At 50.8% G+C, this 259,584-nt stretch overlaps 2 protein-coding genes across 2 annotated transcripts; both read right to left on the reverse strand.

Annotated features, from left to right (window-relative positions):
• Nucleotides 1–26,648: 26,648 nt before the first annotated feature.
• On the reverse strand, nt 26,649–65,883 carry LOC138293749 (glutathione S-transferase P 1-like). Its single transcript, XM_069233089.1, has 7 exons — nt 65,745–65,883; nt 50,923–50,958; nt 41,332–41,444; nt 35,725–35,812; nt 35,025–35,128; nt 28,339–28,440; nt 26,649–26,928 (listed from the first exon to the last, which is right to left on the reverse strand). Coding segments are annotated over exons 1-7 (633 nt in total). The 5' UTR covers nt 65,746–65,883; the 3' UTR covers nt 26,649–26,739.
• An 8,226-nt stretch (nt 65,884–74,109) lies between these two features.
• Nucleotides 74,110–207,711, reverse strand: LOC138293750 (glutathione S-transferase P 1-like). Its single transcript, XM_069233090.1, has 7 exons — nt 207,414–207,711; nt 202,675–202,710; nt 185,984–186,096; nt 119,316–119,403; nt 93,817–93,920; nt 76,034–76,141; nt 74,110–75,474 (listed from the first exon to the last, which is right to left on the reverse strand). Coding segments are annotated over exons 1-7 (639 nt in total). The 5' UTR covers nt 207,415–207,711; the 3' UTR covers nt 74,110–75,285.
• Between the last annotated feature and the right edge of the window lie 51,873 nt (nt 207,712–259,584).

Below are 259,584 nucleotides of genomic sequence, written 5' to 3' on the forward strand. Positions count from 1 at the left end.
TCAGTGAGAGGATAGCAAATATACACAAGATATATATACACAATAGCACAAATATGCAGTATAGTCTTAGAAAACAGTGCAAACAATGTATAGTTACAATAGGATGCAATGGGGAAACATAGGGATAGGGGCAACACAAACCATATACTCCAAAAGTGGAATGCGAACCACGAATGGACCCCAAACCTATGTGACCTTGTAGAGGGTCGCTGGGACTATTAGAAAATAGTGAGAGTTAGAAAAATAAACCCTCCCCAAGACCCTGAAAAGTGAGTGCAAAGTGCACTAAAGTTCCCCTAAGGACAAAGAAGTCGTGTTAGAGGAATAATGCAGGAAAGACACAAACCAACAATGCAACAACTGTGGATTTCCAATCTAGGGTACCTGTGGAACAAGGAGACCAAGTCCAAAAGTCACAAGCAAGTCGGAGATGGGCAGATGCCCAGGAAATGCCAGCTGTGGGTGCAAAGAAGCTTCTACTGGACAGAAGAAGCTGAGGTTTCTGCAGGAACGAAAAGGGCTAGAGACTTCCCCTTTGGTGGACGGATCCCTCTCGCCGTGGATAGTCGTGCAGAAGTGTTTTCCCCGCCGAAAGAACGCCAACAAGCCTTGCTAGCTTCAAATTGTGCAGTTAGCGTTTTTGGATGCTGCTGTGGCCCTGGAGGGACCAGGAGGTCGCAAATTGGACCAGGAGAGAGAGGGGACGTAGAGCAAGACAAGGAGCCCTCTCAGCAGCAGGTAGCACCCGGAGAAGTTCCAGAAACAGGCACTATGAGGATGCGTGAAACGGTGCTCACCCGAAGTCACACAAAGGAGTCCCACGTCGCCGGAGACCAACTTAGAACATCGTGCAATGCAGGTTAGAGTGCCGTGGACCCAGGCTTGGCTGTGCACAAAGGATTTCCGCCGGAAGTGCACAGGGGCCGGAGTAGCTGCAAAAGTCGCGGTTCCCAGCAATGCAGCCCAGCGAGGTGAGGCAAGGACTTACCTCCACCAAACTTGGACTGAAGAGTCACTGGACTGTGGGGGTCACTTGGACAGAGTCGCTGGATTCGAGGGACCTCGCTCGTCGTGCTGAGAGGAGACCCAAGGGACCGGTAATGCAGCTTTTTGGTGCCTGCGGTTGCAGGGGGAAGATTCCGTCGACCCACGGGAGATTTCTTCGGAGCTTCTGGTGCAGAGAGGAGGCAGACTACCCCCACAACATGCACAAGCAGGAAAAACAGTCGAGAAGGCGGCAGGATCAGCGTTACAGAGTTGCAGTAGTCGTCTTTGCTACTATGTTGCAGGTTTGCAGGCTTCCAGCGCGGTCAGCAGTCGATTCCTTGGCAGAAGGTGAAGAGAGAGATGCAGAGGAACTCGGATGAGCTCTTGCATTCGTCATCTAAAGTTTCCCCAGAGACAGAGACCCTAAATAGCCAGAAAAGAGGGTTTGGCTACCTAGGAGAGAGGATAGGCTACTAACACCTGAAGGAGCCTATCAGCAGGAGTCTCTGACGTCACCTGGTGGCACTGGCCACTCAGAGCAGTCCAGTGTGCCAGCAGCACTTCTGTTTCCAAGATGGCAGAGGTCTGGAGCACACTGGAGGAGCTCTGGACACCTCCCAGGGGAGGTGCAGGTCAGGGGAGTGGTCACTCCCCTTTCCTTTGTCCAGTTTCGCGCCAGAGCAGGGCTAAGGGGTCCCCTGAACCGGTGTAGACTGGCTTATGCAGAATTGGGCACATCTGTGCCCAAGAAAGCATTTCCAGAGGCTGGGGGAGGCTACTCCTCCCCTGCCTTCACACCATTTTCCAAAGGGAGAGGGTGTCACACCCTCTCTCAGAGGAAGTTCTTTGTTCTGCCATCCTGGGCCAGGCCTGGCTGGACCCCAGGAGGGCAGATGCCTGTCTGAGGGGTTGGCAGCAGCAGCAGCTGCAGTGAAACCCCAGGAAGGGCAGTTTGGCAGTACCAGGGTCTGTGCTACAGACCACTGGGATCATGGGATTGTGCCAACTATGCCAGGATGGCATAGAGGGGGCAATTCCATGATCATAGACATGTTACATGGCCATATTCGGAGTTACCATTGTGAAGCTACATATAGGTAGTGACCTATATGTAGTGCACGCGTGTAATGGTGTCCCGCACTCACAAAGTTCAGGGAATTGGCTCTGAACAATGTGGGGGCACCTTGGCTAGTGCCAGGGTGCCCTCACACTAAGTAACTTTGCACCTAACCTTTACCAGGTAAAGGTTAGACATATAGGTGACTTATAAGTTACTTAAGTGCAGTGTAAAATGGCTGTGAAATAACGTGGACGTTATTTCACTCAGGCTGCAGTGGCAGACCTGTGTAAGAATTGTCAGAGCTCCCTATGGGTGGCAAAAGAAATGCTGCAGCCCATAGGGATGTCCTGGAACCCCAATACCCTGGGTACCTCAGTACCATATACTAGGGAATTATAAGGGTGTTCCAGTAAGCCAATGTAAATTGGTAAAATTGGTCACTAGCCTGTTAGTGACAATTTGAAAGAAATGAGAGAGCATAACCACTGAGGTTCTGGTTAGCAGAGCCTCAGTGAGACAGTTAGGCACTACACAGGGAACACATACATATAGGCCACAAACTTATGAGCACTGGGGTCCTGACTAGCAGGGTCCCAGTGACACATAACAAACATACTGAAAACATAGGGTTTTCACTATGAGCACTGGGCCCTGGCTAGCAGGATCCCAGTGAGACAGTGAAAACATCCTGACATACACTCACAAACAGGCCAAATGTGGGGGTAACAAGGCTAGAAAGAGGCTACTTTCTCACACAACCCCCCCCCCCCAAACGAAGGACAATAAGGCTAACCTTGGCCAGTTGAGACTTTATTGTCTAAGTGGTGATAAGTAGAGAGTAGCTCTGCAATAGACTGGTTACTCCCTTTATCATCCACTATATGGTTACTTCCCTGTGGGGATGTAAACCACCCTGTTTGAAGTTTTTTAGCTAAGCAACAATGTGAAGATGTATTTTCAGAGTTTCTATCAGTAAGTTTTAGTTTAGAGCAGTGGGAATTATCCACTGAACCTATTTGTAATGATGGAAATGCCAGACAGGGATGCTGTCTCAGTAAAGCCATAGCTGGGCAAAAACTTTGTCCATATGGCTGGAAGAGAGACCAGGGATGCTGTTTCTCTTGAGTTGGAGCAGGGCAGGGATGCTGTCCTATCAGCTCCACACTAGGGCAGGGATGCTGTCCTAAGTGTTGTGAGGCAGTGCAGAGTTTCTGCACTAAAGTTTCTCTGGGAGGGTTGGAGGGATGCTCCATGTTAACTAAAAGGGTGCTCTTTCTGTCACCAATGTTAGTTATCCCACAGAGAGGTACTTCTACCTCAGGGAGTACAGTTTTGCTAACTGATGATTCCCTTGGAACAGGTGCCACCCCAGGAGAGGTTTCTCCCACCACAGGAATGGTATCCTGAATGGTAGGGTGGTTAGGGGATACTGTGATACCCCTTTTACCTGTTGTTGGAGAGGGATCCTGAGTTTTCAGGCCTTCTCTCCTTTGCTTTTTCATTTCAGTAGAAATGAGAGGGAACAATTCCTCTGGGATGCCCAGCATGGCTGCATGGGCATAAAACTCTACATCAGCCCAACCTGAGGCCTCTAGGTCATTACCTAAGAGACAGTCTACAGGTAAGCTAGGTGATACCACCACCTGCTTAGGGCCAGTAACTCCACCCCAACTAAACTGAATTATAGCTAAGGGAAGAAACTTAGTGGAGTTATGGACATCAATAATCTTATACTGTTGTCCAATGATGTGTTGATCAGGGTGCACTATGTTTTCAGTCACCAAAGTGATACTGGCACCTGTGTCCCTGTAGGCCAAGGCCTCAACACCATTTATTGAAACTGTCTGCCTGTACTTATCCATTGTAAGAGGACAAGCAGCCAGTGTGGCAAGGCCAATGCCACTAGGTGTGACAGAAACTGTCTTGGGACTGACTACCCCAGTTTCTATGATGGACCCATAAGTGAACCCAACTACACCCTTTGCTTGACTGTTGCCAGCAGTCCCACCACTAGTATCACTACTGCTAGGGGCACTAGAGCTTGATGTATTAGTGGTGGTAGGCTCAGGGGGTTTACCTGGACAGGACGTATCCCCTGGCCTATGGCCTCTGTTTTTACACACAAAGCACCAAGGCTTTTTAAATTGTGTAGGTTGAGAAGAAGAGGAAGAATTAGTTTTATCCCCACCCTCTGAAGAGTGTTTAAGATTTGAAGTGGGATCTTTGGTTTTACCCTTATCCCCATGCTTATCTTGAGATTTTTCACCATCTTTCTTCTTATTGCCATCTTTGTCACCCCCTGTATGAACTTTTCTGTTCACCCTTGTTCTGACTCATTTGTCTGCCTTCTTTCCCAATTCTTGGGGAGAGGTCAGATCAGAGTCTACCAGGTACTGGTGCAACAAATCAGACACACAATTATTAAGTATATGCTCTCTCAGGATTGTGTTATACAGGCTTTCATAATCAGTAACTTTACTGCCATGTAACCACCCCTCCAAGGCCTTCACTGAATGGTCAATTAAATCAACCCAGTCTTGTGAAGACTCCTTTTTGGTCTCTCTGAACTTTATCCTGTATTGTTCAGTGGTTAAGCCATAACCATCCAGGAGTGCATTCTTAAGAACTTGGAAATTATTAGCATCATTTTCTTTCACAGTAAGGAGCCTATCCCTACCTTTTCCACTAAATGATAGCCATAGGATAGCAGCCCACTGCCTTTGAGGGACATCCTGTACAACACAGGCCCTCTCAAGTGCAGCAAACCACTTGTTAATGTCATCCCCCTCCTTATAAGGGGGAACTATCTTGTGCAGATTCCTGGAATCATGCTCTTTTGCAGGATGACTATGGGGAATACTGCTGCTGCCACCATGGGTTTCTAAACCCAACTTCTGTCTTTCCTTCTCTAATTCTAAAGACTGTCTATCCAAATCCAGCTGTTGCTTTTTAAGCTTCAGTCTGGTTTGTTCCACTCTCAATCTATTGAGCTCCCTTTCTAACAATCTGTCATCAGGGTGGGTGGGAGGGACATTCCTAGACACAGAGGTATGATGGGAATGAACAGAAGGAGACCTGTCCCTTACAGAAGCCACCCTAACAGCTTGGCTAACAGAAACATCACTACCAGTATGGTGATAATAAATGCTTTTGCTATGATGTGAGACAACACTATTTGTATGGTGTGGCTCATCATCATTACCAACTATGCTAGACTGTCTAGTAATGGGCAGGCTAGGAAGTTTCTTTCCAGAATCTTTTCCTGGGGGAGTCCCTGGATCAGATTGAGAACCATTAGCTACTTTTTCAACAGATGGGGCACTTTTAGCCTTATCCTGTTCTCTAAGCATGTTAATTAACAGTCCTAAGGAAGGATTCTTCCCTACACTCAAACCTCTCTTTATGCAGAGACTCCTTGCTCCTTTCCAGCTAAGGTGATCATATGCAAGTTTGGACAGATCAACATTTTGGCCTGTGCCAGACATTTTTAGAGAGAGTTAAAAGTGATAGAAAAAGAGAAAAAAGTTTTCAGAACTTTTTAGAAAGACAGAAAAAAAACTTTTTAAACTTTTAAGAACTTTTTGAAAGTTTAGAAGTACTTTTCAGCACTTAGAAAAGAGTGAAAAGAGGAAATGCAAAACTTTTTGGCTATGTGTGTATACACTGACCTTGTTTTGTATATTTTTCTCTTATGAAAAGTACAATGACAAGAGTGGTAAGTAGTCTCAAAGCACTTATCCCACCGCTGCACAACCAATGTAGGAGGCTGGACTGGCTTGTAGTGAGTACCAAGGGGTACTTGCACCTTGCACCAGGCCCAGTTATCCCTTATTAGTGTATAGGGTGTCTAGCAGCTTAGGCTGATAGATAATGGTAGCTTAGCAGAGCAGCTTAGGCTGAACTAGGAGACGTGTGAAGCTACTACAGTACCACTTAGTGTCATATGCACAATATCATAAGAAAACACAATACACAGTTATACTAAAAATAAAGGTACTTTATTTTTATGACAATATGCCAAAGTATCTTAGAGTGTACCCTCAGTGAGAGGATAGCAAATATACACAAGATATATATACACAATAGCACAAATATGCAGTATAGTCTTAGAAAACAGTGCAAACAATGTATAGTTACAATAGGATGCAATGGGGAAACATAGGGATAGGGGCAACACAAACCATATACTCCAAAAGTGGAATGCGAACCACGAATGGACCCCAAACCTATGTGACCTTGTAGAGGGTCGCTGGGACTATTAGAAAATAGTGAGAGTTAGAAAAATAACCCTCCCCAAGACCCTGAAAAGTGAGTGCAAAGTGCACTAAAGTTCCCCTAAGGACAAAGAAGTCGTGTTAGAGGAATAATGCAGGAAAGACACAAACCAACAATGCAACAACTGTGGATTTCCAATCTAGGGTACCTGTGGAACAAGGAGACCAAGTCCAAAAGTCACAAGCAAGTCGGAGATGGGCAGATGCCCAGGAAATGCCAGCTGTGGGTGCAAAGAAGCTTCTACTGGACAGAAGAAGCTGAGGTTTCTGCAGGAACGAAAAGGGCTAGAGACTTCCCCTTTGGTGGACGGATCCCTCTCGCCGTGGATAGTCGTGCAGAAGTGTTTTCCCGCCGAAAGAACGCCAACAAGCCTTGCTAGCTTCAAATTGTGCAGTTAGCGTTTTTGGATGCTGCTGTGGCCCTGGAGGGACCAGGAGGTCGCAAATTGGACCAGGAGAGAGAGGGGACGTAGAGCAAGACAAGGAGCCCTCTCAGCAGCAGGTAGCACCCGGAGAAGTTCCAGAAACAGGCACTACGAGGATGTGTGAAACGGTGCTCACCCGAAGTCACACAAAGGAGTCCCACGTCGCCGGAGACCAACTTAGAACATCGTGCAATGCAGGTTAGAGTGCCGTGGACCCAGGCTTGGCTGTGCACAAAGGATTTCCGCCGGAAGTGCACAGGGGCCGGAGTAGCTGCAAAAGTCGCGGTTCCCAGCAATGCAGCCCAGCGAGGTGAGGCAAGGACTTACCTCCACCAAACTTGGACTGAAGAGTCACTGGACTGTGGGGGTCACTTGGACAGAGTCGCTGGATTCGAGGGACCTCGCTCATCGTGCTGAGAGGAGACCCAAGGGACCGGTAATGCAGCTTTTTGGTGCCTGCGGTTGCAGGGGGAAGATTCCGTCGACCCACGGGAGATTTCTTCGGAGCTTCTGGTGCAGAGAGGAGGCAGACTACCCCCACAACATGCACAAGCAGGAAAACAGTCGAGAAGGCGGCAGGATCAGCGTTACAGAGTTGCAGTAGTCGTCTTTGCTACTATGTTGCAGGTTTGCAGGCTTCCAGCGCGGTCAGCAGTCGATTCCTTGGCAGAAGGTGAAGAGAGAGATGCAGAGGAACTCGGATGAGCTCTTGCATTCGTCATCTAAAGTTTCCCCAGAGACAGAGACCCTAAATAGCCAGAAAAGAGGGTTTGGCTACCTAGGAGAGAGGATAGGCTACTAACACCTGAAGGAGCCTATCAGCAGGAGTCTCTGACGTCACCTGGTGGCACTGGCCACTCAGAGCAGTCCAGTGTGCCAGCAGCACTTCTGTTTCCAAGATGGCAGAGGTCTGGAGCACACTGGAGGAGCTCTGGACACCTCCCAGGGGAGGTGCAGGTCAGGGGAGTGGTCACTCCCCTTTCCTTTGTCCAGTTTCGCGCCAGAGCAGGGCTAAGGGGTCCCCTGAACCGGTGTAGACTGGCTTATGCAGAATTGGGCACATCTGTGCCCAAGAAAGCATTTCCAGAGGCTGGGGGAGGCTACTCCTCCCCTGCCTTCACACCATTTTCCAAAGGGAGAGGGTGTCACACCCTCTCTCAGAGGAAGTTCTTTGTTCTGCCATCCTGGGCCAGGCCTGGCTGGACCCCAGGAGGGCAGATGCCTGTCTGAGGGGTTGGCAGCAGCAGCAGCTGCAGTGAAACCCCAGGAAGGGCAGTTTGGCAGTACCAGGGTCTGTGCTACAGACCACTGGGATCATGGGATTGTGCCAACTATGCCAGGATGGCATAGAGGGGGCAATTCCATGATCATAGACATGTTACATGGCCATATTCGGAGTTACCATTGTGAAGCTACATATAGGTAGTGACCTATATGTAGTGCACGCGTGTAATGGTGTCCCGCACTCACAAAGTTCAGGGAATTGGCTCTGAACAATGTGGGGGCACCTTGGCTAGTGCCAGGGTGCCCTCACACTAAGTAACTTTGCACCTAACCTTTACCAGGTAAAGGTTAGACATATAGGTGACTTATAAGTTACTTAAGTGCAGTGTAAAATGGCTGTGAAATAACGTGGACGTTATTTCACTCAGGCTGCAGTGGCAGACCTGTGTAAGAATTGTCAGAGCTCCCTATGGGTGGCAAAAGAAATGCTGCAGCCCATAGGGATGTCCTGGAACCCCAATACCCTGGGTACCTCAGTACCATATACTAGGGAATTATAAGGGTGTTCCAGTAAGCCAATGTAAATTGGTAAAATTGGTCACTAGCCTGTTAGTGACAATTTGAAAGAAATGAGAGAGCATAACCACTGAGGTTCTGGTTAGCAGAGCCTCAGTGAGACAGTTAGGCACTACACAGGGAACACATACATATAGGCCACAAACTTATGAGCACTGGGGTCCTGACTAGCAGGGTCCCAGTGACACATAACAAACATACTGAAAACATAGGGTTTTCACTATGAGCACTGGGCCCTGGCTAGCAGGATCCCAGTGAGACAGTGAAAACATCCTGACATACACTCACAAACAGGCCAAATGTGGGGGTAACAAGGCTAGAAAGAGGCTACTTTCTCACACAACCCCCCCCCCCCCAAACGAAGGACAATAAGGCTAACCTTGGCCAGTTGAGACTTTATTGTCTAAGTGGTGATAAGTAGAGAGTAGCTCTGCAATAGACTGGTTACTCCCTTTATCATCCACTATATGGTTACTTCCCTGTGGGGATGTAAACCACCCTGTTTGAAGTTTTTTAGCTAAGCAACAATGTGAAGATGTATTTTCAGAGTTTCTATCAGTAAGTTTTAGTTTAGAGCAGTGGGAATTATCCACTGAACCTATTTGTAATGATGGAAATGCCAGACAGGGATGCTGTCTCAGTAAAGCCATAGCTGGGCAAAAACTTTGTCCATATGGCTGGAAGAGAGACCAGGGATGCTGTTTCTCTTGAGTTGGAGCAGGGCAGGGATGCTGTCCTATCAGCTCCACACTAGGGCAGGGATGCTGTCCTAAGTGTTGTGAGGCAGTGCAGAGTTTCTGCACTAAAGTTTCTCTGGGAGGGTTGGAGGGATGCTCCATGTTAACTAAAAGGGTGCTCTTTCTGTCACCAATGTTAGTTATCCCACAGAGAGGTACTTCTACCTCAGGGAGTACAGTTTTGCTAACTGATGATTCCCTTGGAACAGGTGCCACCCCAGGAGAGGTTTCTCCCACCACAGGAATGGTATCCTGAATGGTAGGGTGGTTAGGGGATACTGTGATACCCCTTTTACCTGTTGTTGGAGAGGGATCCTGAGTTTTCAGGCCTTCTCTCCTTTGCTTTTTCATTTCAGTAGAAATGAGAGGGAACAATTCCTCTGGGATGCCCAGCATGGCTGCATGGGCATAAAACTCTACATCAGCCCAACCTGAGGCCTCTAGGTCATTACCTAAGAGACAGTCTACAGGTAAGCTAGGTGATACCACCACCTGCTTAGGGCCAGTAACTCCACCCCAACTAAACTGAATTATAGCTAAGGGAAGAAACTTAGTGGAGTTATGGACATCAATAATCTTATACTGTTGTCCAATGATGTGTTGATCAGGGTGCACTATGTTTTCAGTCACCAAAGTGATACTGGCACCTGTGTCCCTGTAGGCCAAGGCCTCAACACCATTTATTGAAACTGTCTGCCTGTACTTATCCATTGTAAGAGGACAAGCAGCCAGTGTGGCAAGGCCAATGCCACTAGGTGTGACAGAAACTGTCTTGGGACTGACTACCCCAGTTTCTATGATGGACCCATAAGTGAACCCAACTACACCCTTTGCTTGACTGTTGCCAGCAGTCCCACCACTAGTATCACTACTGCTAGGGGCACTAGAGCTTGATGTATTAGTGGTGGTAGGCTCAGGGGGTTTACCTGGACAGGACGTATCCCCTGGCCTATGGCCTCTGTTTTTACACACAAAGCACCAAGGCTTTTTAAATTGTGTAGGTTGAGAAGAAGAGGAAGAATTAGTTTTATCCCCACCCTCTGAAGAGTGCTTAAGATTTGAAGTGGGATCTTTGGTTTTACCCTTATCCCCATGCTTATCTTGAGATTTTTCACCATCTTTCTTCTTATTGCCATCTTTGTCACCCCCTGTATGAACTTTTCTGTTCACCCTTGTTCTGACTCATTTGTCTGCCTTCTTTCCCAATTCTTGGGGAGAGGTCAGATCAGAGTCTACCAGGTACTGGTGCAACAAATCAGACACACAATTATTAAGTATATGCTCTCTCAGGATTGTGTTATACAGGCTTTCATAATCAGTAACTTTACTGCCATGTAACCACCCCTCCAAGGCCTTCACTGAATGGTCAATTAAATCAACCCAGTCTTGTGAAGACTCCTTTTTGGTCTCTCTGAACTTTATCCTGTATTGTTCAGTGGTTAAGCCATAACCATCCAGGAGTGCATTCTTAAGAACTTGGAAATTATTAGCATCATTTTCTTTCACAGTAAGGAGCCTATCCCTACCTTTTCCACTAAATGATAGCCATAGGATAGCAGCCCACTGCCTTTGAGGGACATCCTGTACAACACAGGCCCTCTCAAGTGCAGCAAACCACTTGTTAATGTCATCCCCCTCCTTATAAGGGGGAACTATCTTGTGCAGATTCCTGGAATCATGCTCTTTTGCAGGATGACTATGGGGAATACTGCTGCTGCCACCATGGGTTTCTAAACCCAACTTCTGTCTTTCCTTCTCTAATTCTAAAGACTGTCTATCCAAATCCAGCTGTTGCTTTTTAAGCTTCAGTCTGGTTTGTTCCACTCTCAATCTATTGAGCTCCCTTTCTAACAATCTGTCATCAGGGTGGGTGGGAGGGACATTCCTAGACACAGAGGTATGATGGGAATGAACAGAAGGAGACCTGTCCCTTACAGAAGCCACCCTAACAGCTTGGCTAACAGAAACATCACTACCAGTATGGTGATAATAAATGCTTTTGCTATGATGTGAGACAACACTATTTGTATGGTGTGGCTCATCATCATTACCAACTATGCTAGACTGTCTAGTAATGGGCAGGCTAGGAAGTTTCTTTCCAGAATCTTTTCCTGGGGGAGTCCCTGGATCAGATTGAGAACCATTAGCTACTTTTTCAACAGATGGGGCACTTTTAGCCTTATCCTGTTCTCTAAGCATGTTAATTAACAGTCCTAAGGAAGGATTCTTCCCTACACTCAAACCTCTCTTTATGCAGAGACTCCTTGCTCCTTTCCAGCTAAGGTGATCATATGCAAGTTTGGACAGATCAACATTTTGGCCTGTGCCAGACATTTTTAGAGAGAGTTAAAAGTGATAGAAAAAGAGAAAAAAGTTTTCAGAACTTTTTAGAAAGACAGAAAAAAAACTTTTTAAACTTTTAAGAACTTTTTGAAAGTTTAGAAGTACTTTTCAGCACTTAGAAAAGAGTGAAAAGAGGAAATGCAAAACTTTTTGGCTATGTGTGTATACACTGACCTTGTTTTGTATATTTTTCTCTTATGAAAAGTACAATGACAAGAGTGGTAAGTAGTCTCAAAGCACTTATCCCACCGCTGCACAACCAATGTAGGAGGCTGGACTGGCTTGTAGTGAGTACCAAGGGGTATTTGCACCTTGCACCAGGCCCAGTTATCGCTTATTAGTGTATAGGGTGTCTAGCAGCTTAGGCTGATAGATAATGGTAGCTTAGCAGAGCAGCTTAGGCTGAACTAGGAGACGTGTGAAGCTACTACAGTACCACTTAGTGTCATATGCACAATATCATAAGAAAACACAATACACAGTTATACTAAAAATAAAGGTACTTTATTTTTATGACAATATGCCAAAGTATCTTAGAGTGTACCCTCAGTGAGAGGATAGCAAATATACACAAGATATATATACACAATAGCACAAATATGCAGTATAGTCTTAGAGAACAGTGCAAACAATGTATAGTTACAATAGGATGCAATGGGGAAACATAGGGATAGGGGCAACACAAACCATATACTCCAGAAGTGGAATGCGAACCACGAATGGACCCCAAACCTTTGTGACCTTGTAGAGGGTCGCTGGGACTATTAGAAAATAGTGAGAGTTAGAAAAATAACCCTCCCCAAGACCCTGAAAAGTGAGTGCAAAGTGCACTATAGTTCCCCTAAGGACAAAGAAGTCGTGTTAGAGGAATAATGCAGGAAAGACACAAACCAACAATGCAACAACTGTGGATTTCCAATCTAGGGTACCTGTGGAACAAGGAGACCAAGTCCAAAAGTCACAAGCAAGTCGGAGATGGGCAGATGCCCAGGAAATGCCAGCTGCGGGTGCAAAGAAGCTTCTACTGGACAGAAGAAGCTGAGTTTTCTGCAGGAACAAAAATGGGCTAGAGACTTCCCCTTTGGTGGACGGATCCCTCTCGCCGTGGAGAGTCGTGCAGATGTGTTTTTCCCGCCGAAAGAACGCCAACAAGCCTTGCTAGCTGCAAATCGTGCGGTTAGCGTTTTTGGACGCTGCTGTGGCCCTGGAGGGACCAGGAGGTCGCAAATTGGACCAGGGGAGAGAGGGGACGTCGAGCAAGACAAGGAGCCCTCTCAGCAGCAGGTAGCACCCGGAGAAGTGCCAGAAACAGGCACTACGAGGATGCGTGAAACGGTGCTCACCCGAAGTCGCACAAAGGAGTCCCACGTCGCCGGAGACCAACTTAGAACGTCGTGCAATGCAGGTTAGAGTGCCGTGGACCCAGGCTTGGCTGTGCACAAAGGATTTCTGCCGGAAGTGCACAGGGGCCGGAGTAGCTGCAAAAGTCGCGGTTCCCAGCAATGCAGCCCAGCGAGGTGAGGCAAGGACTTACCTCCACCAAACTTGGACTGAAGAGTCACTGGACTGTGGGGGTCACTTGGACAGAGTCGCTGGATTCGAGGGACCTCGCTCGTCGTGCTGAGAGGAGACCCAAGGGACCGGTAATGCAGCTTTTTGGTGCCTGCGGTTGCAGGGGGAAGATTCCGTCGACCCACGGGAGATTTCTTCGGAGCTTCTGGTGCAGAGAGGAGGCAGACTACCCCCACAACATGCACAAGCAGGAAAACAGTCGAGAAGGCGGCAGGATCAGCGTTACAGAGTTGCAGTAGTCGTCTTTGCTACTATGTTGCAGGTTTGCAGGCTTCCAGCGCGGTCAGCAGTCGATTCCTTGGCAGAAGGTGAAGAGAGAGATGCAGAGGAACTCGGATGAGCTCTTGCATTCGTCATCTAAAGTTTCCCCAGAGACAGAGACCCTAAATAGCCAGAAAAGAGGGTTTGGCTACCTAGGAGAGAGGATAGGCTACTAACACCTGAAGGAGCCTATCAGCAGGAGTCTCTGACGTCACCTGGTGGCATTGGCCACTCAGAGCAGTCCAGTGTGCCAGCAGCACCTCTGTTTCCAATATGGCAGAGGTCTGGAGCACACTGGAGGAGCTCTGGACACCTCCCAGGGGAGATGCAGGTCAGGGGAGTGGTCACTCCCCTTTCCTTTGTCCAGTTTCGTGCCAGAGCAGTGCTAAGGGGTCCCCTGAACCGGTGTAGACTGGCTTATGCAGAATTGGGCACATCTGTGCCCAAGAAAGCATTTCCAGAGGCTGGGGGAGGCTACTCCTCCCCTGCCTTCACACCATTTTCCAAAGGGAGAGGGTGTCACACCCTCTCTCAGAGGAAGTTCTTTGTTCTGGCATCCTGGGCCAGGCCAGGCTGGACCCCAGGAGGGCAGATGCCTGTCTGAGGGGTTGGCAGCAGCAGCAGCTGCAGTGAAACCCCAGGAAGGGCAGTTTGGCAGTACCAGGGTCTGTGCTACAGACCACTGGGATCATGGGATTGTGCCAACTATGCCAGGATGGCATAGAGGGGGCAATTCCATGATCATAGACATGTTACATGGCCATATTCGGAGTTACCATTGTGAAGCTACATATAGGTAGTGACCTATATGTAGTGCACGCGTGTAATGGTGTCCCCGCTCTCACAAAGTTCAGGGAATTGGCTCTGAACAATGTGGGGGCACCTTGGCTAGTGCCAGGGTGCCCTCACACTAAGTAACTTTGCACCTAACCTTTACCAGGTAAAGGTTAGACATATAGGTGACTTATAAGTTACTTAAGTGCAGTGTAAAATGGCTGTGAAATAACGTGGACGTTATTTCACTCAGGCTGCAGTGGCAGACCTGTGTAAGAATTGTCAGAGCTCCCTATGGGTGGCAAAAGAAATGCTGCAGCCCATAGGGATCTCCTGGAACCCCAATACCCTGGGTACCTCAGTACCATATACTAGGGAATTATAAGGGTGTTCCAGTAAGCCAATGTAAATTGGTAAAATTGGTCACTATCCTGTTAGTGACAATTTGAAAGAAATGAGAGAGCATAACCACTGAGGTTCTGGTTAGCAGAGCCTCAGTGAGACAGTTAGGCACTACACAGGGAACACATACATATAGGCCACAAACTTATGAGCACTGGGGTCCTGACTAGCAGGGTCCCAGTGACACATAACAAACATACTGAAAACATAGGGTTTTCACTATGAGCACTGGGCCCTGGCTAGCAGGATCCCAGTGAGACAGTGAAAACACCCTGACATACACTCACAAACAGGCCAAATGTGGGGGTAACAAGGCTAGAAAGAGGCTACTTTCTCACAGCGGGTTGCAAGGGGGAAGCCCTCTGCTGCTAGCAGCAGGCCTGGGGGCTCGAGTTTCAGGGGCTGTAGACCTTTGAAGCTCACCACCAGGGTGTTGCACATTCCTGAGGGAGGGGGTGTTACCTCCTCCACCCAGGAAGGGCATTGTCTTACAAACCAGAGAGCCATGGCTCTCCCCCGGGTTTGTAGATTGGCTGTCCGGAGTGGCAGGCTGGATGAAACCACTCAGCAACTCTGCCAGTTAGGGTTAGCTTTTGCAGGGGGCACCTCTAAGGTGACCCTGGATACATTTAGGGATAAATCCAATACTGGTACCAGTTTGGATTTATCATTCTGAATTGTTTGATACCAAACAACCCAGGGTGCAGGGTAGCCATCATGTGGCTGGGAAACTCGTTGTTGACCAGTGTCCAGTACATGTATTTAAAATGGCTGCTCTGTTCACTCACTATGCCCTAGGTTTGGCAAGGACACAGTGGGGGCATATTGCTCATGCAGCTATGCCCTCACATTCAGTATGGTGCAGCCTGCCTTAGCGCTGGAAGGCCTGCCAGAGAGGTGTCTTATCCATGCTATATGCAGTGTAGGGTGGACAGGGCACATGGGGGGTGCCATGTCGAGTTTGTCTTTTTAGGGTTGCCCCAGTACACTCAGCCTGCAATGGCAATGCTGGGTGCATCTGGGTGCAGGGCCCTTGGGGGGTGGCACAATCAGTGCTGCTGCCCCCCGGGCCTACTCTCAATATTTCCTGCCCTGGGTACTAGGGTACCCATTTACTAGGAACTTATAGGGGTATTTAACAGTGTATCCAATTGTGCCAAGCATCACAACAGATTTAGGGAAAGAGCTCTGGCCCAGGGAACCTGTTTAGCAGGGGCCCTGGGCACTACCAACTTCTAGAACACATCAACATCAGGCAAAAAGTGGGGGCTAACCATGCAAAAAGAGGCCTACTCTCACACAACAGACTTGTAGTTCTTAATTTTTGTTTATTCTTGTTGTGGCTATGAGACACAAATTGAACCCAGAGAGTCCGCCTACCCCCGTTCTGCTCGGAGGCCACCAAAATCATCTGCGGCGTACCCCAGGGTTCGTCCCTCATCCCGACCCTCTTCAACTTCTACATAGCTCCGCTCGCTAACACCACCCTATCCCACAACCTCAACATCATCTCATACGCCGGCAACACCCAACTGATCCTCTTCCTCACCAAGGACTCCGCCAAGACCAACCTCCACGAAGGAATGAAGGCCATCGCCGAATGGATGAAGAACAGCTGCCTCAAACACAATTCCGACAAGACGGAAATCCTCATCTTTGGCTCCACCCCCTCCGCATGGGATGACTCCTGGTGGCCTGCAACTCTCTGACTCCCACCGACCACGCACGCAACCTAGGATTCATCTTGTTTTCCTCATTATCCATGACCCTGCAAGTCAACGCCTTCTCCTCCTCCTGCTTCAACACCCTCCACATGCTCTGAAAGATCTACAAATGGATCCCCACCAAAACCAGAAGAACAGTCACCCAAGCCCTCGTAAGCAGCAAACTGGACTACGGCAATGCCCTCCACGCAGGACCAAACTCCAGAAGAGGCTGCAATGCATCCACAATGCCTCTGCACGCCTCATCCCGGACATCTCCCGCCACTGCCACATCACGGGCCATCTGAGAGACCTGCACTGGCTCCCAGTCAACAAGAGAATCACCTTCAAACTATTCACCCACGCTCACAAAGCACTGCACAACACCGGACCAGAATACCTCAACAGACGGCTCTCCTTCTACACCCCGACCCGGCATGTCTGCTCCGCCTACCTCACCCTCGCAACTGTCCCACGCGTCCGCAGAACTACAACCGACGGCAGATCATTCTCGCACCTCACCACCAAGACGTGGAGCACTCTGCCCACCCACCTGCGTCAGACCAAAGACCTCCTTACCTTCAGGAAACTTCTCAAGACCTGTCTGTTCAAGCAGTAGCAGCACCTCTCCCCCCCACACCTCAGCTCCTTGAGACCCTCACAGGTGAGTAGTGCACTTTACAAATTCCTGATTGATTGATTGATTGATCCTTTTGCCCTTTGTGGTGGCAGGCTTCTACCTCAGGCAGGGGCAGCCCTTCCGCTATGGCGGAAGAGTGTCCCCCCCGCCAGCAGCAGGAGCTGCAAACCTTTAAAAATAACACGATAATAAACAATGTTTATTATCATTTTATTATTAAAGTGGCGGGCCATGGGGGTGACGAACACCAAGAGGAGTGAACAGAGCACTCCCCTCAGTGCCCATGTATGTTTGGCCGCCCGTCTCAGGCCAGTCAAACACACTACGCACACAGGGCTCTCTCCAAGCCGGCACTGTGTTGCCGGGTTAGAGAGAGCAAGCCCCGGCTCCTCGTCTGTGTTGGATGCCCAGCCAGGGCTCTTCAGCCAATCATAATGCTGCTCTGACCAACGTCATGATTGGCCGCAGGGCAGGATGGGAGCTTGTGCCTGGAGTGTGGCGGAGAGCATCAGTGTGGCAGCGAGGTTCAGGTAACTTTTTAAAAAATATATATTTTTTGTATTTTTCTTTTATTCCACCGCCCTGCCTCTTTGTCCAGTCGCTAGCCCCGACTAACCTCAGGGCTTTGCAGGAGTGGGTGCACCCGTGCCTCATCGCACAGCCAACACTCTTTTACAAAACATTACATGTTATTTTGAGCAGTACCGCTGTCCAGCGCGGTCTTTGTCACAGATGTGGAGCAAGAGCTTCAGAGGATATGAGGCTGAGCTCAAGTGGCTCACGCAGCCGTGACCATCATGCGCACTAGCACCCTGCGTAGTTTGAAAAGCCGGGGCCTTTGGGATGGTGGTGGTCGGATTGGGAACTATGACAGCTGCTCAGCCCATGACAGCTCCTCGAATACACCCTTTTTGGAAGGGGTGTAAAATTTATAGAAAGATACATTGACTGGGTATTTACTTACTGCCACTATATATAAAGTGCTATAGATAAGAATCCTACCTGCCTCTGTAAAGGATACCAGACGTCAGGTATCTGCCTTAAATATGATAACACTAGATACCTGCACCATGAGAATAGAACTTGCCGAATTTACACTGGCACAAAAGGGAGGATCCCATTATTCTCTAGGGGCCTCTGGGTGCTTTGCAGGATTACCGTCAACATTTTTGACAGTAATACTGCTAAGCGCCAGACTAGCATCAACAATTATGACGCTTTTGCCCCTTACCACCGCCATGGTGCGTCGTATTCTAAATATGGCACACACATGGTGGTGTGGGTGGGGCGCTAAGGGGAGCAAGAAAAGTGGTGCTGAACTAGGTGCACCTCCACTTTTCATTAATCTGCCCCTAAATCTTTCTGGAACTATATAAACAGGGAACTGCTATTGTGCTGAGTGATGGGGAACGTGTAAGAGCCAGAGCTGCCGACTTCGGAGCTGGCGAACCAGGTTCAAGTCTCAGCGACGGTTCAGCATCCCGTGATCCTGGGCAAATCACTTCATCTTCCCGTGCCTACCAAAAGTGAACGTGTCCTTGTGTAATGTAACTGGTGCTCATGTAAAGCGCTCCAACACCAATGGGTCGAGTTCACACTATATAAAACTGAAAAAACAAAGTTGAAAATGATGACTGAAAGGTGGGAGAAATGCACACATCTAGGGTGCTAAACCTAACCTTGGAAAGCACTTCATGAACCCAACAAGCAAGGCAAGAGCACTCTCTAGTGGATCAAAATGAACATGACACCTGTCAGGGCAACAGTGAGAGCCGCTGACCTTGGAGCTTGACTCCCAGCACGGGTTCAACATCCTGTGATTCTGGGCACATCACTTCATCTCCCTGTGGCTACAAAAATGAACGTGTCCTTGTATAATGTAACTGCTGCTCATGCTCATGTAAAGCGCTCAGATACCTTCAGGTCGAGTTCGCACAACATAAAAAAAACTGCTGCGGAGGAGTTCTTTTTCTCAATGACTAAAATAAACTGCTCCTCTAGAAAACTACCCGGCAACCAACAAAGCTGCAGCCTTGGTGCTGACAGGAAGAAGGAGGCTACACTGGAACTGTGTCACCTGCAGCACCAATGGCAGAAAATCCACAACCAAGATGGCAACAGGAAGGTCAGGGAAGGACAAACTGAATGCAGACATGATATCACAGGGAGCGCACTCGCGGTAGTGACTAGACGCTGGAATCAGAATACAAAGTTACACGTCACAATATTACCGAACCACACGACGGAGGCTCACATCAGTTTGAACTAGAGGAGCTAACATAACTAGATACTAAAGAGGATAAGGAAAAATACAGAAGAATACATATAAGGAACCTACACCCTGATGAAGTCACGGGGTACACCCCTGACGAAACACGTGTTGGCGGTAATTGGCAAGTGATGATTGGGACTTATGGCTGAAACTCAAGATTCAAAGAATAAAAGATGAGAAAACTGACTTCAAGTGGGCTTTTGTTGGTGCCTTATACAGGGAGTGCAGAATTATTAGGCAAATGAGTATTTTGACCACATCATCCTCTTTATGCATGTTGTCTTACTCCAAGCTGTATAGGCTCGAAAGCCTACTACCAATTAAGCATATTAGGTGATGTGCATCTCTGTAATGAGAAGGGTTGTGGTCTAATGACATCAACACCCTATATCAGGTGTGCATAATTATTAGGCAACTTCCTTTCCTTTGGCAAAATGGGTCAAAAGAAGGACTTGACAGGCTCAGAAAAGTAAAAAATAGTGAGATATCTTGCAGAGGGATGCAGCACTCTTAAAATTGCAAAGCTTCTGAAGCGTGATCATCGAACAATCAAGCGTTTCATTCAAAATAGTCAACAGGGTCGCAAGAAGCGTGTGGAAAAACCAAGGCGCAAAATAACTGCCCATGAACTGAGAAAAGTCAAGCGTGCAGCTGCCACGATGCCACTTGCCACCAGTTTGGCCATATTTCAGAGCTGCAACATCACTGGAGTGCCCAAAAGCACAAGGTGTGCAATACTCAGAGACATGGCCAAGGTAAGAAAGGCTGAAAGACGACCACCACTGAACAAGACACACAAGCTGAAACGTCAAGACTGGGCCAAGAAATATCTCAAGACTGATTTTTCTAAGGTTTTATGGACTGATGAAATGAGAGTGAGTCTTGATGGGCCAGATGGATGGGCCCGTGGCTGGATTGGTAAAGGGCAGAGAGCTCCAGTCCGACTCAGACGCCAGCAAGGTGGAGGTGGAGTACTGGTTTGGGCTGGTATCATCAAAGATGAGCTTGTGGGGCCTTTTCGGGTTGAGGATGGAGTCAAGCTCAACTCCCAGTCCTACTGCCAGTTCCTGGAAGACACCTTCTTCAAGCAGTGGTACAGGAAGAAGTCTGCATCCTTCAAGAAAAACATGATTTTCATGCAGGACAATGCTCCATCACACGCGTCCAAGTGCTCCACAGCGTGGCTGGCAAGAAAGGGTATAAGAGAAGGAAATCTAATGACATGGCCTCCTTGTTCACCTGATCTGAACCCCATTGAGAACCTGTGGTCCATCATCACATGTGAGATTTACAAGGAGGGAAAACAGTACACCTCTCTGAACAGTGTCTGGGAGGCTGTGGTTGCTGCTGCACGCAATGTTGATGGTGAACAGATCAAAACACTGACAGAATCCATGGATGGCAGGCTTTTGAGTGTCCTTGCAAAGAAAGGTGGCTATATTGGTCACTGATTTGTTTTTGTTTTGTTTTTGAATGTCAGAAATGTATATTTGTGAATGTTGAGATGTTATATTGGTTTCACTGGTAATAATAAATAATTGAAATGGGTATATATTTTTTTTTGTTAAGTTGCCTAATAATTATGCACAGTGATAGTCACCTGCACACACAGATATCCCCCTAACATAGCTAAAACTAAAAACAAACTAAAAACTACTTTCAAAAATATTCAGCTTTGATATTAATGAGTTTTTTGGGTTCATTGAGAACATGGTTGTTGTTCAATAATAAAATTAATACTCAAAAATACAACTTGCCTAATAATTCTGCACTCCCTGTATATATCAATGAATGCAGACATAAACCAACACAAAGAGAAACAATCTACTCCCCCAAGAAAAGTATAGAACCCCTAACAAGCAGAAAGACATCTTTAAATTCACGGATGAGCTCACTACACAAAGAGTCACTCGAAGCAGGACCCTCAAGCAAGAATTCTGAGATAAAAATCAATGGTTTCTTTATAAATAAAATTAAAGTGATGAAAAAGTATTACGTTTAATGCCACCAGTAAGATAGCAAAATGGGAGAAAAATCCGACCAGATTTCTTCTGTTTCAACAAGCTGGTGAAATGCAGCTTGAAAATGTGATGAAAAAAGTTCAACCGCGCTCGCCATTAGATCCCTGTCCCCTAAATGTAAAAAAATGTTATCTGCAGTACAGACTTAGCTGATTGATTTATTGGATCCTGGGGCGTCAGTCCCCAGATCTTTTAAACACACAATGGCGATCCCTCTGCTAAAAACACAAGGAGATGATCCCACAGTAGTAAAACAATTACAGACCAATTTCACTGCCTCCTTTTCTGCAAAGTTTTTAGAAGCCAGTGTGGCTCAGCAAAGTTGTGTGCATCTACAGAGCTCAGATGACCTTGACCCCTTTAACCAGGTGTCTTTATGGCGCATATTGCAGAATCTGAGATTCTTCCTGTGATCAGTCATCTGCGTTGAGATGGTGATGGTGCGCAAACTATGGCATTAGTTTTACTGGGCCTGTCTGCTGCTTTCAACGCAATCGACCATGATATAATGGTCTATTGTGGGGAAGATGCTGGACATGATATAATGGTCTATTGTGGGGAAGATGCTGGACATGATATAATGGTCTATTGTGGGGAAGATGCTGGATATGATATAATGGTCTATCGAGTAGAAGATGCTGGATATGATATAATGGTCTATCGAGTAGAAGATGCTGGAGATTATATAATGGTCTATCGTGGGGAAGATGCTGGATGTGATATAAGGTCTATCATGAGGAAGATGCTGGACATGATATAATGGTCTATTGTGGGGAAGATGCTGGACATGATATAATGGTCTATTGTGGGGAAGATGCTGGACATGATATAATGGTCTATCGTGGGGAAGATGCTGGATATGATATAATGGTCTATCGAGTGGAAGATGCTGGACATGATATAATGGTCTATCGTGGGGAAGATGCTGGGCATGATATAATGGTCTATCGTGGGGAAGATGCTGGGCATGATATAATGGTCTATCGTGGGGAAGATGCTGGGCATGATATAATGGTCTATCGAGTGGAAGATGCTGGACATGATATAATGGTCTATCGTGGGGAAGATGCTGGACATGATATAATGGTCTATCGTGGGGAAGATGCTGGGCATGATATAATGGTCTATCGTGGGGAAGATGCTGGGCATGATATAATGGTCTATCGAGTGGAAGATGCTGGACATGATATAATGGTCTATCATGGGGAAGATGCTGGATATGATATAATGGTCTATCGTGGGGAAGATGCTGGATATGATATAATGGTCTATTGTGGGGAAGATGCTGGACATGATATAATGGTCTATCGTGGGGAAGATGCTGGATATGATATAATGGTCTATCGAGTGGAAGATGCTGGACATGATATAATGGTCTATTGTGGGGAAGATGCTGGACATGATATAATGGTCTATTGTGGGGAAGATGCTGGACATGATATAATGGTCTATCGTGGGGAAGATGCTGGACATGATATAATGGTCTATCGTGGGGAAGATGCTGGATATGATATAATGGTCTATCGAGTGGAAGATGCTGGACATGATATAATGGTCTATTGTGGGGAAGATGCTAGACCTGATATAATGGTCTATCGTGGGGAAGATGCTGGGCATGATATAATGGTCTATTGAGTGGAAGATGCTGGATATGATATAATGGTCTATCGAGTAGAAGATGCTGGAGATTATATAATGGTCTATCGTGGGGAAGATGCTGGATGTGATATAATGGTCTATTGAGTGGAAGATGCTGGATATGATATAATGGTCTATCGAGTAGAAGATGCTGGAGATTATATAATGGTCTATCGTGGGGAAGATGCTGGATGTGATATAAGGTTTATCATGGGGAAGATGCTGGACATGATATAATGGTCTATCGTGGGGAAGATGCTGGATATGATATATGGTCTATTGTGGGGAAGATGCTGGACATGATATAATGGTCTATCATGGGGAAGATGCTGGACATGATATAATGGTCTATCGTGGGGAAGATGCTGGATATGATATAATGGTCTATCGAGTGGAAGATGCTGGACATGATATAATGGTCTATTGTGGGGAAGATGCTGGACATGATATAATGGTCTATTGTGGGGAAGATGCTGGACATGATATAATGGTCTATCGTGGGGAAGATGCTGGACATGATATAATGGTCTATCGTGGGGAAGATGCTGGATATGATATAATGGTCTATCGAGTGGAAGATGCTGGACATGATATAATGGTCTATTGTGGGGAAGATGCTAGACCTGATATAATGGTCTATCGTGGGGAAGATGCTGGGCATGATATAATGGTCTATTGAGTGGAAGATGCTGGATATGATATAATGGTCTATCGAGTAGAAGATGCTGGAGATTATATAATGGTCTATCGTGGGGAAGATGCTGGATGTGATATAAGGTTTATCATGAGGAAGATGCTGGACATGATATAATGGTCTATCGTGGGGAAGATGCTGGATATGATATATGGTCTATTGTGGGGAAGATGCTGGACATGATATAATGGTCTATCATGGGGAAGATGCTGGACATGATATAATGGTCTATCGTGGGGAAGATGCTGGATATGATATAATGGTCTATCGAGTGGAAGATGCTGGACATGATATAATGGTCTATTGTGGGGAAGATGCTGGACATGATATAATGGTCTATTGTGGGGAAGATGCTGGACATGATATAATGGTCTATCGTGGGGAAGATGCTGGACATGATATAATGGTCTATCGTGGGGAAGATGCTGGATATGATATAATGGTCTATCGAGTGGAAGATGCTGGACATGATATAATGGTCTATTGTGGGGAAGATGCTAGACCTGATATAATGGTCTATCGTGGGGAAGATGCTGGGCATGATATAATGGTCTATTGAGTGGAAGATGCTGGATATGATATAATGGTCTATCGAGTAGAAGATGCTGGAGATTATATAATGGTCTATCGTGGGGAAGATGCTGGATGTGATATAATGGTCTATTGAGTGGAAGATGCTGGATATGATATAATGGTCTATCGAGTAGAAGATGCTGGAGATTATATAATGGTCTATCGTGGGGAAGATGCTGGATGTGATATAAGGTTTATCATGAGGAAGATGCTGGACATGATATAATGGTCTATCGTGGGGAAGATGCTGGATATGATATATGGTCTATTGTGGGGAAGATGCTGGACATGATATAATGGTCTATCATGGGGAAGATGCTGGACATGATATAATGGTCTATCGTGGGGAAGATGCTGGATATGATATAAGGTCTATCATGAGGAAGATGCTGGACATGATATAATGGTCTATCATGTGGAAAATGCTGGATATGATATAATGGTCTATCGTGTGGAAGATGCTGGACATGATATAATGGTCTATTGTGGGGAAGATGCTGGACATGATATAAGGTCTATCATGAGGAAGATGCTGGATATGATATAATGGTCTATCATGTGGAAAATGCTGGATATCATATAATGGTCTATTGTGTGGAAGATGCTGGACATGATATAATGGTCTATTGTGGGGAAGATGCTGGATATGATATAAGGTCTATCATGAGGAAGATGCTGGACATGATATAATGGTCTATTGTGTGGAAAATGCTGGATATGATATAATGGTCTATCGTGTGGAAGATGCTGGACATGATATAATGGTCTATCGTGGGGAAGATGCTGGACATGATATAAGGCCTATCATGAGGAAGATGCTGGACATGATATAATGGTCTATCGTGGGGAAGATGCCCTCCCAGATTGCCTAAGTAAACGGCCCACTCCCAAAAATTCAAGCGAAAAAACTCTCCTCCAGCTGTTATGGTATCCTGAGATTGTTGCGGAAGGTTTTCTACCTCCTTCCCTTTACCGCCAGAAGAGTGATTGTTCAGGTCCTCGTGCTATCCCATCTTGACTATGGGATTGCCCTGTTCTTAGGCTCACATTGTTTTGTGGTCAGGAGGCTGCAGACTGTGCAGAATTCTGCAGCACGTCTCCGTATGAATATTCCCAAACATCATTCAGCCACAAAAGCTTTGAGAAACCTACACTGGGGACCTTCAATAGATGGGCTGACAAAGATCGACTGACTCTCCCAGGAAGATATGGGGAGGCTACGGATCTTAGTAAAGATGGACCCATCTGCTGAAGGTCCCCAGGATTCTCAGATCCCGCTGCGATGGCCGATCCATTTATTTTCTGGCCCCAAGACTCTCAAACTCTCTACCCCTGAAATCATGTCTTCTGGAGCATGAGCTTCCTTTCCGCAAAGCTTTGAAGACCTGGCTTTTTGGCATCTGAACCCACCCACCCCATCAGCACTATTCTGTCCACCCACAGTGTCTATGGCAGCGCTGGGAGGCCTTTGGGTAGCCACGCGCTATGCAAGATCTCAAGAATAGAATAGACTCCAGGGTCCCTCACTGAATAGGGTAGAGTGTTTCATAGAAGATAGGTCTCAAGCAGTTCAGCTGTCCCTTTTCTAGGACTCCCTAATACCACGGTCCACAGACTACAGGTGGTTCAGAACGAGGCTGCTTGTTTAATACACAAACTTTCCAGAAACTCCCAAGCTAACATACTATTCAAGCAACTCCAGTGGCTAAGAGTGAAGCAAATAATTCAATTTAAAACTTTTGCCTCATTTCTAAGGCCTTGAAGGGTTGTGCCCCTCACTTTGTAGCCAAGAGGATCAAACACCATGGGCCTGAATTAGATTTCAGAGGATGGGTTACTCCGTCACAATGATGACAGATTTCCCGCCCGCGGAAATATAATCCCACAATTTCCTATGGGATTTAGATTTCGGCAGACATGATATCCGTCATTGTCGTGATGGAATAATCCGTCCCCCAAAATCTAAATCAGTTCCTAAATTCCATCATGCGTTCTCCGGACATCCTACTTTCTGAACAAACCCAGTTATACAAAAAAGATATGAGCCGACACATCTTTTTAGTGCAAGTCACATCTCTGTGGGGTTCACTCCTGGTACATCTACGCCAGGAAACCAAACTCAGGTCATTCAGAAGAAACATGAAAATGTAGTTTTTCAAACTAGCCACCATTAGTAATATCCTTTTCGTTCAACTCCTATAACTGCTTCATTCAATTTTTCACTTAGCGCCAAGAAGACTTTGGTAAATGTGCGCTCTATCAAGATTGCTTAACATAACATTACATGACCTGAAGCTCTCTATAAGAAGTTGGGTCTTGTGCTACAAGTCAAGTGGCTACTTACACTCCATCACCTTCCAAGTGCACCAGTGGCCACCGCTGTTACTACATTTGTCATGATAAACCCTGAAGGGTCGGATGGATCTAGTCCAACGAGGCATTTGTTGTGGCTGGACATGTAGATGCTCAGTCTAAGAATTGATAGTATTTTTTATTTTTTGAAGGCATACAAAAGTTCATGAGTGTCCCTTGCATTCACATAGTCCTCTGATCCAAGAGGCTTTCACTGCTTGTCCTTGGGGTGAGCAGGGCGTCTCTTGCAGGCGTCGCTCTCCAGGTAGGACTTGAGTTTTGGGCGGGCTTCCATCTTTGCTACGAAGGCCTTGAGGAGCGGGAACTCACTGAGGCACTGTGGGGCCAGCTTCAGGTGCAAATGAAGGATGTGCAGCAGATTGTAGTCTGCATACGAGATCTGTGGGGCGAAAACAGAGGAATTAACAACACATTAAAGACACTACCTGACCAGATGTCTGCCCTGCCACTCACATGCAGTGAGCAGAACAACAGAACAAATGGACTCTAGGTTCCTCCTGTCTCTTGCGCTTACAGGAACAGACACCGCCTCAAAACAGGGGGTGAGCCTCACTCCATGGACATCTGGACTAGGGGTGGGCGGAACTTGTGGAGTTTCACTTCCAAATCTGCGAGATTCCACAGAGTTTAGCGAACGGGCAGAATTTAGCATGTCGCGCTGCGCGCACTAATTTTTAGTCCCAGGAAATTTTTCCTTGCTGAAAAATCAGTGTAATAGCACCACACCACATGCCAGAGGGCGCTGTTTCTCAAGTTGATTTTGCTGCTGTTTCACTGGGTTTTCTACTCAAGCAGCAGCTTTCTCACCGTGGACTAATGTGACCGCCCGCATTGGGCATATCTCACCGGGTGCCCTGCTAGTAACCAAAAATCATGCTAGGGAATACAGTCTTGCATGCCAATTTACTGTTGGCGAGCCGCATGTGAGAAAAAAAATTCACCACACACCATTTTGGGGAATTTGGATGGAACTTAGCAGCATAACGTGGAGTGGCCGAAACTCTGCCAACTTCACCTGCGGCACGGAATTTATCACTCACCCTTAGTCAAGATTCCCTCAGTTGCTTTTAGCCTATCACTTTTGGTCAAGGAGTTCACTGCTATGCGTCAGGCAGACTCCATGGAGAAGAAAAATGTACTGTCTCTTTCTGTCTCTGAGCAATGAGACAAGTGCTGCAGGGAGGACAGACTCCATGAACTGGAAGATCCCATTATCTTCTTTCCTTTCTGGGCAGTGAAGTGAGTGGCCCAGATGGGCGGGCTCCACGGATGGGAAGACCACACTGCGGCCTATATTTATCATTTTTCATACAGCACACCTTGCTGTGCTGTGTGAAAGGGCAGGGAAGCACCGTATTTAATATTATAAAGCACATTCCTGCCCTCTCCTAGCTCTGGCACACAATAGTAAATAAATCTCCCATCCACACTCCTGAGTCTCTCTGCCCCAGATGATAAATATAGAAATGTTTATTGCATCCTTAGGCAGTGCCCCCCTCACCACCACACAAGTGACTTGGAAATATGCGCCTCTGCTGGCCAGTCTGCAGAACTCCAGGCCTCTCAGATGCCGTTCCCACTTTCTCTCACTAGAGGCGGCTGGTGTGCACTTCAGATGGTGCTATTTCCTCTCCTGTGTCTTTTACCCAGAGGTGTAATGCAGCCCCCTGCAATCTCTGTAGCGCCTGGTGGCTCCACCCTCCAGGGAGCACCATACAACTCCCATGCATGTCTGTGAGGCGTTGGAAACCATAACAGCCCCTCAACCCTGCTACGCCACTGCTCTTACCTGGCTTCCGTTGACAAAGCCCCCTGGATGTTTGGAGAGGATGCGCTCAAACGGGCCGAGCTGATTGGGCAGGTCTGCAATATACTTGTCTTTTCCAGTGTCCTGCAGTGGGAGAGCAATAATATCAGAACGTGCTACCTCCTGTGGGACGAACGACGCACCAGGCACGCCATGGTGAAACTTTTGTGCTCATCACTTTTTAGCATCATTGCATGAGTTTACATATAATGCACACATATACTTGAGGATGTGGAAGTGGATTGGTCCTTTCCTAGTCTGGGTTTAGGGACAATGTTATGAGTGTTCAATGTACATCAGTGGGATCCTGCAGTGATTTGGGGCATTAAATAGGTCCCCAATAAAACCCACTAATGTGGTACAACCCTCTCTGCTTTGGTGGTCTGGTCTTTGGGGGCCCTAGCATATGCTCCCAGAGTGGGCATGGTTCCAGTTGGCTCTTGTGAGTTTATTATTTGGGGTGACTGGGTGTCCACCACAAGTGGTAAAGTCACTCTAATGTTTGAGCCAGTCAAACATTCCAATAATTTACACCAGAGCTCAACCCCTGCTGCTGTGGCACAGAACAGACAGTCTTAACTTAGAGAACATGTGTAAAGTGTTTACAAGTACCAAAACGGTTACAAAATGGAAAACACTACAAAATTAAAATCCCACTCCAATTTGGAAAAATAGAGTAAAAATGTAATAAACCAAATGACACTAAAATTACAGAAAATCCAATGAGGGGAACTGTAGATGATTTTTTAAAGATAAAAGTGAAAAAGATTTTTCTGAATGGTTGTCAATGTTCGCGGTAAACCCTGGAACCAGGCACAATTTGAGGCAGACTGCGCTTGAGCACGGGTTCGATACAACCAGGAGATTTGTCTTACTAGGCCTGGAAGTAGGGAAGTTCAGAAATGTTTCCAAGTTCCAATCTGAAAAGGGACTTTGTCATTTTTCTGAAGAAAAACTGTTTTCTTCATGGGGCAACCCCAAAATTCAGTCAGATGCTGTGGACCTGCCAATTGGATACTTTTATCAGTCACTCCCCTTGAAGCTCTGGAGCAAAAGTTTTGAAAAAGATCCCAAACTTTTTTTGTGCCAAAGTAACCAATGGAAGGATGTGTGGCCTAGCGAGTAAACCTGCTACCTTTGCAACCTTGAGACCTAGGCTCAAATCCCAGCATTACCAGCTAGACTCAACATTGTGTGATTGTAGGAAATCACTTAACCTTCTTGTTTTTAAATGTGTAATACGCATTTGTGTGATGTACACTGCCTATGACTGTTTCTTAGTCCCTCATGAAATGTGCATTATTCCATTTCTTCAAAGCTAGGATTGCAATGTATATAAACCATAGCAGTACACTTCCAAGGAGCTCAGAAGATACAGTTACAAAGTTTCTGGTTGTCAGTCAGAGAGGAACAAAAAAATCCAGCCTAGGTCCAGTTCCCGCTGGTCAGCTGGTATACTTGAAATGGATGTCCTCTTTAGATTGTTTATGTTCCCAGCTGGTTCCTTTCCTGAGTCAGCATTGTTTGTATTTTACTATGGAGTGTGGATTTCTACATGAGATTGGCTAAGCATGGGTAAGCCCGGCACAGTGAAACTAGCCTTTTGGGCCTTGTCACTGAGGGACATTAATGTTCTACATGTCCTGCTTTTAAACATCATGCACCCTACCTTGTGGACTACAAGGCCAACATAGGGTTGGCTTACTAATATTTACAAGGGTGGGGCCTGATTCACAAAGGTAGCTTGCACTTTTGAGTAAGTTTACACTTTTGAGTAAGTTTACCACTTTTGAGTACGTTTACACTTTCGAGTACGTTTACACTTTCGAGTAAATTTACCAGTTTTGAGTGGGTTTACACTTCAGAGCAAGTTTACCACTTTTGAGTAAGTTTACACTTTTGAGCAAGTTTACCACTTTTTAGTAGGTTTACACTTTTGAGTAAGTTTACACTTTTGAGTAAGTTTACCACTTTTGAGTAACTGCACTTTTGTAGTAACTTACACTTTGTAGTATGTCCATAACTGGTACTGCGACAGTCTCCAAAAGAAAACAATGAAGGTAGGGACTTACTACAAAAGTGTATGATACTATAAAAGTGCAAGTTATTGCAAAAGCGCTCTTTGTGAGTACCAAAACGTACTACATTTACTTAAAAGTGTAAGTTACTACAATAGTGCAGTCTGTGAATAGAACTTTGCAGTATGCTATGTAGCACTGTTGCGGTACTGCAAAACTACTACAAAATGCAGTGTGTGACTCAGGTCCGAGGTGTTTACCTGTCAAATAAGGTTATTTTACCAGGTACACTGCAGGCTTAAACTGCAGCAGTCAGGCTACTATGGTAGGCCAGAAGCCATGTTTTCCGCCACACTAGTAATAAGAGCTAGAGTCCATAGGTGACATTTAACTTTTCATGTGATGGGTGCATTGCTACACCATATACTGTCCTTGTAGGAGAGTTACGTATACTAGTCAGGGATTAGCCAATTCATATATGTTTTAGGGGCCACATCACATACACTGGGCACTCAGCAAAACAAATGGATGGGGGTGACCATGAAAAACAGAGGCATTTGCTCACAGTGGTGACAGCAAGGTACAGCCCCCTCCCCCCCCGGCCCTCTAAACCATGCCAGGGAGGTTCTGTGCAGTCTGAAGCATGTGATTACATGTTTGTCATCTAGAAAGGAAGCAGGGATTGGTAGGAGGCCATTGTTGTCACGTTTACAGGTTACAAATGGTGCTTGTCTGTGAAAGCCTACTGTTGAACTGTTGCTGTTTTTGCAAGGTTACCCAATATTTTTTTGCTGAACTTTATTTTTACTGGCTGTAGAACTCTATTTTTAATGCTCTAGAATGAACTGGCTGTAAAACTAACCATTGGTAAGTGTGTGTGCTCTGCCTTTCAACCACTTGTATAAGTTCAAAGTATGGCACAGCTCAGAGCTCTGACCAGGCGAAGAACGATTCTGCCATCTGGGGTTTTGGCACAGCAGGGCAATATGGGATTGTGTACGGCCAAACCCTAGGAAATGATGTCAAAGAGGAAAGGGTTGCCCCAGCGCATGTTTTCATACCTGGTCAGGTAGTCACCCCCACCCACAAGCCAGTACCAGGCATTCAAATGGCCCCCCTGACTACCTTCCGCAGATCACTGCAGGACCTGTGGCACCAGAGACTGCACCTACTGAACCAAAGGACTGGAATTAGAAGAAGGACTGCACCTACTGAACCAAAGGACTGGAATTAGAAGAAGGACTGCACCTACTGAACCAAAGGACTGGAATTAGAAGAAGGACTGCACCTACTGAACCAACGGATGGAATTAGAAGAAGGACTGCACCTACTGAACCAACGGATGGAATTAGAAGAAGGACTGCACCTACTGAACCAACGGATGGAATTAGAAGAAGGACTGCACCTACTGAACCAACGGACTGGAATTAGAAGAAGGACTGCACCTACTGAACCAACGGACTGGAATTAGAAGAAGGACTGCACCAACTGAACCAACGGAATGGAATTAGAAGAAGGACTGCACCTACTGAACCAACGGATGGAATTAGAAGAAGGACTGCACCTACTGAACCAACGGATGGAATTAGAAGAAGGACTGCACCTACTGAACCAAAGGATGGAATTAGAAGAAGGACTGCACCTTCTGAACCAACGGACTGGAATTAGAAGAAGGACTGCACCTACTGAACCAAAGGATGGAATTAGAAGAAGGACTGCACCTTCTGAACCAACGGACTGGAATTAGAAGAAGGACTGCACCTACTGAACCAAAGGATGGAATTAGAAGAAGGACTGCACCAACTGAACCAAAGGATGGAATTAGAAGAAGGACTGCACCAACTGAACCAATGAATGGAATTAGAAGAAGGACTGCACCTACTGAACCAACGGATGGAATTAGAAGAAGGACTGCACCTACTGAACCAAAGGATGGAATTAGAAGAAGGACTGCACCAACTGAACCAATGAATGGAATTAGAAGAAGGACTGCACCTACTGAACCAACGGATGGAATTAGAAGAAGGACTGCACCAACTGAACCAATGAATGGAATTAGAAGAAGGACTGCACCTACTGAACCAACGGATGGAATTAGAAGAAGGACTGCACCTACTGAACCAAAGGATGGAATTAGAAGAAGGACTGCACCAACTGAACCAATGAATGGAATTAGAAGAAGGACTGCACCTACTGAACCAACGGATGGAATTAGAAGAAGGACTGCACCTACTGAACCAAAGGATGGAATTAGAAGAAGGACTGCACCAACTGAACCAATGAATGGAATTAGAAGAAGGACTGCACCTACTGAACCAACGGATGGAATTAGAAGAATTAGAAGAAGGACTGCACCTACTGAACCAAAGGATGGAATTAGAAGAAGGACTGCACCAACTGAACCAATGAATGGAATTAGAAGAAGGACTGCACCTACTGAACCAACGGATGGACTTAGAAGAAGGAGTGAGCCTGCTTTTTTACCTGTGGAGAAAACCCCAAGGGCTGGACACACTCCCACTGGAGCCCAGGACAGAAGGGTGGACTCCAAGGGCTAGAGGGTTAGCCTCCCGTTAGGATCCAAGAACAGAAAAGCTGCAAGTAGTCTACAACAAAGAAGAGCCCAGCTGAGCAGTTTCAACTGGATTTGCCCTGGACACTGCTGGTAACTTCTCGGCGATTGTGTCTTAACTCACCAAGTGGTACCCAAAAGCACCTGGACCCTGGGCTGAGTGTACTCTCTCCCCCTCAGGTTTGCAAGAGTAGATAATTTGGTTCTTTTATGAAAAAGTTCATAAAGGCAACAACTGGAATTCCATCGAACTGCAGCCGCCAGCATTGCCTTGCCGATTTAATTAGACTTGCTGGTTTGTCCCACTGACAGCAGCTTGACTAACTGAAAAGTCTCTTAGTGCTAGCGTGGAAAATGTCACCGGGCCCAAGGCTGAGCAGCACTTGACTGTCGTCAGGCTTTCGGTTTGATCAATCCAACAGCCCGCTCTGCTCACAAGAAACTATTTGTGTAGAAAAAGCCTGAGGGCCTGATTTAATTGTTGCTAATCGGGCCGTCCTCCGTCAAGGCGATGGAGTAGTTTACTCCATCACCCTGATGGAGGTCCCGACAGCCAAATTTAGAAATGTCCATCAGGCTGACGGACATTTCTAGCATCAAGGTGGTTTCTGTCAATGCATTGAAATTTTGCCATATGACTTCATCAAACATGACAAATCCGTATGGCAAAGGTGTGATTTTATTTTTCTTTAAAAAACAAAACACCAAACAGGATTTTGCGTTTGAAAATAAAAAAACACAGTGCCCCTCTCACTATGGGAGTTATTTCACATGGCCAGGGAAGCAGTTTGAAGTGTTTACTGCCCCTTACTGCCAGAGTTTGTCTAGCGGTGGCAGGCAGTGATAAACAGCTGTATGTCCGCCCATCTAAACTGGGTGGGCAGACATATAGGGGCAGATTTAAGAAAACTGATGCTGCACCCAGTGCGCCCAGTGCAGCGCCACTGTCCTTGCACTCCTTACTGCCCCCCTACCACCACTATGTGTGAGCAGTACTTAAAATACGCTGCACCATGGCGTAGAGTTGGGGGCAATAGCGTCAAACTATTGATGTACTGTTCAGGGACCCATTGTAACCAATGGTGTGCCACCTTTTAACGCCTGCTCTGAGTAGGCGTGAAAAATGGCAAAATAAATGGCACAAAAAATTTATTTGCATCATTTTTGTGGTCCCCCTAATGGGGAACGCCCCCCTTGCATACATTATGCCTGGCGCAGGCATTGAGCCACTTTGTAAACATGGTGCAGCAATTTTTTAAGCCTAACGCCACATTATCGTCAAAAAATGATGCTTATGTGGTGCTAGAGCTTCTTAAATCTGGGCCACAGTCTATTCTCCAACAGCCCTTATCCATCGGGACGTTGAAGAAGTTTGGGCACAGCAGAGAGTGAGTAGTCCCCACCATCATCAAACTATGGTCTGCTCGCATTTAAATTGGGCGAACGGACCACAGTCCTGGCAGGAACGGTACCCTGTCACTGTGGAGAAGAAGTACCCTTTCAACCAGGATATAAATTAGGCCCGAAGGTAAACTTTTCACCGGAACAAACCTGATCCATATATCTGGCCTGCGCTCCACTGCGGTCGGCCTTAATTTTTTACTTCGGCCCAGTCTAGCACGACCTGATTCCTGAGGTTGGCGTTTTGCTGTTTTTGATCATATAAAGCTTTAAAACCTATAAAAATCATATTTCCAGTTCTCTTCATCAGATTTTGGTTGCCATGATGTTGATTTAAGGATAAAAAGCAACACTATGTGTATAAATCGGATTAGGATTTTTATTGTGTTGTGTTTCTTACTTATTGACTGTCTTGGGACAGATAAATGCTTTCCGCTTATTTTCCTTTGAGTTAAGCCTGACTGCCAGAGCCACAGCTGCCCAGGACTGAGCCAAAGTTTGATTTAAAGAACCCAAACTGGACCGGAGACAGAATTCTGAGATTATTACACAGTGAGGTCTCACAACCACCTCAAGCAATAACCCACTTCCTCACACCAAACAACCGTCCCCTCAGCAACACCCACAACCCTAGACCTTGTAATGCAGACAGTCTGAAACAAGCAGCTAGAACGTACGTATTCAGTGAAAATCAAGCGCACATATTTCAGGCGGAAGTCCTCGAGCCCGTCGTTCACCATGTCGATAACTGCAGCTTCCTTGTCGTTCTTGCCGTAGAGACCTGTGGGGCAGCACAACATTTGTAAGAGATGTGGGGAGACACACTCGGAAACAGGGCCAGCGAGAGGACCTGGGTTGTCATGACCAGTCCGTGGGTTGCGATGGACAGTGTGCCGTGGCTTCGGGGGTCTGTGTGGGTGCACGTGTGTTGTGATGACCAAACAACAAAAGATCTCTGCTAAAGTGACCCTATGAGGGGCCCGTAGGACATGGCAGTACCGGTCCTGCGAGGAGCAAGCCCTATGATGAAGCATGACTTCTTGTGTTCAATGCCCAGGTACTGGACCTTCATTGACCCAAGTCCCCCTTCTCAATTGTACTCTACATGGGTAGCATGGTGTCTGTGGGGCTATCGGGGATCATCACATCTTCGTTAACCTGTTCCTGTCCTAGGACACCACGATTTTGTGAGCAGCACCATGAAGGAAGTTGGACTCAGGGCTGAGCTGCGCCCTCCGTGGACCTGCCCCATGTGGGCAGGATGCAGACCGTCTCTGCCCCAGGGCACAGGCCATTCAGAGGCACTTGTCGGATGGATATCTCGATAGACCATTCACCCCTCTGCCCACTGCTACCCACAAGTCCCCATATTCTCACCATATTTACGACCCAGGTACCGCAGAATGGCGTTGGACTGGTACATGGTAAGGTCTCCATCTTGAAACTTAGGCAGCTGTCCAAACACCTGAAGGAGAGACAAATGGACACATATCAGACTGGTGGGGCCTTTGGGGGGGGCTGGTTACTGCCAGGAGTTTGTACAGAACAGCGGGGGTCCATCTAGAGGGATGTGGTCTATAGAGGAGAGTTTTAACCCTCAAGGCAGTCTACTTACTAGTAAAGTTAGGAGTAAGTATGAGTCCTTAGAAGAGGTGTTTGGCATGGGATAGGTCGCCACACAGACAGTGCTAGCAGTGCAAAGGGGCCCTCGAAGAGGTCTGGTTACTAGTGTGAAGTAGGGGCCTTCAAAGAGGTCTGGTTACTAGTGTGAGGTAATAGCCCTCAAAGAGGTCTGGTTACTAGTGTGAGGTAGGGGCCCTCGAAGAGGTCTGGTCACTAGCCCTCGAAGAGATCTGGTAACTAGCGTGCGATAGAGGCCCCAAAGAGTTCTGGTTACTAATGTGAGGTAGGGGCCCTCAAACAGGTCTGGTCACTAGTGTGAGGTAGGGGCCCTTGAAGGCATCTGGTCCCTAGTGTGCAACAGGGGCCTGAAGAGGTCTGGCCACTAGTGTGCGATACGGGTTCTTGAAGAGGTCTAGTTATTAGTGTGAGGTAGGGGCCCTTGAAGAGGTCTGGTCGATAGTGTGAGGTAGGTGCCCTCAAAGAGGTCTGGTCACTAGTGTGAGGTAGGGGCCCTCAAAGAGGTCTGGTTACTAGTGTGAGATAGAGGCTCCAAAGAGGTCTGGTTACTAATGTGAGGTAGGGGCCCTCCAAGAGGTCTGGTTACTAGTGTGAGGTAGGGGCCTTCGAAGAGGTTTGGTCACTAGTGTGAGAGAGGGGCCTGAAGAGGTTGATCACTAGTGGGAGATAAGAGCCCTTGAAGAGATCTGGTTTCTAGTGTGAGATGGGGGCCTGAATACGTATTGTTACTAGTGTGAGATAGGACCCTCCAAGAGGTCTGGTTACTAGTGTGAGACAGGGGCCTGAAGAGGTCTGGTTACTAGTGTGAGATAGGACCCTCCAAAAGGGCTGGTTACTAGTGTGAGATAGGGGTCCTTGAAGATGTCTTTTTACTAGTGTGAGGTAGGAGCTTGAAGAGGTCTGGATGCTAGTGTCAGGTAGGGGCCCTCAAAGAGGTCTGGTCACTAGTGTAAGATAGGGGTCCTTGAAGAGATCTGGTCACTGGTGTGTGGTAGGGGGCCTCGAATAGGCCTGGTCACTAGTGCGAGATAAAAGCCCTTGAAGAGGTCTGGTTACTAGTGTGAGATAAGAGCCCTCAAAGAGGTCTGGTTACTAGTGTGCAGTAGAGGCCTGAAGAGGTCTGGTCACTAGTGTGAGATAGGAGCCTGAAGAGGTCTGGTCATTAGTGGGAGGTAGGGGCCTGAAGAGGTCTGGTCACTAGTGAAAGATAAGCACTCTTGAGGTCTGGTCACTACGTGAGATAGGAGCCTGAAGAGGTCTGGTCACTAGTGTGAGATAAGCACTCTTGAAGAGGTCTGGTCACTAGTGTGATATAAGCACTCTTGAAGAGGTCTGGTCACTAGTGGGAGATAGTGAACCTCAAAGAGGTCTGGTCACTAGTGTGAGATAGGGGTCCTTCAAGGGGCCTGGTTACTAATGTGAGATAGTGACCCTCAAAGAGGTCTGGTCACTAGTGTGAGATAGGGGTCCTTCAAGGGGCCTGGTTACTAATATGAGATAGTGACCCTCAAAGAGGTCTGGTCACTAGTGTGAGATAGGGGTCTTTGAAGAGGTCTGGTCACTAATGTGAGATAGTGACCCTCAAAGAGGTCTGGTCACTAGTATGAGATAGGGGACCTTCAAGGGGCCTGGGTCCTAATGTGAGAGAGGGGCCCTTGAAGAGTTCTGGTCACTAGTGTGAGGTGTGGTTACTAGCGGGGATTGGAGCTCTCATACAGATCCAGTTACTAGTAGGTAGATAGGGGTTTGCCCACAAAGCAGAACAAGTATGGCAGTTAAAGCATGAGGTTCAGGGGCGTAACTTAGTCAGTTTGGGAGATTCAGAGAGTGCGAATCTTAAATCCCAACTAAACAAGCAGTGGCCGCAGGGTGGATGCGTGAGGTGACCAGGGTTTGGGATGGACTGTTCCCATGAGGAGCAGGGTCAGAACTGAGCTGCCTCTGGTGCGGGAAGGGTACTCCGTCGCAGTGACAACAGAGTACCCTGTGCACCAAACTCAAGATTTTGAGTCAGGTGGACCACAAGTTTTACATTGGTGAAGTAAAATTGACTCCATTAGTGTAAAACCTTCTCTGATGACCCGACCGAGTAGGATCTGATGGAGGCAAGCCACCCGACTGTCCTCCATGTTTAGAGCAGACAGTCGGATGCCTTTTTAGGGTCGAGCGGGCAAGCGCTCTGCCATCTCTTGTAATCTCTCTGTGGGCTTTTAACCACACCCATGCCACGCCCGTCACTTTCGTTGGTTCGTGGGCTTGCCTTTTAAAAATCACTTGATTTCATTTGTGAAAGGCATGCATACGTCACGCCTTTTCCGTTTTTTAGTCCTGCTCGAGCGCACCGGCCAACTACTGAAAACATATGAGGCTCCTTGTTTTCAGCATGGCTTAGGGACTGCTTTTTCTCTTTATGTCCGTGATCTCGCTGGGTTTTACACAGTGTGATCTTTTTTTTTTAATAAATATATTTGTATTTCTGCCGTCGTCATGCACACCCCCACCCGCCCTCCCCTTGAGATTTACGGCACCCGCCGCTGCCACCATGACTTTGACCAAAGCTCAATACTGCGCCCGACGGACAAAATGCACTGCCCTAGTTGTTGCTGGCAGCAACTCAGTGTACAGCTATGAACATGTTGGTTGATGCAGATCACCTGGACAATGCATCATAAACTAACATGCTTTACATTTTATGCGAGCCATTGTGAGTCAAGCGCACATTGAAAGCACATGCCTGGTAATTTCCTGCATCTAAGCCACCAAACATGAAATGAGTGCATAAAGTACTTGGGCCCATATTTATAGTTTTTTGCACCGCATTTTCGTCATTTTTTTACGCAAAAGCAGCGCAAATGTACAAATGACAATTATGGGGCATATTTATACCCTGTTTGCACTGAATTAGCGTCATTTTTTTTTTCACGCTAATCCAGCTCAAACTTAACTTCATATTTATACTTTGGCGCTAGACACGTTATGGAGTTAACATAATTCTCTGGACGAGGAAACCTACTTTGCGTCAATGAGATGCAAGGTAGGCGGTCTAGTCCAGAAAATGAATAAATGGCCTTAGCGCCATATTTATCCCCGTGCTAAAAACAAGCCTGGGGGGATGTGGGCCTTAAATAATTATTTAACGCCTGGGTCAGGGCAGGCGTTAGGGGACCTGTGGGCCTTTTTCCATGGTCAGAGACCATGGAAAGAGCCCACAGGTGCCCTTCCCTGGCCCCGGGGACACCCCCAACCACCCCCACCCACACCAGAGGGACACCACAGGATGGGGAAGCCATCCCAGGTAAGTCCTGGTAAGTATTTCTTTTTTTTTTTTTCCCCTCTCAGGGGCCCTGACTTGGGGTCCCTTACATGGCGCTGTACCCAATGGCTATGCCCAGGGGACTTGCCATTGGGCTGGGGGGCATGACTCCTGTCTTCAATAAGACAGTAGTCATGTCCATGAGGTTTTTACGTCACTAAATGACGCTAGTATAGTGTTATTGTTTGACACCAAACCCCCTGTTCCCCTTACTCCTTCCCCGCCCGGCTAGCGTTCTTTTTAAAGACGCTAGCCGGGCCTTACCTCTTGCTACTGTCATAGCATAAATTTGACGCCTGGCCGGCATCTTGGTATGGCGCTAATACAGTTCAGCGTCAAAAAGTAGAAATATGGGCCTATATTTTGTAAGATTGAGCCATTTTTGCATCATAAAAATGACGAAAGTGCAGCGCAAAAAAAAAGTATAAATATGGGCCTTGGTATGTGCACGTCGACGCCTTCCTTGTGGCGCAATATGTATAAAAAGCAGGCTGCACTTCAGTCCCTGCTTCGATGGGCTAGCGCTTAAAGTCCCATGGCTGCCATAAGTGGACAATAAGATGGAGGTTGTGGGCTGTGCCCACCCTTGCTCCGTGCCGCAGTAACTAGCTCCTTAGCAGAGCTTTACTAAATGTTACCCCTTTACTAAATGTTACCCCTTTACTAAATGTTATTCCCTCACTGTTCAGTTCTTGCTCTCCCATCATTACGTCACATGTTGGGCCAGACTGTTGAGCATTGCCGAGTGTACTAATGGCTAATGTTGCTGAATCCGAGAATGAAACAAGTTATATCTATTCATAGCTGTTTGTTGTTTATGATGCCAATGGATTGGCGCGCAGAAGGGCTTCCCTGTTGTTTCCCGTTGTCCTGAGTGACCAGTGACCTCTTTCGTGGCCTGTCCAGCTTTGGTTTTTCGAGGAATGTTCCAGCAGATATAAACATGTGATGCACTGCATGTTGTGGGCTTTGGGTGGTGCTATGGTTAGGATGAGTTTATCCCAGCATCTCTAAGACCTATTTAACTATTTCGAAGGATGACATTCGCAGCCCTTGGCCAGGTATATAGAGATGGGTCCCTCGTACTTGCATGGAATTATCAGGATCATGTCTCTTGTGTTATATTCCAGAATGGAAATGAAAGTTGAAATGGAAGTGTTTTACTTAGAGGATACTGTAGGGCGGAAGCGCCACTGGGCCCTGATGGCTAAGTTTGGCTTTTGGAGGCGGCGTGGAGGGCTGTGTTGGCTGTTCTGTTGGATAATCACTGGGCGCTTTGTATGGTGCATTTCGATTTGGTTCAAACATAGCGCTGCGTTTCATGCATCTAAGACGCCTTTGGATAGTTGGGTTGTTTGGTGACAAGCAGACAAGACATATAGTAAATAACACAAAAAGAAAGCGCCCTCGTTCTGGACACATTAACCACTAGTACTTTGTTTTCCTTCAAGTCCTGATTCTAGGGAGGTGTAGGCGGTACTAAAGAATGATCTAAATGGAAGTGCTTTAGTTATAATCAGGGCAAGTGGGATTATGTGGCAGGAAAATACCAAATTATGAGGCAGGGTTGACCAATTTATGTGGAAAGAATAGTCCAGTTATGAATTTACAACGCCAATAGCTTTAACTCAAGCAAATGTGAGACCCATTGCATTGCAAATGCTTCTTTTAAAAAGCTGTTGCTCTATTTGGACATATCTTGGCAGAGAGTGGCAAGAAAAGTAAAAAAAATAAAGAAAAATGGCACCTACGCTATGGAAAAAAACTTCCATGGTGTGGGGGTCATTCATTTTTATTTTTTCAGAGCAAACTCCTGCTTTGGGAGTTTGCTTTTGCAAAACGAAAAAGCTCTTGAAGTGTTCGACGGCCGGCTCTCATGTTTGCCAGACCTGTCCGTCAATTCCTTTCTACATTGAGAGCCACCTCGCGACCACAGGTCCTGACAATGTACAGGGATGTCTGCTGGGCCCTCGGACACGGGTGAACTTTGCAGATGGAGTAAAAAAAGACGTATAAGAAATCCTACTCACCGCCTCCTTTTTCAGTGGTGATTTTCCACCCATCCAATCCTCGATCGGGACCACCTCGTCCTTCCACTGGGCGCCCTGGTCCGTGAGCAGCAGCCGTATGGGCTCTGAACGTCCTGTGGGGGGCGCAAGAACTTCATTAGCACTGGAAGCTCACCTGTCTTAGCACAGGAAGTCCTAAAATTCCCTGCCCACATTCTTAGGTCTAGCGTAGCAGCGCGCAAGCGCTGCATTTCCGACCTGTTGGTATGTATCTGGGCTTTTAACCACGGCCACCTCACGACCCATCACTACCACTCATTCGTGGGCTTGCCCTTCAAACATCCTTTGATGACATTGGTAAATGGTTTATGTTTGTCCCTCCTTGGGAAAGTTTTATTACCGCCTTGGCCATCGTCCCTGTTACATGGCTGATTGCACTTTTGCCCATAAGTTTGACTGCGAGCGAACTTCTTTTTCCTTTTGTGTCTCTCCTTCACTCTGATGCTCATGGCGGCCATGGCGCTGTGAATCGGCTCGCTAATGTGAGACTGTTTTACTTTTCATTTTCAATTTATGTGGCAAGAAAAGTCGGATTAAGAATTTACAATGCTCATAGCTCTAACTCGAGCAAATGCAAGACCATTGCATTGCAAATGCTTGTTTTTAATTCAGTCTGAGTGTTGGATGCTTACAGACCGATTACTGTCCATAGTACTGACCGTAAAGAAATGGGGAGTGTAGGGCTCAATTTATGCAGTTGACTTGCATGTGCAAAACAAACTACATTTGGTTAGAACTCCCCAAAATTATTTGTGTGAGATTTAGGGCTTTTTCACAAGTCCTCTGTGCCCCGGTGTGTCACCTTTTGTGATGCACCAGCAGCGGCACAGAGTGCAGACCCATAGCTACGGGGCCACGCAAAGCCACTTTGTGTGGCTTCCAGGGCCTCATGGGTATGATGTAAGACAACACAGTGCACGTCCCTGCATTGCCTGCCTCTGAGCCAGGGAGTCGTTCCATGGGCGTCGTGGTGGGTTTCCCACGCAACGTCCAAGGTTCCTGACGCTCCCCGGAATTACAAGAATCCTTAAACCTGGGAATGCATCAAAACCGGACTCCTCCCCCCGGGACGCCCAACAAGGAGAAATATCTTTACTTCTCCTAATTTTTTCTCTTTCTATGTGTGATTTGTTCTGCACCACACATAGAAAAAGGAAAAAAGGCTCTAGATATTGTTTTTATGCAGGAAGGTGTCCCTGTCTGCACTGAAACAATCCTGTCTGCGATGCAGGCACCCTTACACCATGGTGCAAGGGTCCCTGCGTTGGTGCTAGGGACCCCATTGTGCACCAGCGCAGGCGGATAGGACAGAAATGCACTAAGGCACTCATTACGATCATGACGGTTCGGCCCGCCATGCCGGCAGTGGCAGCAGAAGCCACCAGCCGGCATGGCAGGCTTAACCGCCATATAATAAACTTGGTGACAGCCGCCAGCGGCAGCAGTCATCCACCGCCAGGCTCCCGCCGTCAGGTAGCCTGGCGGCGGGATGAAACACCATCCACCAGGGTAGCGGCGCTATCCTGCGGATAATGTTTCATTTCCCGCCAGCCTTTTCCTGGCGGGATATCCCGCCAGGAAAAGGCTGGCGGAGGGGGTGCCTCGGGGCCACCCTGGGGGCCCCTGCTCTGCCCATGCACTTTGCATGGGCAGTGCAGGGGCCCCGGTGCAGAGCCCCGTCATGCAGGCGGGCAGTGATCTGCGCGACGGGTGTAACTGCTCCTGCCACACAGAGGCATTGACGGCGGCTCCATGTGGAGCCGCCGTCAATGTCCCGGCCGAGCCTTTCTGTGAGCAGGTGGGTGGAAACAAGGTTTCCGCCCGCCTGCTCTCAGAAAGGTTCATTATCTGGGCGGTGGGGTTCAGGGGTCGCTGGCGGTCAGTGTTTTGACCGCTAGCATGAACACGGCGGTTGTTTCCGCCATGTTCATAATGACCACCTATGTCTTGTAAATACAGCTCATTCCTGCCCTTTCCCTGTGGCCCAGGGCAGCACGGCAAGGCCACTTGCAGAGCTGTCCTGCGCCTCAGGGCTTGTAAATAACCCCTAAGTGTATGAATGTCACTAGAGATTACCACCTAGCTTTTTGCACAAACTTGTGTGCATTTATTTTTTTAACTTTGTCCATTCGTGGGTATATGGCAGTACAAATTATGAAAACATATATCATCATTCACAAATGGACAAAATGCATATTTACACATAAAATAACATAGAAATAGAAAGTAAATGTACATATTCTCTGGTCATTTCTTGCTTGTCCCAACAACCATTTTTGAAAACAAAAGGCCGGTCCTGAAGAAGCCTGCAATTCTGCAGAGGCTGAAACGTGTTGACTTGCTATTTTTTGGAGGAGCTAACAGAAGATGAACTTTCTAAATACGTATGCTGGGTAGTTCAAAACATGTCAGAAAGAGACTTCATTTAAACCATGCCTTGCTCCCTCCTGGTGGATTATGGACTTTTAAAACATGTTCATGAGCACTGCCTATTGTTTATTGAGAGGTAAGCACCAACTTGTAAGTTTGGAAAACACACTACTAGCTGCAAGCAGATTGTAACCACCCGCGCAAGCAAACAAAGTAACCTAGTGAGATGAGCAAATACTATTGCATGAGATTTCTAGCTTGGTGCTAGAGAAGTTGGAAATTTGTGTAATTTGCTTTTCTATAATCACATGACAGTTAGGGGAAATTTTCAGAGAATTCTGCAAAATCGAAAGCTCATCATTGAGCACTATATTTCAGTCTGAAAACGCACTTGTGTCAATTTTTGATGTGATCAGCCGTTTCCAGCTACACTTATAGCGTGAACAACACAATTACTGAGATATTACAATTGCTGCTGTCAGGTTGTTCCCACTCTGCCACACTACATTTTTACAATGAATTACAGCATATTTACCAGACTGGCATAAATTCAAGGATTTCACATAACAAGTGCAACACAAGATTCCCCAAATTATGCAACCTATACTGCCGTAATTTGAATTTACCCCAGGCCTACTTATTACCCATTTGTAAATCAGAAACAAAAAACACACGGAGTACTGGGTGCAAATCTTAATAATTAATATATTGCACCCAGACTGGGTCCAGGGATTTTACGCACCCAGACGACAGCGCACCGTGGCTACTGTGCCAGAGTAGTTTGGGGTTTCTAGTGTTGATCCAGGGGTCCAGATCCACACCTGGCCTGCAAAATAGCACTGGATTTTTCAAATATCTATAAATATATGTTGCATGTTGTTGAAAAGTGCACTAGTTTGGATGGTCACCCCACTACTGTTTGCTGCTTGATGCTGTTGTTTTTGTCCTGTTAGTGCACTGAGGCCTACTAACCAGACCTCAGCACTTATGCTCTTTCCCTTAAACTGCATGTTGAATTGCATAGGCCACTTGCCAAGGACTTTACCACCTCTGTAAGTCTCTAATAGTTAGTACCAGTGGTACCCAGAGCCACAGTGGCAAAGAGGTCACCAGGGCTGCAGTACTGATTGTGCCACCCTGTGTGGCCCGAGTAAAAGTGAGGCTGCAGGACTGCCACGTCAGCCTGCACAAGCAGCTGCTGCTCGAGTGCAGCTCTGCCCACAGCAAGTGCAGGCAGAGCCTCCTGTACTGCCCATATACAGGTCAGTCACCCTTAATGCAGGTCTCCTATAACCCAGGAGGCAGGGTGCACTGCTCTTTAAGTGAGTACATATGTGCATGAGCACATAAGAACCCGTGCTGGCATTTAAAACTTAATGCTGCCACGGGTAACCGTCGGTCCATAGGATAACATAGAGTGGCACCTGAGCACTTCCCAGATGTCCAGCTCCGTCATGGCCCAGATGACTCCCCCATGTTAGGTATTAAACATCTTGCTTTTTAACCTTGAGCAGGATGCCCATGCTCAGGCTTAACTAGCATGTGCCCTGGTGGCACCCTTAGAGGGTGCCCACTAAATTACCAAGCTCTCTGCTGTTTTGGTGGGCTCTCTCAAGCCGCTGCCACCACAGACATGAGTCTGCCCTCCTGGCGCTTGTGATAGCACTTCTAGAGGATGGATACAAAGAGCCTGGGCAGGCAGGAGGTCACACCTCCTCCCTCCCAGGACAACTGGTGAGAAAGGTAATCAAGGAGGTGAGCGTCAAAGGCTTCCCCACTCCTGATATGTAACTACTTGTCCCCCTGTGGAGGACAAAGGCCTTTCCGCCATGTCCAGCTCGATAGACGGGAAAATTAGTCATGGCAACCCTTAGGAGTAGTGGGTTCTGGGTAGAAAGTGACATCATCCCAGAGGACATGGTCACTGCAGGGACGGACTAGCCACGGGAACCAGTAGCCCATTAGCCACTGTCCCACACACCCTTAAAGCCTTCTAAACTAGGATTTAATGGGCTCCCTGACACCAGACCCTCTATCTTACTTGCAAGAAAGAAGAGGCACAGATAAGACGTTGTCACTGACAACAGGACCTGGACTCCAGCCGCAGCGTAAAGCGAAGACACAGAAGTGATCTAAGGATATCACCACTTGAAGTGAGTGACTGATGTGTGCCAAAGGTGAAAGCTCATCGGTCCCAGCAAGAGGGACCCCAGTGGACCCTGGGAAGCCAAGAAAGACTCCCCCGACTGGTGGTACCAGTCATCTGAAAGCTGCAGGAGTGAACACCAGGCTGAAGTCAAAGAAATAAAACCCGACAGGCTCAAGTGTATGAGCCTAAATGCACTCAGTGTCAAGCATCCTAAGAGTGGGACTGATATCTCTGCTAAGGTTCAAGCCTCTACTCTCCGCTGGATGACCTCCAGTCGTGGAAGTGTCAGCGGACCACCTTTACAGCTACCAAGGCTTGTCTGTTGCAAATCCGGAAATCAACGGCCACTTGGACATCACAAACTCCACAGCAGACCCCTAGCATAGACACCGAGGTTGGCAACAACCCTTCTCCTGTGGTTCTGCATCCTGAAGAGAGTGACCTCGAGAGGACCAACAAAGCTTCTTTGGTGCAACCAGCTCCCGTGATTGACAGCTAGAAGCCTCCTCCACACCCAGAGCCACTGGACAAGGTGGGGAAGTCCCAACTGTTGATTCCTCGTCCTGGCCCCCTAAATACCTCTAGATCCAAAGGGTAGAGCGTGTGTCCACCCCCAAGTACCCATTTGCCAAGTGGTGCAAATGCACCAGCCTCAGCAGACCCGTCAGCACGAATGACAGCTAAAGCATCACTGCACCCGGACTCCCTGGGAAAGGTAACAAGAAACTAACTGTTGATTCTTGGTCCAGGGCCATGTAGAACCTTAAGTCTGAGAAGATTCCTCGGACCTCACCCTACAAGTGCCCAAGAGCACACTTTGATTTCCTTCATTGACTTCAATAGGAGACATTTAAACAGTGAAAATGCCATATTTTCCAAAGTTTCTAAAATTCATATTTCTGGTTGTGTGTAACTTAAAAAGGTTGTTTTGGTGTCTACATTTATATAAAAATAAGATTTATTTTTCTAAATTGAGTTTGGATTTCTTTCGAGACGGGTTGCTTACTAATCATCCATATTGGTTTTGTGCAATGCTTGACATATGTTCCTCTAAGTAGCCTGACTGCTCTTTGCCACACTGCCAGGACTGAGCTAAGATTTACTAGTGTGAACCTGAGGTCCACTGGTAGATAACGGGTAAGTCTCCCCAGTCGTACCACATAATACCGCCACCTTGCTACACATGTAAATTAATTTTATGTGGCAATCCTGAAAATCTGGGGTGGACAGTGCACATCACTGGAGTTGAGCAATTTCTGGAAATGTTGGAGACAGCTGTGATGTGAGAAAGAGAAAGAGGAGGAAAAAGAGAGAGAGGGAGAGCACAAGAGAGAGAGAGACAGCAGAGAGGGGAAGAAGAAAGCGAGAGAGAGAGGAAGAGAGAAGAGAGTGAGAGAAAGAGAGAGACAGACAGAGAGGGAGAGAGGGAGAGGAGAGAGAAAAAGAACAAGGGAGAGGAGAGAGCAAGAGAGATGAGAGAGCGTGAGGGAGAGAAAGCGAGAGAGAGAGGGAGCGATTAAAGAGAGGAGAGAGAGTGAGTAAGAGAGCGAGGTAGACAGAGAGAGGGACAGACAGAGAGACTGGGACAGAAACAGAAAGGGCGAGAGAGAGAGACCGACAGAGAAAGAGAGAGGGACAGAGAGAGAGAGAGAGAGAGAGAGAGAGGAAAGAGAGAGATGGAGAAAGAGACAAAGAGAGACAGAGAGTCAGAGAGAGCGTGCGAGAGAGAGGGGAGAGGAAAGAGAGATATGATAGAGAAAGAGAAAAAGAGACACAGAGGTGAGAGAGGAGAGAGAAAGAGAGTGAGAGAGAGGGACACAGGGGGACAGGGAGAGGAGAGAGCGAGAGACTGAGATAGAGAGAGAGAGATTGAGAGAACGAGAATGAGAGAGAGATAGAGAGAGAGTGAGAGAGAATGAGGGAGAGGGATGGAGAGAGAGAGGAGTGAGAGTAGAGTAAGAGAGAGAGAGAGGCTGAGAGAGAGAGAGAGAGACGGAGAGAGAGAGCGAGAGACAGAGAAACAGAGAGGGAGTGAGAGAGAGAGAGAGAGAGAGACAGCGAGAGAGAGGAGCGAGAGAGGAAGACAGAGAGAGACAGAGAGGAGTGAAAGAGAGAGAGAGAGAGAGAGACTGAGGGAGGGAGAGGGAGGAGAGAGCGTGAGAGAGAGAGAGAGAGAGAGAGAGAGAGAGAGAGAGAGACTGATTCCAAAGCTGAGAGAGCGAACAGCCTCCCCTCAAACCCTGCAGGTCAGAGCCTGAGAAGGCCCTTTGACCTCAAGCAATTTCATCCATCCTTTATGCAAGAAACCTCCTTCAAAGCAGAATAGGGCTGCAGGCAGCAGTCTTAAAGCACCACCTAGTGGTAGTGCAAAATTACTCCCAAAGGTGAGCTGGAAAAGTGGACTCTTGGTGCAGGGTGAGAACTCCAGGAGGCAACATTCAAGTTTGTCACAGGACTCAAAAGTCCTGCACCATTCGTAAGGTACAAAATCGAGGACGGTATTTCCAATTGACAAAGGGGTATATTTATGAGAGCCTTGCGTCGCGTTTGCACCACGCAGTGGTAAATGCAAAACGCAAAGCTCTAAGTCAGAATTATGACTGTGTGTTTTTCAGTGGCGTCATAAATCTTGAATAGCACAAGTTGCTGCCCTGGGCAGGCGTTCCACTGGTGTTGTAGTGTGTGTTACCATGCAGTTCCCATGGATTTTGACGCATCCCCAGATTTACAAGAACTTGTAAATCTAGGGATGTACCAAAACCTTACGCCTCCCGATGAGAAATATATTTATTTGTCCTTGCTTTTTCCTCTTTCTATGTGTGCTGCGTTCTGCAGCACACATAGAAAGAGGAAAACACCTCTAGGGATTGTTTTTATGTAGGAGGGCCCCTTCTTGCACAAAAACAATCCTGCATGCAACGCAGGCGCCCGTGCACCATGGTGCAAGGATGCCTGCATTGGCGCTAGGCAGCCGAAATGACTCCAGCACAGAGTGAAAGGACAGTAATGCATTGTATGCCATAGATAGGGCACACTCCTGCCCTTTCCCTGAGACGCAGGGCAGCGCATCAAGGTTAATTTTTGTATCTCTGGTTAGTGATTTAAACCGTGCCATAAAGAACCTTGAGGCAAGGCTGCTGTCTGTAGTGTCCTGCTGGACACGTTCTAGTGTTCCACCAGCCTCTCGGCTGAGGGCTGGCTTTACGCACACACCCGTCCAACACAGGCGCCACCGGCCAGGTGACCCCGCCAGTAAAAAGGGTCCGGGCGCAGTGCCCGAGGCCAGTTAACAGAACCCTAACCATGTGTATGTGTCACCTCATTTTAAAACCATGCGGGCCTAATACCCCCAACACTACAATGGCGACGAGGATGGGAATGTCCATGCTTGTGAAAGGGGTGGGTTAAATAAAAACCTATGAAATGCAAAGTTTTGTGAACTTTGCACAGCTGTCCTTGCAGAGGAAGTGTGATGCAACATTTCACTTACAGTGGAATTCGCCCTGAAATTGGGACATTTTGATGAGAGTGTTGTGTTTGCCAAACTATTGCATAATTTAGCAACCTTAGCAAGAGTGAGTTCGCAAATTTTATAGAAAACTTGAGAAACTTTGTAGAAGAAAATCTTTACATCTCCGTAAACAATGACGAAACCCACACAGATATATTATTTGTTGTAGCGCCTTGAACCCAGAAATGGCTCATTACGTGATTTACGTGAGTAAAGCCGCAAAGGCGGACGTTTGGTGAGGACGCAGGGCTGCCTCAAGGTTCATGTTTGACTCGTAGGTTCTTTCTCAGAGGAGTCACATTTCCTCTCCTACCCTTTCTTGGCCCCTCCTCCACTGAATCTCACAAGTAGTCATGCACACAAGTCTGCCAGGCGCTATGTATTACTGTAATGGAGATACGAGCCTTTTGTCTACTTCTAGCTGCTTTCCTTATTTTACGCCTCCTAGGTGCTGCGATACTGGTTAAAGCACCTCGAAGCACTGCAGTCCAGGACTCGTTAAACTTGATTTTCATGTTTTGTACTCAGCGCCTTGAGACCCTCACGGGTGGATAGTTGCGCTTAACAAACACTGATTGAATGATTGATTGATCCGGAGGCTGGGATCTTAGTGAGGTCACTGAACTCCGAGGTGACTTGCCATATCCTCACAAATTACTGCTGGGGGTATTTTATTTCATATAATCAAATAGAGTAAATGCAGAATCTGTTGTCCAAAAGTGAACACGCACACGCTAGTAATTGGTTGTAAAAACACATTATGAGTGGTGTAATGTAAGTCACTTCATGCTGTGTGGTAACAAGCAGAGAGCCCTGCCTTACTGTACAGAACTGTAACCAAACAAACAGAAACAAGCTGCCCTGATTGGCTTCTGCTGCTGGTGACTGCTAGTTTCAAAGGTTAAGTCTCATTTTAATGTTTACACAGCAGTTGTACGTCTGCTCTGGTTTTCCCACTGTCTGCAGGCTGTGACCCAGTGCTTAATTTGTGCTTGTTGTTTCCAATGCTGAGCACTGGCACTTATTTTTGAGGGCCGGCATTTATTCTTCTGCCTCATGCATTTGCTGCGAGCAAAAGACACATATGGGAAAGACGGGGGAAGAGAAAAACGAAAAAGCGTCACAAAGGGAGAAAGCAGAAAGCTGCAAGAGTGAGCTGAAGGGGCAGGGAGTGGCTGTAAATGGATTAAAGAGGCCCAAGATGGCTTTAGGATTACGCTGCCTTGGTATTCCGTGTTCCCACATTTAATTGCAGCAGCAGCGTGTTTAAGAGGAGAGCTTTGGGCACCGGCACGTTTTTATGTACAAATTAAGCACTGCTGTGACCGCAGACACTATTATGTCACAACTAAACTGTAATAACTTATTACAGGAGAGTAGATGTGTCATTTTCTGGTTAGACTGATGAGAAAGTCAGAGGTGGGGTTTTAGCTGAGGACAGCCGGTTTGCATGCATTATAAACGACTTCCTTTGCACAAGTGTCTACACAACGAGGATGAAGGTGTCAGGGGCTGCACTTACCTTGCACTGGGAAGTAGGTGATTGTGTACTGCGCCACTGCAAGAAAAGAGAGGACAAGTTACACACCGCGTGGTAAGGAGGGAGCTGGCACAGTACGGCCGTGGTGAGTGAGTGTGCAAGAGGATGTGAGGGTGTAATTATGTGCGGGTTCAAGCGTGAGTCGGTGTGTGTGCTAGAAACCAAAGTGACTGTGTGTGCAAGAATGTACTGAGGGTGTTATAAAATGGTTGTAAGCAGGGGGAGTTGTTGCTCTTGCATCCGGCCCCCCCACGTAGCACTTTTCCTCACATGTATCTTCAAAAATCCCTGTTCAACACGGGCTGTCCAGGTGAGCCCTGGAGCGCCAAGCAGCACATGTGCCCAGCTGAGGCCTGGAGGGACAGGCAGCACAGGTGTAAAGGTGAGGTCAGGAGTGCCAAGCAACAAAGGTGTCCAGGTCAGTACTGGAGTGCCCAGCAGCACAGGGTGTCCAGGTGAGCCATGGGGGGCCAGCAGCACAGGTGTGAAGGTGAGGCTAGGAGTGCTAAGCAGCACAGGTGTGTTAAGTTGAGCCCTGGAGTGCCAAGCAGCACAGGTGTCCAGTTGAGCCCTGGAGCGCCAAGCAGCACAGGTGTCCAGGTGAGCCCTGGAGCGCCAAGCAGCACATGGTGTCCAGGTGAGCCCTGGAGTGCCATGCAGCACAGGGTGTCCAGGTGAGCCCTGGAGTGCCAAGCAGAACAGGTGTCTTGGAGCGCCAAGCAGCACAGGTGTCCAGGTGAGCCCTGGAGCGCCAAGCAGCACAAGTGTCCAGGTGAGCCCTGGAGCGCCAAGCAGCACAGGGTGTTCAGATGAGCCCTGGAGTGCCAAGCACCACTGGTGTGCCCAAGTGAGCACTGGAGCGCCAAGCAGCACAGGTGTCCAGGTGAGCCCTGGAGTACCAAGCAGCACAGGGTGCGCAGGTGAGCCATGGGGGGCCAGCAGCACAGGTGTGAAGGTGAGGCTAGGAGTGCCAAGCAACACAGGTGTGTTAAGTTGAGCCCTGGAGTGGCAAGCAGCACATGGTGTCCAGGTAAGCCCTGGAGTGCCAAGCAGCACAGGGTGTCCAGGTGAGCCCTGGAATGCCAAGCAGCACAGGGTGTCCAGGTAAGCCCTGGAGTGCCAAGCAGCACAGGGTGTCCAGGTAAGCCCTGGAGTGCCAAGCAGCACAGGGTGTCCAGGTAAGCCCTGGAGTGCCAAGCAACACAGGTGTCCAGGTAAGCCCTGGAGTGCCAAGCAACACAGGTGTCCAGGTGAGCCCTGGAGTGCCAAGCAGCACAGGTGAGCCCTGGAGTGTCAAGCAGCACAGGGTGTCCAGGTAAGCCCTGGAGTGCCAAGCAGCACATGGTGTCCAGGTAAGCCCTGGAGTGCCAAGCAGCACATGGTGTCCAGGTAAAAACCTGGAGTGCCAAGCAGCACAGGGTGTCCAGGTAAGCCCTGGAGTGCCAAGCAGCACAGGGTGTCCAGGTGAGCCCTGGAGTGCCAAGCAGCACAGGGTGTCCAGGTGAGCCCTGGAGTGCCAAGCAGCACATGTGCCCAGCTGAGGCCTGGAGGGACAGGCAGCACAGGTGTAAAGGTGAGGCCAGGAGTGCCAAGCAACAAAGGTGTCCAGGTCAGTACTGGAGTGCCCAGCAGCACAGGGTGCCCAGGTGAGCCATGGGGGGCCAGCAGCACAGGTGTGAAGGTGAGGCTAGGAGTGCTAAGCAGCACAGGTGTGTTAAGTTGAGCCCTGGAGTGCCAAGCAGCACAGGTGTCCAGTTGAGCCCTGGAGCGCCAAGCAGCACAGGTGTCCAGGTGAGCCCTGGAGCGCCAAGCAGCACATGGTGTCCAGGTGAGCCCTGGAGTGCCATGCAGCACAGGGTGTCCAGGTGAGCCCTGGAGTGCCAAGCAGAACAGGTGTCTTGGAGCGCCAAGCAGCACAGGTGTCCAGGTGAGCCTTGGAGCGCCAAGCAGCACAAGTGTCCAGGTGAGCCCTGGAGCGCCAAGCAGCACAGGGTGTTCAGGTGAGCCCTGGAGTGCCAAGCACCACTGGTGTGCCCAAGTGAGCACTGGAGCGCCAAGCAGCACAGGTGTCCAGGTGAGCCCTGGAGTACCAAGCAGCACAGGGTGCGCAGGTGAGCCATGGGGGGCCAGCAGCACAGGTGTGAAGGTGAGGCTAGGAGTGCCAAGCAACACAGGTGTGTTAAGTTGAGCCCTGGAGTGGCAAGCAGCACATGGTGTCCAGGTAAGCCCTGGAGTGCCAAGCAGCACAGGGTGTCCAGGTGAGCCCTGGAATGCCAAGCAGCACAGGGTGTCCAGGTAAGCCCTGGAGTGCCAAGCAGCACAGGGTGTCCAGGTAAGCCCTGGAGTGCCAAGCAGCACAGGGTGTCCAGGTAAGCCCTGGAGTGCCAAGCAAAACAGGTGTCCAGGTAAGCCCTGGAGTGCCAAGCAACACAGGTGTCCAGGTGAGCCCTGGAGTGCCAAGCAGCACAGGTGAGCCCTGGAGTGTCAAGCAGCACAGGGTGTCCAGGTAAGCCCTGGAGTGCCAAGCAGCACATGGTGTCCAGGTAAGCCCTGGAGTGCCAAGCAGCACATGGTGTCCAGGTAAGCCCTGGAGTGCCAAGCAGCACAGGGTGTCCAGGTAAGCCCTGGAGTGCCAAGCAGCACAGGGTGTCCAGGTGAGCCCTGGAGTGCCAAGCAGCACAGGGTGTCCAGGTGAGCCCTGGAGTGCCAAGCAGCACAGGGTGTCCAGGTGAGCCCTGGAGTGCCAAGCAACACAGGTGTCCAGGTGAGCCCTGGAGTGCCAAGCAACACAGGTGTCCAGGTAAGCCCTGGAGTGCCAAGCAACACAGGTGTCCAGATGAGCCCTGGATTGCCAAGCAGCACAGGTGAGCCCTGGAGTGTCAAGCAGCACAGGTGTCCAGGTGAGCCCTGGACGGCCAAGCAGCACAGGTGCCCAGGTGAGCCCTGGACGGCCAAGCAGCACAGGTGCCCAGGTGAGCCCAGGAGAAGCAAGTGACACAGGTGTGTCTAGGTGTGTCCTGGAGTGGCAAGCGGCACACCTGTGTAGGTGAGGCCAGAAGTGCTAAGCAGCAGACATGTCCTAGTGAGGCCAGGTGTGCCAAGCAGCACACAGTGTCCAGGTTAGCCATGGAGTGGCAAGCTGCACAGGTGTCCAGGTCAGAACAGGAGTGAGAAGCCGTAGCGGTGTGCAGGTGAGCCCTGGAGGCCCAAGCAGCAGAGGTGTGCAGGTGAGCCCTGGAGGCCCAAGCAGCACACATGTGCAGGTGAGCCCTGGACTGGTAAACAGCACAGGTGGGCCTAGGTGAGCCCTGGAGTGTCAAGCAGCACAGGTGTCCAGGTGAGTCCTGGAATGTCAAGCAGCACAGGTTGTCCAGGTGAGCCCTGGAGTGCCAAGCAGCAAAGGTGCCTAGGTGAGCCCTGGAGTACCAAGCAGCACAGGGTGCCCAGGTGAGCCATGGGGGGCCAGCAGCACAGGTGTGAAGGTGAGGCTAGGAGTGGCAAGCAACACAGGTGTGTTAAGTTGAGCCCTGGAGTGCCAAGCAGCACATGGTGTCCAGGTGAGCCCTGGAGTGCCAAGCAGCACAGGGTGTCCAGGTGAGCCCTGGAGTGCCAAGCAGCACAGGGTGTCCAGGTGAGCCCTGGAGTGCTAAGCAGCACTGGGTGTCCAGGCAGTGCCAAGCACCACAGGTGTCTAGGTGAGCCCTGGAGCGCTACGCAGTACAGAGTGTCCAGGTCAGTGCAGGAGTGCCAAGCAGCATATGGTGTCAACGTCAGTCCTGGAGTGCCAAGCAGCACAGGTGTCCAGGTGAGCCCTGGAGTGCCCAGCAGCACAGGTGTCCAGGTGAGCCCTGGACGGCCAAGCAGCACAGGTGCCCAGGTGAGCTCTGGAGAAGCAAGTGACACAGGTGTGTCTAGGTGTGTCCTGGAGTGGCAAGCGGCACACCTGTGTAGGTGAGGCCAGAAATGCTAAGCAGCAGACATGTCCTAGTGAGGCCAGGTGTGCCAAGCAGCACACAGTGTCCAGGTTAGCCATGGAGTGGCAAGCTGCACAGGTGCCCAGGTCAGAACAGGAGTGACAAGCCATAGCGGTGTGCAGGTGAGCCCTGGAGGCCCAAGCAGCAGAGGTGTGCAGGTGAGCCCTGGAGGCCCAAGCAGCACACATGTACAGGTGAGCCCTGGACTGGTAAACAGCGCAGGTGGGCCTAGGTGAGCCCTGGAGTGTCAAGCAGCACAGGTGTCCAGGTGAGTCCTGGAATGTCAAGCAGCACAGGTTGTCCAGGTGAGCCCTGGAGTGCCAAGCAGCAAAGGTGCCTGGGTGAGCCCTGGAGTACCAAGCAGCACAGGGTGCCCAGGTGAGCCATGGGGGGCCAGCAGCACAGGTGTGAAGGTGAGGCTAGGAGTGGCAAGCAACACAGGTGTGTTAAGTTGAGCCCTGGAGTGCCAAGCAGCACATGGTGTCCAGGTGAGCCCTGGAGTGCCAAGCAGCACAGGGTGTCCAGGTGAGCCCTGGAGTGCCAAGCAGCACAGGGTGTCCAGGTGAGCCCTGGAGTGCTAAGCAGCACGGGGTGTCCAGGCAGTGCCAAGCACCACAGGTGTCTAGGTGAGCCCTGGAGCGCTACGCAGTACAGAGTGTCCAGGTCAGTGCAGGAGTGCCAAGCAGCATATGGTGTCAACGTCAGTCCTGGAGTGCCAAGCAGCACAGGTGTCCAGGTGAGCCCTGGACGGCCAAGCAGCACAGGTGCCCAGGTGAGCCCTGGAGAAGCAAGTGACACAGGTGTGTCTAGGTGTGTCCTGGAGTGGCAAGCGGCACACCTGTGTAGGTGAGGCCAGAAGTGCTAAGCAGCAGACATGTCCTAGTGAGGCCAGGAATGCCCAGCAGCACACAGTGTCCATGTTAGCCATGGAGTGGCAAGGTGCACAGGTGCCCAGGTCAGAACAGGAGTGACAAGCCGTAGCGGTGTGCAGGTGAGCCCTGGAGGCCCAAGCAGCATAGGTGTGCAGGTGAGCCCTGGAGGCCCAAGCAGCACACATGTGCAGGTGAGCCCTGGAATGGTAAACAGCACAGGTGGGCCTAGGTGAGCCCTGGAGTGCCAAGCAGCACAGGTGTCCAGGTGAGTCCTGGAATGTCAAGCAGCACAGGTTGTCCAGGTGAGCCCTGGAGTGCCAAGCAACAAAGGTGCCCAGTTGAGCCCTGGAGTACCAAGCAGCACAGGGTGTCCAGGTGAGCCCTGTGGGGCCAAGCAGCACAGGTGTGAAGGGGGGCGCTGGAGTGCTAAACAGCACAGGTGTGTCCATGTGAGCCCTGGGGGGCCAACCGGCACAGGGTGTACAGGTGAGCCCTGGAGTCCCAAACAATATAGGTGTCCAGATGAGCTGAGGAGGGCTAAGCAGCACATGTGTGTCTTGGTGAGTCTCGAAGTGCCAAGCAGCACAGGAGCCCAGGTGAGGCCTGGAGGACCAAGCAGCACAGGTGTGTCCAGGTGAGGCCATGAGTGCCAAGTACCAGGTGCGTGCACAGGGTAGCCCGCTGAGGGTGCGCACAGGAAAGCCCTGCTGAGTTGGGACACAGTGAAGCCCTGCTACAGATAATTAGAGCCATGCCCTGCTGTAAGTGTGCCGTGGAAACCCTGGTCTGTGTGTAGATACTCATAGCTGCCTGTGTGTGCACAGGGAACCCCTGCTGCTGAGAGTGTGCACAGGGAAGTCCTGCTGAGGGTGGGTACAGTAAAGCCCTGCTATAGATGAGTAAAGCATTGCCCTGCTGTGACTGTGCACGTGGAAGCCTCTTGCTTGTGTGTAGATACTCACAGCTGCTTGTGTGTGCACAGTGAAGCCCTGCTGCTGAGGGTGGGTACAGTGAAGCCCTGCTGCTGAGGGTGCGTGCAGGTTAGCCTCTTGCTTGTGTGTAGATACTCACAGCTGCCTGTGTGTGCACACAGGGAAGCCCTGCTGCGGAGGGTGCGTGCAGGTTAGCCTCTTGCTTGTGTGTAGATACTCACAGCTGCCTGTGTGTGCACACAGGGAAGCCCTGCTGCTGAGGGTGGGTACAGTGAAGCAGTACTGAGTTGGGTAAAGCCCTGCTACTGAGGGTGGGTACAGTGAAGCTCTGCTACTGAGGGTGGGTACAGTGAAGCTCTGCTACTGAGGGTGGGTACAGTGAAGACCTGCTGCTGACGGTGAGCTCAGTGAAGCTGTGCTGCTGAGGGTGCATGCGGTGAAGCAGTACTGACGTGAGTGCAGTGAGTTGTGCTGCTGAGGGTGCGTGCAGTGAAGCCCTGCTGCTGAGGGTGGGTGCAGTGAAGCCCTGCTGCTGAGGTTGGGTACAGTGAAGCAGTGCTGGGTTGGGGACAGTGAAGCCCTGCTGCTGAGAGTGCGCACAGGTAAACCCAGCTTCTGAGGGTGGATACAGTGAAGCCCTGCTGCTGAGGGTGGGTACAGTGAAGCCCTGCTGCTGAGGGTGGGTACAGTGAAACAGTGCTGAGGTGGGTACAGTGAAGCCCTGCTGCTGAGGGTGCGCGCAGGTTAGCCCTGCTGCTGGTGGGCATAGGAAAGCCCTGCTGAGGGTGGGCACAAATAAGCCCTGCTGCTGAGAGTGCGCACAGGGAAGCCCTGCTGCTGAGGGTGGGTACAGTGAAGCCCTGCTGCTGAGGGTGCACACAGGGAAGCCCAGCTGCTGAGGGTGGCTACAGTGAAGACCTGCTGCTGAGGTTGGGTACAGTGACGCGGTGCTGAGGTGGGTACAGTAAAGCCTTACTGCTGAGAGTACACACAGGGAAGCCCTGCTGCTGAGGGTGGGTACAGTGAAGCCCTGCTGCTGAGGGTGCGCACAGGGAAGACTTGCTACTGAGAGTGCGCACAGAGAAGCAGTGCTGAGGTAGGTGCAGTGAAGCCCTGCTGCTGAGGGTGCGCACAGGTTAGCCCTGCTGCTGGTGGGCAGAGGGAAGCTCTGCTGAGGGTGGGCACAGAGACGCCCTGCTGCTGAGAGTGCGCACAGGGAAGACCTGCTGCTAAGAGTGCGCACAGGGAAGCCCTGCTGCTGAGGGTGGGTTCAGGTTATCCTCTTGCCTGTGTGCGCACAGGGAAGCCCTGCTGCTGAGAGTGCGCACAGGGAAGCCCTGCTGCTGAGGGTGCGTGCAGGTTAGCCTGTTACCTGTGTGTGCTCAGGGAAGCCCTGCTGCTGAGAGTGCGCACAGGGAAGCCCTGCTGCTGAGGGTGCGTGCAGGTTAGCCTCTTGCTTGTGTGTAGATACTCACAGCTGCTTGTGTGCGCACAGGGAAGCCCTGCTGCTGAGGGTGCGTGCAGGTTAGCCTCTTGCCTGTGTGCGCACAGTGAACCCCTGCTGCTGAGAGGGCACACAGGGAAGCCCTGCTGCTGAGGGTGCGTGCAGGTTAGCCTCTTGCTTGTGTGTAGATACTTACAGCTGCTTGTGTGTGCACAGGGAAGCCCTGGTGCTGAGAGTGTGCACAGGGAAGCCCTGCTGCTGAGGGTGAGTGCAGGTTAGCCCTGCTGAGGGAGAGTGAACAGGGAAGCCCGGCTGCTGAGAGTGCCCACAGGGAAGCCCGGCTGCTGAGAGTGCACACAGGGAAGCCCTGCTGCTGAGAGTGCACACAGGGAAGCCCTGCTGCTGAGAGTGCACACAGGGAAGCCCTGCTGCTGAGAGTGCGCACAGGGAAGCCTTGCTGCTGAGAGTGCGCACAGGGAAGCCCTGCTGAGGGTGGGTACAGTAAAGCCCTGCTACAGATGAGTAAAGCATTGCCCTGCTGTGACTGTGCACGTGGAAGCCTCTTGCTTGTGTGTAGATACTCACAGCTGCTTGTGTGTGCACAGTGAAGCCCTGCTGCTGAGGGTGGGTACAGTGAAGCCCTGCTGCTGAGGGTGCGTGCAGGTTAGCCGCTTGCCTGTGTGCACACAGTGAAGCCCTGCTGCTGAGGGTGCACACAGGTTAGCCCTGCTGCTGGTGGGCATAGGAAAGCCCTGCTGAGGGTGGGCACAAATAAGCCCTGCTGCTGAGAGTGCGCACAGGGAAGCCCTGCTGCTGAGGATGGGTACAGTGAAGCCCTGCTGCTGAGGGTGGGTACAGTGAAGCCCAGCTGCTGAGGGTGGGTACAGTGAAGACCAGCTGCTGAGGGTGGGTACAGTAAAGCCTTACTGCTGAGAGTACACACAGGGAAGCCCTGCTGCTGAGGGTGGGTACAGTGAAGCCCTGCTGCTGACGGTGTGCACAGGGAAGACCTGCTGCTGAGAGTGCGCACAGGGAAGCAGTGCTGAGGTAGGTGCAGTGAAGCCCTGCTGCTGAGTGTGCGCATAGGTTAGCCCTGCCGCTGGTGGGCACAGGGAAGCCCTGCTGAGGGTGGGCACAGAGATGCCCTGCTGCTGAGAGTGCGCAAAGGGAACACCTGCTGCTGAGAGTGCGCACAGGGAAGCCCTGCTGCTGAGGGTGGGTACAGTGAAGCCCTGCTACTGAGGGTGGGTACAGTGAAGCCCTGCTGCTGAGGCTGCTCACAGGGAAGCCCTGCTGCTGAGAGTGCTCACAGGGAAGCCCTGCCGAGGGTGGGCACAGAGATGCCCTGATGCTGAGAGTGTGCACAGGGAAGCCCTGCTGCTGAGGGTGCGCACAGGTTAGCCCTGCTGCTGGTGGGCACAGGGAAGCCCTGCTGCTGAGGATGCGTGCAGGTTAGCCTCTGGCCTGTGTGAACGTACTCACAGCTGCTTATGTGCACAGGGAAACCCTGCTGCTGATGGTGGGCACAGAGAAGCCCTGCTGCTGACAGTGCGCACAGGGAAGCCCTGGTGCTGAGGGTGCGTGCAAGTTAGCCTGTTGCCTGTGTGCGCACAGGGAAGCCCTGCTGCTGAGAGTGTGCACAGGGAAGCCCTGCTGCTGAGAGTGCGTGCAGGTTAGCCTCTTGCCTGTGTGCACACAGTGAAGCCCTGCTGCTGAGGGTGCACACAGGTTAGCCCTGCTGCTGGTGGGCATAGGAAAGCCCTGCTGAGGGTGGGCACAAATAAGCCCTGCTGCTGAGAGTGCGCACAGGGAAGCCCTGCTGCTGAGGATGGGTAGAGTGAAGCCCTGCTGCTGAGGGTGGGTACAGTGAAGCCCAGCTACTGAGGGTGGGTACAGTGAAGCCCAGCTGCTGAGGGTGGGTACAGTAAAGCCTTACTGCTGAGAGTACACACAGGGAAGCCCTGCTGCTGAGGGTGGGTACAGTGAAGCCCTGCTGCTGACGGTGTGCACAGGGAAGACCTGCTGCTGAGAGTGCGCACAGGGAAGCAGTGCTGAGGTAGGTGCAGTGAAGCCCTGCTGCTGAGGGTGCGCATAGGTTAGCCCTGCCGCTGGTGGGCACAGGGAAGCCCTGCTGAGGGTGGGCACAGTGATGCCCTGCTACTGAGAGTGCGCAAAGGGGAGACCTGCTGCTGAGAGTGCGCACAGGGAATCCCTGCTGCTGAGGGTGGGTACAGTGAAGCCCTGCTGCTGAGGCTGCTCACAGGGAAGCCCTGCTGCTGAGAGTGCTCACAGGGAAGCCCTGCCGAGGGTGGGCACAGAGATGCCCTGATGCTGAGAGTGTGCACAGGGAAGCCCTGCTGCTGAGGGTGCGCACAGGTTAGCCCTGCTGCTGGTGGGCACAGGGAAGCCCTGCTGCTGAGGATGCGTGCAGGTTAGCCTCTGGCCTGTGTGAACGTACTCACAGCTGCTTATGTGCACAGGGAAACCCTGCTGCTGATGGTGGGCACAGAGAAGCCCTGCTGCTGACAGTGCGCACAGGGAAGCCCTGGTGCTGAGGGTGCGTGCAAGTTAGCCTGTTGCCTGTGTGTGCACAGGGAAGCCCTGCTGCTGACAGTGCGCACAGGGAAGCCCTGCTGCTGAGAGTGCGTGCAGGTTAGCCTCTTGCTTGTGTGTAGATATTCACAGCTGCCTGTGTGCGCACAGGGAAGCCCTGCTGCTGAGAGTGCCCACAGGGAAGTCCTGCTGCTGAGGGTGCGTGCAGTGAAGCTCTGCTGAGGGTGGACACAGAGACGCCCTGCTGCTGAAAGTGTACACAGCGAAGCCCTGCTGCTGAGGGTGCGCACAGGTAAGCCCTGCTGCTGGTGGGCACAGGAATGCCGTGCTGCTGAGGGTGCGTGCAGGTTAGCCTCTGGCCTGTGTGAACATACTCACAGCTGCTTGTGTGTGCACAGGGAAGCCCTGCTGCTGAGGGTGGGCACAGAGAAGCCCTGCTGCTGAGGGTGCACACAGGGAAGCCCTGCTGCTGAGGGTACGTGCAGGTTAGCCTCTTGCTTGTGTGTAGATACTCACAGCTGCTTGTGTTCGCACAGGAAAGCCCTGCTGCTGAGAGTGCGCACAGGGAAGCCCTGCTGCTGAGGGTGCGTGCAGGTTAGCCTCTGGCCTGTGTGAAGGTACTCACAGCTGCTTGTGTGCACACAGGGAAGCCCTGCTGCTGAGAGTGCGCACAGGGAAGCCCTGCTGCTGAGGGTGCGTGCAGGTTAGCCTCTTGCTTGTGTGTAGATACTCACTGCTGCTTGTGTGCGCACACGGAAGCCCTGCTGCTGAGAGTGAGCACAGGGAAGCCCTTCTGCTGAGGGTGGGTGCAGGTTAGCCTCTTGCTTGTGTGTAGATACTCACAGCTGCTTGTGTGCGCACAGGGAAACCCTGCTGCTGAGGGTGGGTACAGGGAAGCCCTGCTGCGGAGGGTGCGTTCAGGATAGCCTCTTGCTTGTGTATAGATACTCACAGCTGCTTGTGTGCGCACAGGGAATCCCTGCTGCTGAGGCTGGGTACAGTAAAGCAGTGCTGAGGTGGGTACAGTGAAGCCCTGCTGCTAAGGGTGCGCACAGGTTAGCCCTGCTGCTGGTGGGCACAGGGAAGCCCTGCTGAGGGTGGGCACAGAGAAGCCATGCTGCTGAGAGTGCGCACAGGGAGGCTCTGCTGCTGAGGGTGCGCACAGGGAAGCCCTGCTGCTGAGGGTGGGCACAGGGAAGCCCTGCTGCTGAGGGTGGGCACAGGGAAGCCCTGCTGCTGAGGGTGGGCACAGGGAAGCCCTGCTGCTGAGGGTGGGCACAGGGAAGCCCTGCTGCTGACAGTGCGCACAGGGAAGCCCTGATGCTGAGGGTGCCTGCAGGTTAGCCTCTTGCTTGTGTGTAGATACTTACAGCTGCTTGTGTGTGCACAGGGAAGCCCTGCTGCTGAGGGTGCGTGCAGGTTAGCCTCTGGCCTGTGTGCGCACAGGGAAGCCCTGCTCCTGAGAGTGCGCACAGGGAAGCCCTGCTGCTGAGGGTGCATGCAGGTTAGCCGCTGGCCTGTGTGTAGATACTCACAGCTACTTTTGTGTGAACAGGGAGGCCCTGCTGCTGAGGGTGCGAATAGGTTAGCCCTGCTCCTGAGAGTGCGCACAGGGAAGCCCTGCTGAGGGTGCGCACAGGGAAGCCCTGCTGCTGATGGTGGGCACAGAGAAGCCCTGCTGCTGAGAGTGCGCATAGGGAAGCCCTGCTTCTGAGGATGCGTGCAGGTTAGCCTCTGGCTTGTGTGTAGATACTCACAGCTGCTTGTGTGCGCACAGGGAAGCCCTGCTGCTGAGAGTGCGCACAGGGAAGCCCTGCTGCTGAGGGTGCGTGCAGGTTAGCCTCTTGCTTGTGTGTAGATACTCACAGCTGCTTGTGTGCGCACAGGGAAGCCCTGCTGCTGAGGGTGGGTACAGGGAAGCCCTGCTGCTGAGGGTGGGTACAGGGAAGCAGTGCTGAGGTGGGGACAGTGAAGCCCTGCTGCTGAGGGTGCGCACAGGTTAGCCCTGCTGCTGGTGGGCACAGGGAAGCCCTGCTGAGGGTGGGCACAGAGAAGCCCTGCTGCTGAGAGTGCGCACAGGTTAGCCCTGCTCCTGAGAGTGCGCACAGGGAAGCCCTGCTGAGGGTGGGCACAGAGAAGCCCTGCTGCTGAGAGTGCGCACAGGGAAGCCCTGCTGCTGAGAGTGCGCACAGGGAAGCCCTGCTGCTGAGGGTGGGCACAGAGAAGCCCTGCTGCTGACAGTGCACACAGGAAGGCTCTGCTGCTGAGGGTGCGCACAGGGAAGCCCTGCTGCTGAGGGTGCGCACAGGGAAGCCCTGCTGCTGAGGGTGGGCACAGGGAAGCCGTGCTGCTGAGGGTGGGCACAGGGAAGCCCTGCTGCTGAGGGTGGGCACAGGGAAGCCCTGCTGCTGACAGTGCGCACAGGGAAGCCCTGATGCTGAGGGTGCCTGCAGGTTAGCCTCTTGCTTGTGTGTAGATACTTACAGCTGCTTGTGTGTGCACAGGGAAGCCCTGCTGCTGAGGGTGCGTGCAGGTTAGCCTCTGGCCTGTGTGCGCACAGGGAAGCCCTGCTCCTGAGAGTGCGCACAGGGAAGCCCTGCTGCTGAGGGTGCGTGCAGGTTAGCCGCTGGCCTGTGAGTAGATACTCACAGCTGCTTTTGTGTGAACAGGGAGGCCCTGCTGCTGAGGGTGCGCACAGGTTAGCCCTGCTCCTGAGGGTGCGCACAGGGAAGCCCTGCTGAGGGTGCGCACAGGGAAGCCCTGCTGCTGATGGTGGGCACAGGGAAGCCCTGCTGCTGAGAGTGCGCATAAGGAAGCCCTGCTTCTGAGGATGCGTGCAGGTTAGCCTCTGGCTTGTGTGTAGATACTCACAGCTGCTTGTGTGCGCACAGGGAAGCCCTGCTGCTGAGAGTGCGCACAGGGAAGCCCTGCTGCTGAGGGTGCGTGCAGGTTAGCCTCTTGCTTGTGTGTAGATACTCACAGCTGCTTGTGTGTGCACAGGGAAGCCCTGCTTCTGAGGGTGGGTACAGGGAAGCCCTGCTGCTGAGGGTGGGTACAGTGAAGCAGTGCTGAGGTGGGGACAGTGAAGCCCTGCTGCTGAGGGTGCGCACAGGTTAGCCCTGCTGCTGGTGGGCACAGGGAGCCCTGCTGAGGGTGGGCACAGAGAAGCCCTGCTCCTGAGAGTGCGCACAGGGAAGCCCTGCTGAGGGTGGGCACAGAGAAGTCCTGCTGCTGAGAGTGCGCACAGGGAAGCCCTGCTGCTGAGAGTGCGCACAGGGAAGCCCTGCTGCTGAGGGTGGGCACAGAGAAGCCCTGCTGCTGAGGGTGGGCACAGAGAAGCCCTGCTGCTGAGGGTGCCTGCAGGTTAGCCTCTTGCTTGTGTGTAGATACTTACAGCTGCTTGTGTCCGCACAGGGAAGCCCTGCTGCTGAGGGTGGGTGCAGGTTAGCCTCTGGCCTGTGTGCGCACAGGGAAGCCCTGCTGCTGAGGGTGCGTGCAGGTTAGCCGCTGGCCTGTGTGTAGATACTCACAGCTGCATGTGTGTGCACAGGGAAGCCCTGATGCTGAAGGTGCGCACAGGTTAGCCCTGCTCCTGAGAGTGCGCACAGGGAAGCCCTGCTGAGGGTGCGCACAGGGAAGCCCTGCTGCTGATGGTGGGCACAGGGAAGCCCTGCTGCTGAGAGTGCGCACAGGGAAGCCCTGCTGCTGAGGGTGCGTGCAGGTTAGCCTCTTGCTTGTGTGTAGATACTCACAGCTGCTTGTGTGCGCACAGGGAAGCCCTGCTGCTGAGGGTGCGCACAGGGAAGCCCTTCTGCTGAGGGTGGGTACAGGGAAGCCCTGCTGCTGAGGGTGGGTACAGTGAAGCAGTGCTGAGGTGGGTACAGTGAAGCCCTGCTGCTGAAGGTGCGCACAGGTTAGCCCTGCTGCTGGTGGGCACAGGGAAGCCCTGCTGAGGGTGGGCACAGAGAAGCCCTGCTGCTGAGAGTGCGCACAGGTTAGCCCTGCTCCTGAGAGTGCGCACAGTGAAGCCCTGCTGAGGGTGGGCACAGAGAAGCCCTGCTGCTGAGAGTGCGCACAGGTTAGCCCTGCTGCTGAGAATGCGTGCAGCCTCTGGCCTGTGTGAAGGTACTCACAGCTGCCTGTGTGTGCGCACAGTGAAGCCCTGCTGAGGGTGGGCACAGAGAAGCCCTGCTGCTGAGAGTGCGCACAGGGAAGCCCTGCTGCTGAGAGTGCGTGCAGGTTAGCCCTGCTGCTGAGGGTGCGCACAGGGAAGCCCTGCTGCTGAGAGTGCGTGCAGGTTAGCCTCTGGCCTGTGTGAAGGTACTCACAGCTGCCTGTGTGTGCGCACAGGGAAGCCCTGCTGAGGGTGGGCACAGAGAAGCCCTGCTGCTGAGAGTGCGCACAGGGAAGCCCTGCTGCTGAGAGTGCGTGCAGGTTAGCCCTGCTGCTGAGGGTGCGCACAGGGAAGCCCTGCTGCTGAGAGTGCGTGCAGGTTAGCCTCTGGCCTGTGTGAAGGTACTCACAGCTGCCTGTGTGTGCGCACAGGGAAGCCCTGCTGAGGGTGGGCACAGAGAAGCCCTGCTGCTGAGAGTGCGCACAGGGAAGCCCTGCTGCTGAGAGTGCGTGCAGGTTAGCCCTGCTGCTGAGGGTGCGTGCAGGTTAGCCCTGCTGCTGAGGGTGCGCACAGGGAAGCCCTGCTGCTGAGAGTGCGCACAGGTTAGCCCTGCTGCTGAGAATGCGTGCAGCCTCTGGCCTGTGTGAAGGTACTCACAGCTGCCTGTGTGTGCGCACAGTGAAGCCCTGCTGAGGGTGGGCACAGAGAAGCCCTGCTGCTGAGAGTGCGCACAGGGAAGCCCTGCTGCTGAGAGTGCGTGCAGGTTAGCCCTGCTGCTGAGGGTGCGCACAGGGAAGCCCTGCTGCTGAGAGTGCGTGCAGGTTAGCCTCTGGCCTGTGTGAAGGTACTCACAGCTGCCTGTGTGTGCGCACAGGGAAGTCCTGCTGCAGTTTTTTGAATTTAAGATGAACTCACTGGATGCTTTTTCCTGTCGCCGGAACCTCGGAGCTGGTGTCTTGCTTAGTTTCTGGTGTCTGCCTCCTCTGCTGGTGTCCGCCTCCTCTGCTAGTACCTGCCCAAGCTGCTGGTGTCCGGCTGCTCACTGATGCCTCCTCAGCGCCTCCTTTTAGCTGACCTCTGCTGCTGAGTCACGATGAGTGCACTGAGGGAGGAGGCAGAAGGCAGGGCTGGCTCGCAGCCAGGGAGGGAGTGACCAGGGAGGGAGTGACCAGGAGGGAGGGTCGGAGGCAGTGCTGGCTCGCAGACAGGGAGGGAGTGACCGGGAGGGAGTGACCAGGAGGGAGGGTCGGAGGCAGGGCTCGCTCGCAGACAGGGAAGGAGTGACCGGGAGGGAGTGACCAGGAGGGAGGGTCGGAGGCAGGGCTCGCTCGCAGACAGGGAAGGAGTGACCGGGAGGGAGTGACCAGGAGGGAGGGTCGGAGGCAGGGCTCGCTCGCAGACAGGGAAGGAGTGACCGGGAGGGAGTGACCAGGAGGGATGGTCGGAGGAAGGGCTCGCTCGCAGGCAGGGAGGGCGTGACCAGGAGGGAGGGACCAGGAGGGAGGGTCGGAGGCAGGGCTCCAGGAGGGAGGGTCGGAGGCAGGGCTCGCTCGCAGGCAGGGAGGGAGTGACCGGGAGGGAGTGACCAGGAGGGAGGGTCAGAGGCAGGGCTCGCAGACAGGGAGGGAGTGACCGGGAGGGTGTGACCAGGAGGGAGGGTCAGAGGCAGGGCTCGCAGACAGGGAAGGAGTGACCGGGAGGGAGTGACCAGGAGGGAGGGTCAGAGGCAGGGCTCGCAGCCAGGGAGGGAGTGACCGGGAGGGAGTGACCAGGAGGGAGGGTCGGAGGCAGGGCTCGCTCGCAGACAGGGATAGAGTGACCGGGAGGGAGTGACCAGGAGGGAGGGTCGGAGGCAGGGCTCGCTCGCAGCCAGGGAGGGAGTGACCGGGAGGGAGTGACCAGGAGGGAGGGTCGGAGGCAGTGCTGGCTCGCAGCCAGGGAGGGAGTGACCGGGAGGGAGTGACCAGGAGGGAGGGTCGGAGGCAGTGCTCGCTCGCAGCCAGGGAGGGAGTGACCGGGAGGGAGTGACCAGGAGGGAGGGTCGGAGGCAGGGCTCGCTCGCAGCCAGGGAGGGAGTGACCGGGAGGGAGTGACGAGGAGGGAGGGTCGGAGGCAGGGCTCGCTCGCAGCCAGGGAGGGAGTGACCGGGAGGGAGTGACCGGGAGGGAGTGACCAGGAGGGAGGGTCGGAGGCAGTGCTCGCTCGCAGACAGGGAGGGAGTGACCGGGAGGGAGTGACCAGGAGGGAGGGTCAGAGGCAGGGCTCGCAGACAGGGAAGGAGTGACCGGGAGGGAGTGACCAGGAGGGAGTGTCGGAGGCAGGGCTCGCTCGCAGCCAGGGAGGGAGTGACCGGGAGGGAGTGACCAGGAGGGAGGGTCGGAGGCAGTGCTGGCTCGCAGCCAGGGAGGGAGTGACCGGGAGGGAGTGACCAGGAGGGAGGGTCGGAGGCAGTGCTGGCTCGCAGCCAGGGAGGGAGTGACCGGGAGGGAGTGACCAGGAGGGAGGGTCGGAGGCAGTGCTCGCTCGCAGCCAGGGAGGGAGTGACCGGGAGGGAGTGACCAGGAGGGAGGGTCGGAGGCAGGGCTCGCTCGCAGCCAGGGAGGGAGTGACCGGGAGGGAGTGACGAGGAGGGAGGGTCGGAGGCAGGGCTCGCTCGCAGCCAGGGAGGGAGTGACCGGGAGGGAGTGACCAGGAGGGAGGGTCGGAGGCAGGGCTGGCTCGCAGCCAGGGAGGGCGTGACCAGGAGGGAGGGACCAGGGAGTGACCAGGAAGGAGGGAGTGGCCAGGAGGGTGCGTCAGAGGCAGACCGGAAAAGCACCTTCTAAAGATCAAACTTTTTATGAAGCAAGAGCAGGGACATTCAGCGGCGCTGGCAGCTTCTAGGCGCTCTACGTTCAGAAGGGACACTGTTCCTTTAAGCAGTGGCGGCCCGTCCTTTAGGGCGGAGGGGCCACGCCCCACCACCCCATGAAGAGTGTCTGTCAGTCTGAACAAAGGTCAGCCTGACAGACACTCTCCATGCTCAGGCGATTGCAGAGTCCTGGCTGCCTGAGCTGAACTTTGCTGGGATGAGGAGGTTACAGCTCCTATGGGCGCGACCTCCTCTGTTCAGCAAAGGTGCCTCGAGGCCCCCTCCTGGGTGACGAGGAAAGCGTCACCCATTGACTTCGACATGGGCGCTTCAGGTTTAAGCCCTGAAGCGCCGAGAGTGAGTGTCAATCAGCGACACTTCGTCACAGAGTAGGGTGGGGTCAGCAGTCTCACTGACCCCATCCCACTCTGTGACGAGGCTGGGACTGCTGCCTTCCCTCATTGGCTGACCTCAGCTCGGCCATTGAGGGAAGACAGCAGTCCCAACCCTCCTGGGACCCGGAGGCTAAAGGTAAGTGTGTGTGTATGTATTTGTGTTATGTTTTACATTGAATGTTTGGTGCGCGCGTGCACGTTTGAGTGTTATGAGTGTTGTTAATGGATGTGCGTGCGTGTGAAAGAATGAATGTGTGTGATCTTGTAAAATGAATGTTTGGTGCGTGCGTGCATGTTTGAATGGAATGAGTGTTGTTAATGGATGAGCATGCATGTGTGCGTGCGTGTCTGTGTGTGAAAGAATGAGTCTGTGTGTGTGTGTGCCCCGTCCGCCCCCCTCCCAAAGCTGCCGGCCGCCACTGCCTTTAAGTGCCCTGCGGCCCGGCTGGGAGAAGATGCTCACACCTCAGACAGTGCCGATTGGGGCGGAGAAGAAGGGGGGCAAACAAGTGGGGTTCATCTTACCCACCTAAAGCTCCACAGTTCGGGTCTCTAAGCACATTCTGGCCCAGATTTACAAGAATTTTTGCGCCTCCTCCACTGCTACCTAACGACACCATGGGTGCGCCATACTTACAATCAGTGCTTAATTTGTGCTTGTTGTTTCCGATGCTGAGCACCAGCACTTATTTTTGAGGGCCAGGGCTTATTCTTCTGCCTCAAGCATTTGCTGCGAGCAAAATACACATATGGGAAAGATGGAAGGAGGGAAAAACGAAAAAGCATCACAAAGGGAGAAAGCAGAAAGCTGCAAGAGTGAGCTGAAGGGGCAGGGAGCGGCTGTAAATGGATTAAAGAGGCCCGAGATGGCTTCAGGATTACGCTGCCTCAGTATTCCGTGTTCGCACATTTAATTGCAGCAGCCGCATGTTTAGGGGGAGGGCTTTGGGAACCAGCACATTTTTATTTACAAAATAAGCACTGTTTACAATATGGCACACCATAGCGCACATTAGGCCAATAGCATCAACATTTTGGCCATTATTGTGGCGCTTTGCGGCACTAGCGTCAAACATTTTGAGGGTAGTACAGCAGAGCACAGGGAGGCCCATTGATTACAACAGGTGCGTCACTTTAACACCTCCTCTGAGCAGGCGTTAAAAATGACGGAAAAAATGGCTCAGAGAAATGTTGTAAATTTCACTGTGTTATTTTTTGGGTCTCCCTATGTCAGAACGCCCCCTTGCATACATTATTCCAGGCTCAGGCCTCTTGTGGCGCAAGGATTTACAGTCTGTAGCGCTCCAGTTACGCACAGACCTCTGCAGTGTATTAACTAATACAGGTTTCATAATGTACTATAGCGCATTTCCTACTGAGTACCAACTTTTTAATTTATTTTTCATTTAAGCTGATTATTTTATAGGTAGATACCGCACATTTGACCCGCCCCCATGCTCACTGACCCGTCCCCACACTCTCTGACCCACTCCCATGCTCACTGACCCTCCCTAATGCTCACTGACCTGCCCCCACACTCACTGACCCTCTCTAATGCCCACTGACCTGCCCCCACGCTCACCTCCCTAATGCTCACTGACCCGTCCCTACACTCACTGACCCTCCCTAATGCTCACTGACCCGTCCCCATGCTCACTGACCCTCCCTAATGCTCACTGACCCGTCCCCACACTCACTGACCCGCCCCCACGCTCACTAATCCTTCCTAATGCTCACTGACCTGTCCCTACGCTCACTGACCGCTCCCACGCTCTCTGACCCACTCCCATGCTCACTGATCCTCCCTAATGCTCACTGACCCGCCCCCACGCTCACTGACCTGTCCCCACGCTCACTGACCTGCTCCCAATCTCACTGATCCTCCCTAATGCTCACTGACCTGTCCCCTCGCTCACTGACCCGCCCCCAAGCTCACTGACCCCCTAATGCTAAGTGACCCGCCCTCACGCTCACTGACCCGTCCCATGCTAACTGACCCTTTCTAATGCTCATTGACCCGCCTCCACTCTCACTGACCTGCCCTCACGCTCATGCCCCTGCCTAATGCTCATTGACTCACCCTCATGCTCATTGACTCTCCCTAATGCTCAATGACCGGCTCCCATGCTTACTGATCCTCCCTAATGCTCACTGACCCGTCCCCACGCTCACTGACCCTCCCTAATGCTCACTAACCCATCCCCACACTCACTGACCCGCCCCTACGCTCACTGATCCTCCCTAATGCTCACTGACCCGTCCCCACGCTCACTGACCCGCTCCCACGCTCACTGATCCTCCCTAATGCTCACTGACCTGTCCCCCGCACCCACGCTCACGGATCTTCCCTAATGCTCACTGACCCGTCCCCATGCTCACTGACTTGCCCCCTGCCCCCACTCTCACTGACTTGCCCCCAAGCTCACTGACCTCTTCCCACGCTCGCTGACCTCCTAATGCTAAGTGACCCGCCCTCACACTCACTGACCCACCCCCATGCTAACTGACCTGTCCCCATGCTCACTGATCCTCTCTAATACTCCCTGACCCGCTCCCAAGCTCACTGACCCGCTCCCATGCTCACTGACCCTGCCTAATGCTCATTGACCCACCTCCACTCTCACTGACCCGCCCTCACGCTCACTAACCCGCCCACAAGCTAACTGACCCTCCCTAATGCTCTTTGACCCGGCCTCGCGCTCACTGACCCGCCCCATGCTCACTGACCCTCCCTAATGCTCACTGACCCGGCACCACGCTCACTCACCCGTTCCCATGCTCACTGACCCTCCCTAATGCTCACTGACCCGGCACCACGCTCACTCACCCGCTCCCATGTTCACTGACCCTCCCTAATGCTCACTGACCCGGCCCCACGCTCAATCACCCGCTCCCATGCTCACTGACCCTCCCTAATGCTCACTGACTCAGCCCCACGCTCACTGACCCGCCCCATGCTAACTGACCCTCCCTAATGCTCATTGACCCGCCCTAATGCTCACTGACCCTCCCTAATGCTCACTGACCCCCCCCATGCTCACTGACCTGCACTCACTGACCCTGCTCCCATTGCATGCACCATAGCTCCTAGTCTTTATTAACTCATTTCGATTGCTGCTTCTCTCTCTGTCTCCCTCTTTCTCTCTCTCTCTCTCTCCCTCCCTCCTCTTCCCTCCCCTCTCACTTCTCTTCCTCCCCACTGCGACACTGACCTCCCCTCTTCCTGCTGCCTTCCTCTCTGTCCTCCCCCTCATTTTCCTCTCTCCATAGACAGCCCGTGCTTCCTCAAGGCTGGAGTGAGGAGCGAGTCTAGGCGCAATGCACAGAATTATACGTGGATCCTAAATATATTTACATGAGACACAGCAATCAGAATAATGGAGAGAATAGAACACAATATGCAACATGATTTCTGCCCTGAGGACCCTATGCCTCACGGCCTGCCACCTTCTTTTAGGGGAGGTGGTATGTGGCCACCATCCCCAGGCCATATTTGGCCCGGCATCCCCTGCAAATTATGCAGAAGGGAGGCAAGCAGCCCCTCTCCCCAGGCCAATATTGGCCCCGGCGACTCGATCTTCGTGGACCTGGCCATATTATAAAAGGAGGGGGCACGCAGTTCCCCTCCCTGGGCCAATATTGGCCCCGGGGACTCCATCTCCCATGGCCTACCCAGTAACTAAAGGGGGAGGGGACATGCAGCCTCCTCCCTGTCCGATTTTGGTTCTGGGGAGCCCATATCGCGGGGCCTGGCCTTATTATAAAGGGAGGGGGCATGCGCCCTGCTCCCTATTCCAATATTGCCCCAGGGACACCAACCGCTGGGACCTGGCCATGCAGTAAAATGGGAGGGCAGCACATAGTCCCTCTTCCAGGGTCAATATTGGCCCCACGGCACCATCCTCCGGGACGTGACCTGTTAGTAAAGAGGGGGCGAGCATGTAAGAGGGGGCAAACCCCTTTCCCCCCACAGCCCAATATTGGCCTTGGCCCCCGCCCCCGCGGCCTGGCCACTAAATGGTGGATGTCAACCTATGGCACCCACAGACTTGTTGTTGGAGGCCATTGGGTGAGCCCGAATGCCCCCATGGCCTCAGCCTGCTCCCTGCCTCCAGCAGGAGCCAGCACTGCTCCCACACACAGGGAGCTGCAAGCAATGCTGCTCCCTACATGCAGGAACAATTTTATCATCTGTCTCCTTGCCCACCTCACAGCGGGCAGGGATTCCGTTCCCAGTGAGTAGGAGCATTTTTATTGTTCTCGCCCACTGGAAGCGGCCATAAAGTTTGCTCTCTTTTGGTGGGAGCTGTCAAATAGCTCCCACCAAGTGAGAGCAAACAGCTATGACCTGATGGTGGGTGGCTCGGATATAGGGAGCTAGTCCTAGGAGGGGTGACAGTCCCTGGGACCATTAATGGCTCCAGGAGGGGCCACCCTCTCCCTTTAAATTAAGGGCCTGGCCCCAGGACGGTGGTTGACCCAGGGGCCTAAAAAAAACGTCCAGGGAGGGGGGCTATGGGCTGAAATAAACCCAGGAGGAGGACCATCCGGCATGCCTCCCCTTTTGAAGTATCGGCCAGGTCCCAGGGGATGGAGTTCCCGGGGCAGAAATTAGCTGTAGATGGGGGCTGAGCGCCCCCTCCCACTTTTTAAACTTGGCTGGGCCCTGGGGAATGGGGTCCCTGGTGCAGAGATTGGCCTGGCAAGCGGGGTCATGCGTGCCCCCCCTCTCATAATAATACACATTAATACAGCCCAAGAGCTGGCCCTGTGTGGGGGCAAATGAAAAAACAAGTGCGGGAGACCGCGCCCGTTTAAAAAAAATGATTTGTGTGTATTCGCGGATCCTCTGGAAATTTGTGGCAAAAAGTATTAAAAAACATATTTTGGCCCTGGCGTTGTCCCTCTGGGACTCTACTACCAGGCCTAGAGGGTCAGGATATTACTACCCTGCCTGCTTCTCTATTTGTTGTTTACTTTTTTCTTGAGACTTCGCTGAGTCCGAGCCCCAAGATGGCTGCCGACACTTCCCGGATGAAGTGTTGGCAGCCAATCAGATCTCACATGAGGTCTGTCGGATCCGCAGTGGATTAGATTCTCTAGATATCTATATTTCTTTCCTTAAATAATTCCAAAACTACTTAACGCATTACACCAAATCACAAAAAGAACTCTTTCTGGACCAAGAGCTAGATTTCTGCCACATTTAGTGTAATTCAGTCCTGGCTGTAGTCGTGTTCAAAATCCCTATGGGAAATTGCATGGGGTTAAAAAGCATTTTGGAACCCCCCTTTTTCCTGGCCCCCAGTTCACGGATCACCCTGAAACTTTCCAGACAGCAGCTGAAGTGAGCAGGACACTATTTTAAAAAATATTGTGAAGATTCGTCAAACAGGGGCAAAGTTATTAGCAAAAAAAGAGCTTTGTCTAAGGGAATTAGGTCCTAACAATGACTACCTACTGGCGAGTAGTAGGTTATGTGTATATTCAGTGAAAAACCACAAAGGTTACAGGGACGTTATAGTTAGGAAATAGAATTAAAAAAAGTACGGAAATTCACCCAAAAAAACAAAGGTTACAGGGACGTTATGGTTAGGACCACATTTTAAACGTACATAATCATAGAACTTCTGCTGTTAGAGTTATTTTAAGTAACTATAACTCATGCCCCCACCATGCACAGTTTTCTTCTCAAATATTTTACTGCAAATGTTACATTGATATTATTATTAATAAATATCATAAGTGATGTATCATGTGGGGTAATTAGCAGTGCATGGCGAGGGAGTGAGTTATAGTTGCTTGAGTTTGATTGGATTTATTTGTATGACACCATAACGAATGCAATAAAATATATGCCTACATTCCTTCTTAAGAAAGATCTTTGTTCTCTACAGTGACCTCACCACTTTCTTCTCAAAGGTAACCATGGACATTATTTAAATGTGTGTATTCTATATTTTATTTGCCCGCCCTTCAGTTAAGATAGTTAAACAGCTGTCGTCGTTTCATACAAACACTTTTCCAGATCAAATCAGACTAGAGAACAGCCACAATTTTTATTTGAAACACACACACAAGTAAAACATTCTTTGTTGACAGCCTCTGGAGGGTCACGTGCTTTACACTGGTTTCTGGTGGTCTCATCCTATGGTTCTTGGTGGACTTTGCTTGCTTCTGGAATTGCAGGTCACATCCTAAGGTTTTTGGCCATCACTGGTTGTTGTTGAAATTGATGATTGAATCATTTGGCGGTGAAAGGCTTGTTGGAGTTGATGACTGTATTATATGGTTTTTGGTGGTCATTGGTTGTTGTTGTTGAAATTGATGATCAAATCATTCAGCGGTGAAGGCTTGTTATTGGACTTGATGACCGCATCATTTTACTTTTGTTGGTCATGGGTTGTTGTTGTTGAAATTGATGATTGAAACATTCAGTGGTGAAGGCTTGTTGTTGGAATTGATGACAGCATTGTTTGGTTTTTGGCGGTCACTGGTTGTTGTTGTTAAAATTGATGATGGAATCATTTGGCGGTCAAAGCTTGTTGTTGGATTGATGACTGCATTAATTGTTGAAATTGATGAACGCATTATTTGTTTTTTGGGGGTCACTGGTTGTTGTTGTTGAAATCAATGACTGAATCATTTGGCAGTCAAGGCTTCTTGTTGGATTGATGACACCATTATTTGTTTTTTGGACTTCACTGGTTGTTGTTGTCAAAAATGATGATCGAATCATTCAGCGGTGAAGGCTTGTTGTTGGATTTACTGCATTGTTTGGTTTTTGGCGGTCGCTTGTTGACATTGATGATTGAATCATTTGGCGGTCAATGCTTCTTGTTGAAATTAATGATTAAATCATTTGGTGATCAAGGCTTGTTGTTGGAACTGATGACTGATTGTCACTGTTTGTTTTTGTGGTTTTTGGGGGTCACTGGTTGTTGTTGAAATTGATGACAATCATTTGGTGGTTAAGGCTTGTTGATGGAATTGATGACTGCATTGTTTGGTGTTTGGTGGTCACGGTTTGTTGTTGTTGAAATTGATGATCGAATCATTCAGCAGTGAATGCTCAATGTTGGAATTGATTACTGTGTTGTTTGGTTTTTGGGTGTCACTGGTTCTTTTTTAAATTGATGACAATCATTTGGTTTTTGGTGGTCAAGGCTTATTATTGGCATCGAAGGCCATATCACATGTCTCCCGGTGGTTACTGCTTACCGTTGGAGTTGATGGGCCTATTTTTACGTGCCTCTGACTCGAGATACGCCTTCAGCTTGGGACGGGAGGCGATCCTATCCATATGGGCTGCAAGTAGTGGGAAGTCCTTGAGGGAGTCGGGTGCAAGTACAAGGTTGATCTGCAGGATGTCGAGCATGCAGTAGTCCACATAGGAGATCTGTGTCAGAAAAAAGAGAACATTTAATGGACACAGTCCAGTGTTACTTTCCACAAACCAGAATCTGTCCCTCTAAGGAGATACCCATCTGTAGTGCAGTCCCTCGCTAATGCAATAATGTGTATTATAAATAGGGCACTGCCAAGAGGACATCATCTTTGAAGAGCCATGGTATGTTCGCTTTAGCAGTAAATTAATATTGTGAGCTTTGTGAGTGCATGTGTGCTTTATTTGGCAAGATCAGGGACTGCATAGGAAGGAGAGACAAGTGGTCCTCTTACGGGAAACTGCTGGCAGTGCTGCTGAGGTGAGACAGGACTGAGTGACTCCTGCTTGCCTGGGAGTGCTGCTAAAGAGACACAGGAGTGAGTGACTCCTGCTGACCAGGGCTGGGGGTGCTGCTGATGTGGTACAGATTAAGGGGGGATCATGTTAAGAGCAATTAGAACAGCACTGTATTTAGTGACACACATCAGTACATGGACTAGTGAACCACGATGGCTGCAGATTGTCAATCGATAGATTTTGTTCTTCAGATTTCCCGTGGAACAGACCTCACCTTGCTGCCCACGATGAATCCGCGCCCTTCATTGTTCTGCGACAGAAGTTTCTCAAAAGGGGCGAGTTGATTGGGTAGATTCTCAATGTATTTTGCTTTCCCGTTGTCCTGTAAGAGATCAGAAGTTACAACAAGACTTGTTAAACCCACTCTTGAGGCACCAAGGGCTCAGCATCTCATTCACAACATGCATGTCTGCACCCCCCCTTTGCAACATGCATGTTTACTGTAGAAAAGTACCATCTTGCCTGGCATGTTACACCCATTTTTACTTGTGTGTCAGTTTGTTTTTGCCTGTGTCACTGGGACCCTGCTAGCCAGGACCCCAGTGCTCATAATTTGTGGTGTATATGTGTTCCCTGCGTGGTGCCTAACTGTATCACTGAGGCTCTGCTAACCAGAACCTCAGTGTTTATGCTCTCTATGCTTTTAAAATTGTCACTGCAGGCTAGTGACTATTTTCACCAATTCTGATTGGCACACTGGAACACCATTATAATTCCCTAGTATATGGTACTGAGGTACCCAGGGTATTGGGGTTCCAGGAGATCCCTATGGGCTGCAGCATTTCTTTTGCCACCCATAGGGAGCTCTGACAATTCTTACACAGGCCTGCCAGTGCAGCCTGAGTGAAATAACGTCCACGTTATTTCACAGCCATTTTACACTGCACTTAAGTAACTTATAAGTCACCTATATGTCTAACCTTTACCTGGTAAAGGTTAGGTACAAAGTTACTTAGTGTGAGGGCACACCGGCACTAGCCACGGTGCCCTCACATTGTTCAGGGCAATTTCCCCAGACTTTGTGAGTGCGGGGACACCATTACATGCGTGCACTACATTTAGGTCAATGCCTATATGTTGCTTCACAATGGTAACTCCGAACATGGCCATGTAACATGTCTAGGATCATGGAATTGTCTCCCCAAGCCAAATTTGGTATTGGGGAGCCAATCCCATGCATCCCCAGGGCTCCCGCATGGACCCCAGGTACTGCCAAACCAGCTCTCTGGGGTTTTCTCTGCAGCCACCGCTGCTGCCAACCCCCAGACAGGTTTCTGCCCTCCTAGGGTCTGGGCAGCCCAGTCCCAGGAAAGCAGAACACAGGATTTCCTCTGAGAGAGGGTGTTACACCCTCTCCTTTGGAAATAGGTCTTTAGGGGTGGGGAGGAGTAGCCTCTCCAGGCCTCTGGAAATGCTTTGAAGGGCAAGGATGGCACCCTCCTTGCATAAGCCAGTCTACACCGGTTCAGGGAGCCCCCAGCCCCTGCTCTGGCGCGAAACTGGACAAAGGAAAGGGGAATGACCACTCCCCTGTCCATCACCACCCCAGGGGAGGTGCCCAGAGCTCCTCCAGTGTGTCCCAGACCTCTGCCATCTTGAATGCAGAGGTGTGAGGGCACAATGGAGACCTCTGAGTGGCCAGTGCCAGCAGGTGATGTCAGAGACCCCTCCTGATAGGCTCTTACCTGGTTAGGTAGCCAATCCTCCTCTGAGGGCTATTTATGGTCTCTCTTGTGGGTTTCTCTTCAGATAACGAATGCAAGAGCCCACCAGAGTTCCTCTGCACTTCCCTCTTCGACTTCTGCCAAGGATCGAAAGCTGGTTGCTCCAGGACGCCTGCAAAACCGCAACAAAGTAGCAAGAAGACTACCAGCAACATTGTAGCGCCTAATCATGACGGCTTTCTCAACTGTTTCCTGGTGGTGCATGCTCTGAGGGCTGTCTGCCTTCACCCTGCACTGGATCCCAAGAAGAAATCTCCAGTGGGTCGACGGAATCTTCCCCCTGCTACCGCAGGCACCAAACTTCTGCATCACCGGTCCTCTGGGTCCCCTCTTATCTTGACAAGCTTGGTCCCTGGGACACAGGAGCTGGATCCAAGTGACCCCGACAGTCCAGTGGTCCTTTGGTGGAGGTAAGTCCTTGCTTCCCCACGCCAGACAGTAATCCTGTGTACTGCGTGATCTGCAGCTGCTAGGGCTTCTCTGCACTATTGCAAGACTTCCTTTGTGCACAGCACAGTTCAGGTCCCCAGCACTCCGTCCTGCATTGCCCAACTCACTGCGTTGACCTCCGGCTTCGTGAAACCCTCTTTTGTTGTGTTGAGACGACTGCCATGATCACAGATTTCTTGAATGCCTGTTCAAGTGCTTTTGCGGGTGCTGCCTGCTTCCGCATGGGCTCTCTCTGTTGCTGAGCGCCCCCTCTGTCTCCGCCTCCAAGGGGCGACCTCCTGGTCCTTCCTGGGCCCTGGCAGAACCCATAATCTTTAATCATGACTCTTGCAGCTCGCAAGGTTTGTTTGCGGTCTTTCTGCGTGGAAACAACTCTGAATTCTCCAGCAAGCCGTGGGACATCTTCTGACCAAAGGAGAAGTTCCAGGCACCTTCCGTTGTTGCAGAATCTTTAGCTTCTTCCACCCAGAGGCAGCCCTTTTGCACCTTCATCCATGGTTTTATGGGCTCCTGCCCCCCCCCCCTGGACACTTGCGTGACTCTTGGACTTGGTCCCCTTCCTTTACAGGTCCTCAGGTCCAGGAATCCATCTTCAGTGCTTTGCAGTCAGTTGTTGTCTTTGCAGAATCCCCTAACTCGACTTTACTGTCTTTCTGGGGTAGTAGGGTAACTTTACTCCTACGTTTCAGGTTCTTGGGGTGGGGTATCTTGGACCCCCTTAGTGTTTTCTTGCACTCCCAGTGACCCTCTACACACTACACTAGGCCTGGGGTCCATTTGTGGTTCGCATTCCACTTTTGGAGTATATGGTTTGTGTTGCCCCTAGGCCTATTGTCTCCTATTGCATTCTATTGTGTTCTACGGTGTTTGCACTACTTTTCTAAGTGTTTTAGTTACCTGATTTTGGTTTGTGTGTATATTTTGCGTATTTTACTGACCTCCTAAGGGAGTATATCCTCTGAGATACTTTTGACATATTGTCACTAAAATCAAGTACTTTTATTTTTAGTAACTCTGAGTATTGTGATTCTTATGATATAGTGCTACATGATATAAGTGGTATAGTAGGAGCTTTGCATGTCTCCTAGTTCAGCCTAAGCTGCTCTGCTATAGCTACCTCTATCAGCCTAAGCTGCTAGAACACCTCTAACCTACTAATAAGGGATAACTGGATCTGGCACAAGGTGTAAGTACCATATGGTACCCACTATAAGCCAGGCCAGCCTCCTACATTTACCTCCATGCCCTCGTCATGACAGCACCTTTTTAGGTCTGGCTTCTGAGAAACCTTTAGCTGTCTCTCCAGCCTCTTGTTTCTCCCAAACAATCATACATCATAAACATGTAAAGAGCGACTTTTTGCCAGAAGGCTTCATCCACAGTCTGTTCATTTTGTATTCACATTTCGGTTCCACCCACCAGCATACAGCATGAGGTAATGGACCAGCCCACTTTACCCATTGGCTCCCTTCACTTTGAGTGACAGCACAAGGCCTGCTGTGCAGGTTGAGCACATCTGCCTAAAAGTTAGTTCTTTTCTCTTCAGTTGCAAAGGAGGCTCAAAGTGTGCTGTTTTCATTCTATTTATTTTTTTATATTAACTTAATATACCAGCTATTTATTTTGATGGCACTTCTTTTTTAAAGTTCATATTATAAAATACTTAAAAGGCACTAAAACATGAGAGTTGCCTGCGGTTTGAGAGCCTGCTTAGGTGGTGATTTATTGTTTTCTCCTTCACAAATAATAACAATAAAATGCGTGGCACGGGTGGAAGGCACTTCGAACCCTTTGTCTCGATGACAAACCTTCACCTAGGCGCTCATCGGAATACCTTTCTAAGGTGTGCGCCCGCCATCTTCCACCCAGTAATCTAGGGTCTGCCAACTGAAGCCTACTGATGGTGGAGCCAAGAGGACACCAGGACCAAAGGAGGCGAGCTCCTCAGGTGCTGCGCTCATGCCTGTGCGACACGCGACCACGCCAACTTGTTGAAAACAACTTTCTGAAATGTAGGTTGTTGTGAAAAACCTTCCTTTTCAACCAGGATTATGGTTTCACCTCTTCTGCAAATTGTCCATCTGTCACTCGATCCTCCTGTCTGGTCCTCCGGGTCCTAAGCGCCAAAAACCTAAGACCAACTACTACAGCTGCTGCTCCGGGTCCACCAGGATTGTCGACTCCACTCCAAGGCATTGACCCAATGCTTCTCTACCCCAGGAGTAGGATTCTCACCAGGAAACCCAACCCTTCCAGTAACAATTAAGGGGTTACCATGGTCTCCAGGATTGATAATCATCCACCTTCCTGCAGGTACTGGCCCAGATTTACTTAACCTCTGTGTTTAAAAGCCACACAAGGGGAGATTTGTGTCTTGCGTGGCTTTGTAAAGAAATGTAACACAACACAGCTGCTTGTGCTACGTTAGATTTGGAGCTGATAGGCATTCCGTGGGTGGGCATGGGCGTTCCTATGCATACACCAATGGATTTCATAGAATTCCAGATTTACAAAGTTTTTTTACCCTGGGATTGCGTCACATCAGTCCACCTCCCAGAGGATGGTGCAACGAGGAGACTTTTTTTCCTCCTCTTTATTTACTTTTTCTATGGATGTTGCATTCTGCATTGCTTGAAATGCTCGTAAATACGCCCCATTGTGTCTAAGACTCCTGCTCAGCGGTGTGCAATGGTGTAAAAACACAAATAAGAAGGCAGGTCATTTTAAGGCTGGAGAGATCTAAGTCAGATTTATGTATGTCGAGATTGTGTTATGAGCACTGAAAGATAACAACACCCACTCGGGACTGGACATGCGCTGTCTGACGACATAAGGGTGAGGCGGGTTGATGCCGGGTTACTTAGCAGTAATCTTCATTACTCCGATTCCTTCTCTTCCCTGTCACAGTCCTCACATAAATGACCACCAGCTCCTTCTACCAGAGTAGTCCCAAGATGAAAAAATGCGGTTTACCGTCCTTCCCTGCAGTGTCCCTCCCATAAAGAGGAACCACACCCATCGGACACCCTGTAACTCACAAGCCATTGAAACTGAGACTTTCCGGGATCGAGGGATGGTGATCTGACTGTGACGATGAAGAGATGGACTCGGAGTAATGAGGCGCACTGGTAAGAAACCGGGCATTACCTCCTCGCCTTCCTTCCCCGTCACAGTCGTACATAAGGGAGCTGAAACCAAACCATGACATTGACTTCAACCAGAGTCCATATGAAGCACACAGATTTAGTTTATTTATATACAAATAAAAGTGCACAGTAGGATTACTTCATCAACAATGGTCTAGTGGTCTACTGAACCCAGCACTGATGAACCAAACGTATCTTTTGTATTGTTCATCAATAATCCGTCCACGAGAAGCATGTAAGCCAACATCTTACTCTTTTCTTGGAATCCAACTAAATCCTCCACCCACCCGAACGGGATTCAGACCTCAGCACAGCACTGAAACAGCACTTTTAGCCGTAGTAGAAGAACTTAGACCATTCTCAGGAGGCTCTGCAGCAGTCGTCCCTTTGAACCTCAGGGCCACATTCAACACTGCTGACCACGCAATGCTCATTCAGAGAATTGTAGGCATGGGTATAAAAGGCGTTGCACTAAAACGGTTGGCACCTTTTTCTGCAGACAGAACCTTCCAAGTGCTAGATCAAGGCCGTCATTCTAACCCCGGCGGTCTCAGACCGCCGGGGCCAGGGTCGGCGGGAGCACCGCCGACAGACCGGCGGTGCCCCGCAGGGCATTCTGACCACGGCGGTTTGGCCGCGGTCAGAAAGGGTAAACCGGCGGTCTCCCGCCGGTTTACCGCTGCCCTTAGAATCCCCCATGGCGGCGCAGCTTGCTGCGCCGCCATGGGGGATTCTGACACCCCCTACCGCCATCCTGTTCCTGGCGGTTCGCCCGCCAGGAACAGGATGGCGGTAGGGGGTGCCGCGGGGCCCCTGGGGGCCCCTGCCGTGCCCATGCCAATGGCATGGGCACGGCAGGGGCCCCCGTAAGAGGGCCCCACAAAGTATTTCAGTGTCTGCCTAGCAGACACTGAAATACGCGACGGGTGCAACTGCACCCGTCGCACCTTCCCACTACGCCGGCTCCATTCGGAGCCGGCGTCCTCATGGGAAGGTCGATTTGCCCTGGGCTGGCGGGCGGCCTTTTGGCGGCCGCCCGCCAGCCCAGGGCAAATCCCAAAATACCCTCAGCGGTCTTTTGACCGCGGAGCGGTATTTTGGAGGGGGAACATTGGCGGGCGGCCTCCGCCGCCCGCCAATGTTAGAATCACCCCCCAAGTGTGCTGCTCAGACATCTTTCCCTTGAAAGCAGAGTACCACAGGGCTCATATCTGGGCCACACCCTCTATAACCTTTATATGCGCTCCCCAGCAGAGACAGTACAAGCTTTTGGACTGACAGTAGCCTCGTACGCAGACGACACTCAACTTGTCATCTCTATTGTTCCAGAAGATTGCTCCAACCGCCAACCACTTGTACCGTGTCTAACGGAGGTGCCTGGCTCGATGGCCAGCAGCTGCCTCAAACTTAATGGGGATAAGATGGATCTCATGCTTCTAGGTAACAACTTTTCTACCCAGGCGCTGTTTAGGTAATACACCCAGCCCCAAAAACCCAATAAAAAGCCTGGACGTCTGGCTGGACAACTCGCTTGCTATGGAATCCCAGGCCAACCATGTCCACAAGTTCTAATGGCACACTGACAATACTGAGGAAAAGGTTAGATCGTTTGCCTTCCCTTTCCAGAAGGATATTGTACAGGCATAGGCAATCTCTCAGTTGGCCCATGGGAAATGCTTGTACTTTAGGTACCCCCACTACGCAATAAAAAGACTACAGGTTATTCAAAACTCTGCAGCCCCCCCCTCCTTCTTAATATTCCGAGGCAGCTGTCAGCAAAATGGGCACCGGCAGACCTTCACTTGCTGCCGATTGAGCAGCGGGTGCAGATCAGAGCCCTTTGTATTGCTCATAGGCCTATTATAACAATGGACCTGAACTACTACAAACACTATTGGACCCCATATCCCTGGGACGGCTTTGAGATCCACAAATGTGCATCTTGTAACGGTACCTAAAATCCGCAGAGTGAGACGGGGAGGCCATTTGTTGAAGTATCTGGACCCCAAGTTGGGGAATTATTTTCCAATTAGACTGCACCAAACAAACTCCAAATCCATTTTCAGAAAGTCTCTGAAACTTGGCTGTTTGTTAATCAGTTGTTCCTTCAGGACCTGTATGGGGTTGCAGCTGAGGTTGTGCTGATTGTGATAAGCACTGAGAAGCCTGCAGGTTACCATGCTCTTCAACAGATTGGATTAGATTAGGGGCCAGATTTAGATATTGGCAGATGAGTTACTCCGTGACAACGGTAACAGATATCCCATCCGCCGAAATCTAAATCCCATAGGAAATAATATTTAAACCAGGCCATAAATCCTGAATCGTACTCTCCCACATACACAGATAATATTGTGGTCTTCCTCCAACTGGAAACCACACATCCATCTTGGCATAGTCTGGATTTAGATGATAGTTGAGTCTGACTTGCTCCACCCAGCTGTTGTACCGGGGATCTGTCAGAGTCAGGGACACCCCTGCCACATCCCCTACCCTGAAAGGGCTGATTAACCAAGTTAGTTTGAAACGCTGGCTGGCCCAACGCTCTATGGCCCTCTAACCCTTGAAACATGTTTAACGGGGGCCAACATTTTTTTTATCCTCTGCGGATTTCCTCATCATCCTCTCCAGCTGGTCACCGAACAGTTTGGACCCCGAAAAAAGCATTTTCATGAATACATTTTTTGCACATCATGTGACATCATCCGCAGCTGTCGATGTGCTGCTATAGCAGACCACGCTGCTGGAGCATTGCTGGAAGAGAATCATAAGAGACAGCGTAGAGGAACCTGACCTGGTGGTCCAATAACACTCAAACTGTAGCCATATCAATTGCATTCAAAGATCTGGAGCCCAAGGTGAAGTATTCAAAAGGTTTACTGGAGAACAGCATACTACCAGCCTACAGCCCGGGCAGCACAACCCTTCTAATCCCACAATTCCAGAAATCAACCTTATTTACGCAAGGGCTGGCATGTTTAAAGTGAACTACACAATGTATCACAATAACATCTCCTTGGTCAGTTACCGCTGCTAACCCCTGAAAGTCCTTCTCCAGAGATTGCGCAGTGTAACTGGCAAAGACGGCTGCTCGAATAGCAACATTAGAGGCTGCATAAGATTTCTTGAGAGCCAAGTCTATCCGCTTGTCTGCAGAGTCCGAAGGTGAAGCCTCTTCTGAGATTATGGCCCCTGAGAAGAGAGTCCCCCCACTAGGAAATCCATCTGCAACGCAGAAATTTCACCTTCTGCAAGTCTCTGTGATGGATATTTATTAGAGAGATCATGAGGAAAGGTATGTCTACCCACCTCTTTCCATTCATTCTTCATCACTCAGAATCCTTTTTATGATAATGAGAAGAAAAAGTCCTCTGATTCATCAACCACAAGAGGGTCAGGCAAGGCCATATTAATCTGTCTACGGTCCAGGACCTCGTTAAGCACCGTCCCCTGGATGGACCTTCCCTTGTCTTCATCGTCATCCTGATCAACAGGATCCAGAGCATCCACTCGAGGCCTTTTAGGGGACTGAGGAGCCTCGCTTGCCTCAAAGGTTGCGGCCACCCCCTGCGGGATCACAAGCCCAACGTCAACCATAGTAGGAAGTGCTAAAGCTGGATCTGCTCTGTGAACAGCATCCTCCTCCACACTGCCCTTTCTTCCCTGCACTTCTTGGGCTCTGTGTCAACAGCAACTGAACAACCAATGGGTTGCACTGTAAAAACTTAAGGAAAGATACTGCCAGCATTACAAGCAGTAATTATTTCTAGGTTGGACTACGGCAACATTCCTTACCTGGGAACCTCCAAGACCTCTCTCTGGCATCTTCAGGTAGTACAAAATGCGTCCCCTACATTATGTTTCCACCTCCCGAAGCATTCCTCTAACTGCAACCTTCTGGGACACCTCCACCGGCTTCCGATCGGAAGGCGTATCCAGTTCTTTGCCGTATGCATTAGGCTATGTCGAACTTAGGTCCACTCTATCTTAGATCGATGGTGACACCCTACTGTCCCAGCCAATCTCTTTCATCAGGCAACAGCAATCTCTCAGAGTTAGGAGAACCCAACAGGGTGGTCGGTCTTTCTCTTACCTGGGTCCCAACTTGTGGAACACTTTACCTGCCTCCTTGAGACCGTGCCCATCCCTTGGTGTTTTCCAGAAACGTTTAAAGACTTGCTCTTCTAGCACCTATGCTTTTATTAAGGTTCTGATGCTGTACCTACACGTGCCTAGTGATTGGGAAACCCTGATAGGGTAGCTATAAAAGGTACCCAGCCAATGTCCTGAGAACCGGAAGCTCGCATCCTGCTATGCAACCCAGCAGCCTCTACAAACGTAGTCTCACGTGCTTGCTCCCCTCCCACAGAAGGACGCTTACCCTGTGCGACAGCTCCTGAGAGGGAACGCCCAAGGCAGGCCGCTGCTGACGGCCCTCTCGCTGGCTCCGCTAGAGCAGAAGCTCTCACATGTCTGCCTTCTACCACCAAGTCCACCACCGCAAGACTTACTGTGTAATCACAGCAAAGGGTTGCTAAAGCAGACCCTCTTCTGTATAAACAAAGAAGGAGAAGAAACAAGACAGGATGTTGGCTGGATGTGGTCTCCCTTTGTGGCAGGAAGTGGAGGCAGAAGGGGGAGATGGGAAACTGATGCTCATGTATGTAAAGGACAGTGATGGGGAGAGGGGTGAGGAGGTCACACATAGTTAGGCGAGAGAGCCTCCATCTAGCTTGGCCAGTGCACAGTGCACCATGATGTCCTGACATGAAAATGTTAGGGTCTCCTTATTAAAGTGTTTTTTCCTTCTTGGGGCCAGGCCAAACATCAGTGATAGTCAGACATCTACCATCAGGTCCAATGTCCCAGAGTGATGTCTCCCATTCGCACGCAGTGTGCCCCCTCCACCGGGCCGTTGTTTCTATGCGCTGCATAATGGCCTCTCTCTCTGCTCTGAGCTTACTGTCTCTGCCCCCTGCAAACCTGGTCCAGTTACATTAAACACAGGTCTAAATAAGTAATACAAAGATACGTGTAATGCCACAATTGCGTGGCCTTACCTATGATGCCCGGACATATATTCCACTTAAGTTTTTACTTCTTGAACTGGAGAGTCTGCACACCTTGGGTTCCTAATTGTGCTGACGGTTGTTATAGGGTCATTCAATTATGAAATATTTGAATGAAATTGAATACTTTATAATTAAATCAAATATGTAATTATAATTTCACAATATTAAATATTTTATAATTACATAATAATTTATTTTGAACATTAATTTATGTGTATTTTTAAGTATTTTAAATAATTTAATTTAACATAATTTCCCATGGGTTGTGTGTTGAGCCCCTATTTCCATTATCTTCGATGGGAGGGTGCTGCAGTAACAGCAGTTGGCCATGTGTAGTGCTGGACGTACTGCAAAAGTGAAAGTTACAAAAGTAAAAGCTATAGGAGTGGGCGGAACTTGTGGAATTTCACTCTGTGGAATTCCCCGGAGTTACAGAAAAACTCAGCGCGATTCTGAAGAATTCCACCAAAGGGTGGAAAATATGCAGCTCACACTGCTCCTGCTGCAACTTAGCACCAGTAGTGTGAGTAGAGCTGAAAGGCAGTGCAAACAGCACTATATGTTGCACAAGAGCGCATGGCCATTTGAGTTGATGTTGCTGCTGCTCTAGTAGAAAATCTACTCAAGGGGAAGAAGATCTACTTGAATGGCAGCCCTCTGATCGTGACCACTGCGAACGCTAGCGACTAACCCATGTAAGAAAATCTTATTAGCAGATGCCAAATCTCGCTTGCACTCGCCAGCTCACATATTCTGGAGCCCCGTGGGATAAAAACACATCGATTGGCGGAATTTGGCCTGAACTCTGCACTAAACAGTAACGCAGAGTTACCTAAATTCTGCCAATCCTGCAGACGGAACGGAATACTTCACCCACCCTTAGTAAGTTACTACAAAAGCACCGTTTGTGAATACTGAAAGGTAGTACATTTACACAAAATGAAGAAGTGCAGTTTGTGAATAAAGCCATATTTATTTTTGGGGCTGTCAAGTCTCCAGTCTCTCACAAGGGATGTAGGAGCTGTTGAGGAGGCAAAGTTGGGTGATGCTTAAAGGGAGATTGAAAGACTTCAAGTGCAAGAGCCTTGGCCTCCCCAGGAAAAGTTATGGAAGAGTCCAGTGAAGTCAGGAAGGATACCCAGGGTGAGTGTCTGTGGGCTTTTGTGCCACAAGAAGACATCTCTGTTGGCATCAATGTGCTGTCTTGAAGAGAAGATTGAATGCTGAGTGGACCAGAAAAAGGGGTTTAGGGCTTGGAAAGGGAGAGCTGAAGGCTACAATGTGAAAGCTTCTGCATTGTCACTGTCTTGAAGGACCATGAAATCTCTCTGAACTATGGACAGACTTAAATCCCCCAGGGAACTGATGCAGGCTGCCCTCAGCACCTGCTATGTTTGAGAGAAGAGAGTGTTAAGGCAACATAGGTCCAGAATAGGGAGAGTTCTTTGCTGTTGAAAGAAAAAAAGAATGCAACCCAACCCATGATCCTAGAAGGCAAGATGTTAACACCACTGATGTTTAAAAAAGAGAGTAACTCGCTCAGGTTGAGAGAAAGGCACGTGCAAGCGAAGCCAAGGCCAAAGAAGGGAGAGTGAAGGATAATCATGGTAAAAGAAGGCAGGCTGCTAATATAACTTATGTTTAAAGAAGGAAGAGGACAAATCAACGTAGCTCCCAGCACCAGTTATGTCTACCAACTGGAGAGTGTGACTCCGCTCAGCTTCAGAGAAAGTTTGTATAACCTACCCAGCTTAAGAGAAGGAAGGGTGCAACCAGAAGGGAGGTTGGTGACATAAACTCTGTTTAAAGAAGGAAGGGTGGAAGCCAACTCCTGCAGCAAGAAAAGAGTGTGACCAACCTATTGATGAGAGACAGGAAGGTGTAGCCCAGCTCATGTTCAGAAAGGAGAATGCAATCCAACTTGTGTTCTGAGACTTTTTTAAACATTCCCCAGAGACTTTTTCAGAGGCTTTTTTAAGTATTCATGCATTTGCACTTTAATTTAAAAAAATATTGGGCACCTTACTGCTTTTAGTGCAATTTCATTCCCACTCGAAGACGCGACAAGCTAGTTCCTGATGTGTTGGGGGGAACCAATCAGATTAGAAGAGGCCTAGGCCCATTTGGCCAAAAGCAAGCCCGCCTGTGCCCATCTGTGGCCGGCTGGGGCTGGGGGCTAGTCTCTGTGCAGAAGAGTTCTCCTAGACCTCTGTTGATCTTAGACATCTACATTTGAAAGGCCGCAAACGAGACCCCATCATTTTGTCCAATCTATCTAAGCTAGGTTTACTAAATAAAAATATTCCAGCTGCTGAAGTCACTCCTACTACTCACTCCTCCTGCTATTGCCCCCGCTAGGATCCCTTCCTCAACCAACCACTTCAAGGTCACCTATCTAAACACCAGTCTATGGCTGAACACCAAACATAAATATTTCATCTTCTGGATTCTAAAACTCTGAATATTTTATTTTCTGGCTAACTGATGAATTGTTCCCTAATATTCTAGCTGCCCTGCCAGAAAGCTTTTATTTACTTAAAACTAATAAACCTGCAGGCAAAATATGTGGAGGAGTAGCAGCAGTGATGAAGAAACATCTCAAGTTCTCCAGCCTTGTATCACTTGACATCCCAGCAGCTGACAGTCTTTTAATCAAACTCAACTCCTCAACCTCTGCTCTAATATGTGCCCTGGTGTACAGACCCCCGGGACCATAAGCCCCACTTCCTGCAACTTATTGCGGAACACATTTCTCCTCTAGTAATTTAGCAAGCAAAAATACTTGTAATTGGTGAGTTCAACTATTGGCCAAAGGAGGAAACTGGTGGGCAACCAGCTACAGATCTCCCCAACCTGTTCAGGAGTTTGAGTTCTCACCCACTCACATCAAAGGCCATACATTCGACCAAGTTTAGTCCACTAATTTATCAGTGTCTAACCCTACGGTCATGCCTTATGTATGATCCGACCATTACCAAATTACATTTTCACTTATTGGCCTGGCCCCATCAAACCTCTCTCCATGCATGGGAATTCTATCCAGAAATTGGGCGCAAGTAGATATCATTTCCTTTTGCGACTCACCGGCAATCACCTTACCAAAATATAAGACAGCATAGGTTGATACAAGGCAGGAATTACAAACTAGCTAACAGAAGCCAGCAGTACGCATGCCTCTCTCCGGAAAGCCAAATTGGCCAGGTGTCATGATGCGTCAAAATGGTTTTCAGAAGACCTTATATCAGTCAGACTCAAAATACATTGCGCTAAATGCAAATGTGGAAGATTTATTCACCTGACAAAAAGGAAGTTTAGTTATTACTTCTCGATGAATGTAAAAAAATTATTCTAAAAGCTAAATCTGCCTTCTTTTCGAATAGAATCATTAACTCTACCAACAAGTCTAAGGACATTTTCGGGATTGTGTCTGAGCTATCAAATCCTCGCAGAGTGACCGCATCGATCTTGCCTCCTACCCAGACTTTGTGTGACACCCTCAATTCCTTCTTTATTGACAAGATCAAGACGATAAAAGATAGCATCCCCCTATGTTCTTTCCCCCCTGCAAGACCTACTGAAGACAGAAGCCCAACCACAATGTCTGAGCTTCCCGCTATCAGGAAGGATTGCCTCATGGACCTGCTGACCACAGTGAAATCGGGTCCCCCAATGATACTTGCCCTCCGAGGGCCTTCAAATCATTTTTTTCCCTCTTCCCTGACCCAACCATATCCCTCTTTAACCAGTTCTTGAGCCAATGCATGGTCCTTAAACCCTTTAAGGAGGCAATGGTGGTACCACCCTTAAAGAAAGTTGGTGAAGACCCACTAACCCTGAAAAACTAGCGCCCTATCTCTTTGCTACCTTACCTGGTGAAGGTACTGGAGGCACATGTCACCAGATACTTATGCTCCTTCCTCGACCTTCATCAAGCAGGCTTTCAGCAAGCCCACTCCACTCCACTCAGTTATGTATGACATGCAGGAAAAAGCCGACAAGGATATCACTCAGGCGCTGGTCCTCCTCGACCTCTCAGCGGCTTTTGACACGGTTAACCATGAGCTCTTAGTGGACAGTGTCGGAGTTGCGGGCCTGGAGGGCCTGTGGGGCGCAGCTCTCAACTGGATTATTTCTTCCCAAAGGACCAAGCTCAGTCAGTCCGTCTATCTCCCTTCAGCTCTTCTAAGGTCCGATTAACCTGTGGAGTACTACAAGGGTTCCCTCTTCCCCCATCTGTTTAATTAGTACATATGCACCCCCAGTGTACTCACTGAAAAAAATGGAGGTCAGAGTATACACTATGAAGACGATCTGCAATTGCTATTTGCTATTGATAACTCACTGAAATCCAAAGAACCGTCCGAAGTACAATGCCTACTCATCCCTAACTGGATGACCAGCAACAAACGAAAACTGAACTCTGACAAGGCAGAGATTATCAGAACTAGAAGCAAGCATGCCTCGCGGAACTCCCCAATGTGGACAACTGCAGTGAACGATTCCCCTTCCACCCCAACCCCACTCAGCCCAAGAGTTCAGCCCAGAGCCTTGGAGTTCTCATTGACAAGAACCTTTCCATGAAACCCCAATTAGGGGCAGTAACCTCGACTTCTGCTTTCCACAACTACGTAAAATCAGAAAGATAAGTAAATTGCTCACCTTCGAAGTGGTCATCCAGGTCATCATTGCCTTAGTCATCTCGAGATTAGACTATGCAAACTCTGCTTACCTTGGCCTTTCAAAGGCCCTCAACCATAGACTACAACCAGTTCAAAACCAGGAACCCAGGTTAATCTGCCAAGAGCCCAGACACTGCCACATTACCCCCCTGGAGAGGAAACTCACCTGGCTGCTGGTAGAACAATGAACTGCTTCGAGACTGGCGGTAATATGTTTGAATCCCTCCACCGCAGCAGTCCAGCTTTTATATCAGTCTGTACCAAAAACTATACACCTACTCGTAACCCGAGATCCACCCATTTGAATCTCTCTATCCCTACATTCAGAAAGAAGAAACTTGTTGGCTCCAGATTCTCTGTGCTTGCCCCCGGCATCTGAAACTCCCTCCCACTCGAAGGTAGGACTACCCCCAGTTTTATCAGATCAAGGCAACTTCTAAAAACATGTCTCTTTACACAAGCATTTCACTAAAACGGTGAGCAGCATGTAATGCTACCTAAGCGCCAAGAAACTGACCGGTGTGCATGCGCTATATAAATGCTAGTAACATTGTAACGAAGAGCCAGGAACCTAACGCAGTCCATGTTCAGAGAGAGAAGAGTGTAACCCAACTCATGTTCAGAGAGAGAAGAGTGTAATCCAACCCATGTTCAGAGAGGAGAGTATAATCCAACTCATGTTCAGAGAGGAGAGTGTAACGTCAACTCATGTTCAGAGAGAGGAGAGTGTAACCAAACTCATGTTCAGAGAGAGGAGAGAGTAACCCAACTCTTGTTCAGAGAGGAGAGTGTAACCCAGGTCTTGTTCAGAGAGAGTAACCCATTTCACGTTCAGAGAGAGGAGAGAGTAACCCAACTCTTGTTCAGAGAGATAAGGGTGTAATCCAACTCATGTTCAGAGAGATAACAGTGTAACCCAGGTCATGTTCATAGAGGAGAGTGTAACCCAAGTCATGTTCAGAGAGAGGAGAGTGTAAACGAACTGATGTTCAGAGAGGAGAGTGTAACCAAACTCATGTTCATAGAGGAGAGTGTAATCCAACTCATGTTCAGAGAGAAGAGTGTAACCCAAGTCATGTTCAGAGAGAGGAGAGTGTAACCGAACTCATGTTCATAGAGGAGAGTGTAACCCAACTCATGTTCATAGAGGAGAGTGTAACCCAAGTCATGTTCAGAGAGAGGAGAGTGTAACCCAACTCATGTTCAGAGAGGAGAGTGTAACCCAACTCATGCTCATAGAGGAGAGTGTAACCCAGCTCTTGTTCAGAGAGAGGAGAGAGTAACCCATCTCACGTTCAGAGAGGAGAGTGTAACCCTGCTCAGGTTCAGAGAGAGGAGAGAGTAGCCCAACTCATGTTCAGAGAGAGAAGAGTGTAGCCAAACTCATGTTCAGAGAGAGGAGAGACTAACCCAAGTCATGTTCATAGAGGAAAGTGTAACCCAACTAATGTTCAGAGAGAAGAGTGTAACCCAACTCATGTTCAGAGAGAGGAGAGTGTAGCCCAACTCATGTTCATAGAGGAGAGTGTAACCCAAGTCATGTTCAGAGAGAGGAGAGTGTAAACGAACTCATGTTCAGAGAGGAGAGTGTAACCAAACTCATGTTCATAGAGGAGAGTGTAACCCAACTCATGTTGATAGAGGAGAGTGTAACCCAAGTCATGTTCAGAGAGAGGAGAGTGTAACCGAACTCATGTTCAGAGAGATAAGAGTGTAACCCAACTCATGTTCATAGAAATAAGAGTGTAATGCAACTCATGTTCAGAGAGAAGAATGTAACCCACTGATGTTCAGAGAGAGGAGAGAGTAACCCAACTCTTGTTCAGAGAGGAGAGTGTAACGTCAACTCATGTTCAGAGAGAGGAGAGTGTAACCCAACTCATGTTCAGAGAGGAGAGTGTAAGGTCAACTCATGTTCAGAGAGAGAAGAGTGTAACCAAACTCATGTTCAGAGAGAGGAGAGAGTAAACCAACTCATGTTCAGAGAGGAGAGTGTAACCCAACTAATGTTCATAGAGGAGAGTGTACCCAACTCATGTTCAGAGAGAGGAGAGTGTAACCCATCTCATGTTCAGAGAGAGGAGCGTGTAACCCAACTCTTGTTCAGAGAGGAGAGTGTAACCTCAACTCATGTTCAGAGAGAAGAGTGTAACCCAAGTCATGTTCAGAGAGAGGAGAGTGTAACCAAACTCATGTTCAGAGAGAGGAGAGTGTAATCCAACTCATGTTCAGAGAGAGGGTCTGTGTCTGTTCTGAAATACCGGGTGCAGCTTACATCTGCTCAGAATTTGGAGAATGGATGGTCTTTTAAAGGGGTAAGGTCTACCTGCAGAGAAACCATCTCCCGTTGATGAAGGTTAGGGCACATCTTGGACACATGTGGAGAAGGTGTACTTTACTTGTGCTTTGGGTGTGATCCCTTGTTGAACACATCTAGGGTAGGTGCATCTCAGTTGTGGTGTGAATATGAGCATGAGGGCACAGGTCCCTGTCAACAGCAGCTGAACACACAAGTACGTGAGCATCTAGGTTGCACTGTGGGTACAAGTGCTTGTTGATTAGGTGTGGGAACACTGTAACCTAGCTGTGCTGTTATCACACATACAGTAACCTCTGCACGGCAGGAAGGTTTTGAAGCCCAGTTCTCCTTCCAACACCCTGGCACTGATTGTGATAGCACATGAGGCTGGCCCTCTATGTAGTGTACAAACTATTTCTGACAGATAGCATCTCCAGGCCACAGCACAAGCATGCATGTGCCACATCTAACCCTCTAACATGAGTACGTACATAGTCCAGGTAGATCATCCGTAAGTAGCTGGTGCGCAGGTCATCCAGGCCATCACTGGTCACTGACAGATAGCATCTCCAGGCCACAGCACAAGCATGCATGTGCCACATCTAACCCTCTAACATGAGTACGTACATAGTCCAGGTAGATCATCCGTAAGTAGCTGGTGCGCAGGTCATCCAGGCCATCACTGGTCATGTCGATAAGCGCCGCCTCCTTGTCGTTTCTGCCATAAAGGCCTGCGGAGAGCAGCGGGGCATTAGTGATATATCAAACATGTAAACGCATGAGCACAACATTGATTAACAGGCTCTGTCTTGATCCTATAGTGTGAGTGTACCTCACACTGACATGTATGTGCACAGACCCTGAGAATGCAAAGATATGGTGAAAGCACAGCAGACCCATGCAAGGGAAGGGGTGAACCCTGACAGAATAGTGTGGTTAAGTGTAGTGAACCTTCAGATTCAGTGACTGACCCTGAGAAATAGAGACATCTGAGAGTTGAGAGACACCCTTAGAGCTCCCAGAGAGAGATCCTGAGAAAGAGGGAGCCTTGACACTGGAGAGACACCCTGAGAGCTCCCAGAGAGAGATCCTGAGAAAGAGGGAGCCTTGACACTGGAGAGACACCCTTAGAGCTCCTAGAATGAGACCCCGAGATACAGAACGCCGTGAGACTGGAGTGACACTGTGACTGCTGCCAGCTAGAGACCCTGAGGAACAGGGAGCCCTGAGACTAGAGTGACACACTGAGAGCTCCCAAAAAGAGACCCTGAGAAATAGAGACATCTGAGACTTGAGAGACACCCTTAGAGCTCCCAGAGAGAGACCCTGAGATACAGGGAGCCCTGAAACTGCAGTGACACTCTGAGAGCTCCCACAGAGACAGCTTAAGTAACAGGAGCACCTGAGACTTGAGGGACACCCCAACAGCTCCCACAGAGAGACCCTGAGGAACAGGGAGCCCTGAAACTGAGAGCTCCCAGAGAGAGATCTGGAACTCTGAGGAAAATGTTGCACCTGGAGAGCTCCCACGTAGAGACTCGAAGGAACTGTGAGGCAAGGTTTGTAGAAACACAGATCTCAATGAGAGAGACAGCGAAAGGAACCATGAGTGAAGGGTTGCATCTTAACAACACCCAGACAGAGAGACAGCACAAACTCTCATGGGGGAATGTTGCACCCAGAGAATTCCCAGGAAGATCTCAGTACAAGGTTATACCCTGAGGGTTCCCTGGGAAATAATGAGCTTTGAGACTGCCCATCATTTCCCACCATCCATTTGCCCAGGAAGTGACATCCTTGAACTTCCCATTGTCCATCTTCACAGGAAGTGACATTACTGCATTTCCCCTTATTCATCTGCAAAGGAAGTGACAGTGTTTCCCGCAAAAGCATCTTTAAAAGAAGATGCCAAACACAAGGGACTTAATTGCCCATCATCCGTCTACTTAGGAAGTGACATACCTACACTTCCCATTATCCACCTGCACAGGAAGTGACATCACGGGTTTCCTGCCAAAACCATCTTTAAAAGACCAAGCCAAGCAAGAGAACTTAATTTCCCATCATAACCAATATGACATCACGACTTATGCACCAATCATAGAGTCTGTGGCTCTTTAAAGTGAGTTGGTGCCACCCAAACGTCCTCTTTCTTTGCTGCTCCGCTGTTCGAATAAGTGCCTTTGTTACATTGCTCTGTACAGTGCCTTTACTCTTTATTTTGCAGGTTGTACTCTTTACCACAGCAGTTTTTTCATTGCCGCTGTGGTAAGGCCTTTCACTGTGGTGCCTGAAGGGGGTGTGAGGAAGGCCCTCTTTTTGCACGGTTAGCCCCCACGTTTTGCCTGGAAATTGATGTGGTTTCATATTGTAAGTGCCCTGGGTCCCTGCTAAACAGGTTCCAGGGCCAGATCGCTTTCCCCAAAACTTGACTATACATTGGCACTTCAGCCACCCTTGTAAGTCCCTAGTAAATGGTACCTCTGGCATCTAGGGGATGGGTACTGGAGAGGGCCCCCCCAGAGCTGCAGCAGCAATTGTGCCACTCTGAGAGGCCCCCACACCAGCCTCCTGCAGACTACCATTGCAAGTGCATGATCTGGTGTATTTGAAAGTTGCAAACTGAACATGACACCAACCAAGAGTGTCCTGTCCACTAACGCTGCATGCACTATAGGTAGGTCACCCCTCAGGCAGACCTTCCAGCTGCAAGGCTGGGTGCACTGTAATGCATGTGAGGGCATATGTTTTTGTGAGCAAATATGCCCCTACTGTGTCTTTACAAATCTTTAAGACATAGTAAGTGTGCAGGGAAGCCATAGCAAATACATGTGCTGGATTGGTCATCACGACTTCCCCAGCTACATGATGGCTACTCTGAATCCTGGGTTGTTTGGTATCAAACAACTCAGAGAAATAAATCCTCAAAGCTAAAAAGAAGAATTAAAAATGCATCACCACGGGGCTTGACATAGACATCATCTCTTTGCCAGCTTCAAGCCGTGGAACCCAGATGACCAGAAAAATAGATAACTACCCACAATGGGATTTCGAGCAAAGGCGTCCCTTCTCAGAAATGAGTTCCTTTTAACTCCAGCTGTCAAGCTTCCTCCCCTCATATACTTTAAACAAGCTGGAGAGAAGAATTCTAGAAACGTCTCCCTCCCATACAGTAAGTTGTTCAAATGCTGGCCGTACCAGGTCAGTGTTGGAAGAGCAAATTTAGAGACTGGCCAAATCCCAAGGTGCGCACCCAAGACCGAACTGTTCCCAGTCGTACCATAAACAACTTCTGGTACATCCTTATCTCTCCCTCACTCCTCCATGTTATGTCCCTGCCCTTGGTGAGAAAAAGCGAGAGGAGTGAAAAACACGTTGCATTAGCTGTCAGTGGAAAAATACTTGCACTTCCAATGTGACGGGGTTTGAAGCACAAAATGGAGTCAATGGTCAAGATGGAGCAACATGTTAAATACGGATAGCATTACAATAACCTCGATCCAGAGTGAAGGCATCACTCCCTGCACCCAGCATGCAAGAACCATTGAAGTCCAGTTCACTGACCAATGAACTGGTCATAGCAGCCAGACCAAATTTCACTCAACGGACTCGGAGGGTAAATCTTGCCAGCATGTCAAAGGTGGTGGCACTGTGATCTCCAGTGGCCGAGAAGCACCGTAGCCTAGGGTACTGAACACCCAACATTGGACACCCAGAAGAAAAGTCCACTCCGGACTCTCCGATTACCAGAAGCAAGCTCCTGTCAAGAGACTTCAGGACACCCAGGAACCACGCCCCCAAAGTGGCCCTGCTGACCTGCAATCCACCCTCAAAGTGACCTGCTCCTGGCTCCAAGGACCCTAGGACACACGACCCTTGGCTGACTAATCTGTACTGCACCTTGCCTCCCTGGCCCCTGCATCAGAAAACCAGGTGTGCTGTAGGGGTCCTTAACTCCTTGCAACCTCTATACTCCAAGGGGATTGTGAGAAGGTAGCCTCTTTCTAGCCTTGTTACCCCCACTTTTGGCCTGTTTGTGAGTGTATGTCAGGGTGTTTGTCACTGTTTTCACTGTCTCACTGGGATCCTGATAGCCAGGCCTCAGTGCTCATAGTGAAAACACTATGTTTTCAGTATGTTTGTTATGTGTCACTGGGATCCTGCTGGTCAGGACCCCAGTGCTCATAGGTTTGTGGCCTATATGTATGTGTCACTGGGACCCTGTCACACAGGGCCCCAGTGCTCATAGGTGTGCATGTATATGTTCCCTGTGTGGTGCCTAACTGTCTCACTGAGGCTCTGCTAACCAGAACCTCAGTGGTTATGCTCTCTCATTACTTTCAAATTGTCACTAACAGGCTAGTGACCAATTTTACCAATTTACATTGGCTTACTGGAACACCCTTATAATTCCCTAGTATATGGTACTGAGGTACCCAGGGTATTGGGGTTCCAGGAGATCCCTATGGGCTGCAGCATTTCTTTTTCCACCCATAGGGAGCTCTGACAATTCTTACACAGGCCTGCCACTGCAGCCTGAGTGAAATAACGTCCACGTTATTTCATAGCCATTTTTCACTGCACTTAAGTAACTTATAAGTCACCTATATGTCTAACCTTTACCTGGTAAAGGTTAGGTGCAAAGTTACTTAGTGTGAGGGCACCCTGGCACTAGCCAAGGTGCCCCCACATTGTTCAGAGCCAATTCCCTGAACTTTGTGAGTGCGGGGACACCATTACACGCGTGCACTACATATAGGTCACTACCTATATGTAGCTTCACAATGGTAACTCCGAATATGGCCATGTAACATGTCTATGATCATGGAATTGCCCCCTCTATGCCATCCTGGCATAGTTGGCACAATCCCATGATCCCAGTGGTCTGTAGCACAGACCCTGGTACTGCCAAACTGCCCTTCCTGGGGTTCCACTGCAGCTGCTGCTGCTGCCAACCCCTCAGACAGGCATCTGCCCCCCTGGGGTCCAGCCAGGCCTGGCCCAGGATGGCAGAACAAAGGACTTCCTCTGAGAGAGGGTGTGACACCCTCTCCCTTTGGAAAATGGTGTGAAGGCAGGGGAGGAGTAGCCTCCTCCAGCCTCTGGAAATGCTTTGTTGGGCACAGATGTGCCCAATTCTGCATAAGCCAGTCTACACCGGTTCAGGGACCCCTTAGCCCCTGCTCTGGCGCGAAACTGGACAAAGGAAAGGGGAGTGACCACTCCCCTGACCTGCACCTCCCCTGGGAGGTGTCCAGAGCTCCTCCAGTGTGCTCCAGACCTCTGCCATCTTGGAAACAGAGGTGCTGCTGGCACACTGGACTGCTCTGAGTGGCCAGTGCCACCAGGTGACGTCAAAGACTCCTGCTGATAGGCTCCTTCAGGTGTTAGTAGCCTATCCTCTCTCCTTGGTAGCCAAACCCTCTTTTCTGGCTATTTAGGGTCTCTGTCTCTGGGGAAACTTTAGATAACGAATGCAAGAGCTCATCCGAGTTCCTCTGCATCTCTCTCTTCACCTTCTGATAAGGAATCGACTGCTGACCGCGCTGGAAGCCTGCAAACCTGCAACATAGTAGCAAAGACGACTACTGCAACTCTGTAACGCTGATCCTGCCGCCTTCTCGACTGTTTTCCTGCTTGTGCATGCTGTGGGGGTAGTCTGCCTCCTCTCTGCACCAGAAGCTCCGAAGAAATCTCCCGTGGGTCGACGGAATCTTCCCCCTGCAACCGCAGGCACCAAAAAGCTGCATTACCGGTCCCTTGGGTCTCCTCTCAGCACGACGAGCGAGGTCCCTCGAATCCAGCGACTCTGTCCAAGTGACCCCCACAGTCCAGTGACTCTTCAGCCCGAGTTTGGTGGAGGTAAGTCCTTGCCTCACCTCGCTGGGCTGCATTGCTGGGAACCGTGACTTTGCAGCTACTCCGGCCCCTGTGCACTTCCGGCGGAAATCCTTTGTGCACAGCCAAGCCTGGGTCCACGGCACTCTAACCTGCATTGCACGACTTTCTAAGTTGGTCTCCGGCGACGTGGGACTCCTTTGTGCAACTTCGGTGAGCACCATTTCACGCATCTTCGTAGTGCCTGCTTCTGGCACTTCTCCAGGTGCTACCTGCTTCAGTGAGGGCTCTTTGTCTTGCTCGACGTCCCCTCTCTCTTCAGGTCCAAATTGCGACCTCCTGGTCCCTCCTGGGCCCCAGCAGCGTCCAAAAACACCAAACGCACGATTTGCAGCTAGCAAGGCTTGTTGGCGTTCTTTCGGCGGGAAAACACTTCTGTACGACTCTCCACGGCAAGGGGGATCCGTCCTCCAAAGGGGAAGTCTCTAGCCCTTTTCGTTCCTGCAGAAACCTCAGCTTCTTCTGTCCAGTAGAAGCTTCTTTGCACCCGCAGCTGGCATTTCCTGGGCATCTGCCCATCTCCGACTTGCTTGTGACTTTTGGACTTGGTCCCCTTGTTCCACAGGTACCCTAGATTGGAAATCCACAGTTGTTGCATTGCTGGTTTGTGTCTTTCCTGCATTATTCCTCTAACACGACTACTTTGTCCTTAGGGGAACTTTGGTGCACTTTGCACTCACTTTTCAGGGTCTTGGGGAGGGTTATTTTTCTAACTCTCACTATTTTATAATAGTCCCAGCGACCCTCTACAAGGTCACATAGGTTTGGGGTCCATTCGTGGTTCGCATTCCACTTTTGGAGTATATGGTTTGTGTTGCCCCTATCCCTATGTTTCCCCATTGCATCCTATTGTAACTATACATTGTTTGCACTGTTTTCTAAGACTATACTACATATTTTTGCTATTGTGTATATATATCTTGTGTATATTTCCTATCCTCTCACTGAGGGTACACTCTAAGATACTTTGGCATATTGTCATAAAAATAAAGTACCTTTATTTTTAGTATAACTGTGTATTGTGTTTTCTTATGATATTGTGCATATGACACTAAGTGGTACTGTAGTAGCTTCACACGTCTCCTAGTTCAGCCTAAGCTGCTCTGCTAAGCTACCATTATCTATCAGCTTAAGCTGCTAGACACCCTATACACTAATAAGGGATAACTGGGCCTGGTGCAAGGTGCAAGTACCCCTTGGTACTCACTACAAGCCAGTCCAGCCTCCTACAGGGATCCATCGGTCCCCTTTTAGGTCCACCTGTGCTGTGTGTTTCCAAGTAGTCCCCTTCTCCGCTCTGCACCAGGTCCAAGACTTTCAGCCGCTGCTCCCACTTAAACTGGGAACTGCCTGAACTTCTCCGGCTGTCCGACAAGACATCTTAACAACCTCAACCTAAAAATAGAAGGTGACACTTTTTAAGGCATTGCCTGATTTTATATGCATTTTTTAAGTTTTCTTCCATTGATTCCAATGGTGCCTAATTACACACAAAAAGACTATTTTTGCTAAACTTTGAAAAAATAACTTAAAAAGTTCTTAAACAATGTTGATGATCTTGGTCTTAATTTGTTTTTTAAAATCTGAAGTATTTTTGTAAATTGGCATTGAGCTACTCTTTTGAGTGTGTGTCCACATTTATCGATACTGTTAGTACAACAAATGCTTAGTACATCTCCAAGGTTAGCCTAACTGCTCGACCAAGCCACCACTAAAAAAAGAGCATTAGGTGATCTATTTTTAGGGTCGAGCCTGCGTTGCATGTGCTCGCGCATGCGTATCGCAGCAAGACGCTTTAGTTATTAGAAAAGAGCTCGGAGCCCTGTCAACGTCATGTCAGTGTGTTTCATTGGTTCGTGGGCTTGTCTAGTAAAATCTGCTTGCTTTCATTAGTGGAAGGCACGCATACGTCATGCCTTTTCCGGTGGCTAGCCCTCCTCGAGCGCAGTGACCAAGTACAGAAAACATGCGAGGCTCGCTGTTTTCTGTCGGATCGTGGACTACTTTTTCTCTATTTTATTAGCGCGATTTCGCTTGGCAGAAGTCGAGCGCTTTACACAGTTAATTTCACTTTTTCGGGTTAGGTACATAAAAGCACTTTTGCCGATACATGAAAAGTCGGGTTAGGAGTTTACAACGCCATCAGCTCTAACATGAGCAAACGCGAGACCCGTTGCATTGCAAATGCTTGTTTTAACTCTGAATACCAAGTTGGGGGATGCTTAGACTCTCTGCACAGTGCACATTGTTTTTGTACACTATATAGAGAGCCAGCCTGCTACAGTGGGTGCCTTAGATGCGAGGAGGTGGTGCGCTTGAAGCGTGGGACTTTTCAGTCCTCTTTTCATTTTGCTGCCCGCTCGCGCACCCCAGGAATCCCAGAATGTATCGGGCATAGCGAGACACACCTGGGGCTCCGCAAGCGTGAGCCTACTTCCGTTCTCAGACTCATTCGCAGTGAAGCTTCTTCAAATTCCTCCTCCACGCCTTTCACCTGGGCAAGTTTCTGGTCATACAGGTTACATCCTGAGGGGCTGAGAGATGCTGTTCTAGCCACGCGTGCTTTCATATTGCCTGCCTCCCACTCCCGGCCATCGGGGATGCCCCGCTGCATCTGGTGTGTTGGTACTTCCAACCTTACATGCTCCCTTCAATTTAACAATAACTATGCAGAGCGCAGGAAAAGTATAGACATGGTGCCTGACCAGGAACATGAGGAGCTCATATTGGCAGAAAATATTGTCATTGCCATGGATGCCTCTGTCTGGTAACAGGGCCCTGTTGACCAACCTCCAACATATTTCCCATGAAGTAAAAAAGTATGGCCTCTCTGTACCCCCCATTGGCCTAACCCCGCCTTGTCTCACATGTCTCAGCAGGACAATATGCCCTTGAGACCCAGAGACTGGCCCCACGCCGCTGCGATGAACCACATCCTTCCCATCTGGCCACGCTTACTCCGTACCGTTCCATCTACCAGTGGCCTTTCCACCCCTCTCATGCCCCCAAGTGACAACACTGATCACACACTCTCCCATTCCTCTGATACCAAGGACAACAGCTCCCACTCCCACAAATGTTGATGCTGGAGGCCTGCAGACCTTGCACCCCACACTGCGTCCTATGCTCCTGCTGATCCCAGTACTACCCTGGACATTGACCTCGACTTTGTCAATACCCATTTTTCAGATTGGATCCTCCTCTGTCAAGGAATATGTCCATAACCGCCTTTGGAAATCATACAGTGGACAAGTCCATGACAGGCTTAGTTCAAAATGCTCCAGGCCCGACATTCCAGACAAGGTTGCTGAGACTCCTCAACTTAATCCTATCTTGGTCACCTTTCTGAAACATTCCTCCAAAGATCACAAAAAGGGGATTTACAGGTCATGGAAAGCCTGTCAAGATAAACTGATTGACATCACAGGGCCTTTGTGTAAGATCCTGGAGATGGAGGTGATTGCCAAAGAGTCCGACTCCCCCATTGATCCTGACACGCTATCAGGTTGGGCCCAACCAGCACTATGCTTGCTCAGAAATGTCAACTGTGCATTGTCTGTGGAACGTCACCAATCTTCATTGATTCGTAGTGATCCAAAGATCATAGAACTAGCCATGGCAGAACCTGGTCCATTGGCCATTGGCCTTTTATTCGGTGACAAGTTTGTAAAAGATTTTGCAAAGTTTGTGTACACATTCACTGCCCTTGACAAGGCCCAATCTTCACTCCACAAAGTCTTCCATCAGAGCCTTTTCACCAAGGCTAGCTGTTAGAGAGGGCGAATGACCTGCCATTCCAGTGCTCAAGCCTCCAAACCTCTAATTGACAGAAAGGTCGCGGCTACTCCGCCCAACACAGAGACACTTTCTGCCCTTCCAGAGCACAAGGAGGCAGCTCTCGCTATGAGAGAGGATCTTCCATTCCCAATGCATCTATTCCTCCAAGACCTGCTCCTCAGTTAAGTCTGATTCACCCCTCCTCCGTTGTCTCAGGTGGCAGAACACAATACTTTCTGTCCAATTGGATTTTCCTGATTGCAGAATCTGGGGTGCTGGAAACAGTCTTGGGGTACAAACTGGAATTCTTTGAGGTTCCTATCCAACCATCCCTTCCCCCTCCCACCCTCTTCTCCCTCACAGATCGGTCCTTCATCCAAACAGAAATTAACCTACTGTTGCAAAAAGATGCCGTCTATCCTCATCAGCTGGACTATTCAGCTTTTTGCAGCAATATGTTTGTGGTGCTCAAACGAGGCAGCGGTTCCCGATTGGTGATTAATCTCAAAGAGATCACCGAGTGGATTCTTTACCGCCATTTCAAAAGGGAGGGAATTCACCTTCCCAGGGACCTCCTTTGGAAAAAAGGCTGGATGATGCACCTTGATTTGAAGGATGCTTACCTGTCCATTCCCATATTTCCACACACCAGAAATCTCTCCAGTTCAGGTGGAACGGTCAATGGTGCAGGCTCAAGGGACTCCGCTTTGGTCTATCATCCCCTCCTTGGTGCATCACAGAGGTGATGTGCCCGGTGGTTGAGTGCCTGCCCTCCCTAGGCCTACGATTGATCATACATTTATATGACATTCTTCTAATGGCTCAAGCGAACCATTGTTACTACACCCTTTGGACTGGATGGTCCATCTCCTCCAGGACCTGAGTTTCCTCACCAACAAGAAGAAATCTATTCTGATTCCTTCACGTCCCATGGAGTTCCTGGGGTTTCAAATTGACTCCTTATCAGCCCAGTTGTCTCATCCCCCTCAGAAATTGAAAACTGCAAAAAGAGAAATCTGCTCCGTCCTCCACAAGGACTTGGTGTCAATGCAAACTCTGGCCAGGATAGTAGGCTTGCTAGCTTCCTCTATTCAGGCCATCTTCCGGCCCCCTTCATTACAGGGTTTTCCAATGGATAAAGATACATCTTCAGAGGTGGATGAACTACTTTGTGCTGATCTCTCTGGCACCAGAAACCAGAGCGGAGTTGCAGTGGTGGCTGGACCACGTGACCGCCTCGAATGGCTGAGCCATATTCGGCTCTTGGCTGGACATCATTTTAGAATCAGACGCCTGTCTGTGGGATGGGGAGCCAAATGAGGAAATGTCTCCACAGGAGGACGCTGATCTGCAAAGGAATCCAATCTCCACATAAATTGCATGGAGCTCTTAGGTTCATTTGCCAATCAGACCCTAGCACCTTAATCGAGTTGTTGTGTCCTGCTGAGAATGGACAATATCTCAGCAGTTTGATACATCAACAAATTGGGTGGGACAAAATCCAGAGTACTGTAGTGTAAGAGGCTGGCCTGGCTTATAGTGGGTACCTTATGGTATTTACACCTTGTGCCAGGTCCAGTTATCCCTTATTAGTAGAATAGAGGTGTTCTAGCAGCTTAGGCTGAACTAGGAGACATACAAAGCTCCTACTATACCACTTATATCATATAGCACTATATCACAAGAAAACACAATGCTCAGAGTTACTAAAAATAAAGGTACTTTATTTTAGTGACAATATGCCAAAAGTATCTCAGAGGATACCCTCAAATAGTAGGTAAGTAATATACACAAATTATATGTACACAAACCAAAATCAGGTAAGTAACAGTGAGAAAAGTAGTGCAAACAATGTAGAATCACAATAGGATGCAATAGGTAGAAATAGGCCTAGGGGCAACACAAACCATATACTCCAAAAGTGGAATGCGAATCACGAATAGACCCCAGGCCTATGGTAGGTTGTAGAGGGTCACTGGGACTGTTAGAAAACACTAAGGGTGTCCAAGATACCCAACCCCAAGACCCTGAAAAGTAGGAGTAATGTTACCCTACTACCCCAGAAAGACAGTATAGTCGAGATAGGGATTTCTGCAAGAATAACAACTGCCAGACAAACACTGAAGATGAATTCCTGGACCTGAGGACCTGTAAAGGAAGGGGACGAAGTCCAAGAGTCACACAAGTGTCCAGGGGGGGCAGGAGCCCACTAAACCCCGGATGAAGGTGCAAAAGGGCTGCCTATGGGTGGAAGAAGCTGAAGATTCTGCAACAACGGAAGGTGCCAGGAACTTCTCCTTTGGGCAGACGATGTACCACGGTGTGCTGAAGGATGCAGAGTTATTTCCACGCAGAAAGACTCCAAATGAACCTTGCTAGCTGCAAGAGTCGGGTTGAGGATTTTGGGTGCTGCTGGGGCCCAAGAAGGACCAGGAGGTCACCCCTTGGAGGAGGAGACAGAGAAGGTGCTCAGAAACTCAGAGATCCCCCACAGAAGCAGGCAGAACCCACAGAAGTACTGGAACAGGCACTTAGAAGATCTGAGGACAGCAGTCAACTCAGAGTCACAAAGGAGGGTCCCACGACGTAGGAGTCCAACTCATCGAGTTGGGCAATGCAGGACGGAGTGCTGGGGACCTGGGCTAGGCTGTGCACAAAGGAAGTCTTGGAAAAGTGCACAGAAACCGAGCAACTGCAGATCACGCAGTACACAGGATTACTGTCTTGCGTGGGGAGGCAAGGACTTACCTCCACCAAATTTGGACAGAAGGGCACTGGACTGTGGGAGACACTTGGACCCAGCTCCTGTGTTCCAGGGACCATGCTCGTCAGGGTGAGAGGGGACCCAGAGGACCGGTGATGCAGAAGTTTAGTGCCTGCGTTAGCAGGGGGAAGATTCCGTCGACCCACAGGAGATTTCTTCTTGGCTTCCAGTGCAGGGTGAAGGCAGACAGCCCTCAGAGCATGCACCACCAGGAAACAGTCGAGAAAGCCGTCAGGATGAGGCGCTACAATGTTGCTGGTAGTCATCTTGCTACTTTGTTGCGGTTTTGCAGGTATCCTGGAGCAGTCACCAGTCGATCCTTGGCAGAAGTCGAAGATGGAAGTGCAGAGGAACTCTGGTGAGCTCTTGCATTCATTATCTGAGGAATAGCCCAGAGGAGAGACCCTAAATAGCCTTCAGAGGAGGATTGGCTACTGAGAAAGGTAAGCATCTATCAGGAGGGGTCTCTGACGCCACCTGCTGGCACTGGCCACTCAGAGCTGTCCATTGTGCCCCAACACCTCTGTTTCCAAGATGGCAGAGGTCTGAGACACACTGGAGGAGCTCTGGGCACCTCCCTTGGGAGGTGCTGGTCAGGGGACCGCAGGCACCAAAAAGCTTCATTACCAGTCCCTTGGGTCTCCTCTCAGCACAACGAGCGAGGTCCCTCGAATCCAGCAACTGTGTCCAAGTGACCCCCACAGTCCAGTGACTCTTCAGTCCAAGTTTGGTGGAGGTAAGTCCTTGCCTCCCCACGCCAGACTGCATTGCTGGGAACCGCGACTTTTGCAGCTACTCCGGCCCCTGTGCACTTCCGGCGGAAATCCTTTGTGCACAGCCAAGCCTGGGTCCACGGCACTCCAACCTGCATTGCACGACTTTCTAAGTTGGTCTCCGGCGACGTGGGACTCCTTTGTGTAACTTCGGGTGAGCACCATTTCACACATCCTTGTAGTGCCTGTTTCTGGCACTTCTCTGGGTTCTACCTGCTGCTAAGAGGGCTCCTTGTCTTGCTCGACGTCCCCTCTACCTCCTGGTCCAATTTGCGACCTCCTGGTCCCTCCTTGGCCACAGCAGCATCCAAAAACGTTAACCGCACGATTTGCAGCTAGCAAGGCTTGTTGGCGTTCTTTCGGCGGGAAAACACTTCTGCACGACTCTCCACGGCGAGAGGGATCCGTCCACCAAAGGGGAAGTCTCTAGCCCTTTTTGTTCCTGCAGAAACCTCAGCTTCTTCTGTCCAGTAGAAGCTTCTTTGCACCCACAGCTGGCATTTCCTGGGCATATGCCCATCTCCAACTTGCTTGTGACTTTTGGACTTGGTCCCCTTGTTCCACAGGTACCCTCGATTGGAAATCCACCGTTGTTGCATTGTTGGTTTGTGTCTTTCCTGCATTATTCCTCTATCACGACTTCTTTGTCTTTTGGGGAACTTTAGTGCACTTTGCACACACTTTTCAGGGTCTTGGGGAGGGTTATTTTTCTAACTCTCACTATTTTCTAATAGTCCCAGCGACCCTCTACAAGGTCACATAGGTTTGGGGTCCATTCGTGGTTCGCATTCCACTTTTGGAGTATATGGTTTGTGTTGCTCCTATCCCTATGTGTCCCCATTGCATCCTATTGTAACTATACATTGTTTGCACTGTTTTCTAAGACTATACTGCATATTTTTGGTATTGTGTACATATATCTTGTGTATATTTCCTATCCTCTCACTGAGGGTACACTCTGAGATACTTTGGCATATTGTCATAAAAATAAAGTACCTTTATTTTTAGTATAACTGTGTATTGTGTTTTCTTATGATATTGTGCAAGTGACACTTGTGGTACTGTAGGAGCTTCACTCGTCTCCTAGTTCAGCCTAAGCTGCTCTGCTAAGCTACCATTATCTATCAGCCTATGCTGCTAGACACCCTATACACTAATAAGGGATAACTGGGCCTGGTGCAAGGTGCAAGTACCCCTTGGTACTCACTACAAGACAGTCCAGCCTCCTACAGCAGCCCATAGGGATCTCCTGGAACCCCAATACACTGGGTACCTAGGTACCATATACAAGGGAATTATAAGGGAGTTCCAGTGTGCCGATGAGAATTGGTAAAATTAGTCACTAGACTGCAGTGACAATTTGTAAAGCAGAGAGAGCATAAACACTGAGGTTCTGGTTAGCAGAGCCTCAGTGATACAGTTAGGCACCACACAGGGAACACACACAGGGCATACTTTATGAGCACTGGGGTCCTGAGTAGCAGGATCCCAGTGACACATAGGCAAAAACAAACATACATACAGTAAAAATGGGGGTAACATGCCAGGCAAGATGGTACTTTCCTACACAACCCCCCCCAAACGAAGGACAATAAGACCAGTCATTACCTGATGGGTCTTCATTGTCTAAGTGGAAATATCTGGAGAGTCCATCTGCATTGGAGTGGGTAACATGCCAGGCAAGATTGTACTTTCCTACATGTAGGACATTGCAAACGCATTTTGAAACTGTTGCCTGCAACATCGCATCTCCATTACAGCAGCATCCAGGTCAGAACAATCAAATAGCCGATTGAAACTCTAGACACCTCAGAGATTTCATTGAGTGGAAACTACACCCCTCAATCTTTCAAGCCCTGTAGAATCACTGGGGGTCAGTGTCATACGGACGTCTTTAATCCCGTCTGTCCACTCAGTTTGAGAGGTATTTTTCTTCAATACCAGATCCAGTGGCTTCAGCTACGGATGCCATTCTCCAAGTGTGAAACATCCTCTACAATATGCATCCCTGCCATTCCCATTGATCCCAAGATTTCCCGTGTACACTCTTCGCCAACAAGCAGAACTGATCCTAGTCACTCCACTTCGGAGAGCTCATCCTTGGTATCCGGTCTTGCTGGAGATGTCTGGCGACCTTCCTCTTCAACTTCCCTCATTCCCAGTTCTTCCTCTGGATCTCTCGGGTGTACAACACCAGTTTCTTCTTCAGGGCCGCCTTCATCTCATGGCTTGGGGTATTTCAGGAGATGTTGGGTCCTGCAAGGCCTTCCGTCACAAGCTGTCTATTTCATTTCCAGTTCCTGGTAAGAATCTACTCACAAGAGATATGCACTGGGGTGGAAAAAATGGTTGGGGTGGTGAAGTGAATGAGATCTGGATCCCATGGGGGCCCTGTTACCTCTGTTATCAACTTCCTAGCAGAGATGGCTTCCTTGAGCCTTGCATATTTGTCAGTGAATGACTGGTGCTCTACAATCTCTGTGGGTCATTTTCTCAGTGAAGGGAACCCAGTTGGCAAGCACCCTTTGGTGAGTAGGGTCATGAGAAGTATTTGGTTAGTCAACCCTCCTTCCCCAAAGTATTCAGTTCTGTGGAACATCAACATTGTCTTAAAATTCCTACAGAGATGGGCAGCCAATTCTGATTTGTCCAAGAAGCAGCTTTCAGCAAAATACCTATCCTCTCATGTCTAGTTTCCTGCAGGAGAGTTCCGGACGTTAAGGCACTAGACTTAGGTAGAGTTTTTTCCCCGGGGTATCTTTTACTACAGCAAGGATGACAAAATCTCTTTCCAGGCGGATCTCTTGTCCTAGTTTTCCTGAGAATCCTAAGTTATAATTGTCTGATGTTTGAAGGAGTACGAGAATCGTACTAGAAGTTCAGGCAATCCAAATTTTAATCGTCCTTCAGAAGCCTTTTCACCCATTATCTTCTGCTACTGGACGTTGGGTGAAATGGATTCTCTCTGAGGCGGGCACAGACACATCAAGATTCGGTGCTCATTCTGTAAGAGGAGCCATGGCATCAAAACCTTAGGATTTGCTGTTATTTAATCGGTTTTCAAAATATAGTTATGCAATTTGGTACTCCCTTAGAAAAAGTGATTCATTAGATATCTTATGCTTTCGATTGGTTCCGGTTGAGGCAACTCACTTTATAGGGGCACAGAGCCTATGATTGGTGCATAAGTTGTGATGTCATATTGGTTATGATGGGAAAAGTAGTTTCTTTCAGAAGTTTGTTTTAATTAGCTGCTGCTGAATTTCTGATTATTAACAGCAAAGGAGAAGCATAATCCTTGCCTCTGTGCCCTAATGGATTTGAAAATTATTGACGAATCAGCTAAAAACATTTTCATTCCTTAAAAAACAAGCCAAGCAAGAGGACTTAATTTCCCATCATTCATCTGCACAGGAAGTGACATTACCTCAGTTCCAATCAAGCATCTGAATTAAAAGTGACATTGATGTATTTCCCACCATCCATCTACCTATGAAGTGACATCAATGGTCTTATGTCAAAACTGTCTTTAAAATAAGCAAGAGGACTTCACATTATCCATCTGCACAGGAGTTAACTCTTCAAGGTCCCATCATCTGGGTGTTACCAGACAGGGTCACACACAAGGTGAAAAAAAGACACATCCTCTTCAGCCTCATCTCTACACTCAACATGGTACAGCATGGCACACAACCAACACTGCCCACAGATCAGATCCTCGACCTTGTCTTCTCAACAGCAACCCTGTGCAAGCAACCAATACCCTTGGACTGGACTGACCAGTGTGCCATCCCCATCTCCCTGCTCAGCGTACTAACAACAAACCCAGGGCAACACAAAAAAAGACTAAGGGCATATATACAAGCCCCCTGCCGTGCCGGAGTGTCAACTTTTGTGATGCACCGGTGGCGCATAGTGCAGACCCTTATCTACAAGGTGATCCAAAGCCACTTTGTGTAGCTTTTCATGGCCTAGTAGATTTGGTGTATGGCAATAACCACAAGTCTCTGAGTTGCCTTACACTGCTTCAGAGAAGTGTACCACGGACATTGCAGTGGGTGCTACCACGTAACACCAAAGGATTTTGACACATTCCCAGATTTACAAGAATCTGTAAACCTGGGAATGTGTCAAAACTATACTGTAGGACAGAAATGTGCTGTATCTTATAAATACGCTGCATTTCTCCCCTTTCCTTGTGGTGCAGGGCAGCACAGGAAGGTCACTTGCTACATTACCCTGTGCCACGGGCATGTAAATATGCCCTTAAATGTTCAGATCCTTCAAACACTTCTTCATGGTGCTCTGTCTTCTCTCCCTTTCTCATTGTTAAGCTGTCAGGTTCTTGCTGTCAGCGGCCCATTGGTTTTCTGGGGACCTAGGGGTTGTTCAAGCTGGTCAGCGGGACCATTTCTTTGATGGTCAGATTGGCCAGTTTGGAGCCTGTTTGGTTGCTGAACTCTGAGTGCATGGCCCAGCTCTCAGGTGATGCTGGGGAGATGAGTGGTTGACAGACAAGGGCCAGGAGATACAGAGGCCCAGATTTAAGAAAAGTGCTGCTTTATGTCACGCAGCGCTACCTTTCTTGCGACCCATTGCGCCCCCCTAACTCCACCATGTGTGCACTGTATTTATCATACGGGCACCATGGCGCAGATTATGGACAATAGAGTCATAGGCCCTCATTACAACCCTGGCGGTTGGCGGAGAAGTGGCGGTCTTACCGCCAACAGGCTGGCGGTAAAAAAATTGGAATAATGACCATGGCGGTTACCACCATGGTCATCTGCCACTTCTCCGAACTGACAGCCAGGGCGGAGACAACCGCTGGGCTGGAGACTTGGGTCTCCAGCCCGGCGGCCGTCACAAGACCGCCGACGGCATCATGACCCAGCTGACCGCCATGGATTTCATGGGGTTGGGAACCGCCATGAAATCCATGGCGGTAACCACTATCAGTGCCAGGGAATCCCTTCCCTGGCACTGATAGGGGTCTCCACCATGCCCCACCCCGAGTCCTTCCCTGACACCCCCCACCCCCCTGCAACCCCATAAAGGTGGCAGGCCCCCCTCCCCACCCCTACCCCCAACATCACTACACAGACACACACCCGACACGCATGCAGACACCACCAACACACATACCCGCACACACACGAACAACCATGCCAACAGACACACACACAGTCATATACGCACACCCACATTCAGACATACACGCACACATCCATACAGACATACATACAGGTAGACACGCACACATTTCCAAACACACTACACCCCTGCATGCATACACGCACTCACACACCCCCTCTTCATACTCACATGCACACCCCCATGCACGCACACAACACACAGCACCCCCCACCCCCTCCCCTAATGGACAATCAGCTTACCTGGTCCGGTGATCCTCCGGGAGGGAATGGGATCCATGGGGGCTGCTCCGCCACCAGCACCCGTCAACAGAACACCGCCACGGCGAATCACGTAACGTGATTCGGTGGGCCGGGTTCTGTTGACGGGGGGTGGAGGTGGAGCAACCTCGACTTCCCCGCCGCCTGCCAGTATGGCTGCTGGAGGCTCTTTGTCCGGAAAAGGACAGAGGGCTGCCAGCAGTCATAATTCGCAGAGCGGAAAACCGCCAGCACTGGCGGTCTTCAGCACGGTGGTCGCACGGCGGTCCCTCTGCGGTCTTGTGAAAAAACCACTGAGGTTGAAATGACCCCCATAATTTTTTACGCGATTGTTGTACTTTGCAGGATTAGTGCCAAAGCCTTTGGCGCTAATCCTGAAAAGTACATGGAGGCCCATTATAAATACTGATGTGATCTGTGCAGGCATTAAAAATGCCACTAAAAATGGTGCAGTGGAATCTTAGAGATTCCACTGCCCTATTTTTGTGAGCCCCCAATGGAGGAATGCCCCCCGTGCATACATTATGCCTGGCACAGGCATAATGTGGTGCAAGGGTTTACAAAATAGTGCAAAGCATGCATTGCACCACTTTGTAAATATTACGTGGCATTTTTGCCACACTATTGCCACATTAGCATAAAAAAATGACACTAATGTGGTGAAAGTTGGCGCTAGGCCCTTCTTAAATTTTGGCCAGAGTTTCTTGCCTTGAACTGTTATGGCTTTTCTAAGGAAGTGTAGGGTGAGTAGAAGAGAGTGGGTAGAGTTGGGGGATATGGGCAGAAGTTTTAGATTTTTTTTAGGCTGTAGCTTGGGACTGACCAAGAGTTTTGAAGTGAGACCTACCTGGCATGAAAGAAATCAAGTGGTCCGGAGTACCGATGGATGGATGGATGGATGGACAGATGGTGGATGGATGGATGCATGATTGGATGATGGATGGAAGGATGGGTGGGTGGAAGGATGGATGGATGAATGGATGGATAGATGGGTGGGTGGGTTGGAGATGGTGGAAGGAAGAACGGAAGGATGGATGGTTGGATGGATGTTGGATTGAGTGATGGATGGATGAGTGGGTAGGTAGATGGATGAATAACGGGATGGATGGATGGGAGGGTAGATGATGGACTGAGGGATGGATGAAGATATGTATGGATGAGTGGGTAGGTAGATGGATGGATAAGGGGATGGATGAATGGGTGGGCAGATGGACGGACAAATGGATGGATGAATGGATAGATGGGTAGGTGGGTTGGAGAAGGTGGAAGGACAAACGGAAGGATGGATGGTTCAATGGATGATGGATTGAGGGATGGATGGATACAGGTATGTATGTATGGATGAGTGGGTAGGTAGATGGATGGATAAGGGGATGGATAGATGGATGGATGAATGGATGGGTGGGGGGCAGATGGACGGACGAATGGACAAATGGATGGCTGCATCTCAGGCTGTGGTCATTGTATAGTGAGGACAGACTCAGACACATCCACTATGTATCCTGCTGCGTTCATGACTAAATGGTCACCACAGACATAGTAATCTGGTGCACTTCACTGGGAGAGGGAATGCTCCTCACCAATCTAGCACTTGATGGAAATGAAACAAGGCCCTGCCTGATGTTGGACTCGACTGGGTGGAGAGGAAGAGACCAGTACAGACAAAAGAGATGTGTCACAATGTGCTGGCAGTGTATACACCCAGGCACGAGGAGTAGCAATGCCCAGAAACGGAAAGTAAGGTACTCGCTTCTAAAGGCAGCAGAGGGGCGGGCAGGCGTAGTGGGCAAGAAAGCAGTGCCCGGTGGGCTGGTCTGACAGATCAGAGTGTGGGCCGGTTTTTACAATTAATTTTTCTGATTTTGTCACAAATATTGCCTGCAGCAAACACAGGTGCATGCAGTCTCCCATACCTTTCAAAATACCCATACACTGGGGGGCTCATTTACAAGCCCCGTGGTGCAGGGCAACAACTGACCTTGCTATACTGCCCTGTGCCACAGGGAAAGGGCAGAAATGCGCTGTATCTACCAGAGACGCGCACTCCTGCCCTCTCCCCATGCCCTGGCGCACAATGGGCTGCCTAGCGCTGAAGCAGTCACCTTGGCACCATGGTGCAAGGATGCCTGTGTTGCAGACAGGGTTGTTGTTGTGCAGACAGGGCCCCCTTCCTGCACAAAAAGCAATCAATGCAGGCATTTTCCTTGTTCTATTCATGCTGCAGAATGCAGGACACATAGAAAGAAGAAAAAACAAGGAGAAATAAAGATATTTCTCCTTCTTGCTCCTGCCCGGGGGCATAAGATTTTGATGCAATCCCAGGTTTGCAGATTCTTGTAGATTTGAGAATGCGCCAAAACCCTTTCGTGTTCCATGGGAAAACCCACTGCAACACCCATGGAATGCCCTCCACCGCAGAGTAAGGCAACGCAGAGAATTGCACCCTGTTACCCTCCACCATATCTATGAGGCCATGAAAAGCCAGACAAAGTGGCTTTACGTGGCCTTGTAGGTATGAGCCTGCACTATGTGCCCCAAGAGCATCACAGAAGTGATTCATCGGTGGCCCAGAGGGCTTGTGAATAGGCCCTGCACAGGGCAGAATAGCAAATGCACCACGGGGAAGGGCAGAAATGTACTGTATCTACAACATATGGTGCATTTCTGTCCATTCCCCTCTGCTGGCGCACAGAGGGCTGTATAGCGCCGATGCAGGCACTCTGGGACCATGGTGCAAGGATGCCTGCATCATGGACAGTATTGTTTTTGTGCAGGAAGAGAGACCTTCCTGCACAAAAACAATCCATGGAGGGTTTTTCGTCTCTATGTGGGCTGAAGAATGCAGCCCACATAGAGGGCCTTATTCACCGAGGTAAACTTAGACTTTGGGTGTAAACTTAGAGGGGTAGATTTACAAGCCCCACAGCGCCACTGGAGCGTTACCTTTTGTGACGATCTGGTGGCGCTGTGCATTTCGCATATTTACAAGGCAACGCTCAGCCACTTTTTGTGACTTAACGCCGCCTTGCAAGTTTGCCCCCGATGTAGTTTTCTGCTTCAGAGGGGCGTGCAATGGGTGCTGCAGTGGGCGTTCCACTGCAACTCACATTACTTTTGACGCCGCCCCAAATTTACAAGAATCTGTAAATCTGTGGCAGTGTCTAAAACTGATGGCGTTAGCGTGGCGCAAAGTGGAGAAATGCTTCCATTTCTCCTCGTTTGTGCTTTTTCTATGTGTGATGCATTCTGCAACATAGAAAGAGTAAAACTGCCAAAAAGACTGTTTATGTGCAGGAAGGTGTCCCTTCCTGCACTTAAACAATCATGAAATAATGACGATTTAGTATTGCTGCACCAGTTCATTGTAAATATGCCACCTTTCGGTATTCCCAAAGGGTATTGCAAGTGGTATCTTTATGTCCACACTCTGCCTGGACAGTCCACTCTGGGTGTGGAGTGTTATCTCCGCATCAGGAGTGAACTCCCCGCTACCGGAGTGTACTCTCTGCTCCGGAGTGTATTCTCACCCCAAGCGTGGAGAGTACACTCCTGGTGCAGAAAGTACACTTTGGCCCATATTTATACTTTTTTTGCGCTGCATTTGCGCCGCTTTTTACGCAAAAGCGACGCAAATTTACAAACTACAATTGTAAGTTTGCGCCGCTTTTGCGTAAAAAAATGACGCAAATGCAGCGCTAAAAAAGTATGAATATGGGCCTTTGAGTGCAGGGAGTACACTCCACACCTGGAGTGGAATCTCTGCCCCGAGAGTGGACGTATAGAAACTACTCGTAAATGCCCTTTGTGAGTTCCTGAAAGTCGTGAACTTAGACTTTTGGTTTAAATTTAATTGTGAATGGGGACCTCTGTGTGTGCTGGTTTCTGCCGCCCACATAGAAAGAGGAAAAAGCCTCCAGGACTCTGGGCACCTGCTGACAGCCTCAGTGGCAAGAGGCACTGATACATATATTGATTTGTGCTCAACAAGTATTGATAATGTGTTGCTGGAGGAAGTGAGGTTATGAAACATTAACATTAGCAATTGCACCACTGAATCTTGACACCAACAGTATTATGATGCAAGAGTTCAGAGGAAAGAATAAGGGGGGACAAAAACATATTCAAATATAAGCCATCAGGGAGGTATAGATTTACTATTCCTAACTCCACATCTACGTACCTTGACGATATCCGTGCCGCATAGACACATGTACATGTTGGTATTTGCAGAGAATCTAGATTGACTTACCTGACGATATTTTTTTCGGTATTGCGTCCCACTGATATTGTGGATTCGATATTTAGGGGTCACAGCAATTTTAGAGACATTGCAAATCTTTCTGAGCATTTTTAGGCAAAGAGTCTCAAATCGTGCTGTTACCAAGGGTTTTTCAAACAGGTTTTTGCTCTATGACTTGGCAGTTTTGATTGTGTGAACTGTTTGTTTGGGCTGCTGTGGAGGTTGCTGTGGGTACCGCACCCGAATAACCAGCCGCACCTGCTTTTTCTCTCTGGCACTAGATTAAAAACTAAGGCCCACATTTATGGGCTTTGTGGCGCAGGGCAGCACATCCAGTCACCTCGCCGCTCTGCCCTGAGTGACGGGGGAAGGGCGGCCATGCAAATATTTAAAAGAATACGGCACATCACTGTCACAAAGGTACTGCTCCTTGTTAGGCCTCTCCTGGGGAGGCGGATCTAATTGGTGCATTCCCAGGTTTTCAAGTTCACGTAAATCTGGGGCAGTATGGTGGGAACACCCATGCAACACCCATGGAAATGACAGTGGCGTGATGAAACTTGAGGGGGCCCCCTCGCAAAGAACATGAAGGGACCCCCCCTGGACTCAATGTTGTACTCTCCAGCCACGGTGCTGTGCTGAAGGGCCCTCCTGGAGGCCGAGGCTCCCTGCACTGTGGGGGATGTAGGGGCCTTTGTTACACCACTGGGAAATGCCTCTGTGGCACAGAGTAAGGCTGTACTTGATATTTATGAGGCCACAAAGGGCCAGACAAGGTGATCGTGCGGGGCTTCATAAAGCTCACTTAAGGTTTGCGTCACTCTTGCTCCACGTTGCCTGGTGGGAAAGTGACACGAACCGAGTCATAAATGTGGCCCTAAGGGGTGAGGGTTGAGCCACTAACAGGAGATCAGTGTAAACCTGGGTTCATGCCTTTTGACTAAGAGCGAGTGATATGAGGGCAGGTGATGCAGAAGGTAGGTTCGCGGAGGGTGTTACAGAGAATAACCCATCACACATCATGCCTTATTCTATGCAGGGGTTCGGGCAGTACTGCAGGAGGCCTGTGAAGGCTGCAGGGAGAGCACGAATGCGGAAGGGTGAGAGACAGACACACAGTTTATGCTCTTCAGTGAGTCTGCAGCTTTGATCAGATCTGCAGGTCCCTTTGTGGTATTCTTTGTTTCCACGCCCCTCAGTGCTGGTTACCACACATGGATGTCCATTCTGACAGTAGAGTTCAGTGATAGGTGACTGTCACTCCAAAGAACTACCAGTAGAGTGCAGTGAGAGGTGGCTGTCACTTCTGAGTACTACCAGTGCAGTGCAGTGATAGGTGGCTGTCATTCCAGAGTGCTACCAGTACAGTGCAGTGATAGGTGGCTGTCGCTTCTGAGTACTACCAGTATAGTGCAGTGATAGGTGGCTGTCCCTCCAGAGTGCTACCAGTAGCGTGCAGTGATAGGTGGCCATCACTTCTGAGTACTACAAGTACAGTGCAGTGATAGGTGGCTGTCACTTCTGAGTACTACCAGATAGAGTGCAGTGGTAGGTGGCTGTCACTGCAGAGTACTACCAGATAGAGTGCAGTGATACGTGGCACTCTATCTGGTAGTGCTCCAGAGTGACAGCCTCCTGTCACTGCACTCTAGATGGCAGTAATCCAGAGTGACAGCCTCCTGTCACTGCACTCTGTATGGTAGTACTCCGGAGTGACAGCCTCCTGTCACTGTACTGTCTCTGGTAGTACTCCAGAGTGACAGCCACCTATCACTGCACTCTATCTGGTAGTACCCCGGAGTGACAGCCATCTATCACTGCACTGTATCTGGCAGTACTCCGGAGTGACAGCCACCTGTCACTGAACTCTTTCTGCAAGTACTCCGGAGTGACAGCCTCCTGTTACTGCACTCTGTCTGGTAGGACTCCAGTGTGACAGCCTCCTGTCACTGCACTCTATCGGGTAGTAATCCAGAGTGACAGCCTCCTGTCACTGCAGTCCATATGGTAGTACTCTGGAGTGACAGCCTCCTGTCACTGCACTCTATCTGGTAGTACTCTGGAGTGACAGCCACCTATCACTGCACTCTTTCTGCTAGTACCCCGGAGTGACAGCCTGCTGTCACTGCACTCTGTCTGGTAGTACGCCGGAGTGACAGCCTCCTATCACTGCACTCTATCTGGTAGGACTCATGAGTGACAGCCTGCTGTCACTGCACTCTATCTGGTAGTACTCTGGAGTGCCAGCCCTTATTACTGCACTCTTCTTTTAGTACTCCAGAGTGACAGCCACCTATCACTGCACTCTATCTGGTAGTTCTATCTGGTAGTACTCCAGAGTGACAGCCACCTATCACTGCACTGTAACTGGCAGTACTCTGGAGTGACAGGCACCTATCACTGCACTCTTCTGCTAGTACTCCGGAGTGACAGCCTCCTGTTTCTGCACTCTATCTGGTAGGAGTCCAGTGTGACAGCCTCCTGTCACTGCACTCTATTGGGTAGTAATCCAGAGTGACAGTCTCCTGTCACTGCAGTCCATATCGTAGTACTCTGGAGTGACAGCCTCCTGTCACTGCACTCTATCTGGTAGTACTCCAGAGTGACAGACACCTATCACTGCAGTCTTTCTGCTAGTACCCCGGAGTGACAGCCTGCTTTCACTGCACTCTGTCTGGTAGTACGCCGGAGTGACAGCCTCCTATCACTGCACTCTATCTGGTAGCACTCATGAGTGACAGCCTGCTGTCACTGCACTCTATCTGGTAGTACTCTGGAGTGCCAGCCCTTATTACTGCACTCTTCTTTTAGTACTCCGGAGGGAGATCCACCTATCACTGCACTCTGTGTGCTACCTGAAGGTCTGGCTGACACCTGAGGGGTCCACACTGATAAAGCACACTGAGGGTCATAATGACACATTAGTGTCGGAAGGGATCCATGACGTCACAGGGTCACTCCAGCTCTGTGCCATACATGTAAGCACCAGGGTTGTAGTACTATATACTCAAGAGAGATCCGGCTTCATGCCTGGTCCCCTCAGCTAAGGCTTGGATGTTTCTATGCACTTCTATGAGGAGGGGGATACAACCACATGTGTCTACCCCCCCCACACCACTGTGTGTTTATGACCCCCTCCATATTCATAGCAACCTCCTCTCCATGGATCATGCGGCCAGGAATATGGAAAGAGCACCTGCTTCGCCTCGTTCACTCCTACATAAGCCTGGTTTACTCCTACCTAACACCTCAGGTCTCACCGTGCTTGCGTCCCAGGTACCGCATGATGGCGCCGGACTGGTAAAGGTAGAAGTCCCCATCCTTCAGCCTGGGCAGCTGACCAAAGACCTGAAGAAAGTGCATAGAAGGGTGTAAGTTACAGAGGGGCTGGAGGAAGAGGAGAGGATACGGGGGGGGCTGGTGAAAGAGGTTGGAAGAGCAGCCGTGGCTGCAGAGGGGTTGATGGAAGGGGTTGGGAGAGCAGCCTTGGATACAGAAGGGCTGGTGGAATGGGTTGGAAGAGCAGCCTTCGATACAGAGGGGCTGGTGGAAATGGTTGGAAGAGCAGCCTTGGATGCAGAGGGGCTGATGGAAGGGGTTGGAAGAGCAGCCTTGGATACAGAGGGGCTGGCGGAAGGGGTTGGAAGAGCAGCTGTGGATACAGAGGGGCTGATGGAAGGGGTTGGGAGAGCAGCTGTGGATACAGAGGGGCTGGTAAAAGGGGTTGGAAGTGCAGCCTTGGATACAGGGGGGCTGGTGGAAGGGGTTGAAAGTGCAGCCATGGATACAGAGGGGCTGATGGAAGGGGTTGGAAGAGCAGCCTTGGATACAGAGGGGCTGGAGGAAAAGGTTGGAAGAGCAGCGTTGGATATGGGGGGGCTGGTGGAAGAGGTTGGAAGTGCAGTGTTGGCTACAGAGGGGCTGGTGGAAGAGGTTGGAAGAGCAGCCTTGATACAGAGGGGCTGATGGAAGGGGTTGGAAGTGCAGTGTTGGATACAGAGGGGCTGGTGGAAGAGGTTGGAAGAGCAGCCTTGGATACAGAGGGGCTGGTGGAAGAGGTTGGAAGAGCAGCCTTGGATACAGAGGGGTTGGTGGAAGGGGTTGGAAGAGTAGCCTTGGATACAGGGGGGCTGGTGGAAGAGGTGGGGAGAGCAGCCTTGGATATGGAGGGGCTGGTGGAAGGGGTTGGAAGTACAGCCTTGGATACAGGGGAGCTGGTGGAAGGGGTTGGAAGAGCAGCCTTGGCTACAGGGGGGCTGGTGGAAGAGGTTTGAAGCCTTGGATACAGGGGGGGCTGGTGGAAGAGGAAGTGCAGTCTTGGATATAGAGGGGTTGGTGGAAGGGGTTGGAAGTGCAGTGTTGGATACAGAGGGGCTGGTGGAGGGGGTTGGAAGTGCAGAGATGGATACAGAGGGGCTGGAGGAAGGGGTTGGAAGACAAGCCATGGATACAGAGGGGCTGGTGGAAGGTGTTGGAAGAGCAGCTTTGGATACAGAGGTGCTGGTGGAAGAGGTTGGAAGAGCAGCCTTTGATACAGAGGGGCTGGTGGAAGAGGTTGGAAGAGCAGCTTTGGATACAGAGGGGCTGGTGGAAGGGGTTGGAAGTGTAGTGTTGGATACAGAGGGGCTGGTGGAAGAAGTTGGAAGAGCAGCCTTGGATACAGAAGAGCTGGTGGAAGCGGTTGGAAAAGCAGCCTTGGATACAGAGGGGCTGGTGGAGGGGTTGGAAGTGCAGAGTTGGATACAGAGGGCTGGTGGAAGGGTTTGGAAGAGCAGCCTTGGATACAGAGGGGCTGATGGAAGGGGTTGGAAGTGCAGTGTTGGATACAGAGAGTCTGGCGGAAGGGGTTGGAAGTGCAGCCTTGGATTCAGAGGGGCTGGTGGAAGGGGTTGGAAGTGCAGCCTTGGATACAGAGGGGCTGGTGGAAGGGGTTGGAAGAGCAGCCTTGGATCAGGGGGGCTGGTGGAAGAGGTGGGGAGAACAGCCTTGGATATAGAGGGGCTGGTGGAAGGGGTTGGCAGTGCAGCCTTGGATACAGGGGAGCTGGTGGAAGGGGTTGGAAGAGCAGCCTTGGATACAGAGGGGCTGGTGGAAGATCTTGGAAGCCTTGGATACAGGGTGGGCTGGTGGAAGAGGAAGTGCAGCCTTGGATATAGAGGGGTTAGTGGAAGGGGTTGGAAGTGCAGTGTTGGATACAGAGGGGCTGGTGGAGGGGTTGGAAGTGCAGAGTTGGATACAGAGGGCTTGTGGAAGGGGTTGGAAGTGCAGTGTTGGATACAGAGAGGCTGGTGGAAGGGGTTGGAAGTGCAGCCTTGGATTCAGAGGGGCTCGTGGAAGGGGTTGGAAGTGCAGCCTTGGATACAGAGGGGCTGGTGGAAGAGGTTGGAAGAGCAGCCTTGGATACAGAGGGGATGGTAGAAGGGGTTGGAAGAGCAGCCTTGGATACAGAGGGGCTGGTGGAAGAGATTGGAAGAGTAGCCTTGGATACAGAGGGGCTAATGGGAGAGGTTGGAAGAGCAGCCTTGGATACAGAGGGGCTGGTGGAAGGGGTTGGAAGTGCAGTGTTGGATACAGAGGGGCTGGTGGAAGAGGTTGGAAGAGCAGCCTTGGATGCAGAGAGGCTGATGGAAGGGGTTGGAAGAGCAGCCTTGGATACAGAGGGGCTGGCGGAAGGGGTTGGAAGAGCCGCTGTGGATACAGAGGGGCTGATGGAAGGGGTTGGGAGAGCAGCTGTGGATACAGAGGGGCTGGTAAAAGGGGTTGGAAGTGCAGCCTTGGATACAGGGGGGCTGGTGGAAGGGGTTGAAAGTGCAGCCTTGGATACGGAGGGGCTGATGGAAGGGGTTGGAAGAGCAGCCTTGGATACAGAGGGGCTGGAGGAAAAGGTTGGAAGAGCAGCGTTGGATATGGGGGGGCTGGTGGAAGAGGTTGGAAGTGCAGTGTTGGATACAGAGGGGCTGGTGGAAGAGGTTGAAAGAGCAGCCTTGGATACAGAGGGGCTGATGGAAGGGGTTGGAAATGCAGTGTTGGATACAGAGGGGCTGGTGGAAGAGGTTGGAAGAGCAGCCTTGGATACAGAGGGGCTGGTGGAAGAGGTTGTAAGAGCAGCCTTGGATACAGAGGGGTTGGTGGAAGGGGTTGGAAGAGTAGCCTTGGATACAGGGGGGCTGGTGGAAGAGGTGGGGAGAGCAGCCTTGGATATGGAGGGGCTGGTGGAAGGGGTTGGAAGTGCAGCCTTGGATACAGGGGAGCTGGTGGAAGGGGTTGGAAGAGCAGCCTTGGCTACAGGGGGGCTGGTGGAAGAGGTTTGAAGCCTTGGATACAGGGGGGCTGGTGGAAGAGGAAGTGCAGTCTTGGAAATAGAGGGGTTGGTGGAAGGGGTTGGAAGTGCAGTGTTGGATACAGAGGGGCTGGTGGAGGGGGTTGGAAGTGCAGAGATGGATACAGAGGGGCTGGAGGAAGGGGTTAGAAGACAAGCCTTGGATACAGAGGGGCTGGTGGAAGGTGTTGGAAGAGCAGCTTTGGATACAGAGGTGCTGGTGGAAGAGGTTGGAAGAGCAGCCTTGGATACAGAGGGGCTGGTGGAAGAGGTTGGAAGAGCAGCCTTGGATACAGAGGGGCTGGTGGAAGGGGTTGGAAGTGTAGTGTTGGATACAGAGGGGCTGGTGGAAGAAGTTGGAAGAGCAGCCTTGGATACAGAAGAGCTGGTGGAAGCGGTTGGAAGAGCAGCCTTGGATACAGAGGGGCTGGTGGAGGGGTTGGAAGTGCAGAGTTGGATACAGAGGGCTGGTGGAAGGGGTTGGAAGAGCAGCCTTGGATACAGAGGGGCTGATGGAAGGGGTTGGAAGTGCAGTGTTGGATACAGAGAGGCTGGTGGAAGGGGTTGGAAGTGCAGCCTTGGATTCAGAGGGGCTGGTGGAAGGGGTTGGAAGTGCAGCCTTGGATACAGAGGGGCTGGTGGAAGGGGTTGGAAGAGCAGCCTTGGATACAGGGGGGCTGGTGGAAGAGGTGGGGAGAACACCCTTGGATATAGAGGGGCTGGTGGAAGGGGTTGGAAGTGCAGCCTTGGATACAGGGGAGCTGGTGGAAGGGGTTGGAAGAGCAGCCTTGGATACAGAGGGGCTGGTGGAAGATCTTGGAAGCCTTGGATACAGGGTGGGCTGGTGGAAGAGGAAGTGCAGCCTTGGATATAGAGGGGTTAGTGGAAGGGGTTGGAAGTGCAGTGTTGGATACATAGGGGCTGGTGGAGGGGTTGGAAGTGCAGAGTTGGATACAGAGGGCTGGTGGAAGGGGTTGGAAGAGCAGCCTTGGATACAGAGGGGCTGATGGAAGGGGTTGGAAGTGCAGTGTTGGATACAGAGAGGCTGGTGGAAGGGGTTGGAAGTGCAGCCTTGGATTCAGAGGGGCTCGTGGAAGGGGTTGGAAGTGCAGCCTTGGATACAGAGGGGCTGGTGGAAGAGGTTGGAAGAGCAGCCTTGGATACAGAGGGGATGGTAGAAGGGGTTGGAAGAGCAGCCTTGGATACAGAGGGGCTGGTGGAAGAGATTGGAAGAGTAGCCTTGGATACAGAGGGGCTAATGGGAGAGGTTGGAAGAGCAGCCTTGGATACAGAGGGGCTGGTGGAAGGGGTTGGAAGTGCAGTGTTGGATACAGAGGGGCTGGTGGAAGAGGTTGGAAGAGCAGCCTTGGATGCAGAGAGGCTGATGGAAGGGGTTGGAAGAGCAGCCTTGGATACAGAGGGGCTGGCGGAAGGGGTTGGAAGAGCCGCTGTGGATACAGAGGGGCTGATGGAAGGGGTTGGGAGAGCAGCTGTGGATACAGAGGGGCTGGTAAAAGGGGTTGGAAGTGCAGCCTTGGATACAGGGGGGCTGGTGGAAGGGGTTGAAAGTGCAGCCTTGGATACGGAGGGGCTGATGGAAGGGGTTGGAAGAGCAGCCTTGGATACAGAGGGGCTGGAGGAAAAGGTTGGAAGAGCAGCGTTGGATATGGGGGGGCTGGTGGAAGAGGTTGGAAGTGCAGTGTTGGATACAGAGGGGCTGGTGGAAGAGGTTGAAAGAGCAGCCTTGGATACAGAGGGGCTGATGGAAGGGGTTGGAAATGCAGTGTTGGATACAGAGGGGCTGGTGGAAGAGGTTGGAAGAGCAGCCTTGGATACAGAGGGGCTGGTGGAAGAGGTTGTAAGAGCAGCCTTGGATACAGAGGGGTTGGTGGAAGGGGTTGGAAGAGTAGCCTTGGATACAGGGGGGCTGGTGGAAGAGGTGGGGAGAGCAGCCTTGGATATGGAGGGGCTGGTGGAAGGGGTTGGAAGTGCAGCCTTGGATACAGGGGAGCTGGTGGAAGGGGTTGGAAGAGCAGCCTTGGCTACAGGGGGGCTGGTGGAAGAGGTTTGAAGCCTTGGATACAGGGGGGCTGGTGGAAGAGGAAGTGCAGTCTTGGAAATAGAGGGGTTGGTGGAAGGGGTTGGAAGTGCAGTGTTGGATACAGAGGGGCTGGTGGAGGGGGTTGGAAGTGCAGAGATGGATACAGAGGGGCTGGAGGAAGGGGTTAGAAGACAAGCCTTGGATACAGAGGGGCTGGTGGAAGGTGTTGGAAGAGCAGCTTTGGATACAGAGGTGCTGGTGGAAGAGGTTGGAAGAGCAGCCTTGGATACAGAGGGGCTGGTGGAAGAGGTTGGAAGAGCAGCCTTGGATACAGAGGGGCTGGTGGAAGGGGTTGGAAGTGTAGTGTTGGATACAGAGGGGCTGGTGGAAGAAGTTGGAAGAGCAGCCATGGATACAGAAGAGCTGGTGGAAGCGGTTGGAAGAGCAGCCTTGGATACAGAGGGGCTGGTGGAGGGGTTGGAAGTGCAGAGTTGGATACAGAGGGCTGGTGGAAGGGGTTGGAAGAGCAGCCTTGGATACAGAGGGGCTGATGGAAGGGGTTGGAAGTGCAGTGTTGGATACAGAGAGGCTGGTGGAAGGGGTTGGAAGTGCAGCCTTGGATTCAGAGGGGCTGGTGGAAGGGGTTGGAAGTGCAGCCTTGGATACAGAGGGGCTGGTGGAAGGGGTTGGAAGAGCAGCCTTGGATACAGGGGGGCTGGTGGAAGAGGTGGGGAGAACAGCCTTGGATATAGAGGGGCTGGTGGAAGGGGTTGGAAGTGCAGCCTTGGATACAGGGGAGCTGGTGGAAGGGGTTGGAAGAGCAGCCTTGGATACAGAGGGGCTGGTGGAAGATCTTGGAAGCCTTGGATACAGGGTGGGCTGGTGGAAGAGGAAGTGCAGCCTTGGATATAGAGGGGTTAGTGGAAGGGGTTGGAAGTGCAGTGTTGGATACAGAGGGGCTGGTGGAGGGGTTGGAAGTGCAGAGTTGGATACAGAGGGCTGGTGGAAGGGGTTGGAAGAGCAGCCTTGGATACAGAGGGGCTGATGGAAGGGGTTGGAAGTGCAGTGTTGGATACAGAGAGGCTGGTGGAAGGGGTTGGAAGTGCAGCCTTGGATTCAGAGGGGCTCGTGGAAGGGGTTGGAAGTGCAGCCTTGGATACAGAGGGGCTGGTGGAAGAGGTTGGAAGAGCAGCCTTGGATACAGAGGGGATGGTAGAAGGGGTTGGAAGAGCAGCCTTGGATTCAGAGGGGCTGGTGGAAGAGATTGGAAGAGCAGCCTTGGATACAGAGGGGCTAATGGGAGAGGTTGGAAGAGCAGCCTTGGATACAGAGGGGCTGGTGGAAGGGGTTGGAAGTGCAGTGTTGGATACAGAAGGGCTGGTGGAAGAGGTTGGAAGAGCAGCCTTGAATACAGAGGGGCTGGTGGAAGGGGTTGGAAGAGCAGCCTTGGATATAGAGGGGCTGGTGGAAGGGGTTGGAAGTGCAGTGTTGGATACAGAGGGGCTGGTTGGAGGCGGTTGGAAGTGCAGCCTTGGATACAGAGGGGCTGGTGGAAGGGGTTGGAAGTGCAGAGTTGGACACAGAGGGGCTGGAGGAAGAGGTTGGAAGAGCAGCCTTGGATACAGAGGGGCTGGTGGAAGAGGTTGGAAGAGCAACCTTGGATACAGAGGGGCTGGTGGAAGAGGTTGGAAGTGCAGAGATGGATACAGAGGGGCTGGAGGAAGAGGTTGGAAGAGCAGCCTTGGATACAGAGGGGCTGGTGGAAGGGGGTAGAAGAGCAGCCTTGGATACAGAGGGGCTGGTGGAAGAGGTTGGAGGAGCAGCCTTGGATACAGAGGGACTGGTGGAAGAGGTTGGAAGAGCATCCTTGGATACATGGGGGCTGGTGGAAGGGGTTGGAAGAGCAGCCTTGGATACAGAGGGGCTGGTGGAAGGGGTTGGAAGAGCAGCCTTGGAAACAGAGGGGCTGGTGGAAGAGGTTGGAAGCGCAGCCTTGGATACAGAGGGGCTGGTGGAAGAGGTTGGAAGAGCAGCCTTGGATACAGATGGGCTGGTGGAAGAGGTTGGAAGCGCAGCTGTGGATACAGAAGGGCTGGTGGAAGAGGTTGGAAGTGCAGTGTTGGATACAGAGTGGCTGGTGGAAGGGGTTGGAAGAGCAGCCTTGGACACAGAGGGGCTGATGGAAGGGGTTAGAAGAGCAGCCTTGGATACAGAGGGGCTGATGGAAGGGGTTGGAAGTGCAGTGTTGGATACAGAGAGGCTGGTGGAAGGGGTTGGAAGTGCAGCCTTGGATTCAGAGGGGCTGGTGGAAGGGGTTGGAAGTGCAGCCTTGGATACAGAGGGGCTGGTGGAAGGGGTTGGAAGAGCAGCCTTGGATACAGAGGGGCTGATGGAAGGGGTTGGAAGTGCAGTGTTGGATACAGAGAGGCTGGTGGAAGGGGTTGGAAGTGCAGCCTTGGATTCAGAGGGGCTGGTGGAAGGGGTTGGAAGTGCAGCCTTGGATACAGAGGGGCTGGTGGAAGGGGTTGGAAGAGCAGCCTTGGATACAGGGGGCTGGTGGAAGAGGTGGGGAGAACAGCCTTGGATATAGAGGGGCTGGTGGAAGGGGTTGGAAGTGCAGCCTTGGATACAGGGGAGCTGGTGGAAGGGGTTGGAAGAGCAGCCTTGGATACAGAGGGGCTGGTGGAAGATCTTGGAAGCCTTGGATACAGGGTGGGCTGGTGGAAGAGGAAGTGCAGCCTAGGATATAGAGGGGTTAGTGGAAGGGGTTGGAAGTGCAGTGTTGGATACAGAGGGGCTGGTGGAGGGGTTGGAAGTGCAGAGTTGGATACAGAGGGCTGGTGGAAGGGGTTGGAAGAGCAGCCTTGGATACAGAGGGGCTGATGGAAGGGGTTGGAAGTGCAGTGTTGGATACAGAGAGGCTGGTGGAAGGGGTTGGAAGTGCAGCCTTGGATTCAGAGGGGCTCGTGGAAGGGGTTGGAAGTGCAGCCTTGGATACAGAGGGGCTGGTGGAAGAGGTTGGAAGAGCAGCCTTGGATACAGAGGGGATGGTAGAAGGGGTGGAAGAGCAGCCTAGGATACAGAGGGGCTGGTGGAAGAGATTGGAAGAGTAGCCTTGGATACAGAGGGGCTAATGGGAGAGGTTGGAAGAGCAGCCTTGGATACAGAGGGGCTGGTGGAAGGGGTTGGAAGTGCAGTGTTGGATACAGAGGGGCTGGTGGAAGAGGTTGGAAGTGCAGCCTTGGATGCAGAGGGGCTGATGGAAGGGGTTGGAAGAGCAGCCTTGGATACAGAGGGGCTGGCGGAAGGGGTTGGAAGAGCAGCTGTGGATACAGAGGGGCTGATGGAAGGGGTTGGGAGAGCAGCTGTGGATACAGAGGGGCTGGTAAAAGGGGTTGGAAGTGCAGCCTTGGATACAGGGGGGCTGGTGGAAGGGGTTGAACGTGCAGCCTTGGATACGGAGGGGCTGATGGAAGGGGTTGGAAGAGCAGCCTTGGATACAGAGGGGCTGGAGGAAAAGGTTGGAAGAGCAGCGTTGGATATGGGGGGGCTGGTGGAAGAGGTTGGAAGTGCAGTGTTGGATACAGAGGGGCTGGTGGAAGAGGTTGGAAGAGCAGCCTTGGATACAGAGGGGCTGATGGAAGGGGTTGGAAGTGCAGTGTTCGATACAGAGGGGCTGGTGGAAGAGGTTGGAAGAGCAGCCTTGGATACAGAGGGGCTGGTGGAAGAGGTTGGAAGAGCAGCCTTGGATACAGAGGGGTTGGTGGAAGGGGTTTGAAGAGTAGCCTTGGATACAGGGGGGCTGGTGGAAGAGGTGGGGAGAGCAGCCTTGGATATGGAGGGGCTGGTGGAAGGGGTTGGAAGTGCAGCCTTGGATACAGGGGAGCTGGTGGAAGGGGTTGGAAGAGCAGCCTTGGCTACAGGGGGGCTGGTGGAAGAGGTTTGAAGCCTTGGATACAGGGGGGCTGGTGGAAGAGGAAGTGCAGTCTTGGATATAGAGGGGTTGGTGGAAGTGGTTGGAAGTGCAGTGTTGGATACAGAGGGGCTGGTGGAGGGGGTTGGAAGTGCAGAGATGGATACAGAGGGGCTGGAGGAAGGGGTTAGAAGACAAGCCTTGGATACAGAGGGGCTGGTGGAAGGTGTTGGAAGAGCAGCTTTGGATACAGAGGTGCTGGTGGAAGAGGTTGGAAGAGCAGCCTTGGATACAGAGGGGCTGGTGGAAGAGGTTGGAAGAGCAGCCTTGGATCCAGAGGGGCTGGTGGAAGGGGTTGGAAGTGTAGTGTTGGATACAGAGGGGCTGGTGGAAGAAGTTGGAAGAGCAGCGTTGGATACAGAAGAGCTGGTGGAAGCGGTTGGAAGAGCAGCCTTGGATACAGAGGGGCTGGTGGAGGGGTTGGAAGTGCAGAGTTGGATACAGAGGGCTGGTGGAAGGGGTTGGAAGAGCAGCCTTGGATACAGAGGGGCTGATGGAAGGGGTTGGAAGTGCAGTGTTGGATACAGAGAGTCTGGTGGAAGGGGTTGGAAGTGCAGCCTTGGATTCAGAGGGGCTGGTGGAAGGGGTTGGAAGTGCAGCCTTGGATACAGAGGGGCTGGTGGAAGGGGTTGGAAGAGCAGCCTTGGATACAGGGGGGCTGGTGGAAGAGGTGGGGAGAACAGCCTTGGATATAGAGGGGCTGGTGGAAGGGGTTGGAAGTGCAGCCTTGGATACAGGGGAGCTGGTGGAAGGGGTTGGAAGGGCAGCCTTGGATACAGAGGGGCTGGTGGAAGATCTTGGAAGCCTTGGATACAGGGTGGGCTGGTGGAAGAGGAAGTGCAGCCTTGGATATAGAGGGGTTAGTGGAAGGTTTGGAAGTGCAGTGTTGGATACAGAGGGGCTGGTGGAGGGGTTGGAAGTGCAGAGTTGGATACAGAGGGCTGGTGGAAGGGGTTGGAAGAGCAGCCTTGGATACAGAGGGGCTGATGGAAGGGGTTGGAAGTGCAGTGTTGGATACAGAGAGGCTGGTGGAAGGGGTTGGAAGTGCAGCCTTGGATTTAGAGGGGCTCGTGGAAGGGGTTGGAAGTGCAGCCTTGGATACAGAGGGGCTGGTGGAAGAGGTTGGAAGAGCAGCCTTGGATACAGAGGGGATGGTAGAAGGGGTTGGAAGAGCATCCTTTGATTCAGAGGGGCTGGTGGAAGAGATTGGAAGAGCAGCCTTGGATACATAGGGGCTAATGGGAGAGGTTGGAAGAGCAGCCTTGGATACAGAGGGGCTGGTGGAAGGGGTTGGAAGTGCAGTGTTGGATACAGAGGGGCTGGTGGAAGAGGTTGGAAGAGCAGCCTTGAATACAGAGAGGCTGGTGGAAGGGGTTGGAAGAGCAGCCTTGGATATAGAGGGGCTGGTGGAAGGGGTTGGAAGTGCACTGTTGGATACAGAGGGGCTGGTTGGAGGCGGTTGGAAGTGCAGCCTTGGATACAGAGGGGCTGGTGGAAGGGGTTGGAAGTGCAGAGTTGGACACAGAGGGGCTGGAGGAAGAGGTTGGAAGAGCAGCCTTGGATACAGAGGGGCTGGTGGAAGAGGTTGGAAGTGCAGAGATGGATACAGAGGGGCTGGAGGAAGAGGTTGGAAGAGCAGCCTTGGATACAGAGGGGCTGGTGGAAGGGGGTAGAAGAGCAGCCTTGGATACAGAGGGGCTGGTGGAAGAGGTTGGAGGAGCATCCTTGGATACAGAGGGACTGGTGGAAGAGGTTGGAAGAGCATCCTTGGATACATGGGGGCTGGTGGAAGGGGTTGGAAGAGCAGCCTTGGATACAGAGGGGCTGGTGGAAGGAGTTGGAAGAGCAGCCTTGGAAACAGAGGGGCTGGTGGATGAGGTTGGAAGCGCAGCCTTGGATACAGAGGGGCTGGTGGAAGAGGTTGGAAGAGCAGCCTTTGATACAGATGGGCTGGTGGAAGAGGTTGGAAGCGCAGCTGTGGATACAGAAGGGCTGGTGGAAGAGGTTGGAAGTGCAGGGTTGGATACAGAGTGGCTGGTGGAAGGGGTTGGAAGAGCAGCCTTGGACACAGAGGGGCTGATGGAAGGGGTTAGAAGAGCAGCCTTGGATACAGAGGGGCTGGAGGAATAGGTTGGAAGAGCAGCGTTGGATACAGAGGGGCTGATGGAAGGGGTTGGATGTGCAGTGTTGGATACAGAGGGGCTGGTGGAAGAGGTTGGAAGAGCAGCCTTGGATACATAGGGGCTGGGGGAAAAGGTTGGAAGTGCAGTGTTGGATACAGAGGGGCTGGTGGAGGGGTTGGAAGTGCAGAGTTGGATACAGAGGGCTGGTGGAAGGGGTTGGAAGAGCAGCCTTGGATACAGAGGGGCTGATGGAAGGGGTTGGAAGTGCAGTGTTGGATACAGAGAGGCTGGTGGAAGGGGTTGGAAGTGCAGCCTTGGATTTAGAGGGGCTCGTGGAAGGGGTTGGAAGTGCAGCCTTGGATACAGAGGGGCTGGTGGAAGAGGTTGGAAGAGCAGCCTTGGATACAGAGGGGATGGTAGAAGGGGTTGGAAGAGCAGCCTTTGATTCAGAGGGGCTGGTGGAAGAGATTGGAAGAGCAGCCTTGGATACAGAGGGGCTAATGGGAGAGGTTGGAAGAGCAGCCTTGGATACAGAGGGGCTGGTGGAAGGGGTTGGAAGTGCAGTGTTGGATACAGAGGGGCTGGTGGAAGAGGTTGGAAGAGCAGCCTTGAATACAGAGAGGCTGGTGGAAGGGGTTGGAAGAGCAGCCTTGGATATAGAGGGGCTGGTGGAAGGGGTTGGAAGTGCAGTGTTGGATACAGAGGGGCTGGTTGGAGGCGGTTGGAAGTGCAGCCTTGGATACAGAGGGGCTGGTGGAAGGGGTTGGAAGTGCAGAGTTGGACACAGAGGGGCTGGAGGAAGAGGTTGGAAGAGCAGCCTTGGATACAGAGGGGCTGGTGGAAGAGGTTGGAAGAGCAGCCTTGGATACAGAGGGGCTGGTGGAAGAGGTTGGAAGTGCAGAGATGGATACAGAGGGGCTGGAGGAAGAGGTTGGAAGAGCAGCCTTGGATACAGAGGGGCTGGTGGAAGGGGGTAGAAGAGCAGCCTTGGATACAGAGGGGCTGGTGGAAGAGGTTGGAGGAGCAGCCTTGGATACAGAGGGACTGGTGGAAGAGGTTGGAAGAGCATCCTTGGATACATGGGGGCTGGTGGAAGGGGTTGGAAGAGCAGCCTTGGATACAGAGGGGCTGGTGGAAGGGGTTGGAAGAGCAGCCTTGGAAACAGAGGGGCTGGTGGATGAGGTTGGAAGCGCAGCCTTGGATACAGAGGGGCTGGTGGAAGAGGTTGGAAGAGCAGCCTTTGATACAGATGGGCTGGTGGAAGAGGTTGGAAGCGCAGCTGTGGATACAGAAGGGCTGGTGGAAGAGGTTGGAAGTGCAGTGTTGGATACAGAGTGGCTGGTGGAAGGGGTTGGAAGAGCAGCCTTGGACACAGAGGGGCTGATGGAAGGGGTTAGAAGAGCAGCCTTGGATACAGAGGGGCTGGAGGAATAGGTTGGAAGAGCAGCGTTGGATACAGAGGGGCTGATGGAAGGGGTTGGATGTGCAGTGTTGGATACAGAGGGGCTGGTGGAAGAGGTTGGAAGAGCAGCCCTGGATAGATAGGGGCTGGGGGAAAAGGTTGGAAGAGCAGTGTTGGATACAGAGGGGCTGGAGGAAGGGGTTGGAAGAGCATCCTTGGATACAGAGGGGCTGGGGGAAGGGGTTGGAAAAACAGCCTTGGATACAGAGGAGCTGGTGGAAAGGGTTTGAAGAGCAGCCTTGGATACAGAGGGGCTGGTGGAAGGGGTTGGGAGAGCAGCCTTGGATACAGAGGCGTTAGTGAGGAGGTTGGAAGAGCAGCCTTGGATACAGAGGGGCTGGTGGAAGGGGTTGGGTGTGCAGTGTTGGATACAGAGGGGCTGGAGGAAGAGGTTGGAAGAGCAGCCATGGATACAGAGGGGCTGGTGGAAGGGGTTGGAAGTGCAGCCTTGGATGCAGAGGGGTTGGTGGAAGGGGTTGGAAAAGCAGCCTTGGATACAGAGGGGCTGGTGGAAGATGTTAGAAGAGCAGCCTTGGATACAGAGGGGCTGGTGGAAGGGGTTGGAAGTGCAGTGTTGGATACAGAGAGGCTGGTGGAAGAGGTTGGAAGAGCAGCCTTGAATACAGAGGGGCTGGTGGAAGAGGTTGGAAGAGCATCCTTGGATACAGGGGGGCTGGTGGAAGGGGTTGGAAGAGCAGCCTTGGATACAGAGGGGCTGGAGGAAGGGTTTGGAAGAGCAGCCTTGGATACAGAGGGGCTGATGGAAGGGGTTGGAAGAGCAGCCTTGGAAACAGAGTGGATGGTGGAAGAGGCTGGAAGCGCAGCCTTGGATACAGAGGGGCTGGTGGAAGAGGTTGGAAGAGCAGCCTTGGATACAGAGGGGCTGGTGGAAGAGGTTGGAAGCGCAGCCTTGGATACAGAAGGGCTGGTGGAAGAGGTTGGAAGTGCAGTGTTCGATACAGAGTGGATGGTGAAATGGGTTGGAAGAGCAGCCTTGGACACACAGCGGCTGATGGAAGGGGTTGGAGGAGCAGCCTTGGATACAGAGGGGCTCATGGAAGAGGTTGGAAGCGCAGCCTTGGATACAGAGGGGCTGGTGGAAGAGCAGCCTTGGATACAGAGGGGCTGGTGGAAGAGGTTGGAAGCATAGCTGTGGATACAGAGGGGCTGGTGGAAGAGGTTGGGAGTGCAGTGTTGGATACAGACTGGCTGGTGGAAGGGGTTGGAAGTGCAGAGTTGGATACAGAGGGGCTGGAAGAAGAGGTTGGAAGAGCAGCCTTGGATACAGAGGGGCTGGTGGAAGGGGTTGGAAGAACAGCCTTGGATACAAAGGGGCTGGTGGAAGAGGTTGGAAGCGCAGCTGTGGATACAGAGGGGCGGGTGGAAGAGGTTGGGAGTGCAGTGTTGGATACAGAGTGGCTGGTGGAAGGGGTTGGAAGAGCAGCCTTGGATACAGAGGGGCTGATGGAAGGGGTTGGAAGACCAGCTTTGGATACAGAGGGGCTGGTGGAAGAGTTTGGAAGCGCAGCCTTGGATACAGAGGGGCCGGTGGAAGAGGTTGAAAGAGCAGCCTTGGATACAGAGGGGCTGGTGGAAGAGGTTGGAAGCACAGCTGTGGATAGAGAGGGGCTGGTGGAAGAGGTTGGGAGTGCAGTGTTGGATACAGAGTGGCTGGTGGAAGGGGTTGGAAGAGCAGCCTTGGATACAGAGGGGCTGATCGAAGGGGTTGGAAAAGCAGCTTTGGATGCAGAGGGGCTGGTGGAAGAGGTTGGAAGAGCAGCCTTGGATACAGAGGGGCTGGTGGAAGAGGTTGGAAGTGCAGTGTTGGATTCAGAGTGGCGGGTGGAAGGGGTTGGAAGTCCAGAGTTGGATACAGAGGGGCTGGAGGAAGAGGTTGGAAGAGCATCCTTGGATACAGAGGGGCTGGGGGAAGGCGTTGGAAAAGCAGCCTTGGATACAGAGGAGCTGGTGGAAAGGGTCGGAAGAGCAGCCTTGGATACAGAGGGGCTGGTGGAAGGGGTTGGGAGAGCAGCCTTCGATACAGAGGGGTTAGTGGAAGAGGTTGGAAGAGCAGCCTTGGATACAGAGGGGCTGGTGGAAGAGGTTAGCAGAGCAGCCTTGGATACAGAGGGGCTGGTGGAAGGGGTTGGAAGTGCAGTGTTGGATACAGAGGGGCTGGAGGAAGAGGTTAGAAGAGCAGCCTTGGATACAGAGGGGTTGGTGGAAGGGGTTGGAAAAGGAGCCTTGGATACAGAGGGGCTGGTGGAAAAGGTTAGAAGAGCAGCCTTGGATACAGAGGGGCTGGTGGAAGGGGTTGGAATTGCAGTGTTGGATACAGACGGGCTGGTGGAAGAGGTTGGAAGAGCAGCCTTGAATACAGAGGGGCTGGTGGAAGGGGTTGGAAGAGCAGCCTTCGATACAGAGGGGCTGGTGGAAGGGGTTGGAAGTGCAGTGTTGGATACAGAGGGGCTGGTGGAAGGGGTTGGAAGTGCAGCCTTGGATACAGAGGGGCTGGTGGAAGGGGTTGGAGTGCAGTGTTGGATACAGAGGGGCTGGTGGAAGGGGTTGGAAGAGCAGCCTTGGATACAGAGGGGCTGGTGGAAGGGGTTAGAAGAGCAGCCTTGGATACAGAGGGGCTGGTGGAAGAGGTTGGAAGCGCAGCTGTGGATACAGAGGGGCTGGTGGAAGAGGTTGGGAGTGCAGTGTTGGATACAGAGTGGCTGGTGGAAGGGGTTGAAAGAGCAGCCTTGGATACAGAGGGGCTGATGGAAGGGGCTGGAAGATCAGCTTTGGATACAGAGGGGCTCGTGGAAGAGGTTGGAAGCGCAGCCTTGGATACAGAGGGGCCGGTGGAAGAGGTTGGAAGCACAGCTATGGATACAGAGGGGCTGGTGGAAGAGGTTGGGAGTGCAGTGTTGGATACAGACTGTCTGGTGGAAGGGGTGGGAAGAGCAGCCTTGGATGCAGAGGGGCTGATGGAAGGGGTTGGAAGAGCAGCTTTGGATACAGAGGGGCTGGTGGAAGAGGTTGGAAGCGCAGCCTTGGATACAGAGGGGCTGGTGGAAGAGGTTGGAAGAGCAGCCTTGGATACAGAGGGGCTGGTGGAAGAGTTTGGAAGTGCAGTGTTGGATACAGAGGGGCTGGTGGAAGGGGTTGGAAGTGCAGAGTTGGATACAGAGGGGCTGGAGGAAGAGGTTGGAAGAGCAGCCTTGGATACAGTGGGGATGGTGGAAGGGGTTGGAAGAGCAGCCTTGGATACAGATGGGCTAGGGGAAGGGGTTGGAAGAGGAGCCTTGGAAACAGAGGGGGTGGTGGAAGGGGTTGGAAGAGCAGCCTTGGATACAGAGGGGCTGGTGGAAGAGGTTGGAAGAGCAGCTTTGGATACAGAGGGGCTGATGAAAGGGGTTGGAAGTGCAGTGTTGGATACAGAGGGGCTGTGGAAGAGGTTGGAAGAGCAGCCTTGGATACAGAGTGGCTGGTGGAAGAGGTTGGAAGAGCAGCTGTGGATACAGAGGGGCTGACGGAAGAGGTTGGATGAGCAGCAGTGGATACAGAGGGGCTGGTGGAAGGGGTTGGAAGTGCAGCCTTGGATACAGAGGGGCTGGTGGAAGGGGTTGGAAGTGTAGAGTTGGATACAGAGGGGCTGGAGGAAGAGGTTGGAAGAGCAGCCTTGGATACAGAGGGGCTGGTGGAAGGGGTTGGAAGAGCAGCCTTGGATACAGAGGGGCTGGTGGAAGAGGGTCTAAGCGCAGCTGGAGATACAGAGGGGCTGGTGGAAGAGGTTGGGAGTGCAGTGTTTGATACAGAGTGGCTGGTGGAAGGGGTTGGAAGAGCAAGCTTGGATACAGAGGGGCTGATGGAAGGGGTTGGAAGATCAGCTTTGGATACAGAGGGGCTCGTGGAAGAGGTTGGAAGCGCAGCCTTGGATACAGAGAGGCTGGTGGAAGAGGTTGGAAGAGCAGCCTTGGATACAGAGGGGCTGGTGGAAGAGGTTGGAAGCGCAGCTGTGGATACAGAAGGGCTGGTGGAAGAGGTTGGAAGTGCAGTGTTGGATACAGAGTGGCTGGTGAAAGGGGTTGGAAGAGCAGCCTTGGATACAGAGGGGCTCGTGGAAGAGGTTGGTAGCGCAGCCTTGGATACAGAGGGGCTGATGGAAGAGGGTGGAAGCGCAGCTGTGGATACAGAGGGGCTAATGGAAGGGGTTGGAAGTGCAGTGTTGGATAGAGAGTGGCTGGTGGAAGGGGTTGGAAGAGCAGACTTTGATACAGATGGTCTGGGGTAAGGGGTTGGAAGAGCAGCCTTGGATACAGAGGGGGTGGTGGAAGGGGTTAGAAGAGCACCCTTGGATACAGAGGGGCTGGAGGAAGAGGTTTGAAGAGCAGCGTTGGATACAGATGGGCTGATGGAAGGGGTTAGATGTGCAGTGTTGGATACAGAGAGGCTGGTGGAAGAGGTTGGAAGAGCAGCCTTGGATACATAGGGGCTGGGGGAAAAGGTTAGAAGAGCAGTGTTGGATACAGAGGGGATGGAGGAAGGGGTTGGAAGAGCATCCTTGGATACAGAGGGGCTGGGGAAAGGGGTTGGAAAAGCAGCCTTGGATACAGAGGAGCTGGTGGAAAGGGTCGGAAGAGCAGCCTTGGATACAGAGGGGCTGGTGGAAGGGGTTGGGAGAGCAGCCTTGGATACAGAGGCGTTAGTGGAAGAGGTTGGAAGAGCAGCCTTGGATACAGAGGGGCTGTTGGAAGAGGTTGGAAGAGCAGCCTTGGATACAGAGGGGCTGGTGGAAGGGTTTGGAAGTGCAGTGTTGGATACAGAGGGGCTGGAGGAAGAGGTTGGGAGAGCAGCCTTGGATACAGAGGGGTTGGTGGAAGGGGTTGGAAAAGCAGCCTTGGATACAGAGGGGCTGGTGGAAGAGGTTAGAAGAGCAGCCTTGGATACAGAGGGGCTGGTGGAAGGGGTTGGAATTGCAGTGTTGGATACAGAGGGGCTGGTGGAAGAGGTTGGAGGAGCAGCCTTGAATACAGAGGGGCTGGTGGAAGAGGTTGGAAGAGCAGCCTTGGATACAGAGGGGCTGGTGGAAGGGGTTGGAAGTGCAGTGTTGGATACAGAGGGGCTGGTGGAAGGGGTTGGAAGTGCAGCCTTGGATACAGAGGGGCTTGTGGAAGGGGTTGGAAGTGCAGAGTTGGATACAGAGGGGCTGGAAGAAGAGGTTGGAAGTGCAGCCTTGGATGCAGAGGGGCTGATGGAAGGGGTTGGAAGAGCAGCCTTGGATTCAGAGGGGCTGGCGGAAGGGGTTGGAAGAGCAGCTGTGGATACAGAGGGGCTGATGGAAGGGGTTGGGAGAGCAGCTGTGGATACAGAGGGGCTGGTAAAAGGGGTTGGAAGTGCAGCCTTGGATACAGGGGGGCTGGTGGAAGGGGTTGAAAGTGCAGCCTTGGATACGGAGGGGCTGATGGAAGGGGTTGGAAGAGCAGCCTTGGATACAGAGGGGCTGGAGGAAAAGGTTGGAAGAGCAGCGTTGGATATGGGGGGGCTGGTGGAAGAGGTTGGAACTGCAGTGTTGGATACAGAGGGGCTGGTGGAAGAGGTTGGAAGAGCAGCCTTGGATACAGAGGGGCTGATGGAAGGGGTTGGAAGTGCAGTGTTGGATACAGAGGGGCTGGTGGAAGAGGTTGGAAGAGCAGCCTTGGATACAGAGGGGCTGGTGGAAGAGGTTGGAAAAGCAGCCTTGGATACAGAGGGGTTGGTGGAAGGGGTTGGAAGAGTAGCCTTGGATACAGGGGGGCTGGTGGAAGAGGTGGGGAGAGCAGCCTTGGATATGGAGGGGCTGGTGGAAGGGGTTGGAAGTGCAGCCTTAGATACAGGGGAGCTGGTGGAAGGGGTTGGAAGAGCAGCCTTGGCTACAGGGGGGCTGGTGGAAGAGGTTTGAAGCCTTGGATACAGGGGGGCTGGTGGAAGAGGAAGTGCAGTCTTGGATATAGAGGGGTTGGTGGAAGGGATTGGAAGTGCAGTGTTGGATACAGAGGGGCTGGTGGAGGGGGTTGGAAGTGCAGAGATGGATACAGAGGGGCTGGAGGAAGGGGTTAGAAGACAAGCCTTGGATACAGAGGTGCTGGTGGAAGGTGTTGGAAGAGCAGCTTTGGATACAGAGGTGCTGGTGGAAGAGGTTGGAAGAGCAGCCTTGGATACAGAGGGGCTGGTGGAAGAGGTTGGAAGAGCAGCCTTGGATACAGAGGGGCTGGTGGAAGAGGTTGGAAAAGCAGCCTTGGATACAGAGGGGTTGGTGGAAGGGGTTGGAAGAGTAGCCTTGGATACAGGGGGGCTGGTGGAAGAGGTGGGGAGAGCAGCCTTGGATATGGAGGGGCTGGTGGAAGGGGTTGGAAGTGCAGCCTTGGATACAGGGGAGCTGGTGGAAGGGGTTGGAAGAGCAGCCTTGGCTACAGGGGGGCTGGTGGAAGAGGTTTGAAGCCTTGGATACAGGGGGGCTGGTGGAAGAGGAAGTGCAGTCTTGGATATAGAGGGGTTGGTGGAAGGGATTGGAAGTGCAGTGTTGGATACAGAGGGGCTGGTGGAGGGGGTTGGAAGTGCAGAGATGGATACAGAGGGGCTGGAGGAAGGGGTTAGAAGACAAGCCTTGGATACAGAGGTGCTGGTGGAAGGTGTTGGAAGAGCAGCTTTGGATACAGAGGTGCTGGTGGAAGAGGTTGGAAGAGCAGCCTTGGATACAGAGGGGCTGGTGGAAGAGGTTGGAAGAGCAGCCTTGGATACAGAGGGGCTGGTGGAAGGGGTTGGAAGTGTAGTGTTGGATACAGAGGGGCTGGTGGAAGAAGTTGGAAGAGCAGCCTTGGATACAGAAGAGCTGATGGAAGCGGTTGGAAGAGCAGCCTTGGATACAGAGGGGCTGGTGGAGGGGTTGGAAGTGCAGAGTTGGATACAGAGGGCTGGTGGAAGGGGTTGGAAGAGCAGCCTTGGATACAGAGGGGCTGATGGAAGGGGTTGGAAGTGCAGTGTTGGATACAGAGAGGCTGGTGGAAGGGGTTGGAAGTGCAGCCTTGGATTCAGAGGGGCTGGTGGAAGGGGTTGGAAGTGCAGCCTTGGATACAGAGGGGCTGGTGGAAGGGGTTGGAAGAGCAGCCTTGGATACAGGGGGGCTGGTGGAAGAGGTGGGGAGAACAGCCTTGGATATAGAGGGGCTGGTGGAAGGGGTTGGAAGTGCAGCCTTGGATACAGGGGAGCTGGTGGAAGGGGTTGGAAGAGCAGCCTTGGATACAGAGGGGCTGGTGGAAGATCTTGGAAGCCTTGGATACAGGGTGGGCTGGTGGAAGAGGAAGTGCAGCCTTGGATATAGAGGGGTTAGTGGAAGGGGTTGGAAGTGCAGTGTTGGATACAGAGGGGCTGGTGGAGGGGTTGGAAGTGCAGAGTTGGATACAGAGGGCTGGTGGAAGGGGTTGGAAGAGCAGCCTTGGATACAGAGGGGCTGATGTAAGGGGTTGGAAGTGCAGTGTTGGATACAGAGAGGCTGGTGGAAGGGGTTGGAAGTGCAGCCTTGGATTCAGAGGGGCTCGTGGAAGGGGTTGGAAGTGCAGCCTTGGATACAGAGGGGCTGGTGGAAGAGGTTGGAAGAGCAGCCTTGGATACAGAGGGGATGGTAGAAGGGGTTGGAAGAGCAGCCTTGGATTCAGAGGGGCTGGTGGAAGAGATTGGAAGAGCAGCCTTGGATACAGAGGGGCTAATGGGAGAGGTTGGAAGAGCAGCCTTGGATACAGAGGGGCTGGTGGAAGGGGTTGGAAGAGCAGCCTTGAATACAGAGGGGCTGGTGGAAGGGGTTGGAAGTGCAGTGTTGGATACAGAGGGGCTGGTTGGAGGCGGTTGGAAGTGCAGCCTTGGATACAGAGGGGCTGGTGGAAGGGGTTGGAAGTGCAGAGTTGGACACAGAGGGGCTGGAGGAAGAGGTTGGAAGAGCAGCCTTGGATACAGAGGGGCTGGTGGAAGAGGTTGGAAGAGCAGCCTTGGATACAGAGGGGCTGGTGGAAGAGGTTGGAAGTGCAGAGATGGATACAGAGGGGCTGGAGGAAGAGGTTGGAAGAGCAGCCTTGGATACAGAGGGGCTGGAGGAAGGGGGTAGAAGAGCAGCCTTGGATACAGAGGGGCTGGTGGAAGAGGTTGGAGGAGCAGCCTTGGATACAGAGGGACTGGTGGAAGAGGTTGGAAGAGCATCCTTGGATACATGGGGGCTGGTGGAAGGGGTTGGAAGAGCAGCCTTGGATACAGCGGGGCTGGTGGAAGGGGTTGGAAGAGCAGCCTTGGAAACAGAGGGGCTGGTGGAAGAGGTTGGAAGCGCAGCCTTGGATACAGAGGGGCTGGTGGAAGAGGTTGGAAGAGCAGCCTTGGATACAGATGGGCTGGTGGAAGAGGTTGGAAGCGCAGCTGTGGATACAGAAGGGCTGGTGGAAGAGGTTGGAAGTGCAGTGTTGGATACAGAGTGGCTGGTGGAAGGGGTTGGAAGAGCAGCCTTGGACACAGAGGAGCTGATGGAAGGGGTTAGAAGAGCAGCCTTGGATACAGAGGGGCTGATGGAAGGGGTTGGAAGTGCAGTGTTGGATACAGAGAGGCTGGTGGAAGGGGTTGGAAGTGCAGCCTTGGATTCAGAGGGGCTGGTGGAAGGGGTTGGAAGTGCAGCCTTGGATACAGAGGGGCTGGTGGAAGGGGTTGGAAGAGCAGCCTTGGATACAGAGGGGCTGATGGAAGGGGTTGGAAGTGCAGTGTTGGATACAGAGAGGCTGGTGGAAGGGGTTGGAAGTGCAGCCTTGGATTCAGAGGGGCTGGTGGAAGGGGTTGGAAGTGCAGCCTTGGATACAGAGGGGCTGGTGGAAGGGGTTGGAAGAGCAGCCTTGGATACAGGGGGGCTGGTGGAAGAGTTGGGGAGAACAGCCTTGGATACAGAGGGGCTGGTGGAAGGGGTTGGAAGTGCAGCCTTGGATACAGGGGAGCTGGTGGAAGGGGTTGGAAGAGCAGCCTTGGATACAGAGGGGCTGGTGGAAGATCTTGGAAGCCTTGGATACAGGGTGGGCTGGTGGACGAGGAAGTGCAGCCTTGGATATAGAGGGGTTAGTGGAAGGGGTTGGAAGTGCAGAGTTGGATACAGAGGGCTGGTGGAAGGGGTTGGAAGAGCAGCCTTGGATACAGAGGGGCTGATGGAAGGGGTTGGAAGTGCAGTGTTGGATACAGAGAGGCTGGTGGAAGGGGTTGGAAGTGCAGCCTTGGATTCAGAGGGGCTCGTGGAAGGGGTTGGAAGTGCAGCCTTGGATACAGAGGGCCGGTGGAAGAGGTTGGAAGAGCAGCCTTGGATACAGAGGGGATGGTAGAAGGGGTTGGAAGAGCAGCCTTGGATACAGAGGGGCTGGTGGAAGAGGTTGGAAGAGTAGCCTTGGATACAGAGGGGCTAATGGGAGAGGTTGGAAGAGCAGCCTTGGATATAGAGGGGCTGGTGGAAGGGGTTGGAAGTGCAGTGTTGGATACAGAGGGGCTGGTGGAAGAGGTTGGAAGTGCAGCCTTGGATGCAGAGGGGCTGATGGAAGGGGTTGGAAGAGCAGCCTTGGATACAGAGGGGCTGGCGGAAGGGGTTGGAAGAGCAGCTGTGGATACAGAGGGGCTGATGGAAGGGGTTGGGAGAGCAGCTGTGGATACAGAGGGGCTGGTGGAAGGGGTTGGAAGTGCAGCCTTGGATACAGAGGGGCTGGTGGAAGGGGTTGGAAGAGCAGCCTTGGATACAGGGGGGCTGGTGGAAGAGTTGGGGAGAACAGCCTTGGATACAGAGGGGCTGGTGGAAGGGGTTGGAAGTGCAGCCTTGGATACAGGGGAGCTGGTGGAAGGGGTTGGAAGAGCAGCCTTGGAAACAGAGGGGCTGGTGGAAGAGGTTGGAAGCGCAGCCTTGGATACAGAGGGGCTGGTGGAAGAGGTTGGAAGAGCAGCCTTGGATACAGATGGGCTGGTGGAAGAGGTTGGAAGCGCAGCTGTGGATACAGAAGGGCTGGTGGAAGAGGTTGGAAGTGCAGTGTTGGATACAGAGTGGCTGGTGGAAGGGGTTGGAAGAGCAGCCTTGGACACAGAGGGGCTGATGGAAGGGGTTAGAAGAGCAGCCTTGGATACAGAGGGGCTGATGGAAGGGGTTGGAAGTGCAGTGTTGGATACAGAGAGGCTGGTGGAAGGGGTTGGAAGTGCAGCCTTGGATTCAGAGGGGCTGGTGGAAGGGGTATGAAGTGCAGCCTTGGATACAGAGGGGCTGGTGGAAGGGGTTGGAAGAGCAGCCTTGGATACAGAGGGGCTGATGGAAGGGGTTGGAAGTGCAGTGTTGGATACAGAGAGGCTGGTGGAAGGGGTTGGAAGTGCAGCCTTGGATTCAGAGGGGCTGGTGGAAGGGGTTGGAAGTGCAGCCTTGGATACAGAGGGGCTGGTGGAAGGGGTTGGAAGAGCAGCCTTGGATACAGGGGGGCTGGTGGAAGAGTTGGGGAGAACAGCCTTGGATACAGAGGGGCTGGTGGAAGGGGTTGGAAGTGCAGCCTTGGATACAGGGGAGCTGGTGGAAGGGGTTGGAAGAGCAGCCTTGGATACAGAGGGGCTGGTGGAAGATCTTGGAAGCCTTGGATACAGGGTGGGCTGGTGGACGAGGAAGTGCAGCCTTGGATATAGAGGGGTTAGTGGAAGGGGTTGGAAGTGCAGAGTTGGATACAGAGGGCTGGTGGAAGGGGTTGGAAGAGCAGCCTTGGATACAGAGGGGCTGATGGAAGGGGTTGGAAGTGCAGTGTTGGATACAGAGAGGCTGGTGGAAGGGGTTGGAAGTGCAGCCTTGGATTCAGAGGGGCTCGTGGAAGGGGTTGGAAGTGCAGCCTTGGATACAGAGGGCCGGTGGAAGAGGTTGGAAGAGCAGCCTTGGATACAGAGGGGATGGTAGAAGGGGTTGGAAGAGCAGCCTTGGATACAGAGGGGCTGGTGGAAGAGGTTGGAAGAGTAGCCTTGGATACAGAGGGGCTAATGGGAGAGGTTGGAAGAGCAGCCTTGGATATAGAGGGGCTGGTGGAAGGGGTTGGAAGTGCAGTGTTGGATACAGAGGGGCTGGTGGAAGAGGTTGGAAGTGCAGCCTTGGATGCAGAGGGGCTGATGGAAGTGGTTGGAAGAGCAGCCTTGGATACAGAGGGGCTGGCGGAAGGGGTTGGAAGAGCAGCTGTGGATACAGAGGGGCTGATGGAAGGGGTTGGGAGAGCAGCTGTGGATACAGAGGGGCTGGTAAAAGGGGTTGGAAGTGCAGCCTTGGATACAGGGGGGCTGGTGGAAGGGGTTGAAAGTGCAGCCTTGGATCGGAGGGGCTGATGGAAGGGGTTGGAAGAGCAGCTTTGGATACAGAGGGGCTGGAGGAAAAGGTTGGAAGAGCAGCGTTGGATATGGGGGGGCTGGTGGAAGAGGTTGGAAGTGCACTGTTGGATACAGAGGGGCTAGTGGAAGAGGTTGGAAGAGCAGCCTTGGATACAGAGGGGCTGATGGAAGGGGTTGGAAGTGCAGTGTTGGATACAGAGGGGCTGGTGGAAGAGGTTGGAAGAGCAGCCTTGGATACAGAGGGGCTGGTGGAAGAGGTTGGAAGAGCAGCCTTGGATACAGAGGGGTTGGTGGAAGGGGTTGGAAGAGTAGCCTTGGATACAGGGGGGCTGGTGGAAGAGGTGGGGAGAGCAGCCTTGGATATGGAGGGGCTGGTGGAAGGGGTTGGAAGTGCAGCCTTGGATACAGGGGAGCTGGTGGAAGGGGTTGGAAGAGCAGCCTTGGCTACAGGGGGGCTGGTGGAAGAGGTTTGAAGCCTTGGATACAGGGGGGCTGGTGGAAGAGGAAGTGCAGTCTTGGATATAGAGGGGTTGGTGGAAGGGGTTGGAAGTGCAGTGTTGGATACAGAGGGGCTGGTGGAGGGGGTTGGAAGTGCAGAGATGGATACAGAGGGGCTGGAGGAAGGGGTTAGAAGACAAGCCTTGGATACAGAGGGGCTGGTGGAAGGTGTTGGAAGAGCAGCTTTGGATACAGAGGTGCTGGTGGAAGAGGTTGGAAGAGCAGCCTTGGATACAGAGGGGCTGGTGGAAGAGGTTGGAAGAGCAGCCTTGGATACAGAGGGGCTGGTGGAAGGGGTTGGAAGTGTAGTGTTGGATACAGAGGGGCTGGTGGAAGAAGTTGGAAGAGCAGCCTTGGATACAGAAGAGCTGCTGGAAGCGGTTGGAAGAGCAGCCTTGGATACAGAGGGGCTGGTGGAGGGGTTGGAAGTGCAGAGTTGGATACAGAGGGCTGGAGGAAGGGGTTGGAAGAGCAGCCTTGGATACAGAGGGGCTGGTGGAAGGGGTTGGAAGTGCAGTGTTGGATACAGAGAGGCTGGTGGAAGGGGTTGGAAGTGCAGCCTTGGATTCAGAGGGGCTGGTGGAAGGGGTTGGAAGTGCAGCCTTGGATACAGAGGGGCTGGTGGAAGGGGTTGGAAGAGCAGCCTTGGATACAGGGGGGCTGGTGGAAGAGGTGGGGAGAACAGCCTTGGATATAGAGGGGCTGGTGGAAGGGGTTGGAAGTGCAGCCTTGGATACAGGTGAGCTGGTGGAAGGGGTTGGAAGGGCAGCATTGGATACAGAGGGGCTGGTGGAAGATCTTGAAAGCCTTGGATACAGGGTGGGCTGGTGGAAGAGGAAGTGCAGCCTTGGATATAGAGGGGTTAGTGGAAGGTTTGGAAGTGCAGTGTTGGATACAGAGGAGCTGGTGGAGGGGTTGGAAGTGCAGAGTTGGATACAGAGGGCTGGTGGAAGGGGTTGGAAGAGCAGCCTTGGATACAGAGGGGCTGATGGAAGGGGTTGGAAGTGCAGTGTTGGATACAGAGAGGCTGGTGGAAGGGGTTGGAAGTGCAGCCTTGGATTCAGAGGGGCTCGTGGAAGGGGTTGGAAGTGCAGCCTTGGATACAGAGGGGCTGGTGGAAGAGGTTGGAAGAGCAGCCTTGGATACAGAGGGAATGGTAGAAGGGGTTGGAAGAGCAGCCTTGGATTCAGAGGGGCTGGTGGAAGAGATTGGAAGAGCAGCCTTGGATACAGAGGGGCTAATGGGAGAGGTTGGAAGAGCAGCCTTGGATACAGAGGGGCTGGTGGAAGGGGTTGGAAGTGCAGTGTTGGATACAGAGGGGCTGGTGGAAGAGGTTGGAAGAGCAGCCTTGAATACAGAGGGGCTGGTGGAAGGGGTTGGAAGAGCAGCCTTGGATATAGAGGGGCTGGTGGAAGGGGTTGGAAGTGCAGTGTTGGATACAGAGGGGCTGGTTGGAGGCGGTTGGAAGTGCAGCCTTGGATACAGAGGGGCTGGTGGAAGGGGTTGGAAGTGCAGAGTTGGACACAGAGGGGCTGGATGAAGAGGTTGGAAGAGCAGCCTTGGATACAGAGGGGCTGGTGGAAGAGGTTGGAAGAGCAGTCTTGGATACAGAGGGGCTGGTGGAAGAGGTTGGAAGTGCAGAGATGGATACAGAGGGGCTGGAGGAAGAGGTTGGAAGAGCAGCCTTGGATACAGAGGGGCTGGTGGAAGGGGGTAGAAGAGCAGCCTTGGATACAGAGGGGCTGGTGGAAGAGGTTGGAGGAGCAGCCTTGGATACAGAGGGACTGGTGGAAGAGGTTGGAAGAGCATCCTTGGATACATGGGGGCTGGTGGAAGGGGTTGGAAGAGCAGCCTTGGATACAGAGGGGCTGGTGGAAGGGGTTGGAAGAGCAGCCTTGGAAACAGAGGGGCTGGTGGAAGAGGTTGGAAGCGCAGCCTTGGATACAGAGGGGCTGGTGGAAGAGGTTGGAAGAGCAGCCTTGGATACAGATGGGCTGGTGGAAGAGGTTGGAAGCGCAGCTGTGGATACAGAAGGGCTGGTGGAAGAGGTTGGAAGTGCAGTGTTGGATACAGCGTGGCTGGTGGAAGGGGTTGGAAGAGCAGCCTTGGACACAGAGGGGCTGATGGAAGGGGTTAGAAGAGCAGCCTTGGATACAGAGGGGCTGGAGGAAGAGGTTGGAAGAGCAGCGTTGGATACAGAGGGGCTGATGGAAGGGGTTGGATGTGCAGTGTTGGATACAGAGGGGCTGGTGGAAGAAGTTGGAAGAGCAGCCTTGGATACATAGGGGCTGGGGGAAAAGGTTGGAAGAGCAGTGTTGGATACAGAGGGGCTGGAGGAAGGGGTTGGAAAAACAGCCTTGGATACAGAGGAGCTGGTGGAAAGGGTTGGAAGAGCAGCCTTGGATACAGAGGGGCTGGTGGAAGGGGTTGTGAGAGCAGCCTTGGATACAGAGGGGTTAGTGAAAGAGGTTGGAAGAGCAGCCTTGGATACAGAGGGGCTGGGGGAAGGGGTTGGAAAAACAGCCTTGGATACAGAGGAGCTGGTGGAAAGGGTTGGAAGAGCAGCCTTGGATACAGAGGGGCTGGTGGAAGGGGTTGGGAGAGCAGCCTTGGATACAGAGGGGTTAGTGAAAGAGGTTGGAAGAGCAGCCTTGGATACAGAGGGGCTGGTGGAAGGGGTTGGAAGTGCAGTGTTGGATACAGAGGGGCTGGAGGAAGAGGTTGGAAGAGCAGCCATGGATACAGAGGGGCTGGTGGAAGGGGTTGGAAGTGCAGCCTTGGATGCAGAGGGGTTGGTGGAAGGGGTTGGAAAAGCAGCCTTGGATACAGAGGGGCTGGTGGAAGAGGTTACAAGAGCAGCCTTGGATACAGAGGGGCTGGTGGAAGGGGTTGGAAGTGCAGTGTTGGATACAGAGAGGCTGGTGGAAGAGGTTGGAAGAGCAGCCTTGAATACAGAGGGGCTGGTGGAAGAGGTTGGAAGAGCATCCTTGGATACAGGGGGGCTGGTGGAAGGGGTTGGAAGAGCAGCCTTGGATACAGAGGGGCTGGAGGAAGGGGTTGGAAGAGCAGCCTTGGATACAGAGGGTCTGAGGGAAGGGGTTGGAAGAGCAGCCTTGGAAACAGAGTGGATGGTGGAAGAGGCTGGAAGCGCAGCCTTGGATACAGAGGGGCTGGTGGAAGAGGTTGGAAGAGCAGCCTTGGATAAAGAGGGGCTGGTGGAAGAGGTTGGAAGCGCAGCTGTGGCTACAGAAGGGCTGGTGGAAGAGGTTGGAAGTGCAGTGTTGGATACAGAGTGGCTGGTGAAAGGGGTTGGAAGAGCAGCCTTGGACACACAGCGGCTGATGGAAGGGGTTGGAGGAGCAGCCTTGGATACAGAGGGGCTCGTGGAAGAGGTTGGAAGCGCAGCCTTGGATACAGAGGGGCTGGTGGAAGAGCAGCCATGGATACAGAGGGGCTGGTGGAAGAGGTTGGGAGAGCAATGTTGGATACAGACTGGCTGGTGGAAGGGGTTGGAAGTGCAGAGTTGGATACAGAGGGGCTGGTGGAAGGGGTTGGAAGAACAGCCTTGGATACAGAGGGGCTGGTGGAAGGGGTTGGAAGAACAGCCTTGGATACAAAGGGGCTGGTGGAAGAGGTTGGAAGTGCAGCTGTGGATACAGAGGGGCGGGTGGAAGAGGTTGGGTGTGCAGTGTTGGATACAGAGTGGCTGGTGGAAGGGGTTGGAAGAGCAGCCTTGGATACAGAGGGGCTGATGGAAGGGGTTGGAAGACCAGCTTTGGATACAGAGGGGCTGGTGGAAGAGTTTGGAAGCGCAGCCTTGGATGCAGAGGGGCCGGTGGAAGAGGTTGAAAGAGCAGCCTTGGATACAGAGGGGCTGGTGGAAGAGGTTGGAAGCACAGCTGTGGATAGAGAGGGGCTGGTGGAAGAGGTTGGGAGTGCAGTGTTGGATACAGAGTGGCTGGTGGAAGGGGTTGGAAGAGCAGCCTTGGATACAGAGGGGCTGATCGAAGGGGTTGGAAGAGCAGCTTTGGATGCAGAGGGGCTGGTGGAAGAGGTTGGAAGTGCAGTGTTGGATACAGAGGGGCTGGTGGAAGGGGTTGGAAGTCCAGAGTTGGATACAGAGGGGCTGGAGGAAGAGGTTGGAAGAGCATCCTTGGATACAGAGGGGCTGGTGGAAGAGGTTGGAAGAGCAGCCTTGGATACAGAGGGGCTGGTGGAAGAGGTTGGAAGTGCAGTGTTGGATACAGAGGGGCTGGTGGAAGGGGTTGGAAGTCCAGAGTTGGATAGAGAGGGGCTGGAGGAAGAGGTTGGAAGAGCATCCTTGGATACAGAGGGGCTGGGGGAAGGCGTTGGAAAAGCAGCCTTGGATACAGAGGAGCTGGTGGAAAGGGTCGGAAGAGCAGCCTTGGATACAGAGGGGCTGGTGGAAGGGGTTGGGAGAGCAGCCTTCGATACAGAGGGGTTAGTGGAAGAGGTTGGAAGAGCAGCCTTGGATACAGAGGGGCTGGTGGAAGAGGTTAGCAGAGCAGCCTTGGATACAGAGGGGCTGGTGGAAGGGGTTGGAAGTGCAGTGTTGGATACAGAGGGGCTGGAGGAAGAGGTTAGAAGAGCAGCCTTGGATACAGAGGGGTTGGTGGAAGGGGTTGGAAAAGCAGCCTTGGATACAGAGGGGCTGCTGGAAAAGGTTAGAAGAGCAGCCTTGGATACAGAGGGGCTGGTGGAAGGGGTTGGAATTGCAGTGTTGGATACAGACGGGCTGGTGGAAGAGGTTGGAAGAGCAGCCTTGAATACAGAGAGGCTGGTGGAAGGGGTTGGAAGAGCAGCCTTCGATACAGAGGGGCTGGTGGAAGGGGTTGGAAGTGCAGTGTTGGATACAGAGGGGCTGGTGGAAGGGGTTGGAAGTGCAGCCTTGGATACAGAGGGGCTGGTGGAAGGGGTTGGAAGTGCAGTGTTGGATACAGAGGGGCTGGTGGAAGGGGTTGGAAGAGCAGCCTTGGATACAGAGGGGCTGGTGGAAGGGGTTAGAAGAGCAGCCTTGGATACAGAGGGGCAGGTGGAAGAGGTTGGAAGCGCAGCTGTGGATACAGAGGGGCTGGTGGAAGAGGTTGGGAGTGCAGTGTTGGATACAGAGTGGCTGGTGGAAGGGGTTGGAAGAGCAGCCTTGGATACAGAGGGGCTGATGGAAGGGGCTGGAAGAGCAGCTTTGGATACAGAGGGGCTTGTGGAAGGGGTTGGAAGTGCAGCCTTGGATACAGAGGGGCTGGTGGAAGGGGTTGGGAGAGCAGCCTTGGATACAGAGGGGTTAGTGAAAGAGGTTGGAAGAGCAGCCTTGGATACAGAGGGGCTGGTGGAAGGGGTTGGAAGTGCAGTGTTGGATACAGAGGGGCTGGAGGAAGAGGTTGGAAGAGCAGCCATGGATACAGAGGGGCTGGTGGAAGGGGTTGGAAGTGCAGCCTTGGATGCAGAGGGGTTGGTGGAAGGGGTTGGAAAAGCAGCCTTGGATACAGAGGGGCTGGTGGAAGAGGTTAGAAGAGCAGCCTTGGATACAGAGGGGCTGGTGGAAGGGGTTGGAAGTGCAGTGTTGGATACAGAGAGGCTGGTGGAAGAGGTTGGAAGAGCAGCCTTGAATACAGAGGGGCTGGTGGAAGAGGTTGGAAGAGCATCCTTGGATACAGGGGGACTGGTGGAAGGGGTTGGAAGAGCAGCCTTGGATACAGAGGGGCTGGAGGAAGGGGTTGGAAGAGCAGCCTTGGATACAGAGGGGCTGAGGGAAGGGGTTGGAAGAGCAGCCTTGGAAACAGAGTGGATGGTGGAAGAGGCTGGAAGCGCAGCCTTGGATACAGAGGGGCTGGTGGAAGAGGTTGGAAGAGCAGCCTTGGATACAGAGGGGCTGGTGGAAGAGGTTGGAAGCGCAGCTGTGGATACAGAAGGGCTGGTGGAAGAGGTTGGAAGTGCAGTGTTGGATACAGAGTGGCTGGTGAAAGGGGTTGGAAGAGCAGCCTTGGACACACAGCGGCTGATGGAAGGGGTTGGAGGAGCAGCCTTGGATACAGAGGGGCTCATGGAAGAGGTTGGAAGCGCAGCCTTGGATACAGAGGGGCTGGTGGAAGAGCAGCCTTGGATACAGAGGGGCTAATGGGAGAGGTTGGAAGAGCAGCCTTGGATATAGAGGGGCTGGTGGAAGGGGTTGGAAGTGCAGTGTTGGATACAGAGGGGCTGGTGGAAGAGGTTGGAAGTGCAGCCTTGGATGCAGAGGGGCTGATGGAAGGGGTTGGAAGAGCAGCCTTGGATACAGAGGGGCTGGCGGAAGGGGTTGGAAGAGCAGCTGTGGATACAGAGGGGCTGATGGAAGGGGTTGGGAGAGCAGCTGTGGATACAGAGGGGCTGGTAAAAGGGGTTGGAAGTGCAGCCTTGGATACAGGGGGGCTGGTGGAAGGGGTTGAAAGTGCAGCCTTGGATCGGAGGGGCTGATGGAAGGGGTTGGAAGAGCAGCTTTGGATACAGAGGGGCTGGAGGAAAAGGTTGGAAGAGCAGCGTTGGATATGGGGGGGCTGGTGGAAGAGGTTGGAAGTGCACTGTTGGATACAGAGGGGCTAGTGGAAGAGGTTGGAAGAGCAGCCTTGGATACAGAGGGGCTGATGGAAGGGGTTGGAAGTGCAGTGTTGGATACAGAGGGGCTGGTGGAAGAGGTTGGAAGAGCAGCCTTGGATACAGAGGGGCTGGTGGAAGAGGTTGGAAGAGCAGCCTTGGATACAGAGGGGTTGGTGGAAGGGGTTGGAAGAGTAGCCTTGGATACAGGGGGGCTGGTGGAAGAGGTGGGGAGAGCAGCCTTGGATATGGAGGGGCTGGTGGAAGGGGTTGGAAGTGCAGCCTTGGATACAGGGGAGCTGGTGGAAGGGGTTGGAAGAGCAGCCTTGGCTACAGGGGGGCTGGTGGAAGAGGTTTGAAGCCTTGGATACAGGGGGGCTGGTGGAAGAGGAAGTGCAGTCTTGGATATAGAGGGGTTGGTGGAAGGGGTTGGAAGTGCAGTGTTGGATACAGAGGGGCTGGTGGAGGGGGTTGGAAGTGCAGAGATGGATACAGAGGGGCTGGAGGAAGGGGTTAGAAGACAAGCCTTGGATACAGAGGGGCTGGTGGAAGGTGTTGGAAGAGCAGCTTTGGATACAGAGGTGCTGGTGGAAGAGGTTGGAAGAGCAGCCTTGGATACAGAGGGGCTGGTGGAAGAGGTTGGAAGAGCAGCCTTGGATACAGAGGGGCTGGTGGAAGGGGTTGGAAGTGTAGTGTTGGATACAGAGGGGCTGGTGGAAGAAGTTGGAAGAGCAGCCTTGGATACAGAAGAGCTGCTGGAAGCGGTTGGAAGAGCAGCCTTGGATACAGAGGGGCTGGTGGAGGGGTTGGAAGTGCAGAGTTGGATACAGAGGGCTGGAGGAAGGGGTTGGAAGAGCAGCCTTGGATACAGAGGGGCTGGTGGAAGGGGTTGGAAGTGCAGTGTTGGATACAGAGAGGCTGGTGGAAGGGGTTGGAAGTGCAGCCTTGGATTCAGAGGGGCTGGTGGAAGGGGTTGGAAGTGCAGCCTTGGATACAGAGGGGCTGGTGGAAGGGGTTGGAAGAGCAGCCTTGGATACAGGGGGGCTGGTGGAAGAGGTGGGGAGAACAGCCTTGGATATAGAGGGGCTGGTGGAAGGGGTTGGAAGTGCAGCCTTGGATACAGGTGAGCTGGTGGAAGGGGTTGGAAGGGCAGCATTGGATACAGAGGGGCTGGTGGAAGATCTTGAAAGCCTTGGATACAGGGTGGGCTGGTGGAAGAGGAAGTGCAGCCTTGGATATAGAGGGGTTAGTGGAAGGTTTGGAAGTGCAGTGTTGGATACAGAGGAGCTGGTGGAGGGGTTGGAAGTGCAGAGTTGGATACAGAGGGCTGGTGGAAGGGGTTGGAAGAGCAGCCTTGGATACAGAGGGGCTGATGGAAGGGGTTGGAAGTGCAGTGTTGGATACAGAGAGGCTGGTGGAAGGGGTTGGAAGTGCAGCCTTGGATTCAGAGGGGCTCGTGGAAGGGGTTGGAAGTGCAGCCTTGGATACAGAGGGGCTGGTGGAAGAGGTTGGAAGAGCAGCCTTGGATACAGAGGGAATGGTAGAAGGGGTTGGAAGAGCAGCCTTGGATTCAGAGGGGCTGGTGGAAGAGATTGGAAGAGCAGCCTTGGATACAGAGGGGCTAATGGGAGAGGTTGGAAGAGCAGCCTTGGATACAGAGGGGCTGGTGGAAGGGGTTGGAAGTGCAGTGTTGGATACAGAGGGGCTGGTGGAAGAGGTTGGAAGAGCAGCCTTGAATACAGAGGGGCTGGTGGAAGGGGTTGGAAGAGCAGCCTTGGATATAGAGGGGCTGGTGGAAGGGGTTGGAAGTGCAGTGTTGGATACAGAGGGGCTGGTTGGAGGCGGTTGGAAGTGCAGCCTTGGATACAGAGGGGCTGGTGGAAGGGGTTGGAAGTGCAGAGTTGGACACAGAGGGGCTGGATGAAGAGGTTGGAAGAGCAGCCTTGGATACAGAGGGGCTGGTGGAAGAGGTTGGAAGAGCAGTCTTGGATACAGAGGGGCTGGTGGAAGAGGTTGGAAGTGCAGAGATGGATACAGAGGGGCTGGAGGAAGAGGTTGGAAGAGCAGCCTTGGATACAGAGGGGCTGGTGGAAGGGGGTAGAAGAGCAGCCTTGGATACAGAGGGGCTGGTGGAAGAGGTTGGAGGAGCAGCCTTGGATACAGAGGGACTGGTGGAAGAGGTTGGAAGAGCATCCTTGGATACATGGGGGCTGGTGGAAGGGGTTGGAAGAGCAGCCTTGGATACAGAGGGGCTGGTGGAAGGGGTTGGAAGAGCAGCCTTGGAAACAGAGGGGCTGGTGGAAGAGGTTGGAAGCGCAGCCTTGGATACAGAGGGGCTGGTGGAAGAGGTTGGAAGAGCAGCCTTGGATACAGATGGGCTGGTGGAAGAGGTTGGAAGCGCAGCTGTGGATACAGAAGGGCTGGTGGAAGAGGTTGGAAGTGCAGTGTTGGATACAGCGTGGCTGGTGGAAGGGGTTGGAAGAGCAGCCTTGGACACAGAGGGGCTGATGGAAGGGGTTAGAAGAGCAGCCTTGGATACAGAGGGGCTGGAGGAAGAGGTTGGAAGAGCAGCGTTGGATACAGAGGGGCTGATGGAAGGGGTTGGATGTGCAGTGTTGGATACAGAGGGGCTGGTGGAAGAAGTTGGAAGAGCAGCCTTGGATACATAGGGGCTGGGGGAAAAGGTTGGAAGAGCAGTGTTGGATACAGAGGGGCTGGAGGAAGGGGTTGGAAAAACAGCCTTGGATACAGAGGAGCTGGTGGAAAGGGTTGGAAGAGCAGCCTTGGATACAGAGGGGCTGGTGGAAGGGGTTGTGAGAGCAGCCTTGGATACAGAGGGGTTAGTGAAAGAGGTTGGAAGAGCAGCCTTGGATACAGAGGGGCTGGGGGAAGGGGTTGGAAAAACAGCCTTGGATACAGAGGAGCTGGTGGAAAGGGTTGGAAGAGCAGCCTTGGATACAGAGGGGCTGGTGGAAGGGGTTGGGAGAGCAGCCTTGGATACAGAGGGGTTAGTGAAAGAGGTTGGAAGAGCAGCCTTGGATACAGAGGGGCTGGTGGAAGGGGTTGGAAGTGCAGTGTTGGATACAGAGGGGCTGGAGGAAGAGGTTGGAAAAGCAGCCATGGATACAGAGGGGCTGGTGGAAGGGGTTGGAAGTGCAGCCTTGGATGCAGAGGGGTTGGTGGAAGGGGTTGGAAAAGCAGCCTTGGATACAGAGGGGCTGGTGGAAGAGGTTACAAGAGCAGCCTTGGATACAGAGGGGCTGGTGGAAGGGGTTGGAAGTGCAGTGTTGGATACAGAGAGGCTGGTGGAAGAGGTTGGAAGAGCAGCCTTGAATACAGAGGGGCTGGTGGAAGAGGTTGGAAGAGCATCCTTGGATACAGGGGGGCTGGTGGAAGGGGTTGGAAGAGCAGCCTTGGATACAGAGGGGCTGGAGGAAGGGGTTGGAAGAGCAGCCTTGGATACAGAGGGTCTGAGGGAAGGGGTTGGAAGAGCAGCCTTGGAAACAGAGTGGATGGTGGAAGAGGCTGGAAGCGCAGCCTTGGATACAGAGGGGCTGGTGGAAGAGGTTGGAAGAGCAGCCTTGGATAAAGAGGGGCTGGTGGAAGAGGTTGGAAGCGCAGCTGTGGCTACAGAAGGGCTGGTGGAAGAGGTTGGAAGTGCAGTGTTGGATACAGAGTGGCTGGTGAAAGGGGTTGGAAGAGCAGCCTTGGACACACAGCGGCTGATGGAAGGGGTTGGAGGAGCAGCCTTGGATACAGAGGGGCTCGTGGAAGAGGTTGGAAGCGCAGCCTTGGATACAGAGGGGCTGGTGGAAGAGCAGCCATGGATACAGAGGGGCTGGTGGAAGAGGTTGGGAGAGCAATGTTGGATACAGACTGGCTGGTGGAAGGGGTTGGAAGTGCAGAGTTGGATACAGAGGGGCTGGTGGAAGGGGTTGGAAGAACAGCCTTGGATACAGAGGGGCTGGTGGAAGGGGTTGGAAGAACAGCCTTGGATACAAAGGGGCTGGTGGAAGAGGTTGGAAGCGCAGCTGTGGATACAGAGGGGCAGGTGGAAGAGGTTGGGTGTGCAGTGTTGGATACAGAGTGGCTGGTGGAAGGGGTTGGAAGAGCAGCCTTGGATACAGAGGGGCTGATGGAAGGGGTTGGAAGACCAGCTTTGGATACAGAGGGGCTGGTGGAAGAGTTTGGAAGCGCAGCCTTGGATGCAGAGGGGCCGGTGGAAGAGGTTGAAAGAGCAGCCTTGGATACAGAGGGGCTGGTGGAAGAGGTTGGAAGCACAGCTGTGGATAGAGAGGGGCTGGTGGAAGAGGTTGGGAGTGCAGTGTTGGATACAGAGTGGCTGGTGGAAGGGGTTGGAAGAGCAGCCTTGGATACAGAGGGGCTGATCGAAGGGGTTGGAAGAGCAGCTTTGGATGCAGAGGGGCTGGTGGAAGAGGTTGGAAGTGCAGTGTTGGATACAGAGGGGCTGGTGGAAGGGGTTGGAAGTCCAGAGTTGGATACAGAGGGGCTGGAGGAAGAGGTTGGAAGAGCATCCTTGGATACAGAGGGGCTGGTGGAAGAGGTTGGAAGAGCAGCCTTGGATACAGAGGGGCTGGTGGAAGAGGTTGGAAGTGCAGTGTTGGATACAGAGGGGCTGGTGGAAGGGGTTGGAAGTCCAGAGTTGGATAGAGAGGGGCTGGAGGAAGAGGTTGGAAGAGCATCCTTGGATACAGAGGGGCTGGGGGAAGGCGTTGGAAAAGCAGCCTTGGATACAGAGGAGCTGGTGGAAAGGGTCGGAAGAGCAGCCTTGGATACAGAGGGGCTGGTGGAAGGGGTTGGGAGAGCAGCCTTCGATACAGAGGGGTTAGTGGAAGAGGTTGGAAGAGCAGCCTTGGATACAGAGGGGCTGGTGGAAGAGGTTAGCAGAGCAGCCTTGGATACAGAGGGGCTGGTGGAAGGGGTTGGAAGTGCAGTGTTGGATACAGAGGGGCTGGAGGAAGAGGTTAGAAGAGCAGCCTTGGATACAGAGGGGTTGGTGGAAGGGGTTGGAAAAGCAGCCTTGGATACAGAGGGGCTGCTGGAAAAGGTTAGAAGAGCAGCCTTGGATACAGAGGGGCTGGTGGAAGGGGTTGGAATTGCAGTGTTGGATACAGACGGGCTGGTGGAAGAGGTTGGAAGAGCAGCCTTGAATACAGAGAGGCTGGTGGAAGGGGTTGGAAGAGCAGCCTTCGATACAGAGGGGCTGGTGGAAGGGGTTGGAAGTGCAGTGTTGGATACAGAGGGGCTGGTGGAAGGGGTTGGAAGTGCAGCCTTGGATACAGAGGGGCTGGTGGAAGGGGTTGGAAGTGCAGTGTTGGATACAGAGGGGCTGGTGGAAGGGGTTGGAAGAGCAGCCTTGGATACAGAGGGGCTGGTGGAAGGGGTTAGAAGAGCAGCCTTGGATACAGAGGGGCAGGTGGAAGAGGTTGGAAGCGCAGCTGTGGATACAGAGGGGCTGGTGGAAGAGGTTGGGAGTGCAGTGTTGGATACAGAGTGGCTGGTGGAAGGGGTTGGAAGAGCAGCCTTGGATACAGAGGGGCTGATGGAAGGGGCTGGAAGAGCAGCTTTGGATACAGAGGGGCTTGTGGAAGGGGTTGGAAGTGCAGCCTTGGATACAGAGGGGCTGGTGGAAGGGGTTGGGAGAGCAGCCTTGGATACAGAGGGGTTAGTGAAAGAGGTTGGAAGAGCAGCCTTGGATACAGAGGGGCTGGTGGAAGGGGTTGGAAGTGCAGTGTTGGATACAGAGGGGCTGGAGGAAGAGGTTGGAAGAGCAGCCATGGATACAGAGGGGCTGGTGGAAGGGGTTGGAAGTGCAGCCTTGGATGCAGAGGGGTTGGTGGAAGGGGTTGGAAAAGCAGCCTTGGATACAGAGGGGCTGGTGGAAGAGGTTAGAAGAGCAGCCTTGGATACAGAGGGGCTGGTGGAAGGGGTTGGAAGTGCAGTGTTGGATACAGAGAGGCTGGTGGAAGAGGTTGGAAGAGCAGCCTTGAATACAGAGGGGCTGGTGGAAGAGGTTGGAAGAGCATCCTTGGATACAGGGGGACTGGTGGAAGGGGTTGGAAGAGCAGCCTTGGATACAGAGGGGCTGGAGGAAGGGGTTGGAAGAGCAGCCTTGGATACAGAGGGGCTGAGGGAAGGGGTTGGAAGAGCAGCCTTGGAAACAGAGTGGATGGTGGAAGAGGCTGGAAGCGCAGCCTTGGATACAGAGGGGCTGGTGGAAGAGGTTGGAAGAGCAGCCTTGGATACAGAGGGGCTGGTGGAAGAGGTTGGAAGCGCAGCTGTGGATACAGAAGGGCTGGTGGAAGAGGTTGGAAGTGCAGTGTTGGATACAGAGTGGCTGGTGAAAGGGGTTGGAAGAGCAGCCTTGGACACACAGCGGCTGATGGAAGGGGTTGGAGGAGCAGCCTTGGATACAGAGGGGCTCATGGAAGAGGTTGGAAGCGCAGCCTTGGATACAGAGGGGCTGGTGGAAGAGCAGCCATGGATACAGAGGGGCTGGTGGAAGAGGTTGGAAGCATAGCTGTGGATACAGAGGGGCTGGTGGAAGAGGTTGGGAGTGCAATGTTGGATACAGACTGGCTGGTGGAAGGGGTTGGAAGTGCAGAGTTGGATACAGAGGGGCTGGTGGAAGGGGTTGGAAGAACAGCCTTGGATACAGAGGGGCTGGTGGAAGGGGTTGGAAGAACAGCCTTGGATACAAAGGGGCTGGTGGAAGAGGTTGGAAGCGCAGCTGTGGATACAGAGGGGCGGGTGGAAGAGGTTGGGTGTGCAGTGTTGGATACAGAGTGGCTGGTGGAAGGGGTTGGAAGAGCAGCCTTGGATACAGAGGGGCTGATGGAAGGGGTTGGAAGACCAGCTTTGGATACAGAGGGGCTGGTGGAAGAGTTTGGAAGCGCAGCCTTGGATGCAGAGGGGCCGATGGAAGAGGTTGAAAGAGCAGCCTTGGATACAGAGGGGCTGGTGGAAGAGGTTGGAAGCACAGCTGTGGATAGAGAGGGGCTGGTGGAAGAGGTTGGGAGTGCAGTGTTGGATACAGAGTGGCTGGTGGAAGGGGTTGGAAGAGCAGCCTTGGATACAGAGGGGCTGATCGAAGGGGTTGGAAGAGCAGCTTTGGATGCAGAGGGGCTGGTGGAAGAGGTTGGAAGTGCAGTGTTGGATACAGAGGGGCTGGTGGAAGGGGTTGGAAGTCCAGAGTTGGATACAGAGGGGCTGGAGGAAGAGGTTGGAAGAGCATCCTTGGATACAGAGGGGCTGGTGGAAGAGGTTGGAAGAGCAGCCTTGGATACAGAGGGGCTGGTGGAAGAGGTTGGAAGTGCAGTGTTGGATACAGAGGGGCTGGTGGAAGGGGTTGGAAGTCCAGAGTTGGATAGAGAGGGGCTGGAGGAAGAGGTTGGAAGAGCATCCTTGGATACAGAGGGGCTGGGGGAAGGCGTTGGAAAAGCAGCCTTGGATACAGAGGAGCTGGTGGAAAGGGTCGGAAGAGCAGCCTTGGATACAGAGGGGCTGGTGGAAGGGGTTGGGAGAGCAGCCTTCGATACAGAGGGGTTAGTGGAAGAGGTTGGAAGAGCAGCCTTGGATACAGAGGGGCTGGTGGAAGAGGTTAGCAGAGCAGCCTTGGATACAGAGGGGCTGGTGGAAGGGGTTGGAAGTGCAGTGTTGGATACAGAGGGGCTGGAGGAAGAGGTTAGAAGAGCAGCCTTGGATACAGAGGGGTTGGTGGAAGGGGTTGGAAAAGCAGCCTTAGATACAGAGGGGCTGCTGGAAAAGGTTAGAAGAGCAGCCTTGGATACAGAGGGGCTGGTGGAAGGGGTTGGAATTCCAGTGTTGGATACAGACGGGCTGGTGGAAGAGGTTGGAAGAGCAGCCTTGAATACAGAGAGGCTGGTGGAAGGGGTTGGAAGAGCAGCCTTCGATACAGAGGGGCTGGTGGAAGGGGTTGGAAGTGCAGTGTTGGATACAGAGGGGCTGGTGGAAGGGGTTGGAAGTGCAGCCTTGGATACAGAGGGGCTGGTGGAAGGGGTTGGAAGTGCAGTGTTGGATACAGAGGGGCTGGTGGAAGGGGTTGGAAGAGCAGCCTTGGATACAGAGGGGCTGGTGGAAGGGGTTAGAAGAGCAGCCTTGGATACAGAGGGGCTGGTGGAAGAGGTTGGAAGCGCAGCTGTGGATACAGAGGGGCTGGTGGAAGAGGTTGGGAGTGCAGTGTTGGATACAGAGTGGCTGGTGGAAGGGGTTGGAAGAGCAGCCTTGGATACAGAGGGGCTGATGGAAGGGGCTGGAAGAGCAGCTTTGGATACAGAGGGGCTTGTGGAAGGGGTTGGAAGTGCAGCCTTGGATACAGAGGGGCTGGTGGAAGGGGTTGGGAGTGCAGTGTTGGATACAGACTGTCTGGTGGAAGGGGTGGGAAGAGCAGCCTTGGATGCAGAGGGGCTGATGGAAGGGGTTGGAAGAGCAGCTTTGGATACAGAGGGGCTGGGGAAGAGGTTGGAAGCGCAGCCTTGGATACAGAGGGGCTGGTGGAAGAGGTTGGAAGAGCAGCCTTGGATACAGAGGGGCTGGTGGAAGAGGTTGGAAGTGGAGTGTTGGATACAGAGGGGCTGGTGGAAGGGGTTGGAAGTGCAGAGTTGGATACAGAGGGGCTGGAGGAAGAGGTTGGAAGAGCAGCCTTGGATACAGTGGGGATGGTGGAAGGGGTTGGAAGAGCAGCCTTGGATACAGATGGGCTAGGGGAAGGGGTTGGAAGAGCAGCCTTGGATACAGAGGGGGTGGTGGAAGGGGTTGGAAGAGCAGCCTTGGATACAGAGGGGCTGGTGGAAGAGGTTGGAAGAGCAGCGTTGGATACAGAGGGGCTGATGAAAGGGGTTGGAAGTGCAGTGTTGGATACAGAGGGGCTGTGGAAGAGGTTGGAAGAGCAGCCTTGGATACAGAGGGGCTGGTGGAAGAGGTTGGAAGAGCAGCGTTGGATACAGAGGGGCTGATGAAAGGGGTTGGAAGTGCAGTGTTGGATACAGAGGGGCTGTGGAAGAGGTTGGAAGGGCAGCCTTGGATACAGAGTGGCTGGTGGAAGAGGTTGGAAGAGCAGCTGTGGATACAGAGGGGCTGACGGAAGAGGTTGGATGAGCAGCAGTGGATACAGAGGGGCTGGTGGAAGGGGTTGGAAGTGCAGTGTTGGATACAGAGGGACTGGTGGAAGGGGTTGGAAGTGCAGCCTTGGATACAGAGGGGCTGGTGGAAGGGGTTGGAAGTGTAGAGTTGGATACAGAGGGGCTGGAGGAAGAGGTTGGAAGAGCAGCCTTGGATACAGAGGGGCTGGTGGAAGGGGTTGGAAGAGCAGCCTTGGATACAGAGGGGCTGGTGGAAGAGGTTGGAAGCGCAGCTGGGGATACAGAGGGGCTGGTGGAAGAGGTTGGGAGTGCAGTGTTTGTTACAGAGTGGCTGGTGGAAGGGGTTGGAAGAGCAAGCTTGGATACAGAGGGGCTGATGGAAGGGGTTGGAAGATCAGCTTTGGATACAGAGGGGCTGGTGGAAGAGGTTGGAAGCGCAGCCTTGGATACAGAGAGGCTGGTGGAAGAGGTTGGAAGAGCAGCCTTGGATACAGAGGGGCTGGTGGAAGAGGTTGGAAGTGCAGTGTTGGATACAGAGTGGCTGGTGAAAGGGGTTGGAAGAGCAGCCTTGGATACAGAGGGGCTCGTGGAAGAGGTTGGAAGCGCAGCCTTGGATACAGAGGGGCTGGTGGAAGAGGGTGGAAGCGCAGCTGTGGATACAGAGGGGCTAATGGAAGGGGTTGGAAGTGCAGTGTTGGATAGAGAGTGGCTGGTGGAAGGGGTTGGAAGAGCAGACTTTGATACAGATGGTCTGGGGTAAGGGGTTGGAAGAGCAGCCTTGGATACAGAGGGGGTGGCGGAAGGGGTTAGAAGAGCACCCTTGGATACAGAGGGGCTGGAGGAAGAGGTTTGAAGAGCAGCGTTGGATACAGATGGGCTGATGGAAGGGGTTAGATGTGCAGTGTTGGATACAGAGAGGCTGGTGGAAGAGGTTGGAAGAGCAGCCTTGGATACATAGGGGCTGGGGGAAAAGGTTAGAAGAGCAGTGTTGGATACAGAGGGGCTGGAGGAAGGGGTTGGAAGAGCATCCTTGGATACAGAGGGGCTGGGGAAAGGGGTTGGAAAAGCAGCCTTGGATACAGAGGAGCTGGTGGAAAGGGTTGGAAGAGCAGCCTTGGATACAGAGGGGCTGGTGGAAGGGGTTGGGAGAGCAGCCTTGGATACAGAGGCATTAGTGGAAGAGGTTGGAAGAGCAGCCTTGGATACAGAGGGGCTGTTGGAAGAGGTTGGAAGAGCAGCCTTGGATACAGAGGGGCTGGTGGAAGGGGTTGGAAGTGCAGTGTTGGATACAGAGGGGCTGGAGGAAGAGGTTGGAAGAGCAGCCTTGGATACAGAGGGGTTGGTGGAAGGGGTTGGAAAAGCAGCCTTGGATACAGAGGGGCTGGTGGAAGAGGTTAGAAGAGCAGCCTTGGATACAGAGGGGCTGGTGGAAGGGGTTGGAATTGCAGTGTTGGATACAGAGGGGCTGGTGGAAGAGGTTAGAGGAGCAGCCTTGAATACAGAGGGGCTGGTGGAAGAGGTTGGAAGAGCAGCCTTGGATACAGAGGGGCTGGTGGAAGGGGTTGGAAGTGCAGTGTTGGATACAGAGGGGCTGGTGGAAGGGGTTGGAAGTGCAACCTTGGATACAGAGGGGCTTGTGGAAGGGGTTGGAAGTGCAGAGTTGGATACAGAGGGGCTGGAAGAAGAGGTTGGAAGAGCAGCCTTGGATACAGAGGGGCTGGTGGAAGGGGTTGGAAGAACAGCCTTGGATACAAAGGGGCTTTTGGAAGAGGTTGGAAGCGCAGCTGTGGATACAGAGGGGCTGGTGGAAGAGGTTGGGAGTGCAGTGTTGGATAGAGAGGGGCTGGTGGAAGAGGTTGGAAGTGCAGAGTTGGATACAGAGGGGCTGGAAGAAGAGGTTGGAAGAGCAGCCTTGGATACAGAGGGGCTGGTGGAAGGGGTTGGAAGAACAGCATTGGATACAAAGGGGCTGGTGGAAGAGGTTGGAAGCGCAGCTGTGTATACAGAGGGGCTGGTGGAAGAGGTTGGGAGTGCAGTGTTGGATACAGAGTGGCTGGTGGAAGGGGTTGGAAGAGCAGCCTTGGATACAGACGGGCTGATGGAAGGGGTTGGAAGAGCAGCTTTGGAAACGGAGGGGCTGGTGGAATAGGTTGGAAGCCCAGCCTTGGATACAGAGGGGCTGGTGGAAGAGGTTGGAAGAGCAGCCTTGGATACAGAGGGGCTGGTGGAAGAGGTTGGAAGAGCAGCGTTGGATACAGAGGGGCTGATGAAAGGGGTTGGAAGTGCAGTGTTGGATACAGAGGGGCTGTGGAAGAGGTTGGAAGGGCAGCCTTGGATACAGAGTGGCTGGTGGAAGAGGTTGGAAGAGCAGCTGTGGATACAGAGGGGCTGACGGAAGAGGTTGGATGAGCAGCAGTGGATACAGAGGGGCTGGTGGAAGGGGTTGGAAGTGCAGTGTTGGATACAGAGGGACTGGTGGAAGGGGTTGGAAGTGCAGCCTTGGATACAGAGGGGCTGGTGGAAGGGGTTGGAAGTGTAGAGTTGGATACAGAGGGGCTGGAGGAAGAGGTTGGAAGAGCAGCCTTGGATACAGAGGGGCTGGTGGAAGGGGTTGGAAGAGCAGCCTTGGATACAGAGGGGCTGGTGGAAGAGGTTGGAAGCGCAGCTGGGGATACAGAGGGGCTGGTGGAAGAGGTTGGGAGTGCAGTGTTTGTTACAGAGTGGCTGGTGGAAGGGGTTGGAAGAGCAAGCTTGGATACAGAGGGGCTGATGGAAGGGGTTGGAAGATCAGCTTTGGATACAGAGGGGCTGGTGGAAGAGGTTGGAAGCGCAGCCTTGGATACAGAGAGGCTGGTGGAAGAGGTTGGAAGAGCAGCCTTGGATACAGAGGGGCTGGTGGAAGAGGTTGGAAGAGCAGTGTTGGATACAGAGTGGCTGGTGAAAGGGGTTGGAAGAGCAGCCTTGGATACAGAGGGGCTCGTGGAAGAGGTTGGAAGCGCAGCCTTGGATACAGAGGGGCTGGTGGAAGAGGGTGGAAGCGCAGCTGTGGATACAGAGGGGCTAATGGAAGGGGTTGGAAGTGCAGTGTTGGATAGAGAGTGGCTGGTGGAAGGGGTTGGAAGAGCAGACTTTGATACAGATGGTCTGGGGTAAGGGGTTGGAAGAGCAGCCTTGGATACAGAGGGGGTGGCGGAAGGGGTTAGAAGAGCACCCTTGGATACAGAGGGGCTGGAGGAAGAGGTTTGAAGAGCAGCGTTGGATACAGATGGGCTGATGGAAGGGGTTAGATGTGCAGTGTTGGATACAGAGAGGCTGGTGGAAGAGGTTGGAAGAGCAGCCTTGGATACATAGGGGCTGGGGGAAAAGGTTAGAAGAGCAGTGTTGGATACAGAGGGGCTGGAGGAAGGGGTTGGAAGAGCATCCTTGGATACAGAGGGGCTGGGGAAAGGGGTTGGAAAAGCAGCCTTGGATACAGAGGAGCTGGTGGAAAGGGTTGGAAGAGCAGCCTTGGATACAGAGGGGCTGGTGGAAGGGGTTGGGAGAGCAGCCTTGGATACAGAGGCATTAGTGGAAGAGGTTGGAAGAGCAGCCTTGGATACAGAGGGGCTGTTGGAAGAGGTTGGAAGAGCAGCCTTGGATACAGAGGGGCTGGTGGAAGGGGTTGGAAGTGCAGTGTTGGATACAGAGGGGCTGGAGGAAGAGGTTGGAAGAGCAGCCTTGGATACAGAGGGGTTGGTGGAAGGGGTTGGAAAAGCAGCCTTGGATACAGAGGGGCTGGTGGAAGAGGTTAGAAGAGCAGCCTTGGATACAGAGGGGCTGGTGGAAGGGGTTGGAATTGCAGTGTTGGATACAGAGGGGCTGGTGGAAGAGGTTAGAGGAGCAGCCTTGAATACAGAGGGGCTGGTGGAAGAGGTTGGAAGAGCAGCCTTGGATACAGAGGGGCTGGTGGAAGGGGTTGGAAGTGCAGTGTTGGATACAGAGGGGCTGGTGGAAGGGGTTGGAAGTGCAACCTTGGATACAGAGGGGCTTGTGAAAGGGGTTGGAAGTGCAGAGTTGGATACAGAGGGGCTGGAAGAAGAGGTTGGAAGAGCAGCCTTGGATACAGAGGGGCTGGTGGAAGGGGTTGGAAGAACAGCCTTGGATACAAAGGGGCTTTTGGAAGAGGTTGGAAGCGCAGCTGTGGATACAGAGGGGCTGGTGGAAGAGGTTGGGAGTGCAGTGTTGGATAGAGAGGGGCTGGTGGAAGAGGTTGGAAGTGCAGAGTTGGATACAGAGGGGCTGGAAGAAGAGGTTGGAAGAGCAGCCTTGGATACAGAGGGGCTGGTGGAAGGGGTTGGAAGAACAGCATTGGATACAAAGGGGCTGGTGGAAGAGGTTGGAAGCGCAGCTGTGTATACAGAGGGGCTGGTGGAAGAGGTTGGGAGTGCAGTGTTGGATACAGAGTGGCTGGTGGAAGGGGTTGGAAGAGCAGCCTTGGATACAGACGGGCTGATGGAAGGGGTTGGAAGAGCAGCTTTGGAAACGGAGGGGCTGGTGGAATAGGTTGGAAGCCCAGCCTTGGATACAGAGGGGCTGGTGGAAGAGGTTGGAAGAGCAGCCTTGGATACAGAGGGGCTGGTGGAAGAGGTTGGAAGTGCAGTGTTGGATACAGAGGGGCTGGTGGAAGGGGTTGGATGTGCAGAGTTGGATACAGAGGGGCTGGAGGAAGTGGTTGGAAGAGCATCCTTGGATACAGATGGGCTGGGGGAAGGGGTTGGAAAAGCAGCCTTGGATACAGAGGAGCTGGTGGAAAGGGTTGGAAGAGCAGCCTTGGATACAGAGGGGCTGGTGGAAGAGGTTGGAAGCGCAGCCTTGGATACAGAGGGGCTGGTGGAAGAGGGTGGAAGCGCAGCTGTGGATACAGAGGGGCTAACGGAAGGGGTTGGAAGTGCAGTGTTGGATAGAGAGTGGCTGGTGGAAGGGGTTGGAAGAGCAGACTTTGATACAGATGGTCTGGGGTAAGGGGTTGGAAGAGCAGCCTTGGATACAGAGGGGGTGGCGGAAGGGGTTAGAAGAGCACCCTTGGATACAGAGGGGCTGGAGGAAGAGGTTTGAAGAGCAGCGTTGGATACAGAGGGGCTGATGGAAGGGGTTAGATGTGCAGTGCTGGATACAGAGGGGCTGGTGGAAGAGGTTGGAAGAGCAGCCTTGGATACATAGGGGCTGGGGGAAAAGGTTAGAAGAGCAGTGTTGGATACAGAGGGGCTGGAGGAAGGGGTTGGAAGAGCATCCTTGGATACAGAGGGGCTGGGGAAAGGGGTTGGAAAAGCAGCCTTGGATACAGAGGAGCTGGTGGAAGGGTTGGAAGAGCAGCCTTGGATACAGAGGGGCTGGTGGAATGGGTTGGGAGAGCAGCCTTGGATACAGAGGCGTTAGTGGAAGAGGTTGGAAGAGCAGCCTTGGATACAGAGGGGCTGTTGGAAGAGGTTGGAAGAGCAGCCTTGGATACAGAGGGGCTGGTGGAAGGGGTTGGAAGTGCAGTGTTGGATACAGAGGGGCTGGAGGAAGACGTTGGAAGAGCAGCCTTGGATACAGAGGGGTTGGTGGAAGGGGTTGGAAAAGCACCCTTGGATACAGAGGGGCTGGTGGAAGAGGTTAGAACAGCAGCCTTGGATACAGAGGGGCTGGTGGAAGGGGTTGGAATTGCAGTGTTGGATACAGAGGGGCTGGTGGAAGAGGTTGGAGGAGCAGCCTTCAATACAGAGGGGCTGGTGGAAGAGGTTGGAAGAGCAGCCTTGGATACAGAGGGGCTGGTGGAAGGGGTTGGAAGTGCAGTGTTGGATACAGAGGGGCTGGTGGAAGAGGTTGGAAGTGCAGCCTTGGATGCAGAGGGGCTGATGGAAGGGGTTGGAAGAGCAGCCTTGGATACAGAGGGGCTGTCGGAAGGGGTTGGAAGAGCAGCTGTGGATACAGAGGGGCTGATGGAAGGGGTTGGGAGAGCAGCTGTGGATACAGAGGGGCTGGTAAAAGGGGTTGGAAGTGCAGCCTTGGATACAGGGGGGCTGGTGGAAGGGGTTGAAAGTGCAGCCTTGGATCGGAGGGGCTGATGGAAGGGGTTGGAAGAGCAGCTTTGGATACAGAGGGGCTGGAGGAAAAGGTTGGAAGAGCAGCGTTGGATATGGGGGGGCTGGTGGAAGAGGTTGGAAGTGCACTGTTGGATACAGAGGGGCTAGTGGAAGAGGTTGGAAGAGCAGCCTTGGATACAGAGGGGCTGATGGAAGGGGTTGGAAGTGCAGTGTTGGATACAGAGGGGCTGGTGGAAGAGGTTGGAAGAGCAGCCTTGGATACAGAGGGGCTGGTGGAAGAGGTTGGAAGAGCAGCCTTGGATACAGAGGGGTTGGTGGAAGGGGTTGGAAGAGTAGCCTTGGATACAGGGGGGCTGGTGGAAGAGGTGGGGAGAGCAGCCTTGGATATGGAGGGGCTGGTGGAAGGGGTTGGAAGTGCAGCCTTGGATACAGGGGAGCTGGTGGAAGGGGTTGGAAGAGCAGCCTTGGCTACAGGGGGGCTGGTGGAAGAGGTTTGAAGCCTTGTATACAGGGGGGCTGGTGGAAGAGGAAGTGCAGTCTTGGATATAGAGGGGTTGGTGGAAGGGGTTGGAAGTGCAGTGTTGGATACAGAGGGGCTGGTGGAGGGGGTTGGAAGTGCAGAGATGGATACAGAGGGGCTGGAGGAAGGGGTTAGAAGACAAGCCTTGGATACAGAGGGGCTGGTGGAAGGTGTTGGAAGAGCAGCTTTGGATACAGAGGTGCTGGTGGAAGAGGTTGGAAGAGCAGCCTTGGATACAGAGGGGCTGGTGGAAGAGGTTGGAAGAGCAGCCTTGGATACAGAGGGGCTGGTGGAAGGGGTTGGAAGTGTAGTGTTGGATACAGAGGGGCTGGTGGAAGAAGTTGGAAGAGCAGCCTTGGATACAGAAGAGCTGGTGGAAGCGGTTGGAAGAGCAGCCTTGGATACAGAGGGGCTGGTGGAGGGGTTGGAAGTGCAGAGTTGGATACAGAGGGCTGGAGGAAGGGGTTGGAAGAGCAGCCTTGGATACAGAGGGGCTGGTGGAAGGGGTTGGAAGTGCAGTGTTGGATACAGAGAGGCTGGTGGAAGGGGTTGGAAGTGCAGCCTTGGATTCAGAGGGGCTGGTGGAAGGGGTTGGAAGTGCAGCCTTGGATACAGAGGGGCTGGTGGAAGGGGTTGGAAGAGCAGCCTTGGATACAGGGGGGCTGGTGGAAGAGGTGGGGAGAACAGCCTTGGATATAGAGGGGCAGGTGGAAGGGGTTGGAAGTGCAGCCTTGGATACAGGGGAGCTGGTGGAAGGGGTTGGAAGGGCAGCATTGGATACAGAGGGGCTGGTGGAAGATCTTGGAAGCCTTGGATACAGGGTGGGCTGGTGGAAGAGGAAGTGCAGCCTTGGATATAGAGGGGTTAGTGGAAGGTTTGGAAGTGCAGTGTTGGATACAGAGGAGCTGGTGGAGGGGTTGGAAGTGCAGAGTTGGATACAGAGGGCTGGTGGAAGGGGTTGGAAGAGCAGCCTTGGATACAGAGGGGCTGATGGAAGGGGTTGGAAGTGCAGTGTTGGATACAGAGAGGCTGGTGGAAGGGGTTGGAAGTGCAGCCTTGGATTCAGAGGGGCTCGTGGAAGGGGTTGGAAGTGCAGCCTTGGATACAGAGGGGCAGGTGGAAGAGGTTGGAAGAGCAGCCTTGGATACAGAGGGAATGGTAGAAGGGGTTGGAAGAGCAGCCTTGGATTCAGAGGGGCTGGTGGAAGAGATTGGAAGAGCAGCCTTGGATACAGAGGGGCTAATGGGAGAGGTTGGAAGAGCAGCCTTGGATACAGAGGGGCTGGTGGAAGGGGTTGGAAGTGCAGTGTTGGATACAGAGGGGCTGGTGGAAGAGGTTGGAAGAGCAGCCTTGAATACAGAGGGGCTGGTGGAAGGGGTTGGAAGAGCAGCCTTGGATATAGAGGGGTTGGTGGAAGGGGTTGGAAAAGCAGCCTTGGATACAGAGGGGCTGGTGGAATGGGTTGGGAGAGCAGCCTTGGATACAGAGGCGTTAGTGGAAGAGGTTGGAAGAGCAGCCTTGGATACAGAGGGGCTGTTGGAAGAGGTTGGAAGAGCAGCCTTGGATACAGAGGGGCTGGTGGAAGGGGTTGGAAGTGCAGTGTTGGATACAGAGGGGCTGGAGGAAGACGTTGGAAGAGCAGCCTTGGATACAGAGGGGTTGGTGGAAGGGGTTGGAAAAGCACCCTTGGATACAGAGGGGCTGGTGGAAGAGGTTAGAACAGCAGCCTTGGATACAGAGGGGCTGGTGGAAGGGGTTGGAATTGCAGTGTTGGATACAGAGGGGCTGGTGGAAGAGGTTGGAGGAGCAGCCTTCAATACAGAGGGGCTGGTGGAAGAGGTTGGAAGAGCAGCCTTGGATACAGAGGGGCTGGTGGAAGGGGTTGGAAGTGCAGTGTTGGATACAGAGGGGCTGGTGGAAGAGGTTGGAAGTGCAGCCTTGGATGCAGAGGGGCTGATGGAAGGGGTTGGAAGAGCAGCCTTGGATACAGAGGGGCTGTCGGAAGGGGTTGGAAGAGCAGCTGTGGATACAGAGGGGCTGATGGAAGGGGTTGGGAGAGCAGCTGTGGATACAGAGGGGCTGGTAAAAGGGGTTGGAAGTGCAGCCTTGGATACAGGGGGGCTGGTGGAAGGGGTTGAAAGTGCAGCCTTGGATCGGAGGGGCTGATGGAAGGGGTTGGAAGAGCAGCTTTGGATACAGAGGGGCTGGAGGAAAAGGTTGGAAGAGCAGCGTTGGATATGGGGGGGCTGGTGGAAGAGGTTGGAAGTGCACTGTTGGATACAGAGGGGCTAGTGGAAGAGGTTGGAAGAGCAGCCTTGGATACAGAGGGGCTGATGGAAGGGGTTGGAAGTGCAGTGTTGGATACAGAGGGGCTGGTGGAAGAGGTTGGAAGAGCAGCCTTGGATACAGAGGGGCTGGTGGAAGAGGTTGGAAGAGCAGCCTTGGATACAGAGGGGTTGGTGGAAGGGGTTGGAAGAGTAGCCTAGGATACAGGGGGGCTGGTGGAAGAGGTGGGGAGAGCAGCCTTGGATATGGAGGGGCTGGTGGAAGGGGTTGGAAGTGCAGCCTTGGATACAGGGGAGCTGGTGGAAGGGGTTGGAAGAGCAGCCTTGGCTACAGGGGGGCTGGTGGAAGAGGTTTGAAGCCTTGGATACAGGGGGGCTGGTGGAAGAGGAAGTGCAGTCTTGGATATAGAGGGGTTGGTGGAAGGGGTTGGAAGTGCAGTGTTGGATACAGAGGGGCTGGTGGAGGGGGTTGGAAGTGCAGAGATGGATACAGAGGGGCTGGAGGAAGGGGTTAGAAGACAAGCCTTGGATACAGAGGGGCTGGTGGAAGGTGTTGGAAGAGCAGCTTTGGATACAGAGGTGCTGGTGGAAGAGGTTGGAAGAGCAGCCTTGGATACAGAGGGGCTGGTGGAAGAGGTTGGAAGAGCAGCCTTGGATACAGAGGGGCTGGTGGAAGGGTTGGAAGTGTAGTGTTGGATACAGAGGGGCTGGTGGAAGAAGTTGGAAGAGCAGCCTTGGATACAGAAGAGCTGGTGGAAGCGGTTGGAAGAGCAGCCTTGGATACAGAGGGGCTGGTGGAGGGGTTGGAAGTGCAGAGTTGGATACAGAGGGCTGGAGGAAGGGGTTGGAAGAGCAGCCTTGGATACAGAGGGGCTGGTGGAAGGGGTTGGAAGTGCAGTGTTGGATACAGAGAGGCTGGTGGAAGGGGTCGGAAGTGCAGCCTTGGATTCAGAGGGGCTGGTGGAAGGGGTTGGAAGTGCAGCCTTGGATACAGAGGGGCTGGTGGAAGGGGTTGGAAGAGCAGCCTTGGATACAGGGGGGCTGGTGGAAGAGGTGGGGAGAACAGCCTTGGATATAGAGGGGCTGGTGGAAGGGGTTGGAAGTGCAGCCTTGGATACAGGGGAGCTGGTGGAAGGGGTTGGAAGGGCAGCATTGGATACAGAGGGGCTGGTGGAAGATCTTGGAAGCCTTGGATACAGGGTGGGCTGGTGGAAGAGGAAGTGCAGCCTTGGATATAGAGGGGTTAGTGGAAGGTTTGGAAGTGCAGTGTTGGATACAGAGGAGCTGGTGGAGGGGTTGGAAGTGCAGAGTTGGATACAGAGAGCTGGTGGAAGGGGTTGGAAGAGCAGCCTTGGATACAGAGGGGCTGATGGAAGGGGTTGGAAGTGCAGTGTTGGATACAGAGAGGCTGGTGGAAGGGGTTGGAAGTGCAGCCTTGGATTCAGAGGGGCTCGTGGAAGGGGTTGGAAGTGCAGCCTTGGATAAAGAGGGGCTGGTGGAAGAGGTTGGAAGAGCAGCCTTGGATACAGAGGGAATGGTAGAAGGGGTTGGAAGAGCAGCCTTGGATTCAGAGGGGCTGGTGGAAGAGATTGGAAGAGCAGCCTTGGATACAGAGGGGCTAATGGGAGAGGTTGGAAGAGCAGCCTTGGATACAGAGGGGCTGGTGGAAGGGGTTGGAAGTGCAGTGTTGGATACAGAGGGGCTGGTGGAAGAGGTTGGAAGAGCAGCCTTGAATACAGAGGGGCTGGTGGAAGGGGTTGGAAGAGCAGCCTTGGATATAGAGGGGCTGGTGGAAGGGGTTGGAAGTGCAGTGTTGGATACAGAGGGGCTGGTTGGAGGCGGTTGGAAGTGCAGCCTTGGATACAGAGGGGCTGGTGGAAGGGGTTGGAAGTGCAGAGTTGGACACAGAGGGGCTGGATGAAGAGGTTGGAAGAGCAGCCTTGGATACAGAGGGGCTGGTGGAAGAGGTTGGAAGTGCAGAGATGGATACAGAGGGGCTGGAGGAAGAGGTTGGAAGAGCAGCCTTGGATACAGAGGGGCTGGTGGAAGGGGGTAGAAGAGCAGCCTTGGATACAGAGGGGCTGGTGGAAGAGGTTGGAGGAGCAGCCTTGGATACAGAGGGACTGGTGGAAGAGGTTGGAAGAGCATCCTTGGATACATGGGGGCTGGTGGAAGGGGTTGGAAGAGCAGCCTTGGATACAGAGGGGCTGGTGGAAGGGGTTGGAAGAGCAGCCTTGGAAACAGAGGGGCTGGTGGAAGAGGTTGGAAGCGCAGCCTTGGATACAGAGGGGCTGGTGGAAGAGGTTGGAAGAGCAGCCTTGGATACAGATGGGCTGGTGGAAGAGGTTGGAAGCGCAGCTGTGGATACAGAAGGGCTGGTGGAAGAGGTTGGAAGTGCAGTGTTGGATACAGCGTGGCTGGTGGAAGGGGTTGGAAGAGCAGCCTTGGACACAGAGGGGCTGATGGAAGGGGTTAGAAGAGCAGCCTTGGATACAGAGGGGCTGGAGGAAGAGGTTGGAAGAGCAGCGTTGGATACAGAGGGGCTGATGGAAGGGGTTGGATGTGCAGTGTTGGATACAGAGGGGCTGGTGGAAGAAGTTGGAAGAGCAGCCTTGGATACATAGGGGCTGGGGGAAAAGGTTGGAAGAGCAGTGTTGGATACAGAGGGGCTGGAGGAAGGGGTTGGAAGAGCATCCTTGGATACAGAGGGGCTGGGGGAAGGGGTTGGAAAAACAGCCTTGGATACAGAGGAGCTGGTGGAAAGGGTTGGAAGAGCAGCCTTGGATACAGAGGGGCTGGTGGAAGGGGTTGGGAGAGCAGCCTTGGATACAGAGGGGTTAGTGAAAGAGGTTGGAAGAGCAGCCTTGGATACAGAGGGGCTGGTGGAAGGGGTTGGAAGTGCAGTGTTGGATACAGAGGGGCTGGAGGAAGAGGTTGGAAGAGCAGCCATGGATACAGAGGGGCTGGTGGAAGGGGTTGGAAGTGCAGCCTTGGATGCAGAGGGGTTGGTGGAAGGGGTTGGAAAAGCAGCCTTGGATACAGAGGGGCTGGTGGAAGAGGTTAGAAGAGCAGCCTTGGATACAGAGGGGCTGGTGGAAGGGGTTGGAAGTGCAGTGTTGGATACAGAGAGGCTGGTGGAAGAGGTTGGAAGAGCAGCCTTGAATACAGAGGGGCTGGTGGAAGAGGTTGGAAGAGCATCCTTGGATACAGGGGGGCTGGTGGAAGGGGTTGGAAGAGCAGCCTTGGATACAGAGGGGCTGCAGGAAGGGGTTGGAAGAGCAGCCTTGGATACAGAGGGGCTGATGGAAGGGGTTGGAAGAGCAGCCTTGGAAACAGAGTGGATGGTGGAAGAGGCTGGAAGCGCAGCCTTGGATACAGAGGGGCTGGTGGAAGAGGTTGGAAGAGCAGCCTTGGATACAGAGGGGTTGGTGGAAGAGGTTGGAAGCGCAGCTGTGGATACAGAAGGGCTGGTGGAAGAGGTTGGAAGTGCAGTGTTGGATACAGAGTGGCTGGTGAAAGGGGTTGGAAGAGCAGCCTTGGACACACAGCGGCTGATGGAAGGGGTTGGAGGAGCAGCCTTGGATACAGAGGGGCTCGTGGAAGAGGTTGGAAGCGCAGCCTTGGATACAGAGGGGCTGGTGGAAGAGCAGCCATGGATACAGAGGGGCTGGTGGAAGAGGTTGGAAGCATAGCTGTGGATACAGAGGGGCTGGTGGAAGAGGTTGGGAGTGCAATGTTGGATACAGACTGGCTGGTGGAAGGGGTTGGAAGTGCAGAGTTGGATACAGAGGGGCTGGTGGAAGGGGTTGGAAGAACAGCCTTGGATACAGAGGGGCTGGTGGAAGGGGTTGGAAGAACAGCCTTGGATACAAAGGGGCTGGTGGAAGGGGTTGGAAGTGCAGTGTTGGATACAGAGGGGCTGGAGGAAGAGGTTAGAAGAGCAGCCTTGGATACAGAGGGGTTGGTGGAAGGGGTTGGAAAAGCAGCCTTGGATACAGAGGGGCTGCTGGAAAAGGTTAGAAGAGCAGCCTTGGATACAGAGGGGCTGGTGGAAGGGGTTGGAATTGCAGTGTTGGATACAGACGGGCTGGTGGAAGAGGTTGGAAGAGCAGCCTTGAATACAGAGAGGCTGGTGGAAGGGGTTGGAAGAGCAGCCTTCGATACAGAGGGGCTGGTGGAAGGGGTTGGAAGTGCAGTGTTGGATACAGAGGGGCTGGTGGAAGGGGTTGGAAGTGCAGCCTTGGATACAGAGGGGCTGGTGGAAGGGGTTGGAAGTGCAGTGTTGGATACAGAGGGGCTGGTGGAAGGGGTTGGAAGAGCAGCCTTGGATACAGAGGGGCTGGTGGAAGGGGTTAGAAGAGCAGCCTTGGATACAGATTGGCTGGTGGAAGAGGTTGGAAGCGCAGCTGTGGATACAGAGGGGCTGGTGGAAGAGGTTGGGAGTGCAGTGTTGGATACAGAGTGGCTGGTGGAAGGGGTTGGAAGAGCAGCCTTGGATACAGAGGGGCTGATGGAAGGGGCTGGAAGAGCAGCTTTGGATACAGAGGGGCTTGTGGAAGGGGTTGGAAGTGCAGCCTTGGATACAGAGGGGCTGGTGGAAGGGGTTGGGAGTGCAGTGTTGGATACAGACTGTCTGGTGGAAGGGGTGGGAAGAGCAGCCTTGGATGCAGAGGGGCTGATGGAAGGGGTTGGAAGAGCAGCTTTGGATACAGAGGGGCTGGTGGAAGAGGTTGGAAGCGCAGCCTTGGATACAGAGGGGCTGGTGGAAGAGGTTGGAAGAGCAGCCTTGGATACAGAGGGGCTGGTGGAAGAGGTTGGAAGTGCAGTGTTGGATACAGAGGGGCTGGTGGAAGGGGTTGGAAGTGCAGAGTTGGATACAGAGGGGCTGGAGGAAGAGGTTGGAAGAGCAGCCTTGGATACAGTGGGGATGGTGGAAGGGGTTGGAAGAGCAGCCTTGGATACAGATGGGCTAGGGGAAGGGGTTGGAAGAGCAGCCTTGGATACAGAGGGGGTGGTGGAAGGGGTTGGAAGAGCAGCCTTGGATACAGAGGGGCTGGTGGAAGAGGTTGGAAGAGCAGCGTTGGATACAGAGGGACTGATGAAAGGGGTTGGAAGTGCAGTGTTGGATACAGAGGGGCTGTGGAAGAGGTTGGAAGAGCAGCCTTGGATACAGAGGGGCTGGTGGAAGAGGTTGGAAGAGCAGCGTTGGATACAGAGGGGCTGATGAAAGGGGTTGGAAGTGCAGTGTTGGATACAGAGGGGCTGTGGAAGAGGTTGGAAGGGCAGCCTTGGATACAGAGTGGCTGGTGGAAGAGGTTGGAAGAGCAGCTGTGGATACAGAGGGGCTGACAGAAGAGGTGGGATGAGCAGCAGTGGATACAGAGGGGCTGGTGGAAGGGGTTGGAAGTGCAGTGTTGGATACAGAGGGACTGGTGGAAGGGGTTGGAAGTGCAGCCTTGGATTCAGAGGGGCTGGTGGAAGGGGTTGGAAGTGTAGAGTTGGATACAGAGGGGCTGGAGGAAGAGGTTGGAAGAGCAGCCTTGGATACAGAGGGGCTGGTGGAAGGGGTTGGAAGAGCAGCCTTGGATACAGAGGGGCTGGTGGAAGAGGTTGGAAGCGCAGCTGGGGATACAGAGGGGCTGGTGGAAGAGGTTGGGAGTGCAGTGTTTGTTACAGAGTGGCTGGTGGAAGGGGTTGGAAGAGCAAGCTTGGATACAGAGGGGCTGATGGAAGGGGTTGGAAGATCAGCTTTGGATACAGAGGGGCTGGTGGAAGAGGTTGGAAGCGCAGCCTTGGATACAGAGAGGCTGGTGGAAGAGGTTGGAAGAGCAGCCTTGGATACAGAGGGGCTGGTGGAAGAGGTTGGAAGTGCAGTGTTGGATACAGAGTGGCTGGTGAAAGGGGTTGGAAGAGCAGCCTTGGATACAGAGGGGCTCGTGGAAGAGGTTGGAAGCGCAGCCTTGGATACAGAGGGGCTGGTGGAAGAGGGTGGAAGCGCAGCTGTGGATACAGAGGGGCTAATGGAAGGGGTTGGAAGTGCAGTGTTGGATAGAGAGTGGCTGGTGGAAGGGGTTGGAAGAGCAGACTTTGATACAGATGGTCTGGGGTAAGGGGTTGGAAGAGCAGCGTTGGATACAGAGGGGGTGGCGGAAGGGGTTAGAAGAGCACCCTTGGATACAGAGGGGCTGGAGGAAGAGGTTTGAAGAGCAGCGTTGGATACAGATGGGCTGATGGAAGGGGTTAGATGTGCAGTGTTGGATACAGAGAGGCTGGTGGAAGAGGTTGGAAGAGCAGCCTTGGATACATAGGGGCTGGGGGAAAAGGTTAGAAGAGCAGTGTTGGATACAGAGGGGCTGGAGGAAGGGGTTGGAAGAGCATCCTTGGATACAGAGGGGCTGGGGAAAGGGGTTGGAAAAGCAGCCTTGGATACAGAGGAGCTGGTGGAAAGGGTTGGAAGAGCAGCCTTGGATACAGAGGGGCTGGTGGAAGGGGTTGGGAGAGCAGCCTTGGATACAGAGGCATTAGTGGAAGAGGTTGGAAGAGCAGCCTTGGATACAGAGGGGCTGTTGGAAGAGGTTGGAAGAGCAGCCTTGGATACAGAGGGGCTGGTGGAAGGGGTTGGAAGTGCAGTGTTGGATACAGAGGGGCTGGAGGAAGAGGTTGGAAGAGCAGCCTTGGATACAGAGGGGTTGGTGGAAGGGGTTGGAAAAGCAGCCTTGGATACAGAGGGGCTGGTGGAAGAGGTTAGAAGAGCAGCCTTGGATACAGAGGGGCTGGTGGAAGGGGTTGGAATTGCAGTGTTGGATACAGAGGGGCTGGTGGAAGAGGTTAGAGGAGCAGCCTTGAATACAGAGGGGCTGGTGGAAGAGGTTGGAAGAGCAGCCTTGGATACAGAGGGGCTGGTGGAAGGGGTTGGAAGTGCAGTGTTGGATACAGAGGGGCTGGTGGAAGGGGTTGGAAGTGCAGCCTTGGATACAGAGGGGCTTGTGGAAGGGGTTGGAAGTGCAGAGTTGGATACAGAGGGGCTGGAAGAAGAGGTTGGAAGAGCAGCCTTGGATACAGAGGGGCTGGTGGAAGGGGTTGGAAGAACAGCCTTGGATACAAAGGGGCTTTTGGAAGAGGTTGGAAGCGCAGCTGTGGATACAGAGGGGCTGGTGGAAGAGGTTGGGAGTGCAGTGTTGGATAGAGAGGGGCTGGTGGAAGAGGTTGGAAGTGCAGAGTTGGATACAGAGGGGCTGGAAGAAGAGGTTGGAAGAGCAGCCTTGGATACAGAGGGGCTGGTGGAAGGGGTTGGAAGAACAGCCTTAGATACAAAGGGGCTGGTGGAAGAGGTTGGAAGCGCAGCTGCGGATACAGAGGGGCTGGTGGAAGAGGTTGGGAGTGCAGTGTTGGATACAGAGTGGCTGGTGGAAGGGGTTGGAAGAGCAGCCTTGGATACAGACGGGCTGATGGAAGGGGTTGGAAGAGCAGCTTTGGAAACGGAGGGGCTGGTGGAATAGGTTGGAAGCCCAGCCTTGGATACAGAGGGGCTGGTGGAAGAGGTTGGAAGAGCAGCCTTGGATACAGAGGGGCTGGTGGAAGAGGTTGGAAGTGCAGTGTTGGATACAGAGGGGCTGGTGGAAGGGGTTGGATGTGCAGAGTTGGATACAGAGGGGCTGGAGGAAGTGGTTGGAAGAGCATCCTTGGATACAGATGGGCTGGGGGAAGGGGTTGGAAAAGCAGCCTTGGATACAGAGGAGCTGGTGGAAAGGGTTGGAAGAGCAGCCTTGGATACAGAGGGGCTCGTGGAAGAGGTTGGAAGCGCAGCCTTGGATACAGAGGGGCTGGTGGAAGAGGGTGGAAGCGCAGCTGTGGATACAGAGGGGCTAACGGAAGGGGTTGGAAGTGCAGTGTTGGATAGAGAGTGGCTGGTGGAAGGGGTTGGAAGAGCAGACTTTGATACAGATGGTCTGGGGTAAGGGGTTGGAAGAGCAGCCTTGGATACAGAGGGGGTGGCGGAAGGGGTTAGAAGAGCACCCTTGGATACAGAGGGGCTGGAGGAAGAGGTTTGAAGAGCAGCGTTGGATACAGAGGGGCTGATGGAAGGGGTTAGATGTGCAGTGTTGGATACAGAGGGGCTGGTGGAAGAGGTTGGAAGAGCAGCCTTGGATACATAGGGGCTGGGGGAAAAGGTTAGAAGAGCAGTGTTGGATACAGAGGGGCTGGAGGAAGGGGTTGGAAGAGCATCCTTGGATACAGAGGGGCTGGGGAAAGGGGTTGGAAAAGCAGCCTTGGATACAGAGGAGCTGGTGGAAGGGTTGGAAGAGCAGCCTTGGATACAGAGGGGCTGGTGGAATGGGTTGGGAGAGCAGCCTTGGATACAGAGGCGTTAGTGGAAGAGGTTGGAAGAGCAGCCTTGGATACAGAGGGGCTGTTGGAAGAGGTTGGAAGAGCAGCCTTGGATACAGAGGGGCTGGTGGAAGGGGTTGGAAGTGCAGTGTTGGATACAGAGGGGCTGGAGGAAGACGTTGGAAGAGCAGCCTTGGATACAGAGGGGTTGGTGGAAGGGGTTGGAAAAGCACCCTTGGATACAGAGGGGCTGGTGGAAGAGGTTAGAACAGCAGCCTTGGATACAGAGGGGCTGGTGGAAGGGGTTGGAATTGCAGTGTTGGATACAGAGGGGCTGGTGGAAGAGGTTGGAGGAGCAGCCTTCAATACAGAGGGGCTGGTGGAAGAGGTTGGAAGAGCAGCCTTGGATACAGAGGGGCTGGTGGAAGGGGTTGGAAGTGCAGTGTTGGATACAGAGGGGCTGGTGGAAGGGGTTGGAAGTGCAGCCTTGGATACAGAGGGTCTTGTGGAAGGGGTTGGAAGTGCAGAGTTGGATACAGAGGGGCTGGAAGAAGAGGTTGGAAGAGCAGCCTTGGATACAGAGGGGCTGGTGGAAGGGGTTGGAAGAACAGCCTTGGATACAAAGGGGCTTTTGGAAGAGGTTGGAAGCGCAGCTGTGGATACAGAGGGGCTGGTGGAAGAGGTTGGGAGTGCAGTGTTGGATAGAGAGGGGCTGGTGGAAGAGGTTGGAAGTGCAGAGTTGGATACAGAGGGGCTGGAAGAAGAGGTTGGAAGAGCAGCCTTGGATACAGAGGGGCTGGTGGAAGGGGTTGGAAGAACAGCCTTGGATACAAAGGGGCTGGTGGAAGAGGTTGGAAGCGCAGCTGTGGATACAGAGGGGCTGGTGGAAGAGGTTGGGAGTGCAGTGTTGGATACAGAGTGGCTGGTGGAAGGGGTTGGAAGAGCAGCCTTGGATACAGAGGGGCTGATGGAATGGGTTGGAAGAGCAGCTTTGGATACAGAGGGGCTGGTGGAAGAGGTTGGAAGCGCAGCCTTGGAAACAGAGGGGCTGGTGGAAGAGGTTGGAAGAGCAGCCTTGGATACAGAGGGGCTGGTGGAAGAGGTTGGAAGTGTAGTGTTGGATACAGAGGGGCTGGTGGAAGGGGTTGGAAGTGCAGAGTTGGATACAGAGGGGCTGGAGGAAGAGGTTGGAAGAGCATCCTTGGATACAGATGGGCTGGGGGAAGGGGTTGGAAAAGCAGCCTTGGATACAGAGGAGCTGGAGGAAAGGGTTGGAAGAGCAGCCTTGGATACAGAGGGGCTGGTGGAAGGGGTTGGGAGAGCAGACTTGGATACAGAGGGGTTAGTGGAAGAGGTTGGAAGAGCAGCCTTAGATACAGAGGGGCTGGTGGAAGAGGTTGGAAGAGCAGCCTTGGATACAGAGGGGCTGGTGGAAGGGGTTGGAAGTGCAGTGTTGGATACAGAGGGGCTGGAGGAAGAGGTTAGAAGAGCAGCCTTGGATACAGAGGGGTTGGTGGAAGGGGTTGGAAAAGTAGCCTTGGATACAGAGGGGCTGGTGGAAGAGGTTAGAAGAGCAGCCTTGGATACAGAGGGGCTGGTGGAAGGGATTGGAGTTGCAGTGTTGGATACAGAGGGGCTGGTGGAAGAGGTTGGAAGGGCAGCCTTGAATACAGAGGGGCTGGTGGAAGGGGTTGGAAGAGCAGCCTTGGATACAGAGGGGCTAGTGGAAGGGGTTGGAAGTGCAGTGTTGGATACAGAGGGGCTGGTGGAAGGGGTTGGAAGTGCAGCCTTGGATACAGAGGGGCTGGTGGAAGGGGTTGGAAGTGCAGAGTTGGATACAGAGGGGCCGGAAGAAGAGGTTGGAAGAGCAGCCTTGGATACAGAGGGGCTGGTGGAAGGGGTTGGAAGAGCAGCCTTGGATGCAGAGGGGCTGGTGGAAGAGGTTGAAAGCGCAGCTGTGGATACAGAGGGGCTGGTGGAAGAGGTTGGGAGTGCAGTGTTGGATACAGAGTGGCTGGTGGAAGGGGTTGGAAGAGCAGCCTTGGATAAAGGGGGGCTGATGGAAGGGGTTGGAAGAGCAGCTTTGGATACAGAGGGGCTGGTGGAAGAGGTTGGAAGCGCAGCCTTGGATAAAGAGGGGCCGGTGGAAGAGGATGGAAGAGCAGCCTTGGATACAGAGGGGCTGGTGGAAGAGGTTGGAAGCACAGCTGTGGATACAGAGGGGCTGGTGGAAGAGGTTGGGAGTGCAGTGTTGGATACAGAGTGGCTGGTGGAAGGGTTTGGAAGAGCAGCCTTGGATGCAGAGGGGCTGATGGAAGGGGTTGGAAGAGCAGCTTTGGATACAGAGGGGCTGGTGGAAGAGGTTGGAAGCGCAGCCTTGGATACAGATGGGCTGGTGGAAGAGGTTGGAAGAGCAGCGTTGGATACAGAGGGGCTGGTGGAAGAGGTTGGATGTGCAGTGTTGGATACAGAGGGGCTGGTGGAAGGGGTTGGAAGTGCAGAGTTGGATACAGAGGGGCTGAAGGAAGAGGTTGGAAGAGCAGCCTTGGATACAGTGGGGATGGTGGAAGGGGTTGGAAGAGCAGCCTTGGATACAGATGGGCTAGGGGAAGGGGTTGGAAGAGCAGCCTTGGATACAGAGGGAGTGGTGGAAGGGGTTGGAAGAGCAGCCTTGGATACAGAGGGGCTGGTGGAAGAGGTTGGAAGAGCAGCGTTGGATACAGAGGGGCTGATGAAAGGGGTTGGAAGTGCAGTGTTGGATAAAGAGGGGCTGGTGGAAGAGGTTGGAAGAGCAGCCTTGGATACAGAGTGGCTGGTGGAAGGGGTTGGAAGAGCAGTCTTGGATACAGAGGGGGCTGGTGGAAGAGGTTGGAAGAGCAGCTGTGGATACAGAGGGGCTGACGGAAGAGGTTGGATGAGCAGCAGTGGATACAGAGGGGCTGGTGGAAGGGGTTGGAAGTGCAGTGTTGGATACAGAGGGACTGGTGGAAGGGGTTGGAAGTGCAGCCTTGGATACAGAGGGGCTGGTGGAAGGGGTTGGAAGTGCAGAGTTGGATACAGAAGGGCTGGAGGAAGAGGTTGGAAGAGCAGCCTTGGATACAGAGGGGCTGGTGGAAGGGGTTGGAAGAGCAGCCTTGGATACAGAGGGGCTGGTGGAAGAGGTTGGAGGCGCAGCTGGGGATACAGAGGGGCTGGTGGAAGAGGTTGGGAGTGCAGTGTTGGATACAGAGTGGCTGGTGGAAGGGGTTGGAAGAGCAAGCTTGGATACAGAGGGGCTGATGGAAGGGGTTGGAAGAGCAGCTTTGGATACAGAGCGGCTGGTGGAAGAGGTTGGAAGCATAGCTGTGGATACAGAGGGGCTGGTGGAAGAGGTTGGGAGTGCAGTGCTGGATACAGAGTGGCTGGTGGAAGGGGTTGGAAGTGCAGTGTTGGATACAGAGGGGCTGGTGGAAGGGGTTGGAAGTGCAGAGTTGGATACAGAGTGGCTGGTGGAAGGGGTTGGAAGAGCAGCCTTGGATACAGATGGGCTAGGGGAAGGGGTTGGAAGAGCAGCCTTGGATACAGAGGGGGTGGTGGAAGGGGATGGAAGAGCAGTCTTGGATACTGAGGTGCTGGTGGAAGAGGTTGGAAGCGCAGCTGGGGATACAGAGGGGCTGGTGGAAGAGGTTGGGAGTGCAGAGTTGGATACAGAGTGGCTGGTGGAAGGGGTGGGAAGAGCAAGCTTGGATACAGAGGGGCTGATGGAAGGGGTTGGAAGAGCAGCTTTGGATACAGAGGGGCTGGTGGAAGAGGTTGGAAGCGCAGCCTTGGATACAGAGGGGCTGGTGGAAGAGGTTGGAAGAGCAGCCTTGGATAAAGAGGGGCTGGTGGAAGGGGTTGGAAGCATAGCTGTGGATACAGAGGGGCTGGTGCAAGAGGTTGGGAGTGCAGTGTTGGATACAGAGTGGCTGGTGGAAGGGGTTGGAAGTGCAGTGTTGGATACAGAGGGGCTGGTGGAAGGGGTTGGAAGAGCAGCCTTGGATACAGATGGGCTAGGGGAAGGGGTTGGAAGAGCAGCCTTGGATACAGAGGGTGTGATGGAAGGGGATGGAAGAGCAGTCTTGGATACTGAGGTGCTGGTGGAAGAGGTTGGAAGTGCAGCTGGGGATACAGAGGGGCTGGTGGAAGAGGTTGGGAGTGCAGTGTTGGATACAGAGTGGCTGGTGGAAGGGGTTGGAAAAGCAAGCTTGGATACAGAGGGGCTGATGGAAGGGGTTGGAAGAGTAGCTTTGGATACAGAGGTGCTGGTGGAAGAGGTTGGAAGCGCAGCCTTGGATACAGAGGGGCTGGTGGAAAAGGTTGGAAGAGCAGCCTTGGATACAGAGGGGCTGGTGGAAGAGGTTGGAAGCATAGCTGTGGATACAGAGGGGCTGGTGGAAGAGGTTGGGAGTGCAGTGTTGGATACAGAGTGGCTGGAGGAAGGGGTTGGAAGTGCAGTGTTGGATACAGAGGGGCTGGTGGAAGGGGTTGTAAGTGCAGAGTTGTATACAGAGGGGCTGGAGGAAGAGGTTGGAAGAGCAGCCTTGGATACAGAGGGGCTGGTGGAAGGGGTTGGAAGAGCAGCCTTGGATACAGAGGGGCTGGTGGAAGAGGTTGGAAGTGCAGCTGTGGATACAGAGGGGCTGGTGGAAGGGGTTGGAAGTGCAGTGTTGGATACAGAGGGGCTGGAGGAAGAGGTTGGAAGAGCAGCTGTGGATGCAGAGGGGCTGGTGGAAGGGGTTGGAAGAGCAGCCTTGAATGGAGAGGGGTTGGTGGAAGGGGTTGGAAGAGAAGCCTTGGATACAGAGGGGCTGGTGGAAGAGGTTGGAAGAGCAGCGTTGGATACAGAGGGGCTGATGAAAGGGGTTGGAAGTGCAATGTTGGACACAGAGGGGCTGGTGGAAGAGGTTGGAAGAGCAGCCTTTGATACAGAGTGGCTGGTGGAAGGGGTTGGAAGAGCAGCCTTGGATACAGAGGTGGGTGGTGGAAGAGGTTGGAAGAGTAGCTGAGGATACAGAGGGGCTGGTGGAAGAGGTTGGGAGTGCAGTGTTGGATACAGAGTGGCTGGTGGAAGGGGTTGGAAGTGCAGTGTTGGATACAGAGGGGCTGGTGGAAGGGGTTGGAAGTGCAGAGCTGGATACAGAGTGGCTGGTGGAAGGGGTTGGAAGAGCAGCCTTGGATACAGATGGGCTAGGGGAAGGGGTTGGAAGAGCAGCCTTGGATACAGAGGGGGTGGTGGAAGGGGATGGAAGAGCAGTCTTGGATACTGAGGTGCTGGTGGAAGAGGTTGGAAGCGCAGCTGGGGATACAGAGGGGCTGGTGGAAGAGGTTGGGAGTGCAGTGTTGGATACAGAGTGGCTGGTGGAAGGGGTTGGAAGAGCAAGCTTGGATACAGAGGGGCTGATGGAAGGGGTTGGAAGAGTAGCTTTGGATACAGAGGTGCTGGTGGAAGAGGTTGGAAGCGCAGCCTTGGATACAGAGGGGCTGGTGGAAGAGGTTGGAAGAGCAGCCTTGGATACAGAGGGGCTGGTGGAAGAGGTTGGAAGCATAGCTGTGGATACAGAGGGGCTGGTGGAAGAGGTTGGGAGTGCAGTGTTGGATACAGAGTGGCTGGAGGAAGGGGTTGGAAGTGCAGTGTTGGATACAGAGGGGCTGGTGGAAGGGGTTGTAAGTGCAGAGTTGTATACAGAGGGGCTGGAGGAAGAGGTTGGAAGAGCAGCCTTGGATACAGAGGGGCTGGTGGAAGGGGTTGGAAGAGCAGCCTTGGATACAGAGGGGCTGGTGGAAGAGGTTGGAAGTGCAGCTGTGGATACAGAGGGGCTGGTGGAAGGGGTTGGAAGTGCAATGTTGGATACAGAGGGGCTGGAGGAAGAGGTTGGAAGAGCAGCTGTGGATACAGAGGGGCTGGTGGAAGGGGTTGGAAGAGCAGCCTTGAATGGAGAGGGGTTGGTGGAAGGGGTTGGAAGAGCAGCCTTGGATACAGAGGGGCTGGTGGAAGAGGTTGGAAGAGCAGCGTTGGATACAGAGGGGCTGATGAAAGGGGTTGGAAGTGCAGTGTTGGACACAGAGGGGCTGGTGGAAGAGGTTGGAAGAGCAGCCTTTGATACAGAGTGGCTGGTGAAGGGGTTGGAAGAGCAGCCTTGGATACAGAGGTGGGAGGTGGAAGAGGTTGGAAGAGTAGCTGAGGATACAGAGGGGCTGACGGAAGAGGTTGGATGAGCAGCAGTGGATACAGAGGGGCTGGTGGAAGGGTTGGAAGTGCAGAGTTGGATACAGAGGGGCTGGAGGAAGAGGTTGGAAGAGCAGCCTTGGATACAGAGGGGCTGGTGGAAGGGGTTGGAAGAGCAGCCTTGTATACAGAGGGGCTGGTGGAAGAGGTTGGAAGCGTTGCTGGGGATACAGAGGGGCTGGTGGAAGAGGTTGGGAGTGCAGTGTTGGATACAGAGTGGCTGGTGGAAGGGGTTGGAAGAGCAAGCTTGGATACAGAGGGGCATATGGAAGGGGTTGGAAGAGCAGCTTTGGATACAGAGGGGCTGGTGGAAGAGGTTGGAAGCGCAGCCTTGGATACAGAGAGGCTGGTGGAAGAGGTTGGAAGAGCAGCCTTGGATACAGAGGGGCTGGTGGAAGAGGTTGGAAGCATAGCTGTGGATACAGAGGGGCTGGTGGAAGAGGTTGGGAGTGCAGTGTTGGATACAGAGGGGCTGGTGGAAGAGGTTGGAAGTGCAGTATTGGATACAGAGGGGCTGGTGGAAGAGGTTGGAAGTGCAGCTGTGGATACAGAGGGGCTGGTGGAAGGGGTTGGAAGTGCAGTGTTGGATACAGAGGGGCTGGAGGAAGAGGTTGGAAGAGCAGCCGTGGATACAGAGGGGCTGGTGGAAGGGGTTGGAAGAGCAGCCTTGGATGGAGAGGGGTTGGTGGAAGGGGTTGGAAGAGCAGCCTTGGATACAGAGGGGCTGGTGGAAGAGGTTGGAAGAGCAGCGTTGGATACAGAGGGGCTGATGAAAGGGATTGGAAGTGCAGTGTTGGATACAGAGGGGCTGGTGGAAGAGGTTGGAAGAGCAGCCTTGGATACAGAGTGGCTGGTGGAAGAGGTTGGAAGCGTTGCTGGGGATACAGAGGGGCTGGTGGAAGAGGTTGGGAGTGCAGTGTTGGATACAGAGTGGCTGGTGGAAGGGGTTGGAAGAGCAAGCTTGGATACAGAGGGGCATATGGAAGGGGTTGGAAGAGCAGCTTTGGATACAGAGGGGCTGGTGGAAGAGGTTGGAAGCGCAGCCTTCGATACAGAGAGGCTGGTGGAAGAGGTTGGAAGAGCAGCCTTGGATACAGAGGGGCTGGTGGAAGAGGTTGGAAGCATAGCTGTGGATACAGCGGGGCTGGTGGAAGAGGTTGGGAGTGCAGTGTTGGATACAGAGGGGCTGGTGGAAGAGGTTGGAAGTGCAGTATTGGATACAGAGGGGCTGGTGGAAGAGGTTGGAAGTGCAGCTGTGGATACAGAGGGGCTGGTGGAAGGGGTTGGAAGTGCAGTGTTGGATACAGAGGGGCTGGAGGAAGAGGTTGGAAGAGCAGCCGTGGATACAGAGGGGCTGGTGGAAGGGGTTGGAAGAGCAGCCTTGGATGGAGAGGGGTTGGTGGAAGGGGTTGGAAGAGCAGCCTTGGATACAGAGGGGCTGGTGGAAGAGGTTGGAAGAGCAGCGTTGGATACAGAGGGGCTGATGAAAGGGATTGGAAGTGCAGTGTTGGATACAGAGGGGCTGGTGGAAGAGGTTGGAAGAGCAGCCTTGGATACAGAGTGGCTGGTGGAAGGGGTTGGAAGAGCAGCCTTGGATACAGAGGGGGGTGGTGGAAGAGGTTGGAAGAGTAGCTGAGGATACAGAGGGGCTGACGGAAGAGGTTGGATGAGCAGCAGTGGATACAGAGGGGCTGGTGGAAGGGGTTGGAAGTGCAGAGTTGGATACAGAGGGGCTGGAGGAAGAGGTTGGAAGAGCAGCCTTGGATACAGAGGGGCTGGTGGAAGGGGTTGGAAGAGCAGCCTTGTATACAGAGGGGCTGGTGGAAGAGGTTGGAAGCGCAGCTGGGGATACAGAGGGGCTGGTGGAAGAGGTTGGGAGTGCAGTGTTGGATACAGAGTGGCTGGTGGAAGGGGTTGGAAGAGCAAGCTTGGATACAGAGGGGCTGATGGAAGGGGTTGGAAGAGCAGCTTTGGATACAGAGGGGCTGGTGGAAGAGGTTGGAAGCGCAGCCTTGGATACAGAGGGGCTGGTGGAAGAGCAGCCTTGGATACAGAGGGGCTGGTGGAAGAGGTTGGAAGCATAGCTGTGGATACAGAGGGGCTGGTGGAAGAGGTTGGGAGTGCAGTGTTGGATACAGAGGGGCTGGTGGAAGAGGTTGGAAGTGCAGTGTTGGATACAGAGGGGCTGGTGGAAGGGGTTGGAAGTGCAGAGTTGGATACAGAGGGGCTGGAGGAAGAGGTTGGAAGAGCAGCCTTGGATACAGAGGGACTGGTGGAAGGGGTTGGAAGAGCAGCCTTGGATACAGAGGGGCTGGTGGAAGAGGTTGGAAATGCAGCTGTGGATACAGAGGGGCTGGTGGAAGGGGTTGGAAGTGCAGTGTTGGATACAGAGTGGCTGGTGGAAGGGGTTGGACGAGCAGCCTTGGATACAGAGGGGCTAATGGAAGGGGTTGGAAGAGCAGCCTTGGATACAGAGGGGCTGGTGGAAGAGGTTGGAAGTGCAGCCTTGGATACAGAGGGGCTGGTGGAAGAGGTTGGAAGGGCAGCTGTGGATACAGAGGGGCTGATGGAAGGGGGTGGAAGTGCAGTTTTGGATACAGAGTGGCTGGTGGAAGGGGTTAGAAGAGCAGCCTTGGATACAGATGGGCTAGGGGAAGGGGTTGGAAGAGCAGCCTTGGATACAGAGGGGGTGGTGGAAGAGGTTGGAAGAGCAGCGTTGGATACAGAGAGGCTGATGGAAGGGGTTGGAAGAGCAGCCTTGGCTACAAAGTGGCTGGTGGAAGGGGTTGGAAGAGCAGCCTTGGATACAGAGGGGGCTGGTGGAAGAAGTTGGAAGAGCAGCTGTGGATATAGAGGGGCTGATGGAAGAGGTTGGAAGAGCAGCCGTGGATACAGAGGGGCTGGTGGAAGAGGTTGGAAGTGCAAAGTTGGATACAGAGGGACTTCCAGAGCACCATCCCACAGGGTTGGGCACAGATGGCACTCACCGCTGTCTCCTTGAAGTCCACCTCCCCCGCTGCCCACTTCTGATTGGGGATTTCATCGTCTTTCCAGTGGCTGCCCTGGTCTGAGAGCAGGAAGCGCATGACCTCAGCACGACCTAGAACGAGAGGTCAGAAAAGGTCAGTCGGAGCACAGCCTAGTAGGAGAGGTCACAGAAGCCCATTCAGCCAATAGTGGGGTCTGCACCCTTCACCCCCATCATGGAAGGAGTCTGCGACATCAAAAGGCAGTGCATGAAAGTGCTGGCACTGGAGCGGACATGTTGGGGATTGGTATGTGAGGCTTTGTAAGAAAAAGGGATCTCTAGTTGTCAGGAGTATGCACCCAGTCCAAGTAGGGACCACCACTCTAGTCAGGGAAAGTCACATACACACTAATAGATAACCTGTGCTCTCCTTCTGGGAGCTTGACAAAGAGTAGTCAGGCTAATCCAAAGAGACAATATGTAAGCTATTTGTGCAACACACACATACAGTAACACAATGAAAACACCGTAAAACTCCACACAGATTTAGAATCGTAGACAATTATATTCTGAATAAAACAGCACCAAAACAATAAAAATCTAATAAGTACCAGTCAAGATTTGAATTTTAGAAGAATAAAAGAGTTCTAGTGCCTAGAAACATATAGAGCTTTAGAGGTTGCTTAAGGTTGCGCCAGACTGGGACAAAATCAAGAGTTTAGCCCGCCCTTGATGGAGTGCATGCCAGATCCATGATCCACACAGGGCCTTCAGGCAAAGTACCTTAATCCTGGTTGCAGTCACTAGATGCGCCAAGTTTTCTCACACCGTGCTGGCAATGCGTTGGTTCTGAAGCCAAAGTGCCAGTGCTGCGATATGTCACTTCCGACGCCAATGCACCAGGTTTCTCCATGCAGTGAAGGGATGCATTGATCTTCGTTCAGGAGTGCCAACGATGCAGTGGTTTTTATGCAATGTTGATGCATTGGTTCCGAAGCTGATGCAGCGGTTTTCTCTATGCAGGTGAACTTCTCCCAGCAGTGACCTCAATGCTATGCTTCTGATGCAGCGACAATGCAATAGCGAAGCACTGCTTTGAATGTGATGAGATGGTCTCCTCCTGCAACAGCAGTGATACATCGGTTCTATGTCTTGCAGTAGGCAATGCGTTGATTCTCACTGCAGCAAGTATCTGGGTCCACTTTCAGTGAAAACGGCACAGGAGCACGAGTAGAGACTTTGATATCCCTAATTCTCAAGCAACAGGAGGCAAGCCAACAAGCCCTTGCAGATCACTTTGGGGGTGCAAGGCAGAGTCCAGCTCTTCCTAAGCAAGATCAAAGAGCACAAGGCAGCAGGACAGAGCAGCAGAAAAGCAGTCCTTCTAGGTCAGCAGTCCAGCAGAGTAACAGTCCTTGGTGCAGCACAGAGGTTCTTCTGACAAAGGTCAGTTGTAGATCTAGAAGTCTCTGATTTGGTGGGGTCACAGGCCCAGTACTTATACCTAAATGTGGCTTTGAAGTTTGTGTGACTTCAAAAAGTGCATTTTGAAGTGCACATGAATCCTTGCTTCCTCAGCCCTGGCTCCAGACTATCAGTAGGGGGTGATCAGCCCTTTGTCTGGGGACAGGCACTGTCTATTCAGGTGTAAGCGTCATCCCCTCCTGCCATTCCTGCCCAGGAAGCCCTCAGAATGCAGATGAATGCAGATGAGCACTCAGACACACCAAAACTTTCTGTGTTTGTGGCTGTCTAGACAGAATGCACAAAGTGTAGATGTCACCCACCCCAGACGTGTATTGGAGACAGGCTGCAACACATAGAGCTGTAGGAGCAGAAAAATGCCCACTTTCTAAAAGTGGAATTTCTAAAATAGTAATGCTAAATCCAACTTTACCAGTAAAGATGATTTATCCTTACTATCCCAATGATATGAAACATGAAATAGCTACTCCTTCTCAGTCAGGAATTGCAGCTTAAATTGTATTAAGGAATTCCCAATTGTAACCTATGAGAGGGGTAGACCTCACAGTAGTGAAAAACGACTTTGGGAGTTTTTCACTACCAGGACATGTAAAACGTAAAAGTACATGTCCTACCTTTAATTATATAGCATACTGCCCTATGGGCTACCTAGGGCCTACCTTAGGGTCAACATATGTAATAAAGGAGAGTTTAAGGTTTTTCAATGCCAAGTCAAAGTGGCAGACAAACCACACACACAGACTCTGCAGTGGCCGGCCTCAGATTTGTTTTAAGGCTACTTAAGTGGGTGGCACAATCAGCGTTGCAGGCCCAGTAGTAACATTTCATTTTTGAGCCATGGGTATATGGTATTCCCATTCAGAAGGGACTTACAAGTACATTGACTATGCCAGTTGTGTGTACACCAATGTTACCATGTGTAAGGAAGAAGTACATGCACTTTAGTACTGGTCAGCAGTGGTAAAGTGCTTGGGGCCATAAGGCCAGCAAAAAGAATATTCAAAAATATAAGGCAAGCAGACAAAATGTTTGGGGGAGGACTACCCTAGGGCTGACAGGTCGAACAGGCTTCCATGCCTGTTGTGTCACAGCCACAGTTAGTGAGCCTGGAAGGAAATATTACACTCCTTCTTAGGTACCTATGATGATGTGAGTGGTCATATCCAGAATTAGTGACTATGGTAGGTGTGATCATCGATTGAGTGTGGACCTGCAGGGGAGTGACAGAGTACTCTGGGAGACTCCAGCGAGGAGGAGTGATAGTTCTGGTAGAGTTTGAGTCACTCACAAGCAAGCTGCTTGCCATGAAGCTTCTCTCTCAGCCTGTCTGTACGAGACATGATACTAAAAAGAAGAGAGGGACTGGGAGGTTAATGGTCCAGTGTACGTTCTCCCTGAACGTGAACCTATAAATGAAATGAGTACACTGTTCCAGAGAAATCTGTCAATGAGGACGAAAAAAGTGTCAGTAATGTAGTAGGAGTGCCCTCAATCATCACAAGAAGATGCTAAGCATCATCATCGGGCTAACTCCTCGTCAGACCGGCACTGCAACATCTGACGGGCCACCACACAGATGGTGGTGGCACTAGACCGAAAGTTGGATCGCAGATCCAGTGGAGTCTGCAGTACCTCCTGACAAGGAAAGAAAAGGAGAGTGAAGTATATGTTAAAATTGGCTCTGAACACCCAGTATCTCAATTTAATTGCTCAAAGTGAGGGTCAGGCCAAGATTAAAAATAAATGAAGGAGTGATGTCCCCTGTACTCCGAAAAAGAGGAAAGGAGGAAATGTGTTCTATCCTAACACTAGAAGGTCGACATGTTTCGTGCCTGTACGGTCAGAAATTGATCCAATGGCGCTTCATCAGGACCGTAAATTGTAACTTCTCCTTGAAAAACAAAACAAAACGGTAAGTGCTAGAAGGTCACTTACAGTCCGTGGACTAGTAGTCACAGTCAGTAGATTGGTAGGTCGCCCTGTATAAAAGACAGAAACAAAAACAAAGACAAACAACAAGACATACATTGGTGTCTCGAAAAAAATGTAAACCATAGTGAACGTGGTAGACATAATACCCTGAAGAAATAGTCAGGTACATTAGACATGACATGGAAGGCTTACCATCCCATGTGGAGACAGGGCATCATAGGGACGCGTAAACCTCAGACCAAAGGAGAGTTCACTACATATGAAAGAATCGTAGTAAAATATATAGTCAAGAAATATAACAACAATTGGTATGTATGAACATATATACATAGCCGTTAGGTAACGTTCTCCAAAAAACATAACATTGTCTGAATAAATTCAAATGTCACTGTGTATGTAGGGGATTTTACATGTATAGGGTAGTTTTTAGATAAAAAGTATGGTCAACGAGGCTAAAGGAAATTCCTGGATTACTTTAAGGGAGGCAGAATTTTTGGAGACTATCCATCCCTGTAGTCCGTACTTCTACTGCCTCCCTAAAATCCATAAGGGTACCCTACCGCCCCCTGGTCGCCCTATTGTACCTGGCATTGGCTCGGTTTTGGAACCATTATCAACCTTTTGTGATTCATTTCTTCAACCATTAGTGAAGAGTTCCAGTACCTATCTTAAAGACACTAAGGATGTCCTGAACCTAATTGAGGTTATCAACTCTACAATCCAAGTTGAAGTTTTGATCACTTTAGATGTAGAGTCTTTATACACGAATATTCCACAGGCTGCTACCTTACAGGTCGTTGAGTCCGCCCTTCTCCAGCATCCATGGACTTCACCGACCCCTGTACATTTTGTGATGCATTGTGCTTCCCTGGCCATGACACAGAACTATTTCCAATTCGAAGATTCTTTGTACCATCAGATTCAAGGGACTTCGATGGGGAGCACTTTTGCTCCCAGTCGGGCGTGTCTATACATGTACCAGTTTGAAAAAATCTTTATCTTACAAGCATCGAATCCTTTCTTTGACAACATTAAATTATGGCGCCGATATATAGATGATATCCTCATCATTTGGCAAGGATCCCTTCAGACCGTTGACCTGTTTACCAGTTGGATCAATACACTAGATCCCTTCTTGAGATTTACAGCGCACGTTTCTAGCACACAAGTACCTTTTTTGGACTTAATGATCCAAATTGTGAATGGGAAACTAGTCACTGATACCTATCATAAAATCACTGATCGGAACAGTTTGCTTTTGTATGACAGTCATCATCCAAAGGCCCTACGTGATAACCTCCCATTCGGCCAGTTCTTGAGACTGCGTCGCAATTGTTCCACTGTCCAATCATTTGAAGTACAGGCACGTGATTTGAAAGATAAACTACAGCACCGACATTATCCCACTAAGATCATCAACCCGGCCTACAAGAGAGCCCGGCACAGCCATAGAGAATCTCTCTTAGCGTCTACCATGCGGGATGAACAAGTACGGTTGACATGTGTTTCGACTTACACTCCCATGTCAAACACTGTGAAAAAACTCATTAATAAAAGGTGGAACATTCTACTGAGTGGAGGGACGCAGATCACTAAACCTTTGTTTGCGTTCAAGAGATCTCCCAACATCAGAGATCTAATTATCCACACACGACGCACAAACAGGGTGACTCACAAGATCAGTCCACCCTATGGAATTTACCCCCGGTTTCCGGACACTATCCGTGTTGCTCCTGTAACGTCTGCCCTTTGACCAACGGGTGGACGCACTGGATCTAAAATATGTTGGAGTCTGGCGTTTGACTAAACACACTAACTGTAACACACAACACTGTATCTATTTGATTATGTGTCCCTGTAACTTACAATATGTAGGTATGACAACTAGACCCGTTAAGCAAAGAATTAACGCACATCGCAGCAATATCAGATGTTCCTGTATCACGACTAAATTGAGCTTGCATTTTCTGGAAGCTAAACATGGTCCCAACGATCTGTGGTGGACAGTCTTACAAGTACCCAGATACAATGACAATGACCCTAAATACCTGTTCAGGACCGATCAACGTTGGATTTTTAGACTTAAAATATCTAGCGAGGGCCTTAATGATGACATCCCTTGGTGGACCCTATCACCTTAGTTAACTTGACTTGCTTTATTAGGATCAGGGTTGTTTGATGTTGCAAAAGACATCCTTTTTGCACCTTCTGTCTAGATTTGTCACTACAGTCAAGATAGACCCTTGCTATTGCTATGTTACTGACTAACAACAAAGGGTTTTTTCACAACACTAGACCCTTTTTCCTTTCTACGTTGATTGACACAATCACAAACATCGCTATTTGTGCTTATTATTTACTTGTTCTGGATCAACTTTTTCTTGCTCTAAGATGGCCGCCGTTTTATATAGGCATTACTACCCCTTTTCGTTAGTCCGTTTTCAGTGTCTATTTTCTCCAGACACTGGTGTTCCTTGTTCTGGGCTAATTGCCCAGTACCGTTTTTAAATCTCATGGGTTCACGGAGCCTTTGTTGACAGGCACGCGACCTCGGGTAGGTGTACGCCGGACTCCGGGGAGACTACAAGTAAGTCCGGCCACTTAGACTCTTTTTGTTTGCGGGCAGTCAAAAGCCAGGAGCTCGTTTGACCTGACGGACCTTTTTTTAATTTTTGGCAGTCATCGAGTTACCCGCGAGTGCGCTACCGGTAATTACTGGTAAGCGCTCTCCAATTGAAACGCTAGCTAGCGACGTTTATTTACTTACGTGTATTTTTCTGACATGCGGTTTGGCCCCGCATGCCTTGATATTTGTTAGTCCTACGCAGAAATGATTATTTACGGCTACCTGAGTCTACATTTGCCACACTTTTAATTTTGACTCATGTATACTATGTGCATTCCTTGTTTTGACATACTATCTGATACTACGATCACCAGAGGGCTTGGACATGGTTCACTACCCTATACATGTATAATCCCCTACATACACAGTGACATTTGAATTTATTCAGACAATGTTATGTTTTTTGGAGAATGTTACCTAACGGCTATGTATATATGTTCATACATACCAATTGTTGTTATATTTCTTGACTATATATTTTACTGCGATTCTTTCATATGTAGTGAACTCTCCTTTGGTCTGAGGTTTACGCGTCCCTATGATGCCCTGTCTCCACATGGGATGGTAATCCTTCCATGTCATTTCTAATGTACCTGACTATTTCTTCGGGTTATTATGTCTACCACGTTCACTATGGTTTACATTTTTTCGAGACACCAATGTATGTCTTGTTGTTTGTCTTTGTTTTTGTTTCTGTCTTTTATACAGGGCGACCTACCAATCTACTGACTGTGACTACTAGTCCACGGACTGTAAGTGACCTTCTAGCACTTACCGTTTTGTTTTGTTTTTCAAGGAGAAGTTACAATTTACGGTCCTGATGAAGCGCCATTGGATCAATTTCTGACCGTACAGGCACGAAACATGTCGACCTTCTAATGTTAGGATAGAACACATTTCCTCCTTTCCTCTTTTTAGGAGTACAGGGGACATCACTCCTTCATTTATTTTTAATCTTGGCCTGACCCTCACTTTGAGCAATTAAATTGAGATACTGGGTGTTCAGAGCCAATTTTAACATATACTTCACTCTCCTTTTCTTTCCTTGTCAGTAGGTACTGCAGACTCCACTGGATCTGCGATACAACTTTCGGTCTAGTGCCACCACCATCTGTGTGGTGGCCCGTCAGATGTTGCAGTGCCGGTCTGACGAGGAGTTAGCCCGATGATGATGCTTAGCGTCTTATTGTGATGATTGAGGGCACTCCTACTACATTACTGACACTTTTTTCGTCCTCATTGACAGATTTCTCTGGAACAGTGTACTCATTTCATTTATAGGTTTACGAGACATGAAGCAGAGGAGACCTAAAGCAGCTACAAGAATCCGGCCTCAGGGGCTTCGGGAGGGTAATTCGGTTCAACCTGTGTGGGTGAGACAACGGGCTCTTACCTTACACTTCACCTGCAGCAGAGTAAATACTAATTTCCTAAAAGCACAACCCACACGAGGAGGGTCCTTAGGAGACCTAGACGTCTTGTCACAGACTCTGGCACCTCACTACTGACTGTTGCATCCTCCCTAGCTCGGGAGCATGCGCAAGAACATGCCATGGATGGAGCTCGTAGTGAACATCCTTATCCATCAGCATACAACATTTGACTGACTTCTCATCATCTCTTAACGATTAAAGACCACACCTTAACACCCCCCGAATGAATACGGCTGCCCGATTGATCTGCAATCAGACCCCCAGAACAGCCTCTACGCCGCTCTTATGATCCCTCCACTGGCTACCAATAAGGAAGAGAATTTATTTTAAAATCTGCTGCCTAACTTTCCAGGGAAAAGGCCCCAAATATTTTGTGCCAGAGGATCAAGCGCCATTTGGCCACTAGGGACTTGTGCTCTAGCAATCAAGAATTACTGTCAGTTTCACGCATATGGCCCCCAGATGTGGTGGTAGACTTTTTTCTTACCTGGCTCCCACCCTCTGGAACAGAATGCCCCTTTGCTGTTCGAATGTGCCCTTATTAAAGGATTTTTAGAAAGTTACTGAAAACAGCACTATTTTAGTTTCTGTATTTCTTACTACGAGGAGGACCTGCACCAAGACACCCCGGTTGGGGTGATTTGTGCGAAATATCAAGTTAACTTAATAATAACAATAATTGCGTAATCCCAACACTAAGGGGGTTATTCTAACTTTGGAGGAGTGTTAATCCGTCCCAAAAGTGACGGTAAAGTGACGGATATACCACCAGCCGTATTACGAGTTCCATAGGATATAATGGACTCGTAATACGGCTGGTGGGAAATCCGTCACTTTTCCGTCACTTTTGGGACGGATTAACACCTCCTCCAAAGTTAGAATAACCCCCTAAGTCCGCCCCAGGCCGCAGGGTCCTAGTGCTCACAGTCCTAAGACACTACACTGACTATCTGTAGCTCCCGGAGCAGGTGAGGAACACTTTCAGGTTACTGCCAGGGAAGGTGCAGATGTCCTCTGGCTTAGTGATGAGGAGAAAGATCTAAGGAGGTAGTTCATTAACCGCTGTGGCAGTGAGTGACCCCCGAGAGCCAGAATATTCCAAGTGTGTACCTTTCACAATCCACAAATCATTTCCCTGTCAATAAAGGTGCACACCCACATTCCAAGAGTGAAGAAGTAATTAAAAAGATCCGATGAGATTCAGCTCATGTCTGTTGACCTATCATACCCCCAAACCTTCATCCCTGTGTCAGACCATCACAGAGAAGTCCGGTAGACGACATTCCCATCTCTCTGGGACTCATGATCCTAATCACCTGTCACCTCCACCCCTCATGGAACTTGATTCATCCTAGCTGCCTCTCTTACAATCTTTTCCATCATTGGCCCAAACTGGAAAACTGTAAAAAACATCAGAACATTAGAAGCATCTCAAATACCTCAATAGTATAACATATCAGGCGTCTCTTAAAAAACATACAGTGCCAACATTAGCGAGGTCAACAGCTACAGGTCTTTCCCTTCTGGTTTAAAGAGCTATGAAACAAATCAGTTCAAGGACTACGTCACCCAAGATGACCAGCTGACCGCTGACACACCCAAGATGACCAACTCACCTCTGACATACCCAAGGTGACCAGCTGCTCACTGACACATCCAAGATGACCAGCTCACCGCTGACACACCCAAGGTGACCAGCTGACTGCCGACACACCCAAGATGACCAGCTGCCCACTGACACATCCAAGATGAAAAGCTCATCTCTGACACACCCAAGATGACCAGCTGACTGCTGACACACCCAAGATGACCAGCTGCCCACTGACACATCCAAGATGACCAGCTCACCTCTGACACACCCAAGATGACCAGCTGACTGCGGACACACCCAAGATGATCAGCTGCCCACTAACACATTCAAGATGACCAGCTCACCGCTGACACATCCAAGGTGACCAGCTGCCCACTGACACATCCAAGATGAAAAGGTCACCTCTGACACACCCAAAATGACCAGCTGACTGCTGACACACCCAAAGTGACCAGCTGCCCACTGACACATCCAAGATGACCAGCTGACTGCAGACACACCCAAGATGACCAGTTGACTGCGGACACACCCAAGAGGACCAGCTGCCCACTGACACATTCAAGATGACCAGCTGCCCACTGACACATCCAAGATGACCAGCTCACCTCTGACACACCCAAGGTGACCAGCTGCTCACTGACACATCCAAGACGACCAGCTCAGTGCTGACACACCCGAGATGATCAGCTGACCACTGGCACATACAAGATGACCAGCTCACCTGTGACACACCCAAAGTGACCAGCGGACAGCTGACACACCCAAGATCACCAGCTCACCGCTGATACACCCAAGATGACCAGTTGACTGCTCACACACCCAAGATGACCAATTCACTACTGACATACCCATGATAACCAGCTCAGTGCTGACACACCCAAGATGACCAGCTGACCGCTGACACACCCAAGATGACCAGCTCACCTCTGACACACCCAAGGTGACGAGTTTACCGCTGACACACTCAAGATGACGAGCTCTCTGCTGACACACCCAAGGGGACCAGTTGGATGCTGATACACCTAAGATGACCAATTCACTGTTGACAGACCCAAGATGACCAGCTCAGTGCTGACACACCCAAGATGGCCAGCTGCCCACTGACACATCCAAGATGACCAGCTCACCTCTGACACACCCAAGGTGACCAGCTGACCGCTAACACATCCAAGATGACCAGCTCACCGCTGATACACCCAAGATGACCAGCTGACTGCTGACATACCCAAGATGACCAATTCACTACTGACATACCCATGATGACCAGCTCAGTGCTGACACATACAAGATGTCCAGCTGACTGCTGACACACCCAAGGTGACCAGCTGACCGCTGGCACACCCAAGGTGAAAAGCTGACTTCTGGCACACCCATGATGACCAGCTCACCGCTCACACACCCAAGATGACCAGCTCACCGCTCACACACCCAAGGTGACCAGCTGACCGCTGGCACACCCAAGATGACCAGCTCACTGCTGGCACATTCAAGGTGACCAGCTCACCGCTGACATACCCAAGATGACCAGCTCAGGGCTGACACACCCGAGATGATCAGCTGACTACTGGCACACCCAAGGTGACCAGCTCACCACAGACACACTCAAGATGACCAGGTGACCGCTCACACACCCACAGTGGCCAGCTCACCACTCCACACCCAAGATGACCAGGTGACCGCTCACACACCCATGGTGGCCAGCTCACCACTCCACACCCAAGATGACCACATCACCGCTGACACACCCAAGGTGACCAGCTCACCACGGACACACCCAAGATGACCAGCTCACTGCTGACACACCCAAGGTGACCAGCTCACACCCAAGCTGTGTGATTAAACACCCATGATTACCAACTCACCGCTGACACACATAAGGTGACCAGATGACCACTGACACACCCAAGACGACCAGCCAACACACCCAAGATGACCAGCTCACCAGTGAAACACCCAGGATGACCAGCTCACTGGTGACACACTCAAGGTGACCAGCTCACCACTGCCAAACGCAAGATGACCAGCTAACCGCTGACACACCCAAGATGACCAGCTCACACACCCAAGATGACCACCTCACCAGTGAAACACCCAGGATGACCAGCTCTCTGGTGACACACTCAAAGTGACCAGCTCACCACTGCCACACGCAAGACCAGCTTACCGTTGACACACCCAAGATGATCAGCTCACCACTGACACACTCAGGATGACCAGCTCAGTGCTGACACAGCTTACTGCTGACACAAGCAAGATGACCAGCTCACCGTTGACACACCCAAGATGACCAGTTCACTGCTGACACACCCAAGGTGACCAGCTGATTGCTGACACACCCAAGATGACCAGCTCTCTGCTGACACACCCAAGATGACCAGCTCACCGCTGATACACCCAAGATGACCAGCTGACTGCTGACACACTCAAGATGACCAGCTGACCGTTGAAACACCCAAGATGACCAGCTCACCTCTGCCACATCCTAACCAGCTGACTGCTGGCACACCCAAAATGACTAGCTCACCGGTGACACACCCAAGATGACCAGCTGACCACTGACACACCCAAGGTGACCAGCTCACCACAAACCTACCCAAGGTGACCGGATGACCGCTGGCAAACCCAAATGACCAGCTCACTGCTGTCACACACAAGGTGACCAGCTCACTGCTGACATACCCAAGTTGACCAGTTCACCGCTGGCACACCCAAGATGACCAGCTCAGTGCTGACACACCCAAGATGACCAGCTCAGTGCTGACACACCCAAGATGATCAGCTCAGTGCTGACACACCCAAGGTGACCAGCTGACACACCCAAGGTGGCCAGCTCACCAGGGACACACCCAAGATGACCAGCTGACCACTCACACACCTGAGATGGCCAGCTCACCGCTCCACACCCAAGATGACCAGATCACCGCTGACACACCCAAGGTGACCAACTCACCATGGACACATCCAAGATTACCAGCTCACTTCTGACACGCCCAAGGTGACCAGCTCACACCCAAGATGTCCAGGTCACCGATTGCACACCCATGATGACCAACTCACTGCTGACACACCTAAGGTGACCAGATGACCACTGACACACCCAAGATGACCAGCTGACACACCCAAGATGACCAGATGACCAGCAAACACACTCAAGATGACCAGTTCACCAGTGAAACACCCATGATGACCAGCTCACCTCCGACACACTCAAGGTGACCAGCTCACCACTGCCAAGCTCAAGATGAACAGCTTACAGCTGACACACCCAAGATGACCAGCTCACTGCTGAATGCTGACACACTCAAGATGACCAGCTCACTGCTGACACACCCAAGGTGCCTGGCTCATTGCAGACAAACCCAAGATGGCCAGCTCACTACTGACACACCCAAGGTGACCAGATCCCTGCTGACACACACAAGGTGATTAGCTCAGAGCTGAGACACCCAAGTTGACCAACTCACCACTAACACACCCAAGTTGACCAGATCACCGATAACACATCTAAACATGGTGGACATGGGACGGCTGTGTTAGATCTTTCCTTGGCATCGTAATAAAACACCCACTGGCTACCAAAGAGCTCTTAAATAAGCTCCTCCATTACCAGGTGGACTGTAGTCTTCAAGCAAAAACTGAAAGTTCTCTTGCCCTGTCTCCCAATCACAGAGATAGACAACACCTGAAGCTTGATGTAAAAGGGTCAGAATTCCTGTTCATGTCCCCCAAGGCATCTTTCCTCCTGGTTGTATCCTGGTCCTCCTGTCTCTCCTCAGTAGGTACAAACCTAGTTGGACAGCTTGATATCAATAAGTTTCCTGCTTCAGAAATGTCAACCTTCCTTTCAAAAGTATGGCCAAAAAAGGACTATACCATGCCAGATCTCTAAAGGTCCCAAATCTGTCTCCTATGGATGGTGCTACGTCACCTATCCAAGCTCTGATCACTTCACGATATGAACAAGACACCTGGAGGAGTCCTGATCTCCTCTTCCTATCTCATCACTGGTTCTTGTAGGTTTGATCAATTTGTCCACCTTCATAGTAATTGGCTCTACTCCATCAAGTACAAGTCATGTCCCTCCCTGTGACCCCTTGTATCAATGCCAAGGGGTTCTAGGTGAAGGGATAAGGTCTCTACTTGATGGATCTTGGAGGAGGCAGATGGGATGCGGATCTCAAATAAGATCCCAAGGCTTTTCTTTGCTGTCACTGCAGGATGTGGAAGGTGTTTTACACACTGAGCTTCACACATCTTGTGACAAGCCTGGGACCAGAACAGGGCTGTTTTAGATGTTTCTTCATTTACTGAACCTGCCGCCAGGACCAACTGTAGAGCTACTTTAGGGGCTCTGTTTGAGGGTATTTCTTGTATGTGAATAGTTGTTGCTTTATTTGGTAGCATGGACTCAGTTTCAGTACAATGTATGTATTTCTTCATACTTTGGTTAATCAGTCAAAGACTGACCATCCACTAGATAACTGTGAATAACTGTGGGATAGGGAATGTCATAGAATCGCTCATCCCATCACTATCTCCCCGATCAAATGCTTCATCCCCGGTGACTTTTCAGCGCATACTGCTGATTAACACCGGAACAACAATATTTCTGAAATCCTTCTAATGATCTGATTTTTTTATTAAACTGAATATTGCTAGAAAAAAACTAAAACTGCCCTTCTTGGACTCACAGTGATACTTAAAATAAATCCAACGACTTGCCATTGTTAGATTTGTTATAACTATCACAGAAATGAAGTTATAGAACTTTGTTTTCTGTAATCCAAAATCCAGCCTTCTGGCAGCCTTTCTCTGATTGGCCAGTCAGGCTGAGCCACGCTGCCTTAATGAGGTGTGAAGTGGCCTGCACGGAGGCAATGGGACATCTGGTGGGTGGACATTTGCAAGCTGTACAGCAAAAGATCGGAAGGGGGATGGGGAGCCTAACGGGTCTTCAAAGAGTGAATGACAGTTAGGACAGGAACCAGCCTCACCACTATTTCCTGCCACCCCAGCCAGAAGGGCGCACCACTAATTAGATTAGTAGAAGGACTGGAGGGGGAGTGTTTAGGGAAATTAGGTCACACCAGTGGGGTGGCTTAGCCAGATCCCAGCCCCAAGGAGAAACTTTCTCCATCCTGGCTTTTGGAAGAATAGTGCTTCCTGGGTTTGGTTTTTACCACACTTCACAGGAAGTGGTCACCCCAGAGGGTGGCACCCTGCACCCGAGTGGTCAGGGGTGCCACCCTGCTTGCCAGCCCAGGAACGCTGAATAAATATGGGAGAGTTGCCCAGCAACTCAGATCACCACCGACTGAACTACAAGGAGAAGAAGGACTGTCCTGTTGAAACCCTGCTCTGCACCTCAAATGACTGCACTCTGCATGACTGCACCTGCTGCACGTACAGAAACTACAGCTCCAACAACTTTGCCTTGCATGCAGAAGTGAAGGAGTGGACTCCCTGAAAGTAACAGGTCAAAGAGCTTCACCTGCAACACCACTACCAAGAAGAACCCAGGTGACCACCTTCAACTGGACCTTTGAAAATTTGCCAGGTGCATTCTGGGAAACATAGCCCCAACATCTCAAGGACCACCTCAGAGCCTCTAGACCCCTGGATAGGTACTGTGGCCCACTGGAGACCCAAAGGAGGACTTTCGGAAGGAGATTTAGAACTTTGGGAAAGGTTGGAGAACTTTTGGGAAAAAAACTCCATAAGGTGACTGACCCGTTGACGAGAGTCAAGCTACAGATATCAAACCGCGACCTGGCCTGAAATTCAGGTTTGTCCCATAAAGCTCTGGAGATTTTCACCATTGATGAGACTTCCAGAAGTTGACCAGGATCCTGCGCTGAGCCAAGCTGATGATGTTGCATTAAACCCCGACCTGACGAGGAGCCTCGCCTGACGATGAGAGAAAGAGCTCCAGAAAAATGACTAAGTCCGAAGGTAAAATTTTGACAGAGGACTCCTGCCTGGTGTAGCCGAGTTGGGCTTCATCGCAATTGGCCTCAAATTGTGACTTATTCCCTTCAAGCATGACCTGATGTCCACAGTTGGCGCTATTGTTTTTTAGGTACTAGAGAGCACATTTTTTATTTATTATTTAAAAATTCATAGCTCCAGTTCCCTACAGTGGATTTCTGTCGTTTTGGTGTCATTTCAAAGATAAAAACATTTCCTATTTTTACAAATTGGTGTTGAATTTTATTTGGTGTTGTGTCTTGCTTATTTAATGTATTGATGTTTTTAAATGCTTTACACACTTGTCTCCTAAGTTAACATTGCTTGCTCATTGCAAGGATGAATTCACAGAGACCTTTACTGGACCTAACATTGTGATTGCAGCCTTATTACTTGTGGGTCGACCTACCAACCCCTACTACAACTCACTTTCCAACTCAGTCCCTGAGACTAAGGTCAGACCCTGACATTAAGGTCAGGCCCTGAGACTAGGGTGAGGGTGAGGCACTTAGACTAGAGTCACACCCTGAAACTAGGGTTAGGCACTGAGACTAGAGTCAGACCCTGAGATTAGGGTTAGGCATCGAGACTAGAGTCAGACCCTGAGACTAAAGTCAGGCACTGAGAATAAGGTCAGGCACTGAGACTAGGGTAATACCCTGAGACTAGAGTCACACCCTGAGACTAGGGTTAGGCACTGAGACTAGAGTCAGACCCTGAGATTAGGGTTAGGCATCAAGACTAGAGTCAGACCCTGAGACTAAAGTCAGGCACTGAGAATAAGGTCAGGCACTGAGACTAGGGTAAGGCCCTGAGACTAGAGTCACACCCTGAGACTAGGGTCAGACCCTGAGACTAGGGTGAGGGTGAGGCACTTAGACTAGAGTCAGACCCTGAGACTAGGGTCAGGCAGAGACACTAGCCTGAGACTAGAGTCATACCCTGAGACTAGAGTTGGACACTGAGACTAGTCTCAGACCCTGAGACTAGTGTCAGGCCCTGAGACTAAGGTCAGGCACCAAGACTAGAGTCAGATCCTGAGACTAGTGTCAGGCCCTGAGACTAAGGTCAGGCACTGAGACTAAGGTCAGACACTGAGACTAGTGTAATACCCTGAGACTAGAGTCACACTCTGAGACTAGGGTCAGGCACCGAGACTAGAGTCAGATCCTGGACTAGGGTCAGGCACTGAGACTAAAGTCAGACCCTGAGGCTTGGGTTAGGCACTGAGACTAGAGTCAGATCCTGAGATTAGGGTCAGGCACTGAGACTAGAGTCAGACCCTGAGACTAGGGTTAGGCATTGAGACTAGAGTCAGACCCTGAGACTAAAGTCAGGCACTGAGACTAGAGTCAGATTCTGAGACTAGGGTTAGGCCCTGAGACTAAGGTCAGGCACTGAGACTAGGGTAAGGCCCTGAGACTAGAGTCACACCCTGAGACTTGGGTCAGGCACTGAGATTAGGGTAAGGCTCTGAGACTAGTCACACTTTGAGACTAGGGTCAGGCACTGAGATTAGGGTAAGAATCTGAGACAGCAACCAGTCCCTGAGAGTTCATAGGTGAAAGACCTAGAAGTCCAAGCTCTGGAACTAAGGTCAGACACTGAGAGCTTACAGAGAAGTGAATAACAAGACACTGAGATAGACTAATACATGCTGCAGAAAGAGCACTTACCTCTCATTGGGAAGTAACTGATGACGTAGTTCCCCACTGCAGAGAGAAGAGAAATATACGATGTCATTAAAGTCATGGAGGTTCACCGAGCTCCACCAACATCTTGTGACAAGGCCCCAAGAGAGAGGCCGTCAAGTGAATGGGCACGTTCAGCCCTACGTATACACACTCCTCACACTCCACCTGCAGCTGGTGGATGAAGTTTACACACTCCTCACCCTCCACCTGCAGCTGTTGGATGAAGTGTACACAGCCTCACCCTCCACCTGCAGCTGGTGGATGAAGTTTACACACTCCTCATACTCCACCTGCAGCTCGTGGATGAAGTTTACACAGCGTCACCGTCCACCTGCAGCTGGTGGATGAAGATTACACAGACTCACACTCCACCTGCAGCTGTTGGATGAAGCTTGCACGGCCTCACACTCCAGCTGCAGCTGGTGGATGAAGCTTGCACAGCCTCACACTCCACCTGCAGCTGGTGGATGAGGTTTACACAGCCTCACACTCCACCTGCAGCTGGTGGATGAGGTTTACACAGCCCTCACACTCCACCTGGACCTGGTGGATGAAGTTTACACAGCCTTTACACTCCACCTGGAGTTAGTGGATGAAGTTTGCACAGCCTTCACACTCCACCTGGAGCTGGTGGATGAAGTTTACACAGCCCTCACTTTCTACTTGTAGTTGGTGGATGACATTTACACATGCCCTCACACTCCTCCTGCAACTGGTGGATGAAGTTTACACAGCCCTCACACTCCACCTACAACTGGTGGATGAAGTTTACACAGCCCTCACACTCCTCCTGCATCTGATTCATAAAATTTACACAGCCCTCACATTCTACCCGCAGCTGGTAAATGACGTTTACACAGCCCTCACACTCAACCTGCAACTGGTGGATGAAGTTTACACAGCCTCCACACTTCACCTGGAGCTGGTGGATGAAGTTTACACAGCCTTCACACTCCACCTGCAGCGGGTGGATAGTGTTTACACAGCCCTCACACTCCAACTACAGCGGGTGGATGAAGTTTACACAGTCCTCAAACTACACCTGCAGCTAGTGGGTAACGTTTACACAGCCCTCACTTTCTACTTGTAGTTGGTGGATGACATTTACACAATTTTCACACTCCAACTGCTGTTGGTGGATGAAGTTTACACAGACCTAATACTCCTCTGGCAACTTGTGGATAAACTCCAACTGCAGCTGATGCATAAAGTTTAGACAGTCCTCACTCCACCTGCAGCTGGTGGATGAAGTGTACCCAGGTCTCACACTCCACCTGCAGCTGATGGATGAAGTTTACACAGGCCTCACTCCACCTGCAGCTGATGAATGAAGTTTGTACAGCCCTCACACTCCACCTGCACCTGATAGATGAAGTTTACACAGCCCTCACTCCACCTGCAGCTGATGAATAAAGTTTGTACAGCCCTCACACTCCACCTGCAGCTGATGGATAAAGTTTGTACAGCCCTCACACTCCACCTGCACCTGATGGATAAAGTTTACACAGCCCTCATTTTGTAACTGTAGCTGGCAGGGCCGGACTGGCCGTAGCGTGCATCAGGCATTTCCCCAGGAGGCTGGAAGGGTGGGGCTGGGTTTGAAGCGGTGGCGTCTGGTTTTGTTACTGGGCGCTGTTTTGGACCAGTGCTGCAAACTCAGCCCCCAGTAACAAAAGCAGCAATGCTTCATACTCCTCCCTGCACCGCTCTGACTCAGGAACTGATCTGGCAAAATTGCCTGGGCTGCTTTGGGTTCCAAGTCCCACCCTGGTAGCTGATGAATGAAGTCTGCACCACCTCACATGCCACCTGCACCTGGCGAACGCAGCTTAAGAAGCTCTCACATTCACCCTCAGCTGGTGGGTGAATCTTGTGCAGCCCTCACACTCCACCTGCCCCTGGCGAACGCAGCTTAAGAAGCTCTCACATTCACCCTCAGCTGGTGGGTGAATCTTGTGCAGCCCTCACACTCCACCTGCCCCTGGCGAACGCAGCTTAAGAAGCTCTCACATTCACCCTCAGCTGGTGAGTGAATCTTGCGCAACCCTCACACTCTAAGGGGGTCATTCTGACCCCGGCGGTCATGGACCGCCGGGGCCAGGGTTGGCGGGAACACCGCCAACAGGCTGTCGGTGCCCCGCAGGGCATTCTGACCGCGGCGGTTTGGCCGCGGTCAGAAGTGGAAAACCGGCGGTCTCCCGCCGGTTTTCCGCTGCCCAACAGAATCCTCCATGGCGGCGCAGCTCGCTGCGCCGCCATGGGGATTCTGACACCCTATACCGCCATCCTGTTCCTGGCGGCTCTGCCGCCAGGAACAGGATGGCGGTATGGGGTGTCGTGGGGCCCCTGGGGGCCCCTGCAGTGCCCATGCCAATGGCATGGGCACTGCAGGGGCCCCCGTAAGAGGGCCCCACTTTGAATTTCACTGTCTGCATTGCAGACAGTGAAATTCGCGAAGGGTGCAACTGCACCCGTCGCACCTTCCCACTCCGCCGGCTCCATTAAGAGCCGGCGTCCTCGTGGGAAGGTTGTTTTCCACTGGGCTGGCGGGCGGCCTTTTGGCGGTCGCCCGCCAGCCCAGTGGAAAACCCAGAATCACTGCAGCGGTCTGACGACCGCGGTGCGGTGTTCTGGCGGGGGTACTTTGGCGGGCGGCCTCCGCCGCCCGCCAAGGTAAGAATCACCCCCTAAGTGCCCCTGGCGAATGCAGCTTAAGGACCTCTCACATTCACCCTAAGCTGGTGAGTGAATCTTGCGCAGACCTCACACTCCCCCTGCCGAACATAGCTTAAGAAGCTTTCACACTTCACCCTCAGCTGGTCGATGAATCTTGTGCAGCCCTCACACTCCACTCACCCCTGGTGAACGCAGCCTGAGAAGCTCTCACATTCACCCTCAGCTGGTGGGTGAATCTTGTTCAGCCCTCACACTCCAAGTGCCGCTGGCGAATGCAGCTTAAGAAGCTCTCACATTCACCCTCAGCTGGTGGGGGAATCTTGTGCAGCCCTCACACTCCACCTGCCCCTGTCAAACGCAGCTTAAGAAGCTTTCACATTCACCTTCAGCTGGTGGGTGAATCTTGTGCAGCCCTCACACTCCACCTGCCCCTGGCGAATGCATCTTAAGAAGCTTTCACACTTCACCCTCAGCTGGTCGATGAATCTTGTGCAGCCCTCACACTCCATTTGCCCCTGGCGAACTCAGCCTAAGACGCTCTCACATTACCCCTCAGCTGGTAGGTGAATCTTGCGCAGCCCTCACGCTACCCCTGCCCCTGGCGAACGCAGCTTAAGAAGCTTTCACACTTCACCCTCAGCTGGTCGATTAATCTTGTGCAGCCCTCACACTCCACTTGCCCCTGGTGAACGCAGCCTAATAAGCTCTCACATTCACCCTCAGCTGGTGGATGAATCTTGTGCAGCCCTCACACTCCAAGTGCTGCTGGCAAATGCAGCTTAAGAAGCTCTCACATTCACCCTCAGCTGGTGGGTGAATCATGTGCAGGCCTCACCCTACACCAGCCCCTGGCGAACGCAGCTTAAGAAGCTCTCACATTCACCCTCAACTGGTGGGTGAATCTTGTGCAGCCCTCACACTTCAAGTGCCCCTAGCGAACGCAGCTTAAGAAGCTCTCACATTCACCCTCAGCTGGTGGGTGAATCTTGTGCAGCCCCCACACTCCAAGTGCCCCTGGCGAATGCAGCTTAAGAAGCTCTCACATTCACCCTCAGCTGGTGGGTGAATCTTGTGCAGCCCTCACACTCCAAGTGCCCCTGGCGAATGCAGCTTAAGAAGCTCTCACATTCACCCTCAGCTGGTGGGTGAATCTTGTGCAGCCCTCACACTTCAAGTGCCCCTAGCGAACGCAGCTTAAGAAGCTCTCACATTACCCCTCAGCTGGTAGGTGAATCTTGCGCAGCCCCCACACTCCAAGTGCCCCTGGCGAATGCAGCTTAAGAAGCTCTCACATTCACCCTCAGCTGGTGGGTGAATCTTGTGCAGCACTCACACTCCACCTGCCCCTGTCAAACGCAGCTTAAGAAGCTCTCACATTCACCCTCAGCTGGTGGGTGAATCTTCTGCAGCCCTCACACTCCAAGTGCCCCTGGCGAATGCAGCTTAAGAAGCTCTCACATTCACCCTCAGCTGGTGGGTGAATCTTCTGCAGCCCTCACACTCCAAGTGCCCCTGGCGAATGCAGCTTAAGAAGCTCTCACATTCACCCTCAGCTGGTGGGTGAATCTTGTGCAGCACTCACACTCCACCTGCCCCTGTCAAACGCAGATGAAGAAGCTCTCACATTCATTCTCAGCTGATGGGTGAATCTTGTGCAGCCCTCACACTCCAAGTGCCCCTGGTGAACGCAGCTTAAGAAGCTCTCACATCCACCCTCAGCTGGTGGGTGAATCTTCTGCAGCACTCACACTCCACCTGCCCCTGGTGAATGCAGCTTAAGAAGCTCTCACATTCACCCTTCACCCTGGTGGGTGAATCTTGCGCAGCCCTCACACTCCACCCACAGTTATGGGGCGCAGAGGACCTTCATATCCATTGCTGAGACCCGACTCCTCAGAATGTCATCTTCTCTCCACCTGGTGTTTTGGCCGCGGGGCCTCCCCAGCCTCACTGCTCAGGCCTTCCCTCTCACCCTCCCCCACCAGGAAGTCATTTCCTGCCCACCTGGCTTTGGCACATGGAAGACTGTGACAAGGAGTACTTACTTGTGGTGTTGAAGGTTGATGCTGTGTGCCTCTCCAAGGTACTCCCTCTCTGAGCACTGACTGGTCCTACACAGTCCCTGCTCCGCCTCTTGGCAAAGCCTTCAGTGAGGGAGTTGTTCACCTTTACCTTGTACCTTTTCTAGTACAGGGTAGGTGGAAGGAGGGGGCAGGTCTTCTCTAATGATGGTCAAGGGCTGGGAGTCTCACTCCCTCCCAGGCACCTTCTCTCCTTCTCTCCTTCTCTTCTGCCCTCATTCCTGGGCCTCTTGTATTCATGCTCCCTGGGCCCCAGGTGAGTCAGGGTGAGGTGGGAGTGTTGTGTGTATTTTTGGGAGAGTTGGTTAAATGTCTGCACTTGTTGCTTAGGGATGTGCCAGGCACTACGCCCATGTTGAGAGTGGATTAAAACTGGTGTGTGATGCCAAACCACAGATGCTGGCATGGGCTGGTGTTCACCAAGAGAATACAAATGCAGGGTGTGGAGAGCTGCTGTACAATCCCTTTCTCGTCTTTATTTTCTGTTATTGGCAGTCTTTTCATGGTCTCTGTGACCTCACCCCAACTTGCCCTGCAGAAGAGAGGCGGGGTTACACCCCCTGCTCCCCCCGCTTGTAGCTGGACTGATATAACCTTGGTACATTCCGTGTATTCAGTTCGCTCCACAGGGTGAAAGCTGCCATATGGAGGTCCATGTATACTTGATGGAAGTCAGTTGTTTTTTAACAGTATTTCTGTGTTTTCAAGTTGGGTTTTATTTTTTAACAAATCTCAATATCTTTAAACCATCAGGGGCCAGATGTAGCAAGCTTTTTGCATGGCGCAAACAGCTTATTTCGCTGTTTGCGCCATGCAAAAGCCACATCGCGATGCTCATTCCCATTTTGCGAGTCGGTAACCTGGTTACCGATTCACAAAATGGGAATGCGACTAGCAAATAGGAAGGGGTGTTCCCCTTCCTATTTTCGATTCGCCTCGCGGTCCCAAAGCAATTTGCAGTTACCACCAGTGTCACACAGGTGGTAACCCATTCGCAAAAGGGAAGGGGTCCCCATGGGACCCCTTCCCCTTTGTGACTGGCCCTGAAACTTTTTTTTCAGAGCAGGCAGTGGTCCTATGGACCACTGCCTGCTCTGAAAAAATGAAACAAAAACGTTTCATTTTTTCGTTTGTATTGCAACTCATTTTCCTTTAAGGAAAAAGGGCTGCAATACAAAAACAAACTGCTTTATTCAAAAGCAGTCACAGACATGGTGGTCTGCTGTCTCCAGCAGGCCACCATCCCTGTGAGTGCTGCGAATCGCAAGGGGATCGCAAATTGCGACCCACCTCATTAATATTAATGAGGTTGGTCTTTGTGACCCCTTGCGATTCGCAGATGGTGTCAGGGACACCATCCTGGATCCGGGTTTGCGACTCGCAATTTGCGAGTCGCAAACCCAAAATTTCATACATCTGGCCCCAGGTTCCATAATAATTCCTGTAAGTGCTCTATAAGAGCAGAGTAATCATGGGGCAGTCATCACCTGAGCCTGATACCTCCAGAATCCCAGGAGAGAGAACTTGCAAGGACCTGAGGCCTCTATAATCATAGGACAGAGTAATGATTGGGGCCTTTATAATCATAATATAGAGTAACGATTGAGGTCTCCATAATCTTAAAACAGAGTAATGATTGTAGACCTCTATCATCTTGGACAGAGTAAATGTTTGAGGCATCTATAATCATAATATAGAGTAATGATGTAGGCCCCCATAATAATAGGACAGAGTACTGATTGAGGCCTCTATAATGAAAATATAGAGTAATGATTGAGGCCTCTATCATCATAGGACAGAGTAATGATTGAGGCCTCCATAATCATAGGACAGAGTAATGATTGAGGCCTCTATAATCATAATATAGAGTAATGATTGAGGCCCCTATCATCATAGGACAGAGTAATGATTGAGGCCTCTATCATCATAGGACAGAGTAATGATTGAGGCCTTCATAATCATAGGACAGAGTAATGATTGAGGCCTCTATAATCATAATATAAAGTAATGATTGAGGCCTCTATCATCATAGGACAGAGTAATGATTGAGGCCTCTATAATCATAATATAGAGTAATGATTGAGGCCTCCATAACCATATGACAGAGTAATGGTTGAGGCCTCCATAATCATAATATAGAGTAATGATTGAGGCCTCTATAATCATAATATAGAGTACTGATTGAGGCCTCCACAATCACAGGACAGAGTAATGATTGAGGCCTCTATCATCATAGGACAGAGCAATGGTTGAGGCCTCTAATCATAGGACAGAGTAATGATTGAGACCTCTATAATCATAATGTAGAGTACTGATTGAGGCCTCTATAATGAAAATATAGAGTAATGATTGAGGCCTCTATCATCATAGGACAGAGTAATGATTGAGGCCTCCATAATCATAGGACAGAGTAATGATTGAGGCCTCTATAATCATAATATAGAGTAATGATTGAGGCCCCTATCATCATAGGACAGAGTAATGATTGAGGCCTCTATCATTATAGGACAGAGCAATGATTGAGGCCTTCATAATCATAGGACAGAGTAATGATTGAGGCCTCTATAATCATAATATAAAGTAATGATTGAGGCCTCTATCATCATAGGACAGAGTAATGATTGAGGCCTCTATAATCATAATATAGAGTAATGATTGAGGCCTCCATAACCATATGACAGAGTAATGATTGAGGCCTCCATAATCATAATATAGAGTAATGATTGAGGCCTCTATAATCATACTATAGAGTAATGATTGAGGCCTCCATAATCATAGGACAGAGTAATGATTGAGGCCTCCATGATCATAATATAGAGTTATGATTGAGGCCTCCATAATCATAGGACAGAGTAATGTTTGAGGCATCTATAATCGTAATATAGAGTAATGATGTAGGCCCCCATAATAATAGGACAGAGTACTGATTGAGGCCTCTATAATGAAAATATAGAGTAATGATTGAGGCCTCCATAATCATAGGACACAGTAACGATTAAGGCCTCTATAATCATAATATAGAGTAATGTTTGAGGCCTCCATAATCACAGGACAGAGTAATGATTGAGGCCTCTATCATCATAGGACAGAGTAATGATTGAGGCCTCTATCATCATAGGACAGAGTAATGATTGAGGCCTCTATCATCATAGGACAGAGTAATGATTGAGGCCTCTAATCATGCGCCACCGGTGGCCAGATTTGTGGGAGAGTGTGGTGTCCATTTTGTGTGGATTTAGTTTTTGACTGTGCCTGTGCGACCACATAGCATCCACAGAAGTGTCCTTTGCATGACTGTGAGCATCCACAGCACTTTACATCATGTGCCTGCTCACATGTCCATCCCTCTCTTCTGAGCCACACACTGGGCAGGCACCACACCCCCTTGTTGTACAGCACAAGGGTGTAGGTGCAGACCCTCGACCACGGGACAGGCTCAGGACCCTTCCTGACCTTCCTCACACACTAGGCAGGTGCACACTCCACTGTGGAGGGTCTCAGGGGAAGCAAAATCACTGCCTAGTCTTTACCCAGGAAACCTCGCCTAGTAGAATCTGACCAGACAAGACTGGTGAGTGCGTGGGCGGGGCAGGTGGTACAAAGTGCAATTTAAGGAGTCAGGAGATGTGGGAACAACCTCATCCTGACTCCCCACTGAACTACAGGGGGGACCGGACGTTTGTGCACCTGCCCATCCTACAGGTTCTAGGGGTTGGGATGGGTGGTGGTCCCGTGGGCTGTTTGCCATTTTAGGACAGATTGCAGGGCGTTGGCGGTAGTTGGGGGGGTGAAGAGTCAGATGTGGGTGTATACACCCCTCCGGGGGGAGGAAGGGAGCCCATGAAAGAGGATGGTGTGCGGGATGCCTTGGACTTCACTGGTGGATGCTTGGGTGAAAGAAGTGAGAAAGGGTTTGGGAATGGAAGACGGTCATGGACTGAAAGCAAGAGTCAAACAAGATTGTGTGCCGGGGTGAAAACTGGAGGTGGGGGGAGAATGGTGGGGCAAAAAGGGGCTTACCTTTAAATATGTTTTGATATTATATTAACACTGCTAGTGTGCTTAATTATGTGAAACCCTGTCCTAATTAAATGGCTTTTTACACTTCATGGAGTGCGGTATATGAATATTTCACGAGTTGTACAGCACAAAGATTATGAATGACTGAAACAGCCTAAGGGCAGCCCCCGGCGTAAGGCCAGGCTTGGGAGCCTTCCTCTGGGCTTCACCACAGAGCAGGTGATGGGGCAATGCTAGGAAGCCCTGTTATTTAATAATTCCAAGAAAATATTAGCCTTAACTGTGCTTTGCATGAGACGTGCTACCAAGATGGCGGACGCAATGTGACCTCTGTCCAGCCTACATACACCCTGAGTTTTTATCACCAAAATAAGGAGTTTGGTCTCATTTCAAGGCACTTCTACAATCTTTCAAAAAATTTCCCTGCGAAAAAGTAGTCTTTTCCTTGTTTTCTCTGGAATGTGGACAGAGTTTTGTCCACTGCAGCTCCTGTCAGGTGACTGTGTTAGAGGAGGGCTAGCCTGAGGACAGGAGGTGGGCTTTACAACCTATTTGATTTTCTCAAAGTAGTTGCCTTTTTTATGCTTTGTAGTTCATAAAGGCTGTGCCTTTTCTTACTATAGCAAGCAACTTAGGGCTCTCTCTTTCATTAATACTTTCAGTCAGATGCCTTGTCTTAGAAGTGATACCCAAGGTTTGTACATTTCATTTTCAATTAGACAGTTGGATTTTCATAACAATTCTCAATTATTTGCAGCTCAGAAATGAAAGTTATGGTGCAAATGTCTAATAAAAGGAAGCAACTATGTCACCTCCACCTGCTAAGTCTGAAATGATTGAATCACAAGAAAAGTCCATTGCAAAAATTCTGTAATAACACTGATGCTATCTGCTCTGATATTAAACATATTCAGAATGACTTAGCCTGTTTAACAATTAAAGTATCTAATGGGGAGATTAAAATCTGTGATAATACAACTGCAGTTTATCACTAGGTGCCTCAAGCTGCACACATAAGGACTATGAAAAAGATTCTGTTGGATTTGGGAAATAGAAATCACCACTATAATGTTGGTATCTTTAAGATGCATGAGAATATTGAGGGTCTTAATTGCAGAACCTTCTTGGAAAATCTATTGCCATTTTGTATTGAAATTTAAATTCTCAGAGATGTTTGAAATAGATAAAGTTCATTGCATGCCCTCACATCGTAAACCTAACCAAACTAAAATGCAACAAGTCATATTTAAAGAGTTGCGTCATCACCACCCGATAATGACATGTAAAGCTGTCAGGGAAACTCTTTCCTTAATGGTAGAAAGTAATAAAATATAAATACATCAAGACTTTGCTAAAGAAACTTGTGTTATGTAAGCAATTTTCTGATCTCCATCCTCACCTTTGTGACGCAGGGGACAAATATGGACTTTTTGGTCCATCCATTGCAAGAATATGGAAAAACTACATATCTAAGACTTTCTCTTGATCTGTGGATCTGGTTACTTATTTGGGTCTCCGTGCTGCAATTGCAATAGATTCTTAAGCTTCTAGTCTTGCATGAGGTTTTTTCAGCCAGATCACCTCTGTAATCATGTTCTTTTCTTCAGTTTCAGCAGGAACCATGCAGTTCTGTCTTCATCTTGGATTGTACCTTCCCTGACTCATTTGATTAGAAGTGTTACAATCTCTAACAGGGCATATGAGAATTAAATATCTAACCTAAATTTTGATAGGCTAGAACATCAAATTTCCAAAGATGAAAAGATGTTTCTATTATCTTCAGACATTCAAGTCAAAACACAATTACAAAATGTAAGCTATGAATAGAATACTTTACTTAGTAAAAGAGCAGGTCTTTTTATTTGCAAGAAAAAAATCAATTTCCAATTCAGTGCAAATACATTTGTCCACAGTTTTGCTAATTACTTATGAATCAAAAAAGCTAAGAACCAAATACCTGCTATAAGAATTCCACATGGTCACTTACTTCTCTCTGCCATGGAAATAGCTGCACAATTTGAGAAAATGTATTCAAACCTTTATAGTAGACCTCACGACATACAAATACCATATCAGATAAATTCTTACTCAATTGCAACTTACCATCCTTATCAAACTCTGACAGAAGTATGCTTAGTGCTTGTTTTATTATGGTTTGCAATGCCCTAAGATTGTATATGCTATAAATGTCAATAAAAGCCCAGGCCCTGATGGTATTCCAGCAGAACTTTATAAACACATTTACGGACCAACTTTTTCATCTCCTTCTAGCAATGTTTCAGGAATTCACAAATAAAGCATCCGTGGAGGGAGCTTTTAAAGAAGCAACAATTATTGTTCTTCCTCAACCAGGTAAAGATCCTACATTAATCCGTAAATATTACTGCATCTCACTCATTATTCAAGACTATAAAATGATGCTAACATTCCAGCAACTAGACTTTCTCCAGTTATGAACCATATTTTCCTTCCTGATCTGCCTGGTTGCTGAAAGGTAGACTTTCCTTTCACATAGATTCCAATGGACCACTATTGTATCCCGAAAGAACTTTCAATGTAACATAGGCTTATTGGCTTAAGATGCGTAAAAGGCTTTTTAATTTCATTTATTTGGAATAAAAAGGCACCATAGTTAAATATAAAACTTTACCCCAGATTTTAGGAAATACAATTTTTCCTTTTTAACAGTGCACATTGTTTATTGGTTTTCTGATCCTGACCCCCACTTATAGGTTTCACTCGAGATAAATATTGTAACACTAATTCCTTTACAAGCTATTTTTACTATGGATCTCAAAAAAGCAAAGTTTTACTTTTGAATTCTCAGTACCACTAAAACTGCTAGAGTAAGTTAGACAACATTTACTAATCGAATTATATTGTCTAAAAAGGCAGCTTTATGGAATTATCTTATGATTAAGTTGAATTTTCTGATCTTTAGTGGGGAAAAATTGATCCACACTGATATACTTTATATTTCCGATATTTGCTGCCTGAATATGTATTAAATCTTTTTCCAATTTACAAAGTAAATTTCAAGTTACTGCTTTTGAATATCATAGAGATGTTATTTTGTGCAATGCGATTCTCAAAGCTTACAATAGTTGTATTCCAGATCGTCAATGCGCAGGAATGGATTTTTTTTTTTGATATGCATAAATTATTTGTTCATATTGGTTCTAAAACTTTTAAAAACTGAGGTATGCAAAATCTGTCAATTGATCAAAAATAAGTGAATTCTGTAATCCAAAAATAGATAACGATTCAATGTGAGTGTGGAAGAAATCTTGATCTGTAATATTTCACACTGACTTCCATCCTTTATATTTAAGATCAATTCTTTTATACTGAATAATTGTTATTGGACTCCTGTTAAGTTATGCAATCCATCACTAATTGATAAACCTGATTGCTGAATCTACAAAAGTGGACTTTGTTCTTAGAAACTTAAGCTGTTTGAGTGTCCACTAGTAAATGTTGGTCTGATGTATGGTGTAAAATCTCACAGTTTTTAATTTCATCCCATCATCTATGAAACTATTATCGCTATATCTTCAATTATTACATTTCCACTTTCGTGTGTGGATGCTAAATTACTTAATTTATCAATTTCTTCTGCTCTCAAATCTATTACTATGAACCGAAAATTTGCTCATGATATATCTTCGCCTTTCTGGTGGGACTGGATATTATATATAGGAAATGGAATTGAGTTCTCTGTTAATAAGACTAAGAAGCCACTTTCTCTACAAATCTGCATAACAAAACATATCATAACATAACATATCATAACACAACATAACATATCATATCATAACATAACATAACATATCATATCATAACATATCATAACATAACATAACATCATAACATATCATAACATAATATATCATAACATAACATAACATCATAACATATAACATAACATCATATCATAACATAACATAACATAACATATCATAACATAACGTAAGATATCATAACATATCATAACATATCATATCATAACATATCATAACATAACATCACATCATAACATATCATAACATAATATATCATAACATAACATAACATATCATATCATAACATAACATAACATAAGATATCATTCCATATATCATAACATAACATAACATCATAACATCATAACATATCATAACATAATATATCATAACATAACATAACATATCATATCATATCATAACATAACATCATATCATATCATAACATATCATATCATATCATATCATATCATATCATAAAATAACATAACATACGGTGATTTGTCCTAAAAATGTTACACTAACCTCTGATGTGTGGTACACTGGCAGGGCTAGTCATTGCCTCTCTTTGCTCAGGGACATGCTATAATCTCCTCCAATGAGAGCACGAGGCGCACAGATCCAGTTTCACTGATGCATTACACATCCTCAAATCCACCACGATTTCAGGTAAGGCACCTGGTCTTGAGAAACGTATGCAGTGCTGACTCTGGTCAAGGCAGAGCCCTCAAGAGACATTAGAAGGCGCCGGGCCAAAGATGCACCAGCCTCACCACCAAGCTTGCAAACTGTAAAAGAGGAGCTTTGCTTACATGTCACTTTTCACTTGTTTCTGTTTACTTCTGTTTGGCATTTCAGTGCATTGTGTGTGACACTTAGAGTGACATTTTACTGACAATAGAATAATGAATGATGTCCATGTAACCTTATACATTTTTTAAAAACTACTCCCTTTTTGGGCAAATCAGTGGTTTAAAATAAAGCAGATATATTAGGAAGAGGAGGGGTGAGCAGGAAGAAAACTCTGGTCTTTGGTGTGCGAAACTGGTTGAGAGAGGTAAGTATCCGCCTCAAGTAATAATCACAGTCCTTGTCATGTGAACCCTTAAAGTCACTAAATTACCTGAGCCCAAGCCCCTTACACCACCACAGGGCATAGACCTACTAAAGACCCAGCACCTCGCAGGAGGCACTTGGAGACTCGGAGTGGAAGGCAGAGGCCAACTGGAGGGTCCCTGCCCTGGGAGCAAGTTCACACCTCATTCACACCTATTGAAATACTGATTACTGGCGGGCAGAGTGGGAGAACAAAATGCAGAATTAGGGCCTTATTTACATCTTGGTGGTAAAGGTGCCGCCGTTGGTCTTCAGGCGGAAAAACCTTCTGCTGACTTCGCAGTCCGCCGCCTGATTTAGATGTTGGTGGTCCCATAGGCAATAGACCACCCGAGTCCTGCCGTCTCCACCAGGAATCGTCACCTGCATCAACAGCGCCATTAGAAATAGCGGCAGGACTCCAACCACTCTTCCTGCAGATTTGCAAATGCCTTAACGCCAAGCCAACTGTGGTGGTCAGACCTCCACATCTGAACTGGCAGACTGGGGGGAAAATGAGGTAAAACGTACGTTTTTTTCAGATTCCACTTCTGTTTTCGACTGGATACAAGTGGACAAGACCTTCCAACGCTGCTGCCACTGGACCCACATAGAAATCTCGTCCTCTTCCCCTCGACGCTGGACTTGAAGGTAGGAATCCTGCATTGGCAGTGTACATTGTGGGGTCACTGCACTTGAGATCAGGACCACTGCGGTCCTATACATTTGCAGTAATTTTTTTATAATTACGGTGACATGCATATGTTGGGAAGACAATAGTGTCAGACATGGATGGGGACACACTGGTACACGACACATATCGCACACATACACAACTGTCATTATGGTGTCAGTATTCATGCCAAATGAATGCTGGCAACACAATAACGTCACATTCACACTTGCCAACTATGTCCATGTGTGCACATTGCAAGGGAACCTGTACTTGTATTGTTGTGCTACCAGTTGTGTATGTGAGTCAGTGCATGTATGTTTGTGTGCAATTGGATTGGCTGGGTGAGGTGGAGGGAGGTGTAGTGGTTGTGGAAATGTGGTTGTGTCAGATTGTGTACCACTTGCATGTGGGTGTGCTGTTGTTGTGTATGTTTGCTTGCGTTGCTGTGTGTGACATTCAGGTGAGTGTGGTTGTTGTGTGGTGGTCATTGTCATGATGTGTGAAATTGTGATATTGTGTGTGTGTAGATAAGTGTGTACTTGTGTTGGTTGTCATGCTTGAGTTGTGTGTGGGTGTAGTGTCGTTGGTGTGTGTATGTTGTGTCATGGATTCATAGCACTGTGTGTTTTTGGCATGTACATGTTGTGTTGTGGTGGAATGGCAATGGATGATAGTGTGTGTGCAGGAGGACAGATACAGATAAGGTACTATGGCGGTCATTATGACAGCGGCGGGCGGTGGTAGCCGCCCGCCTGGCGGGAACCGCCAAATGGCTGCTACGCGGTCAGAAGACCACTGCAGCCATTCCGACCTTCCCGCTGGCCCAGCGGGAAGGTGGCCTGCAACACTGAAGCCGGCTCCGAATGGAGCCGGCGGTGTTGCAGGTGTGCGACGGGTGCAGTTGCACCCGTCGCGCTTTTCACTGTCTGCTAAGCAGACAGTGAAAAGCAGGCTGGGCCCTGTTAGGGGGCCCCTGCACTGCGCATGCCAGTGGCATGGGCAGTGCAGGGGCCCCCAGGGGCCCCTAGACACCCGTTACCGCCAGCCTCTTCCTGACGGTGACAACCGCCAGAAACAGGCTGGCGGTAAGGGGGTCAGAATCCCCATAGCGCCGCCATGGAGGATTCACCCAGCTGGGGTACATCCGGCGGGAAACCGCCGGACCCGGTTTTCTGACCGCGGCTTTACCGCCACTGTCAGAATGGGCAGGGAAGCACCGCCAGCCTGTTGGGGGTGCTTCCGTCATTCGCGGCCCTGGCGGTCTTGGACCGCCAGGGTCGGAATGACCCCCTATGTGTGTGTGTGTGACTTACCTCTATTTAGCAGCCACTGCTATTGTACAATGTCTATTGGGTCCTGGGAAGCCCTCCTTCCCTCACCAATTTGCCACCAGTACACCGCCTGTACAGCCGTAACATCTAAATACCTTCCCTCTTTCCCCAACTCCCCCACCATCTGTGGTCCTCTCCCTCTCATAAGGGACAGAACTGGTGCCATCAACCCATCAGCCTTGTAGGGAGCAACAAGCAGGTTCATCGGTGCAAAGACAACAATGGTCAAGGGGCAGAGGGCTACACAAAAGAACAAACTGCATAAATGTGTCTTCTGGAGAAGAGGTAACACCCAGGCCCAGCTCTCCCCGTGCTGCATCGCTCTTGCTTTCTCCCTATTTTTTGTGCACTTTCTCCTTGCTTTTTCCTTGTTCTCACTGCTTTCTCCTTGCTTTCTCCCTATTTTTTGTGCGCTTTCTCCTTGCTTTTTTCAAGTTCTCACTGCTTTCTCCTTGCTTTCGCCCTATTTTTTGTGCACTTTCTCCTTGCTTTCTCTCTATTTTTTGTGCACTTTCTCCTTGCTTTTTCCTCGTTCTCACTGCTTTCTCCTTGCTTTCTCCCTATTTTTTGTGCGCTTTCTCCTTGCTTTTTTCAATTTCTCACTGCTTTCTCCTTGCTTTCTCCCTATTTTTTGTGCGCTTTCTCCTTGCTTTTTTCAAGTTCTCACTGCTTTCTCCCTATTTTTTGTGCGCTTTCTACTTGTTTTTTTCAAGTTCTCACTGCTCTGACCTTGCTTTCTCCCTATTTTTTGTGCTCTTACCTTGTTCTCAATGCCTTCTCCTTGCTGTTTCCTCATTTTCACTGCTTTCTCCTTGCTTTCCCCCTGTTTTTTGTATGCCTTCTCTTTGGTTTTACCATGGAGTGCTCTGGGCGATCAAGGAATCCACATTGGCCATGGAAAAAAAGTAGACACAATGGCACTAGACACACTCCTACTCCGAGCGAACGTAGGGAATTCGCATCAAGAGTCTCTACAGTGGGAGGCACCACCAGCGACCAAGCTGAATCGATCCACTGCAAGAAGTGCAACATCTCAAGGAGACAACGCACCGCCTTTCTGTCAGGGAAGCAGACGCGGAATGGGAGATCCTGATGTAACAAAATAAGCATGGTGGGTTTTCCCAAAACATCAGAGGGCACAACAGTGAAACGCTTAGTAGAGAACTTTATACTATATACAATGGGCCCGATTCACAAAGGTAAACTTACACTTTTCTGTAAGTTTACTACTTTTCTGTATTCACAAAGGTAAACTTAGACCAAAATTCCAACTTTACTACTGTTCGGTTTTCACAAAGGTAAACTTAGACCAAAAGTCTAACATAAACCAAAAGTCTAAGGCCCATATTTATACTTTTTTAGCGCCGCATTTGCGTCATTTTTTAACGCAAAAACGTCGCAAACTTGCAAAATACCATTGTATTTTGTAAGTTTGCGCCGTTTTTGCGTCAAAAAGCGGCGCAAGTGCGGTGCAAAAAAAGTATAAATATGGGCCTAACTTTCCTCGTAGTAACTTACCTTTCTGAATATCGAAAAGTAGTGAAGTTAGACTTTTAGTCTAACTTTACCTTTATGAATCGGACTTTCAATTTTTTGCTCTCGGGCACCATTTCTGCAGGCTAGCGCCTAATCAGGCACCCTTGGACCATAGTACAAGGATGCCTACATTGTAAGCAGGATTGTTTTTGAGCAGGAAGGGGCACCTTCCTGCACAAAACTATTCTGGGAGGCGTAGTCCTCTTTCTATGTGTGCTGCAGAATGTAGCACAGATAGAAAGATGAACAAATGAGAAGAAATAGTGATATTTCTCCTCGTTGATCCTCCCATGGGTAGGCGTATGGTTTTGGGGCATCCCCAGATTTACAAGTTCTTGTAAATCTGGGGATGTGTCAGATCCATGGGATTTGTGTGGAAACACCCATGCAATGCCCATGGAATGGCTTCCTAGGGCGGAGTAATGCAACGCAGCCATTTGCGTTGCATTACTCCAGATCTATGAGGCCATTCAAACCCATGCAAAGTGGCCTTGTTTGGCTTCATAGAACTGACTTAGAACTTGCGTCACTCTTGAACCACCCAACACCGTGTAAATCTGCCTCTCAGGGTCTAGGGCCCTAGAGTTTCTCTGGAAAACACTTGGGTGACTTAGTTAACTGGCATAAATCTGTGCCATTCTAGGTTACCACATGGCCACCACCAACGAGATAGGAAATCCCCCTGAAGTGGGCCCACGTGTGCTTCCAATACCTGGACTTATTTGTGACAATAGACCCAATAGATATTCAAAAACATAAGCTGGGATGGATTATAAAGGGATACAGAAGGGAAATAGAGCACAGGAGGGTCTTCCTATTTCATGAATGGGTATTGCGACCATGTACAAAATGATGACATTACCCATTACCTCTGTGGTTTACAAAACACCTTGCACAAAGTCCTTGTTGACGTTTTATGTTTGGTGGGTGCAGTGACCCTCAGGATACTTTGACCAGTCTGACCAATACGAGGGTTGTATAGCACTCCACAATCTACAACCCTTTTTCCTGGGCGGTCCACTTTCAGGTGCCAAATGAGTGGCCGTTTGCCTCTCAGTAGGAACTGTCAGTGGCGGTGGACTGGAGGGCAACGAACCTCAGTGGTTACGTGTGTCCATTGTATAGCAAGAACCAGACAGATCTAGTGATTGAAATTTGGAAGAAAGCAACACAACATCTGGGTTGGGCAGGGAAACTGGCAATGGAAACAGAGCTCAGATGTACCACTAGAACTCAAGCACCAGGGATGACGAAGGAAGTGGGATCTGTTGGAAATTTCCAAACTGGGAGACGTTTGGGATGCAGACGGGATCCTGCCATTTGAGGAACCTCAGTGCCAGTCCGAATTAACAGAGGGCCAACTTTATCAATATATATACATATATAAAATATATATATATATATATATATATATATATATATATATATATGTATATATATATATAGAATTAAAGCATGCTCTCGTGAGAGACAGTGACAAATTACAGGAGGTGATAGAAGAAATGCTTCTGGAATATAGACCGTTGGCAGCTCCCTTACACAAAAATACAGTATCCCAGATCTATAGAAGACTTGTAGTGAATTGCCGGATCCACTTACCGGCACTGAAAGACAGATGGAAAAAGGATCTGGGTATCCTGGAGGAAGGGGTTGGGAGGAAACATGTCAATACCCACATGAGGTGGCTATCAGGGTGGGGTTCCGCCTAGTGCAGATTAAAATATTGCACCAGGCATACTTTACTAGGACTGGGCTATTCCACGTGGGAAAACTGACACCAACAAATGTTTGTGAGTCTGTGGTCAAACACAGACACTGCACCACATGTTGTGGTAATACCCTAAGGTGCAAATATTCTGGGCAAAATTGAGAAGTTTGATCTTGCATGTGACACAGATGGCAGTGGATCTCAGTTTTGCAGTGCTTAATTTGAGCCGGTGGTTTCCAGTGCTCGGCACCTGAACTTAATTGTCAACACCTGTACTTATAACAGTCTGCCACATGGTGGCGCTGTCAGTTTAATGTACAGATGAGCACAACAGCAGTTTGCTAATTCAATATATATTTTAAATGGCTAATTCCTGCCGTTCAAGCCATTCTTATAGCTTTGGGGCCCAGAATAGTCTGAATTGTCATCCTTGTAGGGGTGTGATGGTTAGTAGTTGTGTTGTTATTGTCGTTGGCAGCGCTGGCAGGGGCAGTGGATAGTGGAAGTTACAGTGGGCTCATGACGATGGCCCTGGCACTTACTTTTATTTAACAAATAAAGTGCTGAGTCTTGCCCTGATATCCCTGGGCATATGGGAAGAGCAAACCCTAGGAAAACACAAACGTGACCCTGGTTAAGGCCAAGCGAGACATCATTTATCAGTGTGGCAGCCCCACAGCTCTGAGATGGGAAGACCCAAATATGGATTGGTGCATGCGGTCAGAAGACCCAGTGTACACAGCCCAGAGTTGTTCAAGCAAAGCAGGGAACATCTGGGAGCCATAGAGGGACTTCTGGGAGCTACATTGAAACCATGGGCGACAAGAACCTGCTTACAGTGACATGATATTGGACTCATGGGGTCAGTGGGTGGGCTGCAGTCCAGGGGACAGGGTTTCTCAAGTATTTGAGCCACAGTGCTTGGCGATCCCATACTGGTTACACCCTGCCAATAATATTTAATTTTGTAAGTAGATGTTGAACTTTAATGCTCGGTCTATGTGGGTCTCTTTGTTTTCAGGTCTTTTCATGTAATTTTTGCATTATGTAAATTTCAATAAAGAAAATTATTTAACAAAAAAGAAAGTAACAAAGAGCTTTTAGGGCTTTTTCACTGTAATGCTTAACATTACATTTTTTCATGTCCTACTTTGAAATACCAGGCACCCTTCCTCATGGGAAGAAGGCTTACTTAGCGTGATTTACTAGAAAGGTTTAGGTCTGCAGTCATGGTTACATTGTCACTGTAGTGGGTGCTGCAGTCCACTGGTGATATTTAACTTACAGGCCCAGGATACCACGTGGGCCAGTATACTAGGGGCTTAAAGGTAAGTTAGGTATGCAAATCCGGAGTATACCAACTTTACCATGATGAATGAAGGAATATAAACACTTTACCGCTGATTAGCAGGGATAAAGTACACAGAGTTCTACAGCCAGCAAAAAAAAAGGTTCAGTAAAAAGGTAAAACAATCATGCTGGCCCTGCAGAAAGGGCACATTTCCAACATTTGATAACACATCAGTGGAAGAAACCATGCGCACTGTGTGCCTCCGGCCCCTGCAACAAGATAGAGAACAGGTCACACTGACAGTTGCCCCAAAACACAGCTGCTGCCATAGAAAGCTGGTGCTGCGTTTCTCACTGCTCAGAGCCCGGGAGTGTGATATGCGATGGCACGCAGGTGGATGCACAACCAGGAGTGACTGTGACAAAAGGGATGACACTGCTGCGGGTCCTGGAGCCCTGGTCGGCCTGGCCTCGCTGCTTCAGCGCCCTGATCTGAGACTACGGGCCCGACTTAGAGTTTAGAAGATGGGAATACTGCGTCACAAACGCGACAGATATCCCGTCCGCCATATTGTGATTTCCATAGGATACGGAAGTGCGGACGGGATATCCATCACATTTGTGACAGTGTGACCCATCCACCAACCTCTAAATCAAGCCCAATGATTGGCCCAGACTTGCTTTCTCTGGGGACTGTCGCTACTGCTCTGTGGTGGGACACCTCCCACCTCCCACCTTCCATCACTCACACACTCACAACGGACAGGATTGCACTCAGATTCTCTCAGCGACACACACTGTCTGCAGGGGCGTAGCTTCAGGGGGTGTTTGGGGTTTTGTTCCCCCCCTAATAAATGTACTTTCTGCTAAAAACAAGTTGGGTACAGGTGCTTTCAGTCGGGCATAATGAGGAGTCTATCGGATTTACCTCTGTCCCTCTCAGGTGCCCTCCTTGTCATATAATGCATGTTAGCTTTGTATGCCAGGGTCACTGTTGGAAAATCTGAAACTCACAGCCTCCCCAGTCTTACTGACCAAGCTGCACCCCTGACTGTCTGCACCCACTGTGCGTGGGCCTTGGATACGCAGCGTGCCACAGCTTGCCACAACATGCCACAGAATACCACAGCATGCCACAGAATACCACAGAATACCACAGCGTACCACAGCATGCCACATGCATACCACAGCGTGGCACAGCATGCCACAGTGTACCACAGTATACCACAGTGTACCACAGTGTACCACAGAATACCACAGTGTACCACAGCATACCACATCGTGCCACAGCATACCACATCGTGCCACAGCATACCACATCGTGCCACAGCATGTCACATTGCACAACAGTACACCACAAAGTGCAACAGCATACCACAGTGTACCACAGTGTACCACAGCATACCACGTCATCTTAATGGATTCTCTTATCCAGGCGGAGCAGCCACAGAACAATCCAATCGGTGTGAGCATTGATCCTCTTCCATGATTGGTTGGTTAACCCAGCCCCAGAAAGTGTCCATGCTGCAATCCCTCCATAGGTGAGATCAGTCGGCCAGTTGCAGCTGGCTAGGCAGTTCAAGGTAGAAAAAAGGCGCTTAGTTGATTGTGTGACAATCTCTGGCCCTTGCAGGGATGCGGAGACTTTACACAGTGCTAGTCTGACCCGAGATGTGTGACACTCGGTAGGGCTGGAGTTGTGTTTGCCTGTTCACCAAAACCGACAAGCTATTGAGTAATGTTGTTAAATAAAAAAAATGTAAATCACATTTTTCATTATTTATTGAGAGTGTAATTACATATTGATTGAGAAGGGCTTTACCGGTACATTAATGCGAATGTGTCGTTTGTTTGGGTCGTGATTAGAAGACCTAACAATAAACTTTAATTAAAAAAACATGAAACACTGGTGCACACATGTCCAAGCTTTGAAATTGTTGAACTCCGCACAGTTTGCACCAACATTGCAGGTCAGTCTCCCTTACACTGATCATTTTAGGCAGATTTGATAGAGGTGGGGGGGGCTGCCAAACCACCAATGGAATGGCCTCCGTGGTAAATGGCCAAGTACCGCTGCTCCGGGTGACGTGAAAGTGGTATCTTGGCATTTTTAGGCTTGAGCAGAACTCGCGCAGTTTGACTCCGCAGAATTCTGCAGAGTTACATAAAAACTCCACAAGTTTCTGTGGACTTCCGCGACCGGGTGGGATTCAGGTGACGTTGCGCTGCTCGTGCTGTTTTTTAGCGCCAGGAGCTTGTTCTTCTCTGTAAAATCAGCACGATTGGCACCACATGGCACGCCTGAGGGCGCTGCTTCTTTCTGCCACTCCAGCAGATCTTCCATTCAAGTGCCAACTTTCTCAACGCGAACAGGCACAACCTGGAGCAACCACCTGCTTTGAAGAGGTCTCGCAGGGAGGCGCTATAGCACCGAAAATCACTGTAGGGATGCAAATTCTCAGTCACCCAAGCAAACTTAACATTGGCGAGCCACCTGAGAGAACAAACTCCTCCACACAGTCGGCAGAGTTTTGACAGAACTACATTCTCGAAGCGAATCGCAGAGTGGGAAAACTCTGCAAACTTTGCCAGTGGAGTGGAAGTTTTCACCCATCTCTACTTATTTTGGCCCAGCCAATGGGGTAATCCAAGGAGTGTACTGCGGCCTAAACTGTCCATGACATTTCAGAGATCCATAACTCGCCCTCTGACCTGGAAGTGCACCCTGGATGCACCCGTTATCTGGACCTGGAGCTACTGTTCATGTCCTGAGTTGTTCACATGAAGCAGCGGGGGCAGCTTCACTTGTTTGTGGATTATAATATCAAAGAGACCTTTTTCCTGTCTTAGGCAGAACGCCGCCTACTGGCCGCAAACAAGTAAAGCTCTACTCAGAGGAAAACGCCTCTCTAGATTGTTCTTGTGCAGGAAGGTGTCCCTTCCTGCACAGAAACAATCCTGCCTGCAACAGAAGCACCCTTGCACCATAGTGCAAGGGTGCCTGCGACGGTGTTAGGCTCCAAATTGTGCGCCAGTGTAGGCGGAAAGGACACAAATGCTCCGTATTTCATAACTAATGTTAATTCCACTCGCACTGACGCACGGCAGCGCAACAAGACTACTTGCGGGTCTGCCTTACGCCAATTTCCCATGAAAATGGGTCTGAAAATCTACTGCCTGCATTTCTGGAGCTGAAACTGCAAGACGAGAGATCGCTGCCAAGACCCGCCTTGCTGTTCAGCACGATCTCAGAGGTGGGGGCCACTGCCCGCAAACCCACACCCACTGACGGGGGTTCAGACTGCGCGACCGCCACCACCAGCTGTGCCCCCGCGAATAGTTAACATGCAGCCTGGAATGGAAGATAGAAAGACTGCCTCTTGAACTTGATAAAGATAAAACCGGTTTAGAGAGAGTTATGATTGCGTGTGAACTCTTTTCTTAAAAGACACATGGGCATATTTATTAAAAAATCATGCAGCGTCGCGCTGCGAGTCACCTTGCTGCACTGCATGATGGGAAAGGGCAGAAATGAACCATATTTGACACTATACGGTACATTTTCATCTTTTCCCAGTGGTGGCGCACAATGTGCTGCCATGCGCCAACGCAGGCACCTTCACCATGGTGCAAGGGTGTCTGCATTGCAGCAGGATTATTTTTGTGCAGGAAGGGAGACCTTCTGCACAATAACAATCCTCTGCGGCATTTTCCTCTTACGATGTATGCCGCAGAATGCACACATAGAAACATTATAATGCAGAACAGAGTGCAGCGCACATGGAAAGAGGAAGTAACGGGGAGCATGCCACAATATAATGCAGAACAGAACGCAGCACACATGGAAAGAGGAAGTAACGGGGAGCATGCCACATTATAATGCGGAACAGAGTGCAGTGCACATGGAAAGAGGAAGTAACGGGGAGCATGCCACAATATAATGCAGAACGCAGCGCACATGGAAAGAGGAAGTAACGGGGAGCATGACACAGTATAATGCAGAACAGAGTGCAGTGCACATGGAAAGAGGAAGTAACGGGGAGCATGCCACAGTATAATGCAGAACAGAGTGCAGTGCACATGGAAAGAGGAAGTAACGGGGAGCATGCCACAGTATAATGCAGAACAGAGTGAAGCGCACATGGAAAGAGGAAGTAACGGGGAGCATGCCACATTATAATGCAGAACAGAGTGCAGCGCACATGGAAAGAGGAAGTAACGGGAGCATGCCACATTATAATGCGGAACAGAGTGCAGCGCACATGGAAAGAGGAAGTAACGGGGAGCATGCCACAATATAATGCAGAACAGAACGCAGCACACATGGAAAGAGGAAGTAACGGGGAGCATGCCACAATATAATGCAGAACGCAGCGCACATGGAAAGAGGAAGTAACGGGGAGCATGCCACAGTATAATGCAGAACAGAGTGCAGTGCACATGGAAAGAGGAAGTAACGGGGAGCATGCCACAGTATAATGCAGAACAGAGTGCAGTGCACATGGAAAGAGGAAGTAACGGGGAGCATGCCACAGTATAATGCAGAACAGAGTGAAGCGCACATGGAAAGAGGAAGTAACGGGGAGCATGCCACATTATAATGCAGAACAGAGTGCAGCGCACATGGAAAGAGGAAGTAACGGGGAGCATGCCACATTATAAAGCAGAACAGAGTGCAGCACACATGGAAAGAGGAAGAAACGGGGAGCATGCCACAGTATAATGCAGAACAGAGTGAAGCGCACATGGACAGAGGAAGTAACGGGGAGCATGCCACATTATAATCCAGAACAGAGTGCAGCGCACATGGAAAGAGGAAGTAACGGGGAGCATGCCACATTATAAAGCAGAACAGAGTGCAGCACACATGGAAAGAGGAAGAAACGGGGAGCATGCCACAGTATAATGCAGAACAGAGTGAAGCGCACATGGACAGAGGAAGTAACGGGGAGCATGCCACAGTATAATGCAGAACAGAGTGAAGCGCACATGGAAAGAGGAAGCAACGGGGAGCATGCCACATTATAATGCAGAACAGAGTGCAGCGCACATGGAAAGAGGAAGTAACGGGGAGCATGCCACATTATAAAGCAGAAGAGAGTGAAGCGCACATGGAAAGAGGAAGTAACGGGGAGCATGCCACATTATAATGCAGAACAGAGTGAAGCGCACATGGAAAGAGGAAGTAACGGGGAGCATGCCACAGTATAATGCAGAACAGAGTGAAGCGCACATGGAAAGAGGAAGTAACGGGGAGCATGCCACATTATAATGCAGAACAGAACACAGCACACATGGAAAGAGGAAGTAACGGGGAGCATGCCACAATATAATGCAGAACGCAGCGCACATGGAAAGAGGAAGTAACGGGGAGCATGCCACAATATAATGCAGAACAGAGTGCAGCGCACAGAGCACGCCACAGTATAATGCAGAACAGAGTGCAGCACACATGGAAAGAGGAAGTAACGGGGAGCATGCCACATTATAATGAAGAACAGAACGCAGCGCACATGGAAAGAGGAAGTAACGAGGAGAAATAAAGATAATTCTCCTCATTACGCCTGCCCTGGGGAGGTGTCGCTTTTTAACGCATTCCCAGATCTACCAGTAATTGTACATCTGGCAATGCACCAAAATCCATGGGTGGATGCATGGGAACAGCCACGCTCCACCCACAGACCGCCTCCCTGTCGCAGAGTAACCAAGGCAGCGATTTGCTCTGTGTTGCATTATTCTAGATTTCTCAAGCCACGCAGGGCCACGTAAGCTGTCCTTGAGTGACTTGATAAATCTTATTTTTATGTTGCGTCGCCCGTGCGCCCCCATGCCTGGCCCAGGGACGTGCCAACACTTTGTAAATATGCCCCAGAGTGAGCCAACCTACAAGTTACCAAATGTGAAAGTTGCTTGTACCACCTAAATGTGAACTCAGCTGAGCGTCATTCCTACCTATAATTTCCCGTAGTTGGGGTGGACTATGTGGAAACTGAGGGCCACATTTAAAACTTTAGTGAGGGAAGGCAGCATATCAAGTGACCTTCCTGCACTGCCCTGCGTCACATTAGTATCCGATGTGGTGTATGTCTGCCTTCCCTCTGCACTCAGCGCCCACCACTCCCTCCCAGGGGGCCTGTGACTTCAGCATCGCTCCCTCCCGGGGGGCCCTGTGACTTCAGCATCATCCCTCCAAGGGGGCCCTGTGACTTCAGCATCGCTACTGCCCCAGGGGCCCTGTGACTTCAGCATTACTCCCTCCCTGGGGACCCTATGACTTCAGCATCGCTCCCTCGCTTGGGCCCCTATGACTTCCACATCCCTCATGGGGGCCACTGTGACTTCAGCATCCCTCCCGGGGGGTCCTGTGACCTCAACATCGCTCTCTCCCTGGGGCCCTGAGACTTCTCAGCATCGCTCCCTCCCAGGGGGTCCTAGGACTTCAGCATCGCTCCCTATGCTGGGGCCCTGTGACTTAAGCATCGCTCCCTCCCTGGGGGCCCTGTGACTTCAGCATCGCTCCCTCCCTGGGGGCCCTATGACTTCCACATCCCTCATGGGGGGCCCTGTGACTTCATCATCCCTCCCGGGGGGCCCTGTGACCTCAGCATCGCTCCCTCCCTGGGGCCCTGGGACTTCAGCAGCCCTCCCTCCCTGGGGGCCCCTGTGACTTCAGCATCGCTCCCTCCCTGGGGGCCCTATGACTTCTAAATCCCTCATGGGGGGCACGTGACTTCAGCATCCCTCCCAGGGGGCCCTGTGACCTCAGCAACGCTCCCTCTCTGGGGCCCTGGGACTTCTCAGCATCGCTTCCTCCCAGGGGGCCCTGTGACTTCAGCATTGCTCCCTCCTGGGGGGCCCTGTGACTTCAGCATCTCTCCCTCCCTGGGGGGCCCTGTGACTTCAGCATTGCTCCCTCCTGGGGGGCCCTGTGACTTCAGCATCTCTCCCTCCCTGGGGGCCCTATGACTTCCACATCCCTCATGGGGGGCCCTGTGACTTCATCATCCCTCCCAGGGGGGCCCTGTAACTTCAGCGTTGCTCCCTCCCTGGGGCCCTGGGAGTTCAGCATTGCTCCCTCCTGGGGGGGGGGGGAATCTGTGACTTCAGCATCACTCCCTCCTGGAGGGCCCTGTGACTTCAGCATTGCTCCCTCCTGGGGGGCCCTGTGACTTCAGCATCTCTCCCTCCCTGGGGGCCCTATGACTTCCACATCCCTCATGGGGGGCCCTGTGACTTCATCATCCCTCCCAGGGGGGCCCTGTAACTTCAGCATTGCTCCCTCCCTGGGGCCCTGGGAGTTCAGCATTGCTCCCTCCTGGGGGGGGGGGGGATCTGTGACTTCAGCATCACTCCCTCCTGGAGGGCCCTGTGACTTCAGCATTGCTCTCTCCCTGGGGCCCTGTGACTTCAGGGTCGCTCCCTCCCGGGGGGCCCTGTGACGTCTGCATTGCTCCCTCTCTGGGGCCCTATGACTTCCACATCCCTCATGGGGGGCCCTGTGACTTCAGCATTGCTCCCTCCCTAGTAGGGTGGGCCCAGGCCACCCCCTCCCCCCTCGTCAGGATCTGATGTGGTCTTTAAAGCCCTCAGGTGTGGAATAAAGTCTCTTGTCTCTTGGCCCCTGCAGGGAGCTAGGCTACGCCTGGAGCTGCCCACACTGCAGAGTGACTCACATTCAAAGGGACCCAGATAGTACCTATTTAGAAACAATAAATCGGTTCGCTCCCGCACTGGAGATTGCAGTTTTACAGCCGCTTTTCACAGTTTATCTTATCAGAAGGAGCAAGAGACCAAGGTTTAAAGTCGAGTGAGCACATATTATAAGAGATAAAGCGCCCCAGGTGTGAAGAGAGACTGTCTCAAGTCACCTTTAAACGCCCTTATGTGATGAAGTTCTAGCGCCTAGTTGCCTCCTTTGTCCACAGACCTGTGATGTGCACAGACCTCACAGTGCCAGGTGTACATGAAAGGATGTCGGTGGCCACAGGAGGCGGCTGGAGCGGTTCCTTCGGTGCCGGGTTGGGGCGGAGTCACTCTGACAAGGAAGGAGGCTGAACTGCTACCAGCAGCATGACCGGGCTGTTCTACCTGTTGTGGCATCCATCACATACCTGCCCGGCCTTCCACCCACCCCGCCCGAGGCCATTCACTCCCCCCCTTTCACTCCATTCAGACTCACACAAAGGCGGGGAGCAGGCGCGCCCCAGGGCTTTGTTACTGAGGAGTGCTGGGGGGAGACAGCATGGACCTCCCACCCAGGGACAGACCCGGGGCGGGCTCTAGAGACAAGGGATGCCACGGCAGAGGTTCACCCCACCTCCCACCCAGTCTACCCTCAGATGAGGACCCCCAGGCCCACCCAGTCTACCTTCAGATGAGGGTCCCCAGGCCCACCCAGTCTACCTTCAGATGAGGACCCCCAGGCCCACCCAGTCTACTGCTCACTGCAGGACCCCAGGCCCACCCAGTCTACCCTCAGATGAGGACCCCAGGCCCACTCAATCTACCATCAGATGTGGACCCCCAGGCCCACCCAGTCTACCTTCAGATGAGGACCCCCAGGCCCACCCAGTCTACCTTCAGATGAGGGTCCCCAGGCCCACCCAGTCTACTGCTCACTGCAGGACCCCAGGCCCACCCAGTCTACCCTCAGATGAGGACCCCAGGCCCACCCAGTCTACCTTCAGATGAGGGTCCCCAGGCCCACCCAGTCTACCTTCAGATGAGGACCCCCAGGCCCACCCAGTCTACTGCTCACTGCAGGACCCCAGGCCCACCCAGTCTACCCTCAGATGAGGACCCCAGGCCCACTCAATCTACCATCAGATGTGGACCCCCAGGCCCACCCAGTCTACCTTCAGATGAGGACCCCCAGGCCCACCCAGTCTACCTTCAGATGAGGGTCCCCAGGCCCACCCAGTCTACTGCTCACTGCAGGACCCCAGGCCCACCCAGTCTACCCTCAGATGAGGACCCCAGGCCCACCCAGTCTACCTTCAGATGAGGGTCCCCAGGCCCACCCAGTCTACTGCTCACTGCAGGACCCCAGGCCCACCCAGTCTACCCTCAGATGAGGACCCCAGGCCCACGCAATCTACCCTCAGATGTGGACCCCCAGGCCCACCCAGTCTACTGTTCACTGGAGCTAAGGACCCCCAGGCCCACCCAATCTACCCTTCACCGTTCACTGTGTAGGAGGCTGGCCCTCTATGTAGTGTGCAAAACTAGGCACACTGTGCAGGGGGTCCAGGCAACAAAACATTAGTTTCCAGAAGCAAAAACTAGGTCACCTAATGCTCTAATTTCTGAGGTAGCTTGGTCAAGCAGTTAGGCCAATCTTGGAGAAGTGCAAAACATTTGTTGTACTCACAGTATCAATCATGCAACCCACACACTCAAAGGAATAACTGAAGACCAATTTATAAAAATACTTCAGATTTTCACATACATTTTAAGATCAAGGTTGTTAAAATTGGTTAAGTACTTTTTAAGATATGATTTTCTGAACTTTTAATAAATGCAGTCTTTCTGTGCGTAATTACGCACCATAGGAATCAATAGGCAGTCACTTTAAAAATGCATATACAATCGCACTGTTGCTTTAACAAGTTCAGCTTTTGCAGGTTGGTCGAGGTCATCTGTGGGCGCTCTGAGCCAGTGGGAGAAGTTTGGGTGGCTTCCGGTTCCGGCGGGAGCAGCATTGAAGACCCTTGGAGCTGGTGCAGGGCCACTGAGGGGGCCACTTGGAAAAGGTCTGTTGTTGCAATGCCGTGGGGTCCTCTTGGGGTGTCAAGGTTGCTAGGGATGAGGGACCCTCGGGGCACAGATGGTTCTTCATTGCAGGGCGCTGGGCGGCTGGGTGCAGGGTGAGCTGCTGATCCAGGGGCTGTGCACAAAGGTGCCACTCGGGTCCAGGGGTAAGTTGCTTTCAGGGTCGCTTGCAGGACAACGGGGGACTCTGGTGGGAGGTCTGGGATCTTCCTAAAGTCCCTCAACCGGGGCTTCCTCCTGGTCTGGTCTCAGCTCTGGGGGAGCTGGTTTTATGGGAGTCCGAAGTCCACTGACTAGTACCCAGGGTATTAGGACGGTCCAGCAACTGAAGGGCGCAGTGCCACCAAACGTTGCACAGTTGCAGGGTTTGTCCGTGTGGTTGTCTTTGTATTGTCGAGTCTGGCTGCAACTTCTGCTTCGGGAGTGGTCGGCCGGTCAGTGAAGTGACCCTCACTGGGTTGTTGCTTTCTTTGTGTTGCAGGGTGGTACCTCCACTCTGGAGGGAGATCTTGGGCTACTGGCGAAGCCTGGAGGTCCGCAGGGTTTTCAAGTTCAGTCCAGTGGTCAGCTCCTTCGCAGGGGCATTTGCCATGACCTAGGTGCAGCAGGCAGGGTTTGGTGCCTTTTCTCTCCGCAGCAGGTCCTCGGTCTTCATACTTTGCTCTTCTTGGTGCTGCCTTCTCATTGTCCTTTCAAATCTAGTTTCCTGGTCTAGGGGTGCCCAATAAATACTGAATTTAGGGGGAACCTGGTAGTGTCCAATGGGACACTTACCTTTGGGTGGCTACACCCACCATAGTGACCACTTCGTGTGGGAAGGGTCACTGCCCTAAACCTAATTGGTTATTTTCCTTCCATCTAGGATGGAGGAAAATTAATTAGGGGGTCCACCTCGCAGGCAACACCTCAGGGGTGGTCCATGCCAGGTGAGCCCATCCCTACATTTTGTGAGGTTTCCCACCTTTGTTCCCACCAAAAGAGGGGTTTACAAAGAGGGAGGCCATTGCTGCCAGCAGGAGGCTTGGGGGTCGAGTTCTGAGGGCCGTAAGCTCTTTGCCAGGACAGTGCACACTCCTGAGGGAGGGGGTGTTAGCTCCTCCACCCAGGAAGGGCATTGTCTTACAAACCAGAGAGGCAGGGCTCTCCCCCCAAGGATTGTACATTGGTTGTCTGGAAGAGGCATGCTGGCTGGAACCAGTCAGCAATCATGCCCGGATAGTTAGCTTTTGCAGGGGGCACCTCCAAGGTAACCCCTGGGTACATTTAGGGATACATCCAATACTGACACCAGTTTAGATACCAAACAACCCAGGGTTTAGAGTGGCTATCATATAGTTGGGAAACTCGTGTGTTGACCAGTGTCCAGCAAATGTATTAAAATGGCTGCTCTGTTCGCTCACTATGTCCCAAGTTTGGCAAGGACACAGTGGGGCATATTGCTCAAGCACCTATGCCCTCACATATAATATGGGGCACACTGCCTTAGGACTGTAAAGCCTGTCAGAGGGGTGACTTACCCATAACATATGCATTGTAGGGCAGACAGGGCACAGAGGGAGTGTGCCATGTCATGTATTTTAGGTTTGCACCAGGACACTCAACCTGCAATGGCAGTGCTGGGTGAAGCTGGATGCAGGGCCATAGAGGGTGGCACAATCAGTGCTGCTGCCCTCAGGGGCTTGTCGCTAGTACCCGTCCCTGGGTACACAGGTGCCTCTTTACTAGGGACTTATAGTGGTAGCTAAGGGTGTATCTAATTGTGCCAATTGATCATAACAGTTTTAGGGAAAGAGCTCTGGCCCAGGGAACCTTGTTAGCAGGGGCCCTGGGCACTACAATTCCTAGAACACATCAACATCAGGCAAAAAGTGGGGGGATAACCATGCAAAAAAAGTCCCTCTCACATACTGCAGCTAAAGCCCCCCAGGTCCACCCAGTCTACTGTTCACTGCAGCTAAGGACCCCCTGCCCACCAGTCTACCGTTCACTGCAGCTAAGGACCCCCTGCCCACCAGTCTATCATTCACTGCAGCTAAGGACCCCTTGCTAACCAGTCTACCGTTCACTGCAGCTGAGGACCCCCTGCCCACCAGTCTACCGTTCACTGCAGCTAAGGACCCCCTGCCCACCAGTCTTCTGTTAACTGCATCTAAGGACCCCCTGCCCACCAGTCTACCGTTCACTGCAGCTAAGGACCCGCCGCCCACCAGTCTACCGTTCACTGCAGCTAAGGGCCCCTTGCTAACCAGTCTACCATTCACTGCAGCTAAGGACCCCCTGCCCACCAGTCTACCGTTCACTGCAGCTAAGGACCCCCTGCCCACCAGTCTACCGTTCACTGCAGCTAAGGACCCCCTGCCCACCAGTCTACCGTTCACTGCAGCTAAGGACCCCCTGCCCACCAGTCTACTGTTCACTGCAGCTAAGGACCCCTTGCTAACCAGTCTACTGTTCATTGCTGGTAGGAGGTTACTAAGATTTCCATACTTAACAATTGAAATCACTAATGTCATTGACGTTTCTCCTCAATTTTACGTCTGATCTTAAGAGAAGAGAGGCGAGACAGGATTTGAGTGGAAAGCAGCAGAAAAATAAGCAGGAAAAAAGGGACAGAACATGGGTAGAAGGAGAAGGAGCCATAATACATGAAGAAGGGACCCCAGGAGGGCAGAAACCTGTCTGAGGGGTTGGCAGCAGCAGCAGCTGCAGTGAAACCCCTGAAAAGGCAGTTTGGCAGTACCAGGGTCTGTGCTACACACCACTGGGATCATGGGATTGTGCCAACTATGCCAGGATGGCATAGAGGGGGCAATTCCATGATCATAGACATGTTACATGGCCATATTCTGAGTTACCATTGTGAAGCTACATATAGGTAGTGACCTATATGTAGTGCACGCGTGTAATGGTGTCCCCGCACTCACAAAGTCCGGGGAATTTGCCCTGAACAATGTGGGAGCACCTTGGCTAGTGCCAGGGTGCCCTCACACTAAGTAACTTTGCACCTAACCTTTACCAGGTAAAGGTTAGACATATAGGTGACTTATAAATTACTTAAGTGCAGTGGTAAATGGCTGTGAAATAATGTGGACGTTATTTCACTGAGGCTGCAGTGGCAGGCCTGTGTAAGAATTGTCAGAGCTCCCTATGGGTGGCAAAAGAAATGCTGCAGCCCATAGGGATCTCCTGGAACCCCAATACCCTGGGTACCTCAGTACCATATACTAGGGAATTATAAGGGTGTTCCAGTAAGCCAATGTAAATTGGTAAAATTGGTCACTAGCCTGTTAGTGACAATTTGAAAGAAATGAGAGAGCATAACCACTGAGGTTCTGGATAGCAGAGCCTCAGTGAGACAGTTAGTCATAACACAGGTAACACAGTCAGGCACACTTATGAGCACTGGGGCCCTGGCTGGCAGGGTCCCAGTGACACATACAACTAAAACAACATATATACAGTGAAAAATGGGGGTAACATGCCAGGCAAGATGGTACTTTCCTACACTGACTACCCAGGTCCAATCCAAAGACTGTGGGCCTCATTACGACCCTGGTAGTCATGATACCACCAGGGCCGTGATGGAGGTCGTACCGCCGCCAAAGCAGCGGTCGGGTCTCCACATTACGACCGTGGCAGAAAGACCACGCTCGGACCGCCGACACTGCTAGGTTGCCACCAGCCTGGCGGTCTCGGCAGTCTCAATCCGCCAGGGGATTACGAGTACCCTTTCCGACAGCCTTTGCATCGCTGTAGCCCTGCCATGCCCCATCGGGGCCCCTGCACTGCCCATTCACTTGGCATGGGCAGTGTAGGGGTCCGAATGGACAGCCCGTAGCTCTTTCCACTGGCCTAATTATAGGCAGGGGAAAGCACAATGGGTGCTGCTGTGCCCGCCACACCGCCACATTGCCGCCGCTGTTTCCTCCTGCCAGCCCTGCGGTGAACTCGAAATAGGGCCGGCGGTGTTCTGGCCGCACTGGCGGTCAGGTGGTGGTAGGAGTTTGGTGGGCGGGCGGCCTCTGCCACCCGCCAAACTCGTAATGGGGGCCTGTGTCTTGGATTTGCTGGACCTCAGCCACATTTTGCCACCTTCACACCCAAGGTTACCTTCAGCAACCTTTCTCACTCTGATGGCATCAATGGTTTGGTGCTATTTTAGGTTTCCTCCTTCTTATTTCATTTTTATTTTTAAATCAATGCAAAAAGAAATCTTGTGGTAGCCTCCAAGTTCCACACATCACATACTCAGAAGACTGAAAATGGATTAAGATCTGGATAAAACTGAAAAGCTCTTGGAGTGGAATTATCAGCTAAAGGATCCATAAACCATGTGCACTCATGGAAAGAAAGCAAGGCCTTGGTGGAAAGGCTGCAGGCTAAAGGGGCATAAACTAGGTGTAGGCATCCAGGTCTGATGAAGGAAGAAGAGAGGTGGACATGGGACAAACCAGCCGGTAGCAGCCTGAAGAACTGGGGTTTTAGTGACCTCTGGACTCAGAGAAATCAGACCCCATGTGTAGAGGCAGAAAATTCCAGAGGGATGAGCCTTGCACGCGAAAGGCCAAGCCTCTGAATTTCTACTAACAAGTCGGAGGGATGGACAGCAAGTTAAGAATGAAAGACATTAGACATCAGGTCATTTGGAGCCTGGTCATGTAAAACTTGGTGCACAAACCAGATGATTTGAAATTGCCTTTTTAGGGGACCATTGGAGGGCCTTCACACCCACATGATGTGGTCATTTTGTTTCAGGGTGGGGAGTCCAGTGTGGTATCAATTCCAAAAGTGATAGTGAGAAAACAGCTGATGAAGAGCTGGGAAATATTTCTTTTAACACCGAAACATGTAAACGCCCCGACTATGAAAGGAAGAAAACAGTCTCTTTTTCTTGCCTTGCTCAGTACCCCCTCAATCAATCAATCTAACAGGATTTATAGAGCGCGGCTAATCACCCACAAGGATATCCAAGGGGCTCATAAATATGCCTCCAGTGCTTAAGTTGAGCCGGTGTTTGCAGGAGGGGCCCACCAGTACTCGTTTTTTTAGGGACCTGCACTTATTTGACTTTGACTCAGAGCAAGAGAGCAGAATAAACCCCAAGGAGGGCAGAAATGCTGAAAACATGGGACAAAGAGAGAAAACAGGAACCTATAAAGTGAGAGAGAGTGGCAGGGAGTGCCTGGGGCAGACGGAAGAGGCATCAGGTGGAATCAAGACCAGGCAGCCCCGGGATTCAGCACCCCGACATTCAGTAATGCAGACCATGGGCTCCTGAGGAAGACTGGGCCCCGGAACGTATGCTTTTACAAATTAAGCACTGAGGCAATAAGAGGGTTGACCTCGCCTGCTCGGGATCCCTGAGCGAGAATGACGCAGCAGAACAAGCTCTCCAGGGGTGAGTCCCTGGGCTGGACCCACAGGAAGACACGCCTGACACCCCTGGCGGTCAGTGGATGCTGAGGAGGGCAGGCTGCAGGAAGGCTGGCTGTGGGGACTGTGCAGGATTGCTGCCTCCCCTGCAGGTGAAGAGCCGGAGGAGAGTACCAGTGATAACAGGACCCGCATTGTTTGGAAGTTCTGCCATCAAAGTAACTTTGGTAACTGTTTCTCATCAGCAGCTGGTGGTGGGAGGGCAATAATTCATATTAAACGCCCTAAACTTGAACTCTGGCAGCTGGTTGGGGGTCTTCATTTTTCCTACATGGGACACATACATTCATACCAACGTCGAAGAGGTTGGCACATGTGTGCCTGTCAAGTGCCTAGTTACTTAGGCACTAGGCACTAGATAGCGCCTTCTGCTCAAGCGAACAACCAGAACATCAGCATGAACAGTGCGCCTCCGAGTGACAGCTGTAGGATGATTCAGGATTGTGATGTGTACATCACTTAGGAGAGGATGGGGTCAGACCTCACATACCCACCCCCTCCTCCACCTATGGTTTCCCTCGGTGAGGTGGGCACTCGCTCCATTGACCCGCCAGTAACCTATCTGTGCCTCGTGCCTTGACTGCAAATGTTCTGTGAGACGGAAGCGTGTACTCGTCTGTCCTGCTGGACCTGTTCTGCGAGGAGTGCAGATTGCAGTCACTGCCTTCTGTGACAGACCGAAGCTTGCTTTGCTACCGCTGTGTTGTACCTGTTCAATAAGGAATCAAAGGTTCATCTGTTTCTGCCTGAGATGTACATGCCCTAAAATAAAGAAGCTTGCACTGCTGCTGCTCTACCAATCCTCTGAAAGAGAGAAGCTTGCACTGCTGCTGCTCTACTGTGAGAAAGTAGCCTCTTTCTAGCCTTGTTACCCCCACTTTTGGCCTGTTTGTGAGGGTATGTCAGGGTGTTTTCACTGTCTCACTGGGATCCTGCCAGCCAGGGCCCAGTGCTCATAGTGAAAACCCTATGTTTTCAGTATGTTTGTTATGTGTCACTGGGACCCTGCTAGTCAGGACCCCAGTGCTCATAAGTTTGTGACCTATATGTATGTGTTCCCTGTGTGGTGCCTAACTGTCTCACTGAGGCTCTGCTAACCAGAACCTCAGTGGTTATGCTCTCTCTTTACAAATTGTCACTAACAGGCTAGTGACCAATCTCACCAATTCACATTGGCATACTGGAACACCCTTATAATTCCCTAGTATATGGTACTGAGGTACCCAGGGTATTGGGGTTCCAGGAGATCCCTATGGGCTGCAGCATTTCTTTTGCCACCCATAGGGAGCTCTGACAATTCTTACACAGGCCTGCCACTGCAGCCTGAGTGAAATAACGTCCACATTATTTCACAGCCATTTACCACTGCACTTAAGTAACTTATAAGTCACCTATATGTCTATCCTTTACCTGGTAAAGGTTAGGTGCAAAGTTACTTAGTGTGTGGGCACCCTGGCACTAGCCAAGGTGCCCCCACAGTGTTCAGGGCAAATTCCCCGGACTTTGTGAGTGCGGGGACACCATTACACGTGTGCACTACACATAGGTCACTACCTATGTGTAGCTTCACAATGGTAACTCCGAATATGGCCATGTAACATGTCTATGATCATGGAATTGCCCCCTCTATGCCATCCTGGCATAGTTGGCACAATCCCATGATCCCAGTGGTCTGTAGCACAGACCCTGGTACTGCCAAACAGCCTTTTCAGGGGTTTCACTGCAGCTGCTGCTGCTGCCAACCCCTCAGACAGGTTTCTGCCCTCCTGGGGTCCAGCCAGGCCTGGCCCAGGATGGCAGAACAAAGGACTTCCTCAGAGAGAGGGTGTTACACCCTCTCCCTTTGGAAAATGGTGTTAAGGCAGGGGAGGAGTAGCCTCCAACATCACTACCAAGGGTCAAGGACCTGGAGAGAAACACTTGGGGGTTGGGACTCGCTTCAGCTGAAACCAACAACAGGGTCCAAGGCCTCAGGAGCTTGTTATCTCCATGTAGCTCACACAGGAGGCCAGACACCTAGCCCCTTGGAGTCACTTCTGGTGGTCCTGGGTTGAAAGAGATGGTCTAGTTATCCTTCAAGCAGCATGGCAGTCCTCTGGCTGCAGGATGGTCTTTCTGAGGTCCTCCACAGGTCCAGGAGTGTACGCAATAGTTGTTCTGAGGGTCCAGTATTTATTCCTGATGCCAGCCTTTGTGTGTGGGGGAAGACCCTCTCTTACCGCCACAACTCACCTGGTTCTGGAAAGTTCTTCCCTTCCCCTGTCAAGACTTCAAGAAGTCTCGGGTGACAAAAAAACTAGTGTCTGGTTTCTTTGAGTGTGTGCTGGAGGCAAGCCCCTTTGAAGTGCAAGAGAGGTAGAGCACAGCTCCGCCCCCAGCCATCTTGACAGAATGGTACATCCTGCCAATTCCTAGTCCCCTTTGGGTCACTCCCTAGGAGGAACACACAAACTCTAACAGCAAAGCTATTCACACTCATGTTGCCCAGGACACTGGCACAAGGCATAAATAGTTAGGACTAGAAACTTGAAATGTTCTAGAAGTGGCATTTTCAAAACTGAGATTTAAAATATGACCTAACCATTAAAGGAGATTGTAAAGTTCATTTGAATCTAAACATGACATCTCTATCTGCTCCCAGACCAGTGTTAGCACTTATTAAATACAATGAGCTGAGGATCAAGAAGCCTGTTCGTGTTTAGAAGTCCTAGTTTTTCTTCTCCAGACAAAGTAAAAAATCTCATGAATCGTGGTGGCAGAAAATTTGGCGTGAGTGGCGAAAGTGAACCCAGTGTTGTGTGGAGAACAGCATCATTGACAAGCTCCCCAAAGATCAAAGATCAAAGTCAGTGCCAGTGAAATTCAAAGATTAAGTACTAAAGGTTCTGGTGGGTTATTCCCTCACCTTGTGTACAGCTATGCATCTCCTGGTTGCATTTGCTATGCAGAGTTTCAAAATGAACCCTAGTTGTGTTGAATTCGCCTGGTTAGCTAGCAATCCATTACAATGTGTTGTTACTTCAATGTTTATTTTTGTATGCCACATTTTGCGTTACTTTAAATTCTGTTAAATTATCCTTTTGTTTCTATGTACTGTATTTGTTTTGCGTTATAAAGGAAGGAGGGTGTGTTGGGTAGAATTGTGTCATGTTATGTGAAGTATTCTATCAGGATACAGTTACATGAAAACTCTGCAAGATCCCGCAGAGTTCTGCTCGTGCTGATTTCTAGTGCTGGGAGCCCGTTCCACATAAACAATGAGTGCAAACAGCACCACGAGGTGCACCAGAAGGCACTGCTGCTCTTGTTGACTTTGATGCTGTTTTAGTAGATTTTCTACTTGAGCTGTAGCTTTCTCACTGTACCTGCCTGTGACCACTCAAGGTGAGAAAATCTCACAGGGTGCCGTCCTAGTGCCAAAAAATCACATGCCCATCCTTGCTTGCACTTGCTTACCGCTGGCGAGCCGCAGGTGAGAAAAAACAGTCACGTGGTGATAGGTGAAATTTTTCCAGATTTGCAAATTACATGTGTAAGGAAGAGTGAATAAAATCCCACCAACTCCACCGGCGGAACGGAATTTATCATCCCCTCCTACTAAGCTCTGAGCGAATAGAGCTGAATCTTCACTCAAGGGAAAGTGGTCCATACCACTGTGCATGCCTGTACTCTGCGAAACATCACACATCATGTGTTGCGCTTACCTATTTGGTAATGTATTCTTCATCACTGCAAGGGTCTACAGGGTGCATTCCTGCTCTCTGTAAGCTCTGACGTACAATCTGCAGCCGAGCGCCCAAGCAGGCACCCTTGTGCTACGGTGCAAGGGTACCTACATTGCAGGCAGGATTATTTTTGTGCAGGAAGGTAAGCCTTCCTGCACAAAAACAATCCTCTGAGGCTGTTTCCTCTTTCTAAGTGTACTGCAGAACGAATAAAAAGAAATAATGAAATTTCTCCTTGTTGAGCCTCCCCTGGGAAGGTCCAGCATTTTGACGCATTCCCAGTCGTGGCAAATCTGAAAAGTGCCAATTCCCATGGGTGGATGCGTGGGAAGAACCACGCACCACCTATGGAGTGCCTTTCCAGACTGAGCAACTGAAGGCAGTGGCTTGCATCTCTCTAGATTTACCAAGCAACACAGGGTCACACAAGGTGGCCTTGCCCTGCTAGGTAAATCTGACTTTAGTATTGCGTTACACTTGCAACGTCATGCGTGACACAAGGGCAATGCAATGCTCTGATTAATCTGGCCCCTGGTGCATAGCTCTTCCATACAAATGAGAGAGCATGTTTACAAACATGAAGAGTAAAAATAGAATCTAGTACATTCAAAAAGCTGTGAGATTACTGTTGCAGGAAGATATTTAGAACCAGTTTAATACAAGTCAGTTTTTTAAAAGGAAAAAAAGGGTAGTTGCTGAAGATGTGCAGCAAAAAGCAGACAGGTTCAAATCGCTCTATAATTATCCAACATGTTGGAATAAATATCTCCTTTCGGGTTATCAATGTACAGCCAGAAACACAGAGCGGAAGAAAGAAAAGCCACGTTTCACTTTCCTGAGCTGCCCTGACTTGCTCTGGCAGCAGGCATTGTGAGCTACGAACTCACCTGTAATAAATTATTACAGCTGAGCTCTGACATAATTTCTTTGTAATTGGCGACCGACTGGGTGTGTGACAAGTCACCAATTGCAACGAAATTAGAAACTGGCTTTTATACAGGGGTGGCAGAATCCATGTATTATACTAATAAAACCTGGCATGCAGCTTGGGTTCTGTAAATCACATTGTAAATAAAAAATGTCTTATAACTGTGATTTGAGGTAAGTGAGCTGCTGTACAGGTGACATGTCACTCCCCGGGGGACTTTTACTCCCACTGAAGCAGCCACCTGGCCACAAGACAGAGGCCTCTTGTGATGCGATTGATAAAAAAAGCCTGTTGCCTCCTCTGTTCATTAACACCCATTGGATAGCCAGTCCGTGAAGCCCCCACCAGAGAGGTGGTGGGCTGAGCGCGTGTTACAGCTTTTTGCCCGGGTCAATGAACGTTCCACTTCACATCCTCCTCCCAGGTAGTGAGGGGCATATTTATCGTACGTTTGTGCAGCGCAACGCAGCAAGCCACCTCGCTGCTAAGCGTGAAGAAAGGGCAGGAATGCGCCGTGTTTAACATCAGTGCATTCCTGTCATTGCCTTGCGCTGAAGCACTTTTGGCAACCTAGCACCAACGCAGGCACCCTCGCACCATAATGCAAGAGTAACTGGTGTAGGAAAGTACCATCTTTCTTGGCATTTTACCTCCATTTTTACCTGTATGTCAGTAGGTTTTGCCTGTCTCACTGGGATCCTGCTGGTCAGGACCCCAGGGCTCATAGTTTATGGCCTAATGTGTGTGTCTGTGTAGTGCCTAACTGTGTCACTGAGGCTCTGGTAACCAGAACCTCAGTGCTCATGCTCGCTCTGCTTTTAAATTTGTCATTGTAGACTAGTGACTTCATTTACCAATTTCAATTGGCACACTGGAGCACCCTTATAATTCCCTAGTATATGGTACTGAGGTACCCAGGGCATTGAGGTTCCAGGAGATCCATATGGGCTGCAACATTTCTTTTGCCACCCATAGGGAGCTCAGACAAACCCTTACACAGGACTGCCATTTCAGCCTGCGTGAAATAGTGCACACGCTATTTCACAGCCATTTTCACTGCACTTAAGTATCTTATAAGTCACCTATATGTCTAAGCTTCACTTGCTGAAGGTTAGGTGCAAATTTATTAAGTGTGAGGCACCCTTGCACTAGCAAAGGTGCCCCCACATAGTTCAAGGCCATTTCACCAGACTATGTGAGTGTGGGGACACCATTAAAGCATGCACTACATATAGGTCAATACCTATATGTAGCTTCACAATGGTAACTCCGAACATGGCAATGTAGCATGTCTAAGATCATGGAATTGTCCCCCAATTCCAAATCTGGTATTGGGGAGCCAATTCCATGCATCCTGGGGGGCTCCACCATTGACCCCCAGTACTGCCAAACCAGCTCTCTGAGGCTTGCACTGCAGCTACAGCTGCTGCCACCTCACATACAGGGTTCTGCCTTCCTGGGGTCTGGGCAGCCCAGTCCCGGGAAGGCAGAACAAAGCATTTCCTCTGAGAGCAGGGTGTTCCACCCTCTCCCTTTGGAAATAGGTGTTATAGGCTGGGGAGGGGTAGCCTCCCCCAGCCTCTGAAAATGCTTTGAAGGGCCAGTCTACACCGGCTGAGGGACCCCTTGTCCCCTGCTCTGGTGTGAAACTGGACAAAGGAAAGGGGAGTGACCACTCCCCTGTCCATCACCACCCTAGGGGTGGTACGCAGAGCTCCTCCAGTGTGTCCCAGACTTCAGCCATCTTGCTTTGCAAGGTGTGGGGGCACTCTGGGGGCCTCTGAGTGGCCAGTGGCAGTAGGTGGTGTCAGAGACCCCTCCCGATAGGTAGCCAATTCCCCTCTCAGGGCTATTTAGGGTCTCTCCTGTGGGTTCTCTCCAGATTCTGCTTGCAAGTTTAGTTCAGGAATACTCTGCAACAACTTCAGCACTCTCTGACCTCGGATCAAGCGCAGCCTGCTCCAAGAAACTCTGTAACTGCAACAAAGTATCTACCAGAGATACATTTCTTCAGCAACCTCAGCTCCAAGTGAGCAACGGCGACAGTTTCCACGGTGTGCAAGCTCTGAGGACTCCCTGTCTTCATCCTGCACCAGAAGGACCAAAGAAATCTCCTGTGGGGTGATGGAGTCACTACCCTTCTCCTGCAGGCACCTTCCAAGATGATGACCGGTACCCTTGGACTCCTCTTAGGTGACAAGCGTGCTCCTAAGGACATAGAGGGTGGACAACATTGACATAGACTGACCTGAGGTCCTGCTGACGCAATTTGGAGGAGGTAAGACCTTGCCTTCCCAGGGAGCAATGGTACCCCTGTGTACTATGTCTTCTTCACCTCCTAAGACCTCTGTGCACTATTTGCTAAATTCCTTCATGCACAGACCGGCCCAGGTCCCCAGCTCTCCATCCTGCGACGCTCAACTCGGTGAGTTGTTCTCCTGTGGCAAGGGATCTTCCTTTGTTGTGCTGCATCAACCCCATTTTGCACCTCCTTTGTCCCCGTGTCCTGGGACCTCCGGGGGTGCTGACTATTATCCTGAGGGCTCTCTAAAGTGCTGAGAGCCCCCTCTTCCTCCTCACACAGAGTTGAGGCCCCCAGGTCCCTCCTGGGTGTGTCCAGTGCCATTTTGATGCAAAACCCACTTTTGTCGTAGCCAAGGCTTTTTGGCGACTTCCAACATGAAATCATGTCTGCAACGATTTTCATGTCGTGGGACATCTTTTGCATCATGCAGGAACCCGCTGGCATCTTCCTAGGGTGCATTTCTGCAGTCTTCTACTAACCGGGGACTCTTCTTTTGCACCCTCTTCTGGGTTGGCAGGGGCTCCTGTCCTTCCTGGAACTCCTTTCGACTTCTGGACTTGGTCCCCTTCCTTTGCAGGTCTTCAGGTCCAATAATCCAGCAGCTGTTCTTAGCAGACTTGGTTGGCTGCTGCAAAATCCCAATCACGAGGTGTAGTGTGTCCTAAGGAAACTTGTGGTGCTTTACTCCTGCTTTTCTGGGCTCTGGGGTGGGGTTATTTACTTAACTGTACTGTATTCTTACTCTCCCAGTGATTCTGCACACACTACACTTGTCTAGGGGGAATTTGTGATTCGCATTCCACTTTCTTAGTATATAGTTTGTGTTGCGCCTAGACCTATTTTCTCCCATTGCATTCTATAGCATTTCCTATTCCTTGCATTGTTTCATGACTATTTACTTGTTTAATTTTGGTGTCTAGTGTATATCTTGTGTATAATACTTACCTCCAGAAGGAGTATTGTCGCTAAGATATTTTTGGTACTGAGTGACCCAAATAAATACCTTTATTTTAGGTAACACTGAGTATTGTCTTTACTTGTGTATAAGTACTGTGTAACTACAAGTGGTATTATAGGAGCTTTGCATGTCTCCTAGTTCAGCCTAAGCTGCTCTGCTATAGCTACCTCTATCAGCCTAAGCTGCTAGAACACTACTATATTTCACTAATAAGGGATAACTGGACCTGGTATAAGGTGTAAGTACCCAAGGTACCCATACACACCAGGCCAGTCTCCTACACCTGGGTTGTAAACAAGATAATCTTTTTGCAGGAAGGGGCACCTTCCTGCACAAGACAACCTTAACACATGGAAAGAGGAAAAAACAAGGAGAAATAAAGATACTTCTCCTCTGTACGCCTTAGCTGGGGAGGCGTTGCATTCTGATGCATTCCCAGGTCTACCAAGATTTATAATTCGGGGAATGCTCTTATTCAACTAAGCCTCTCTTCCTAGCATTCATTCATCTGCGCTGATCAACGGGGAAGCTATGGTTCTCAACCCATTGTTGTTGTGCAGCTTCAAACATGCTGCTTGTCTGCCCTGAACATGCTTTATTTCAGTTTTAGGTCTTGCCTACGAGACACACCAAGCTACGTGGTTCTGAAAGATCGACTGCGCACTCAGAGTAGGCGTACAGCCCGATGTTAATTACCATTGGTTGGCACTATTGTCAGTCTCATTTACTTGTCTCTTATTTGATGATTTTCCATGCTCTTTGTCTGTTTGTCCCTATATTGGAGCATCACTTCTTTCTGAGCCTTTTGATTGGATTCCACTTCCACTGCTCACATTTAGGGAACCACATTTCTCATGTTCATTCAGCACTCCAAGAGAGTGTATGTGTTTTGAGGTCTTTCCTTCGAGTGCTGCTCCCACCGCCCTAGATAAACACTGTGTTGTTCCTCCGCTATTCCAACAGGGATATTTTTGTGGGGTATTGCTGAAGTGCAGACTTCAACGGTTGGTTTTGTTTTACCTCCTGCATTCCACATATTGCATGTAGGAGGCTGGACTGGCTTGTAGTGAGTACCAAGGGGTACTTACACCTTGCACCAGGCCCAGGTATCCCTTATTAGTGTATAAGGTGTCTAGCAGCTTAGGCTGATAGATAATGGTAGCTTAGCAGAGCAGCTTAGGCTGAACTAGGAGACGAGTGAAGCTCCTACAGTACCACTAGTGTCACTTGCACAATATCATAAGAAAACACAATACACAGATATACTAAAAATAAAGGTACTTTTTTTTTATGACAATATGGCAAAGTATCTCAGTGAGTACCCTCAGTAGGGGGATAGCAAATATACACAAGATATATGTACACAATACCAAAAATATGCAGTATAGTCTTAGAAAATAGTGCAAACAATGTATAGTTACAATAGAATGCAATGGGGACACATAGGGATAGGGGCAACACAAACCATATACTCCAAAAGTGGAATGCAAACCACGAATGGACCCCAAACCTATGTGACCTTGTAGAGGGTCGCTGGGACTATTAGAAAATAGTAAGGGTTAGAAAAATAGCCCACCCCAAGACCCTGAAAAGTGAGTGCAAAGTGCACTAAAGTTCCCCAAAGGACATAGAAGTCGTGATAGGGGAATTCTGCAGGAAAGACACAAACCAGCAATGCAACAACGATGGATTTCCAGTCGAGGGTACCTGTGGAACAAGGGGACCAAGTCCAAAAGTCACAAGCAAGTCGGAGATGGGCAGATGCCAAGGAAATGCCAGCTGTGGATGCAAAGAAGCTGCTACTGAACAGTAGAAGCTGAGGATTCTGCAGGAACGACAAAGGCTAGAGACTTCCCCTGTGGAGGATGGATCCCCCACGCCGTGGAGAGTCGTGCAGAAGTGTTTTCCTGCTGAAAGACCGCCAACAACCCTTGCTAGCTGCAAATCTGCTGTGGCCCAGGAGGGACCAGGATGTCGCCAATTGCGTCTGGGGACAGATGGGGCATCGAGCAAGACAAGGAGCCCTCTCAGAAGCAGGCAGCACCCGCAAAAGTGCCAGAACAGGCACTACAAAGAAGAGTGAAACGGTGCTCACCTGAAGTTGCACAAAGGAGTCCAACGTCGCCGGAGACCAACTTAGAAAGTCGTGCAATGCAGGTTAGAGTGCCATGGACCCAGGCTTGGCTGTGCACAAAGGATTTCTGCCGGAAGTGCACAGAGGCCGGAGTAGCTGCAAAAGTCGCGGGTCCCAGCAATGCAGTCTGGCGTGGGGAGGCAAGGACTTACCTCCACCAAACTTGGACTGACGAGTCACTGGACTGTGTGAGTCACTTGGACACAGTTGCTGGATTCAAGGGACCTCGCTTGTCGTGCTGAGAGGAGACCAGGGGACCGGTGATGCAGTTTTTTGGTGCCTGCGGTTGCAGGGGGAAGATTCCGTCGACCCACGGGAGATTTCTTCGGAGCTTCTAGTGCAGAGAGGAGGCAGACTACCCCCACAGCATGCACCACCAGGAAAACAGTCGAGAAGGCGGCAGGATCAGCGTTACAGAGTTGCAGTAGTCGTCTTTGCTACTTTGTTGCAGTTTTGCAGGCTTCCAGCACGGTCAGCAGTCGATTCCTTGGCAGAAGGTGAAGAGAGAGATGCAGAGGAACTCTGATGAGCTCTTGCATTCGTTATCTAAGGAATTCCCCAAAGCAGAGACCCTAAATAGCCAGAAAAGAGGGTTTGGCTACTTAGGAGAGAGGATAGGCTAGCAACACCTGAAGGAGCCTATCAGAAGGAGTCTCTGACGTCACCTGCTGGCCCTGGCCACTCAGAGCAGTCCAGTGTGCCAGCAGCACCTCTGTTTCCAAGATGGCAGAGGTCTGGAGCACACTGGAGAAGCTCTGGGCACCTCCCAGGGGAGGTGCAGGTCAGGGGAGTGGTCACTCCCCTTTCCTTTGTCCATTTTCGCGCCAGAGCAGGGCTGAGGGGTCCCTGAACCGGTGTAGACTGGCTTATGCAGAAATGGGCACCATGTGTGCCCATGAAAGCATTTCCAGAGGCTGGGGGAGGCTACTCCTCCCCTGCCTTCACACCATTTTCCAAAGGGAGAGGGTGTAACACCCTCTCTCAGAGGAAGTCCTTTGTTCTGCCATCCTGGGACAAGCCTGGCTGGACCCCAGGAGGGCAGAAACCTGTCTGAGGGGTTGGCAGCAGCAGCAGCTGCAGTGAAACCCCTGAAAAGGCAGTTTGGCAGTACCAGGGTCTGTGCTACAGACCACTGGGATCATGGGATTGTGCCAACTATGCCAGGATGGCATAGAGGGGGCAATTCCATGATCATAGACATGTTACATGGCCATATTCGGAGTTACCATTGTGAAGCTACACATAGGTAGTGACCTATGTGTAGTGCACGCGTGTAATGGTGTCCCCGCACTCACAAAGTCCGGGGAATTTGCCCTGGACAATGTGGGGGCACCTTGGCTAGTGCCAGGGTGCCCTCACACTAAGTAACTTTGCACCTAACCTTTACTAGGTAAAGGTTAGACATATAGGTGACTTATAAGTTACTTAAGTGCAGTGTAAAATGGCTGTGAAATAACGTGGACGTTATTTCACTCAGGCTGCAGTGGCAGGCCTGTGTAAGAATTGTCAGAGCTCCCTATGGGTGGCAAAAGAAATGCTGCAGCCCATAGGGATCTCCTGGAACCCCAATACCCTGGGTACCTCAGTACCATATACTAGGGAATTATAATGGTGTTCCAGTATGCCAATGTGAATTGGTAAAATTGGTCACTAGCCTGTTAGTGACAATTTTGAAAGAAATGAGAGAGCATAACCACTGAGGTTCTGGTTAGCAGAGCCTCAGTGAGACAGTTAGTCTTAACACAGGTAACACATTCAGGCACACTTATGAGCACTGGGGCCCTGGCTGGCAGGGTCCCAGTGAGACATACAACTACAACAACATATATACAGTGAAAAATGGGGGTAACATGCCAGGCAAGATGGTACTTTCCTACATTGCATAAAAACACAAGCTTTGGCACACAAAGGCTTTTATGGAGCAGGGGGAAGGACCATCTTTAGAATTCACTCAGCTGAAGTCCAGGGCAGAAGGTGTACTTAACATGACACTTCTCTTGGAGGCCCATAAATCTGCTCTCTTGGTTATTACAGATGAACCAATGGTTGAACTGTCTTTTGGCAAGCGTTTCCCTTTACATTCTGACTCTTCCTGTTTAGTTATATGGGAGAAACGTTTTGAAAAAATAAACCATAACATTTAAAAAGAATAAAAACAATGAATCCAAGGTACAGTTTTGAGGTACCATAAGACGTGTTTTCTTTCCCTCCAGCATTTGAAAATATATTTTAAACAATACTGTTGTAATATAGTTATTGTAATATAGTTACATGTATTATAAAACTATATTAGGAAATTATAATGTGAGGTAGTTGGCATTTAAAACAGTAGTGGAATGTAGAAATCATACGTAATGTAGATCTTAGAATTGGTATGCTCTGCTCCCCTGTGTGGGAGATGGAACATGGAACATTCGGACAGTTGGAGACTGGAGGGTGGAATATAATGCTGAGTTGTTGAGAGGAGCTCTGAGGTGAAGGGGAACAAGAAGGCTGTGTGAAGGGCGGAGCAGTGGAGATGAAAATAAAGTATGGAACTTAAAGATAAGTACCGAGTATTGGACTTTATAATACTGGCGACGAGTTAGTGCGTAAGGGGGCACTCTCATCTCCACCCCTTATCAGACTCTCTTTCATGTAATAGGTATTGCTGTACTTAATGACTATACTTCAACAGATTTAATTGACAATATAAATTGTATAGTCAAATTAAAGTAAAGCTAAATGGAAAGGAGAGATACAGGACAGTTCTGAGCCTGCCCTTCATTGAACAGTTCCCTTGTGTCCATACGCTTTATGTGAGTGGAAGGAATTGGAAGTTGGAATCTACCACGCGCTCAACTAAGAAGTTTTGGAAAATTAAGCAATTCCGCTGTGTGTGTTTCATAGAAGTGCAGTGCCGTTCAAAGAATCAACCACGCGTTTAATAAATCAGATGGGGAAAATGTAAGCAATTCTGCTGCACATGTTTCATAAAAGTGCAGTTCCGTTGAAGGATTAGCCCCTGCTGTGCTTTGGTCACTTAGACCGTTCAGGATTACACACTTAACATGTTTTTCACCTGTCAAGATAAACGCTGACAGGCACAGCTCACCGGTGACACGCTGCCTCCTACTTCTGGCCTGTCAGGAATCACGCTGACAGGCACAGCTGGGTTCAGGAACCGTATATTCCTAACGCGTTCTTCGCCTGTCAGGATTCATGCTAACAGGCACAGCTTACTTTGATCGCATTGCCGTGGTTTACTTCGTAACAACAACAGGCGCGATCTTTTGCGGATCGGCAATTGAATTAAACGTTTCCATCGCCTGTCAAAACTCACGCTGACAGGCACAGCAATATTCAATACTTTAATTAGTATTTCAAAGCGCCTGTCGGAGTTAACGCTGACAGGCACAGCTCACACTAACCGAATCGATCCACGCAGCAGATAAGCAACATTCAGAAAATAACTTTGAGCGAAATATTTAAAACAAAAATATACGAACAAAACAATATAAATCATCACAATTAAATAAGAAAATCTTACCGTGACGTAAGAATACAGCTTGTATCTGCTGGGTAATGCAACCTGTTCAGCATTAAGATCGTTTCTCTAATGGTATGCAATGCATGCTGGGATTGAATTGGTGCTAATGGCTTTTCTCTAATTCTCTCTGCTTCCTTGTTCACTTATGATAAATAGAAGCTGAAATTAGTAAGATAGTTTTACATATTGTGAATTGATTAGCATAATATAGAAATTGTAATTGCATTTCTTTCAGAGAAGTTAATTTATTTAAAACTTTAAAGGTAACAATGGCTGCTGCAGGAATGTCTCAACCAATTCCTTTCTTGAATGAAATGGGGGAACCAAATGTTCAGTGGAAGGATTGGTTTAAAATTTTTGAGTCATATCTAATAGCAATTGGGGGGGATAAATTCAACCCCATCAGGAAGCAACATATCTTACTACATAATTTAGGGACACACGGTAGAAAAATATATGAATCCCTTCCAGATCCTAATGTTCCTGAGGGTCAAGTTCAGGATGAGTATGTTATTACATATTTAAAACTGGAGAAACAATTTGGAGACAGGATTAATGTTGTACTTGAACGACATAAATTCTTTTCTCGCTGTCAAGGTAGACAAGAAAGTGTAACTAATTATATAGCTGCACTAAGAGGATTATGTACCTTGTGTGAATTTGGGGACCTTAATGACTCTCTCATTAGAGACCAATTAGTTTGCTGCACAAATAATGTTGAAATACAAGAGAAACTCTTACAAAGACAACCTGACTTACAAGAAGCGATAGAAATAGCAAAATCTATAGAACATACCGAAATATGACTACAAGAGATTAGATCCCCACCGGCTGAGGATCATGTGAATGAAATTACAAATGATGCAAGGGAGGACAAAATTCTCAAAATTAAAAGCAATGAGAAACAGCTCCAGAAGTATGGGAATACAAGAGCTAACTTAACATGTTTCCGTTGCGGGAGTAGCAATTATCTGGCTAATTCTACCTCTTGCCAAGCCAAGTCAGCAATTTGTAGAAAATGCAATAAAAGAGGCCATTTCGCGAGGGTGTGCAAGGACACTACCAAATTATTCGACAGCAAGAAATCAGAATACATTTTCCAGATGGTTAAGAAGATAGTGCTGCAAGTAAATTCAGATAGTAATAGTGCTGACCAATATCCAGTATGTACCATAGCTATTAATGACAGGATGACAAGAGTGTATGCTGACTCGTGCTCACCGTTCACGATTATAAATACCTCTGATTTAAGTAAGATAGAAAGTGGTAACAGCATTGAGTTATTAAACCCGGATATTAGTCCTAAAGGATACAATAGGGATCCCATTCATTTAAAAGGTATGTTTAGAGGCATCATTTCGTTCAAAGGTCGGTCCACAGTTGGGAAGATTTACGTTGTAGAAGAAGGGTCCAGTTTGCTGGGATGGCAGCACCAAAAGGAACTAGGAATAAAGCTAGACCCAAACAACCCAGAGCAAGTACTATGCTTTGATAACTCTAGCTCAAGTGAACCCTTTATCCAAGAATTCCCGGAACTTTTTTGTGAAAAACTAGGCCTACTAAAAAACTTCCAACACAAAATCAAACTCAAACCCAGGTCCAGGCCTGTAATACACAAGACCAGACCCATACCGCACTTGCTAAAAAATGCTGTCAAGAAAGAATTGGATTGATTAGAAACTCTAGGGATAATACAATCCATTGAGTGTTCAGAGTGGTTGGCCCCCATTGTTATTGCCAAGAAAAGTAATTGCAATGATATCAGGATATGTGTTAATTTGAGGGATTTGAATAAGAATATCTGGGTCGAAAGATGCCCTCTCCCTAGGATACACACAATTTTAAGCACTATGGGGGAAGCAGCATTTATTTCGGTACTAGATCTTTCTAGTGCCTATCACCAAGTTGAATTGCATCCTGAATCCAAGTGGCTCACAGCATTCACCACTCCATTTGGCTCCTTTATGTTTAATAGAATGCCTTTTGGGCTTGCATCAGCGGCAGCTGTTTTTAAAAAAATTATGCAAAGCATCTTAGATGATCTTCCGAAAACTCTATGTTTTCAGGATGATGTTCTTATTTACGGTACCACGGAAGAAGAACACAACAAAAATCTAAGAGTTGTCCTTGAAAAATTGAGAACAGCAGGACTCACTTTAAAGAAAGAAAAATGTTGTTTGGGAGTGAATTCAGTAGAATATTTAGGACACAGTATTTCTAAAGACAGCTTCAAACCCAAAATCTCCCTTGTGGACGCTGTGAAGAAAGCCGAAGCCCCTAAAAACAAGGATGAGTTGAGATCATTCCTTGACCTTGCTGAATTTATGTCAAAGTATGGAAAAAAAAAATCATCCATTTCATTCGAGCTTAGAGAATTACTAAAATACCACGTACCCTATGTTTGGACCGATTGCCATGATCGTGCATATAAGCAAATTAAACTAGCCATAGTGGAAGCTCCCTCTCTCTGTAACTTCAACCATAATAGGAAAACTATTCTTACAACTGACGCCAGCAAATTAGGTTTAGGTGCTACCTTATCTCAAATCATAGATGGCAAAGAAAGAATAGTGGCTTTTGCATCTAGGGCCTTAAGCCAAGCAGAGACCAACTATTCGGTCATTGAAAGAGAGGCCTTGGAGTGTTACTGGGCCATTAAACATTTAAAAATGTTCCTGTGGGGCACACAATTCATTTTGCGTACTGATCATAAACCACTAGTATATGTATTCTCCACCAAAGGATTCAAAAATAGCACACCAAGAATTGCTAGATGGATTTGGGGCCTAGAAAACTTTTGTTTCAATGTTGATTACCTTTCTGGCAATAAAAATTCTGCAGCAGACGTTCTCTCTAGGGTTCCAATGGACATCAAGGAAGATGTTGAAATTAATGAATTTCCCATTTTATTAAATGACTTACCTTTAATTAGTAGTGATGAATGGAAAACAGCATATCAACAGGATGGTGCTTTATCCCTTTTGAAAGTGAAAGCCAAAGAGGGATGGCCATTAGTGAGAAAAGATCTTGAGGACAGCATCAAAGATTTTTGGGAAGTAAGATTAGGAATTAATGAGAAGAACAATTTTGTGCTCAGAAATGATAAAATTATACCTCCTCAGAGTCTTAGACTTAAAATTATTAAACTCGCTCATGAAGGCCATTTAGGGAGAAGTCTCACCAAAGCCAGAGTCGGAGAAAGTTTTTGGTTCCCTAACATGGACTCCATGATTGAAAATGAAGTCAAAGAATGTTCCATCTGTGCATTAAGCGACAAAACGAAAGTAATCCGTAAAACTCCAATCTCCCCTATTCAAATTCCAAATAAACCATGGGTGAAGTTAGCGTTAGATATCATTGGCCCTCTCAACTAGTCAGGACTTTCAAAAAAATTTGCAATTGTATTAATTGATTACCAGTCCCATTGGATTTCCACTAAATTTGTGAACCAAATTACTACTGATTCTGTTATTAACTTTCTCCAAGACATTTTTGATGTAGAAGGAATTCCGGAAACTCTCATTATGGACAATGGGGTGCAGTTAACATCTGTGATGATGAAACAATCCCTTGACTCAGTAGGTATAAAACATCTAACCATTGCAATATATTGCCCCCGAGCTAATGGGTTGGCAGAACGGGCCAACCGCATGATTAAGGATTGTATTCAATTAGCCTTTATCAACCATGTGAATGTGGAAAATGCTATTAGGGACAAGCTGTGGGCCTATCATACCACTCCGAATTCGATCACAAAAATATCTCCCTTCTCGGCATTACGAGGTAGAAAACCATGCACGGGGTAAAAGAACAACACTGGAAGGTGGGTGATCAAGCATATGTAAAGAAACCGTTGGGGCATTCAAGGGCTCACGTGAAAGAAACCGAGTTCATAGGTCCCTTCTACATCACTATGGTAAAAAAAAATTGTGGTATTAGATAATGGCCAATGTTGGAGCATGGACAGAATTGCAAGACATCTAACACCTAACACTGATGAAATCCCAAGTGAGAACTCCAGAGAGAGAAAGATATCGCAGAACGCGACTCAGAATGAATTGCGAAGAACATTAAATGGCTCCGGCATGTAGGTAACCCCCCTTGGTATTCCCTTTGGAGTGAGTGTGACTACAAGGGAAACCCCCCCCCCCCGGCACTAGCCAGACCAGAGGCAGATTGCCCCTTACCCTGGGGCCTACCCCACCGTGAACTACCCGTTCAGGTAGGCCATATAAATTTTTCCCTTTTTGAGCACCCCACTTACTGCGTGTGCTCCGACCCTGACGAATGCCCCTGACCTACCAGCACTGAGTGAGGGCAGAAACATGTTGGTCATCCACTTTTTCTTTTAGACTCCAAGAGACATTACTCTCCAACGAGCCTTTCCCCTTTAGTTTTAGGTTTACCAGCATGCACCTTCATTAAAATTAGCAGAAGCTATTGGCGACATGCTTGGCAATTTTAGTATTCACCCCTTCTGGATCAATGTAACTATCCAGCCAGTTTAATTTCAGCACTCCCTTGGGTTCTTTTAAGCATGAGGTTGAGTCCGCCCAAGTAGTATCATCTTACTTGGGTGGGGCTAGGTGGTCATATGATGAAGCAAGACACTATTATGTGTGTGAGAACACCTAGTCCGTAAGGGAAATCCCCCATCCCCCTGTAGGCAACACAGCACCCCTTAGCTTGGACATTTTTCCAGCAATGACTTCCCGACCTGAGGATCTACAGTGACCTTACCAACACCACTGAAAAAAGACTGACCTAGTCTGACCTTCAGTTCCTACTATCCCACACCATTAGTGATGATAGAACATTAAATGACCGTCTTTCTAGACCTCCGTTTTGGCACAAGGACTATATGGTCATTAAATGATAACTATGATGCATGGCTTCTCGTTTCATAAATCTTTTTGAGTACAGCAAGTATAGCAAAATTGTATTCAATTTAAGCATATATATAAGATAACATGTATCAATAGTATTATAAAGGGGAAGATGTGTTGTAATTTAGTTATTGTAATATAACATGTATTATAAAACTATATTAGGAAATTATAATGTAAGGTAGTTGGCATTTAAAACAGTAGTGGAATGTAGAAATCATATGTAATGTAGATCTTAGAATTGGTATGCTCTGCTCCCCTGTGTGGGAGATGGAACATTCGGACAGTTGGAGACTGGAGGGTGGAATAGAATGCTGAGTTGTTGAGAGGAGCTCTGAGGTGAAGGGGAACAAGAAGGCTGTATGAAGGGCGGCGCTGTGGAAATGAAAATAAAGTCTGGAACTTAAAGATAAGTACCAAGTATTGGACTTTATAATAAATACGTTATAGACAATCATTGGCAAAGCCAGCAGCTGAGCACTCACATTATAAAGGTGAGACCTATTAGATTGTCAGTATGTGGTCCCTTCATTAACTTTCCAGTTTCTGACCACAGAGACAGTGCTCTGTACATATTTGCCTAAATAGCACAGGGGTTCTCCCTGAAAGTAGCACCACCTGTTGGAGACGGTGAGTACTGCTTTCCACCGTGTAGTAGTGTTCCTTTGATTCTCCCTGTGTGTGTGTGGCGGGGTCTGTGACCAGTGTAACATATATGGTGGTACTATGAACATGTTAAACATGTGTACGCACATGCTCTGTCCCAGGTCTGCCACCGCTGGTGTGGGTTACAAGGCAGCTTCACCTGCAGAGCAGCCCATCTACAAGGTCTTTGGGTGGATTAACTGTAGCACCTAGAGGGCCTTCTGGGATCAGAAGATGCTCCTCTCAGGAAGTTTGAACAGCTCTCCTGTGTGAGAGAGTGGATTATAAGTTCGGGAGGTTGTGAGATCTCACCAAGTAATGACGTAACTATTCTGCATCAGGTCCAGTCAGGTTTCTTTAAATCAAATATTGGCTCAGACCTGGGTAGGTGTTGCACAGAACATTCAGGCTTAACTCAAAGGAAAAGAAGTGTAAAGCATTTATCAGTACCACGACAGTCAAAAAGTAAGAAACACAACACAAAAGGCCCCACTCCAAATTATCAAAGTAGTATAGCATTTTTATCTTTAAATATATAGACTCCAACATGACAAAAATCTGAAACCGGAGTTATGAATTTCGAAAATTTTCATAAATCAATCCTTTTCACTCCACAAGTTTTACATCATTTGAATGGTTTATTTTTAACGCTTTGGCATTCAGGCATTAGGGGATTTATAAACATGGTACCAGGGCACTATTCATTACCTCCCTATTTCACTTAGCTGCAAGTTCATCGATTTCCTTAAACATTTTTTTTTTTACCTTGCATCCATCGTAGTACTGTTGTCACTTCAACTAACATTAAACTGGATGCCAAGTGGTGTGAAGATTGTCTTTATTTCTTAGCTTGTTTAGGGACACTGACACTTCTGGGTTCAAGCATGCGCTGTTGGCCGGTGGACAACTTCCGGCTGCTTCAGGCGCTTTTGGCGTCACTTGCAAAGTACCTCAATCTTAGTGCGCACTTTGGCACCTTGCTCGCGAGGTTGTAGGACCGTCTCTTCACATTCTACGTAATGTTCTTCACGTTACGACACCAGCTGTTGAGTGTTTACGGAAGCTTGTGTTACTGATTTTGTTTATGGGCGGCACAAGTATTTCGGCTACATCAGCCTAGAGTTGTGGAGAACTTGCAAGCCTGGTGATGGCTTTTGGACAGACATGTGTTTCTGACGTGATTATGCATAATAAATAATAAGTGACAAAATGCTAAATAGTACACAATATGGTGATGGTTCTTTGTGGAGCATTTATTCGTATTCTGGTGAAAACTGGGTTTAGCTGTACTTGAAGGCGAGCCTTTAACCATCTTCTTGAAAGCATGCTAATCCTGTCAGTACACACACTCTTGGTGAAACCCATTTTTTGTTTCCCCTTGCACAGCACTTGTGCTGTGTTTGCAGAGTCTTTTGAATTAAAAAAAAAAATCTTAAAAGGGGCTTAGAACCCGCCCCTTCCCTACCTGGACTCGCTATTCGATTGTTCCAATGTCACTCTAATTTACATGTTTCTGATTGTCCAGCACAGAGTCTGCTTTCACTTCCTGCTCTGGTTTGCCGTCCATGCTGTATGGAGCCTGGACCAAGTACAGCTTCTGGTCACTGGAGACTGGCTACTAGCCAGTGTCCTTCCACTGGCTACTCACTGTCTAGGTACTTTTTGTCTATGTGTCTAAGGACTCAGCTTGCACCTGGAAGCACAAATGAATCTCCCTTGGAGTGAATAAGTCACTCCCCTGCATCTGCAGGCACCTCAAGACAACATTGACTGGCTGGTGGGGTCTGCTGTCCAAGAGACATCGAAAGGCTCTGCATCACAGTTGGTGGGTTGTTGGCCTCCTCTGGGTCCTGCTTGTCTTTTAATCAGCTTGGGAGACTGTGGGCCCCTGGTCCTGCCACTGGAGTGGAACCCCTGTGCACCGTGACTGTTGCTCGTGCCAAGGCTTGTTGACTCTTCGTCCAGTAGATCTTTAGGCACCAAGAAGCCCCGGACTGCAGCACTCTGCAACTCGAAAATCTACTCCTGTCATGCAACTCTTGTAATATGGGACTTCTGTTTGTTGTGCTGTTGAGGCCTCCTTGTGTGTCCCTGTGCCATCACCTGTGGGTCACTCATGGGTGTTCCAAAGACATCTGCTGGCCTTCCAGTAAGCTGAGGGCCAGCCCTGACTCCTCTTCAAGGGGATAGTCCTCTGAACCTGGCTGGTCCCCAAAACTTTGCAAATACATCTTCAGCTCCTGCTTGCATTTGTCAGTACTTGTTGGTGGCCTTTCTAGTTAGTGACCCTCCTGTAATCTAGTGACTATCGAGGGATAGCTCATAGGTGACTCCTGGGATCTTCTGCATCTCCTGGGCCACGCAGCTGGACTTTTTCCTTCAC

The sequence above is a fragment of the Pleurodeles waltl genome, chromosome 4_2, assembly GCF_031143425.1.
Source record: "Pleurodeles waltl isolate 20211129_DDA chromosome 4_2, aPleWal1.hap1.20221129, whole genome shotgun sequence".
In the NCBI taxonomy this organism is placed as follows: Eukaryota; Metazoa; Chordata; class Amphibia; order Caudata; family Salamandridae; genus Pleurodeles; species Pleurodeles waltl.

Coding starts and splice junctions, on each gene's coding strand:
- LOC138293749 (XM_069233089.1), bottom strand. Junction 35,813..41,331: donor CACCACTGAAAAAGGAGGCG/GTGAGTAGGATT, acceptor TCTCTCCTTCAG/GTGTTTGGACAGCTGCCTAA. Junction 28,441..35,024: donor GCTTGATTTTCACTGAATAC/GTACGTTCTAGC, acceptor CTCCCACTGCAG/GACACTGGAAAAGACAAGTA.
- LOC138293750 (XM_069233090.1), bottom strand. Junction 93,921..119,315: donor GTACCTGGGACGCAAGCACG/GTGAGACCTGAG, acceptor TGCTCTCCGCAG/GCCTTTATGGCAGAAACGAC. Junction 75,475..76,033: donor GATTCATCGTGGGCAGCAAG/GTGAGGTCTGTT, acceptor TTTCTGACACAG/ATCTCCTATGTGGACTACTG.